Genomic DNA, 288,358 nt, shown 5'->3' with positions numbered 1-288,358 from the left:
AATTCTCCTGTTCCCTAGGTTGTTTTTAATGTTGGGGGTTTCATCATATTCATGGCAGAATTTTTTATGCTTATAAAAAAAACTTACCAGTTTATTCATCTCCATGTTTGACATATAATGTCAACTGAATGGTTTTGTGAATTTTAAGCAAGTTCATGAAAGTTTGACCTAAGTCTTTTATTGGATTGATGTTAGAAGAAGACTTTAAAAGCTTAGCAAAGGCTGGTGTTTGTTCTCTCCATTAAATGACTGTAGCACCCATTTACCAGATTATTTTATATCATTTAGTATCATTAGTGATGTTTGCTCTTTCTTAAACAACAAAGATCAGCCACTATCTTGTCACAAAAAGTTCATGCTTACAAAAGCTTCCAAGGTGACATTTTAGCATCTTCTATAAAAGTACTGAATATTGATTTTTAAAAGATTGACACTATTAATTTTACTAAAAAATATTTTTATTTTTAAATTAATACATTTCAGATACGCCTTACTTAAAAATTTTTGTTTTCTGACTTATTATAGGCAAGTATAATCAATCACCTAAACCAGCACAGTCGCAAATGGCTGTGGTTTGCAACGAGATCTTGGAAATGTTTACATTTTCTAAAATAATATTTATTTTTAATATCCTGAGCAACACGTATTTCAAGTGGCAGAAATAAAGTGCCTGGAATATATATATAGTAGAAAGAGTTGAATTTCAGGCAAAGGTGGCTGGAACAGATGGATTAAAATAGTAAGGTAGAATTAAGTGCTGAGAGCTGCAGTAATGTGATGCTGTAGAGTTTTCCTTCTGTAGACAGGTCCTGTAAAATCTGCAAAGCCTGTGCTCTTGGCTGGACAACCTTCTGTTCAGGCCCATGCTCTCAAACCCTGGTCCTAACCCCAGGTAAAGGTGCTGTCTTGTCTGCTTGGCATACTGGTTTCCACCAGTGTGCATGCGCACGCAATGGAGCCACTGTCAGGATTAAGATGAGATCAAAAAGCAATCAAAATGACTGATGGATAAGTGGAGAAAGCATTAAATCATATTCAGCTTCATTTGTCTCACCAATGACAAGGAAAACACATCCAAGAACCTAAAAAGGAAAAATTAATGAACAGTCATTTGCAACCTACAAAAGAGCAATGTTGCATTCTTTTATTTTCAGTCAACTGTCTCATTTTGGGGAGGAGTGAAAGAAGGATCCTGCAGCCATACTTCGTCTGCTGCTTATTTTATTCTCCTTCGTGCTGAGCTTGAACAGGCACAGCCTGACTGCTGGAGGGATTGTCTGTCCCAGTTGAGTAGCCTCTGCTTTTCTAATGCACCTCCTGGAGATCCTTTGTACTACTGACTGGACAAGCTCTAATCCACCTTGAGTATGGTTTGTATCCTGCAAGTGGCCTCTGTTATTTCAGCTATCTTTTCCTGAAACAAGAGCTCCGTGGCTTCTTGACGTTCACATTAAATGAAGGCCAGCTATTTTGCCACCACATTCAGCCTTTTGTGCAGCAGTATTATACAGCCACCATGCAGATGGCTTCCCGGAATTCTGATAAAATGTATGCAGCCACAGTCAGAAACTTCCTTTTCATACCTAATACTAATAAAGACGGTACATATTCAAAACCTCTCCAATTCTAAGACTCCAGTTCTCCCCTGTACAGAGAAATCACTCTGAAAATACCTTATAGTGGGAATAGCATTTGCTTCACAGCTGAATAAATCCAGAAGTATTTGATAAGTGCTGGTATAGCGTAAGCCATGGAATATCCCAACACAGAGGATTCACGTTGCACAGCCTCCTGTCAGCAAAATGTACTCTACTAGAGGCATAATTATAAACAGAAGTGTAAGTATGCCTCTGTCCATGGGCAATGGAAAATAAAGATCTCCTCTCATAAAAAGCCATGTGTACTGCAAACTACACAAAGCTTTTTAAGTACTGAAGACATTAAATGTCACCACTATCATGGTGTACATGTTAGCCTGATAAAAAGCATACATTTGCCTGCAGCCCAGTGAAGTGGACAATGTTCTGAATTTTTCAGGTACCTCTGTGATGCTGACGAGGATCACAGCCAATGTCTCCCACAGCAGTTCCCACTGAGCACGAAAATGAGGAAGAAGAGCTGAGCAGAGCGCACCTAGCACAGAACCCTGGGAGGCTGAGGGGTTTGTTTACCATTTCAAGAGGCCAAGTGCCCAATGGACCTGCGGTCTCTGAGCCACCTCTCAGTAATTCATTGTAAGTTTGGCTATCCTTCAACAACTCTGATACGAAGAATTTATCCCTAGAAACATCCACTTTCAATCTTAGACAGAAATTAAGAGTTGGTGCCTCAGTTTGTCCTCTTTAGGCAGTCTTACAGTTATGACCTCCTCTGAGTCTTGGGCTTCAATGAAGCAGTCTTTCACAGATGCATCTTTTGACCAAATGTCTGAATAGACAGTGTTTTCCATAGGAAAAGGACACTTGAGTCAAGTACAGTAATAAAAGGAGTAAAAATAATCAACTAACAGTGCCAAAAGAACCACCAGTAGAAAACAACACCTTAACCTTCCAGAAACAAATGTTCATTTTGATATGCTTGGTTTGCTGAAAACAATATATTGGAATAGTAAAATTCTAGCTAAATTGGCAAAAAATTCCACATCCATTTTTCCTGTGAGTAGAAGAAAAAGCAGCCCAGTGTCACCTATGTTGTAATAGAATTAATGCCTAGTTTAACGTACATCCATAATAAGAAGCAGATTTTCACATATTCTTTCCCAGTGTCTGTGGCTTTCATGTAGCTCCACTGTTTCACGTTTCCACAAAACTGATAAAACTACATGCTCTTTTCTTACTTACAGGAAATAAGTCTCGTCATTGTCAATCTCAGGTTTTGCCTGCGTGACCCCGCCTTAAAAAGATCAAGCTTCAGCTTGGGGATAAGACACCATACCTGTCTTTTCAAACCTTGTTTTATTGCTGATAAGACTGCTAGGATGCCACATGACAGCCAAAGGTTAATAATCCACTTCCTTACCTTTTGTGTCTCTATTGCGGACAAGTCTTTCTGATTGTCTTTTAAAACTAGAAGTGAGCAAGCATATACAAAAGAGGAATTCCTAAGGAAAAATGTGTTGTACATGGATTAATGTGGTGTGAAATCACATTATGCGCAGAAACTTTCACTCCCTGCTGGCCCTAAGAGATTTCGATTTACAGAGATTTTATAAGGAGAAAAAGTGTTATTTGCAAGCACCTTAGCACACAGGATTTGAGAAATTGGAAAATGGTAGCTTTTTGACTAATTGCCTTTCACACGAACAAAATCCAACCAGCATTTGAGTTATAGATACTTTTTACATTCCTACATCAGTTATGGACTTGAAGGACTCAGGTCTGAAATGCTGAGTTGTACTCCCTTAGGGCATGAACTGAAGCATGAGATTCATGTTGAAAGAGAACTAGATATTTTTTTCCTGTGTATCTGGAGGACAGCATAAAGCACTTGCTTGACTCAGAGGCAAGCTTTGAGTTTTGCACACATTCATCTAATTGCTTTCATCTCATATCACATGAGAAATAAATTGAAACAAGTTTGTCTTAAAATATCTTCTACTTGTTGTTTACACCTAAATATTTTTAAAATTCCCATTTAACATTTTGTTACTATGGTCCATTACTCTGGATTCATAAACTCCACAATGATCAAATAACTGGAGAGAGAGCTCAGGCACCCATCTTCTGCAGCAATAAATTCATGTAGTTCCTTAAGATGTGCTTTCGGAAGCGACATGAAGACCTTCAGCCTGCAATAAGGGAGGAAATACTTTTCTCATCCTGCAGATGTCTGAGGTTTCATAAAAGCTTTTTACTCTCCATGGGAAAAACCTAAGAAACTTGCAATAGCACTAGGGAAAAAACCAAAAAGCTGCTAATCCCAGTATTCTCAGCATTTGCCTTTGCATATATGGTGGCTTCAGACACAGGCTCTGAATCATGATGGTTTGGTGCAGGGCTTGCTCTGGGGCAACCTCACAGGCTGCCCTGTGGAGGAAAACTCTGACCTCATCTTCAGCACTCTTTGTCAGAGCTTACATAGTTCTCAGAAATTTTGCTGGTATTTGCACATCCACATCTCAGAGGAAAAAGGACTTCATTAAAAATTCAGTTGTACTCCCACTCCCTCTTTGGAAAGTAATCAATATCAAGTGCTATAATCACAGCGCTAATCAGAGCACCAGTCTAGGGACTGGGTAGAACGGTCAGCAAGACAGTTCAGATACAGCCCAGACCTCTATGGGGCTCAGTGCATACATGAGAAAGAGGGAGTGCATGAGTTTGTGTACATCTTTGGGCCCTTCAAAGTGAAAATAAAGCCCAGCTGCCTATTCTGGCTTATATCCACAGCTGCCAGCATTTAAGAAATGTTTTGCAGAGTATTTTTTCAGTTTTACCACACTGAAATAAGATGAGAAATTTTTCGATCTGGATGACTTATTTCATTAAAAAGGACAGCTAACAAGCAGACAAATAAAGTGCATATGTGTGTATATGTGCTGAGCCTGTATAAGCGTGTGCGCAAGACAAACAAAATGAGTACTTGGCCACTTTATGTTTCAATTAGCAGGTGGAGCAGCCAGATCCTCACAGCTGGGCAGCAGGTAGTCATCTGCACTCAAAGCAACTGCATAGAGAAACTGCCTTTTTTTTGTTTGTTTTCTTTTACTTTTTGCCTTGTAAGAACTACTGTAGGGACAAAAACTTCTGTAAATGTAAGATATGAATTTTTCTAGGTAGCTGAAGTTTTGTGTAGGAGATATTGCTCTCAAAGAAGAATTTGAGTTCTGTAATTGTTTCAACATACCTTTACATGTACTTTTTCCATTAGGCAGATGATAAAAGAAGTTACTATAGTGTCCCAGGCTCACCAATCGTATGTAAAATGTGATCATAACATTAAGCTCATCTTACGTTCAACATGTTCATCCATTTAAGATATTTTCTCAGCCCTTTAAGGCAGGTTAAATGACATCAGCATACTTTTTCAGATGTCACTTAGGAATAATAGAAACTAAATAAGATCAGGCAAAGAGACTGTTCTTCCTACCTTCCCTCTTGTTGCTGAAATTCTATCCCATGTTCCTTAATCTTCATAATCTTTTCTTTTCCAGCTTATATTAACATACTCACAACTTTTAAAATAGTGTAATATGATGATAACATTCCTAGAAAAGTTTTCATGCTTTACGAACTTCTGGTTTCCTATAGTATAGATTGTTGTTTTAAACTTTGATTTTTAAACTAGGATAAGAGTACAGTACACAAAATCTGAATATATCCTCTTGAAACAAAGCTATTAAAAACTAAGTGGAGTTGTTCATACAATTACATTTGCATAAAAGCAATTAACATGTTTTCAGTGTTTGAAGTAAAAACAGCAGCTAAAGGTTTTAGCTAATTACCAATCTTTCATACAAACAGTCTGAATTACTTTTAACTTCAAAACTTGGAGAAACTCTCTTGAGAGTAGGCTTTTTGAAATGCAGATGATTCAATTCTGATTCTAGCTGAAAACCAGAATTTCCTGTTGCTCATGCAAGGGAGCCTTCCAAAGGCATTTCAAGCTCAAAGCAGAGCAGGAAAGATGTGATCTGAAAGTTAAGATAATGTTTGACCTATGTGGTTAAGAGTCTAGTTTGAGCAAAGCCATTTTGCATAGCTTTGGATGCAGACGATGACTGCTGCTTTGAGCAGAGCTGACGCTAATATGACTCAGTCTGCCTCCCGGAAGGGTGCTGGATCTTGAGCTCTCAGTATGTTTATGAACTAGGAGAAGGAATTTTTATTGTTGCAGATTCACTGCTCTTTCTGGTGCGATTTTCTTTTCTGTCAAACTGTGTATTCTGTTGTTTTGATATGAAAATAAATCATGTCATTTCCCGATGCAATCAGGGACATGCATCCTTGCTTGTAGAAGGAATGACACTGCAGTTGAGGGAATTGTCTCTCCTGATCCAGGGGTTTGACTTCAGCAAAGAAAGCTGCAAATTGAAAAATTTGTACCGATTATGTCCAAGGCCATCCGAAAATTGTTGCAGAATATTCACTAGTATCTGAAGGATCAAATATTATCCGCACCACAACTCCCTGACTTTCATACTACAGTCAGGAGAGTAAATGGAGGATGTAATAGATCTTACCTGACCAGGAAGCCTGACCTGGTACAAGTGGACTCTGTTTAGTGTTAACCTGGGCTGATTGACCTTACAGATCCTAATTCAGGATTAACCGAAAGCAAAAAAATTTTTTTCCAGTTGACCTAATGAAGTCTTTTAAGTTTCAACCAAAAGTAATATATTTTTTGCATTTTTTTAATGCAAAGCCAAATGTTCTGCAGACAGATAACAATTTCACTGACTCAGTAAATACAACTGAGTATTTTCCAATGAGCTCTAGTCCATGTATTTGTGTGTACATGAAATACGTAACTTTTTCAAGATGGGATTTTTTTCTTTCCATTTTCAACAGCCAAATCATTATATTTTTTTTAGCACTTGCCATCTGCTCTTAATTAACAAAAGCAAACAGTGATTGATAGATGGATACTGTGTCTGGTACCAGTCACAAGCTGTCAGCTTACAGGTGTGGTGAAAACTAAGAATCGAGAAAACAGATTCCCCAACTGGGAGAAAGTTCTTTATAACCTAGTTTATGTGACTTTAGACCTCCACTGGACCTGTAGGTTTCTTTTCATTTTTGAAGCTGAAAACAGGATTCTACTTCTCACTTTACATAAGTAAACAATCTACTTAGAAAGGCAGGAAAAAAAAAAAAGAAAAATTAACCCCCTAAACTGAGATTAACAGTATTATAGAATGCTGACAGAGAGCTATGGAAAAGAGTATGGATGAAACACAGAACAATGATCTACAATGGAATGAATCAAGGAATTTTACTGAAAAAGTAGCCAGAATAGCAAAGCACCATAAGTTTGAGCATTTTCTCAAGGATGTGAAAAGCTGTTAACTGGTAGGTACCTGTCAGTACAGAAGAATGCATGTAGTCTTAAAAATTGTGCTACGGTAATACAAAGAAAAATGAAACCTAATTGGCTAACTAGCATAGAAATTCAAAAAACTATTACAATATTCTGTATTTTATGCAGAAGAGAGGGAAGTACCATAGCACTATAATCACAGTGCATATCATAGAACTGTATCTATAAAAAAAGCTTATATTTGCTATGCACTTTCTAGGGGAACAGTAGAGAAAAAAAAGCATCAATGCCCTTCAGCCACAAAGTGGCTGTGGGTTTTGAACTGGACTCTTGTCTTCATGTCACTTGTCACCCATCTAATCAATTATTCTCCACAGAGAGGTGCAACTCTTCAATTTGTTTCTACACTGCTAATAAAATATTTACTACAAAGGCACTGAATTACAGCATTTTCAAGAAAAAGATAAGGAATTTGGAGGCAATCCTCTCTGTAAATACCATCAGGTAAGCTTTCCTTTATAGATGGACAAAAAAGTAAGCTTTTCATTATACGCTTCAAGGCTGTGAAACATGTTTTTGCTTTGCATTTGTATGAAAACAAAATCTTGCAGATACTTTTTCAGTGACTTAGTATGTAAATAGGTATTTAAAAACTTATCTTTCCAGAAAAAAAGTTAGACATAAAGAACTACCCCTGTTGAAACTTCTTTAATTCTTCCATGTGTTTTGGATTCAATAACATAGCATTTTTTAATGAAAGAAAGTTTTCCTAAAGATTTTCTAACTCATCCTTTCCAAGACTTTCACATCAGCAATTAAGCTAAAATAAAGAGGCACAGCTTCATCTCCATACTGTAGTTTCATTTTTTTGTTCGCTGGAACCAGCCATAGTATTTTACTGTAAAACATTTCTGCTTTGCTGAATGCTCTTTGTCATGGCATGCCGGCAGAGGGTAAAGGGCTATTTTAAGGGCAAGATAAGAAATCTTATTATGTAAATTACATAAAAATGTACCTTTGAGAAATTTGACTACCTCCATGATTTTCCTCTGTAAGGAATAAATTCTGACCTGTTCCATCAATATAACTTTAGTATAAATGCAACCTAAATAAATTCAAGGAAATACATGTAACCCAGATGTTCTATTAAAAAGTGTTTTGTAATGACAATAAAAAATAATTACATTTCATCTTTTACATATTTATATTTAAAAATCTACATCCTTAATCCATAGTTTGTCAATGAACTATTTTGATTGGCTTTAGGTGTTAAAATCTCAAAAGCATTTCTAAATTTTTTAAAAAATATTGCCCTCTCAGGAGAATTCTGAAAATCTTCCAAATGACATCACCTTCAAGATTTTCAAAAATTCCGTGAATCCTGCCCCAGCTCTGCAGAACTTCAGTGTATATGTCTAACTTCAGAGAGCAAGGGACAAAGTGGGTGTAAAAATCCATTTCTTTTTCCAGCTAGCACTCTCTCTCTACCATTTTTTGTCTCCTGATATCTTTAGACCACCATGATTATGTCAAAATGATTCCTGCTGTACGCTAAGCAAGTGAAAAACAGCCCTGAAGTCAGTGGGACTAGATATGTCAGTAAAATTCACCATGTGCCATGTGTAAAATATCAGTGTCCCAGGGAGTAATGTAAAAAGCTGAAGCAAAAATTTCTGAACATATGCAATAGCTGTAGGTGGTGAAATAAAGTGCTCCTGAATTATGCAAACATGTCTTGAGAAACCTGGGGAGTAGTGGCAATAATTCAAGGCATCTGTTACCGCTGTTCACCTCTGACTAATGCCACTTTTTTGTAGCCTTCCTCAAGATCTGGATCCATTTTCTGCTGGCAGGCCAACCCCTTTTCCTTGCCATCAGCACAAATATCCTCACCGCTGTGCTGGGGATGGCCGTTCCCTCTATGGCAAGTGTGCCCTCCATTTAGTATGGGGGACCAATTGCAAAAACGCAAGGGAATAGCATCACACTTATGGCAGGAGTTTGATGAAGCCTGGACAGTTCTGACTCATCGATGATATACACTATTCACAGTGACCTCTGCCTAGCATGACTTTTGAGTACCCTGTACTTTTTGCATCACAATAGTTCTTGCAGGATGGAGGCCTGTGAGGATTTAGGACTAAATTGACTGCTGAAACTGCAAGGGAGGTAGTTTTAGCTAGCTACAACTGGCTTTCTTTTTTCACCTCTGTCAAAGGCATCAGGCACTGATACAACAGGATTCCTGCATTTTCAAGAAATCAGGTACACTGTGACAATTCCCATTATAAATCTCAGAGATGTTTCCCTTCCGATATCCAACACCACAAGGAAGCAGGGATGAACACGTGCTCTGACTAATCCAATTCTTTTGTTTCTCACACTTCTCTATTACATAGCAGTAACAGTAAGAGCAGCAAAACCGCTGTTATATACATGTTCTAACTATAAAGACCTTGGTATAACGAAATCAAATCATGATGATAAAATGACAAAGTAAACAGGTAGGTTAAAATAATCTGTTCTTTAGTAAGTTTGAGTTTATTAAAAAATTTATTATATTCACTACAGTGCAGAAAAGTCTTTTCTGTGGACATTCATCTTGATGTATTTCAACAACAGCATATTCCCTAAATTTGCCAGTTACAAGGAAGAGCTATGCAGTTTCATTTAAATCCCAAGACACTTTAATACAATTCATATGATGCCTGTGAAGCATCATTACAACTTGCCAGTTCAGAGCAAATCCCTCTCTTTGAACACCTTGTTGTGATGAGAGCTGCCTGCCAAGAAGGCTCTCAACAGATGGATTGAAGCTCTGAAGAATGTCTTTCTTGACTTAGAGATGTCTTTGACACCACTTTCACAGTAAGACTTGTAAATCCTTCTGTAATTTTGGGGAGGGATAAGAGATGTGTCTGCAAATGCACCTGATCAAAATACAAGCCATTCCAGAGGTATTTCCTAATCTGCCCTCCACATTTCTCAAAAGATAAAGAAAGTGCATGTCACTAATGCCTACTTTCTGCCTTAAAGGGTCAGCCACATTGCCCTGAAGCATGAAACATAGAAAAGAAGTATCTGTATAAATGAGAGGATATATCGGGCGTTGCACAGATACATGTGAAAGCAAATTAACAGCTAAGCATTTGTAATGACTGATTTTGTTTATCTACGATATAGCAGCAAATCTTAGTCCCTTCCTGCCCTGTGGGCTCACAGTTTTTTTAAAAATGTTATTTTAACTGTAGGGTAAAGACTTCATAGGACTGTGGTACAAATTTTATCAATAGAAATTTTTTTGAAACCTTTGAGCACTTTAGCCAAATCTCTGTGCAGAAGATAAGATTGCAGGAGTACAACAATAATTGCTCATGTAACAGAAGTTTTTTCCTGAACTCTTAAGTGACCCGAGACTGGTTCTGGACAAACCTTAAATGGCTTATCTAAACAATAAGATCCCCCTTGGGCCTGCAATTGAGCTGGCAATCTTGAAAATCATCCATCTCACAATATTTCTAGTACTTCCTGCTCCATGACTGATACACTGCAACAAGGGCCTTCTTTGCAGCACAAGTTATTTATTTCTACATCATTCTACCTGCAAATGGAAGGGCAATACATAGAAAACTGGAAAAAAAAAAAACCAAAAACTTTTGCAAGGATGTTATATTTGAAGAAATTAGTTTCAAATTGTTGTTTTTCACTAGCAAAGCTGATGGGAAAATATAACAAAATGTGCTTTCCTTAAAATACATTGTTTTGTCAAAGCTGAAATATCTTGTTAATTTGCATCGCTTTTGATAGTATTTGATAGAAATGTTTCTGAAGTCCAGAGTACATTGTTTTTTCTAACCAGAATTAAAAAGATAATAAAAACTATTTTTTTTAATGAAAAAGCACATATTCTGACTAAATTCATATCTTTTTCACAAACAATTGGAAGCGTTTTGTAATTCAGGTGTTGAAACATAGACAAAATCAAGAATATAAACACCACTGGAGACAGAGAACTTTTGTCTTCTAATCCATTCAGTTCATGAAGCCTCATTAATATTTTGCATTTTGCTAAGAATGAATTTAAAAAAATGTCAGAAATCTGGTAATGGTGTAGATCTGAACAGAATAAACCTTTGTGCAAGCCAACTAGAAATGCTGGGTTTCCACTCTGAAAGGAGTTGAAATAATTAAGTAAATCTCCACCTAACATGCCTTGTGGTAACCATTCCTAATACCGTAACAGAGAGGGATGTAAAAGGTGAAATGATACAGTGAGCAGGGTTTTAGCTCGTTGCTTTTTGGCAATTATAACTACGCTTCATTCTCTTAAGAGTAATCAAAATTAAAAAAATGAATAAAGTGGCGCGTTAGAATTAATTCCTTTTGTTCCCTTCAATACGCTTAAGAAACTAAAATTTCATTGTACTGCCATCATTCTAAAAATAGAGTAGTTCTGTAGCACCTACATGTGGCTGAGGAAGATGTCACCACAATAAATATTACAGAGATGAACAGAGAAAAAAGTTTGATTCCACAGACTGGGCATATGTTATGCAAATTTTACCTCATTCAATTCTGGTTTTAATGTGCCAAAATATTAAAGGCATCAGAAAAGAGTTAGTTAAATATTTCCTTAAATGACTTCTCCTTTGTTCAAGTGGTAGATACTAAGAAATTAATGAGAAAATTTTCAGTAGCATAAGGCAACTGAGTGATTGTGTCCTACAACCACAATGAAAGTGTGTAATTTTTGATAATGTAAAAGTAAATCAGATTCTGGTGTCTGAGGACAAAATTACAGTTTATAAGGGAAAAGCTTGAGTAGGACATTATATTTGATCATCTTGAGACTAATTTTATGAAATTTGCTGATATATAAGAAATTCATTAGAATGCAGAAAAATATTTTTTCTTGGTATTTCGAAGTAGAATTTTGCTTTTGTTGCTTGTCTATTCTTGTAAAAATAAAATATTTTGATACTTAGAACCACTAAAGCTGTATAAAATACTTCGGGCCACAAATCTGTAAAGACTTGGGTCAAGATGTAATTTAGCACCCAGGAAGTTGTCCTGTTTATTCAGTATGACTATGCAAAAATGCATAAACTTAGTTATGTGTTTAAACCTTTCCAAACTGGTGTCTGAGAGAGAGCATTTTACACCAAAAGGAATCTTCCTGTACAAAACCATATAATCATCAACTTAATGAAAACATTACATGTCTGGCACAAATGCAACAAAAAATTGCCAAGAGAATTTATTTTCTTGTCTTCCAGAATGTAAAGCCCATATGGATAAGGCAGATTTCTGACAGCCTCAAAAATGAACTCGATTCACTTGGGTTCTGTCAAGTACCAAAAATTATATTCCAGTGTCTCTTGTGCAGGATATTCACAAGTGAAATGCAAACAGTGTCTCAAAGGTTCATGCAGACAAAGCATTCATGTTTGGAAGGCTCATCTGGATGCTGGCGACCCAAAAATGTGCTTAAAACTCTGACGAGAGCAAGATGGTTTTTCTTTTGAGTTTTCTAATGCTTGCTCACTTTTCAGATAACCTCACAATATTCAATCTTCTTACCAATAGTAAGGCATATAGATAAGGCTGTATATTCAGGGAGAAAAAGAATGAAAAAACACCTGTGTAATTGATTTTTAAGATTGTGCTACTTGTTCCTGAAAAATAAAAGCAATTCCAATTTTAAGCAAAAATTCAAATCTATAAGCAGATTCACTCATTCCTAACTCAGATGAAAAATAATGGTATTTCTTCCACAAGTGTTAAAAACGCAGACAGAATAACAACAAAATAGCAATACTAAATGATCTTTATAACAGAAATGATCTGGAATCAAAATATGTCTCTAAGCACTATTTTTGTCTTGACAAATCTCGCTTATAACTGATATTCTTAGTTAAGATTGGCAGTTCTTGGTCTTAACTATAACAATCTTATATTTATCATTCATTTGAATAAAGTGACTTTTGCTTTCTATTAGGAGTCAAATATTATTTAGAAACTAAAAAAAGTTATTACTGTTTTCCAATATTAACGTGTTCTTCAATGGCTATATTTATGAATCAGTTAAAAATATTAAATAAAATGCTCATCAAAATAAAATATTTCCAAGTTTTGAACACTATTTCAAAGGCAGCTTGGTCTACATATACTTCTTGTTGTGGGGAGGGATGCAGTCAAAACCTAGGTAATGTTAAATGTGTCAGCAATGTAACTGTTGTATCGTATTTATACTTAAACATAAAATCTATTAAATTCAATGCTTGAACTATGTCAAAAAGCTATATGCTGCAAATAATCAGGAAAATATTTCAATTCGTAAGGTCGAATTTCTACTTCAATAACACTTTTTCACTTTCCATCTTATTTTCCATTCTGCATACTAATCCAGTTTACTGAAAAATAATTGCATGACACACAAGGGGACAATGCAAATCAATAGTGTATTACTAAATTAATTTGTCTTACATCAGGATTTATCTCACCAGCTCTAAAAGACAAAATCTAAAAACCATTGAGATTTCAGACCACTTAATAGTTTGTAGAAACAATGCACAACATACAAAAGAAATGAGACGAGATCAAGCTGCTACCATGTTACTTCTAAAGTGACATTTTCAAGAACTCGGCATCTATACAGGTATGCTATTGTCCCAGCAGAAATACAGTATGTTTCTAATGTAGGAACATAGAGCCCCTAAAGGGGGTAAATTCCTCAGAAGCACAGTGTAAAGAAATAAAGATAGGTATAATTAGCTGGATCTGCCTTAAGAACTGAAGTACTATTTCATATCACAAAGTTGTAGCATCATCAGACAATACATATGGTGGTTGTCTTTCAAGGAGCCCTTGTATATCAAAGTCAGAGAGTGCTGTGAAGCTGATGACAGTGCATTTTTATCCCAAAGGACAAGAATGAGCAAGATATGCAGAAAAAGCAGAGAATATTCCACTTGTCAAAACCCAGTGTTTTCTCTGTGGATGTGTTTGATTCAAAGCACTAAAATTTGAAAATCCTAAATATGTTTTCTCTAGTGTATCTTCTCTTTAGGTGATTGTGTTGATTAATACAGAGAGAATTTAAGTACTTTTTGAAACTTTTGCCTCCTTATGTTTTTCTTCAATCAGGCAACAATACTATAAATAAAACAATGTTTGATTATTATGTCCTTATTTATAGTTTATTCAGACAGCAAAGAGAGAAAAATTATCTTTAAATTACAGATGCAAATATTAACAGGATAAGTATCCTACTCGAAACTGTTTGACAGAGCTTTGAACTGACTGTCATGGAAAACCTCAGATACTACACTGAGATGTAAACACTATAGAACATATCTACTGGGGGGGGGGGGGGGGGGGGGGCGGGAAACAGGGACACAGACATAGAACAAAACCAGAAAAAAGATTCACAACCTTCTCTTGCCCCATGCCATAGTAATATAGACCTGATTAACATGTAGGCCTAATGCACAGGCTTGACATCAGGTTCAGTGTAATTTCTGGTTATTAATTCATGTTTTGGAAATGGAGTTTAAATGGCCTCCTAGATTATATATGATGCGTTCTGCATTTCTGAGGGCTGGACCTCTGAGGAGGAAAATCAAGTCCCACAGGACATCTGAAAAATTTTAACAATTGTCAAGTAAGAAAAGCAGAAGACACTTAAGATGAGGCAGATTGTATTTCTATTTAATTATCAATGAATTTTCAGTACAATTACTTTTATTACAGCTAATGCCAGTAACATTTTCTTTGCTATGATAAACAAGAGGGAGAAAAAGTCATTGTTTTTAAATTATTTGTTCATTGCCCACTTCTATCTGTCCACATGAATATGTTTCATGAATTTACAGGAATATTTTTAAGAAGTTAGAAGAAACTCAATTTTCTGGGCCATTGATTCCTGTTTGTAGTTACAGGCAATCACAATTTGTAACCTCCAGAATATTTATTCTAGGTCTATCTTGAAAGCAGTTATATTTCTTGCCTCCACTGTTCCTGTGGAGGAGTCGTTACAAGACCTTGTTTCTCCGTTGAAGAACATTTTTCTCCTTTCTATTCCAAACTTATCCATAAACTAAGTTTCATTTGTTCCAGCATTGGCCTTTTGTTTAAATAGCATATTGGATTTGTGGATATAAATTATATCCCCTCTCAACCTATCACCTTGGATCACAGAGACGTTTTCTCCATTCTTCATCATACCAATAATGCCAGTTTTGTGACATGAACAATTTTCACTAGGAAACTTCTACCCGCTGTGTTTAGGTCAATAACTGAAAAATTTAACATGATTAATCCCAAGCTAGTCCTTCAAGAGCTCAACTAAAGTCCACTTTCAGCATGATACTTTGGCAAGCCAGAACACAGTGCAGTGATTTTATACTATTTCTCATTTTTCTTTGTTTAATTAATAATTTAAAATTCCTTATTAAAGTCCATTGTCTGCAGTTTTACATGAGAAATTATTGATTAAATTGGAACAGATTACTGTAAAATTCATACTCTTCAAATCACTTTTCTAGAAAAAAATAGGAAGAATATACCAAGAAACAAAGACTAATTAGGGGTTATATTCAGCTATGACCAGAAGCAAAAGTGCTAGAAGACTTGAAAGTAACCATCCTCTTGCAAGACTTGCAGCTCAACTGTGTAGGCTCCAGAGGATCAGATAAACATCTGAACTTTTAGACACTTGTCCATAGCTTACCCAAATTTGAAGTCTTTTGGGGTCACCTATCATTATGAATTTCCGTATTTTTATGTTTGCCAGACCCTTTTAACCCTAAATTTTCAGAGGTTCATAGAATTTAATTGCTCAGCTTCCCCCCAAATCCAGAGGTTGGGTGATTAAATTCCACTTAACTCAAAAAAGTTAGAGTTCACTATTACTTAATGTATAACCCTGTCTAAAAAATGTCATTAACATACACAATCCATACAACTGTGGAAACTCTAGTATCCCCATAAGGTGAAGCTGCTCTAGTCTTGCTATGTGTAAGGATGTGTCATTTTTTTTCCTTGTTTATGAATGCATATTAAAACTAAAACAGACCAAAAACAAACCAACCCCCCTCACAACCAAATAACCCCTTCAGTGTGTTAAAAGTCATGACCATTCAAAATACAAGTTCTGTCAAATATCAGAATCTGCCAAATTCTTTTATTTTCCTCAGCATAATGTGTTCTTTAAGAACACGACATTTAAAAATATCTATACTCATACATATTGTTGTGTTGTATTGTTTTACTGTCCTTAGAGACTAATAACCATGTTTCTACCAGTTATGTAATTTATGAGTATTTTTCTTGTTTTGAACAAATTTTTGTTAATTTTTTCAAATTTAAAGCCATCTGTGTCTATACATACTCAGAAAATAGGTAAATGAGGCACCCACTAAAAACATTTTTGTATCTCACTGCCTGAAATTAGGAATATAAAATCCTAATAGAGGGTTTAACTGACTTCATTTTCAGTACCCAGTTTCTACCATCTTGCTTACCACTAATGAACAAATAAAACATAAAACTTCACAACACAGAATATCATTATTGAAATATTGTATCTGTCTTTCACATTGAGAGATGAGATGACCACTTTGCTGGCCTCTTCCACGGATCTTTCAGAAAAGAGCAAAAGGAATACAGAGCTGCTTCATCGATATTTTGAATACCTATTTATGGAACTATCACCGTTGTGTGAACATCTATTTCTATTTTCTATATCTTTGCCTTACACTAGAAATACTTGTGCAAGCAGGGATGGCACGTAACAATGAAGTTTTCATTGTCTCAATAATTGACACTGATATAAATTTCTCAGAATAATATAGGCTTCTTTTAGATATCTCTGTTAGCAGGCTCAATTTATTCAGCCTTAAGGAGTGTTGTCATTTGTCAAAAGGAAGGTATAAGAGTACTGAAACATGAAGAATAGGGAATCAGTACAGAAGACCACTGTGGTCACAATCCTGCAGAGGTCTGCACTTGTGAGCTCTGTGTGCTAGGATTAGTGCCTTCAAAATCAGTGTGATAGATAAATGCGACACCTCACAGAGTGTGTGTTTGAGCATGGCTGTAAGTTATTGCAGGCTTGTCTCAATGAAATGGAAACATTGTGAAAGTTTCAGGTTTCTATAGAGGTAACTTCAGAAACCGAAAACAAACCAAACATTGAGGAAATAAGTCTGAAGCACTTTTTCAGTAATTTGGAGGTGCCTGCTTTTAAATGCAGAATTCAGTGGAAAGAAAGTGATTAGTTAAAAAAAATTCTCCCACATGCTTTTTCATTAAAAAACATAAATAAATAAATTACAGAAAGTTCTATAGAGTCTGGCTTTTGGATACATGAAGAATTTCAGATGTCGAATGAAAGTTAAAATTGTTTTGTCTAGACATGCTGAGGTCAGGATTCCAAGAGTCCTAAATGACTCCTCAAAATATCTTTGTTTTTTTGCAAATGACTTTCCTGCTCACGTGATTCAACATGTAAAATGGGAAGAAATTAGCCACTAACATCCACCAAACTGATACAAAAGGCACTTTTGTACTCTGCATCTCCATAGTACTTACCATAAAGTTATTTCAGACTGAAGCACATGCTTTCAAGTGTTATGTTTGAAAGTTGAAACAGATTTAATAGTCATTCTAGCTCTATTCCCACCACAATTTCAGTATGACAGTGACAATATTGTGTTTTTCCTCTATGAGAATGATGTGTTACTTTCACATCAAAATTTAGTTGCCTTTTAAACTTACAGCGAATGACAAAGTGTTAGTTTCACATTGAAGCACAGCATTTATCTTAATCTGATGGTGAAACAACATTGGTTTGATATTGCAATGTGGTATTTCTCCTAATATGACTATTTTTCGTTTTATAGTACCTTTGTTTGCCAAAGCATTATTCCTATTGGCAAATCAAAATCACAAAATAGCCCTTAGCTTTTCATTTTGTTTGAATTCCCCAAACTCCATTAAAAGGCAGTATTGACATCCTTAACACTTTAAAACAAAACGTTGTGTCATGGCAACAAAAAGCACTACATTTGTTTTGTGTTTGAAATTCACTATGGTCATTTCTGCAATGGTATCTAGTTAAGTTTTTGGCCCTCTGCTGTTGAATACCCTTTCTAGGTTTCAGCTGTTTTGCTGTAGTCAACCACAATCTCTGTACTGAGGTTAGCAAGGCATAACAATTAGATTGGTTCTAAATGGATGTTTAAATTGGATAATGTGCAAAATCTCTATCTGTGTGAGACAGCAGAATGATAAATGAGCATGCTTTAGAGTGGGAAGCCCTCTAGTTTATATACCTCCTCAAATCTTTCTGAAGACTGAGAGAAAATCATAGACATTCCTGTAGTTGTAGTATTAATAGTCATCAATTTTTGACAAAAAGGTTAATGAAATAAACATTCAGACGGAATGACACATCAAATAGTTCCAACATAGTTAAAGCATTAATCAATCTCTTCAGAGCTGAATTTTGAAAGGAAGGAAAATGATTTTCTAAGACACTGGTATAGGTGGGAATTAAAATGATGTGATTGATAAATCTTTTTTTTTTAATTGTTAAAAATTTCACCAAGGTAGAACAGGACTGTGAATGTAATTAAGACTTTGATCCCCCAAGGCCTTATCTATTTCTGTTGAAGTGATGGAAATTTTTCCACTGAAATAAATAGGAGCCACTCACTTTGTGCTGGGGGTGGTAGAAGGGCAGTGTCAGAAAGAAAATAACCTTTGCTGTACTTGTAGTACTTTTGTAATATATTGCAGTTGTGGTTGTACTGAGATCATTATCAATTCCAAAAAAATGAACAAAAGAATCTGTAAAGACAATGTTTAGCTGCAGTGCAGAAAACACAAGGCCAGCTCCCAGTGCCTTTCCACACTTTGAGTCATACTTAACCACTCCAAGAGGAACCCCACTGATTTCAGTGAGATTGTTTCTACGGAGGAACTGCAGCGGCTGAAATGCATTGAATCTGCTCATAATGTGTGAATGGTCTATATCACCGTGCTTCTATAATCTCTATATAAACACACTGTAAATAGTTTATACATGCTAAGGTGAAATGACCATGGTGCGGTATGCAGGTCCAATTTGCAGTACTTGCTGTTTTGGTGAAGAGTGGTGGGATTGTCCTCCAACAAACACTGGGAGTTGAAAGAAAGGTCAACAATAGTTATAAAACAAAGTTCTACCATATGGTATGTTATCGTTTTCATATGCTGTGAAGCATGGACAGGCAACAGAGTGAGCTCCAGAGCAAACCTGAACCTTCTAAAACTGAGCTGAGCCCAAATCATGTCAGTCATTAAAAGCTGAGCCAACCATTATAAAATTCATTTTATTCTTTAGCTTGTATTTTTCAGAGAGGAATTGTAGCAAACCATGTGAAGAGAATGTTCTTATCACATTATTGGTTCAAATAAAATTTTACAACGTATCTAGTCCTATATAAAAAACCCCTGCTGTATTGGCAATACTAAAGATACTCAAAACACTACCTTCTACTTCTCTAAATCAAGTTTAAGCTTCACATCATGACCTGTATAATCCTACACAACTCCATTCCAAGTGACACTTCCCCCGTGGATAACAGAATCACAGAAAGGTTGAGGTTGGAAGGGATCTTTGGAGGTCATCTGATCCAACAGTCCTGCTTGAGCAGGGACACCGAGACACAGTTGCCCAGGATCATGTCCAGATGGGTTCTGAATATGTACAAAGAAAGAGACTCCACATCCTCCCTGAGCAGCCTGTACCGGTGCTCAGCCACCCTCACAGTAAGTATTTGCTGATATTCAGATGGAGCCTCCTGTGCTTCAGTTTGTGTTCATTGCCTCATGGCATTTCACTGGGCACCACTGAAAAGAACCTGGCTCTGTCCTCTTTGCACCCTCCCTTCAGGTATTTACACGCATCAATAGGATCATCCATGAGCCTTCTCTTCTCCAGGTACAGCAATCCCAGCTCTCTCTGCCTTTCCTCACAGGACAGAATCTCCAGGCCCTTAATCATCCTTACGACACTTCACTGTGCTCTCTCCAGTGGCTCCATGTTTTTCTCTTGTACTGGTGACCCCAGAACTGGACACGCTGCTCCAGATGTGGCCTCAGCAGTACTGAAGGTAAGTATCACCTGTCAACCTGCTGGTTTCTAATGCAGCCTAGGACATCATTAGCCCTCTCTGCTTTAATGGCACATTGCTGGCCTGTGTTCAACTTATTGTCCACCAGGCCCCTCAGGTCCTTTTCTGCCAAGCTGCTTTCCAGCCAGTTAACCTCCAAAGATGTAGCTGCTAAAAATTAATTTTTTTTTTCCCACTTGAGGAATCCAGAAATGCAAACAAGTTTGTTAGTTGTCACATAAAAATTCTGAACGGATCATGCATATGAGCCTCTAGTTTTACACCATGGTAGCTGAGAGCTCTATGGGCAAATGACAGGCTTTGGAAGATGCCTAATTAATTGCTTGTTCAATGTACAGGTACATTTGAAGGCTATCTCAAGGAGTTATTTTAGCAATTCATCTTGAAATCCTCAGGGCAGCCTAATAATGTTAGGCAGAAGTCATTAATGTTTGTATTTTTGGATGGAAAAGAAACATCTCTTTTCGCCAGCCTGCCAAGGTTGCACAGGGCAGCTACGAGGGACAGCCAGATTTAGCCAGGGACAATTCAGCCCTGAGGAAGTGAAAGTAGCGAGGGCAAGCCATCCAGCCTGACCGCAGGGCAATAGTTGGGAATTAAAGAAAATTTTACTCCTCACAAGAGCTCCTTTGTGCAGTTCAGCTTAGTCCAGTTTGGGAAGGAGCTTGTTTAGGCTTGTCCACATGGAGACTTCACATTATTCTGCAACAGCTTTCCTTGGCAACAGCTCAGATCAATTCAAACAGCTTGTATTGATATGACAGACAATGCAAGCACTGTCAAAAGTGAGGGAGAAAGGGATCCTTATAGGGACCTGTCTGAAATAGCAACAGTCTGTTGCTTTCTAAAGAGTTTTCTTTTACTCACTTCAGTGGCCATAAGCTTACCACAAAAGAAATTCCTTCCTTGTGTCTCAGAAAGGTCAAAACAGATGAGCAGATGACTGAAGATGAAGTAAGAAGAGATCTGATTCTAGTGTCCTCACCCAACTGAACTGAAAAAGACTTATATTGCTTTTCAGACTACTCCTTTCTCTGATTCCAGTTGTGATTAGAAGCCGAAGAGCCAGAGGAACAAAGACAGACTATTTCTGGCTTAACCAAAAGTCCCAGGAGATTACCTGTAGTTGCAAGATTAGCCACATGATTTCTCAAAATGGAACAGGCCAAACAAGCTTCCAACAAACATTCAAAAATTTGGAAGTTTATCTAAATAATTTTCCATAATATTTTAAAGTCTTCCCTATCTCAAATCCATGACAGAATTTTAAATTCATACCAGAAATGGAGAACAATTAACTAAAGTAATATTATTTCTTTCCCCAGTGATAATGTATCCAGGGATCACTGCTAGCTAATTAAAAATTGCCTGTGCTAATATTAGTATTTTTATATTTCTGCTAAAATCTCCATAATTTAGCAGACAGCTTCCCTGTAAAAATCCTGGGTTTAATATTGAAATTAACTCTGAGAAGTTGTGCTAACTTGAAAATTGCCAGATAAAGGTAAAGTGAAAATAAATTTGCAAATAAAGTCAAAATAATAAAAATTATGTTAGCTTTCATTACCACAAATGAAAACAGATCTTGGATTTTTGTGCTTTACCCAGAAATTCATCGTTACTCTGCCTTCTATGGTGCAGAACTATAGGAAGATGTAAAGACAGAAGGAGGTTTTTCATACTATGGAGGAAGACCTCCGGTGGTATTAAATGTGAAGTTATACATGGTGCAACAGCATCAGTCCTAGGACCTGAGAGTTAGTCTCATATTTTTGGCATTTTTTCCCCTCTTCCTGGTCACTGATAGCTATGAAAACCTTTTCCTAATGCAAATATTCTCTCACTAGGCCCTTGCTGCATGAATCAGTCTAGTTTTCCTTTGGGAGCTCATTCCACAGCCCTACTCCTTTGCTCAAATATTCTGCAGCTTTCAAACTGTCCCTTGCGTTTTGCAGTTGAATTATACAAGCAGAGTATAAATGTATTGTTGGGTTGCATATGAGTTTCCAATCCTGCTTTAATAGGGTCTTAGTCTGCTGCAAGTTTTGAGAAATAAAGGCCACCAAAACTCAGGGCAACACTGGATCTGGAGTCAGTGGAGACTGCTGAGAAGAGAGACTATTTGGTTTTATGCAGACAAGTCTGCACCGCTTCCACACTCACCACCTGAGTGTAGTGATTTATGAGACCTTTTCTTCCACAGTCCCACCCCAGACACAGGAACAACTTTCAGCTGCAAAGCTCAGTTTCCTCTGACAATGCAGTATTACTCCTCTGACAGTAATTCATCTGCCCTACAGCCCTACAGCAGAGATGCATCAGCCTTTCTCAAATGCAAAAATATACTAAGGCCAGCCATCAGCTACACAATAATGAACAGACCAAGCACCTTTAAGTATGAAACATCAGGTTTATCACTGTAACAAACTTATTTGTGAGCCAAAATGAAAATTATCTTTACTTAGCAACTTCCAAACATCCCCAGATACAAATCCCTGTATGTTCAGAATTTTACTATAAATAAAACTTAATCCAAGTTACATCTGCATAAATATTCTCAAAAAACAGAAATTGAAAAAAATATCCTTACTGTGAACTAAAAAATACTTAAAATAATATCTCTTCTTAAAACTATTTCCTAAAAGAAAGCATTGTAACACTGAATTTAAGATAACAAATTTCATAGACAGACTGACTTTTTTTCAAAATTTCCAGCTAGCAGTTCCCAGTATTCTGTCTTCCTTCATAGACTGTAAGCAACTTTTTCAAGCAGAACACTAAATCTTCTTTAAAATTCAATTCAGAAAAAATAAACAATAAAAACATTCAAAGAAGAATCAAGCAGAAGTTTCTAAAAAGACAAGATTAACATAGAATATGTCATCAGCATCACACAACTGGACAGACATTTAGGAAGTTTGTGACATAACAGCATAGACGAATTATGGATGATGATAAATATTTAAAAAATATTAACAGTAAGTGAACTCAACAAGCATGAAGTCAGCGACATTTGAAGTGAGATGACTAATGATGTCATTGTATATGGAGTTGAAAACTTTGGAAAATCATATTCTCAGTTAAACGGTTTGTTTTACAACTTCTGAATGTCTTCTGTGTTGGAGAAAGTTACCTCTTTTCTTTAAAAAATTGAAGGACTTGTGGGCTTCCTCTTGTGATATAGCTATGAAAATTCAGCTTTTGAAGTGACTCAGATAAATTTATCATATTATATGAATTTCATTGTTTTAAGTAAAATTGAAAGCCAGATTCATATTCAAAAACACAAATGAAGAAATGATGAAAAATATGAACCTAGAAAGAGCATACCTATTTGAAATACCAGTTGAAAGCAAAAATAATTTTCATGAATGCAATGCCAATCAGTAGCAAGCATTTATTTTTTGCACTTAAACTTCTAAATAAGATAGAAATATAAAAAAAACCCACTTTCCTGCATTTCAGTGTGCTATCTACAGAAATGGGCACTGGTTTGAGTTTTTAAAATTTCAGTTGCATGCTTTTCAATATGTTCCTGCATATGACACATTATCAATATCCCTTTTTATCACATATTTGTATTGTAAATTACTGTTAAAAAGAGAAGACATTAAAAATTATCTGTTTCCACCTCATGACTTGGACAAACTCACAAATACCTATACCATTTTACTTAGGTATTTTCATGACCTGATCTTGCAAACCTCCAATAAGAGATCCCACAGTGTTTCATCCCAAATCTCCTTTGTAAGAATTGAATATCTATTTCTGTTTGTCCATTTCATGTGACCAAGTAAACCAAATTGATCACTGTTAATTTTACAGCTTTTTGTCTGCTGGAAGCCTCTTATGTCCCCCCCTCCCTCAATCTTTTTGTTTCCTAGATTAAACAAACTCAACTCTTCCTGTTGATACGTATCTTCCTAGAAGTATGGCACCCAGCTGGGCACAGCCGTCCAGGTGAAACCTTACATTTCCTGAAAAAAAACTTACCAGTTATTTCCTGGATGAAAGACACATCCTGAAATTCATCCTGGAATGAGACTTGTTCAATTCTTTTTGCAGCCTCATAAACATATGCTATGTTGAGTTTGTCATCCATTTCAATAGACCAGTTTCTGACATAAGAAATAACTTGTTACCTGTCACACTTTTTCTTCACAAACATTTCACACTTTTAAAACTGTATTTTACTTTGTTCATTTTAGACTGCGTCTTCAACTCTTAACAACCATTTTGAAAGGTCATAAGGAATTACATTATGTTTAGGTCTTGTCATTAGTTTGACTTTAATGTTATCCTTCCATAAAAAAGATTAATTGGCCCATGAAAAGCCATTACTGTCTCCTACAATAAATAATGTGGTTTATTTCTACCCAGGGGAGTTTAAAAAAATCTATGTTCTCTCTCTTCTTCAAAGTAATAATTGACAACATAATTGAGGTAATAAAGTCACCAAATCCCAGCCACCTTACCTACACTGTTAGCTCAAATGACTTCAAAAAATTTAATGGTCTGAGCAATTTGAATGGAATGTGGCCCTGATGGTATATTGGTCATTTTTAAACCTGTTAGGTAGAAATATGTTTTTGTGTAAAGACTGAACTCCAGTTGTCAGTTCACTTATGACCAAAGCATAGAACCTCAGGAAACTGTTCTGTATGCTACCATCATCTGTCCTATCCTAGAAAAAGTTCAACAGACTAAGAAATTAGAAATTTAACAGTGAACTGAGAAATAAGATAAATTATTTTCATAGATTGGATTCAAGCTCTTTTCTTGCAGTAATAGGATGAACATTAAAAGAACTTCTTGCATGTAAGCACTAAGTGATGTCTCAGGTTTCTTCAAAAGACTATTTCATGGCTATAGGTTGCTTTTTTTATTTTTTATTCTGGAGAAAACACCCTCCAAAACCCCCCAAAACTCCAGAAGAGTTTTCTTTTCTTGATCAAGAAGGGTTTTGAACTTCTCAGCGCTGCATTCCTGGGATAGCTGTCCTAGGGTACTCACTTATTTAGCTGGCTCCTTTAAAGGATATTTTGCATAACTTGGAGGAAGGAGTACATTGTCAAATCATTAACTTTGATTGTTTTCTTTGTCTGGTCTCTTGATCAAATTCCTTAATTGTGTTACACAATCCTGTTGTGCCTTAAATGCTACACATATGGAATGCAGCATAAAGGGTTTATTGGATTGATAGCCCTTATTTCTTTAAAATACTGAAGTATTTAAAAGTACTGTAGGAAATCGCATTTTTCATTTGAACTGGTGTTAAGGAACTCAGAGTCGGCAGGGATGAGGGGATTTGTTGTTACAAAAATGTTATGTGTAGTAATTAAAATACCCTATTTGTTTCACTGAGAGTGACTGACAGCAGTATAGCATCACTCTGATTATTTACAGACCCACCATTTCAGAACAATTCACGTAAGTAAAAAGATTTGGCAGTCTTGTATCCCTGGGAAACCTACATGAGTAGATTTGGATCACAGTTTTATTAAAACAGTGAGAAATATTTTAGAGGTATTTTTCTTCTTGCCCTCTCAATGGGGTCTGCAGATATGCTAGGGGACCTGGGGAAATTCCTTATCTGATCATGGTATTAGTAATAGATAAAGTTCAGGTTTGCTTTTAACATACAATAACATGAGACAAAGTCAATATTGTTATTCAGATATGCTTCAGTTCTCCAAATAGAATGAAAGTAATTCACTATGCTTGTTTATATTTTGGCAATCAGTATCAGTTATTGTGCTAGGTGGTATATGAAGACATGCCAGTGTGTCTGCAGTCTCATTTAGGGCAAGATAGAATAGATGTGTAAAATACAAAAGAGGTGGTAAAATTACAAGTATTGTACCAAATAATCAAATTAATCTACTGTGTCAATTTTGTTCACTTTCTTTTGGCTATCAGCTGCATGTTCATCATTAAGATGCATCTAGCAGATGGATTTGTATTCAGAAACATTTGACCCAGCATCTGTGTCAAAGCAAGCTCTTAGTTTTATTTCTGTTTGTCATCTGTAGCAATAATTATTTACTGTTTTCTAATCAGTAATACACAACATAGGTATTTCAACGTCATATCAGATATATTTCCAGCAGTGACTGTGTCAGATGTTTCACATTACTATTAAAAAAACTATTAAAAAAAAAATTTTACTATTAAAAAAAAGTGAGTAAACACAAATAAGTTTAGTAGTAGAAACAGCCATAATCACTGAGGCTTGATGTTTATTACTTATTCTGAAACTTTTGTTTCAAATCCATTAAATCCTCCTAATACAAATCTCTGATTTTCTTTCTCTGGTCTTTCTCTTTCTGTGGGAAAGGGTGGGGGTGCTAGGATGATCTTATGTAAAAAAGCTTTGCAATGCCCTATGTAGAAACGTATTACTTTCTATGTATTTTAGATTTCTTACACTCAGGTTTCTTTAAATGTCTCACGCTTTTAAGAATTAGAAGAACAGAAGCTACAAACATGTAGCTTTCATTCTGTAGATTCTTTTATCTAGTGTCATGACAGGCTGTCTGCTATGATAAACAAAATAGCCTTCGAATTTCTTGTGATATAAACATTTTTTATAGCCATACGTTTGGTAATTTCATCATATGATTCTGGTTCACTTTGCGTTCTGCATTATTCTACTTTGCTTTTAAGACCGGGTGGCCAATTTCACATAAAGTATTCCAGACAAACATATCAATGAATTGTGTAATGGTAATAATATTTTTAAATAAAATTTCCCGGTTCTTGCAAATCCTAGTGACTTAGGTTATCCTTCACCTGATTCCTATCTAACTCTCTTGAACATAGGTCCTCACTAGCATCTCTGCACTGATAGCCAGATCCCTAAACTAAGATGATGCTATTAAGTTTTTACTCTAGTTCTAAAGTACTTCAGTTTTTCCCTGTACTATTGTTTTATATTTATTAGCACTGAAATCCAACTGCAATAGCACTGACTTAATTTACTTTATCTCGTCACATTATGTCTATCTCTGAAATTTTTCAGTCCTCTGGGTGACTTAACAAAATCCTTTTCATCTACAGTTGTATTTCTGTCTACCAAATATTTTCTACTTTCATTAATCCCGGCATCTGCTTACCTTTCCCATAAAATCATTGACAGTAATGCAGCAGTTAATGAACTTCTAAAAGACTTTGATACTTCCTCCTTTAGGAAGAAAATGTTTTTTGAAATAGGATTTGTTTTGTGGGATAGGAGGAAAGAGAAAATGATAGTAAGAAGTCTGGAAGTAAATTATTTTGTGAGGTTACATATATTGGAGAAGGTGCCTAGAAAAGGAAAGCTGTTAATCATTTCCTAAGGACAGATAAACTTGACACCCACTTCATATCTTCAGAGCCTCATTTTAGCATTGGCTTCTTTGGTAAATAACTCTTGTCCCTAACTTTAACTTAACTCGGTATTTTTCTGGGTGGTTGTAGAATTTGCCAAGCCAAATGCTGTTCCATCTGGTAATTGCCTTCAATACCTTCAAGATAAGAAAGAAGTCCTTAAACTGGAAGAGAAAGTCACTTACCATGACGGACTTCTGCACAAACTTCTTTTTTTTTTTTTTTTCACTGGCCAGAACCAGGAGGAAGGTAGAAAGGTACATTTTGTACCAGCTGGAACCTGCTCATGACAGTCACATTCAGTTTCTAAACATACTTTTAAAGTAGTCTTTATGGGAGTCAGGGAAAACTGCAGACTGCTTCAGTAAAATTCTCATCAGAGGGAAGAGAATTAGTTTCCCCAGCCAGCTGGAGAGGAAAAAAGGCATTTCTGGAAAGTGATGTTACCTGCTCATCCAGTGTCGGCAAGGAGTCAAACAGAGCCCTAAGGCTTTGCACAGTTTTGATGAACGACAGCTGTATTTCTTCAAAGGAAGGTGGAAGCAATTTTTTTGACCCGACATTCAAAGGATTTCCCTTTTCTGCTCAGTCTTTCTACAGTCTTCCCTGGGTTCAGTCTGACCAGTGGGGAACGCCTTTTGGCATTCTGACAGTCCAAAAGCAGGGAAGTCCTGAAGTCCATCAGCTGACATTACCTTGTAATTTCCTTCCCTTTACTGACTGCTGGTAAAGGCAGCCAGCAATGTCGGTCATAATGCGTTTCTCAGTTACATGCAATAATATAAACTGGCCAGCTGGTGCCCAGTCTTCTTCACAGAGCTTTTGACACATGCCACTATCAGAAGCAACAGCTTATATGGAGCAAATGGAGGACATGGAGATTTAAGCTTTTCAAAATAGTTTTTAAAATAGGAAGACAAGATGGGCAGAATTGAGACTGCCCTCTAATCTATTGCTGTATGTGTAGGGCTGAAGCTTTTCCTTAGGGAAGAAAAGCTTCTATGTGAAACAGAAAGACAACAAAGAAGAAGTTCACAGCACCGTTTTTACAGTGTCAACCTACAAAGATTATTCTAAGAAATGAAATCAGTATAAAGAAACTCCCACCTGATATATTTTTTTTATTGGCAGTCTTTCTTAGGAAAGCATGCCAAAATCAAGTAATTCCATTCCAGTCTTTAGAAGATGTCACCTGTGTTAGGCATCTCTTGAGTGGTTGATTAAAACAGAACAGAGATATTTTTATGTAATGTTCATGGTAAATATGTCTGCCACAATTCCAGATTAAGTCAGAATAAATTTAATGAAAAATAACCTACTTGTCCATATGGTCTTCATCAGAGTAATACTCTACACTGCACAACATTAACATAAAATTGTTTTCTGACAAACTAAATAGAAGAGATGGTCTCGTGAAATGTTCTGACAGCAGAAAAACTGAGGGGTTTACAGATCCTTTGAGGCAAAAATGTATGAAGACAAAATAGAGAATGGCCATTCAGGCAATCTATGTCTTGTTACAGTAGGAATTTCAATTCAGTCATCTCTGCTGACTGAAAATATGTCACGAGGGGACTTGAGATCTCTTAGGCTACACTTACATAGTTAAATACCTCCAGCCTATGAAATTTCTTTCCAGATTTGAGGGCAAGTAGCACAGACCACCCACATCCACATATCCTAGCACTGGGCCCTATGTATCCTCTCAGTCCTGTGCTGTTTCCGAGTAGCATATGATGTTCTGTTTTATGTGGTGTTTTTTATTCCAAGTGTCTACAAGCAATGTTGAAGCCTGCTAGAGTCGGGGTGGGGTGGGTGGGGGGGATGGTCATATCATGATATTGCAAGAGTACCTTACATGCCAAGGGGTATACTGGGAAAGTATATGAGTGCACTTCAGACAGAAAAGCTTGTTGGAATAAACAAGAAAATATGGGTAAAGGCTCAACATCTGCTGCACTCTTGACCATGCTGCCCACTGAGGATGGTCCTGGGTGCATGCTATCCCCAAAACCATGCCTATGCTTTGTCTCAGAGAAAACTAGTCACCATTAGTGACTGGACAGTACCTAAAAGCATGATAAAAATGAAGGAATATAGATGGCTGGCAGTCCATCTGTCTCATTGTTACATATTTAGGAACATAAATACAGATTTTGTGAGAATTAAAGGGCTTAGGAGGAATACTGAGGCACCATCTGAGCATATAGGAATGAGATTAGGAAAGCCAAAGCCCACATGGAATTGAATTTGGCAAGAGATGTCAAAGGCAGCCAAAAGGGCTACTAAAAATGTGTAGGTGACAAAAGGAAGACTAGGGAAAATGTGTATGAACTGTTCAAGAAGTCAGGGGACCTGATGACACAAGACATGGAAAACACTGAGGTACTGAATGCTGCCTTCACCTCAGTCTTTACTAGTAAAACCAGTCTTTAGGAATCCCAGGTCAAAGAAAAATGGGAGGAAGCCTGAAGGAAGGAAGATGTATCCATAGTGGAAAAGGATCAGGACAGGAAATAATTAAGCAAACTGGATATATGTAAGTCAATGGCCCCTGATGGGATGCACCCACAAGTAATGAGAGAGCTGACATATGTCATTGTGAGAACACTCAATAATCTTCAGTCATGATTAGAAGTGCCCAAGGACTGGAGGAAACCAAATGTCACTCTCATCATCAAGAAGGGCAAGAAGAAGGACCCAGGAAAATACAGGCTCATGGAGAAGAATGGGCTGGAATGGCAGAGAGTGAGGTGGTCTGAACACTGGCCAAACGGACAGGCCTAGAAGATGGTGATCAGTGATACAAAGTCTAGTTGGAGGGCCATAACTAGCGGTGTACCCCAGGGGTCAGTACTGGATCCAGTCCTGTTTAACACCTTTATTAATGATCAGGACGATGGACAGAGTGTACCCTCAGTAGGTTTGTGTAGATGAATTGTAGAGGAATGAAGCTGGGTTAATTAACATTGATAATATACAGCTGTGGGCTGGCTTCAGGGGCGGTGGGCTGGCTGGCGTGGATAATGTGCAGCTGTGGCTGGTTTCTACTAAGTAGTTAAATAGCTCTAAGGGGTACGGAAGAGGAGTTATGGATGAAGGGAGATCTGGAAGAAGTAGGGAGAGGAGAGTGAGTGCCCTGGATGTAGGAGAGACAAGAAGAGGCCCTGGGAGAAGAAGGGGGCCCATGTGAGGAGAGGCTGGCTGGAAGAGGAGCCCAGAGAAGGAGAAATCTGGATGCAGCAGAGGCAAGGAGCAGGGTGGACTGGTCTGAAGAGTATGAAGAAACAGCATGATTAGTAGATGAGCTTTTGAAACCTTGTGGGGGATTGGTGGCTGTGCTGGGGCAAGGTGTGCTAACTACTTATTGAAATTAACCTGGTATGGAATGGTAAAAACCTTGTTGCAGCTGGCTAGTTTTGAGAGTGCTGCAACAGGTTTGCTGATGACACAGGACTAGAAAGAATAGCTGATATGCCAGAGGGCTCTGCTGCCATCTAGATTGACCTCAACAGGCTGGGGACATGGACTGAAAATAACTTTATGAAGTTCAACAAGGGCCTCAAGGATGATTAGGAGACTAGAGCATCTCTGCTTTGATGAAAGGCAGAGACAGCCAGGACTGCTCTGCCTGGAGAAGGCTCAAGGGGGGTCTTTTCAATGTAGCTGAAGGAAGATTGCAGAGAAGAGAGAGCCAGGCTCTTTTCAGTGGTGCCCAGTGAAAGGCCATGAGACAATGAACACAAACTGAAGCACAGGAGGCTCCCTCTGAACATCAGCAAACACTTTTTTTTTACTGGGACAGTGGTTGAGCACCAGTGTGGGTTGCTCAGGGAGGTTGTGGAGTCTTTCTCCTTGGAGATGTTCAAAACCCATCTGGATGTGATCCTGGGCAGCTGTGTCTAGGTGTCCCTGCTCAAGCAGGACTGTTGGATCAGATGACCTCCAAAGATCCCTTCCAACCTCAACCTTTCTGTGATTCTGTTATCCACGGGGGAAGTGTCACTTGGAATGGAGTTGTGTAGGATTATACAGGTCATGATGTGAAGCTTAAACTTGATTTAGAGAAGTAGAAGGTAGTGTTTTGAGTATCTTTAGTATTGCCAATACAGCAGGGGTTTTTTATATAGGACTAGATACGTTGTAAAATTTTATTTGAACCAATAATGTGATAAGAACGTTCTCTTCACATGGCTTGCTACAATTCCTCTCTGAAAAACACAATCTAGAAAATAAAATGAATTTTATAATGAAAAATTATACATTAAATTTATAATTCAACCATTCTGTGACTTGAGATTAGGTCCCCCATTTGTAGTCCAGGTCTGCCACCTTAGTATCAGTCCTGAAAACAAGATAAACTAACAAAGATCACAAAGTAATGGTTGCGTTCACTTATAGGAAAAAAAACACCTCAGCTTAACTAGTAAGCTAAAATTTGCTTAGTTTGTTTATCATATTGTGTAGTACTCTATGGAAGTAGACCATAAGGTAGTAGTTCAACATTGGCACGAAAAGCTGTGGATGATGGCTGTAAGACTTGTATCTGAAGTAAACAAGCGGTGTCTGCTAGCTGTCTCCGGCTGAAGGGAGGCAGATCTCCAACCGTAGAAGGTTGAAAACATTATTTAGATGGGTCTCAATATTTTGGCCCAGTGCCCAGTACAAGGGAGTCCCCAGCATGGTAGGAGTCAGCATCACAGTACTAGTGTAACACATTATAAATTATACTTACTAGTGTTTTTTCTAGTCATGTATAGACACATGACATTTTAAAAAGCATCTTTATTTATAGGGACCTAGCCTGTCTCATTCACTAATTTTTTATGAAATCATATTACTTTCATCTTGTCATAGCTGATTTCCACTTCGTTATATATGACTGCCTGGAGAACCGGCTGACTATTGGGAAGAAATTATGTATTTCCCTGAAGTGTCACAACACTTAAGGTTTTAATGCAGATATTTTTTTGTGATTGCATTGCTCTCTCAATCTCTCATTAAAAGTAACGAAGGAGTAAAACTGCTTTTTATATGTGATCATACTCTCCAATTAAGTTACTCTCTTCCCCTCTCCAAATTTTTAGAGGTTGACGTTTTTTCCTAAAAATGTCGTGTTTTGGGAGACTTTTTCTAGTCACATCTTAGAAAACTATCTTGCTTTGAAGAATTGGTGCACGAAGAAATTGGGAATATGAGGCTTTTGGTCAAATTGTTTAGTTGTTTTTTTTTTTGTAGCCACATTGATAATTGTTAGTCTGTCATTTGCCAACTGTCTTACATTAAAACACTAATTTTTCTAGGAGCTGGGAACTACAGTAGCTATATTTAGGCATGGTTAATGCTAAGTCTTAACAGAAAGTGAACTGGAACTGAAGTTTTTGTTAATATTTATTTGACAATTGCAATATCAGTTGACACCAACCCAAAGTGATTTCCAGATTTAAATAGTGTACTCCTGACTTAAAGAGCTGAACTCTGAAAGTCAGAGCTGTAGCTGATCTGCATCTGAAAGAAAACAGTTGAACTCACCAGAGCTTGAAAGCAATGTATTGAGGCTTGTCATTAAATTTCAATTGAAAATTAGTTATTTTACATTGCATATCAGAAACCTTTGTTCAGTGAGCACCACAGAGCTATTATGATTTCTGTAAGCTAAAACTTTAAGCCTCACAAAGATTCTTCTCATTTTTTACAGAGTAATGACAGTATAGCTTCACTCTAGGGAAAATAAGAGCCAGGTTTAAACAGGAATGCTTTTTTCAAAAAATCGGCCTTACTGTGCTGTGGCCTAGCCAATGGTGTTGACTTCAGTCTTAACAATGGTCCGCAGTAACAAGCTGTAAACAGAGAAGCACATTAAATTATAGCATGAGCACATAGAAGTTACGAGTGATCTTTACACTCAAGTGAGTGGAGAAGCAAGTTTGTGCATTACAGAGAGATCAGGCAGCTACCTCCCTAGGAGAGCTGGTTAGGGAATGCAATGCTCTCCCATGGAAAAATACTGAATCATTAGAAGAATGACATAAAATGTAGGAATGCATCTATTTCAATATCTTCCCATTGGAAATGAGACAATGTTTTCTGACAGTTTATAGGCCTTCTCTGCAATTACCCCAGCTCCTGAACCAGCTGGGCTGCCTGACTTGGAGGAATCTTGAGCCATCTCCTTGGGAAACTGGGTGCCACAATAATCTCAGCTCCCCAGCACAGCTGGCCTTCACAGTTCATAGCCCTTAATATACTTCACACTGCTCTAGGAATGAGTTCCTCTGGGTTTCAGCAGTTCCTAAATCACAGCTCCCATGCATTTTATTTTTTAAATTTTAAAATGTACCTTAAACTTTCTAAAGAGAAGTTTTGAACAACGTCTTAAATGTTTCATTTTAATTTCTTCTTCAAAGTATCTCCTCTGTTGTAATAAAGCAATTTGACACCTTGAATCAATGTGTAAAACCATTCCATTATGACACATATTTGGAAAAAGAAAGTAAGGTGCCTCACTCAATACAAGTTCGATAGCAGCTGTTTTATTGCTGCTTCAAAATGCAACCAAGCTGCCATCCAGATATTAAAAACAGACGTTCATCTGAACTGTACTGAGGGCTCATCTTATTTTCTAGTTCAAAGGTTCAGAGTTTTCTGTGAAATCTCTAAATAAAAGGCAGTCTGAGGAGAAAAATAACATAAGCTGTGTGTCAGAGGCAGTTGTTCTTTACAATAAGATTCAAAAAAGTTGAAAAGAATGTAAATTTTAAAATAAAAACTCATATAAAATCACAATGTGCATACACAGAAATTGTAACAAAATCAGAATAAAATAATTTTAACATATTAAAATATTTCAAAATCTTTAAAAATTCCATTGTTACAGTGATTCTACACTTAATTTATGATCATTTTAAACTAAGTATTGAAGTTAGTTTGAAACTGAGTTCATAATGGATTCTTTTTTCCACAAAGACCTTAGTAAATTTTAGTTTTAATTTCAAATTCAAGTAGAAGCTAATGTCAAACCCTCTAGTAATGGATTTTCCTGTCTTTGTCCAATTCTCTTTGCGAGCACCAAGAGATTTTTTTAGGCTGCACTGTGAGAACTTAGTATTTTCTTTGGCAGTCTGTGAAACATAACCAAGTAGATATTGTCTTTGTAGATATCAATTTAGATGCCTACTATTTCGGTCTACAGTGTATTTCAAACATATGTCTGCTAGAGATGCCAGTTCAATATATATCATTCCTTTGGGATTTATTGCTATTATTTGCAAAGTACCTTTAAAAGAAGCACATGAGAAGCAGGCTGAATGAGAGTGAAATGAACCAACTCTGGAAAACTGGATATGTGAGCTGAAACAGAAAACTCACTGTAAAATATAAGAATGTTTTATAAACTAAAGGCCTTTGCAGGAACACTGTCCCTGTTAATTAAATCTTTTGGAAACTTCTCATGAAGTTAATTGTGAAGGGTTTTTTTCCTGTACGAGCATTAAGCATCTGTCATGAAATTTACGTACTGCTGTACAGGTGCAGCTCTACCCAGAAAGTGCAAATGGCCAAGGTTTGACATCCCACCCGTCCTCAGGAATGCTTCCTGTCCTCATTAGAAGAAAAACAAGTCCCATTCTTCTGCATAAGTGGAAATTTAATTCTGTTTCTTTAAAATCTAGATAGCTGGAGTTGCAGTTATGGGTTTGAAGTGCATAATGGGGTTTTTAATCTAGTATTTTTATGATGTGATTGATGGAAATGAAATGGGAAAAAAACCAGATTAGCATTGGGTTTGTTTTAAGAATAAAAAATGCCTGTATTTCATTTGAAACTAATTTTTTAAAAGAAGAACCTTGTATTATTGGGAAATTGAATTTATACAAATTTCAGGTTTGTTAACATTTATGTTATTATTCCAATATATTAATAAAAACGTAATAATAATGGAAAATCTTCAATGGAAACAAGTATGAAAGTGACATTTTTAAAAAATTAGTCTTTCATTTGAAAACACTTAACCAGGTTTTGTTTTTAGCACATATTTTGGAGAACAGTGTATCTGTTTTCCACCTTCAGACCTCATGAGCCAGAGTTAAAATACAGTATAAGTGTTGTGTTGGAAAAATAATTTTGGCTTAAATAGCATGCTCTATCATTTTTTTTTTAACTGTAACCAAAATGCTTGGATGCATAATTTGCCTTAGGGTGTAAGAAGTTTGGGGAAACATATTCTTAGACCCCCATATGAGAAGACTGCATGCTCAGCTGTAGCAGGAGTGAACTCTGCTCGTTCTAAGACTATGGACACTACAATAAGGATCATGGCTTTGAAGGTAAGGCTGGTGAGCTGCACCATCTCCTGACACATTTTTTCCCTTTCTGCCAATAAAGTTGGAGTACTGTAAGTTCATCCTTTATTCCCTGTACTCATAAAGATGCACATTTATCATTTCTTTACCCAGTCACAGTCCTGAGAAGAACCATTTTAACCTGATGTTCTGAGATACTCTTCGAATGAAACCTTCCATGCCTCATCTGCCTCTCTGGTGCCATAAACCCTGCTGCAAATTGTGCTGATTCTAAGTGCAGCCGTCTAGAAACAATATCCTGTTTTCCAGAGTCCCTTAGAAAGTCTGAGGAAGAGTGATGACTCCTTTACAGAGCAGTGACACTCTTTTTCCGCTGGAGTACTTATTTCCACCTCAGAAGACATTTTTCATGCTCTAAAATGTTCCTTGCCATAATTTCCTGGAAGCCAGCCACATCTAACAGGTTAAAACCTTTAAAGATTGTCCAGTCTGCAAGATTTTTTTAAAGAGCAGGAATAGTTCAAGTATGTTGTGGGTCCAAATGCAGCATTTGAAACACTAGAGATATCTAAAAATAGTGCCTAACAGCAGTGGAGAAATGTTCCTGTGCCTCCTTAATCTCCAGATTCACTGTGGGATAGAAGCTGCCTATATAGATACCAGACACTGGTGATTTGTGTGCATGCAACGACTGCATAGGTATTACAACAGATCTTCGTGGGAAGAAAATCCAGATTGTGGAATACTTTGAACAAGCCAGTAAAAGCATAGCTATTGGACTGCAGCAAATCCTGATCCACAGGGAGAAAGATCACACGACCTGATTACAAATCAGGCAGTGCAAAATTATGAAAATATCCTTGCTGCTTCTCTTTGTATCTTTGTAGAAGCTTTTCATACCAGGTCTAAGTTATTATTTACAGCAACACAGAGACGCCACTGCCATAATAGAAACAGGCTTTGTGGAGGTGGCATCCTGTGCTATGTCATCCTCTATGCCTACGCCTTATTTTTCTTCTCCTCTGCTATGCACAAAGCACCACTTGACCACTGCTATCAGTGCTCCTTTTTTTCCTCCTGAATTTACTGCCCCACAAGCCTTACCCATTCCTTCCAGTTGCTCTCCAGTAGCAGGGTTCAACACTGTTTCTATATTGCAGCCTTTTTGGGAGGTTTTTAGTCTGCCACACTTACCAAACCACAAAAATATGGTCATACAAATATCTCTGACTCCAGCGTGGGTTAAAAGAGGTTCCACTGCTCCAGTCAGAAAGCAACAGAGAGAAGCAGGCTCCTAACTTTGATGTAGCAGTTATGTAGGTCCCCTCCACTGAAATACTTGCCACCTCATTATTAAATTTATCTAAATATCAATCTATTTAGAAAAGCTTACACTCCTGAGACCTCTCAAGACATGACTTTCATTAGCTGTTGCTTATAACTTAATTTGATGGAAAGCAATGAGCCAGATTTTCACTAAACCATCTGTGAGATAGTAACGATGAGATATCATGACATATGGCCATTTGGTGAATATATTTCCAATATTTAGAGCTATGTAATGAGAAAGAATCCCTTGACACAAAAAAATCTTCTTTCAAGGAGGTCCTGGGAAAGACTGCAGACACAGGCAGATTCACAGATGGAGTGTCACAGTGTATCATATATTTATTTCAGTAAGACAGTTAAACTTTAAGAAATAAAACACAACAACCATTTGATGTAACATTTGTTAAATGCCAGCAATCTCATTGCTCTCTATCTTAAAACAGGTTAATTGTGTCTACGCATTTCACCCAACCACTACCTATATCTATTACAGAAGAGAAGTAGACAGAAACAATAGACACAGCTAATTGCAGGTATGGCTTGTGCTACATATCTCCCTCACTTCATGCCAGGTTCCAAGTCCTATTCATTCATACCTTTAAGAGTACATGTACAAACACAAGCTGAAAATAAACAACATGCATCTCACACAAAGAAGAAACCCATATTTTTATTCTTGTTCAAATATCACTAACACAGTAGCACTAAAATACATAGATCATTATGTTCTAATAGATAAGCACGTCAGCATTTAGCTCTTAAATCTTCATCTCCAGCTTTAAACATTTCAAAAGAAAAAAATTCTTTATTTCATATGTTTGTCAGATAATTCTAAGTATCTATAAGAAGTATCAATAAATCCTTCAGAAGCTGTGCAGTAATGCATAATTCATCTTTCTTTGTAAATCAAAATAAAATTAATCAGCCTCCTATTTTAGAGGAGACTCCCCCATATATTTTCATATGGCCTTTAATATCAACCAAAACCTATTTCTTATCCTACTGAGTATTGCTGAGGCAGCTGCAGAGAGACAGTGAAAAGCTGTTTGTAGAAACAGCAGATTATTTTTCTTTCTCTGGGTAAGTTAACATCTTAATTCTTTTAGCCCTCGAAGTTATTTTTGGCGGAATCAATAGAACCAACCGTTGTGACAAAGTCTGATCCCACAACCCTCTATTGTTGTAAAGGATAGCCCCAGTTTTCATTTTCTGTAAAGAAAGATTTTAAAAAAATGTTCCCCTGAAAAGCCTCATCCCCACTCCGCTATTCCCATTCCTAACCAGATGCTGAATTTTCTACACACCTCAAAGCCATTCTTTGCATGAGTAACCAGGAAATTTTGATCACCGTAAAATAATGAAAATGGGGCACTGATTTCTTATCACCCACGGATTAATCACATGCATGTGTTTCTCCAGCTCACAGCTGCACTTCTGGGGTCTGGGGAGAAGCATACCTGTAAGCTCCTTGAAAATGAGGAAAAAGCCACTGGAGGGGTCATACATAATCACAGTAAATCAGAATTAGAGTATGCGCAGTTTGCTACCAAAACATCACTCATCAGAAGTAAATTGCTATATTTTGGGTGACAGCCAGAGCCTGTAATTTTTTGGAATAATAATTGTGAAGTTCACAGCAACATTCCTTGCATCTGGCAAAACCTGCTCAGGCCAGCCCTCCTGAGATGCTCACAGAAAGGCACACAGCCATGTCTACCTCCGTCTGCTTGCAACACTCATCAGATTACAAAGTGCATCTCTGGGAGTACATATGTGACTCCACGTATGGACACTCATGTGTGGTGATGAAGTGGAAGTGTTTAAATCAAGGTTTCTAAAATAGGCATATCAGTGTGTTTTTTCAAGACAAGCTTAGTTAGTAGCGATGGATATCGTTAATGCTGCCAAAATCCAGCTGGGACAGGTTCTCAGAAAGTACAGAGGGAAGATAGATTATGTTTTCTTCTACTGAAATTGAGTCCCACCTACATTGCTACAAATCTCAGATCTCTGAAATTTCAAAATGTAACAAGACTGTTGATTTTAAGGTGGAATATGTTTTCAAAGGGTGAAGAGAACTGAAAAGCACCATACAGTCTCTCTTCTTAACTGATGAGCCCTCTAGTGCTGAGGACCAGACACATAAATAGAAATATTACTGAAATTACATAAAATCTTGAAGGTGTTAATTAGTTTTATTAAACATTTGTGAAGAACATTTTCTATCAGGAGGTGTTTATTGGAATAGAAATAATGGGTAGCACTAGAATATAAACCAAAATAAAGCGATAAGAACAGTATCCTTCTTTCCAATGGAATAATACAAACATATTGCTGTATTTAATGCTGACTGCATTTGTTATGCAAGATGAAAGAAGTTTGCTCAGGGAAAGTGGAGCCTGTAGTTTACAGGGGTGGTACTGACATAAGGAACCATTAGATCACACATTTAAAACAGTGGCAAAATCTCTCAGGTAAGTTTTGACCTCTCCTGTTACCTTGTAAAAATGTTTCAGCACATAAACTTAATAAATGATTGAATCTGTTCCTTTTTTTTTTTTTTTCTTACTTTCTTTTTCCCTTTAAGAATAAGGCAATTCTGTGCTTCATATGACAAGAATGAAGTATATTACCATCACTGACAAGAGTGTTTAACCAAGCCATCCTAATGCAATAACTACAAGAGTAAAAGCAGAGATAGAAAATGGCAATACAGGAGAAGCGCACAGTAAGAAAAGATATATTTCTATACGTCTGTAATATCCATCTCTTGGAACAGAGATATAGATATTCAAGTATTTATCACATGTGAAATGAAGATAAAACATAAACTTGATTGCTTTCTCGAGCAATCAACTTAATGCTTTTGTTTGTGTTGTCCATAGCTTCAGCTTTAACAGTATAAACTATATAGCTAAAAGATGAATAGGAGTAAAAATGATACAATTTTGCCTTAACCAGTAGAATACCTCTCTAAACCAGTGAATTACCTAATTTTGAAGGAGAGTAATCCTGAAAGGATTACAGTTACATCTAAGAGGATCCCAAATGCTTGAAATCTTAGCACCGGACAAAGTGCAGAAACCTAAGTGATGGAAACAAAGATGTTTTACTGTTAAACACTCTTCCTGTAATGAATCACACACAGGTCTTACTCTGCCTCGGAAAAATATTTGTCCTTCAATGACTACTTGAAGTAAATAAAATAATCTCATAGCAGCGCTAATACGTGTCAATGCAAACAGTGTATATTTATTGGATATACCTTCTGTGTTACGCTTCTGCAAAGTGATTAACCTGAAATACTGTTAATACTGTAGTGGTGGCATAACAGCCATCAAGAAAGCCATCTATTGCATTAGTCTTCCCCACCACTGTATGAAAAGCTAAGGTTTTAGACCACAGAAACGTACCATTTGGATGAAGCTGACTCTATCCCGTCCATAATCCACTTTTGACAAAAAACAGCATCAGATATTTTCAGTGAAATAGATGTGAACCACAGCAACAAGCACACTCTGCCTGTCATATGGTGTCTACTAGCTCAGCTAAAAATAAATCGTGCTATGCTGTAAGGCTTTTCCTTGTCTGAAATGAATAGGTAGAATTACATAAACAGTAATAACCTTATAACGTTATACTTATAATGCTCATTTTCCCTCTTGAGAGTTGCAAAACACCTTATGAACGTAAGAAAGAATATAAAACCTCAGCCTAACTTGGTAATGAAAGGCGCAGGAAAAGCACAAGGAGGTTTAGTGACTAGCCAAACATCCCATATCAACACTGCGATGGTGCCAAGAACAGAACTCCAAGCTCCTAGTTTTAAATCTTCAGGTTTAATAATTAACTACTTCCTGAGAAGTCTTCCTTACACATACCTTTAACTATAGCACATCTCTGTTGGATATAAAGTCAATATAAATCATTCCAATTTAAGCAGTTTGTGGTCTTTCTAATGTGATTATATTAATGTCATTGAATGATACCTTCATGAAAAGCAAAACTACCACAACATACTGAATCAATATCATGCTGAATTCTTTTAAGATGTATGTTAGAGGGTGATTTTTCAACTGTTATGCATATGAAACCATGTGTTTAAATAGGTTGTACTGGTAGTTTGTTTGTCCTTGGTTGAATCAAATGACAGTCTGTTACACATGCACTCACACTCTCTCTCACATACACACACTCTCACACACACACGCGCACACTCACTCACTTACTTATTCTATTTCTTTCAATGAAAATAAGTTGATCAAGTATACTTCACCCCACAGATGCACAAAAAAACTGGCTGAAGAACCATGTCACTACTGGAATTCCCTTTGCAGAATCACACACAGTGAGTTACCACCCTGACAATGCATAATTTTTTATAAAGCCATAACAACAGATCATTACACATAATGTTTTCTGTTTGAGTTTAAGGTTTTAGCACTGGTATTCCTGAAGACGTGTTTCTGTAAAGACTCAAATGCTTTACTTAACCTGGATCCAAAATACAAAAAATTATATCATTTGTACCAATTCTGGAAAAGCAGCAATTTTTATCTAAGTTTTAGAAATTAAACAAATAAATAGTTAGAATAATATATTTCTTTAATCAAAACATTATTTTCTTGTAAATTTCCCAAAAGACTGCAGTCGGCTAGGGAGAAAGCCAGATTCTTTATTGAAACTTGCATCCTCTCAAAGGCAATCTCTCTTAAATTGTCAAAAATGATCTATTTACATATGTATCAGCAGGTGGTTTTCTTAAGGGCTTTTTTTGCATGCCTAAGAATCCAGAATAACAAAGTATGCAATACAGAGTGTAAAACATCAAATGACACTATTATACATCAGTCTAGAATATTGAATATCATGATACTATCTCAGAAGTGCCTATTTTACTGTTGTTAAATAGAACAGAGAAAGAATTTAAATTTCCCCCATGCACACTATTGTTTTCATAGTCTCTGTAGGTTTTGGGATCAATCACCAGTCTGCCCAACTATCATAAGCTGCAGAAAGCAATTTTTTCTTCGGTTGGTCCAAGTAGTTGTTAGAAAACTAGTTTATTTCTGTGGCTATTCAGTTCCCTCTCAGCCAAAAAGCAAAGGAGCAAAGGAAAGTCCTTGTTCTGCCCACAGAGTTACCATAAAACAATCAATTATTTTGTTTTCTCCAGAAACATAAACCTGAAATTGTCTTACAGCTATTTGACCACACTTGAACTAGTTTTTAACTTGTAATGCAAGGATTTCTTAGTTAATGCTGCCAAGATTCAGTTGGGACACTTCCTTAGAAAGTACAGAGGGAAGACAGATTATGTTTTCTTCTACTGAAATTGAGTCCCACCTTAATTGCACAGACTCATTGCTGGGATGCATTTGTTTAGCAAATTAATAATGATTTTTTTTCCTTGTGCATCATGTTTCTTTAGTGTGCATCTGCATTAACGACTAAATGTAATGTTTCAAAGTGACGAGTATTTTACGTGTTAATGCTCTCTCCTAATGTTTCCAGAGTAGTTTATATTTTGCTGCCAGTCAGAAATGAAGGAGAAAAAATGTTTTCAATTCATCCTGAGGTAGGCTTCTAAGAATAATTTCTGGCTTTTATATTCATTCAAACAATTATTTTTAAAAATAAGCTAAAAAAAACCCACAAAAAACCAAAGCCAAACCACCAAAATTCGAATAAAACCTTAACCCATTATTGATTATTGTAACCCAATATTTTCCATATATATGTAAGCCAGGGGGTTGCTCCTGACATTAATTATTGGGGTAAACTATCCCAGTTACATTATTCAGAGGAACTGCCCATCACAGTCAGTAATTGCATCCTGACAGCTCCTTGACAAGACTTTCGTAATGTGAAGTTTGAGGGACTGTAATAGCTTCTGGCCCTGTAAAACAAGGTGTCAGGGAAGCTGTGCAGCTATTTCAACCCATCACTGGTTGTTTCAACTGAAACAGGTACAAATTAGAATTTTTTGCTGAAATTAGTGGATTTGTCACCTCAGTGTCCCTCTTCCCATGACAGCTATTCATGAAGTCAGAGAAACCACTCACATTTAAGTGACACTCACACTAAGAAGCCTTGCAAAACAGAAATGAAACTATGTTTGGACTTGAAAGGACTCCAACTGACATCTCAGCAGCAGTGCACAATTCATCCTAACACTGACTTTACTGAACCTGTCTTACATCTCTGTAAAGAAAAAAAAATGTACATTTCAGATGCAGCACCTTGTATAGCTCAAAATTCATTTTATAATGTAATTGAAAAAAACAAGGAAATATAGAAGTCAGAGCTGAATTAATTCTGTCTCTGGGAAAGAATTTCTACCCAGAAGCATTACTTTCTATACAATTATTTGATAGGTAATGACAAACGACCTAATGATTAGAGATGTTGTCAACACCATAGATTTGCTAGCAATAGAAAGCATCTGGAGCCCTACGTGGAAATAAATGCCACAAAACAAGATTTTAAAATGCAATGTGCCAGCCATGCTTACCTCATTGCATAAATTCTTGTTGCACTTCTGAAATAATCTGACATTTATGTTTTAAAAGATAGGGAAGTGATACAACTCAAGAGCTACCATCCTAAAAAAACGACCGTACAACAGAGTGTGAGAACTTTAACAAGCAATGATAAGTCACTTATAGAAGGTTCTCTAAATAAGATCACTCACAAGTGTATTGAAAAAAGTGGTAATAATACATGAAAGACAGGAATGTACTTTGTAATTTCAGAACAACTTTATATGTCAGACTGCCAGATAAATATTTACAACACACTCCAACTTAGCTGAACTTATATGACTTCAATCAGGGGAAACTGCTTCCAGACACGAAGGTCATGAAATATGTTATCAACTTTCCAGAGCCTGCCTTCAAAATCACATTGAAAGTGGAGAGCCACATGGCTGTCTAGTGTTATGCAGACTTAGAAACACCGATAGGAAGTTTATGAAATCCTCTCCAGAGGGGAAAAAAAAAGTAAAATTGCACTGTATTATTTTGTTTAATAAAAACTAGGCAAGGTTGTTCTTTACATATGATTCTTATGACCATGCCTGGGAACACCGACCTGTGACACAGGAGGCCATGTAGATTGCTCAGTCTTTGAATGTGAGTGGTAAGAATCACTCTGACAAGTGAGAAAAAATGCATAGAAAGCCTGTGCAGCAGGCCTCTAGCCAGATCTGCAGTGTTAAGTTGTCTTCTTTTAAAAGAAATGTTACTAGTGCTTACACAAGAGTGGAAAGGGAAAGCGTACCCATTAGAAAAGACTGTGAATGAAGCCAGAGAGCAGCTGAGGTTGTCACTTACAGCTGCAGTCACAACCGGCAGCAAATAATTATTTGAGATATAAAATCTTTCAGACATTAAAGAAGAAAATCTGAAGAATGGACAGTGTTTCTAAGAAATGTCACATTCCATTTGGCATAAAAATTATTCTCTTATGAATAGATAAAGTTACTCATTATATGAAATTATTACACAAAGGACCTTTTACCCTGCTAAACTGAAGATAGAAGCAAACTATTCCAGGTATGACAGAACCTTGCAATTTAGGCATTAGATCATGTACAATAAATTCTTCAAATTGTAGTTAAAAGGAGTGTTTTGATGTCAATTTCTATTTTGAAGCATCACTAGCAATGTTGAGAATTCAAAAAATTCACAGTCAGGAGTCCTTCATCTAATGAAAACAGTTGGTTTCTTTTTATTTGTTTTCTGTTTTCTGAACTTCAGGCACATCAGAAATACTATTCCCTACATTTTCCATATCATGAGAAAAGCTAGAAATTACTCTTGCTTCATTTGTTTGGACACATTTTTGTTGCTGTTGTTAAAGAAAAGCTTAAATAGAACATGCAATACTAATTTTCTAGCCTTTCTTCATCATGAGTTTATGCTCATTTGGAAAATGCAGAAAGGAAATGATTAATCTCTTAACTGTTTTTCTTGCAACACTGGTGAATTTATTACTTCTTTCATACGCAGTATTAGCTATTGCTACTCCTGCTGTACACTACACAATACTGTTAGATACTTCTATTACTACTGGATAGCAAAGTTGCTACTGAAAGACTGTAAAACATAGCTAAAAAGTAGCAATACCCACTATTTTCTTGGCCGATTCTCACAGGAAATCAGAAGCACCATTAACACACTGTATGTTTAGATGCATACACAACCCAACAAGTTTAGGTATATCACTGCTCATCACGTACTACAACAATAATGTGTAGGGCTACTACTGACACAGTGAATATGACAGTTCTCAGCACATATGACAACGCATGCAGTATACATGATGGGAAAAAGCAAGAAAAGGCAGACTCATAGACTATTACCTCACTTTGGTGAACTTTCTGTCTATAAATGCTTTTAAAGAAGGATAGTATATGCTGTTCACAGCAGCCTTGTGAAACCTTTATTAATATCCAGGACATTGATTCAAGAAATACAGGTTAAGATGACTGCAATTTAGAACCCTAGCTGAGACTTATACTGATTTCTGGAATATTGGTAGTGATGCATAGCAAGAGAAGAAGCAGATAGATGACAGAGAGAAGGGATAAATGGATTCTTTTTTCGAGGTGAAGCAGAAAGAGTTTTCCATGTGTATTAGATTCCTGAATTGCAGCCTCAGCCTAATGAGAGGATGGGCAAGTTGTGCTAATTAGCCCACTCATTTAAGCTCTTTTCTTGACATTCCTGCTTGACTCTCATGTATATTAAATTGATTGATTTAACTTACAACATTCCAGAGAAAAGGACTTGCCAGAGGTGTACTTCTAATTCATGGGGAAAGAGTAGAGTTATCTTCCTTTTTCCAAAAGCAGTCCTGGGAACACCAAATAAAGTCATGTGTAGCTTAAATCTCCCCAATATTTCAGTGATTTTCCCGACTATTGAAATAGAAGCCCATTCACAAAAGCTGAATGCATTTGCCACATCATTAACCAGTCCTGGAATCAGTTCAGCTTGAGTTTGTTATAGTCATGTCTACACTGGTTTTATGCATAACAGCCACACAGATTTGACTACTTTTTGACATTTGAATTTCTTTGTCCTGTAACCTGTTTTATTTTAACACAAACTGTCAGAAGAACAAGATACTGTGAAACCTTTTTGCTGTCTTACTGGCGAGATAATCGATGTTACAGGCCTGTTGCTCTTATCTTCGGGGAGCGTTTAACAGCATGATGGGAGTTCCATTTTGATTTGTGACTGTTTCTTCTGGGTGGCCCAAACAGCCCAGTGAAGGTGTGAACAAACAGACAGCTGCTGCTTTCATAAACCAAAGAGTTTGTTTTGAATCTTAGGTTTTATTTTTGAGGCAAGTAGAATCTTGGGATTGCTGCAAATAAAATCGTGGGATCAAGCTGGTGCCTGCGCATCTGACACTATTTCTTTAAAGGAGGATTTGCTCATCCAAACCTGCCTGGGACTAGCTCATCCAAGGAATAATACCAAAAAGGATGCACTACAAGATGCACTTCCTCTTGTAGCCTGAACAGCAGAATGTTTGCAGGATCATGGGGATATTCTGATGGCACCTCTCAATTAAAAAAAAAAAATAATTTTCAAATGTTTGGCATCTCTCAAACCTCTTTTTAAAAAGGTTTGCTTTTCAAGCATGGCATCGGTCACTGTTGCTTGTAATGGCATGATGTGAACAACGCAATTAAAAGAATACCAGTTCACACAAGAGATCTTAGGTTTCTGAAATGTTTCAGGCACAATGTTATATTTAAATCAGTTCAAGTACATTGAAGAAGGGGGCAAGAAAACTCTTAGAAAGCTCCTCTGGATCTAGGAAGGTATCATCTCTACTGATTGTTTCAAATAATATGTGCAACACTGACCTTATTTACTGTTTTCTACTAAAAAGAGAAACATATTAACAGATTGTGCCTTGTTTTGGTTGTTAGGGCCTTTGTTCAATTAAGTGTATTTCAGCTGATGGGTTGAAGCTGTAAGATAGTTTGGGAAGTTGATGACCTGCAGGAATATGTAGAGTATGCATGGTGCTGAAAGGCAAGAGAGTGAAGTTTGACTCTATTAAGATGGATGTGGAGTGATTGATAACATGTGTGAGAACGTAGATAGGAGTCTTGAACACGGAAGCAGAGGAGACAGGGAGTGTATTTTTACTCATTTCTAAAACTTCTTTTCTAGAGCCAGAAGGGACAAAGTACAGATTATTTATACTCCACCTCAGTTTGCTGCAGTAAATATGATATTTTAAAAGTATATGGAACTACAACTAAACCTAGAACACTGGAAAGACTATAACTTGAAGAAATGTTGATCGAATTAACCACAAGGTCTTCTTATTTGGTAAATGAATTAAATGTTCCTATTGCGCGCAACCACAAAAAAAGTTATCGACGTCTGTTAAGGATATTACTTCGAAACACAAAAAATCATGAGTGCTCTTCTGCCTTTTTACAGAACTATCCCTCCATTTTCTCTGCAGCCAGATCTACCTTGAGAACTCAGGAAGAAAGCTGGCAGGACTTTGATGTAAGCACGCTTATAAAAAGAGACTGTCACCTTCTAAACTTGAAAGTCCTGCTTAGAAATAATTCTGCAACTACTCCTTAAGTGTGAGTTAAGCCATTTAAAAATGTTGGGTCTTAGTCTTCTGCCCATAAATAAGGCATGCTATACATGTTTATCCTAAACCCAGTGTTTTTAATTTATTGCAATCAGCAGACTCTCACTCACTAAACGACAACTTTTTAAACTTTTTTTAACTTAAAGTAAACATTAAAAGTCATATAAGCAAAATATAATCTACACAATCCAACTCAGTCAAACATTTTCAAACTATTATAACAACCCATTTTTCTGAACCTAATCCTTCAATGTACATTTAAAAGACTTTATGTGAGTTGCTGCCCCTTTTCTTAATTATCTTTACTTTCTCAGTAAAATGTCTTCTCCTACGAGCATTTCCTAAATTCTCCATTATGTCTTGAAACAGCCATCTGGTAGCTAGGATGGCCTAAAGCAATGGTGACTAACATGTTTTGGCACACAGGTATGCTCCTCATTCCAGCTACTTTTCCTGTCCCTCTGCACCATGACAGCAAGCACATGAGCAGGCTGCACTTGTTGCAAGAGGTAAATAAGATGCATAAAAATCTTTCTGCATCTTACTAACGTTTACAGAGCGGATGTTGATATTCAAAAGGCAAGAGAGGGCACTGATCTAAAGACAGTCATTCTTCCCTAAATATCATGATCTTCCACTCACTGTTGTCTCTAAACAAACCTGCTGGGTTTTATTACTATTAATATTTTCCTCCAAGTCATAAACTGTCAGTAAAATAAATAGATTAATAAATAGATTTCAGCAACTTTTTGCACTGCACACCATGAAAAAGAATCTCTGGAAAATGTTCTACAACCATTTGCCCCTGTTTTGTTCAGATTGTTCCTCAAGAAGTTTTCAAGGTCTCACCCAGTATTTTCTATTTTATACCTACTGCCCTCACTAAAAACATACTTTAATCTGCTTTCCACACATTAGAAATTTTTCTCTGAAAGATGGTAGATATTATCCCTATTAAATTTTATAAATTTATAAATTAATAAAAAATACATGAATAATTTTTTTTTTTTACTAAAAGCAAAGAAGATGAGAATCGACAGCTTTGTGAGCTACTTTTTCATGTCCAGCTTCAGACATACTATGAAAATAAAAAGAGCAGTGATCAGTTCATCTGAAAAATCAAACCTTTTAAATTTGATATTGAAACACCTGAGTTTTGGGGTCACTTGAGCATAAGCTCAACACTTCCAGGTGTTTTCCATATAATTTGTGAGTAGTTTAAATGTAGGTTAAGCAGTAAAGAGCTCCAGATTCTACCACCTGATTTATTGGCACACTTGAGGAAAACACTTCAGTTCTTTAAACTTCATTTTTTTTCATTGAACATTTAAAATGCTTATCTATCATGGTCCCTGTTTCGAGGTAAATGGCTTTGATATTGCAGAAAAGGGTGGCTTGTTATGCTCACACTTGGCACCTCACTGCTACTACTCTTCATCTCTCTGCTTATTGCAGAGTGTTCATGAACCTTTTCCTTTCCAGATTCCTTCAGCAGACTGAAGCAAGCAGTATGCATTTCATGATAGAGGCCAGCACACAAACATTATCCCATGATTGTTTCTAGCTCACTGTGGTTAGATTCATCATCTTTGGGATACATTTATTTTTGGTACTGTTTACTTTGTCCCCTTGATATCATCATTTAACAATGAAGTTATGCCATGTTTACATGTGCAAAATATTGCCTTGTTACACATGAACAGACCTTTAATTTGTTGTCTTCATCCTAACACATGCAAGCGGATTTATGAAAGCACTTCTTGTTTGGTCCTCATGAATTTTCCCCCAGCTGAACATTCTTTTTATGCTTTTTCATGTTTGGCTTCAGTCACATCATATTAAGTTAAAAAACTTTTGGCTCCATTTCATAACATTGAAGCAGAAAGGTTCATAATAAATTGATTTATGATCTGTAAAAAGGCCTTACAGAATGTATGGGCCCTGGCCCTCATTTCAGTGTGCATATATACGAGAATATATGCATGCATGTGCATGTGTGTGTATATGTATTTTGTATATATGTGTATATGATGTTAACCACAATGTGGCAAATGTCCAGTGTCTGAAGGTTTCCAGCTGTGGTATGGTTTAGATCATTAGTCAAAATACAGTGATAGCATATGTATCAATAGCACAATCTGTAGAAAAACACCTCACAGTGGCTATCTCTTAGCTCTGCTAATACATAGCTATTTCTTAGTAAAGCTTATGTGCAGGGCTACCTTTCCAAAAACGAGAGGGAAAGAGAAGACAGGGTGTGGGGTGAGAGAGAAGAGAGTACAAGGAAAACGGCACACTATTTCATCTAAGCAAATTGCTACAGACCTCTCTACTGATTTCAACTTACAGATTTCACTGGTCTTTTTAGAGGAGAAAACAATTGGCACAATTTTGTCAGGGTGAAATAAACAGAGTGTTATTTTAAGCAAGGAGTATATACATATTTTTAAAACCTCTTGGCATGATGAAGAGTGAGAAATATCAGGGAAATAGAAGCTTCTGGTTTTTGTAAAATTCTTCTAGTTCTTACAGAGATCCTCTTAGACCTCAAAGGTTTACAAGGGAAAAGAAACAATAATGAATTCTCTCATAACTGCTTATGCCTTGTAGACCTGAATTTTTTTGTAAATATGACCTGATTCGTAGTATAAGGTACTTTTTTCTCTTTTGTCTAGCAGCAGAAGGACTTACTTTGTAAAAAGTAAAAAATAAAATAAATAAATAAATACATACATACATACATACATACATACATACATAAGCTAAAAATGAGTAAAAATAGGACTCAGATATTTTACTTCTCCCCCATATGTAGTGTCCAAGTTTATTTGTAGATCCCTGGATGTTACTGTTTATCTGAAATTTATGCTGCTCTGTTGCTATAAAATTGTTGAAAAACTGGATGATAACTTTGTTTTTTACATCTTTTGGGTGGGGATTTTAGAGCATTTATATTGCTTTTCTAATGCAAATTTCTTTCTACCTTTTACTTAAGCAAGTTCAGTCTTTATCCTTGCCTTTCTATACCTTTTCTTCTTCAGTTTTACCTCTCTTTTAGCAAGCAACTGTTCAGTTTTACATGGGAGAATGCAAAAGGTTCAGGGTTTTACAGTAGCTGCTCAATTCTTGCAACGTGGAGAGAGTGGCAAAATGTCTGTCCCAAATTCCATTTTTAATTATTTGAAGGAGGCATCTGATACACTCCAACCATTACCACAAATATACTTTAGCAACCGCTTTGGTATCCAAATCTAAATATTATACCGTGATGCTCAGAACTGAATATAGAAAGATAAACTATTCTTGGGATACTCAAAACACCTTAAGGCTCTAGGATTTTGAGCCCAAATTTCAGAATAAACTGTTCATTTAAGAGTGACATTGTGGTTTGGCCTTAAAGGTGAAACAGCATCTAATTTTTATCAAATCTTTTACCTTCCTGAATTAAACCTTTCCATGAGTTTATTTTTGACAGACACGAGTCTATAAACCCTGAAAATGTTTGTAATTATAGTGCCAGAGCTGTTTATATAGCAGATCTTCTGGTTTTGATGCAGGCAGTACTCTCAGTCTTGAAATGTAGACTCCATGAACGTGGAGTAGGCATAGTTTACTTGCACTGCCAAAGCCTGGGCTGAATTCACAAGCCTGGCAGCCAGCTGATTAGGAGTTCACTGTTCTCCTAAGAAAGCTGTGAGTGGCCATTAAAGTGGGAAACACTGTATGCAGGTTTAAAGTACTGGTTTTTTATACAGACATGCATACAGACAACTTACGCATGTCCCTGTCAGAGTATAACTGTCCGTGACTAATGGACAAGTGTATGTCTACTAGGTAACTTAAAAACATGTAGATCCACAGAAAAGATTTTGAAATACTGTTGTATTTAAAATAACAGTTGTTCCATTGTTCTGGCTCTTCACATCCCCTTTATAGATAATGAGTGATTTTTTCCTAAAAACTTTGTGTACATTAGTCTCAAAGAGCTATGACCAGGCCTGATGATGAGAATAACCGTACAAACCAATCTAAAACACTTGTAAAATTGGGTCTGTCAGAGATAGGTCTGCCGAGTATTAAATTTGAACAGGCTTATACTCTGGCAACGCAAGTGTTCTAATAACAGCCTTGGCACAACCATACACTCCCATCTTAATTTAACTTGTCAGGCTCATCATGAAGTGAACTGCATGCATTTTATTTTAATTTATTGTATAGCATGTAGAAAACAAGACCAATTCCACATGAGAAGCTAACAAAAGAATGGGGTAAAGCAACAGCTCAGTCACATCAATATTTGGACTGCAACTGCAGCTCACACATATCCCCACACACTGCTTGCAAGGACAGGCAATAAAAAGGATCCAACTTACGATGACAGAAAAAGCCAGGTACGATTCTGCTCAAAAAATTGCCTTTTCTCAGGGTTAAAGCTCAAGCAGGAGAAAAGGGGGATGAAATCCTATTAAAATATGAATATCCTATGGGCTTCCATGCGACTTCTCTAAGTTACGTCCATGGACTACATAGAGATCTAGGTTTTAATCACTACTCAATTTCTGACAGAAATGTCATGAAGACTTCACACTAACCTCTGGGAATTATTTAACAGCATCAAACAGGATTTGTGCCCTAACTTGGGCATGTGTATTATAGACATGGAAGTGTGGCGTATACAGTCTCCTATTACAGTACATGGAGGAAAATAAGTACTTCCAGCACATCACTTCATCTTGAGATAAGTGTACCGAAAACACATTTCCCCATCAACCTACTGTTTAAGGTCTTCATTCCTACAACCTCTCTAAGATTTACAGAAGTGCATGCAACAGCAGAGCACAAAGGTGCTGGAGGCAATGCTCACAAAGGGTTTTAGATAACTGCCCTTAATTAGGAACCTGATTTCTTTCTAAATTCAGATTGTGTTTGCCTAAGGTTAAGCTGCAAACCATAATCACCTTGTAATACCTGGCTTCAGAAGTTTGCATGTGGTCACACAGGAAATTTTTGGCAGAACAGGGAAGGGACATGACTTTTGCAAGTTTAGACCTACACTAAAGCTACCGGGTCATCTGTCCTTTACGTTATCTCTCAGCTTTGTCTAGCTGGTGTTCCTTCCTTAATGTTGATTTGGCTAGTTTTCATGTCTCACTGGACTCACTGCTTATGAGAAATTGCCTTATATATTATCCTTAACAAAATCACTCCTACCACAAACAAGTTATTTGAAAAGCAATATAGATGTCCCCAAAGAGGATTAGCAGAGTCTCCTTCCAGCAGGCTGACAGGTTCTCCTTTGTTTCCTAGTCTTTTCTTCTCTGGCACCATAATCCTCCTTGATGAATTAGGACATTCTAGAAGAGTCAACACTCATTAACATGACAGGTTATCAATTCCACAGTTAAAAATCCTGAAACAGGAGGAATTCAGGTAAATTTCAAAGTGGGCCAAACTCATGAATTAAAAAAAAAAAAAAAGAAGACATAGTTTGTTCAATTTTAAAAACAATGCAACTGATAAATGAACTGACTGTTCCCAGACCTCACACTCATATCCTGTTATCTGCTCTGAGGAAAGAGCAGGGAATTGAGGACTAACTCATACCATGGCCTTCAGCTCTCTCCATGTTCCAAGTCTAATATAAATGGTCCATCGCATGAGACAGCTCTGGTTTAGAAGCTGAATGGATGTGATAGTGAGACAAATACATCCATCTCCTGATCGGAGCTTGCTAGCTTCAAAATGCAGTGTGACACATAGCGCAGCTGCATTTCTCTTCAAACAACTGGCTTATGTCTGACTTGGCATGTGGGTAAAACTTTTCTGCATTTACCCATGCCCACCAGTAAACACCTTTCCATGGGCTAGTCACCCCTTTGTATTAGTCCAACTGGCTGGTGCTCCGCAGAACTGCAGGGATGAGGGTTCAAGTCTGACAGACCTGTTGTGCTTCCCAAAAAACAAGGGGAAGAGGAGGCTCAGCCATGCTTCCTGCTGCTCACACTGGAATTCATGAAGTCAGTAGCCCATGATAGAGACAAAGGATCTATCAAACTATCTTTCACTCCTTTATGTGGCCAAGTAAAGATTCAGTTACTCAGAAATAAATAAGTACCGAGATGCAGGGACTCTGTGTCAAGAATAATGTGTACAGAGACTTCAGTTATGTTTACATAGCAAAGGTGCAACACATTTGAACTCAAAACATTCTGAAGCATAAGCAGCTATTTGGAGTCCAAGTATTGGTTTTGTGACTATTTGTTAATACATCTTCTGATTCTAGATATTCAGAGAAAGACAATTCCTGTTGTTCTAAAAGGTTTATCCATTCTGCACAAAATATGCCAAACAGTTGATTACTCTTTAAACCTGGATCGATACTTTCCCTGTTCTACAAGAATAACTAACTCTTTGAAATTAGTTATAATGACATTATGAAAGCACACAGTGTTTTATAATTAACTGCTTATATGTAACTACATGATTTGAAATGGTTTAATAGATTTAATTAAAGTACTTAAACATTCACATTGCTCCAATCAAGTGTTAGGAAATGAGCATGATACCTCCTTTTATGATTAATTAAAAAAAAAACATTTATTAATATAAATAGCTTTCGGCTGAAAACTATGTATTCATTAGTAAGTGTAAAAGGTGAATGCCTGCACATCTTATTCTTTAGGAAATGAGTGTAGTTTCCTTAGCAGATGTTCACAATGAAAGGAAAAGTTCCTGCCTGGCAAGAGTTTTGCAGAAACTGTTACTGACAGACTTAAACCCTCAGATTTCTATCTTTGTTTAATTGGCTGCGTGTGGGTTAAAGATGAAGGGATGAGGCATGGCTGTTTATTTTCCTGCTTTCTGGCAGGTTGCTGCTTTACTATGTACAGGCAAATAATTTTTTAACCACAACAGTGGCACATAAGCTGTCTGCTATATTACAAGTTGGATTACCGTTCATTGAATATCATGAATAAAATTGCTGATTTTTATTTGCATTTCATCTGTCCATGGGAGAAGCAGCTGTGGTTCCACCTGGAATTAGATGGCTGAAAAGAATAGATGGCACTCGACCAAAAGAAAAGCTCATGGTAAAAAGCACAGGTAAAATGAGAGGTGGATGAGTTTGGAAACATCACTGGATGTTCTTTTGTGAAGATACATGCGTCCACAGAAGTAAGGCAAGAAGTCCCCAGTGAGCGTGGGAGGAAAATGTATCAGACACCGATGTACCTTGTATCATGGTCCTGAGAAAAGCTAATTGGGAGCTGCTTCCTGACCTTGTGAGGTTAGTAAAACACCTACTCCCAGTTCTTGAAATCATGCTGTGTCCATAATGGAAACAATGCCATGGAAGTTACAAAAAGCCCTCAGTATTTTCTCTTCCAGAATGGCTCAGTCAGCAGCATGATGCTGTGGGGCATGAGTTCAGACAGAACTCAAGATAGGTCTTTCAGTTGTCAATGACATGACCATTCCTATGCAACCTCTAGCTCAAAAAGTCTCCAGCTGTTGATTGCCTGAAAATATTCACCCTGTACCTTATCCTCCTTCTTATTCTATGTAAGCATCCACTACCAGGTAACTATTAAAATAGCAACATGGGGAAGATGAGCTTTAGATTTATTCTGGAAGTTCCTCAGTTTTATCTACCTATTCAGTTTAAAAAAAAAAAAAAAAAAAAAAAAAAAGAGGAAATGGCATCAACAGGAAACAGCATCACAGGAATCTCTGCAGTACATTGGAAGAGGCACAGTTTGGAGTTGGGTTAATGCCTTAATTTCGTATCACATGATGAATCATTCCACATAAAAATGATTACAAGGGTAACAGCGAAATCAGACTTTCTTTTATGAGAGGGAACTCATACAGATCAACCACAGTTTGGAGTGAAGACCAGTTTTCACCTATTAAACAATAAATAAGGGGATGTAGGTCTTCATAATTGCTTCTTTACTTTTATTTTGTTAAATTCCTTTGAATCACAGCCAATATCAAAATGAACTGTGAAACGTACACACACTGTATTTAAGCCTCTGTATTGCTGAGTAAACTCTACAATGAGAGTTTATGGCATTTCTACTTCTTAACTATAGTGTATTGCAATTCTATATTTTATTTGTCCATATATTTTTTATAGTATGTACCACAAAAACACTTAACAGGGTCAGATTATACCAGGTACTGTTATACAGATAAAACAAAATTCTCTGTTCCTAAACCTGCGGAGCTGATACTTGGCCATGTAGCACAACTTCAGTCACCAACTGATGAATAACTAGTTTCAGAAACTGGGTTATGACAGAGCAGCACTTGTGAAGAATTAACTGGAAAAAATGAGATAAATGCAAAGCTAAAAAATGACTGAACATTCAGAATTAAATGTGATTCACTGCATTTGTCTTTAGGTAGAACTATGCAGTGTGTGTGGTCTTGGCAGGCTTTGATGGGCTTACCAGAGGGTTGCTGTTAGATGAAGAGATTTCAAATATGCATTTAAAAAACTGTGTGTCAAATGCAGAGAAATAAGTCTTTAAAACTTGATAATATAGTAAAATAATTTATATGGATGGACCAAGACTTGTCTTTCAGCTGCTTTGGAACTATATTGTTTTATATTAATAATGTACGTGTATTTTTGCACTGCAGCACTAAATATAAACCAAGCATCATACAAGCTGTTATGCAAGCATCCCCATTCAGCTTTACCAGCAAATGTCTGCACTGACCCCACAACACCCCATGCCTAGGGCCTCTTTTAAATAGAGAATGCCAATTGTACTGAACTGTGGGAGCACTTACACTGTGGAGAACAGAGGCTAAAACAAGACCCACCAAACTTATTTTCACTTGAGATCAAAGCCAGAATGTGAGTTCAACTCTACAGACATCAAAGACCAGCACAGAAGCCCACTGTGCCACTTTGACCTGAAATTATGTCCTTACCATGTACAGTGGGAAGTTTACAGCTTTCATCTCAAAATGCAATACAAGAAATTTAGTTAGCTAAAAATAACAAATTGATGTGAATAATAATAATAGCAGTAATCATTATCATCATCATCATCACCATCATCTGGACTTGATCAGTAAGAACACTGATAATGAAGAGTTGTTTCTATTTTGCCAAGATTTCATGTTAAGTAGACTATGAAAATGATTGAGCAGAAAGACCTTATCCACAGTCAATAAAATCAATATAATTTTCTTTCTAATAAAATTTGGTTACAATTTTTATAAACCTATCTTACACTTTTGATTAAACTTACCTTAATATTTTACATAATTGAAGATTATAAGTCACTGCAGTTCTGTTTCCATACCCTTTGAAATCATCAGAAAGGCCACCCACTGCCTGAGGCAAGTGGGGAAGAGGAAGATGGTTCCATCGATGTGGGTAAGGTTGGCTCTTGTTCAGCATTCACATTTTCTTGCAAGTGGGCACATAGATGCCAATCAGTGTGAAGACTTCACTGGTGCCACCAAGGCAGGCAGATACTGGATTTGCAATATTTTGTTCTCCAGTAATGAAGCAGAAAAGAGATGATTTAGACAGCTGTACAGGTGATTTCTTAAGCTGGAGAAATGACTGTAGCATACCTGGAAGTGGATGATGCACATGCACAAATCAGGCACTTGCCCAACTTTGAACACGACTTTGACAATAAACAGCAAATTGTTGATGCCATGCTGCTGTGCGGCAGTAAGAGAAAAGCATGGACACCACACAATTATAGCTAGTCTAATGGCATTTAAGGCACTTTTTTTGCTTTTTTTTTTTAATTTTATTTGGGATAACATGTAAAAAAAATTTGGTGAAGGTGTGTAGACTTAACTAGAGAATCATCCTACTGACAATAGATGAGTTATTCCTAGGAGTTTAGAGCAAATGTCTCAGAAGTAATGAAGCCTGTAGAACCCCAAGGACTTGAAAAAGGAAAGGTTAAGCAATGCACTGATCTAATACATTTTTCAGTTCCAAACACATCCCATGAAATAAAACCAAAGATCCCAGGAGTGGACAGTGCGTATCATAAATAATCATTCATGCATGCAGAATTTATATGATACATTGGACTATTTTTGGTTGGCATACTGCTATACCATGAATACAAGTTATTGGTGGAGTTTCTGATGTGAATACTGTGGCCCTCCTCACCAGTGATCCTCCAGTAGGTAGTAAAGGTAGGCTGTTCCCTACATGTGGACTATGACCAAGTTAGGAAAGGTATGCCTAGACTGGATGGCAGGCACACAAGGGTTGTGGACCCTTAAACATCCATATCAAGGATCTGGTCAGAGGAAATGCATCTTCTTTCTAATGAGCAACCTGAGCTTCCTGCTGTGGAAACAAGCGTGTATGGGCAGACAAGATGTACAGCACACACCTGGGTCTAACAAGAGGGTGGTCTGTCAAGTGCTCCGAGGCCCTGAGGTCTAGTGGTATATCATTGTATCTACCATCTGCAAGAGCTTTTCACTCATTAACTATGCAAGAAAGTTTTGTGAAACATCAGGCAAAATGAAACTAGTGTATCCGTGGCACTTTAACAACCCATAGTCCAGAGCCCATACAAAAATGGAAATCTGTATTTCCAGAAAAGCTGTAAAACAGAAGATAGGCACAAACAAGTACATTTACATTATTTCTTTTGATCATCATAAATCTGTGCTACAACATGACAACTTCTTTTCTGACATTGTAAGCTGATGATACAAGGGGTTACTACTTTGTGGTTCACTTGCACTCTTGTTGCGTTGGGTTCAACTGGCTGGTTGGTATTGATTACTCTATACCGACCACTCATCCCTCTCTCTGCAGCCAAGTTTGAACCAAGGTCAGAAATCAATGCTGTAAGCTCAGCTTCTCTTGAAGAAGTAGATGCACAATACATTGTGATAAACAGTTGTAGCTAATAAAAGACGTGGAGCTAAATAAGCATAACACCTGAATTGTCTTTCGAGCCCATAGGTGCCTAGCTTCCCAAGCTGTGAGCGAGGCATGTTTGTAAGTAGCAAGCAATAAGTCAGTGATCACATTATGCCCACCCACATTGTATCTGGGCCCTGAATATACTTATATATTAAGAATTATTTGAGCATTTTACTATATGAATGTTTAAATATAGAAGGAAACAGTATCTTTAATATATCCTAAACTACTAGAATGTCAGAAAGAAATCATTCAACCTCAGTTTTGGCATTAGTCTCTTTCTATTATTGTATTTTATTATTTTTTTATATATTGTAATGTTCTTAGAAAACTGAATATTTATAAGAAGGTTCCAGTGAACTAAGACTCCACACAGAATTTCATTAAAAATCTTTGTGTTTTTCCTGTCCTATAAAAATAAATAACTTTTTCTTCAACTGACCAAAACATGGTCATTCTGAATAAGAGTACAATTCATCATCCATTCAAGTAGCTTTGTAACAATACACTTTGTCCATCTGACATAAGGCTACATTCATTTCTTTTTGAAAACTTTCACTCTTCAATGCCTGTAAAACTAAAAACACATCCTGAAAATACTTTGGCTGTTTCTTCCAAAACACATCTTTAAGAATAATGAGACTTAATTTCAAAATAGCTGTTTAATAACTGTGGGGTTACAAATATTAAGCTTGAAGACAGGCATTTTAGAAGGCAAAGGCATTAGTTTAGTGCGAGCAGAGCTGTGCAGTTTGAACAGCCCTAGGCTCCAGTTTGGATCAGAGATTAGCTAGGCACTGCCACCATTGTCACAGTTCTCAGGAGTATGGCTAGGGTAGCCCCCTGGATATTCAAGGCAAGATAGATGGAGCAGCTGCGGTTCCTGGGGAAAGGGGCAGCCTGTCAGATCCATGTTGACATTGTTTTTTGGGGGTAGTGGTAAGGAGCAGAAACAGATCTTGCTAACAGTTATTACATATTGTGATGTCTCCTTCCCATGACAGTGGAAGGCAGTTCTGGTGTCCCCTTCCCGCAGCAGTGGAAGGCAGTTCAAGGCAGTCACCACTAAGACACATGGCTCAGAAACAGAGCACAAAAAGGTTTATATGTGTGAAACCGAGTTTTGTACCTGTAGTCGACAGCAGGTAAGGAAAGCTGAAGTTAGATAAATTGTACCTAAGTCAACTGGATTTACCAGCTAGCAATTTCCCATCAGAAATTTGTTTGATGACGGTAATACACAACATAGGTAAGAGTGCCAGAACCTCAGCTAGAATAAACACAGTGGCACAAGATCAGATATAGCTGTGGTCAGACCAGCTTTTCTGGTTTACAGCAACTCAAGATCCATGATGCTTTGTAGGTTTATGCCAAAAAGCCCTGGAATATCTCATTTTTAACACAATTTTAAAGTGGGTGGAAGAATTCTTGGTGGTCATAATGACTGCACCTTCAACAAATGAAAGCAAAAAGTTATTTTAATCTCTCATGTTAATCCCTCACTCAATTTTGCTTTCTGTCTAAGTAATATTGTTTTAACACTTGTGCCAATGGAAGCCTTGCCAATATTTTTACAGAATGTTGATAGGGTTTGCCAATATTATATTAAGAAGGACATCTAAGAAATGCAAACATTTAGTAGACTTTTATGAAAAGTGATGTCTGTCCAGTATCTCATACCACTGGATAAAAAAGAAAACAAACTAAGAACTAGACCTCTGGAATACATTCATATTTCATATGACAAAGAGACTCACTCTTTGTCCTATGAATTGATGAATATATATTATCATTATTTGCTTTCAGTAACCCAAACATACTCATATAATCTCACACTGTCTTTATCATGAAGCCCTAACAGTCTTCAAGACAACAATAAAGATACACGAACATAGAGAAAAGGAGAAGTAAAGGAAGGAAAAAAATGCATGATGATACTGAGGTCATGAGACCAGCCAGGTCAGTAAACATATCTAGCGAGTTCATCACTTTTTTCCTTCCCTTTACTGTCTTGTAGGCTTCATAACTGCTTACTAATTTAGACCACCTTGAAAATTAGTATGTTAACTGCTTTTCCAGAGAATCAAAGATAGTTACATGTAAACAGTTATAATGTTCTCAGAAATATGCAGACAGAGGTAATGCAAGTCAGCAAAGAACCAAAATGTGGTGTAATTCTGAAGTAAAGTGCATCCCAGAATTTCAGTTTCTCTGTGAAAATAAATGGGGCTTGGGCTGTAAGCCAGGCTGAGTGCCAATGCTTGGGAGATACAGCTCCCTTGAAATCCTAAAGGCTCAGCCTCTGAAACAAGGAAGAGGAATGGAAGGGCTTCATCCAACTCTTAACCCTGTTCTACCAATGTCTCACTCAGAACAGATTACCTGGGTATAACATCTTGATTTTTATGAAGAAGCCAATTCTGATCAAAATTATTTTTGTCATACTGTTCATGCTTTGAAAACTTTTCTTTAGCATTAACCACAACAAATTATTCTAAATAGGTAGGTTGCTTCTAATATTTATAGCAAATGGCATAAAAATACTTGATTGAAAAACTGTCACAAGTTAATGAGGGGAGACACCAGCAGAAAAGACATGCATTTAGAAGCTCAAATCACTGAGGAGATGGTAAAGGTTGCAAGAAAGTGCCCTACAGTAGAAGACAGACAGTTTGTGTTCTGTTGCCAGAAGAAGGGGAAGCAACGCAATATGAAGGTGTAAAAGTGTTAGGGACAAAGTTCTGTGTAACAGCACCATCTTAAATGGATGTAAATTGAACGTTTCAAAGCTGTGATAGTTAAAACTTAAGATGTGTTTCCACATGGATTAAAAGGAAAGATTCTTCCCAGAGATAAGACCTGAAGCTCTGGAAAGAAGGCTGAGGTTAACATAATCCCCATCTTTCAGGTGTCTTACAGGCCCAGGAAGGAGAGTGATGATATCATGTAAAGCTAACAAAGAAAATTGAAGGGGGGTGATTAAAAATGGTGTTTCAGGCATTTTGTGTTTGCACTGGCTGGTATTGAATAGCACTGAGAGGACTGGAAAAGAATTTGAATTTAACTTGGAGTAGAGAACTAAACCTGTGAGTCATTGGCATACAGGTGATAGCTGAAGTTGTGTTTGTAACGATCCGTAGGAGGGGAAAATAGAAGTAGGATTAAGGGATGAGTCCCATGAAACCTCAGAGAAACTTGTGAGAAAGACATGCAGCTTCTCCAGGGAAACAGTAGCAGCAAATGTTCTTTGCACATATTGTAACCTGTGTTTGTAACTTCCCACTTCTGTTTAAAGAAATGCAGTGAAACACAGCTGAATACAAATGTTATATAGTGACAGGAAGAAAATTTCCAAGATCTAAAGGATAGCTTTTAACAGATAAATTTGCTGCAGTATTTGAATTAGGCTATGAGCAACAAGGCAATCACTGCTGCCAAGCACACATGGTATTTAATATTGCACAGGTTTTTTTTTCTCTTGGGCTCTCATTTAATGTCTTCTGGTGTCTCAGTGTCATTGTAAGTATATTCTTACCTCTTCCACTGAATTTAATATAGCATAGTAATACTTTCAGCTCAGTTTACCCAAAACTGTACAACTCCCTTAAATTGAGTATGTTCTTTCAAGATCTTTACTAATAGAAAGTAATACAGAATTTGTGCTCAAGCCTATAGAGGCAAACAAAAAATTGGAAGCCATGATCAAGAAAAATCTATAAAAATATTTAATAGTTCTAGAAATTATACTAGTTTTATCCTTGTTTAATTCTAGGATATTTCCATAAGATTTTATTATTTTGATGGTGCTATTTCACCATCCTTATTTACACATTTCTTCTACGTATTTGTGAGATTTATTTTGCGAATGACAGACTATACTGAGTATGGGAATGCTGAGTATGGTGTGACTTTTATTGAGACCTCAGTCCATTGACCTAGAATGAAAAGTTCAGTTTGCACTGAGAAATGCAACAAATATGGCACATACACAATCAATATTGAATACTATAATCATTTAACACGTATTTAATGTTCCAATAACTGGTAATAACTTTTAAACCATTAGGTCTTAAACCACACGGCATTTCAAGCCATAGGAACAGTTAGGATAGTCATTCTCATGTTGCCCTCTACTGTTTAAGATTAGAAAGACAAGGCGTGTTTTACCGGGCTGTAAAAAGCAGAGTTTGGGGGAGCGGGGTAGTTCTGGAACTGGAATAGGAACATAAAGGCTTGCACAGAGGATTCGTATCTTTATAAAAAAATCCATTCATTTTAAAAGGTAACATCAGAGAAGTAGAACCTCTCTGAAGAGGAGTTCATGAAGGAACAAATGTCAAAAGTTCAGAAATGTAACTCGATTTCTATGAGATTGTAAAACTCTACTTTTCCTGGAGAACCACCAGCTACAGGAACAAATCCTGCAGTTGTAACACAATTTCCCGTTCAAGTCAATGCCACAAATCTAATTCTTAGAAGATTGAACACTCAGCTGAAATTCCTGACTTGGAGAATTTGACTTGGGACTGTGGCAAGAAACACCAGCTCCTCTTCTTTTACATCTACTTTATAGATGTACTATTATTTGGTATCATATGTATCAATTTGGAAAATCCAGGGGCTGTGCTACCCAAATAACTGAACTAAACTGAATCCAGGTGCTTCTTGAGCCTCAGCAAAGTTCAGTGCCAAATACCTTGAAGGGTAGCGCTGGAATGACAAGCATTTCCAGGAATCAAAGGAAAGATTTACCAGCCTGGAAGAGGCCTCAACCCAAAACCAGTAAAATCACCTCTTTCCTATCAAAATGATCATACTTATCCCTTATATAAGGTTTTCTTCACCAACCTGTCTCAAAACAATGGACACAAAAGCCAGTTGTATTATTACAGCAAATAGCCAGAATCAGAGCCACACAGTGGTCAGGGTTGGATGGGACCTCTGAAAATCATCCAGTCCAACCCCCTGCTAAAGCAGGTTCAATTAAAGTATGTTGCACGCATTTGTGTCCAGGTGGGTTTTGAACATCTCCAGAGGAGACTCCACACCCTCTCTGGGAAGCCTGTTCCACTGCTCTGTCACGCTTGAGGTAAAGATGTTTTTCCTCATATTCAGATGGATCTTTGTGTGTTGCAGTTTGTGCCCATTGCCCCTTGTCCTGTCACTGGGCACCACTGAAAAGAGCCCAGCCCCATCCTCTGACACTCACCCTTAAGGTATTTGTATAAATTGACAAGATCCCCTTTCAGTCTTCTCCAGGCTAAGCAGGCCCAGCTCTCAGACTTTCCACATAAGGGAGATGTTCCAGTCCCCAAATCATCTCCGAGCCCTCTGCTGGTCCTTCTCCAGCAGTTCCCTGTCTCTCTTGAACTGGGAAGCCCAGAACTGGGCACAGCACTCCAGATGCGGCCTCACCAGGGCAGAGCAGAGGGGGAGGATCATCTCCTTCAACCTGCTGGCCACACTTCTCCTAACAAACCCCAGGATCCTCTTGGTCTTCTTGGCCACCAGGGCACACTGCTGGCCCATGGACAACTTGCTGTCCACCAGGACTCCCAGGTCCTTCTCCGCAGAGCTGCCTTCCAGCAGGTCAGGCCCCAGCCTGTGCTGGTGCATGAGGTTGTTCCTCCCTATGTGCAGGACCCTACACTTGCCTTTGTTGAACATCAAGAGGCTTCTCTCTGCCCAGCTCTCCAGCCGGCCCAGGCCTCGATGAATGGCAGTACATCCTGCTGGTGTGCCAGCCAGCACGACTTTTAGAAAGCAGATGATTAACGGCAGCCCAAAAGAGCTTCACAGATATTTTCTGCTTGCCTAATCAGTCAAATGATCTTTAACAGTAGAAACAAGGGCAAATCAAATTTATTTGGGCCAGAATGAAGAAGAGAGGCTGGATGTGCTTGATTTAGCTGGAACAGAAGGGTAGGCAGGTTCGCTGGTTGGCAGTGGTGGTCAGGCACAGGGTAGGCCCAGCTCTTAGCCCAGCACAGGGACTGTGGACCTTCAGACACACCAGTGTCTTACCTCTGGGCAGGTGAAGAAGGTCCCAAATAAAGCAGGTTTCTTGTGCAGCAATGCTCGCAGGAAAATGCGGTGCTGTTTCCTTTGAGTGCCTTGTACGGACACGCTGATTTGCTGATTATATAGTCTGTTGCTTCACTTTATGAAAATATAAAAATATTGGCTATTTTTTTTGGAGCAAAGCTTAACAAGAGAGAGTATAGTGTTCATTGTCAATGGAGGACTAGCGAGAAAAACCTTTCAGTGATTTTGGGTGATTCAGATCGCTGGATGGAATCACTAAAGGAAACATGTTTCTTTAAAAGAGTTTAATCATATTTGGGCTGCTATGAAAAAAATCAAATTATTGCCACATGGGACCACTATGGAGTATGGCGGGGTGCGTGGGAGGAGGCTTGAATGTCTCTTGTGCATTTTCTTCATCAGATTCATTTATATTTCTTGCACAGCTCTGTTTCTTGTATTTGTTCTGCATGCCCTTTGGATATCTTTATTACTTCAAATTATAGCTATATCTTGTGACCTGAACTTGAGCTTAGTTTAGGTTTTGCCTAGCACTCTGTATATTTAGGGTCACTACCAGTTAACTTCAATATAACATCGAATTCACTTAATAAATTTGAAAGAATGTAGTGTAGAGAGCTGTCATTGCCTTTAGGATGAAGATTCCCTGCCACTAAAAAAACACCCTGAACTGACCCAGATGTACAAGAACAATGGTCACTGACTACACAGAACAGGTTCTGGGGTCCTTTGATCTTAGCCTCCCCATTTCTTTTCCAAACATCTTCAAAGGGCTGCCTTTCTGAAAAGAGAAGTTCACCCATCCGTATTTGCTGACACACAGAACAGGAAGGGCACGTGGAAGCTCTTTTTATTTTATTGTTTGATTTATTTAAAAAGCAAATGTAAAACATCTGACATATGTGACAGTGGGATCCTGGACTCCTCAACGCACAGCTCGGTTCTGTATCATGGCAAACTCAGAGGAGTAAATAGCTACAGCCATACACAATGATTATTTGAGTTGCAATGCAAAAGTGAATGGTTTTTTTTCCATTTACACAGCAGTCTAAACCAATAAAATCCCAACATGGTTAAATCTTGTCCAAAGGGTCCCTGTCACTTACAAAAAGATGAAAAACAGACAGGTCCTGGAATATAGAGAAGTCGTTTGCTCAGAGTGGTACTATCTCTGGTTTTTATTCAGACTAATGGGAAATTTGAAGGGAAAAGTGTACATAAGTGGCTTCTTTAGTATTATTCGTATACTGCATGATTCAGACCTCTTGAACAACACTGTAAATATTAAGTCTAACAATTTCCCCAAAGATGACATAGTAGGAACCAGCAGCAAGACTAAAATATGATGCAAGGCCTGACCCTTCACAACCACTTTATATACTTCTTTATAGCAGTTAAAAGTGGACGTGGTCATACTTTTGTGGTGTAAGGTAGTTCAGAGACTATTTCACGAATACTTAAAACTGCATCTATTTTTGCCACACCAGAGTTCTTCAAATGTTAGAGTAATTTTTTCCAACTGATGCTCTGTATTTTCAGTTGTTTAACAAATTGGAAGATAGGCAGTTCTACATCTTCCAAGATGAGGACAGAGGAAACCACCTTATATATCTGCCTCAGAGATATTAAAAAATAGATTACAGTCATCTAACTGTTACCCTTCTGATTTCAGGAAATAAAACAAACCTCATGACAATGGCAGTTCTCAGAGAGATGTTTGTGGAAGTTCAAGCTTCATAGGAGAGCAAATCCCACTGTTTTGTGAAGTTTCTAAATATTAGGACTTCTGAAATGGTACTACATACCTAAATATGGACTAAAGTGCATATTCTTATCATCTGTCCAAAAGCTGTGAGACCACATCTAGAGAACTGTGTTTGATTTGGGTCTCCTCAGTACAAGGATACTGACACACTGGAGCAAGTCCAGTGAGGGCCACTAAGATAATCAATAGGCCAGAGAACATGACATGTCTGGAGAGGCTGAGAAAACTGGGCCTGTTCAGGGTTAAGAAGAGAAGATTATGGGAAGACCCTACTGCTTTCTACAACTACCTGATTAGACGATAGATACAAGGAAGACGCAGCCAGACTCTTGCAAATGCACAGTCATAGGAAGAGAGGCAAGACACACAAGTTAGGAACATTGAAAATTCTGATTAGGTATTATAAAACTTGCTTTTGCATTAAATAGTGGAACAGGTCATCCAGAGAGGTTGTAGAATCTCCATCCATGGAGATGTTCCAGATACAGCCCTGAGCAACCTAGTCTAAGTAGACCTGCTTTGAGCAAGGGCTCAGACTGGATGGCCTCTGGTGGTGTTTTCCAACATCAGTTCTTGTATGATTCTGTGATTAAGTGGGTGTTGTTCTTCACTCATTGACTTTGTTATTGTCTTAGAACCTGGGCATATTCCTGTGGATTTGAATCCTAACAGGCTGGAAAAGTATATTGACTGTAAGTTTCTCACTTTCTAGCAAGACCTCTAACTGGCTAGTATTACATAGAAGTCAGGAAACATAATCTCTACTGTCTGTTCTGCAATAAATTAAGCAGTACTCTGTTCTGTCAAAAAACAAATACACAATCTCAGGAGAGAGCTTCACGTTTTGGCTCCTGACTGGACAAAAATGCCCAGCCCTAGCCTTTATGAAAGTCCATGCAAATTCTTCAATCAATAGTTCCTCAAAACTCAAGATTTCTTGACCATCCTTTAGAAGTTCTAAACTCTCTAGTGCTTTGCATGAGAATGCATGTTCGGTTTGGATTTCATTTACCACAGTTTGCCTTCTTTGTCTGAAAGCTGGTATTATGAACAACAGAACATGCAACTCTGCATTTTTTAATTACTCGCAAGCTTTTTGGAATGTTTCTTTTTTTTTGTGCCAAAGAGCAGTCTCTCAGACAACATCTGAGAACAGTTTGAGGATAGCATAAGGTATAGGAGAAAAAACAATTGGCTATATGGACATAAACTGTGCTATGATACATTCCGTAATGACCTGTTTTAATTACATGCACAGATGCAAACAAGAATTCCAATGTTTAGACTCTTAGCTCCTTTCCTGGATATAGCTTGTAGTCATCCAAATTACTTATCCATACAAAGTGGAGTAAAACCTTTTGAATTCTACCTACAGGTTTATCCATCCCTCTCCTTTAATCTGGAAAGCAAGACTTAGAAGAAACTAGTCAAACTCTCTGAGAATACTATACCAACACAAAATGCCATGGCAGTTATACCATATAAGCATTAGACAGGTCCCAGTGCAATGCCCACTACAGACAATAGAAAGACCTACTGACGTTGCTAAATACTGGATTAAGTTCAAAAGAAATGAGAGAAGATACAAACTGACTAAACATATGCATGGAATTCAAGAAATATAATTCAGGAATAAAGAAAACAGTGATAATACTAGAAGCATGCAGCTAGCTAGGAAGCTTGTCAAAGGCACAGGAGTAGAAATTTCTCAACAAATCTTTAGTTGAGAGCCAAAGAATGTGGATTTATTTCATTAATGATGACAAGTTCAAGACATCTACACAAAAATAAGATGAGTGCTGAAAGATGACCTGACACAGGCTGTGCACTTCATCTGATGAGTGCAGATACTGTTCTTATAGGAGGGTAGAATCACTCAGAGCACAAAGTTATTACAGACAGAACAATGACTGGTGTAATGAAATTATGTACAACAGGTCAGAAGCATACAAAAGCTGTTCCTTTCAAGGGGATACTTAAAGGCTTTTTTGTGTTTTAGAGCTGATAATAAAATTGTCTACATCAAGAAACAGCTGAGAATCCCCAAGGACAGTATTTCTATGTATTTTATCAGTTCCTTCACTGTGGAAGAGAGTAATGCTACAGAGAGATACAAGAAGTTCCCCTTCACAAGTTTATTTTCAACATGACTTAACACTCAGGAACATCTCCCTCGCTCTATATAGATGGTGATCATATTTCTGTGTTTACAAACTGTATTAGATAAATAAACTATGGGACTGAAGTGTTTCCAATTGGAAAAACAGTAAATTCCACAAATTCCAGATAAAAGTAGGCACTATTATGCACTAAATGTCCATTTATAAACTGCTGGATAGTTCAGCATTCCATCTGGCCCTCCAGACCAGGGCCTGCTATGGGATATTTGGACACAGAGACAAGAAAAAATCAAGTTATGAAGGGTCTAAGAAAGAGTTCTACTTGTCAACAAGAGCTTTGGCTTTCATTTTGAAGATAAAAATGCAGCTATATCTGGAAATGTTCTTGAGATTTGAATGTATTTGAGTAGCTATCAGGAATTATAATTATTAAAGAACTCTAAAACAAAAATACCGGGGAGTAAACTGACTTCATGAGGACCTAGTTCTTACAGACAGGTTACACTGGTTTAATAAAACGGGATCTTAAAAGGCAACTTTAGCATTATCAGTTTCACTTTAAGAATGGTTTCTTGCATACCGGGTTCAGATCAATCTTAACCCTAAATTAAACTGATTTCTTATGGAGGCAGCAGGCTTTAGTGCTACAAAGTCCTATGAAATTTCCATATTTATAAAAAAAACCAAAAGCACCACAAAAAAAAAACCAACTTATGCATCTTCCAATTTTCTATAGTTTTGTTTTTATGTGGACTCCACCGAGCATGACTTTTCTTACCATCTCCACTCAATTCTGTCTCCCACCAACATCCATTTACAGACATTCACTAAAGATTCTGATACAAAATCTTGCACTATGTATGTTTACAGATATCCAGGATAAAAAGGCAGTTTAAACATAAGAAGGAATCTTCAACCAGAACCTTTCATTTGGCATATCTGAATACCGGAACTAAAAAAAAAAAGAAAATACCTTGCCAGTTTGAAGAATATTCTAGTCCTTCACTAATTAGACTAGGCATGGATCAAGGATGAAAGACTTGCAATGTTGTGTTCACCAAGTCTATCAAATCTGATATCATGTCACATCTGTAAATGCTACTTTTCGTTTCATATTTTTCATGTTATTTGCATACTATGGAGGAATATAAGACTTTACATATATATACAAAGAAAAGAAAAAAAAAAAAGACAGTATTGCAGAGCCACCCATCCCAGCTAAGCAGGTCTATTTACCTGTCTTATGAACCACCTGAACCACCTGAGAGCTTGACTAGATTTCATCTCTAACCACTAAATTTAGCCCCAGAGAGGGAGAGTCACAAACTCAACAGGGCAAAGGATTACGAGTAAAAGTGTATATATTACAGGTGCTTTGTAGATGAAAAATAAATCCAAGTCTAAGTTTAGAATGATTTTTCCCCCTTCATAACAAAATTATTTGTTCATGTGAAATGGAATCAGAAACAAATGTCAACTACTGATAGCAAAATTAAATGCCCAGCTCTGTTCTCTATCTTGTAAAAGGGGTTTTATTCATACTTTTGAAGTTCGTGCTAGGTATTGGATGGACTGTCTCTTCTAAAACTATTCTATACCCATATTCCTTGGAGCAATGGAAAGAAGAAAACTATAATAGCAGGACAAAGAATCTTATGAAGAATCAGGTAGAACTATGAAAATTTCTCCCAGAGAAAAATATCCAACTGACAAGCAAATTGTTTCCAGGAGTGCTGCTAAACTGACTGCTCATTTGAACTTACCTATAACCATAGAATAATTCATCCCCTCTTTGATAATCCTATATCAGTGACTAAAAAAACCCTAAATATAAAAACTAGAGGGGCAAACTATCAAAAAAAAAAAAAAGAAAGCTAATGTCGAACTTATTCACAAGATGGCCCTCATATTACAGCAATAGTCACTATTATAGTATTCTCTTTCAGATTTTTTTATACTTTCTGCTTCTTTAGTTGAATTCTTACCTACATTCCAATTCTGAAGCCATACAAACCTCATTCTTAAAAATATTGTTTCTAGATATTAAAATAATATGAATGAATGACTTTGGTGCGGTGGTAGAAATGTTAGCAATATACACATCACTCATAGGATCAACATCTTAAGCAGCTATTTGTAAAGCAATACAAATTGCTCAAAAAGATTTAAACAGATCTTTGACAGAACTACTGGAGAGATTCAAAGTCTTATTATTAGAAGATGTTAAAACAGATGTCCTCCAACAATTTGTCACAAAAACAAGAACTTAAATTATTTTATAACATTTCTTTGGTGTTTCAGTAGTCTTTGAAGTACAGAATAATATTTTCTAAGAACTGTGATTTATAGATGTACTGTTTTATTTGCGTTTTTTTGTAAATCATATGGGGTTTTTTTCTGCTTTTGTAATGTGACAGCTTAACTCCTCTCTTATGTCAGAACAAACTGAAAAAAAAAACAAACCCATAAACAAAGGAAAATCTCCAAGGACTTGTAATTCACAAAGTATATGTTGGCATGATGCATATCAGAAAAAAACTTTAGGCAATTTCACACTTGCTTTCTGTTGCAAAGCCTGGAGACTGGAATGTTATGACTTCGTTGGAAATAAAGATCTCATACCTAGTTTACACTAAACTTACATTAAACATTGCAGTGCAATTACTCTAGACATCTCTAACTGAACGTGATGCATTTACATTACACAAGGAAATGTCCTAGAAATCAATAGCTGGTCCTGCATTCACCAGGGCTATTTCCTGGACAATTATTTGAACTTTTCAGTGGTTTAGTAAGTTTGGGAAGCCAGTCCTCCTGACACCTCTGAGTCCAGAAGCAGTAGGATAAGTTTTCTGAAACAAACACGGGTATCTGTAAGATGCTGCACCATCCACTCTGGACATGGTGATAACTTCTGAAACAAATTCATTCTTCTTGACCATTTCCCCTGCTGGTGAACACTAACATGCAATAGTGGTTAGTACTAGAACTAAATGAGTTTTTAACAGCATAGAGTTCCTGTTGCCAACAAGAAAGATTATTTGTCTCATATAGAAAATAAAGGAAAAGTGCTTCAAAAAGGTCATCTAGTCTTAATTTTTAAATAAATGCCTTGATTTTCTTTTTCAATTCAAAATGGCTTTAACAGTCGAAAATCCCCATGATTATTTTTTCCAAAATACTGACTGATTCTTAGAAATAAACTTTTACATCAGCTTAGGGTTGGGCTTATTGTTTCTCAAAATTGTCATATTTTGTCTCCAAGCATGACTTTATTCACAGAGCTCTAGTTAACAAGGTCTGAGTTGAACAGATACAGTGAATTATAAAATAAATGCACCATTTAAGAATTAGTAAAATCTGTGGTAAATCTAATGACTTTTCCATCCCCAGTTGCCTTAATTTGTAAAAAAACAAGATACAGATGACTGAGCAAAAATTTCTTTTCAGCAGTAACATAAAACAGCTTAGCCATATCTTTACAGAATTACTTGAGAGTTTTCTTAACCTTTTGTGCGTACTTTTTACAGTATTTTTTCCTTAAATGTCTGAAGATTGTATAGTTTCTTGTATTGAATGGGTCCCTGTACTGCTCCTGGAGGTGTGGAGTGGCAATTTGTGCTGTCAAATTACTGGAGTATTTTGCATTTGCATTCTTTTCATCAAGCAGAAGTCCTGGGGCCTGAAAAGTGATGCTAAATCAAAATCTTGATCTGCTGTTCTGTAAACCAAAAAAGAGCACAACACTTTTAATGATCTAGTGGTAAGTCAGTCACAGTATTAATACCTGTCAGCAACAAATTAAAAGAATAGGAATACAGAAAAGCCTGAAGATCTGTATTTACAGAAAGGTTCACATAGCTGTACAAATTTAATCTTATTTAGGCAGGCACCTACAGAATCACTAATTATTCAGAAGTTGGGATGTTGTGAGAAGGAAAATGTTTCTAAGTGCATTTCATGTTCATGTACTGTTCTGAATTCAGAATACAATAATCTGGAAAAAATGTCTAGAAACCCAAATGCCTGGCTACATTAATGTGTGTCTGTCTCTGAAAGTTTATCGGCATCATGGAGGTATCTAAGAAGATCAGAATGTGCTTAGATGCTATATTGGTCAGCATCTACTGTAAGTTTTAAGGGTGCACCATACAGACTTAAAAAGTGTTAACTCCTTCGAGATCTGTAAAGCACATTTGACAAAACTGTACATCCAGGGATCCCAAGCCAGCTGCTGAAAGCCTTAGCCCTGGAAACTGAGACACTGAAATATTTTTGGTGATTTGATGAGTAGTCATAAAACTGTTGCTGTGGTTTTCTTCTTTATTTCCACTTTTTTTAATGGATATGCAAAGAATATACATAGATGCAAAGTACCACTAATAGAGATCTTTCCCTTTGTCAGTCTAAAAGGCATTCTAAATTTTATTCTTTCCCTTTTGGGGGTTAGCTACCCTGTAAAATACACTTTTCTACCAATTCTGTATGTATTTTAAATAAGTCAAGTATATTAGCATCTTCAATAAGTCAAGTATATTAGCATCTTCCAGTTTTATCTTTATGTCTGGGATCTCTTTAATGAGCCATTTTCTTATTAGACCATGTAGAAAAATAATAGTCTTGTTCATACAACTTTGCATTGGAAAAAATGGAAAAAAATTTGTTTCATGAAGGGAATTAACAGTCTAGGGATGTTGGAGTTTACTGCACGGGTTGGTTACTTGAGATTTAACAATTCTTGCTGTTAACAGCTGTCAGTGTTGCATGTAAGGATATGTATTCCCCATTGTCTCCCAACTCTTTGTATTTTTTTGTAAGATAATACTGCTCAAAGAATTTTGAAGACATGCAGCTGGTAATCAACTATCTACAATTAAAGCAGTTTTAAAATGTGCTGGATATTTTAATCGCTTTAATCCTTCATTTGCATAACAATTTTGTTTTCAGTTTTCCCTTGGGAGTTCAAAAACTGTGATCCAAGAAAAGAAGAGAGTTTCATTTCCTCATTAAAAGTTTCTGTTCACTTTAATACTAAATCTGAGCCTGGAACAATTTGTCCAAGTATTATCTGGTGCATAGGGAGTGAGGAAACTGCCCAAACAATCTCAAACAACTGCTGCTTCAAAATATGGTCTGGGCTCGAAGAATTTTTGCAGTTTCCTACCCCTGAACATCAGCATCATATGCTCCCTGTTTCTTTCCAAAGACCCAACAGGAAAAGGAAAGATAGAGGGACTTGCATGTGAAGGTGAGACCAGGTTATAACAGAGACTTGAACATATTTTCTCACAATATCAGTGTGAGGTCAAAAGGGAAAGAACAGGAATTTCAGCCAGCCTTCATCAGCAGGCTTCCTCCACCAAATTGTTAGACTTCATCCTGGGATGGATGGACAGATGGATGGATAGACAGAATTTTTTAACAGAAATCTATATATAACAGAAATACCAAAAAGCTAGCTAAAGTCTAACTTCATGGTAAGACAGATTGAGAACTAACAGTAGCTTGATTCAACTTACTCTGTTGTCTGGTTTGAAATTCTGACAATGGGTAACAAGTTTTGGAACAATATACTCTTTTCCAGTGTTACATATTATGGTCCAGAAAAACAATGTTTTTGCGTTAAAAAAAGTAAGGTTTTACCCATGTAATAGGAAAGATCATTGCATGTTTTACATCAGATTCATGTTTTGAATGCTATATCTGCCAGTGTTTACAGAGTCTGAAAAGGTAGTCTGAAAAATGTAACTTTTTCCCATTTGGGTATTAAGTCATTCACAGATCTCAGGAAAGAAACCTCTTGTAGGAAAAAAAATGCTTAATTTTGTATTTTCTACTAAAATTAATAAGAAAAAATAGGAGGAAAAAATGTGTAACTGTTCCTTTAACCACTGTGCAAAAATGTCAAATGCTTTTCATTTAGCATGTGACATTTCCAGCTTTTTCCACTGTTAAACAAATTACCTAAGAAAAAAGATTTCCTATGAGTAACATCTCATTAAAGTGAGATGTCCTTGAGAACTTCTGCTGACTTTTATAAATGAGCAAAAAAAGAATAAGCAAATTGCCAGAGCTGAACACAATCCCAAGTCGGAAGAGCCAGACCCCAGCAGACCAGCAAGAGATTTGAGCTCTGAAAGTCAACACATCAGCAAGGACCCACAGAAACCCTCACGTGGAGCAGTCAGGCTGCACTGCTGGAAACGGGTCTTACATCACTTGTGCGAGAGTCGTATTAAATCAACAGCTTTTGCACTGAGTCTGGAGCATTAGAAATGTCACTCTATTCCTTTGTTCATTTGGCCTCTGCTCTAGCATGACTGATCCCCCAATTGTATTAGAAGTATAATATTGTTTATATAAGAATTAGTTTTTCTAACAAGTATTCCAATATAAGTAATAGCACTTCATACCATGAAGGGCTGTTGAAGAGCACATTTTGTGTTCATTTACTCCTATAAACACAAAAATTGAAGTCAGCTCTCAGCTTAGTTGAAATTAAAAGGATGAATATCACTTTAATGTTACAATTGAAACCAGATTACTTTTTAAAGAAAGAAAGAAGCAGCAAGTTATGCCTTGAAGAGTTTTTAGAAGATTTATTGCAAATGCACAAACCGAGATCGTTGAATGCAACCACAGCTACAATGCAGTATATATTGTTTTATTTTTCATACAGCTAATTCTGGCAGATATAAATTATCCCACCCCTAACCAGCACATGTGTTTCATTACTGATTTGTCTCTAAAGCTGATATAAAATCCAGTAATACAACACAATCAAACCCAATTTAAATATACTTCATTAATATTGGGTATTATACATTATTCTTCATCTTGTGCTTAGAATATAATTCTACTATTCTTACCAATTATTCTGAGATTTTCTTGCTTGTCTTGATTTTTCCCTCAAGAAAAGCCCATCTTAGTAATGTTTTGTGAGACCAGATGCAGTTCTTAAATAAAAACACAGTAGAATGCAAAGCTGATTGAAGTAAATGAAAACAAAATTAGACAAAACAAATGCAGTTTGTTTCAGTTGCCTTTGGCTAAGATGCTGCCTCCTCTACATGTAGCTACATCATTGAGAAAACATTTGCAAATAAAATCTGGTAATAATAGCAGAGTACACACCAATACAAGCTGTGTTCTAGCAGTGAGGTAATCTTTTGAAAGCACTTATCTTCAAGCTGTCAACGAGGCTATGTCTGCCACAGTGTCTTCCTTACTTGGCTTTGTGAAGACTCTCTAGCCTGCTGGGCTCAAGAGTTTTCACACATACCTACTCCAATGACCTCAAATAATCCTACTCTCACCATAAAACTTGTCTCTTTCCTGGTAAGTTCCAGCAGTGTATTATTTTGCATTTAGCAGGCATGAGTGTTTCTGTAAGTGGCAGTATGACAGCGTGCAACTGCCATAGAAGAGCTCTGGCAAAGTAAGGTATCGGGGCTGCTGCCTGCTGCAGGAAAAGAGCTTCCCTTGCCCTGTGGTACCCGACTCCCTGCTTCAGGGTTTCTGGGCTATATCAGAGAACTGCCTGTGCAAGAGAGCTGAAACAGCACAATACCCAATGTTCTACAAACCTGTCAATGATTTTACGGCCAGTTTGCAGGAGAGAGTCAGGTCACTTCCCAGACTGCAGGAGCATGCTATAATTTTGGTGAATAACAAGAGCTGGAGGTCTTTGTTTCCTTTCTCTGATGACCTTGGACACGATTTTAGCCTTTAGCATAAATAGTCTGCAGGACACCTGCCTCCTTTCCTATTCCATCTTCACCAGTTACAAAGTCAGGTTGTGTTTCCCACTGTTACCCTATGAAATTTGTCCCCTGTATTCCTGGCAGCATCACAGGGATAAAGACCCTGTCTGACTTCTAATGCATGTCTTCCTGCAGGCTGAGTGCTCTGAGACTCTCACCTGCCAGTAACTACTGGAAAGATATTATTTCAGAGTCTGACCTGTCTCTCATTTGTCCCAGCCACCCTTCCTGCAGAGCTAGGAAGCGTTTCCCTTGTCAGTGTGTAATAACAAAAAGGGGGAAGAGATGGTCATGGATGTACTTTCTAATGGGGAGATGGATTAAGGGTTCTCTTGTAACTTAGTCCGGTTCCTTGAGATGATGAATCTATCCAGTTGTGTTGGGTCTGCAGCCCTCAGAGCGCTGTGCCTGTGTTGGTAGCTAACAAGGGGGCGATACCACACCAGAGTTTGGGCTACTGCTGAGCAGTGCTGCACAGCATCAAGGCTGCCTCTCCAGGTTTTCTCCCATTTTCTCGCCAGTAGGCTGGGGGTGGGCAGGATCTTGGGAGGGGACACAGCCAGGACAGCTGACCCAAAGTGACCTATGGGACATTCCACACCATATGACTTCTGCTCAGATATAAAAGCTAAGAGAAAGAAGAAACAGGGGGCATTTGCTATTTACGACGTTTGTCTTCTGTAGCAGCTACTACATGTACTGAAGCCCTGCTTCCTGGGAAGTGGCTGAACATCACCTGCCGATAGGAAGTAGAGAATAACATATTTTTTTTTCCTTTACATCCATGCACATCACCTTTGCTATTGTTTTATTAAACTGCCTTTATCTTGACCCCCAAGGTTTTTTTTCCATCTTATTTTCTCCCCTCACCCTGTTCTGCTGAGGAGGGGAGTGATAGAGCAGCTTGGTGGGCACCTGGCATCCAGACAAGGTCAACCCATCACACCAGGATATCTACAGATGTTTATTTGCTTGGCATGAGACATGGAACAAAATGCGCAGGAAATATGCCGTCCATTTTTAGAAAATGTTTCCTTCTGGGCTTAGAAGAGGGATCAGCAACGTCCTTCAATTTTACATCTTGGTGCTATTCATCAGCCAATTGTTTCTCTCTGGAAACATCACATCCCAAGAACTGTATGGCTATAAGTATTTCCAAATTTGACCAGTATCCTCTCATCCAGGTCATATCTGAGCTTGTCTCTAAAGCAGACAGTGTATTTGGAACATCTGGATATTTTATCCAGACCCCTAAAGAAATCCTGATTTTGATTCTGAATCTTAACATTTAAGTGTACTCTCCTTCTCTTGACGGCTGCCAGAGACTCTTGCTTCCTTAGAACCAGGTTGTCTGACTCTTCTCTCATAGTTACTTGGCCTCGTGCTCCCCATGTCTTTGGCTCCTCCTCACCACCATAGCAAATTTCCATAGCTCTGAAAAACCTCTTGTTTTTCTATGACTTTGTTAACAATCTCCTTGGCCAGCTGTTCTGAGGCTCCTCATCTCCCTGAGTTCTGACTTTTGATTATTTCTGTCTCTGGCATGGCATGGGAGAAATTACATTCTTTCCTCAGCTTTATATAAGATTTTGAAAGGGAAAATATGAAAGAAGCATCCGTAAACCAAGATTTATTCTGAAGCCAGACTTTCTCTGTTGACTTTCTTATGTCCTTGACATTCACAAAGAGAGGAAAGACAGAAAGACAGGAGGTTTTAACTCTCCTCTGGCTCTTTCCTATGTCCTTAAGTACATTTATACATGCCTGGCCAAGCAAGAGGGAAACAACCCTAATCAGTGCTTCCTCTTGTCTATTGGTACATCATTCCATATCATAATTATTGTCAGTTACTTAGAGCAGCCAAATCCCCCTGCTCTGGCCCAAGTTGAGAGGACAGGTTTATCTAGTATATATAATATGTCTCCTCTGGACTCACCCTGAGTCAGAAGCATGAACAAACTGCAGGATTTGGCAAAAGTCAAGAGGGCAGAAGGTGAGGAAAAAGCATCAACTTCAGCTTTCTGTAGGCAGCTTTCAGTGTCAGGCTGCCAAGATTAAACTCTGCACTTTGAAGAGAACGGCAATGGGGTTTTTTTCCTTTTATGTCTGTGTTGCGGTTTTGTCTTTTGAAATGGAATTGAGATTGAAGTAAATGAGGATGGAAAATTATATAAAAGGTGTTTCCTTCATCTATCAATTACCATGGATGTAATCTTTTATTTTTGTACTCTTATTAGCTAGAACAAAAGTAGTTGAACTGTAGATGAATCAAGTGTTGTAAGATAGAAAGATCTGACAAAAAAAAAAAAAAAAAAAAAAAAGAAATATTATTTGTTTGGTACCATACACTTATCCAGTAACCAACATGAGACACATCTACCCTCTGTTCCAAGTTTGTTTTGTTTCCATAGAGATCAAGGTACAAAGCAGGATCACACAATGTAATATAGTAGGTTCACAGCCCTGGATTTCAGGAAAGCAGACTTTAGCCTCTTCAGGGATCTGCTGGAAGACATCCCATGCGATACTGCCCTGGAGAGAAGAGCAGTCCAGGAGAGCTGGCTGATTTTCAAGGATTGCCACTTCCAGGCTTAAGACTGGATCATCCTCATCTGCAGGAGATCAAGCAAAGGCAGTCTGAGGGAGTCCTGCATGGATGAACAAGAAGGTTCTGACAAAAGTCAGACAAAAGGAAATCATACAGGAAGTGGAAGGAAGAACTGGTGACACAGGAGGAATCTAAAATCACTCCGAGCCTGCAGGGGTAGAAAAGACAAATCCATCTGGATTTAAATCTGGTAAGGTATGTGAAAAGCCATGAGAAAGGCTTCTACAGATATATCAGTAGCAAAATGAAGAGATGACTAGGAGAAACATAGGCCCACTTTTGAACGGAATAGGGGTCCTGGTGACAAAGGACATGGGGAAGGACATAGTGCTCAGTGCCTCCTTTGCCTTGATCTTCACTGGTAGGCCCAGTCTTCAGGAATACCAGGCCCCTGAGGCCTATGGGAGAGTCTGGAGCAAGGAAGACTTACCCATGGATGAAGAGTAGATTAGGCAACATTTAAACAAATGGGATGTATGTAAGTCCATGAGATGTGATGGGATACACTAATGGAAGAAACTGAGGGAGGTTTCTGAGGACTGGAAGAAAGTACATGTCATTCCTGGAAGAAAGGAAATGTCACACCTACCTTTAAGAACAGCAAGAAAGAGTATCTGGGGAATTACAAGCTGCTCAGCCCTACCTCAATTACTGGGAAGGTGATGGAGCAAATAACCCCTAAAACTGTTGCCAGATGTGTTAAGGACACTAAAATAATGGGGAGAAGTCAACATGGATTTATGACATGGAAATCGTGCTTGATCAGCCTGATAGCTTTCTACAATGAGTGGTTCTATGAACAAAGGGACAGCAGTGGTTGTTTTTTATCTTGACTTTAGTAAGGGTGGCCAGCTTTCTGAACAGGAGCCAGTAATGTGCCTTTGCAGCAAAGGAGGCCAACAGCATCCTGATCTGCTTCAGGAAAAGAATCAACAGCAGGTTGAAGGAGATGATCCTGCCCCTCTACCCAGCACTTGTGAGTCACATCCAGAGCACTGGACTCCTCAGCAAAGGAACAAATGAACATACTGGTGTGAGTCCAGTGAAAGGCCGTGAATATGACTGGAGCATCTGCTGTACGAGAAGAGGCTGAGAGAGCCTGGGCTGTTTAGCTTGGAGGAGAGAAGACTCAGGAGGATCTTACAAATATAAATAAATACCTCATGAGAGGCAATAAAGGTAAGAGCTGACTTGAGTGGCATGCAGTGAAAGGGCAACAGGCAATGCAGAAAAAAACTGAAATAAAGAAAATTCCATTTAAACTTAGAAAAAGTTTTTTATCATAAAGGTGGTGGGATACAGTCAGCAACCTCTTCCAACAGAAGGTTGTGGGTTCTTGCTGCTTGGAGATATTCAAAACCTGACTGGACACAACCTAGAGCACTCTGCTCTAGCTGACCCTGTTTTAGGACACAACCTAGAGCACTCTGCTCTAGCTGACCCTGTTTTAAGCCAGTAGTTGTACTAGAGGATCTCTCAAGATCCCTTTCAATCTCAGCTATTCCATGGTTCTGTGATTGTTTCCAAATCTACCTCCCTTCTTTTGCAAATTAAAAGATTAAATCTTTCAGTCCATTTTCATTTTGGGAATTCACTGAAAATTTAAAAGATTTCTAAAACTCACATAATCACAAAAATCTGTGGCCGATTGAGAGTAACAAGTGAGAAACAAGAAGGTACAACTACAAAGTAAACGCTCTTGCCAACACTTCTAACTGGTGTATTACTCTTCTCTTTTTTTAAATAAAACATATGTATCTTGCAAGTGCCAAGTCCTGGATACTCCAGAAGCAGTATAAGCAGTATTTCTTCAGGAACACATGATGGTAACTTGTGTTAAAGCCACATAGCTGAACTGAAAACACTTCAAGAAAGGAAGAGATGCTATACTTAATTTATATTTGATTTTTGCAAACATGCTGTGTTTAACTGTAGGGGTTTTTTCCCCACAGTGTAGAGCAGGCAAAAAATATTAACTGCAGTTCTTTAGGCATGACAAAAACACTCCTTTTGACTTTTGATAATGAAATGTCTCATCATAGGCCTACATGTAATTATGGTTTAAACGATGGGCAAGATTTGAAGATAAGGTTTATATTTTCCATTAATTTCATCCTTAAAATATTACTTTCCCTTCCAAATCTTTGTACTCATTTCTTTTAACTATTGCACCCACAATATATGTGCATATAAAGACCACAGGCAACATCAGCAGGGCAGAGAAGGATCTCAGTTTTTTTAAGCTCTGAGTGTACAGGATAAAGTCATAACAGTACTTCTAGAGAAGATGTGAGCATACTATATAAGATTAATCTTACTGTGCCAGCTCTCATTTGGCTATACTATTAATTGGAAGAAAAATCAGCTGGAACTGCAAATGGATCACCTCTTTGAATCTAATCTGAACTGAGATTAAAAAACTATCATGTTATATATCATATTCCTTAACAGTAGAACAATACTTGTCTCGGTCCAGTCTTTCAGACAGGTTTTCTTTTCCTTTTAGACTAGAATAGAATAGACTATTTCAGTCAGAAAGGACCTACAATGACCATCTAGTCCAACTGTTAATGCTTTTTGAAACATAATCAAAACTATGCACTGTTCTGATCATTTCTTCAATTAAAAGAATACACATCAGAGAAAGACTCATGTCAGTCTCCATGAAAAAGGTATTATCACTGTACGATATATAGGAAAAAAATAACTCACATCCAGAGGAGTATATATGCCTTAATCCTGAGGCAGAAATACAAAAATATGTCAAATGTGCGATATTGCCCAATCAAAATTTCCTAGTGCTCTCTGCAGGGCTCTAAAAAAATAAATCACACAAAGTATTGGAAAATATCCTCATGAAATATTGCTTCCTTTCAGGATTGCATTCATTCTTTAAAAAGTGCCATATTTAGATGACGTGCTTAGGAATATGGTTTAGTGGTGGACTTAGCAGTGCTGGGTTAATGGTTGGGCTCGATATCTTAAAGGTCTTTTCCAACCTAAATGATTCTATGATTCCACCTATGATTTAGGTTTTCTTATAGCTGTATATAGTCAGCTCTTTCTCATCACTGTTTTGTAGAAGTATTTGCACACATATTTTTTACATTGTTCAGCTAAGAAATATCATTTAGAAACAAGGCCTAACATCTAGTGTATTAAGTCTTTATTAATTTAGGTGAAGTGCAGAGATATATTTGTAAACGTGGATTGTAAGGAACCTTCAGTGGATGTTTTGTTAGTCTGAAGTTTTTGCTGTGCCACTACGTTTTGGCAAGAAACAGTTTAGAAATCAGGAAGTCACAGTTTACAAAAGATATATTATTTTTCTTCTTCTGATATGAAGCGTTTCATGCTTCATAAAGAATGATGTAGCTTCATATGCTGCTGTAAAGGATCCTTCTCCCCACCCTGCAGAAATGCTGCTGTATGAATTGCAACACTGTTTTCTTTCATTACCTGATAAGATGGAGGTACGTGGAACGTTTAAGAGCCACGAACTTTTCTTCATCACCCACATACAGCGAACGCTGGGATGGTAAGGGATGAGAAGGCCTCCGTAAACACGATACCCTGGGGACCCGCGGGCATCAGGATAGCCCGGTGTACCGCAGCGGCGCGGCAGCGGCAGCAAGACCAGAGGCCGCAGCGGCAGCAGCAGCGGCAGCAGCAGCGGCAGCAGCAGCGGCAGCGGCGGCAGCGGCAGCAGCAGCGGCGGCAGCGGCAGCAGCAGCGGCAGCAGCAGCGGCAGCGGCGGCAGCGGCGGCAGCGGCGGCAGCGGCAGCGGCGGCAGCGGCAGCAGCAGCGGCAGCGGCGGCAGCGGCGGCAGCGGCAGCAGCAGCGGCAGCAGCGGCAGCAGCGCCGCCTCTCCGCGGCCTCGGGGCGGCACTCGCGCTCCGCCGCCGGGCGCCTGAGCGCTCCCGAGATTCGCAGCTCGTTTATTCATACTCTGCAGGGCCATTTCCCATCAGAAACAAATCCTCTTTTCAAATCTGCATGTTTCTTAAAACTATCTGTAGAAAACCGAAGGAAAACAAGATTTGTGCAGTATCTATGCAATAATTCTTATTCCTGGCTCTGGCCAAGGTGGAAATGCCAAGAGAATGGCTTCCCATAATAACTCACTATTTCTAATTCTGCATGAGAATGTTAAACCTACATACACACGTATTACTGTTCCGATTTTGTTGGGAGATAAACCTGAAGAGTCAGGTTCCTTTTTATTAAAATTATTCTTACTCTAATCCACAGCAAAAAAAAAAATGTATAACACACAAATTGTGGTTTCTTGGATGGTTCCTTAGATTTTTCCTTAGACAAGGTATCTTGGATCTTTTTTGTCATTTTTTAAAAAATAGAAGTGTTATTCAGGCAATAAGCCAAAACCTGTTAAGATTTCTTTGAGAACTTTTCTAGATTTGGTGGATTTGAGTTTTCCTTTGTAGATCTGCATCAGAGTAGTTTTAGAAATGAGACACTGTTCTGTTTCTAAAAGCTATGACAGCAAAATTTTTCACTTCTATTCAAGCTGCACACCATTTTTCTTCAATAAAATAGTACCTGATTAGCCAGGTAATGTTTAATATGATAGAAGTAGAAACCATCCTTTGTTTTGTGCATAAACTGAATCTGAATTAGCAAGAAATCGAAAGCCTAAACCACCCTTGGTGTATGTAGCTGCTGTCTTTACATTATCTTCTATAAGGGGATGAACAAGGGAAAAGCGTTCTGTATTCATTATTACTTGCATATGAAGGGCCTTTTCTGATCTGAATTTAGGCAGAATGAAGTACTTTAAATTCTTCATTAATAGATACATTTTCATAAAAAATATCAAACAATCTCACTGCCTCCAGAGGATGCCTTTTACCCACAAATCTTCATTTGATTACTTTCAAAGGAAGCAGTGGTCAATTTTGATCAACTGCCTTATTTTCAAAAGTGTTTATTTTGGTTCTTGTTCCTGTGAGAAATCTTTTGAAGATTTGTGTGATGTGGGTTCTTTGTGAAATTTAATCTGTTAATCTTCTTCTGATGCAAAACTGTTGAGCTGTTAGCAAGAAGTCATACATGAACATAATAGTTGTTAGATAATAATGTTCTACTATAGCCTGCCCAACAGCGACAGAGTGTTTAGAGATTACAGATGGAATGAAGATGATAAAGTAATTGACTCCTTTTGACTAAGCCTGAAAGGCTAGCGGTAATCTTTTACTCCACAGTGTTGATAGTCCATATTTAATCCTGTGGAAGGTAACAGCAAATAAGCATAATGGGGCTGGAGGGCAGTTGATCCAGAAAAGCGTATGATGAAAGGCTGTTCAGAAAAGCAGGGCAGTGAACTGGAGGTGAACGGGACAGGACCACATCTAGTAACACAGTATTTCAAGAGTAACTCAGAACTGGCATTAAAGCCCAAAGTCTACATGGTGTGGACACAAACCACAGACCAGAAGCTTTAGGCAACCTTGATGATATTCCAGGAAAAGAAAGCTTGGTAAGCTTTGTCTCTCATCAAGCACCTACGAGTGCATGAATCAGTATACAGAAGACAGTTTATCACTGTATCTTCCATCTATGCTTGAATAAAACCATGTGGCGAGGAGGTGCCCTGTACAAAACATCCCTTGCTAGGATATAACAGCTGTCAAGTTGACTAGTCATATAGACTAACATACACAGAATCCTAGATCCTAATGATGTTCACAGTTAGGTGTGGCCAGGAAATTGCCTGACACTATTTTATTCCTTAGCCCAATGTACAATGCTGGCAAAATCTACGTTTACAGTTAAGATGACCATGAATAGTTACATTACATATTACAGCACAGTTCCTGCTCTGTAATAGCCAGTTTATGAAGCTTTCTGTTGGACATTCAGGCAATGTAGTGGAACATTTTCTCTTTTTGTGCAATGGTCAGAAAACCAATGGAACTATTAATGGGTAGACGATAATATATTATTAAAAGATAATAGATTTCTAATTAAGAACCTTGTATTATAGGTGGATACAGCAGTATTTTTAACAGGGCTTGATACTAAGGAAGAAATCCTAGGCATTCAAAAAAACTGAATATTTTTTATTCCTACCTAAGCAGAGATGGTTATGCATAAGGAACATACTGTATGGAAATCTGCTTGCTCAAACTGGAAAATAATAGTAAAATATTAAACTTTTCAGCAATGGGATACTATTGCAGTAATACAAAACCAGCAGGCAACATATTACTCTTGAAACAAAAGAGTAGTAATTAAGCAAAGTTATGGTAAAAATTAAGATCAGAAGAACTGAGGCACAGTCAGACCAAGGGGTGTTCAGAAAATCCTAGGAGGCTGATGTGCTCAAAGCAGTCCCCTTCATCTCTCTGAAGGCAACAGAGGAGAATGTTGTGGCAAGGACTATTATTAAAAATTAACCGTTCTCCACATTTCTTGGAGGCAATATTTGACATTTGTGACAGAAGGGGCTCCAGCACAGCTTTTTGCTGCTGCACCAACTGTATCACGCCCCTCTCCAGTCGCATCCTCAACCAAAGTCCCTGTATAGTCTGTGGCCTTCTGTAGGGATGGAGCTGAATCGTCTGTGCCCTTTTCACTTTTCTTTGAAGACCTGTCAGCCTCTCTCTATGAGTGACAGTTCCCTTCTTCATATGGGCTGTAGTTCCTCAGTTGCTAAGGGAAATGGTAAAAAGCCCAAGAACATGTTGGACTGCTCTTAGTTTTCATGCTAACAAGGATGAAAATATTTCTGCTCAGAGTTTTGGAATGCTGTTTCCCTCCTTCTCCTCTGGGGTGGCTTTTCTTTCAAGGGTTTTGTCCAGAAAGGCCTGGAAAAGCTAGAAAGAAATGAAGTGCTGTTATTCACTTGGCAACATTTATTACAGGCATGGAGGGCAAACAACAGTCAGTTTAGCCCTCCGAGTGCTGCTTTGACTTCCAATTTACACAGCAAAGCAAAACATCTTCTTTGGCTTTTATTCAGTTTTATGATACACAGTCACATAAAATTTGATGCAAATTTTAGCACTTGCATTGCAGAACTCTGTTCAGCAAAACACTCCATACTTCCTCAAATCTTTGTACAATTTCAGCCATCTTTATGGCTTGATGCAAATATTCACCTCTTGAAGGTTCAGCTTTATTTAACATTAAATCTATTAATATATCTTTGAGCTAATGTATCTTTCCTATTTAGTTCCACTCTTGGTATCTTCCACTATTTTAAGCATTTTTGTGGTGCAATGTCTGAATATTTCCACTTCTTTTGTGCAGAAAGCTTGAATTAAAGGACAGCATGGGGTAGGAGGATTTTATGAGCAGACAGCAAGTCAGGGAAAATGTGTAAAGGCAACAAACAGGAGATGTGATTCAGGATTTCATGCAGAAACTTGAAATTTTTAAATTCTCAGACCTTGAATATATGGCATTGATCCTAAGGAAGGATCCCAGTTTTACGAAGTGTGGCAGCAGGCAGCTCATAGCTAGAAGAACATCATTTTGGTGTCTTCTGTGCAGAACTGAACAAGAGCAGAGGATTGCCTCTGCAGCACTTCCAGAGTGGCTGAACTCCTCCTGTACAGTGTGTACAGCACTGGTGCCCAAGAGGCGGTCTGCTCAAACATACCTGGCTGCTTCGTTAAGTTTCATCCTGTCCAGATCTCCAGATTTCATGGAGGAGAGAGGTGGAGATTCAGTCATGAAAAGTACTGCCTGGCACATTTTGATGACCATCTGCTTCCTCTTCACAGACATGCAAGCTTGCACTCCAGTTTAGCATTGTGTGGGCAGGTAGCAGCATGACTAGAAGTCTTGCTTTGGCTTTTTCTCCTGAAGGTATTTCTGCCAGTGATCCTTTCATTTGTTTTAGCACTGAGGACAATTTTGGCTCTGTGCTTTCTCTTTGCAAGTCCATGACAAGAAAGTGTCATGTAGATACGGGCATTCTCTGACAGCTCTCCAGCTAGAGTTGAATGTGTGTCTCTCCCTCAAAGGCACTAGGCTCAGGATCTCTGAAGGGTTCCCTACAGAAGTAGTAGAAGGCAAGAGAATGGCTGCAGCACTAGGTGTATGATGTTACTATTCCTTAACATCAAGAAATTCCTGTCTTTTCACTAGTTTTTAATCAGAATGCTCACATCAAGTCAGTCATCCACACCCAGGAGTCAAGCGAGCAATTGGAAGAGTGCTGCAGAACAATGCTTGGGACACAGCCACATGAAGTTTTAGGCCCCGTATTTTTCAAAATCTCACCCACAGAGCTGAGGAAGCAAGCCAATTGTAGAAAATCTTCTTGATGGGAAAACCACTTTCCCTCATATGTTTCCCTCTAACAACACACCTCTCTCTAGTTGCTTTCTAGTGTAGACTGTTAAATAAAATGTCAGCTCTGTGCAAAGGGGGGTTCTGTGCAGAACACGGTGGCCTCAGTGCACAGCTGAGCGACTTATTCTTGAGAAGAGCAATATCCCACAGCTGAGACATGTTACAGTAATTCCTACTTGTTGAACCAGCAAAACCTGCAGTATCAGCTCGTCTGTTCAAGCGACTGCTCGCTGACCGCAGCAGCACTGATTTGGACTGGCTCCTGCTGTTGCGTATGCCTCGAGTACAGCATGTTCAGCCAAGGCCCCTTTAAAAACCCAGGCTTATAGGTTAAATGAATTTGAATTGACTCTTACCTAAGAGGCAGAAGGATAACATCAGCTATCTTGTAACATAAGGGCATTTGAGAACACCAGTTTTTCTGAAGTGAAGCATCTGTTTCTATTCTAGGTCTGCGTTACTGTCTGCAAAAAATATTACTAGCTACCACTTGACACAAAGTATGAGACAATGAAATGGAACCACTAAATGAGTTCCTTATTAAAAGCACGTTAATCCTTTTTTTTTTTTTTAAGGACTGCTGTTACATTTCCAATCAGAGATTGAAACTCATTTGTTTCTGTAGCACTCTCGCCAAATGCATTATTTTGGACAGTAAATCACCTGGAAATATTTGTACACAACCTCTGATACAATTTCAAGGAAGCAAAGAATCAAAAAAAAAAAAAAAAGTTAAGCTGCCGACAACAAACCCAACACAGTTCATTTCCTTTACTGTCTCCTTATAAAGGTATCTTTATAGGGGTTTTCAGATTGGAAAAAAAAAAAAAAAAAGTTTTCTTGTCTGAAGTTCAGGACCTTTTTATTACTTCCCTAACCTGAATGTTGTTAGCAGTTCCCTCAGCTTGGCACTATTTCTCATGCCAAACATCTGAGGGTATTGAGACTTTAAATTAAAACTGCAGTTGTGCTGAATTAATTTGAAATCATGATTCTCTCTATAGCACCACAGTGTTAGCTCAACCTGTCTTTTTTCTCCTGATACAGCCTTTTTAATATATATTTCTGTTTCTTTGATCCTAAGTGAGAGACCATGCACTGCAGGACCAGTCCTGAAAACTCTCCCAGGCTGGTACACAACCACAAGAGGTTTATAAATAATTTTTCATCTGATGGGCACTAATGTTTCTCAACAGACTGCCTTCAGCGTTTCTCACAAGGACTCAACAAATTTGAAAAACAGTTTTCAGGAATATTGAAAAACAAATATATATACATAAAGAAGAATTTTGCAGATGAAATTGAGACCTCAGCACTATCAGCTTTAGCAGTCTACTTCAACCTGTACAGTTTTAAACAAAGCAGTCTAGGTTTGGGGGATTTTGCTGGAGTGCCAGCAAACACAAACCTTTACTTACCAAGTTTGGTATTGAGAAGAAGAACAAGCACCCACACACACAAAACCCTTAATATAAACTCCTATCCTCCTCTGTTCTCAGTCTCTATTTTCCTTTTTTTTGCCGTGCATTTCACTAAATTCATCAAAACCTACACATTGAGATGGCAAGCTGCAGTCCCCCAGGCATGTCCCTGCCCCAGCATCAATCACCCACAGCTGCAGTCCCTCAGAGGTGTACCTGCACCAGCGCAGGTCATTCACAAGGCCCATTAACATGTCCGTAAACCCTTCAACATAAAATGTCTCCTGCTCCAAGAGCACATCTCCAGATCCAGATCCAGCAGTTGCCATTGTCCTTCTAAAATATTTTTTTATTAGCCGCACTGAGGGCTTCTGGGTTTGGCTAAAGTTTTGATCAGGGATGGTTTTTCCCACTGTTGACACTTGTTTCAGAGCCGGATGGAAACAGCTGTGACCATCACAGGGTAGTTCATGATGTCCCCACACCGGCCACCTCTGTCTCCCCCCGAGACCTAAAACCTGTAACTTGTGGCCACTTATGCCTATATGCCAAAAATAAATTCAGAAAAAGTTAGTGTGTGCTGAAAAACAAAATGGTCACATTTGACAAGGTATTGTGAAAATAGCACTGAATTTCTGATAGCTCAGATATTCACAACGTACTCATGCTTCACACTACCAAATACTTTTCACCAAAAGAATCTTTTGAACTTGTAATTTGTGTGTAATGTAGACATTTAAGTTTGGGCTTTTTATTTAAAAAGTATTTTTTCCAGTTGACAGATACCAATTGTACCCCAATTCTGGTTAGCAATTTGTAATCATTTCTCTTTGAATCATTGACTGAAATAACTCATGGTTGAAATAATGTTTTCTTCTTTTTTTTTCAAGCAAAAGAGCAAAAATTAGAGGCCTGGCATTTTCTTTATAAATGCTAAATAAAAATTATGAAGCTTACAGATTTCTAAATAGGAATTTGCATAACTGGTATTGAACTGGCATTGAATATGTAAGATGTTGGGTCCAAGCCAATGGCTTCCCATGCTGTTGAGAAGTTCATATTTGCATACATGCTTTCTATCTTTCCCATGATACAGAGATACCAGGTCTGGTTAAAATACTACTCTCGGAAGAAATGAGATCATTTTCAGAATTTTGAGGGTTCATTAAGCTTATGCTAGTTTTTCAGTTGCTGTCCCCCACTCGTGAAACACAGCCATCGCAATTATACTTTTCCATGAGGACCAGAAAAACATTTATTGCCCCAGGAAGCAACAGGTTCATCTACATGCTGAATGGGAAGATGTAAAGAAGATGTCTTATAGACAAGGCCAGCTTTCCGAAATTAAATAGCATTTTTGTGTTCCTATTTCAAAAGAAAATACTGCCCAGATTCATCCAAGTATCAGATCTTCAACTACTTACCTAAATGTGTCATATGCTACCCCATATGGCACATAGTTTTGAACAACTGTACAGATACAGCTGGTCACAGCCTGTCAGATGGCCTTCTTTCCTCTAAAGATCTGTGTCCTGTGCAACTCCCATTGTTTAGTTCAATGTATACATATTATCATGTCTGTCCTTATTACTGTTACTCTTAAACAGTTATTAAAGATGTTAAGTACAACATACTTTTCAGCCGTACTTTGCTTTGAGGGTCTGAAGCTGAATAGTATCGACCCATGGAGAGACTTCACCGACAACATTTGTGAGCCTGTGTTTCTGATTATACCCAACATTAACTTCCAAAAAGTATAATACTAGGGTACTTGCTGTCTTATGATTATACCATTCTTCAGCTTGGGCAGAGAATTTTTGGAATGTGTTTGGTTTTGTCATTTTCTGCATCTAATTGAATAACATTATGAATTTTCTCAAAAAAAAAATGGTTTTAGACTCCAGACAAGGCTGTATTTTTACAGATTTGTGCCTGCTTAAACTCACAGTGATTCACTGGTTTCTGTGGGCTCTCTGGGAGCTCACAAACAAGTTGAACACATGGTGTCTGATAGCTTCACCTCAGCAAGATCTACAGGTTCAGCTGCAAGATCTAATGAAGGACCTGCACCTAGATGTCTGTCTCAGCTCCGTTTGGAAGATTAATGCCACATAGAAGTATGTTACATGGTAGAAGGCTTGTTTCTGGGCTGCCACAATTTATAAACTCCTAAATGCAGATACATTTCCATCTATTTCAATTTAGATGAATATGAATGGCTCTCAACAAGCATACCGTAGGAGAAAGGCTGGTGATATCCCTGGCTGGCTGTGGAGATCAGTGGAACCTCCACAGTGCCTGGCTGCCACAGTTAAGTTAAAGCTTGTGAGTCAGTCCTCAGCAGTACCATCCCAACTGTACAGATACATTTATACAAGAATTAAAAATCAGTTACTGGCTGTGCACTGCCTTGCTCTCTGACCAGATGCCCATCTAGTCCTTCAGCACAATAAATACATGCAGAGCTACCAGGTATGCCTTTCAGGTGTCTCTTTTCCCTTACAAATGGCTTAGCTCACAGTTGCATTTCTGTGTCCAACAGATGGCAAAAGTGTTGTTGCCAGGCTAAGCAAAGCTCCAACAAGTCAGGATTGTATACATGCTGAGGTGGATTTTCTATTGTCTCACTTGGGCATGTATTCTTAATTCATACAGCAGCAACTGTATAATTTTGAGAGTTTTTAAATGATTTGCTGATCCAAGTGCACTTTGCATAGCAGTTGCCATGTGGAAAATGTGTAGCTGTCATGTTGAAAACAGTGTAGTCCTGAGTGAGATCTTTCATCAAAGCAACTTTCAAATCAATTCTCTCTTCAGTGAATGCTTAGCAAAAGCATTTTTGCAAACAACAGATAGCAAAAATCAGAATAAGAGGACTTTCACATTAGTGTGATAGAAGAGAACTAGAATAGCCCATAACCAACAGAGCAGAAGTTACATGTGTCTAGCATTGAATAGAACTTATAACTGAGAAAGAAATTCATTAAAACCAACACCACCACAGTTGAATTTAGAATCTCACTCACTCCAGGTTTCCCCAGACATTTCAGTCTGGCTAATCAACTCGTCCTTGTTGAGCTCCCCAGAAGACAAAAAGTACACACACTACTGTGTACGCAAAAGACCTCGTTGCTGTCAATCAGCCTCAGGACTGCTGCACTCTATAAATTACTTGTAGGGGGCAGGAGTGGCATAAAATTTTCTACAGGAAAGGACAGTGACTTCTGCTTGGCAAATGAGGCATTCAAAACAGGCTACAGCTGGTGGACAGTTTTGCTGCTGGAATAATTAGGCAGGTGGGAGCAAGCTGAAGGAAGGCACTGCTGTCAGAAGCTGGATGTGGAGAGAATGAATGGCTTGCTCTTTTTAAGACTAAAGCGGTGGAGGAAAACATAAATTTCAGGAATTACGTTGTATAACCTTCTGTATTCCACAGAAGAAGTTCTGCTTAGGAATTGAAATTATCCTGTTCTAGATTTCAAGTCCGACTCCAGATCTAAAGAAATGTATGCTGAATTCCAAGACTGATCTTGAATAATGCCTTGGTGATACAATAGTCCAGGCTGAAAGGCACACCACATCTTCATTGTTAGCAAAGAGTCCATCAGCCTAAAATAATCTGTATTTGCTCAAGAAACTTTCATATATATTTATATCTGTTAATTAGCCATTTTAATAGGGAAAGGGTAATTTAGGTTTATGGTAAGGTTACTTGTGGCAGGAAATTCTATCGTATAGCTGAGTTCTTCGTCTCCTTGGTTTATTAAGCCCAACAATGCTAGCTTTCTGCTTAAAAACACACCAATATTCTTCAGTGGCAGTATGGTTGAAGATCTCACTTTTCTAAGAAGTGGATTTGAAGGCTTCCTACATAATGCATTTGCCCTTTCTTTTTACATCACACCTCAAAATGTTCAGCTCATCAGAGAAATCGTAAGAATTAATACATTTCTACAGAATGCATGTGCTACCTACTTTCTCTCTCTGAATAACATCTGGAATTTCTTCAGAGTGGTTGGCAGTGCAACTCGGAAATAAATGCCAAAATGTCTGCAAGTCAGCTACATATTGCAAAGCATCTGCATATTACTGTACATGGGAATTCCTTAAGTTATGGTATAGGGAGCACCAGGGAGCAGGAGGGAAGGGGAAGAAAGAGTAGGCAAAACCCCCAAATCCTTGTGCTGCACTGTTTGCATGAAGGAAAAATAATTACAAAATAAGAGTGAGAATGAAGAATGATTGCCTTATTCGACTAATCACCATTGCAGAACTGCAGCCCTGAGGCTTTATTTTTTATATATATATTCTTATATTCTTCTTTATAATCAGAAGAAATAAATTTTTGGTCATGTCAGTACAGATCTTTAAAAAACTATCATTCAGCATTCATGCATCATTATCATAAACGCATACAAAATTCAGACTGAAAATATTTCTTCAACATTCGTTCTTACTGTTGCCAGTCTCCTATGAACTATTAACTTGTCATAAACTGGAAAATTCTTCACGGTTTTAGTTCGAAGTCAAATATACCTTTAGGTGACAAGAACCTTGCACCTTCCCTGCCAAAGCCACTGACTGTCTTTATCAACTATCCCAACAGAACTGATCAAAGACTTTGATTTTGAACAACCCCATTGAACTGGGATTGAACCAATTTGAATTTACAAATTCATGCTGAATGAATGCTGAGGCCAAAAAAGAAAAAAAAAATTAAAGCAGGAAAACTGTTATCTAAACTATCTAAGTAGAGCAACAAACACTATATACTTTTCTATAAAATCCTAAAAAGAGGCTCAAATGGGTCAAAACAGTAACTCAAAATGCTGCATCCAATAGTGGCAATAGGCAATACTGTGTAAGGTAAGAACATAAGCCATTAACTGAGCCCAATCACCTCGTATTTCCTGAGCATCTGCAATTATTGGATTAGGGATGGCCATTACACTTGCCTATATACATACCTATTCCTCTTTTAGAGTATGGATGTGAGAGGATACATATTTGCCTATTCCTCACATCACCTGTTCATAGCCCTTGAATTTCTCTTTAACCCTCTAGAGGCAAAATATCTGATTACAAAATAAATTACTAGGTTCAGCCTTAGAGTTTCAATGCATATGCCCTAGCCAAGAGAATAAGCAGACTAGAAGGCATTTGTGGTAGAAGGTCTGTTCACTGGTCCTGCCAAAGCCAGGCCACAGCATATCAAGGAACACAAGCCCAAAAGAAGAGTACCAAACTGTGACAGAGAAATTCTGTGGCTGCACTCCATGTCCCTGAGATTTTTTTTTGGTGTCAGTATCACTAGATAGCAACTAAATAAAAAGCTGAAACAATTCTGGAACAAATATGAGGAGCTCCCCTGCAGTTGAGGGCCTTAGTGTCTATAAAGTCCACTCAGAGAGAGAAAGCAAACAATGTCTCACCAAAGTTTCTGATAAAAAGAGGACTTTGGGGGAGAGGGACTTTATCTTTCCCATAAAGCTCCCTTAAAATCTGACAAGAAAGCTAAGACATAGTTGCAAGCCAAGATATATTCTCTGTTTGCTTTTGCTGTCTTAAGCTGCATTTCTATTTTGAAAAGTGACTGGGGAAAAAACAGTCAGCCTCATTTTCAGTGTTTATTCATTTGTGGTCTATGAACTGTTAGTTTCAGTGGTATTGCTCAATTAAAATTAACAAGACATGAGTGTCACTGAAGACAAAATCTGCAAACTGCGAAGAGGCTGATCAGCTCTTTCCCAGCTGGCATGGCCACAGATACATTATTGGCCAGTTCAAGCAAAGATCCAGCTTCACTGGGGTTGAAGATGTATGTTCATTAGACATAAACAGAACTAGTTTGCATTTAAAATAAATCAGTTGAAGTCTAGAAGGATTAGATAATGGGCTAAAGGCTGGGCTCATTTAGGATGCTCTTTCTAGACATAATTTCCTTGTGGCATTTTTACTCCTGAGAGAAACTGCACTTCAGGCACTGGCCTGGCCTTCTCTCAGATGTCCTGTAGATCAGGCTGCTCTAATACTTCTGAAAGTTGATGTCCTTTCCTCACTCCTGGACAGAGACTTCTTATGAAAGAAATGATGCCAGGTTCAGCACAGAGCTCTTGGTAAAGAACTAAACAGGAAGATGAGAGTTGTTTGTGGGTTACACTTTCAGAAGGGTACATTTTGTTCTTGTTGGTGTCAGTCCAAAATAACATCAGTCCAAAGTTTACTGGAATTTATGCTGCTTACACCATTGGAAAGTGAAAGTGAACTAGTGTTAAGAGACAAATACATTTTGTTGGTGAAAGAAAAGAGATGTCCGGTTTGAATGAAAAAATAAATACCCTCTAGTAAAGTGGTAGTATCGGTCTTAGCAGCATCACCCACTTAAAAAAGCATGACATCTGTACCAGTAGTATCCAGTTAATTTATTGTATATTCTATTTCGCCAGCATAACAAAGTTGAAGCACTAACTTTGATCTTAATCTGTCTGGAAAAGTCTTCTCAATTCATAAGCTTTCAATCTTTCAATCAAGATTTTAGTAATACCATTTATTTCCACAAAAAAAAAAAATAAGAAAGAAAAGAAAAAATAATGTTAACATGGCATTTAATTGATTTTTGCTTTATTTTTAGTTAACTCAAATGAAAATCTACTTCAGTTTTTTTTCTGCTCTGCAGATTTCTGTAATAAAATCTCATACTGATAAAGGGAGACACATCATATAAGTTCTACAAGTATTCAATTTTCTTTCATAGACATCTTTATGTTAAGCATATAGGTGTAAGAAGAGAACAGTTTCCTAACAGTGGCATTTGTAATATGGAAGGCTTGCATTGCCATAATGTGGAACGCAAGATTTTTTCCCCCCAGGAATAAGAAAAGAGACACGTAACCATAATTTCTTACTAGCAAGAACAGCTGAGATGCAGTAAAGACCAGTCAGCCACAAAATAATTGCTTTAAACTTGCACCTGGGTTTGGGGTTTTTTTTTGGGGGGGAGGGTGATGGGGGTGGAGTGGGGTGGTTTTTTTTTTTCATTCAAAGAGAGAGATTCTAGGAGGTCAGGATAAGGTAAGCCATACTGAGAACAGAGAGAGCCTAAATGCAGGCTGGGGCTATGCAATTGTCTCTTCTGGGACAAGTGCATAAGATATAAAGGAATGTATGTTTTCCAAAAAGAACTTTTTGCACATCGTAGCAATGTAACATTTTTTAACTAATGATTACAGCATGGAAAGTTCTTTACCCTATCAGCTTGAATCTTTTCTAGTTTTAAACGGGTTTCCAAGAGCTAACGATTAAACTAGGAGCATAAAAACCTTGTGAACACAGAAGCTCCACTGATTTGAATCCTTTCACTGACAGAAATTATTAGATTCAAAAATTAATGACAGCTCTGAAAGGGAAAAAAAGGTGGCATCTGTGCCTGGTCAGCTGCTTTTCAGAAAAGACGTAAGACCTTTACCAGCCTGCTTCTGATCAAATTTGAAGGAAATAAGAGGCAGAGTGTTTTCATGATATCCAGCTTTGAAAACCTGATGTTCACTTTACCAAGAAACGGTGTATGTTTGAAGATCCTGAAGCATTAGCATAAGCCGGTCCTCTCCCAGAGCTGTACCCAGTTCTCCAAGCATCCCAGCAGAAGTATGAAACCCACCATTGTGAGAATTCCCAAAAGGGCGTAGTCCAGGAGAGTTTGGACCTCCTCTACTCCACACTCAGGAGGCCACCGCTGGGGTGCTGTGCCTGGTTCGTGGTACTCAGGGTGAGAGAGGAATGAAGTAAGTCAGTCGCACTGGAGGGTCACTCAAATAGGGGGCTGGAGCACAAAACATCCAAAGAGAGGCCAAAGACACTGTGGGTGATTCACCTGGAGGACACTAAAGCCAAACCGAGTCGTAGTCTTCAGCTGCCTGATCAGGGCTTACAGGCAGGGCTCAGCTCAACTCTTCTCAGAAGTGCACAGCAAAAGGACAAGGGGCAATGTACACAAACGGCAACAATTAAAAAAATGCTTGTGAAGATGGTCAAAAATGACAACTACAGAGGCTGTGAAATCCTCCACCTCAGGCAGATTTGATGTAACTTCACGGTAAGCCTTGTTTGAAGCACAGATGGGACCTAAGTGATCTTTCAAGGTCATAGAATCATAGAATATCTAAAGTTGGAAGGGACCCAGAAGGATCATTGAGTCCAACTCCCTGCTCCTTGCAGGACTACCTAAAACTCGACCATAAAACTAAAAGCATTGTCCAGACACTCCTGGAACTCTGACAGGCTTGGTGCCATGACCAGTTCCCCGGGGTAGCCTGTTCCAGTGACCCACCACCCTCTCAGTGAAGAACCATTTCCCAAAGTTCATGGAACAGTCCTTTCTAACCTCAGAAGTACGGTCTTACAAAATCCCCAGTGCTATGAATACATTGATTCACCATGCAAAGGCAGGATAAAACCAGATGTCTAGGACAAAAAAGAAACTACACAAAGGGCACTTGCTACTTAGTGCCCTCTCTCTGCACTCTCAAGGAAACTGAAAATTAAGGTGAATAGGACCAGAGAAATGAATATATATCTAATATACAGTGCCTTTTCAAACATGTTGTAAGTATCAGCAAAATTGCTGTTTGGAAAACCCTCACATTGTTTAATCCAGTGGGAGAAAATCTGCATCCATACACCTTCTCCGATTCTTCTATGTGTATGCTATTCTGAAATAATACTCTTTGAATTAGAAAGGACCAAAAATATTTTGCTCAGAAACTTGTGACATCATTTTATTGTATTTTGTAGCATTCTTTCCACGACATGCCTAATACAATATTTGTAACCACTACTAAAAGGATTGTATGAGGGCATTTACTGCAGTTACAGCCGAATTCCATAACCAATAAGCAAACAGGCAGCTATAGTTCTTACTGTCCTTTTACTTTTTCCTTTGAGCATTTAACACTGAAAATAGAAGCCCAGGATCAGAACAATCTTACTGTCCTTAACATTATTATGTTCTAGGTAAATATGAACATATTCTAAATGAAAGATGGTGACAGCCTCATGGTTAAGTGGAAGTCCACAGTGCTTTCATGGAACATTCATACATGCCTAACTACTGCACATTTTTGTAGCAACACTTGTCCTAGCTAAATATGGATATATTAGTGCTTATAGATGCTTTATTGCCCTAGTTTGTAAAGCATATAACCCATAAAACCGAAACTGAAATGGATGGGATTTTTCTAAAGTATACATCAAAAAGAGTTTTGTAGGGTCTAGGGTCTGGTTTACCTTTTCCTTGTGTTGTGTAGGTCGTATTCAAGTCCTAGAACTGGAATAACCTCTCTAAGTGACAGCATAAATGACAGCCATTTTAGTGTGGGTTTTTCCCAGCAGAAATCTCCTTGAACGTAAGCCAAATAATGCTAGATTACCAAATTACACATCCTGAGCCATTTTGACTTCCTACACAGCAAATTCTCTCTACCCCTCCCCACCCCACCCACCCCACCCCTCCAAAAGCCCCCAACCAAACACCAAATGCAGATTAAATTTGCTAAACTTCTACAAATAACTGGCAATACTGGGGCACTGGTGTTTGCTATACTTTTGAACGAATGGACTCACACAGCTTTTTCTTTTGTTTCTCCCCTATTCAGGTATTTGTTTGCTCTATCTGACTAGATCAGGACTAACAGAAATAAAACATTGTGCATTATATTTGACAAAAACTTACACATACAATCTTAGATACCAAGAACTTTCCATGTAATTTCTCTCCTGACACTCAAAACATCTCTTGACATTGTGCCTCATCTTAAAAAAAAGTTACACTTCTTTTTCTGAGACAAAGTACATTGGGGCTGAGATAGAAGCACAGAATAGCAGAAAAGATTTGTGGTTTACTAGTCTGGCAAGTATACTTCAGAGCTGACACGCCATTGCAAGGGTCAGTACAAGGTAGTTTAGCCATCTGAATGTGCTTTACAAATGAGAAAATAAGTCCAGTTGTAACTATTGAGAAATTTGAGAAGATAATTAAAAAATAGGAAAAAGTAAACATTTACTGGATTATTTTAAGGTATATTACTAAAACCAACAGGACATAAATTTAAACATGTATAAAGTATACATAAAAATGCATAGATGTACAGTAAATACGTTAATTTATATGTAGAGAGAGTAATATGTACACAGAGTCTGTTGTGCTATAAGTCTAAGCAGTAATTCCTGCAGTATATTGTCTTAAAGCCATTTTATTATACAACAGTTTCAATGTAGCAGGTGCTGAGAACAATGTACATTAACATGAAGTAGGTAAGTCATATCCATTTACTCTTGAAATGTACAAATATAGGAAACAAAGGCCATAAATGTAATAGTACCTACACCTCCAAGACTTCCTTTTTTTTATTTATTTAAATATGCACAAGTCCGCCTAATGCTGATAGACAGGTTTCTTTCCTGCTTCCCTTCCATGTCAACATGTTGACCAGGCACTCAGAACAAAATCTTTGACGCACTTCAGCACCACTTCCACCGATTCAACTCAGTGCACTCCTGACCTTGAAGTCTTCAGGTCAAAAATTAGAGGAAAAAATAAAATAAAAAAATATATAAATAAAACAAACAACTTTGTGGGCTTTCTTTTTCACAAGTTATTTGCCACCAATACTGTCAAAGCAGCTGAATCGTAGTGCATCCATGGGCAGGAGCATATAGCAGCTTTTGTGCACTTTGCAAAAAAAATATATTAAAGAAAATCAAGTCTTTACTGGCTTGTTTTATCTGTCGCTAAAAAGATGCTGTGCTGCTTCTGAGCCCTTTCCATCAAATTCTTTTTCTTCTTTTTCTTGTCTTTTGTTTTTGTTGGCCTTCTCCCTAAAAAAAAAAAACAAATCAATGAGTCAACTAAGTAAAGAATGCAGAAGTGATGTTAGACTGTAGTCAAAAAACTCCATGACATGTAAAATTATTGATGGGGACTGCAAAGGTAATGCTGGCTAATGAGCTTTGATCGTCAGTGGAAACAGAAGCTTTCAATGGGATACCAGAGGAAGCAGGATCCCCGACTGTCATCGCTTACCCACAGGCACAGTTTTGCGGGTATGATTAACCATGTTGATGTAGGTCTCACTTTCAGCAGGGTAACTCACGCAAGCAACATTATGCAAGTGCCTGGGGTCCAAAGCCAAATGGGTACGTCGACTCCTAACTCACTGAAAGCTGGATACGTGCCTTAGATCCTTGCGTAAATTTGTTTGAGTGAGTAATCCTATTTAAGTCAAGTCCAATATATCCATGATTTCAATGAGAAACCAGGCATTACAGCCCAATTATTTGGTTGGATGTTGTCCTACATGCTTTGGCAGAAATAGTGCCGCCACTGCAAAGAACTGTTGCTACTGCTTATTAGCACCCTGTGCCTAAATCTCACAGCGTAGTATCGTGCAGAAACAAAAATTTCATTACATGCTTCTTACTATTGGAATTTGACTGAAAAATAACCAAAACAGAGAAATAAGGATCAATGCAGAAAACCAAATTCTCAGTCTCCTTCGACGGGAATTTTTTTTCCTGTTCAGTTCTAATAATAAATCGGTGACCTTTAATTATCTCAGCAAAGGTACTATAGACTGAGAAAATGCTAGATACAAAGGCCCTCGTGCAGCAATGCATTAACTTTTAAGTATATGCTTAAACCCTAACCAGTCTGGTAGGATTTAAGATGACCAAACACTGTCTGGAGTAAGAATGATCTGGGTTTTCTTGGCTGTATCATGTACTGAAATATGTGATCAATGATAAAAAAAATAAGGTTATTAGTCTCTAGAGGTGCCAACTTTGTAACCTTTCAGGAGAACTAAATGAACTTGAGAAGATAGTAAAAGAAAATTCAAGGAGCAGATGACATAAAAATGTGAAAATCCATTTTTCATCTACATTGTCAATACATTATTAATTGGGAGAAATGTTTACCAGTCTGGCTTTGTCTTACTTCCATATTGTTTTTTAAATAAAAAGGTCTAAACCAGTATGAAGCATTTTTCTCCACTTGATAACAGCAGTGAAAAACTCTGATTCTAAAATTATGAAAATTTATGATTCGTTAAAAATATAGGGTTATGTACTTCAGATTGCATGTTTGTAACATGCTGTCTAGGCTACTATTCTCTAGGAAATATTGGAATTTTGTATATAAAATAGGACAGGACATTAAGGTAATGAGCACACAAGTTTAGTCCATATTAAAATCATAAGGGACCTTGGAGTTTACTTCTGCTTCTCATTAAAGTCTGGCGTTAATGCTACCATGGCATTTTGCCATTTTTAAATCTAGTTAATCCTACATAGTAAAACCTCAGTTCAACCAATCATTAATCAAAGCAGCTTTTAAGTTAAAACTGTTTAGTAACACTGTATCTAATGACTAGGCACACCTAATGAGGTCAGAGGGAAGGAATACTTGACACAAAGTGGCATTGCAAGATGGTTTGAATTATAGACATTTCCATATCATTTTTTTTTTCCTGTGATTCTACTGGTTGGTATATTATGAAGTATAACATTTTTAACCTAAATCTTCAAAATATTTATTAAGGAAGGAATAGATGAAGGGGAAAGAAATTGAAATGAGGGACCAATGCTGCCGGTCAGAAGATCAGCAGTATCAATTAGAGCTTTATTGGAGTTTTGCTATCCTGTTTGCTCAGTGATTTTACTTTCTGAGGTTTCTCACTGTAGAGGCCAATTACTAAAAAGAAATATAAACTTCAGTCAGTGCCTTGTCTATTTTTCTCTACGACCTCCTCCAAAGAACTAGAGCAAATGCTTACTGTAAGTTTAAGGTAGGGGAAGATCCTATTATTTTTCCTCTGAAAACTTTCAGATGCACAGAAAAAATTACACACAACCCACTTGGTATCATTGTCTAAGCCTTACAAAGTAGCTCCTTTAACACACTCATCAAATCAAATTGCCAGCACGCTCTCCATACAATATACTTAAAAGAGAGATGAACTGGACTAGATTTCAGTGATTTGAGATGTCATTGTGCAGCAAACACATTACGGTGCTGCTGCTGCTCTGCAGCAATCATCCCTGTACCTGCTTTTGCCGCAAGGCACACCAAAGGCAAATTACCTTCTTTGATATGTGCCATGGAGCAGCAGCCTCTGTGGAGGCAGTACCACAGAGCTGTTGATACCTGAAAATTTGTTCTCCTGTTAGTGAGCTCTTTGGCTGCTCATTTTATTTCAAAGTGCCCTGTAGTACACAACGTTTCATTACTTTCAGGACAGTATTAAACCACGCTGAGAAAATCCAGATGGCTAACGATGCTAGGAGCCCCAAATCCCAACTGTCATTCTAAGCAGAAAACTGAATATAGAAGGTATTTCTTGGCCAACCATTGGTTCCCATATCGTTACTAGCATGCAACACAGATTAGGGATTAGCAAGAAAAATGAATAAAGACTAGGGAGTTCAAACGAAGTATGCTGCTGAAGTCCCTACACATGATAACTTTTATTAAATGCAGATTTCAATTATAGCACTTATTTTGTCAGCAGAAGCACAGTGAACAGAAGTAACTTCTGAATATTTTGCTACAGATGTCTTTTGAAGAAATTATGTTTATGATACGGAAAGTAGATCCTCAAAGATGATGCAGGAGCCAGACTCTCAGTTCCCCAACTGGAGGGCAGTGGAGCAAGGACAGCCGATGGAGAAGGCACTCCCCTGGGGCTGGAATGGCAGTGGCTCCCCTCTTCTCTGTGCCATGGGTCAGGTGTGGAGAACCTCGTCCTCAAGGAGCCATGCATGGCCACCTCACACCTCGCCATGCTTACTGCTCCTGAGAGCGAGAGCCCTTGACCCCAAGCCCCTCTCTCCATGGAAAGCGGCAGGGCCCTGCCACGCTTGGCTTTGCTGAGGCAGTTGAAAAGGAGTGGACTTTTAGCAGCAGTGTATTATAGTCCAGAACTTGCTGTTCCACACAGAAGGCAATTACTGGCTGAAGCAAATGAGAAGGGAGTGCAAAAGCACTCTGTCTCTCCTATCAGTAACAGATTATAGTATTACTGGACAGGACAGAACTGAATACAAGAAAGCTGCAGAGGGACTTTTTACAAGGGCTTGAAATGATAGGACAAGGGGGAATGGTTTTAAACTGAAAGGGTGTAGATTTAAATTAGACATTAGGAAGAAATACTGTGAGGGTGGTGAGACAGTAGAAAAAGTTGCCCAGAGAAGCTGTGGATGTCCCATCCATGTTCAAGGCCAGGCTGCATGGGACTTTGAGCAACCTGGTCTAGTGGAAGGTGTCCCTGCCCTTGGCAGGGAGGGTGGAACCAGATTTTTAAGGTCCCTTCCAACCCAAACCATTCTGTGATTCTCTGATTCTATGAGTATCTGAGAGAGTGTCTGATCCACCTAGCCTATAAACACCTCCTGATCAGAAAAAAACACCCAAGCGAGCAAGTTGTCCAGCGCAGCCACCTGGGTTCCACAGCCAGCACCGCTCTTTGAGCAACACTGCACCCTTCTTAACGATAGCTCGCCTGCTTGTTATCTGGTAGACAGCCGTGTGCCTTGCTTCTCCTTTCCAAGATACAGGCTTCCACATCAGGCCTCATCTTCAGTCTTTATTTTACGACTACAATCTATTTTGTAAATCCTTTGGTTTTAACAGCAACGGGAGCAAATAGAAATAATTAATGCAAACAGCAGGATACCTGAGCACTGTTCAGGTTATGTACTCATATTTTTATTTTTATTTTATTTTCCCTTGCATACTAACTAGCCAACTAACTAACTTTTCCTTGAAAAGCATTTTTTATCTCTGACTGTCTAAAACAGGGCTCCTCAATTTTTATTATCAGTCAGCTCTGAACTCAATTTACAGAATTTGTTAAATACTCTGTAAAGTCATGTGTATACACTGAAATATACAGGACCTAAGAAAGATCTGAAACTTAGGTGGATTTTGTGTTCAATTATCTAGCAAATAAAAGCCTTAAAACTTACCTATCGTTCTGTATCTCCTATTTCTGCACAGGTTATTTTACAGAAGTAAGACTGGCAAACCCATTCATTCAAACCCTTTATTGCAATGTTATAACATTCAGTTTTGCTATTTGATTTATAAATTACCAATGAGTAAGTCCTCATTTTCTAAGCAACTTATCCCAATCGTTGGTATCTTTCCAGTATTATTCATTAAACTTTTATTTGGACTACTTGGTTCTGGTAGGTAGATGGGCAATACTATTGCAATACTATGCAATTAAACATTATCATTAGCTAACAATGTGCCACAGCTTCTAAGGGTTAGATAACATATGGGTAATGGTACAATAACATATAGGTAATGATGCAATTCCAACATGAATTCCTGAAAAAAAAACATTTATGCTAATATACACGGCAATTGTCTGTACATCAGAGAGTAACAGCTATGAAAATTATTTAACTAGGCTCTTGCTGGATTACTTTTCTTCCTTTTTTGTTGCTTCTGTAGCATTTTATCAGTGTTTCTCCTACAGTTGCTCTATGCTGGTATATTAGAGACTTGTGCTCAGTTCTCTGGTCTGTCTCATACCCTGAGCTGAAACATGTTTGCAAATACCACAGGTTCCTGCTGGATGGACCCGCCTGTTAATTCAGGACACACATTACCTGGTTCAAAAGGTGCCTTCATCACCTTCTGTTAGCTGCAAAGGCAGCTTTCTCCAGACACAGTTTTGGCAGCAGATCGCTAACGCTCAGGGCACTCCTGGCTCTCCAGAACTAAAATGCAGCAAATGAATTCACAGGGACTCCCAGCCACATTGCTCGAGATCCTTGTCTCAGATAGACAGCATCAGTTCAGTATCTGATTTGTTCTTAATCTGCTGTATAGATGCTGTTGTATGTACTGCTCTTCTAACAAAATCTCTGTCCGTTGCTGCTTTCAGCAGATGGAGAAAATCCAGGACACATCCACGTGAGGGCAGCAAGGACTTACATTTGAAACGTTAAAAAAAGGCAGGGGAAAAAGTGACATCTGCAGCTTTATTTCATAGTGTAATTCCCTCACAAGTTTTCAGCATTCTAACATACACATTACTATTTTAGAGATATCAGAATGCTTAATGCTCCTTTCTTTATTTAAAACATTTTTCTCCTCTCCTGATGATTACGGAATAACAGGACTTACAGCTGTCTGCCTGCTCCCCTTCCGTGGATTTTCATACACAGAATTTTCACTGCTAGCAGCAAAGGCACAATGGTGTCCTGGGATAACAGCAGACTTTGCTAAATATACCCTTTGTCCTGTTAGGAGCTAAGTCATTGCACACCTGTACATCATTGTGCTATGGCTGCAGTTCTAGCATGGACCCCGCGTGTGGCAGCACCTCATCTGCACGGTGAGCTAGAGAAGTTACCACAGCCCTCGTATCACTGAAGGATGGCAGACACCAGGGAGCTAATGATAGCGGTGGAAAGATGATAGGGATACTCAATGATTAACCAGTCAGCTCAACTCAAGAGAAAGATGGCAGTTGTAAGCTTCTGGACAACTTCTGTCCTGCACAGACCTGCGGTTGTCTCATCATTTACTCTCCATTTGAACCACGTATCAAACTGCACATAAACAAAAATCCAGACTTCAAAAATCCAACTAGCAAGCAAGCAAAGGATTCAGTTCATAAATTATTCCTCAGAGGTAATTTATTTCCTGGGGCTTTCAGTCAGGTTAAAAATTTTGGATACCGCAACTGCCAGAGAAATGCACAAATTGATGAGAAATCTTGTAAACACACACTCAACGAAAGAAAAAAAAAACACCCACTGCTACAAAGTCAACCTCTTCCTAAAGCATGATTTTCAAACCAGCACTGACAAGTGGCCCACAAAAAGAGGACACAGAGCTTTAATAACTTAGCAAACCACACACCGTGGGCATCTCTACCAATGTCACCTGCTACTGAATGGATTCATGACAGCTTTCCTAAGCTAGTTTGCTGTTGTTTTTTCAAACACCATCAAACTTAGGTTGAAATTGGATATGCTTAATGTGTGCTACAGGAGGAATATGACTTGGGGGAAATCAGCTGAAATAAAATAACCTTTTTGTTCAGGGAGTGAAAGATACTGGGACTCGGACTGTGACACTGGAAAAGAAGTAAGAAGATTGAGGAGATGGGACAGGAAGGGTCAAGTGTCAGAAACTAGCTCCTCGCTTTCCTGGGTGAATTTCTGATGTAATTTGAAGAAGTCCTGCAAATACATTTTTGCCTCTGGAGACACCAGAAGGGATGGTATGATCACATAAAGTACATCAACTGCCCATGACACCATCCCCAATCCCAAAATTTCTATTCCATTTTCTATTCAAATCCCACAATTTGTAAAGGTGGGTTAATTAATGTTTGCAGAGCACTGAAACACAGTAACAATGAACACCATAGCAAAGTCATGAATTATGTTATCATTCTTTTTTCATTTGGAAGAGCTGAATAATGTTAGCAAATTAGGTCTTAGAACGATTACTGAATGAAAATAGGAAAAAATTACCATACTGTAGATGTTATCACCACTGATACAAAGAAGGAGCAAATGAAAGTACTTCCTTCAGCTTTGAAGTACTTGAGTTTGCAAGTTTAATAGTCTTCTTATGTACTTTTTGGTGCAATACTAATAGCTAATGGTATAAATTACATGTACTGCCGGTCTACTGAAATAAATAATAAACTAAGAAAATGAGTTCCCTCATGTAAAAGCACAGTTTGATGTTTTTCACACATTCTTGCCTATTTGATGTCATGATTCCCTGCTGAAAATCATGGAAATTTCTGTCTTGAGTAAACCTCATAATTTCTACACAGATCATTACAAAAGCACTGGTAGTGCAGAGCTAGCCTGCATGGCATCTTATTCAGTTCCTGGCAGCCAGAATCCTGATAGCTCATTTTCAATTTTCAACTTAATAATTTCACAATTTTGGGTAAACTTTGGGTAAATTATATCCAAACCAACACAGCTACAGAGATGAAAGCTAATTTAAAAGAATAAAAAAAAATAATTCCTCAACTGAAAGAAAGATCAAATTATCTCACGTTTCTGTACATTAATCCCACTAGCTTCTTTTGTTTTGACACATTCACTAAGAAATTATAGATGTTAATATTTAGGGCAAGAATAAATGAAGTGAGGTACTCTTTTTCTCCCAGAGTACACATCTACTGCTTTTCATCTGGCCTGAATACAAACTAAACAATACTCAAATCTGATGTTCTTTCCTTCTGGAAAATACCGAGTACCATCAGGCATTGTCACCTGTTTAAGAAATACTGATTCCTCCACAAAGAATGGAATTTACATGTCACAGCCTATTGAGAGTTCAGTGGATTTTTTCTTCAACTTTAGGGCAAATTCACTGGGAAAAGAGTCATCTTACATTGCTGAAACTCAATGCATTTCCCACAATGCAGTTTTCCAAAGTATTCAGTAGATAGCAGTGAGATATTAACCGAAAACTGGCTTCCACTTCCATCATTTCAAAGAATACTATTTTTTCTTTGTAAAAGTAACCATTAATCTGCCTAGAACATAAGACTTTCTATTCGTTAATGAATATAAAAAGTGAAAAAATAAAAAATCACACATAAGGCTAAGGGAAAGAAAGCAAAAGAAAGCATACTGGGGGAAGAGGAAAACCAGCAAACTCAAGGTGACATGGAAACTCTCAGAAAACTCTGACAGAAGACCTAGTTTGACTGAATAGTATAGATCAGGGGTCCTCAAACTTTTTAACCAGGGGGCCGGCGCGCGGATGCAGTGGCAGGGTCATCTGCGGCTGCTTGGTTTCCCCCCCCCAACCCCCGGCGGGGGGGTCTGTAAATACCGGGGGCCGGATTGAGGATCCTGGGGGCCGTATCCAGCCCGCGGGCCATAGTTTGAGGACCCCTGGGATAGATGCTAAATGCTGGGTCCCATTGTCCTTTCAGTCACAGTTGTGTGAAAACAGGAGGATCTCCATTGCAGCCAAAATGTTTATCTACTGTAGATTTAGCTCAGAATTCATATCATATGAATATCAGTTGCATGCATGGTACTCACTATTCTTATCTTAGTCAACACCATGTCAGATCAGATGCTTTGCAGGCAGAACCAAGCAAAATATTTCCAAGGAAAGGTTTAGGTTTATTTTCCTTCCTTTCACAGTGCAATATAAAGCAAATGTTAAAATAATAAATCAATATTTATACACAGTCAGGTGTATACATACATGTGTAAATACATTTCAACTCTATAGGCAACAATTATGGCTAAGAACTAATTGGCTCTGAATTCCTCTAGGTTTGATTGGACACTAATCTGACTTAAAACTCCCTCTGTCCACTATTTCAAAACAGATTATTTTTCATCCATTTCTCCTTTTTCTAGCTGATTTAATTAATATATTTTTTTACTTCATCATATAGGGAATAGATAATAAATTCTGTTGAGACAACATTTACTTGAGGCACCTGCAAGGTTTAATTTCATTCTGGAAATTGCATTTTGTTCAATTAAGAGTTTCTTACAGAGGGAGAGATTATACTGGGAAGATATCTTTGTAGAGATTTTTTTTTCCTTCTGTGAAATAGTATTTAGTTGTGAAGGGGTTTTTATATGACATGTAAATGTTTATATGTCTTTTTAAATTCCCTTTAGGGATTCTGGTCAAGAACTGAGGAATAATGCTGTTCAAGGACCCTTTTTTTTTCCTTTTTTTTTTCTTTTCTTTTTTTTAAACTGAAACAAGCTCAAAAAATAGTTTTACTTATCACTTCTGCCTCTCTTCAAGTAATGCACAGGTAATCCTATTGAGAGTCAGTAAGAAAAAAGTCTAAAATGAACACCTGATAATGGATTAAGGTACAATCCAGCAGGAAGCCTCCTACTGAATAACCGCTATAAATGAAGATGAATGTATCATTTCTAATTACATGATGTAAAATTATTACATCAGTCTGCTCATCAGGAATGGTGTGCCAGATTAACTGCTGCACATGCGTTGCTCGCTGATATTCATTTGGTTTATACTCCAGAAGGTGCTGAAACAGCAGGTATTTCATATTGTCTACCTAGATTTGGTCATTACCCTCTGTTTGCCCATAACTACATTGGTGTATCTGTACACACTTTTCCCTTCTCCTCAGACATTTCTCCGATGCAGCAAGTTGAAGCACACACACTTGTTTTCATCACCAAACCCACAATCAGAGCTTCACTCCATCCATTACAGCTCTTACTATCTGTAACATGGTCACGATGGAGTTGCTGTCTTGGTCTTGTAGTTAGGATATTATCTTTTCTGATATTCCTTCTCTGCTGATGCAGCGTAACACGTTCTTTATCCTAAATTTAGCTTCGAGGACTTCCCTATGGCCACAGCTTTCTCCATACTAATGCTACACCTCCATGACTACATTAAACAGTGTTAGAGAACATTCCTAAATACTATACCTCACTTGTCTGTTGTGTTTTGACTTGGAGCAGCCCCTGCCCTTCTGAGGAAGACAGCATAGCCCAGGGCTGCTCCTGCAGGCATGTCCCTGGCTGGGGAGCTCTGAACAGAGCCATTACGGGTGTTGACTGACCCATGCCACTCCATGCAGTGCCAGATAGCACCCCAGCACATCTAATTAAGTACTATAGAGATAGTCACTGTCTTTGAGCTGTGGCCACTCAGGATTTAAAAATGTCCTGAGTTACATGGCTTTATCCCTAAATGTATTACAGCTTTCTTGCTGACTTAAAGAGAAGCACTTTCCCAAGACTGCCTACAAGCTCACATGCATGCCAGGCTGATTTATGTGTAACCGGTTAATTCAACATCATATGGCTACAGGAAGTTTATTCACTATCAGAAGCTGGAGATAGGGCACTTTTCACCCTAAATCTTACTTGTTTCCCAATAGTCACACACCAGTTTCTCACAGATATTAAAATTTATACTACACAGCCATTTATAAAAAACAGATATGTACAGTACCTGATAGGGTGCTTCAGCTTGCTAAAGCTTTTTTGTGTGTGCTAGTATCACCAAACCACTGTCACAACTTTAGAAATAGCTTTATGGCCCACAGAACTTTTTTGCAAGTTTAGTGTTTATATGGAGTCTACTTTACAATGAAGTCAGGAACATAAAATCACCCAGCTGAGTCCTGTTAACTATGGTCTGGACCAGTTTTCAAAGCTCCACTATTGTCTTCGGGAAAGGAGTGCATGAGGAGTTCTGCAAGGAAGCAAAAAAGACATCAGGATGATGGTCTGTCTGTAACATGGTCATGCCGCACCTGAGCCTGCCTGCTGCCTCCGTGGGAGGATGCTGATGCGATTTTTTTCCCACTGCAAACATGCCGTGGAGAGATCTGTGGAAAGGAACAGCTGGACTAAGGGGAGTGAGTTTAAGCACTCTAGGGAAAAACACGGTTCCCTCCCTAACCGAAAACTGGTATTCAAATTGATACACAACTACATACGTTCTTCAGCACATAGAGAATCTGTAATTTCTTTGGTTTTAAAGGAGACTTATTCAGACTGAAGTATCAGACACTGACTGTTTCAGGCTGCCTGGCAGACTTTCTTTATGAAAGAAAAACAAGTTGTATGACCATCGGCTATTCAGACTTTTTTCTTCAGACTTCCTCCTGGACTTTTTTTTTCTGAGTGTTTGAGCAATGTTTGGCTCAAGTCCCTGCAAAATTCATGCACAGGAAAAACTTTACACCCCCATCCCCACAAACCCCACACAAGCAGCTCTTTAAATGTCCCCACATTGCTGTGAAGCATTAACCGAATTTTTTTGACCAACTGGTACTTGAGGTTTGAACATGAGCTGGCTTAGGACAGCGGGAAATATCAGTAAATCAGGATCAAGGACCTAAGATAAATTGAGCTTAAAAGTATTTATTTTTGGCTTTCTCCAAAATAATGCATAAACAGACTGTGGGACCACCTAACATTTTTTTACCCCAAGGCACTAAACTGGTATATACCACTCATTAATTTCTCGTTCCCCAGAAAAAAAAAATTGTTCAAGGTGTAATGAGCCTTTAAAAAATATGATAATTAGTGGGTTTCAGTGAATGGGCTGTAAAGTATTTAATAACTTTCTTTTATTTTTTTTCCCAGATATTGAATTATTGATAGGCATTTTTTCCCCTTTTTAAATTGCTAATCAGAATGTAGGGCAAAACAGTCAAAAGCAGAAAATTAAATTTGATATGCTTGGAGATTTTCACAGTGAGACAGTCATATTGGAAGAAAACAAACGAGATGTTTCAAAGTTATGCTTATTTAAAACTGAAATTCATGTAAAACAAATTATTTATGCTGTACTTTCTTTAAATTATGCTCTACAACTTCTCCAAATAAATTCAAGTCTGCATGTAATAGCAGCATTAGATATAACGTGTCTTATATTAAATTGTACTGCAGAGGCACATGAAAGTATAGTAAGGACAAACCACAAGCCAAAAAACCTGTGATTTCTCCAAGTTTATTATTAGACTTAATAACTTTAAGTGCCTTGTTTGCCTTGAAGCCAGCTGAACCAGTTCTTATCTGAAGTTCACTGCACAAGATTGTCTCGAACCTGCATACCTTTTCAAAGTCTGTAAACTAAATAATAAATACATCAATAGGAAAATGAGATCATGCACGTCTCTTTAAGAATGCTTGCAGTTTATAGTAATATAATTGAAAACATGTTTTATTCCTTAAAACTTAAGATGACGCAGTGATTGCAAAGGAGAAGTGGGGTCAAAGAGAACCTCCAGTGAGATCTCGTACATAAACATGAGAAATCAAACATTATTCTCATATGCTGTTGAGGTTAATAGCTTGCTAGTGAAATGCATCCGGTCTAGATCTGAAGACAAGAGGAGACAGAGGATCCACCACTTCCTCTGGTAATTGTCCCAGCAGTTAATCATTCCACCACCAGAAATAGCTGCCCAATTCCTAACTTAAGTTTTAATATCCATTTATTATTTCTCATTATGCCTTTCTATCCTAGATCAGACTTTTCTCTTCACGTGTGGTAGATAAATTTTTGCTCACCATCTTTCTGAGAAATTGAACATATGGTAGTCTTTGTGCACCTTTCTATAAAGTTTCCTTTGTAGCCCTCAAAGTTTTTGACTCTCAAAACCTGTTGAGTTCTGCTCATACGTAGGATAAAACTGATTAATCATCTTTTTCCTTACTACCAAGGTTATAGAACCAAGAATTGTATTTGATATTTTCCTCTCTTTATTGTAGTGGACTCATGTTATTTCTGCTGAGCAACATTGCTTTTCAGAAGCCATTCCTCATCCTGCAGGCATGCACTCCTTGTTCTATAACTCTTTGATCCTCCAGGATAACTTTACATTTACCTGAATGAAAATCAATTGTGTTTGAAGGGGACCTTTACAAAGCAACCTGGATTATGTTTAGGTCTGCTCTAGAGTATTTTTTACCATTACTTGTTATTCACCTTCACCATGAAAATGTATCTCTAGGAAGAGCCACAAGAAGTCTGAATACAATGTATTTCCAGAATGAATCCAGTATTACTGCAGTTATGGGGAATGCCCCTTTTCTGGATCCAGATGGAGCAGCTGAGGACATTTTCGCCCTGGCTGTTCCTCAGTGCCCACCACCAGCCACAGCTCTGCGGGCAGAAGAGGCTGTATTAACAATTGCTAATCCACCGAAGTACAAACCCATGCCTGCGGGCAGGCTGAGGCTGCCGCCCTTGGCGCTGAAGGCTGCCAGGCAGTCTGTGCAGGGCTGGATGAGGAACACACACATGCTCCTTCCCCGGCACAGCTGCAGGAACACCTACACTGGCGCAGTGCTGGCTTCACAGATAGCAACCATGCACAACTGAACAAAGACTGGTTTGAAAATTGTTTTACTAAACTGAAGTAAGAACTTGACAATAAATTTATCCACATGAGCTGTTTCACATGATTAAACAGACTGAATGATGAGTATGTATTTCAACCATAAGTACATCAGCGTTGAAACATTTTGTATTTAAAACCATGGGCTTTTTATATTTAGCACCCAATAACAACAACGTCAAGACTTTTTCTCCCCTGCTGTGCTTTAACCCCAGCTGGCATCTAAGTACCATGCAGCTGCTTGCTCACTCCCTGCCCCCAGAGGGATAGGGAAGAGATTTGGGAAAAGGTAAAACTCATAAGTTGATGAAAAAACAGTTTAATAATTGAAATAAAATAAGATAAAACATATAATAATAGCAACAACAACAATTGTAATGAATAGGAGAGAGAGGGAGAGAGGAATAAAACCCCAAAGAGAAAAAAAACCCAAGTGATGCCAACACAGTCCCTCACCCCCCGCTGACCGATGCCCAGCCAGTCCCCCAGCAGCGATCGGCCAGCCCCAGCCAGCTCCCTCCAGTTTATGCACTGGGCGTGATGTTCTACTGTATGGAATATCCCTGTGGCTAGTTTGGGTCATCTGTCCTGGCTCTGCTCCCTCCCAGTTTCTTGTGCCCCTCCAGCCCTCTCACCAGCAATAACTGAGAAACTGAAAAGTCCTTGAGTTAGTATAAACATCACTTAGCAACAACTAAAACACCAGTGCTATCAACATCATTCTCATACCAAATCCAAAACTCAGCATTATACCAGCTATTGAGAAGCGAATTAACTCTATCCCAGTCAAAACCAGGACTCCCTCCCAGAGGTAAGACACATTGATTTTCTAGGGGAACGAACGGTCTGCAGCATCTCTGTTATGCCAGCCTGCTGCTGCAGATGCTCTCAGCAGAGCAAGGAGCTGCCTTCCCCCCTCACATATGCAGCAGCTGGATACAGCCTTGGCATCACATGATATAAGAAGCAGCGTAACGTGGTGTCTAATAATTCATGTGGAGTGGACATATTAAGGTCTCTTCTGATATACATCTGCAACAAAGACAGCAATATAATCTCCACCATCAGTTTAAACAAACAGTCTAAACTAAATTGAAAACTAACTTTTTTTCTTGCATAAACCATTTTAAAGTATATACTCACCGATAAAATTGAAGAAAAATGTGTGGATGCTTTCTTAAGAAGAAAAGGAAAAAGAATATATGAAATAAACACAGCATGTAGCTTAAAGGCTACTTGCCATAAAAGGCTTTTCCTGACTAGAAGTTACAGATGTACTTAAAGAACAGATGTACATCAAAGACTGTTGATTAGAAGCACAGAGAGAAGTAATTATCAGGGTTGTTATTTTTTTTTAAATAAATTCTTTATTCTAATACCAATAAAACCTTAGTATGTACAGAATGATTCTATGGGTTTAATTAACCATATGAAAAATATAAATGTATATGCTATTCTTGCTCCACACCATCACATTCTTATGGCTACTTGGGGTGAGCTTCTGATCGATATGAGATCTTGGTTTCATTATTTTGTGACAGTATTAGCTTAAAGACACTGCATAACTGAAATTGTTCAAGATCTATTGATCTTGTTGCTTAGAAGTGCCTGATGTTAATAAAACTTTGTGGGCCGGAGTTATTTCCACCAGTAGATAGTGAGGCTGGTGGTCATAGAGAGCCCATCCTGCAGTGCAGTACAGTGTGTACAGTAGCACAAACCTGTCTTTGCTGAACTGGTGGCCAGCTGCAACGGCTACAGCTTATGAATAAAATAAAAAGAGCCAGAGCACAGGTTTGAACACCTGAACACTAGCAGGTTTCCTGGCACATTTCTGACTTGTGTCTATTAGTATTTACCCCAAGAATGGTACATTCCCACCTGTATATTCTGTGTAAAAGAGCAAGAGATGATGAAAGAAACATTTATCCGAAACCTTTCAACTTCACTAACCCCAAATTATCAGCTATTTTTCAAGCTGAACAATTTTTACAGTTCTGATTTTAGATGCATTGGAATACATGGACCTAAAACCCAGACATGCAAGTTGTGGTTTAACCCAGCAGGCAGCTCAACACCACACAGCTGTTTGCTCACTCCCACCCAAGTGGGATGGGGGACAGAACCGGAAAAAAGGTAAAACTCATAGGCTGAGACAAAGACAGCTTAATAGGACAGAAAAGGAAGGGGAAATAAAAGTAGTAGTAGTAGTAGTAGTAGTAGGAAGAAGAAGAAGAAGAAGAAGAAGAAGAAGAAGAAGAAGAAGAAGAATAGCAGTAGTATATACAAAACAAGTGATGGAAAAGGCAAATTGCTTACCACCCACTGACCAATGCTCAGGCAGTTCCCAAGCAGTGGCTGCCACCTGCCAGCCAGTTCCCCCCAGTTTTATTTTCCAGCAAGACATCTATGGTCTGGCATATCCCTTTGGCCAGTTTGGTTCAGCTGACCTCACTGTCCCCATCCAGCTTCTTGGCCTCCCAGCCTCTCTGCTGGCAGGGCAGTATGAGAAGCTGAAAAGCCCTTGTCTTTGTGCAAGCACTGCTCAGCAGCAGCTACATCACTGTGTTCTCAGCACTATTCTCATCCTAAAGTCAAAGCACAGCACTCTACCAGCTACTAGGAAAAAAATTAACTCTATCCCAGCCAAAACCAGGATAAAAATGTATAACTTTGGCTACGTACTTGGGCTGGCTGATATTGTTTTTAATGCTGGAAGGAACTATTTATTTGAACCAAGCTCAGCTAAGTGATTATCAGCTTCTCGCACTGAAGTGTAGTTGATCTCTGCTGAATGCTAATTATTTCATCATGTTAGCAAATAATCATTTCTTGGCCAGTGCCTTCATCACAATCTGATCCATGTGTTGATTTTAACTGTCCTATGAGATTAATAGTGGGTGACAACTGGGTCATTCTGGTGTGACATACTTACCAAATTAGTTACAAGTATCCACTCAACTGTTTATTTTCTCTACTGAGACAATTAGTCCACTATTGTAGCCACTTTCCTTCTCTCTAACTCAGACTGGAAGGTAGCGTATTCTTCTTGTCATTTTCTGACTTCAGGAGACTCCTTCCAGTTATGCTTAACATCTTTCAGTTTCCTTCTGTGTAGCCGAATAATTACTTACTGCCTAATGCTACCCAGTTACTCTTCTTTAAACTTCCTTCCACACATACAGACTTCGAACATACGATTTCTGTTATTGCCAGTTTCTGTGTAAATAAACTTTACATAATGGCTTGTTCCTCAGACCTGATTTCAAAAGGCAACGAAGTACTAATATGCAGGTATGTTTGTAATGCAGGTATGTTTGTAGTACAAAATTATCCCTGGTTTGCCTGTCTACGCAGACACTAAAATCTGCACAACGGTCTGGATTATTAGATAGAAATTGCCACTGTTACAGTTTGTTTCTATCAGAACTATGGAAACACCCTATGTGGGAATCACAAAGTAGGATGATTTACAGGATTAATAGGGTTTTTACATGTAAATAGGATTTAATAGTTTTTTTACATGTAATTAACTAAATGAAATATTCCTGCCACCTATAAAATAAGCATGCCATATAGAAAAAATAAGTTTTAAAATGCCTGTTAGGATGTAATATCAACAACATACTATAAGTTAAAGAGTTATTTATACAGTTAATTTTTCATTGATACACAGTTAGCTTTGCAAAGGAAAATGCCTTATCCATTTGAATATTTCTAGAATACTGAAAATAATCTGACCATTTTAAACTACTTACCAGTTTCTGCATGGATCTACCCAACAGACAAAACACACAGAAACATTTAAGAGTGGCTTGTGAGGTAAAAGCAACAAAGCGATTATTCATTGTCAGGAAACGTGTCTATTTAGATTAAGTGATCATAATATTATTTGTTTCCAACAAATACAATTCTATGAACCTTAAACAATACTTTATTTTGAAATACCTCTGACTTAACAAATGAGATGACTGATTTATTTTTCAAAATCTGGTTAAATATACAAGTGAAATCCTTGTGAATCAAGACTTTCCATGCCAAGTCTCAATGGTGATTTTTTTTATGATTAAGTATGAATTCCTGGAAAACATGGTTTATCATAGAAAAACTGGCAAAACTTTCACAGTATTTGCTCTAACAGGCACCACTGTAATGGGCTGCAGACCTATGAACAGGCCAAGAACAGAAGCTAAAACTTACACTGAACAATACAGTATGTTACAAAGTGGGAAAAAGGTATTCTTTCTTTTCTAAATTATAATAGATGGGATCTATTTCAATCCATAATTTACATAATGAAGAACTCAGCTGGCCTGATCTCATCATTTCTCAAGAACAATGTTTTGATAAGTGATTCTGTTCTGAAATTTCATCTGGCAATGAAAATATGGTTATCTTAGAAGAACTGATTTATTCTCTTCTTACATGCAAGAATTACTGCTTGGGAACATAACTGAGCTTTCAAACAACAGATCAGATATAAGTTACTATCTCTGGCAGAATTTTGTTCATTCCACACTAGCCATGTCTTGAACAATGCGCTGACCCTCAAATTTCACAAATCCTTGAAAGCCTGTGTGCGCAATGTTACAGGCTGAGATAGGCGGCTGGTAGTACCAGAATACAAAAACATGAAAGCAGTTGCTCTGAGTCAACCAACGATCCCACCAAAACCACTACTGTAACGGTAGCCCAAAACTCACATGTTGTTAAGGCTATAAGCATAGGACAGAAATACATGTTCCTTTTCACAAGAAACTTCACTACCACACATGAAGTCTGGCACGTCCATGGCCATACGGAGGCACTTACAGCAGAAGAGCCTGCAAACAGGATTTTGCTGGGGAATGTCTTCTGGCAGAACCCTTGTAAGTAAAAGCCCCACTGTCTGCCCTTCTGCCACTCTCTAACTTCCTTGCCTTTTCGTGAACCTAACCCTGCAAAGTTAGTTAGGATCATGCAGCTATGGCGTTTTGGCTCATAATTTTTCAGCTGATCATAGATCAGGTCAAACTTCTTCTGCACAGAACTAACAGCAGAATCGGCACGACACCGAAAATGCACAAAATGTACGCTTGTCAAGGGGAAAAGCATGAGACATGCATTGAACCTGCAAGTCTCACATACTGCCTGAGACAAGAGACCAGAAACGATAAAGGAAAATCTGAACTGCTGTATGAGATGAGACTAACAGGGAGTGGAAGAAAGAATAAAGTTACACGTGATCGTAACAACGGTGCTTCCATGATAAAACAGGATATTTGTTAACTTATGGCCCTGCACATCAGGTCCATTCCTGACATGACAGGACACGAACCTACTGCTTTTGCAGTGCCAACCTACAGTATCATGTAGTCATGCAGAGCTGCCACTGAAAAACTTGTAGCTTCACAGTATGCCATTCAAAAATGTGTGCATCACTCCACCTCTAATTTAAATGCCTTACAAAACAGGCACGTAATGCCTGCATTTCAGTTATCCTAGGTTTGCTGCTGTAGAAAGTGATTGCATGTTTTTGCATATGGCTTCCAATTACTCACACTTTTGAAAGACTGGCCCATAACAGTAGTTACAAAAGATGAAAGAATGTGCAGACACTAATTTCTGATAAAATTCTAGTTACGATTCCTTCTTTTGTAAGCAAACTACATGAGACAACACACTGAAGTAAGAGCTCTTATCATCTTTGGGAAAGGAAACAAAAAATTATTTTCCCTGTGCTTTAAATGGGTCAGAAAAGAGAAAAGCATCTGTTAATATTCTGTGTTGAGGCAAGCTTATTCAGCCAGCTGTTGTGCTAATGCAAATGATAAGTTTGTTGCAGATGTGCAGCTGAATATAACGCTGCCAAATCATCTGGGATTTTTGCAATAAGAAACTACACACAGAAGATGATGGTGGGTTCAATAAGCATTTTAAAAGAGAATTTTAAGCACAGCATCTTCCTGTCAATGCCCCACCCCCCCCACCCCCCACCCCCCAAAACTGCAAACTTTCAGCTGTAAATGTTATTTTGAGCAGATTAATATATAGGGTGACTCAGAAAACAAAGTAGAAGTGGCCAATGGTTTTGGAGCTTTATTGACATTTCAAGCCAGAATGAATCTTTTTAAGTTCTACAGTCTATTGTATTATTATGATGATCATTATCACTATTATTATGATTATGATTATTATCATCATTATTGTATCAGAGAGACAGAGATTAATAGAGTGATTATAAAATAGAGGAAGTCTTTTAGGAAAGTAAAAAAGAGAAAAATGGTGCTAGTGTATCAGCTGTACGGAAAGAGCATCCACAGCATAACAAAGAGTGATATTCCACCTTCAGATACATCAAATAAGCTGCAGATATTTTGCTGGCATTACTATACCTTTAGATAAGTTCTCACTAATTATTTTTTTTTCTATAATGCTCTACAGGTTTCAGAAATTTTCCACAATCTCACTCAATGTTCCAGTGAGGTGTACACCTTCCCATCACTCATTTAGTCATATAAATTGCCCCTCCCCAGCATGGCAATGTCTATACCTGGGCTAAAACATCAGGTGCTCTAAACTACATAGCACCAAAGTACATGTTGCATCGCTTGTTTTTCTCTTATTAATGGAGAACCTTCTCCAGGTTGAACAATCCCAGCTCCCTCAGCTTTTCCTCACAGGAGAGATGCTCCAGTCCCTTTAATCATATTCATGGCCCTTCATTGACCTCTCTCCAGTATGTCCATGTCTCTCTTGTACTGAGGAGCCCAGAGATGGACACAGTAACCCGGGTGTGGCCTCCCCAGTTCTGAGTAGAGGGGAAGGACCTCCCTCAACCTGCTGGCAACACTCCTCATAATGTAGCCTAGGACATCATTAGCCTTTGCTGTAATGGCACATTGCTTCCTCAAATACATAAATATGTTGAGATTTCTTACTTAAATGTTATATAAATATATTTCATATACTTCTATTGCCTATTAAATACAATATGGTATTATCACCAAACATCAAAATTATCTAGGCTGATAAAAAGAATACTCACTCTACATTAATTACACCAATTAAATTATTTCACACAGAATGAAAGACAGCTTGCAAAATTGAAAGATTGAATTATAGCATTGATGAATAAATAGAAGAGGCATACAGAGTGGAAACCTCTGGTTATTAAAAAAAAATAAAATGCAAGCATGGGAAGCAGAAGAAAACCAGGGGAGTGTGGAAGAATATACTTAAACAGAGAGAATTGTGTCAGAGACAGAAGGAAGAAGAATGCATGCAGGGGAACTGAAGATGTCCGGAAATAGTTTTGAAATGTGCTAGGAGCCTGCTAGTCATTAGGCATAACCAAAGGCAGAGGGAATGACATGTAGACATTTTGGTGAATTCATGTTACGTGATGCTTTTTATAATCACCTTCAAAATGAAGTAATTATTTAATACACTAGTTTTAAAATAAAGCATTGCAATTATTTTATGGGAAGGCAGAAAACTGATAGCATTGTGCATGTCTGCTAAGCTCAGCAACCTGGAAATTTTGAAACTCAGAAACCTTGAAAAAAGGTGAAGATAATACAGTTCAAAGTGTACCTGGAGTTGCAATATTCAATATACATTATGCAAGCACATGTGCAAGAGCAGATCTGTCTTTGTATGAGCATCCTGAGTGTAGTCGCTCCATCAAACATGAACACCACATCATATCTCAATACAGCACTGACAAATTATGCATAAGATTTGAACAGAGTATTATGAAATACTATCAGACTTTTTTCTCCTCAAGTGACTTAAACAAACATACCAATTTTTTTGTGCCTGTGTTAGAGGGCTAAGTAAAAGAAAAAAAAATACCACCCCTGAAGTAGAAATGTCTCAACAAAAATGCACAGCGTGTGCGACGGCTATGTCTCCTCTCCAAACTGCATTATTCCATTGAAACTCATTTCATGTAGCAACCATGAAATGGAGTTTTAAGGTTATTTACTAGCCACATCTTGACATTTAGAAAAATAGCTGTATATCAAGTAACACAATTACACACCGTACAATAACAATATAATCGTACAAAACAAAACACAATCCATTAGCCACAATTTGAATATTTTCATATGCTCCTGCAGTTCCCACTTTTAGCCAGTACTGGAAGCTCCAAAAGACTAAAAGAAAGATTATTCTTATGGCATGATTTCAAGGAGAGATTTCACATCCCATTTTAAGGGCAAGGTAAATTAAATGATGGTGAAGAATTTTTGGAATGATACAGCAAGCTAAATATTGTTGAAGTCATGGTTAGGGTTCTAGGGATGTGGTTTAATATCTTGACCGTATTCAAAGACATACCGCACTGTCATTATTCCAAACTAGTAAGTAATTCACAGGTAGTTACAATAAAGAAATCCCTGTCCTTCACCCTGCCTTTCATTATTCCATCCTTTGATTTAGCTCTCTTGAAAATAAGGCTTTAAATAGTTGAAAATAAATTGAGTATATTTTCACTGATAAAATCAAGTGTATTTTCACTGATACCAGGCAATTCTGAGAACAGTGCAAAAAAATGTTTTATTGCCAAACTCTTTCAAACTCCATTTCTAAACCAAAGTCAGGGAGGGCTTCTTGAGGAGGTTCAGCACGTGTGGACCACTAGATTATTTTGTCTCATTTGGGCTAATAAGTGTAACTGCACCATAATTGGAAATACTTCATAAATTAGGTCACTGCTTCTGGAAAAAAAAAAAAAAGAAAAAAGAAAAACATGATTCTATGGGACTATGTGTAATCTAGCATTTTACAATCTTTATTTTTAGTATGGAGAAATACAAAACTGCAAAAATCCCACAGCATGCTCTACACCACCATTACTTTGGATAGAAATAAACTAACTTTACGACAGACGTTTTCACAAACCCCCAAGGGATTCAGAACAGCAAGTCCAACTAGAATTCAGGAAGGCATTTTGAAAAAAGCCAGAGGAATCTCTTAAAACACACTCATCCTTCTGAAAGAATACTCTGCAGCAGCAAATGTTCAAAACTACTCAGCACTCAGCCAGGCCTGCTAATAACAAAATCATTATGGAACAAATTTTTGAAAGTTTGAACAACAATCGTGTATTAAAAGAAGTACAAATAGCTAAAGATTCAAATTATTCTAGCTCCAAGTATCTTCTGGATTTAGGAAATACTATCAAGTCTGGCAGCATACAAACTCTTTTATGTCTATGAATATACGCATACATGTTAATATTTGTATTATATACAAACAAACCACTATTGTCCCAATCTCTCTAATGTGGCCTATTAGCTTTTGTGGGTAACACGGTAAGCTTTAGGTATAAATGAAAAACATGAGAGATGTCAAACGTATTTAGGAAGAATTAAGCACACAAAAAATCTAAGTTCCCATATCTTAGCCAAATGTGTTGAGTTATAAAAATCAAAGCAGAAAAATAAATGTGGCTCTTGAGCAACAGTGACTCAAACAAAAATGCGTCCAAATTTTAACATTATATATATATATGTATGATTAAATACTCAATTTTCTGCTATTTTTCTGTCAGAATAAAGCTAGACTGTAATAAACACTGTATGAAGCTTCAAGCAAGGAAGATCTAGTTCTATTATTTTTTTTTTTCAATTTGGCAGAAAAACACTCCAAAACTGCCAAGCTGGAAAAAAGTACCTCTTGCACTTATCTTCAGAAGTGTAAGAACACCATAAGTACATTTTAGCTCCTTTTTAACAGGAAAATACATTTGCTAGCAAAAACGAGGTTATGGAGCTTGTTTAGCATTAACTTCTGCCAAGTGTAAACAATTTTTCTCTGAGTTCCTACTGAGTCATATGGCTAATAGCAGTAACTAGTATCACTTCATCGTCTGCAAAATGGCTTAGGATTGAAATCTCCCACACTCTCCCCTTGCAGCTGTTCTGGACTGTTAAACAATCAGAAAGCACTTGCTTTCAAAATCTAATACGTGTGGTAGCATGGTGGCATCACTACTGTCAACAACCTTTCAGAATGCTTTTTTATTTTAAATTCAGCTCAGCTGAATACCATATTCATATGAACACTAATGCAATAGAATAACTTCAATCAACTCAACTTATAAGACCACAAGTAACACATTCTTAAAAGAAATCTACTTACTACTAGCAGAATGTAAATATAACTAAAGACTGAAGCGTTTTTATCTGTAGCAGGAAATTGCTGTGCTTAAAGGATTTGGAAATCTGACTATACCATAACTGAGTTTAGTGTATTCTCTTTGAGGACACACAATTATACCTATTCAACACAAATGAAACTGCTGACAGGAACCAGGAAAGTAAATTACTAGCTATTATTTTGCTTGGTCACAACACATTGTGTTAGCTCATTTTTCAGAGCCTAAACTAGCATATGAATTTCTAATCTCAAATTAGCATGCTAGATCATTGTATCAACGTGTTCCTTCACTAATAACACTTGAGTTTTTTGCTGCTGACTAGGTTTTAAGTAAATACCATTAAAGTAAGCTCTTTGGAAATATGCCAAATCTATAGTCCTACATGACAACATTCTCTTCTTCACAAATTATATGCCACGTGTTTTCATACAGCAATACATCGGAGTTTTCACATGAACACCTAAATGAGACGCAGCATCTTAACAAACATTGAAAACTCTAAACCAGCACCTTTAAATATGTTCCTTCTGGGGTTGGATGTCAGGTACAAGTTTGACAGCCACAGTGAGTAAAAACTCATGAGCCAGTCAAAAGTAAAATTTAAACCCACTGGATTTTAAAGCAATAATTAATTTCCAGTGGCTTTTATTTAATTTGTAGTGTTGAAACATTCAGGGTGTCTGTGTTTCAGACTTTTGCCTGCAGCTACAAAGACTGGAAAAACAGCTAAAACATGAAAACTGTTATTATGTGGTGATTCCAGCAGCTGAGCTTCTAGAAATCAGGAAACTGGTGACAAAAATCACACAAGAAAGCAACACAGAGAACTCCCATTAATGTCCTCATGACTACTTTATTCTTTTCACTTGTTCATCTTAGGAAGTAATAAGGTAAAGCTTTTTTATAACAATTCCTGCAAGTGATGCATGGTAACATCCACAGTTCAAAGAGTTATGGTGAAGGAAGTACTTGAGCTTTCTCCAAGTGTCCACAGTGGACAAATACTCTTTTTCAGGTTTCAGGGCATTTGTGTCTTTTCTTTGGCAGCTGAAGCATTGCCATGCTGATAGTATCAGAGTTTCATTTCCTGAAAAAGTGTATTTCCAAAATCAGTCATTTTCGGTTGAGGGAGAAGCCCTAAGTTTCCGCATCACACTGTTCCATTCTCTGTAAAAAGACCTTCCCCTGTTCTCTTGTTTATTATTAACTTAGAATAAAAACAGAAAAATTAGTATAAGTGGTATGAAAGGTCAACAATTCAATTGCTAATGAGCTGACATGAGGTCTTTACAACACACACTAGAGCGTTTACACAGTTAATTGTATAATTAGATGAAATTTTGGTTCACATAGTAAAATAAAACACACCCTATCAATAGATCCACACCCTCTTTTAATACCCTCTTTTAATAGCCCTGAAAGATGATACAGAGATGCTGACTTAGACAATTGTCTGAAAAAGGAATAAATTTTAAGTGGTTCTTTTGCAACATGTTCCTCCAAGCTTTGAAGTGCAGGCAGTGATGCAGCCAGTTATAACTCCAAGTCCAGCAATGCTATTTAAATTATTACTCCATACTGAACTGGTTGGGGAAAGTGTATATTTGGTTGGTTTTGTTTGTTGTTGTTTTTTATCATTTCTTTTAGGATAACCTTTCCTGAATTACAGAGAGGTTCCAAAACTGCTCAATGGAAAGAGAAGGACTCTAGTTACATTCTGGCTCCTATTTTAAGTTCTGAGATCCTGTTACTTTGTGGAACAAGTAATTACAGAACAGCCAGATTTGTTTCTTATTTAAACCAATCAAACAACGAAACTTTGCTAGCTTTGATGGAGCTCCTAACTTTTGGCAATAACTATCAAGAACTCATGCTCATCAATGCTATAAGAGATCAACAGGAACTCATCTATAGAACACTGACATACTTCAGATAAGCACCTCACCCAAAGAACGTGGATGTGAATGATGTATGACTGAGTCACAGTTTGAGATACTGTAAACCTATAACACTGTAACAAAGAAGTGGGGCGGACAGAGGGACGGGACACAGGTTGGAAGGACAGACACTCCCCTCCAAAGAAATGGAATTTCTGTTATCTCCCTGAAAAAATAATTCAGATGGTTGGAAGAAAAGTAAAAGTAATACGTTATTCTTTCACAACATACTCCACCTGAAAAAAAACATTATTCTGGAAAAGACATATGAATCAACTTTCTTCAGAGTTTGAAGTGTTAAGGACAATTACTTTTTTAATAACAAAACTGCAGTTGAAAGAAATACTCAGCATGTTATAAAACCTCTCACAATACACTTGGCTGTTTTCTGGGCCATCTCTATTACTGACTTTTGTACAAATGATAAATCCCTCTTCTCCTTTTCCTTGCCACAGCTGCAAGAAAAAATGAACCTTATCTCCCAGGATTTTTCCATTTATATGTCTAGAACACATGATTCGCTGGTTTCCCCTGCTCTCAAAAGAGGTATTACTGCAGCCTACGCTCAAGCTGGCACTGGGTTGCAGAGATGATTAGGAAAGTCTGGTGGCAGAATAATCATGTACCGAGTGCTCTGAATTACAGCTGATAGCATCTATTCATAAATCCTGCACAGAATATGTATGTAATCACCTTCAATGGTTACAAAAAATTGATTCTGACCATTACATCAGAATGTCAGTATTTTGTATTATAAAGCCGACACAATCCATAATGGTTTTGAAACCAACCTCCTTTTGCTTCAGGACTTAGCTCCCTGTATTCTGCCATGGTACTTTCTTTTAGCTAGAAACCTTCCACCAGCCATTATGGTTGCCCAACCAGACCAATGACCTGAAGCCTGACACAAGACTTGCTCAGTAGATATATTGTATTTGTGGAGTTTTTATGACCCAGAAATTTCTTCAGCCATCAGCTATCAAATACAATCTCTTTTCTTCTGTTGTAAATACACTCAATTAGTCCCACTCACATATCACTCCTAGTGCTATAGAGCAGACTTGCGAACTGATTTTTAGTGCATCTCTCCTATGCAATCTTTTGCAATGCTTAAAATTTATTCTCTATATTTGGCCAAATTGCGGGTTTCCTTCACTAAGCCTCACAAAAGTTGTTTTTTCTAGTTTAGATGTTACAAGAAACAGATGGTAAATCAAAAGGTAACAAAGTAATCTGGTCCATAACTTCAGAGCAAAAATACAAACCTGGAATTTAACCATCTTTGTGGTAGTTTTTAACTAGCTTTGTTTTAGAAGCCCTTTAGGCATTTGTCATTTCATTTAGCAGATAAATATAGCTCTTTTGTCACTATTGAAGATACTATAGTATTAAAGGTAAAGGCAATCTTGCTTCAAGACAGCTATGCTAGATCTGATCAAAAGCTGCTTGGCACTTGCATTTAGTCAACAGCTAAGGTTTCATTGTGCAACTTCAAAACCAATGAATTAAGCAAAAAAGTTTGACAGTTTTTGCAGTACTCTTTCTGCTGTGCTGAACTCCTTGTATAAGTACAGTTGGCAACCCATTCAAGATGTTCACATTTGTATCTGACAAACAAGCAGTATAATTTAAAAGCCAGCTGTCATTTCCATCAGGAGTTCACTATAATGTGTGCCATGGTGTTATCATGGAATATTAATGTCATTGGAAATACCTGTGATCTTGATCCTACACGATAGTGCAACTCAAACATAAGTGCTTGGAAGTCATGCCCCTTGCTTGAACTTCTTAAACAAAGTTCTTAACAAATCTGATGTGCTGTAAAGCACCTGCTCTTAATGGTGTCCTGCTGCTGCTGCTCTTTGCAACTAGATACCTGCATGCTTCTCTGCTCTCCAGCAGTCTGACTTGGTAGCAGGTTCACAGAAGTCATCAGACTTATGTGTCTGATCAGCTAAGAAAGCCAAGGAATGCTCATAGGAAATGAATAAACTATAATTTGAGTTAAAAGGCTCAAAATGGACAAATATATGAAGAGCCAAGCTGATCAGGTTCTACAAGAAGAAAGATTCAAAGGAATAGTCTTAAAAGATGAGCTGTTTGCTACTGTATCTGCAATATTTATACACAGTAAATAGATGTGCAAAACATAAGATTAAAGTGTCAGGTTTGGAGGTGATATGTAAGACTGTATAAATTCAGCTTTCATTTGAACTCCAATAGCCTTCTTCCTGATTTACACCATATAAAGAAACATAAACTGATAAACTCTCACATTAAGTGGCAAAGATGATGTAAGATCCTAATTCAGCAGAGGACTTTACATTAGACTTTTGGGGCCTCTTCAGAATCTAAGCCATGCCAGCTTAGACAGACAAAAGAGTATGTTTAAGAGAGAGGACTTATTGCACAAAGGAGTCCCTTTGGGAACCAAACATTGGTGCACCGGTATGGCCATCATAATTAATTCTGCTTCTATGTTTGATCGTTTGGTGCAGAATGTTATACTGACGCAGGTACGGTACTGAGTTACCTGAGGTATTGCATTGCTGTTTTACATGTTACTACTCATTTTAGTCTAATTCATTTCTAAGACTGTGCCCAGAAAATTATTTAATTACCCATTTTTAATATGAGGATATGATACCATATAAAATCAATGCAGAGTAGGGATGCTCTGTTCATCATGATAAGTTCTTGCTTTCAATTGCTCTTTTTCTCTACTCACATTCCCACTCCTTTCAAACATTACCTGCAGTCATGCTTGTAATTCTTCAGAATGAACCTGGAATTCAAAGTGTTCAAGAGGATGTTCTTTTCAGCCACCTCTGAAGTGGAAAGCAAAAAGTACTATGGGAATCAGTGGTTTCCAAGCTTTCCAATCTGAGGTAAAATTATCTCAAGGTATCTGAGAAAGCTCTGGGTGAAAAAACACCCAAGCGAAACCAAGCAACAATAAAAACATTAGCAGATCTTTTCCTCTACTCCCCTCCTCATGAAAGATAAAGATACAGACATATCTTAGAAGCTCTCTATGAAGGATTTCCACAGCACATCCTTAAAAATCAGTGCAGTTGACTCCAGCCTAGTTCTAACACTGGCGGTGACTTGATCAAGTGAGAGCAGCTGGGGAGATTGCTTCCCCACCTACTCCCGGTTGGCATTCCCCCTTGACTCCTGTAGCCAGCTGGTCCAAGTTAATTGAATTTGGCCCGTAGCAGAGTACTGGAAACTGCTGCATTTATGAATTGAGCAGTGTCCCTTTCCAGAATTTTTGCAAGGCCCTCTGTGATAATTATTTGACAGGAATAAACCTCACAAGAGAATGAGTCTCCCAAGTTAGCACTCATGAGCTATGCACCCATACAGCAAATCACAGTTCTTTGTCACAAATGTAGTACCTTATAGCCTGAAAACTTTATATCTGCACAGCACTGTGCAGATATAATAAATCCTGTCTCTCAGCAAGGGTAACCAACTCTTGCACAGCATTGTGCTGACATTTTACACTGTTTCCATTTCTTGAGCTACCTTATGTAGCACCAGCTTGGGAGCCTCTGAATTACACATCACTGTAGATGTGCCCATTGGGTATCAGATTTTAAAAGGCATTGGAAACCAGTCAGTGAAGCAGCATGTGTGGAGCGGCTTTACCTTTTTGCAGTCAGCTAACAAAGCCACTAATTAGGACTCAAATGTACCTACATGATTTTTTTTCTGTCTAAAAAGCCAAAGAACAGGAAGCCATAATCATCTATTTCTCAGGTTCTTTCCTCTCTCCTCCTCCTCTCTGCTGGTTTCTTTACTCTCCAGATTTGCCCTGTCTGGTTGCAGGATAGGAGCCAACATCTTCTGCTGAATTAAGCCTGAATCCATGAGGCTTCTGACTCAAGACTACCTTAGATTGCCACTATTTGCCAAGCAAGCAGGCCACAGAGCATTCCAAATGATTCTCCAGAAGAAAAAAGCCGTTATAAAGGGTACAGACAGGCCATCACAATCAATCAAGTTACAGCAGTGTAATGAGTTCCTGGCTTAACAGCCAAGCAGCTGCAACTAGCTACATGTACACTGCTAGCCTGCTGCACATCAGAGGGTGATGCATACCTAAATAACTGACTTTGCAGTGGTACTGTGGAAGGAGTATGCACCCAGTTATGCCTCAGCTGAAAAGCTTTATCCACTTAAACTGATAATTTAACTGTTGGTAATCACGTATGCATCCAAAGAATCTCTTTTCTGTCACAGCTGGTTAGAGATCACCAAGCCAGTCCTGCAGACCAAACCCCAACAATTCAGTCACATGTATTTTCTTATGGCATCCTTAAGGATAATAAGGCAGATAGAATCTAAATATTGCATACAGATACAGCATATTTTCTAAATATTATAGTATGGTGAGGTCTTTCTACTTAAGTCACAGTTGTAATTGTTTATAGAATAACTTCTAACATCTAAACAATACCATTGGTAATACACGTTGTGTATGTATCTGAGAGATGAACTGTACAAAATATGAGGAGTATCAGAAACATCCAACCAAAAATTCTGCCAGGAGTATGCCAGGATGTGGCTTTGTATCAATGTTGTGAAAACAAGTAGCATCTGTATAACCTAATATGTTTATTACTTAAGAAGAGACTTCTGTGCAAGGAAAGCCTTAGTAAATCTTTAAAAACGAGTGAGGCTGATTGCTCTCTAGTCACGTCACAGCTGAAGCAGATGGCTATCCAGACCTGCCATAGCCAGCCCTGTGCCTTGGGAGAGGATGCCCATAGAACTGTGCCTTACTGATGGATCCTCGGGGAGGAAAATATAATTTCAGGTAGGTGAGTGCTGGTTTCTCTGCCGTGACTGATATGGCTGCAACTATAATGCATAAAAATAGCTCTCTGGTTGAAAATCAGAAATGAGTAAGTATATGGCTTTTCCTCCTACAGGTGGACTATAGTTTCAGAATGAGCAGAAGATAAAAACCAACAGGAGTTACTTCATAGAGGCGTGCACAGTTAAATTTGTTAAGTACCTTTTATGGACAAATTCAATCTGCGCACTTGGATCAGCTACAACTCTTTTTAGCATTTGTATTTCCACATGGATTAGCAGCTGGCTCTGCTTCAGCATTTTTAAACAACCCTGAACTGTGTAATTGCCATGGGACAGTTCTAACTCACACTCTGGTCATTTATGAGGATTTACACTCTGGTAAACTTGGTTATTCATTAAAAACAGATAACTCCCACAGAAGATACTGCATGACATGATACTCATGCTACTTCTGAAATACAATATACTTAAGGAAGCACACATGTTTAAAGTACTTATATGGTCTTAGATATAATAATGGCAATAAATACATTGTGCATACAACCTTTTAATGATTGGGAAAGTCTTCCCAAGAAAATATTTTCTATTACTTTAACCAAAAAGCAGGACTGAAGAATAATTTATTTTCGGAAGGAAGGGAAAAATGCACTTGAGCTGGCTCTTGTACAGTCAGTAACTGCCTGATAATCCGTTGAAAATATATCATGCTGCAATATGATAGAACAATACATAAAATTCCACAGGCTGATTGTTCTGAAAAGATATACAGAGCTAAAACTTTGCACTCAGGTACATATAGTCCATTACCAGATATGCTTTGGGCAGTGGTACTGAGCAAGGAAGAATAAAAGAGAACTCAGATGACAACTCTTTCCCACAAATGTTTTGCTAATGTTGTGAAAGGTACCCTCTAAAGGTCGCTTTAATCAGATTTTATTTCTAGTCTTAAAAAGAACCATGCATTTTAAAATTCTGCTTAAGTCAAAGAGAACTAAGCCTCTTAAAACCTTTAAAAACCTGACCCGTCAGTTAAATAAGAACACCAAAACCATGCTTCACTACAAACAGCACTCCAAGGAAGTTTAGGCTACTTTTATCTCTCTAAGCTTAAGTTTCAGGTTTCAATACAAATAATGTATTATCTAATCACATTCAAACAAACCCACAAATTTTAATAATTGCAATTGTAACCCATAGTAATATTTATCTGGGCTAAAACAGCAAAAAATTTTGTAGGATCATTGTGATTTAATATCAAGCTGCCTCAACAACCATGCAAGATCCGCCATACAAGTTTCAACGAAAATACTAACTCAAATACTGAACAGTTACCTAAATTACCTAAATCTTGGAAGGGTTATATTCAATAAGTTGATATTTTTCAGAGCACTTTATTTCTTAGCCGCTTAATTTAACTGACCTTATTTCAAACGCACAGAGAACAGAGGACGGTGAATTGACAAGCCATATCTTGCTCACAGAGCTTTGAGAGCCATCTAGACCATCAAGAATGTGACATAATGTAATATCAGTGAAGTTATTCCTGTAAAATCTACAAAAGGAACCTGGATGCTGGTCCTTGGCAGGTAGTACTTGGTTTTAGAATTAAACATAACTGCTACTCAAGCTGATGTTCAAGTTTATATAGCTTATAAAAAACTATTTCTAACTACTTTTCAGATGCAAGTCTAATCAGATTGTATTTTCCCTTTACAAAATAATAAAGGAATGGATTGCTTCCAACAACATAATAGAAAAATAATAGCAATTTTTTAAGTCATGTTAAGTTTATACTTGAGCTCATTTTAATGAATATGAATCAAATACATGTGTAATAGGGTTATTTAATCTCTTAGCTCACACATGCAGGCATTTTCTTTTCTGCATGTATTCAGGGTATTTGTTGCTCAGTTCAAGGGTTGCTTTCAAGTGCTGCAACACAAATTCACCTGAAACGTTTTGTGTGCAAGGGAATTTTCAGAACAGGATTTCATAGATTTGTTCAATCATATATTTCCTCAGTCATACAACCAAATAACACACAAATCACAATACATGAAAAGTTATATTTATATTAATCTTTCTGTATCTCTGTCCTAGAGCTGTGAATATCAACATGTCATACTGGGTTTTCAGGAGCTAACAGATCTGTTATTCATCAGCCTTAAGGAAAGAACATATCTGCTGATGTTTCATCATTACCACACCTTAATTTTCTTTACTGCTTTGATATGAAAGTATGGACAAGAACACTTCTCCATCAACAGATTCCTAATTTTCCTATCCTTGCTGCACAAGAGAAAAAAAGAAAAACCCACAAGAAATATCAGTATAGGTTTTATGTTTCTAAGAAAAAAATAATATAAAACAGTATATTTTAATGCAGAAAAGGAAAATCATATTTTCTTTCCGTATTTCAGTCACTTTATAGTATTAGCTGAGAGGTACACTGCATAGCTTGCATCTGCAAATTTAAGAGGCATCAGGTATAGAAGAGCTCAAATACAGGTATACACATCTAAGTGTCAATGAATGCAAGTGTCATGAAAATGTAATTACAAATTTGCTGTGCATTTCTATATTTTTCACTTTGAAACAAATAAAAAGAACACTATTTTTACTATAATTTATAATTCATCATCTCACGAATAAGCATATGAAGAACAGAGCTGCGACTAAAAAAAGGAAAATATTTAATCTCAGAACTGTCAGAGTAATGGCTAATCCTGGTTTTCTCACAGCTGACCTGATCTGAGCAGGAGGCTGGACTAGATGACCTTCTGCGTTCCTTTCCAACCTGAATTTCTTATGATTCAATTTTGATTTTATTATTATTATTATTATTACCAAATAGAGATTATGACGTTTGTGCTCTTTTGGAAGCTGGGACAAACTTATTGACTACTGTTAATAAAGCTATACCTCTTGCCTATGTGCCGTAATTTCAAATATTTAAAGTCCAGTTGCAGGCACTTTCACTGAAATTACCAGTATTATGTTTTTTTTTTCCTTAGGGTTTAGATTTCCTTTACTATTAGTTTTCACCTGCAGCAGTCCCTTCTGAATGTGATCAGCTAAAGGGTAGAAAAAAAAATAATTTAATACTCTGTCATGGTTTAATGCCAACCAGCAACTAAGTCCCATGCAGCTTCTGGCTCACTTCCCCTCCCTGCCTCCCCAGTGGGATGGGGAGGAGAACTGGAAAAAGGTAAAACCTGTGGGTTGAGATAAGAAAAGTTTAATAATGGAAATAGAGTAAAAATAATAATAGTGATAACAATAATAAATGTAATGAAGAGGAGAGGGAGAGAGAAGAACAAAACCCAAGGGGAAAAAAAACAGTTGTGCACAATTCAATTGCTCACCACCCGCTGACAAATGCCCAGCTGGTCCCCCAGCAGTGATCAGCACCCCCCTCAGCCAACTCTCCCCAGTTTATACAGTGAACATGAGTTCTGTGGTATGGAATATCCCTGTGGCTCATTTGGGTCAGCTGTCCTGGCTCTGCTCCCTCCCAGCTTCTGGTGCACCTGCTCACCAGCAGAGCATGGGGAACGGAAAAGTCCTTGATGTAGAACAAGCACTGCTTAGTGGCAACTAAATCGTCAGCGCTATTTCAACATTATTCTCATACTAAATCCAAAACACAGCACTCTACCAGCTACCGAGAAGCAAATTCACTATCCCAGCTGAAACCAGGACACACTCTGAGCACAACATTCTCTGTAGGAAGATGTTGACAATCCAGACAAGCAGATTCTACATCTGACAAAAACTTGTTTCCTGAAGAAATGTACTGACCAGCATGCCAGGCTCTGAGAGTTAAGCCACGCTATAAAACAGGTTTTGTTTTCTGGAAGTCCTCCAAATGATGTTCATCTTGTCCCTTGTTCCCACTTGCTAGCTCCTTCACAAAATGTGCAGAATGGCCATCAACTAAAATACTCACAAAAATATTTGCTTTTTACTGCTGCTTTCCCAACCTGCACTGTGCAAATAAGTGTCTTTGGTAGAGTTTACTTCTTGTAAGCTCTCTGCTGATGCTGAAATGGTTTTTCCTTTTCTCTTTCAGAAGCTTTGAGCCATGCTTTGTAACTGAAAATGATGGGTTATATTTTCAGACAAACTAAGGCCAAGCCTTCTTGCTCCGAGTGTATTTGTGCTCACAAAACACATCACGGAGGCAGGCCTGCTTGGTGATACCAATATTCTAGCAGAGCCAGTACTCACTGGAGCTCCACTTAATGCAGTTTCTACCTTTAGCAAAAAAAAGTAATTTGATCCAATGCTACTGCAAAATTAAGAGAGCTCTGCAGTAGGCAATGACAGTATATTGTTGGAAATTCTATGTACTACAGTCTCATTTGAAATGCTGATAAGACTTGTAAACCCTAGAATTTAGTATTACAGTGTCTTCTAGAGTCATGCAACACTAATCAAAGCAGTAAGATCTTAATTTTGTCATCTTTCCCAAAATGACAATGTTTCCTGTTTGCTACCACCCCTCTTAGATTGCCTCAATTTATAAGGTAATCTTTTCTAAGTAGGGTCATTTTCTTTTATCTATAACTTGCTGAATACATCTACATCATGACTTAACTAACAATGGAACGAAATCCTGATGTTACTAAAAATGCCAACAAGTTAGGCTGGACTTTTCTTTAAGATAGGAAAAGTCAAAGCAACTTTAATACAGTTCTATATCTGCATCTCTCTAGTTCCTCTGCTGGTCTTTCAATGTTTTCTTAGACTGCCTTAGTGCATTAACTTAAAATAAAGGTACATTGTGCTATGCATCTTTTAGATCCTATTTTGGTCTGCATGCAGCATTTAGCCAAAGACAATTAAGTGATTAGGTCAAATAATAATAAAGTAAATTAACAAATCAGCACTTCCAATGAAGTTTTCATTCTGATTATAGCTAAACTCAGAAATGCATGGAACAACAACTAGCATTACAGTCAAAACATTAGATATACTCTGCAAAGTATTTCAACTTCAATAAAATAGGACAAATTAAGAGATCTCAACACTATAGCAAACACAGTGAAGACTTGTTTTGTTCCTTTTCCCTATGACCAGTCATTCCAGCTTCTCTCTAATTGGAAATAGAAGATATCAAAAATTTTGCAAAGCACAAACAGGGATAACAGTGTTCTTTCAGCCTAAACTCACGGCATGTTCTGCTGTTCACAGCCACAGAATCATGCAGGTTGGTCCCCAGTCCAACTTCTTGCTCTCAGTAGGATCAAGACCATTCAGATCAGATTGTCCAGGGCTTTGTCGAGTCAGGTCCTGGAAATTTCCAAGGATGGTGACTGCATAGTCTACTGGACCAATGTAGTTAAGTGCTTGACTGTCCTCATGGAGAAGACAACAGTTCTTGCTGTTTCTGGACCAGTCTTAGCCACTTAGGCTATCTGTTCTTGTGCTAACATAACATGACCAACAGCAGACATAAAATATGGTTTACTGAGACCCACCTAGAGAAAGCGATAGCATTGACTCTCAAAGGGCAGACAGTGTTTGTCGGTATTGTGCACTGAGACTGAGTACAAGTGCAACATATAAATGAAGGTCTCAAAATCCTGGCTTACAAACTTTTCAACATTGGGCACTATAGTGTAGAGGTAGTCAAAAAGCACAAAAATAATCATCTGTCTGATCACGGAGATCACTCACTGAGTTCTGGTGCTACATTTTGGGGGGGCTTCCTTTTTTTTTTTTTTATCATTATTATTTCATACTTACCAAGAAGAGGCTCATTGTAGCTGAAAGGAACCTCATGACATTCAACAAGGACAAGTGCAAACTCCTCCATCTGGGAAGGCAGTACTCCCTGGAAAAAATGTGGGCTGGGCGCTGACTGGCTGGAGAGTGGCTCTGCTGGGAAGGACCTGAGGGGTCCTGCTGAAACCTAAACTAAACATGAGCCAGCTGTGTGCCCTGGCAGCAATGATCACTTCCCTCAATCTGATGACCTGTTAACTGACATCACGTTAAGAGAAGTGATCATGTCCCTTTATTTGACATTCTTCAGACCACATCCGGAATACTATATGCAGCTTTGGGTACCCCAGTTCAAGAAAGATACTGGCAGTTTAGCACAGAGCCACCACTGTAGCTGGGAACTGGAGCACTCACTCTATGAAGGGAGACCAAAGGAACTGTGTTTTTTGAGCCTGAAGAACACAAGGCTTTGGTGAGCTTTCCAGTACCTACGAGGAGGTCATCAAGAACACAGAGTCAGACTCTGCATGATGATGCATGCCAGGAAGATGAGAGGCATCAGACAAATTGAAACAAAAGTAATTCACTTTGGATATAAAGAAAAACTTTTTCACCATGAGGCACTGCAACATGTTTGTGTAGAAAGGTTGTGCAACCTCTGTACTTGGAGATTGTCAAGACCAGACTGGATATAGCCCTGGACCACCTTGGCTGACCCTACTCTGAGAAGGAGGTTGGACTATAAAACCTCCCTAAGTCCCTTCCACCTGTATTATTCAATAATTCTATGATTTTGTTTGTTGCGCAACTAAAACATTCCTCAGTTAACCTCTTCTAAATAAATCTTTGTTTATATTTAGACAGAAATCCAGTTTTCCTTTGACAGGTTTCAAAAGAAAACAAATGTAGGTAGTACCAAATTTCTGGGGGGAGCAAGGGGACGACATAAGAACATTTTTGACCCTTTTTACTGCAGATTGTCAAGTTAAAGCCAGAAATTTTAAAACATTCACTCTCAGATTAAATATGTCATTTTAAAGAAGGGAAAAATACTTACCTACTAGAGATAACTATACCTGGTAGTGTCTTCATCAAAGTTTATGTATAGTTTTATTCAAAATACTGTCTATCCTTCCTTAAATATTTTTGGCAGACCGGGATCTTTAATTCCCTGTTTGCAACATCACTAGTAGTTTATCAAACTAAAAAACCTCACACTACTCAGTTAACATGCATTTTTAAGCTTTGCACTTTTATTACCTTTCTGTATTTAAGTATATATTCTTTTATCTTTTTTTTTTTTCCGTTATAATTTCTGAATATTAATAATGATGTGTACCTGCAGTATAAGGAGAGAAAGTCTGATTGGGTCATTTTACTGTTGCTCTTCCAGAAGTCTTAAATTATATTTTAATAACAGAAAGAAGAGAGATCACTGCATTGTAAAAAAAAAAAAAAAAAAAAAAAAAAGATAAAAAAGCAATAAACCAGCACTAAGTCCATCCAATTACACACCCATGTCAAGGCAAGAACTCCCTCCCACTGTAGCCTCATGACCCATCCTGCTGCCTTCCCCCTTTTTGAGCTCAGGAAATTAATGCAGACATCGTGTCATCTTCATCTCTCTTTCTTCATGTCTGAAATAAGCAGTCATAAATGGCATCGTGATTTGTACTAGAAAAATAGAGTTTGACATGAAGTAATATTCATGTATCGGACAGCTTGAAGAACTGCAGCCTGGTGGCAGACTAAAAGAAGTAAAGAGATGCTTTGCTTGCCTCTGTAATACTTCATATGAAACACAGGAGCAATCTGCAAGTTCCTCAAGGGTACAAACAAAAGAGGAGTAATTACTGAGGTGAGCATGGGAAGTATGTAAAAATAAGGTTAAAACAGAGTATGTAAAATCAATATATGGGAAAAGTTCAAGACAGCAAGATTTATCATTCCATAGAACATTTCTGCCTGCTAATTTCCCTATTACTTGTAATGTAATCACATTTTTTTATTATTCTTACTTTCTTTTTGAGCTGAAGAGGAGAAAATTGCTTACCAAGAAGAGACCAGCACGAGTAGGAGGTGGCCTGAATGATCCAAGCCATCTTTTTCTAAGTCTAACCTCTCATAGTATGAGTCATGCTACACCCAAGCCACAGGGTAACATACATAACATGAACAGATACACAAATGTGACATTCCCATCTGGTAATAACAGTTAAATCAATTAGTTCTGACAATAAGAAAATATCACTGAGTAACATATTTGAAATCAAGTAGAGTATCCTCTTACGTTGCTGGCTTCAGTAGGAAAGAAGTGAAATCATCTTTCACTTGCATTCCAGCTTGTATCTCTACAGCTCCGCAAATACTGGGAAAGCAATAAAGAATTCTTCTTCATCAACATCAAGATTTGTACCACAGCCATATGGCCAGATGGGTAACATCTCAATCCCCAATAAATATGAAACTGAAGTACTTAGTGGGAAAACTGAATTTAACTCACTTCTGTAAACACGTAAAAATCTGTTTCTGAAGTTTTCCTGTAGTACCGACCATAAATAATAACTGTAGAATGTACAGAAGTAGAACGCATGTGTCAAAAGCACTTTATTTGACCCTGTTCTACCAAAAATATCCTTACTTCCTGTGCTCAGTTTAATCCATCACAATCTACAACCATCTTAGCTATATAATCCAATACTTATCCTACACATTTGTTTGAGTTTATGTACTGAGAACATTAGGAAGAAAGGATTTATTAACAGCCTCTCAGCTGACATTTACAGGGATTATGGTTCTTCAGTCCTCTGGTAGTGCTAACCTTTAATTTTTCTCTTATTTCCTCAGTTTAAAAATTCAATTACAAAATTTCTAACATTAGGAAAACACCATATTTTTTAAAATACAGACTCTCTTCCTTAGCCACCAGGACCTGCTTGGTTTGAGCTTCCGTGTAACCAGTGTCTCTGCCTCTGCTACTTCACAGGGAAAAATAAGCAACAAAGCATTTTGAGTGTGTAACGGGACAGCCTGCTAACTAAATCAAATGGGATCTCAGACCAGCCTTGTATATAATTAAAACATACTACAAAGCAGGAGTTTCAAACAGAACGATCTCTGCTGCTTCCTCACCTGCAGAGATAACCAGGCCTGGGGAAGACTTAACTTAGGCACTTAAAATGCCACTAACATACTCCCTCCCAGAGTTTCTTAGGAGAGGGAGAGTTTATACTTCAGCAGGTATTTTATATGATGGCACAGAAACAGTATTAAGTATCAGCATTCAGTGTGAAGAGTTCAAACCCGCAGTTTTGTACGTATTTATTTTTATCTCTGAAAACACAGGCAGGGAATTCCACAGCATTGCAGAACAGGAAAGGACTGTAATCTTTAGGATTTACTGGAGCCCATGGTTATGAAAGAGTATTACAAGCCTTTCACACTGAATTTGTATTTGCATCAACAACTTTCTTGATACATAAAAATGCAGAGGATAGAGCTATATCAAAGATCTTGATACAGACTCGGCAATAAATTTCCTAACTCTTAGGAAAGCCCACCACTGTGCCTTCAGAAAGACGAAATGTGGGAGGTAAATCTTTAATCTGTGACCGAAATTGCTGGACAAGAAAATTTGAAAGAACCTAAGAGAATCTGCTACAAAAAGGTATGAATGTTCAATAGTTCCAGATTACCACAGTTACATGCGCATACTACAGCATTCACAAACAGTGTGGTCCACTTAAGCACACTTCTCAAACTGTTTACAACAATTTGAATAATTTGTATCCTAACTAAATTATCAATACTAAATCCAAACTTGTAAATTTCTACTTGCCAGGAGTTTATATGGAAGCTGGACATTGCACCCATGAAATACCCACCTTTATATGCATTGGGTACATAAGTGACTAAATCTCTACCACAAGGGAGTTAAATTGAAAATATTCCACAATTTTTCTAAATTTTCCACTGCAAGCTACATTTCATGCATCTGAATGGCAAGAACAGAAAATACTGATTGGACAATTTGTAGAACTTCATACAGGCTCTTTTACCTTCCTTCCATTTTAGCAGTAAAACATTTCCCCAGTTGATCTGATCACTAACCCTGTTTTGGCTTCAGAGCTTGTTAGAAGGAATTGGAACAGCTCATCCACCTCAGTGGGCTGCAAGCACTAGTAAGTGTAGCTACCTTGATGTAGATCTGGCTGAATTCCACTCAAAGATACCATGACACACATACCATGTCAACCCAAATCAGCCTTGATTGTAACCTTTTCTTATTATTTCCTGTAGAGCTGCTAATTTTGTAGGTTCTACCCCTCAATGCCTTTGAGAATTTTATTTAGGGTGCATATTAACTGTGCTGTACAATGCACCCCAGTTCCACTATGACAATGCACTATGTGTGCATGCGTGTATGAGTATAGGGAGTGGGACAGGGACAAAGAGACTCCATTAACCTGGATAACAGCTTTTGGACAACAGATATTGTCTTCCAGATTGTCTCAGGGTCCTAGAGACAAAAATGAAGCTTGCACAGATTTAATCTGTAAGTTAAAACTATGTAAACTTTTCACACATACTGGGCAGTATGTTCAAGACATATTCAACAATACCAGAACACAGAGCAAACTTATTCATTTACTTATTCTAAGATTATTTCACCTTTAGCTTATTCATCAGGTTATGGCTTTACTCAGTACTCTGCAACTCTTTACACCTTTTTATGTCTGATCTCATGGTTGACCCAGCTTGACGCAGGAGGTTCAACCAGAGATCTCTTGAAGTTCCTTCAAACCTGATTTTTTTGTTAATCCTATGATTCTGAAATGAATGTCATCTTTATTACCTGTTGATCACTCACCTCTCCTACAAATCCTGAAAGCTCTGTAAGTGTTCAGTCTGCACAACTAAAAGTTTAATCATTCCAATTTAAAAGGTAGCAAAACCTCCTCTCTACCAGTGACGTGTCCCCACTTTGGGGTCTACAAAACTGAAAACAAATTTGAAACTACATTTCTTTTTTCAAATCAGTATTGACAGTTAAGTCTTAGAACACCATGATTAAAAAATGTGATTTTTTCTTTTATCTACTCGTGGTAATTGCTATAAGCTAGTCTCATTCTGAAAAGCTTGATATCTATCTTCCACTATTCTGCCTGTATCACATCTATCATAGTCTGGCCATGATCTGCAATATTCAGAACAAGTAACACATTCCAGCTGATAGTTCCAGCTAACAATGCCATGTGTAACTAACTTCATTTAATTTAAATACCCATCAAACCAGCACTGGGTGCTCTGCCTGCCGGGAGGTTTAGAATTATAATCTTACCTGCCATGCACAGAGCAATTAGTTATTCCACCATCACTATCATCTTCATACTGAAGCTCAAACTGGTATGGTTCTTCCATGAGGCACCTCTTTGAAAAAGCCTCAGTACACCCACAAAAACACAGTTTCACAGTCTACTGAGAGACCGATCATTCCCACGGTGAGCCTTTCCTGGCATCCTGCTGCACAAATTAGGACTGTCATAGTACTGCTGTTTTTTAGCCTTGGCTGGCAGAGCAGAGAGAGGATTTCCCCTTCAGCTGGGATGAAATAGCTCTTTTTTCAAGTCAGAAAAATAAAGACTTTTGTGGCATGGATTACACTTACCTCCTGGACAATGCCTTACGGCCATTTTACACCGTCTGGATTCTGCAATGGTTGGGCACAGTATCGTGTCTTTTGCTGGCTTCTTCACAATTTGTCTTGTTCTCGTTTCCAGACCCCACTTAAATCCACATGTTTTGTTATTTCTGCTGCAAGTTCCCCACTCACTCCACTGACCCACTTCACAGCCTTCTGATAAAGCAAAAGAAAACACCAGTGAGCAATTCTTCTGTTGTTTTTGTTTGTTTGTTTGTTTGTTTGTTTTTTAATTAGAATGCACCACATGAAAGTTTTACTGTTAATAGGCAAAAACTCTGAAACAAAATTAAAATCTCTTACAGAACCTGGAAGAATCTTTTTAGCCAGCACCAGCCGCAGCGTAAAACCGTCAGACTATCTATCCATATGTACAGACATCAGGTCAGTCCCAAGTATTCAAAAATCCTCCTAAAATCATGAGATTGATTACATTTTTCCTCTTTTTAATTATTTGGTTGACACCTGGATTTGCAAGTTCATATTTCCAGGTCCTCTCCATAATGAAATGCAAAGAATATTCTTGAAAGAAAGAGTCTGTTCTGACACGATTACCAGGCTTCAAGATAAAACACCAAATTGTGAGACTCAGGAAATATTGTGAGAACTGCCAATGCTGGCTTAGAGTTATAAAGTAAATTTCTACTAAACCCCACTTATTTTGTGATTTCTATTTGTTACTTCCTAGTGGAAAAGGGGGGAGTTGCAGAGAAACTAAAAGTGAATTTGAAGCCTGGATGTTACAGGAACTCAGTCTGCCCTGCCTCTGGGTTCTGGGCTTGGTAAAAGGCAAAATGAGAGTGTTGTTTTAAGAGGGCAAGAATGCTACAAATGCATCACTGACTTAAAGTTCTAATGAAAAAACTGGCCTTCCTGAAATCTGACAAATTCTGATTTATAAATCCTCATACAAGGTGACTTATAGTTAAGAGGACAGACCTTTCTGATGCAGAACAGGGTAACATTCCCAATAATGCAATATTTCAAAGTTTGAAAGAAAACATTCTTGTTATTATTATTATTATTATTATTGGTGGTAGTAGTAGTAGTAATAGTAAAGAAATCCAGACACAATTCATTAGTGGATATTGCTTGATAGAAATCACCAAGCATCAGCTTAAAAATAGAGCCATATTTGAACCCAGCCACCTGCAAAAGAATGCTTCAGCAGCATTGCTGTACTAGAAGACTCACCCACACATTCCATAAGCTCTTCCAAGGCCGCAAATCCAGGGGGGCATCCTCGGAAGCAGCGGCCTCTGTGCGAGTAAAAGCCAGTTTTGCATTTGGTACAAAAGTCTCTGCTAAAGCAGGAGTCGCAGTTTTCTATTCTGCATCCTGAATCAAAAGGACCATAAGGGACAATGAGACAGTTAGGGTAAGACTACAAAGGAAAGGACTTGTAAAGCAATAAAACAGAAATGCTATAATGAGGAATACTGTCATCCTGAAATCTATCTGCTGTATAAGAGAAATTACAGTTAACTGTAATTATTTATGACATTTCCCCCTACCTCCTTTTAGTCCTATTTTTTTTAAATCAAAACTGTAGATAAAACTTCTCATTAAGTGACATTTGAGTTATTTACATCTTTTTGGAGGAAAAAGTTCAATATAAATTATTTTTGTGTTTAAGTAATTTTGAGGAAACTTAGAATCAAGAAATTATTTTGGGAAGTATGCATGTATTATAGGTACTGTCTTCAGTTTACTATTTGTCATTGAAAGCAGGATACATTATTTTCCCATGAGTTTACCCTATAAATAGCTGAATGAATGCTTTCATGTATTATATTTGATGTCTGTAACTACACATATGCGTGTGCTCCCATGCAAAAAGCCTCAATTTCTCTGATCCATAAAAAATAACCAATATTAAATGACTAAAAGACATAAAGCTATAATCAATAGCCAAGAAAAAAATAATACTATTGCCTTTTGAAATATTGAATTTCTCTGAATATTTAAGGGAAATATTGTCCACGAGAGATTACAGACTCAGAAGCAGACCTTTCAGAAACATCCTATTCCATACTAAAACTTGGCAACTTGGAAATGAACTCCAGGGAAAAATATTCCAAATGTTAAAAAGTAAAAGTCATTACATTTGTAACAGTAAGGAACATTTCAAAATTAATTTTTAAAAATCTAATACTTCAGCTAACGTAACTTATATAAACTACGTTAGCTGTATCCTGTCTTCAGCTATCTGAAGTCACAGCAGGAAACATTTGTTATTCATGGCATGCAACAATATACTAATCTTTTTTGGTCACTTATGTCATTTATTTATTCTTCATTTTTTTCTAAAGAAAAAAAATCAAAAGCCATAAGGACTTCTAAAATGGCTATTGGTAAATACCCACTAACAACACTTCCAATTTAGCCAATCTTTATAAACCAGAGTTTAATATTTGTTCTTGAATTTCAGCAGGCCAAAATCAGCTGTACCATAACACTTAAACTGGGTGGTGGTGGATAATTATTCTTTTTTAGCACTTAATGAAACATGAGGCTTTTTAGATCAGATTTCTTGTGGCATTGGAAAATAAATTAGGTGGATGGCATGAAAAGGGAAAAAAAAAAAATCCGATGTTGGTACACCTTTCTTTGGTTAGAAGGAATGTGAACATCAGTTTGAAGTCTTGCACTGCCAAAGGTAAGCTCTGCAGGCTCTAGACACAGCCACACAGAACCTGCATGCTACCAACCCCTGTATCCAGCACTTGTCTTCATACAAGCAGCACAAGTTGGGCTTCTTATCCACATTTAGTTTACAGGAACTTCCCAAGAATGACAATTACTTTTTCATGAGGGTTGAACCAATCTCCAAAGAACAGGAGATCAATGCCTAGACAAGGACCCTGCAAAATCACTTCCCCAGATTAATGTGTCTGTAAGGCAAAGCAGTAAGGTGAGCTGCTCTGGAGATGTAGCGCAATAGTTAATTGCAAATCTGGTTTGGTACATTCAAGGTGGACTTCAGGTATTTTATTAATTGCAATGCTTGAATCAAACATCCAGTGGGTTTAAATGTTCAGAAAAAAACCCATTTGCCTCTTGTCCACCCACACAAGACAGTTCAAAAAGACATCAAGGTTTTTCCAAACCATATAGTCCAATGATGGGTTGCAGAACAGAACATTAAAAGAAAAATTAGTATCACGTGACTCTCCCTCACATCCAAGTGATGCAAGTATATATTTGAAATAATGTTTTAACTATTGCTTTCAAAACGTGCTGGGAAGCAACATGTTTAAATTTTATTCCATTTTAATTTTTGGGGGTGGAAGAGGGATTAAATGAAAAACTTTCGGTACAAGTTGCCTTTTGATAACATATAAACATGCTTAGCAGGCAAAAGCCTGCCTCACCTTACACGGGGGATATCCTCCATAAAACTATCACTATCTAACAGTACATACGTAATTACCCCATATTTAAACATTAAATGAATTAATCAACCTTCTTTCAGTTTCTTGATCATACTTCAAAATTCCCATCCTATTTGTAGTTTTTGCTTTCTCTTTTATGCCAGTTTTCTTTTGTTTCATAGTAGAGTCATTGTCATGAGAAATATATTCTGGAGGCATTAGTGGGGGGTCTTGGGTGGAGATTTCCACCAAGGCAGTTTATTTTCAATTTTTTCCTATGAAGATGAATTACTTCAAACATGAAATGTCTATTATTTAATCTTTATTAGATGCAATTCAGGGGAAAATACTGAATGTTAGGAATTCTTTAAGAATTCTGAAATTGAAACTTTGATTTACCAGACTGATATTCAGAACAATGCTTGGGGTTACTGGGTGCTAATCATACTGATAATTTAACTAGGTTATAGAGATCACACTGTAGTTGAAGATCAGCTGGGAGTGACAACTCCTTTTTGACATCCTCCATACACTCTGTTTCAAATCATGAAAGTGCAGTTGCAGTGAAGCCTTGCACAGATCTTTTTATAAAATTGAAATAAACTAAACTGAAAAACTAAAGAAAAGCAGTACTCTAGAAGTCAGAAAAGCTAACTTTCTAGAAGTCTATTTTCAATCACAGGCTGTCACAGAAGTGGTTAAAAATTCACAGCTCCAAGACTTCACCTCCCAGGGGAAAGGGTGGAAAAGAAGTCTTTGTCTGGTGTAGCTAAGCTGCCCTCAAACTAGACACAAGTGCTTTGCTCAAGTATCTTCAATGTTCAGACAAAACAAAGCAAAACGAAAATGTATCCCTTTGACAGCTCTGTAATGTTGATATATGGCACAAGACATATGACTTCTCCAATGTAAAGTCTATTGGCTTTCTCTTAATTTAGAGTGCGATCTCTTAATTTAGGCTGACAGGAGAGTAAGAGCTTGAATGACTGACATTTAAATAGAGCACAGGGTGGACTACAGTATGTAAAAGTGCCTCCATGCTTGAGAGCAGTAACAGAATATGCCCAAGACACAAACAACTCCATGAGCTAATACTGTGCCACTCCTCAGTCAATGGCCAGGAAAACTACCAAACTGAAGGACCATGTTCTTTGATTCTACAAAGCAGAAAAAGAAAAAGTATCAAAATATCTCTCTTTAAAAAGGCTAATGTCAGAAAAGAATCCAAAGACAGAAATTTAAAACATCTTTGATTTTGCTTACTGAAACAGAGTGGCAAAAGGTAAGTTATGTACAGGACTTAGGAGTCAAAGTCCCCTTTAATTTTTGGTGAACTCTAGCACTCCATGGCACTTCAGAAATAATTTTCTTCTGAAGTGTTTCTGTACACACACCAGATTTTTCAAAAGAGGAATAGCTCTGAGCCATGTTTCATTCAAGGTTAGAGCAACCGATCTGATCTGTAAGAAATGCATTTAGCTAGCCAGCAATAAAGCATTTGTATTTAGGCTTTATAATCTCATTTATATTGACCCAATTGTTCCTCTGCCATTTATCTGAATATCATAAAAAACCAAATCTGACTGATGTGGATGAAACCTACAATATTTATAGAAAATTACATAAATGGTGCATTAAAGAACTCCGGAAGGAGAAAGCCTGGATTACAAATCATGCTTAAATTAGACTAACATTATAAGCAGATGAACCACAGTGATATTAAAAGACTTTTGTGACCTGCTTTGGCTTCCTGACAGTCATGATAAGCCACTCCCACTCATTCTTCTTTTAAAATAACCACTAAAGAATTGACAGACTCACATTTTAGAGAAGGAATCAAAAGCCCAGGGTTCAAAATACAGATTCAGATATTGAATTAAATTCAGAGTCAGGCGCATATGCCTGTTATTGTTTAAAAAAAAAAAAAAAAAAAAGTATGTGTTCCTGTAAACAGCTTCTTTCTGTACTGTAATTACACAGAGCATAATGTTACCAAATCAATTACTATCCTTCTCTAGTAAATTTATCACCAGCTCCTAAGGTTTTGCAGAACAAGCTGAATTGTAGGGAAATATAATGCCTTTGAAGCTCAAAATAAAAAATAAAGTGCTTCATATTGAGATGCATGTGGTTCGTAGTTTAACATACCTTAACAGGAAGAGGGTTTTTTATATTAGTTTCTCATACTAAGTGCAACATGATTAATTTTAAGGTCAAAAGTTGTCTACCACAACTGTAAAAAGTAGTTACTAATTTGTAAAATATTTTTATGGATATGTATAATCTTGAAAATTTTACATGGGCCTTTTTTGCCATCTTTACGAAAGATCCATATTCTATAGATTTTCCATTGACACGTTGTCCCTTTCTAAACATAATCAATGTGATTAGCTATCCATCCATAACTCCCTTCTTAACAAAGACATTCTGTAGTACACATAGTGGAAAAGACAGCCGGTCAGCTCCTAGTAATGTTAATAATGACGATTCACAGCAAGTTCTGCTCTGCATGAAGCACAGACAGCAGTGAAGAGCAGTTGAGTATGGCAAAGTGAGAACATGTGAAGGGATCTGCATGAGTGGAAACCAGTAACCACCAGCGTAAGAAAAAGAACTGTACTGACCTGTATTGAACACCATCAAGGTGGAGAGAAAATGAACATATTTTGCAAAGAGAAGCTACAGACTGACGCTGGGGAAGGAAACAGGGCATTTCTAAATTGAAAGGCTTGGTAGTCTTTGCCCTGAAATTGGGTCCTTGAGGGATTCCTGTGTGTTTAAGAAGTCAAAGTAATACATGATGATTCACCACAGTTGGTGTTTTCCTTTTGAAGGTCAAATTCATGTTTCCATAGAGGCATCATGCCAGAGGAGCTTCCAAGCCTGTAACTTGTGAGGTTGGTTATCCTGGGGAGTGACAACTGTTGCTTGGTCCAAAGTACCTAATACTTTGATCTTTCATACCAAGCTCTGACTCACAGCTCCCTACTCTTCTTGCCTCAGATATCTCTGCCTCTTCTACCCCAGGATCTTGTAACGTTACCTATCCCCAGATTGTCCCTATGCCCATGACACTCACTCCTTCCAACTCCTGCTCCCATCCCTCTGCTGCTCAGTAAAACAGCATTGGTGCTACAGATTTCACTTCATGCTGCCATCCTGACACGTCCATGGGTGCTCCACACCAATCTGTCACTGACCAGCACCACCTTCTGTGCTAATCCTCTCTAGAATTGCCTGAGGTGGGAGAGACTTCAAAAATCCAGACAAACTACACATTTTATAACTCACATTGAGGACACAAGGGCACATGATGGACAAAGGCTGTGACAGCTAACAAGAGCAGGAGACAGAGGCAAGATGCTGAAGAAAGCTATGATGTGAGTAATTCTTACAGTGGATGGAGTTTCAGCTGAACAACCAACAGAAAGAGAAGAGAGACTAAAATTTTCAGGAAAGTCACTGAGGAGACAGCAAGGAGAGGAGGAAAATCAGAAGCGAAAGAGCTTTAGCCTACAAGGTAATACCTATATCTATAATATCGATATAGAATATCTATAATAGCTAATAGCTAGCTATTTAACCTCCTAAGCAGAGGTGACTTAGGTAGTTGCAGGTTTATTATTATCATTACCATCATTATATTAAAAATTTTTAAGCTACAACTTTGGCAGGGGCTGAACATGAGTGCTAGAGAGTGATACACACAGTCATTTGGCCATAACAGGTCCTGAAGTTTACCACAGGTCTACCATTTCATGGAGAACAATGCCTGGAATACAACATCCTAATTATATAATACTACAGTGAGGATATTTTTAAAATTAAATTCACTTAATAAACATAGCAATATATTTCCAGTGTGTTCTAATCTTGATTCATTATTAGTTGAGACCTTTTAAATAAATGCCAAACCACAGTGTTTTCAATTAGTACTTTACAAATATATAATTGCCTTATTAAATCTAAATTGACTACAGATTTAATAAATCTTAGTTAAAAGCACTGTGATGATTTTTGCTGCCAGACAGATGGAACAAAACTTTTACTGCAAAATATACAGTAAAGCCAAAAGAAAAAATTATCCAAATAAAATAAAAAACCTAAATCCATTTGAAGGAGGAAAAGAGTGGAAGAGATAAGGAAAAAAAATGCCTTTAAAATAATTATAGTAGACCTCAATTTCTGGCCATCCAACTTCATTTTCAAAATCCGAAATGCTATATTACACTTGTTTTTAAAAGATAAACCCATATTTGAAGAAAACAAACACAGAAATAATGAAAAGTATTTCTAAAAAGGCAGAAAAGTTATTTTATTTAAAGCAAATAGTGTTGCCCCTTTGGTAATTGAACCTCCTGACAGACTGTTCCAAATCTACTGACTACTAGAGTCTCAGGTCATATGCTTTGCTATACTGCATTAAAAATAGTCAAGACGTTATATTAGTAATGTCTTCCTATTTTTTTACAAAGCTAAAAAAATTATTACCTTTCTTAATACAGTGAATTAGCTACATGTGTTTAATAAATGCTTAATTTGTTTAAAAGCTTCCCTTTATCTTGTTTTCACTGGAGGCCCATGGAAGGGGAAATTACAATTTTAGCAATGTCAGGCCCTTTTGTGAGTAAGAAGGTGAACTTAAACAAATGGAGTAGCCAACCATAGCTGAAGGGAGCTGTAATTTCTAAACTGAGTGCTGCCTCCCCCTAAAATTGTAGAGGTTACTATGGATACAGACCAAGCTGAAAGGTTGAAGAAAGGCTGATCCATTAATCAGACCAATGTTAAAGCAACCACCCAGGTGACAGATTTAATCTCACCCTTTAATTCAATTTTGTATTTTTTCTCATTAGATTATTTCTTGTTGGAGCAGTTCCGTTCAAAGTCATTAATTATTAAAATTTCTTGGAAAACTAAAAAAGCGCAGCTCTTCTCTTGGGCATCCTTCTACAGAAGACTCAACACTTTCCAATTTCATATCCAAATGTACTGCATTCTCGTACTGCAGTGTTCAAGGTGAAAGTCATCTTCAGCAGGAAACTCTACATCGGTTTCTAAAGACAAACAGTCTCAAATTACATGATTCACTGTTACTAGAAAAACAGTCTAGAACCACTTAGCAAATTCAAGACACATACTGCTTACATGTTAAAAAGAAAATTAGTCTTGAAATTCAAAATTTCCATCATTTTAGGGTTGCTGTACTTGGCTGCAGTATTTATTGTGTTACATTTGGCACTATGTTTGGCTTTTAAAACAATGTCAACATTTTCCATAAAAATATGTTCTATATCTTCTCTCTAACAAAAATGGGCAAGTGTTCTAGTAATAAAATGTTAAACAGCTTTTGTGGCTATAAAGACATTAATAGGGCAGAAATCATTTCAACTTATGTAATTCAAGCCCCGTAACTCCCAGAAGAATTTTAACATAGCCAGAATTGTTATTATTTTTAGCTGAAATAATACTATCTGAGCAATTAAGTCTGTAACTAAATGTACCTAAAAGTATCTAACATCAAGTAGGAAGAAACCTATTCAATTTTTAAAGAATGTTGATTTTAACTCAATTTCAATCCACAAAATATCTGTGTATCCACAACGCAATGTATGTGCCATGCAAGATCACCAAACCAAGAAAAAAAATGAAGATGTGATTTATAAATAACACCAGTTGGCAGTTAGACTAAAATAAAAATATACAATACAAAAATCATTGGAGGGGAACCAGGACTGGTCTGTAAATGCAACGGCATCATTATTGTCACAGGAGGAGACTATCAAAGGTATGAGGGCGAGTTAAATATCCAGCACTCAACACATGCCAATATGGGTTGGACACTAGTTGCATTTATGCTTCTTGAAACCAATCCTGTAATTCATGGAAAAAGGTCGCTTTCTGTAAATGGTAAAAATGAAGAAAAAAAAAAAAAAAGCTATATTGAATTCACCATCCACCTTCTGCAAATAACTTCTTTTCTTTTTAAGAAAGTAAAGGACTGACAGTAGACTACTTTTCCTATCTCAGAAGCATAGTGCAGGCTGATATAGATAAATTCACCTATTTCCCAAAGCTGTAACTATATTCAAAAACATTTTTACATAGGCAAGTTTTTACAGCCCAGTTTTGAAAGGTTTAAAGTGAACACATTGCTGAATTCACAAACATGTTATGAAAATTAAGGCCAAGACCCTTAAATTACGCTACAGAATGGATACATAAACCATACACTGGTCTCATTTAATTTTTCATCAAAACCTAGCCACCTGGTATAGATTAGGTGGCACTTGGCAATATTGCACAGCAGTTGGGAACACAACGTGAAGAATACCATATCCATGGAGCCCACGCAGGGAATGGGCAGAAAGAGGCGGGACGTCACTGCATGGGCTGGGACAGATCCAAGCAGGGGCCGTGAGTGCTCCTCCTCCAGCTCACACCACCGCGGAGTGACCTCACACAGGTCTCACGGTTATGTGTGATGTGAAGGCCAGCACCCACTCCCTCACAAGGTGGTGTGCCTCCGTGACATGCCACAGCCCTTAGGGGCAGAGTGCCGTGCAATTCACAGACGCTTGATCATTCTAGGAAGCAAAGAAAAGCTATTTCTCACTTTGGGTTCTTAGGTTCGGTGACCTAATTCTGGTTAGACCATGACACACACACCCCATCCCAGAAATACGAATTAGAGGTAATTGCAATGATTAATAATCCATATGGGTAATACTCCACATATGAGCATATGGAAAAATCAGTATGAATCGGCGCAACTGCCAGACAGTGGTGAAATAATGTGTGGAGATATCAGAGCACTCATTGATTTTAACTGTTGTGCTTCTAGGCACAAACATGCAAACAGGGAATCTTGTTGCACATTAGCAGGTTGTAAATTTCCAAATAAAATGCAGTACTAAAAGTGAAAGGTTGTTTGTTTGCTTTTAATAGTACATGTGTTTTATTAAAATAGCGACACTTACATATTAAAGCATGTCTGGTGTGAGGTGTCTGGTCACCTGAAATTTGTGTGGGAACAAAAAGCATGACAAGAAGCCCACCCATATATTAGGGCATATACTGACTAGTACCTACACGAGGCACTGTTAAATTAATGCTAAATCCTTTTTATTTTCATATAGTGGGAATTTGTTTAGTGAAACTGGAGTATCTTCTTAAATCATTGTTCTTGGCTAAATTTCCCTTCTAACTAAAGCAATAATAACAATAAAAATAATAACAACACTAAAAACTGGGTTAATGCATTAACTATTCAATCTGCTTGAATGTTACATATCTTGGAATGAGCTGGGATGTTCCTTAGCAAAGACGTCTTATGATGACCTTGAGACATCTGTGAAAATACCACCATGTTCCACAACACATCATCTTAAAAACCAAGCATGAATTATGGCCTTCCTACAAAAGTGAATGTAAAGGTGCAAAAAAAACTCACTTGAACATCTGTTCATATCTGGCGTTCGGAGTCCATAGTACCCCGATGGGCAGGAATGCAAGCATTCACCGTATTGTCTCATTCCTTCTCTTCGTAGGAAGAAGAATAACTTGTGTTGGCATCTGATGCACCCATTATCCTTTGAACAGGACAAACAGCCTTTGCAAATTGGATTTGGTCCATAGCTAGCTGCAAAATAAGAAGATAAATTACACTTTTCAGATGATTTGGAAATTATTTTGGCTGGAGGTCCTCTCCCCTCTAAAGTGTTACTTCTCTACTGAATGATAACATAGTTATAAAGGGAAGGTTCTGAAAGTGCATTCACTCTCATACATCTACTCTGGCAAGGAAATAAAAAGAAATGCATTCTCTACGTTTTTAATTGTATGTAGGGCAATTCAATGAATTTGCACACATTTAAAATAAAGGTACAGGCAAGCAGGGATCAAGTTATACAAAGTTCACCAGTATAACATAAATGAAACCCAGGTGCTGAATTCTAATTGGAAGCTGAGGATGTAAGCACACAACAGCAACAAAATATAAGAACATCAGCACCCTGATATATGCACGTGGACTGATATGTCCATGGAAATCCAGCAACCACACTAATGAAAATTCTGGCTTCTGGAGACAGTAATATTGAAAGTAGAGAATTCTCCACAGAACAGGTACAGCACTAGCAATGTGTGCTGTCCCATAGCTCTCAGGGTCCTAGAACAGCTGTTGTCTTGCAGTCTCTTCTTGGTCTTTCTAATACAAATGCCAAGACAATTATTTAAAAAAAAAATCGCAGTTCAAAGTTCTAAGAGACTTTTTTTACAAGTTTTTGCCCAAAACGGACTGAAAACAATTACCAAAGGAGGGCTTTTAGTGCACATTAATATTTTAAGTTCACCAACTGCTGTGCCTTCAATTCTATTCTCTGGGGTATAGAGAAAGAAAATATCCCTCTTTTTTCTTTTAAATTACTTGGGTGATAACTGCAACACAAACCTTAGCTCCATCACTGTTTGTCCTTATAAGCTTTTATTAACCTGCCTTTCATGCAGTTGCAGAACACTCCCCTGTCCCCATGGGCTGTCAACTCCTTCTCAGGGCTGAGTCAGCACAGCAGGTTACCAGAGGGAGGATGGCTCAAGACATTCCTGGAACCAGCATAACTTGACAGGTCTGGTTTAAATATTAAATTGGCTACAGGACTTGACAGAAATTTGCCAGTTCAAACCTGATTTACTGGAAACAAAAGAAAAAGTATTATGCAACAGAAGGAAAGAGTCTTTGGGGTCTCAAGAGGTTTTTAATAGAGGCCATTCTGATAGCAGCTAGCCATAAGGACAAAGACTGTGCTTAATTGTTATATTTTAAAATATTTAAAAGTATTCACACCCTAACATAGTACTCTTGTACCTTCATCTCGTATGGATGGATAATAGAGATTGTTCAATGGATGGCTTTACCAGCAGAGCCAGGAAAAGAAAAAAGGAAAAGCCCACCACCCTCTGGAACTAGTAGCTGATATGCTTTACTCTCACCTTCACACATCTGCACACCACATTTCCACTCCCTTTCTGCTCCCGTTCCCCCCCCCATGCCAAACCAAGTTCAGCACAACAGCATCCAAACTCCAGTCAGAATAATCCTAGTGGGTGGCAGGCAGGAGGAGAAGCTCAGTGATCTGGTGTGCACAGCTCAGTCAGTGGGACGCTTTCTGAGTGCTGGCATCCTCCGGCACCAGGCTCACATGGTGAGATGGGAAGAGCATCCTTACCTTCTATGGTATATGTCCGATTCTTTGGCTCTCTGTTAACCTTTTTGCAATGACACACCTTACCAGACCAACCGCCTTATACTCCCTAAACTGATTCCCATCTCCTGTTTCCCACAAGACCTCAGATATAATTTTTCCTACAGTTCATCCTGCAACTATTCTTATTCACAATCCCCATCTTCAAAGACATACAAGAAGAGAAACAAACAGATGATGAGCTAGGCCTGGATGCATCCCTCATCTCACTGTTGGCAGGGATTGCATATCTGTAACCACATCAAATAATAAGTGACCACGTACTCCAAAGCAGTTGTTGCTTAACACATGGTGGGCAATCCTGTAGACTTCTGAATCCTCTTTTAGTCTCCTTGCATCTCATTCTTAGTAAATCTGTACCTCCAGCTTGTTCAAGGCTCCTCAGAGAAGCCTGTACTACAACAAAAGAACTAACAGGAACAAAGCAAAAGTAATGATGCAAGATGCCTGAATTTATTCACCACTCAAAGTGGGGTCTGGAGTTTGAATCAGCTGAAGTCAGCATCTCATATACAGCATGTATATGATTATGACTTAGAGCCAGGCCAATTGCTGAACAACACGGATATAGCTAAAGGCTTCTGTATATATGGAAATATATATATATGCATATAGCTAAAGGATATATATATATAAGGGTATAGCTGATGGCTACAGGACAACAGTTCTGCTAGCAACAGACAGGGTATACCTCTCAAAGCAGGAAAAGGATCTTTGCACAGGAATTAGCAGGGCTCATTGAAAGAGCTTTAATGAGATTTGAAGGGAGAAAGGGATAAAACTAGGCTCACTAGAGGTAAATCTGAGAGCAGCACACCAGTGTTTGAGGGATGGTGTGCTGGCAAGGTCCTTTGATCTGCCATCTCAGTGGAGGTAGGGGATGGTGATCCATGCAGCAGCAAAAATGCAAGCGTTATCGATGCGTTTAGAAACCTCGGAAGACCCCGAGAATGGTCACATAGGAATTAGGGCTTCTCCCCACAAAAAGGTGGTAGGATCAACAGCCCAGCTGCAGTGCATCTACACCAATGCATGCTGCATGGCCAACAAACAGGAGCTGGAAGCCATTGTGCAGCAGGAAAACTATGACATAGTTGCCATCACAGAAACACAATGAGATTGTTCACAACTGGCATGCTGCAATGGATGGCTATAAACTCTTCAGAAGGAACAGGCAAGGAATGGGGTGCAGTGGGGTAGCCCTGTACATTAGAAAGTGTTTTGTCTAAAGCTTGATGATGGTGATGATAGGGTTGAGCATTTATGGGTAAGAATCAGGGGGAGGGCCAACAAGGCAGATACCACAGTATGAGTTTGTTACAGACTACCCAACCAGGATGAAGAGGCAGACAAAATATTCTATAAGCAGCTGGGAGAAATCTCACAATAGTTAGCCCTTGATCTTACGGAGGACTTCAGCTGTCTGATGGAAATACAACACAGCAGAGAGGAAACAGTCTAGGAGGTTCCTGGAACGTGTGGAAGATAATTGCCTGACACAGCTGGTCAGGGAGCCAGCCAGGGGAGATGCTCTGCTGGACCTGCTGTCTGTGAACAGAGAAGGATTTGGGGGTCATATGGTGGTTGGAGGTCATCTTGGGCATAGTGATCATAAAATGATAAGAGTTTTCAATTCTTGGAGAAGTAAGGAGGGGGTTCAGCAGAGCTGCTACCTTGGACATCCAGAGAACAGACTTTGTGTTGTTTAGCTGACTGTTTGGTAGAGCCCCTTGGGAGAGAGCTCTGAAAGGCCAAGGGGTCCAGGAAAGCTGGACGTTCTTCAAGAAGGTAGTCTTAAAGGCACAGGAGTAGGCTGTCCCCATGTACCAAAAGATGAACTGGCAGGGGAGAAGTTGGGACTGGCTGAACAGAGAGCTTTGGCTGGAGCTTAGGAAAAACAGAAGAGTTTATGACCTTTGGAAGAAGGGGCAGGCAACTCAGGAGGGCTACAAGGATGTCATGAGGTTATGCAGGGAGAAAATCAGAAGGGCCAAAGCCCAGCTAGAACTTAATCTTGCTACTGTTATAAAGAACAACAAAAAAATGTTTCTATAAATACATTAGCAACAAAGGGAGGGCTAAGGAGAATCTCCATCCTTGGCTGGATGCTGGGGGAAGAATAGTGACAAAGGCTGAGGGACTAGCGAAGTGAGTGTCGCCCTGTACTCAGCACTGGTGAGGCCAGACCTTGAATACTGTGTTGAGTTTTGGGCCACTCACTTCAAGAAAGAATTGAGATACTGGAGCATGTCCAGAGAAGGACAACGAAGCTGGTGAAGGGTCCAGAGCACAAGTCTGGTGAGGAGCAGCTGAGGGAACTGGGGTTGTTTAGTCTGGAGAAAAAGAGGGTCAGGGAGGACTTTATTGCTCTCTACAACTACCTGAAAGGAGGTTTTAGCAAGGTGGATGTCAGTCTCTTCACCCAAGTAACAAGTGACAGAACAAGAGGAAATGGCCTGAAGTTGTGCCAGGGGAGGTTTAAATTGTATATTAGGAAAAAATTCTTCACCAAAAGAGTTGTCAATCGCTGGAACAGGCTGCCCAGAGAAGTGGCTCAGTCACAATGCCTGGAGGTATTTGAAAGACGTGTAGAAGTGGCACTTAGGGACATGGTTTAGAGGTGGACTTGGCAGTGTTGGGTTAATGGTTGGACTTGATGCTTTTAAAGGTCTTTTCCAGTCTAAGCCATTGTACAATTTTCAATAGTGTGGCTTGGGGAGCAGGGACTAGGCTCTGGAGCAGATACATTTGTAGTGTCCGCATAGGTCTCATGTCCACCTTCCCTCATTGACCCCCATTAACATTCAGACTTCTTGGTTACAAAATGTGTCTCAGTTTGACTCTACTGTCCAACTTTCCTTTATCTACAACTTCCCACATGCTAGTCTCCTCAAATTCCTCTTTTTTCTATTTCTGGTAGGATGTCTTTGTTGATAACCCTTTGTTTTGCAGAAAAAATTTATTTATGTTTACTTCTCTGGGCTTCAGCCATAGCTCTTTCCTAACATACTCTCACATGAAAAGGAGCTAACAGCAGAAAATGATCCTCCATTATCCTGTGCTATCCTTTGTTTAGGAGATGGATGGCACATCTTTCACAGCTTAAGGTCAAGACAAGATATATGAAAGAGTTCATTAATATACTAAATTTTTAAGTTGTACATATTTATCCCAAAATCTTAACTTCTCTGTAGGTTTCCCAAACCATGACATCTAGACTCTCCTTTATCTCCTGAGCAGTCTTAACAAATGACTTATAGATTCTATGCCTGTAATTTTTTCCCTCTTATAGGAACACTATGAGATTCAGTTCATCAAAACTTGTAAACTGCTCTGAAATACTCAAATATGAGGTACTGTAGATGCGACACATGTATTTTTACTTAAATGATTATTTAACTCACACATTGAACTGTGACAACAGCATTTGAGATGGTCACGTAGTTAATGGTCACAAAGTGATGACTCCTTCTTGCTCTCCTAGTTGTTAAGTTTAAAAAAAAAATCTATAAAAGCATCATATATTTTTATTTTCTTTCTTTACCACATTAAATAATAAAAAAAAAGAGATCACTGAAGAATTATACAATAGTAAGGGGGAGATAATACGATTACTACACTGTAATACAGAGAGTAAACATTATGAATGAATCTGAAAACTTCCCATTGTGCTGCTTAGGCACCAAACTGAATAATTTCCAGGTGTTTTGCAGACAGTAAGTTGTTATGAAGTGCATACCACAGAATCGGTACTCTTCTACTTTGTCATTGCTTATACTCTTTTCAGAGCTTCATGGGAAGCATCTGACTTCTGTGATCTGTCAGTTCAACTTATCCCAAAGCAGGGAAAATCATGAGATGCTCTAATGCTAAATTACTTGAACACTGAACATATACTTTAACAAATCAAATACCGTAGCACTGGTTTTGGTGTCACATAGGCATGCCATCTTGAAGATACCAACTTAACTTTCTCTCTTTGTACGCAGGCTCCCCTGTGTATGTTCTCCCCTATATTCACAGGTTATAATTAAATCCTACAAAATCTGCCCTGCCCCTAAGTCTTCCCTTTCCATCTTGGTTTCTTAACATAGCAAATACCATGTATTCTTATCACATACAGCTTTTTCAGTTCTCATATAATTGCTTTTTGAAGGAAGAAATGAATGCCTCTATGTTCAGCAGAAACATCTACACACTTCCCTTTGAATTTCTTCATAACTTCTTTTTCCGTCTCTATTAGAGAGAAAGAAAAAATAACAAGCTTACAAAACATGGTCAATCACATTCCAAGTTACCAGCCGCACCACACGCAATGTAAGACATCATGTTACTCATATCTATTTCAACCCTGCCTGGAACACCCTCCTCAACTCTGTGTGCCAGGCGGGCAGGTTTCCTTTAGCCAGATCCCTATGGCAGCCAAATCCCTATGGAAACTTGTTCCTTCCACAAGGCCCACAAATGTTAACCAGTGTCAGAGCGCTGCTGTCGTCACATCATAAAACTGCAAATGCACACATGCTCTAAGTTAGCACCATCCTCTGGGTCTCAAAGTGCATGATTTCCCTGCCTGTCTGTTAAGATTGTAAGGTCCTTGCAGCAGGAGCAATGTTTTGTGCAGCCACAGAAGTATGTACGCGGGTGTGAACACCGCACAAAGACACAAACACACACCTTTATATGGGTAATGCATTTTCTATTCCTTCTGCTTGCCACTTCTACAACTACACTCTAGAGCATCTCTATATTTAAAGAAAAAGCATTTACAGACTTGATTCCCTATGTTGCTCTGTTTTAAATCTGGGATTAAATTTGCCAATTTTGAAAAGGTTACTTGAGAACACAGACCAGTACCCAAACACTGAAAGAAACACTTCTGAACTCTAAGGGTGTTCAAAGTTTCATGGTTTGGATCCATATCAACTAAAATCAAATGTCAGCTAATTACTTTAACTCTTGTCTGGATCAAATGTATTTAAGCCATATTGCTGAAGCAGTTTTAAGTGAATTGTTATGACTATTTGAAAACACAAGAGAATTAACAGTACAAAATGAATCTAGCATGTTTCCCACAAGAATACAGATTGTTCAGTAAGCAAGAGAACTAAAAGGATTTGATTTTCTTGATTACAGCCCATACCACAACAACTGCTACTAATTTACATCTTCCTTGTATATCCACTCGTTAGGTGTCACAAACCTCTTTTGAACCTGGTGCTTGAGCTCACCACAAGAACCTGGTATTTCTACACTTCTGTAAAAAACAGGTTGAAATGGACAAATGAATCCAAAATCAACTGGAGAAAGAGACGGGTCTGGCAGAGAAACAAGCAGTAGAAACAATTATTACCTAAACATTATCTTTTTAGAAGGCCAGGCTAACATGCTCATTACATTCCTAATATCACTTGCTGCCTGGTCATCGTGTCACTATTTGGCAGTCTTTGGTTTTTTGAACACTCTAAAGTCAGAAACTGGGCTTAGTGGTACAATGGCCAGCTTAATGGCTCTCCTGCCATAACTGGTACTGCAGCCACCTAAATGCTGGTATTGGATTTTAGTTCAGATCTAGCAGGAATGTCTCCAAGACACTTCTCACTGTCAACAGGAGGTGTGCAGAGAGGACTCAGAGGAAGGAAGCAACTAAAAGACTACTACAACCTGCACTTACTGAAGAAAGACTATGTTTCATAATCCTGAATTCAATTAATGCTATAAAGAAATCCCACACATCTCAATAAAACCAACTAAAACCAACTAAAATACACTCATGCTTGGCATACGTTTTTAGGGTACCAAAGAATGGAACAAGGAATACAGCTTTACAGATACACCAATATTACACTGTATACCAATGTATTAACATTGTAAGACTGCAAGCTCATTATACTTAAAACACATCTGATGGGCTATGAACAGAAGATGTCCAAGAAAGATACCTATTTTTCACTAAAGCTGTGTAAAATCAGAAGTAAGTTTTGAACAGAAAACTTGAATAACAAAAAAAAAAAAAAAGGAAAGAAAAACATTTACTAGCTTGTCTCTAGTCATTGTCTTTAAGAGAATTAAGAGACACAAAGTCAAAGGGGATTTTTATGAACAATTAGCCCAATGCCCTGTACAAAGAAGCCACAGAACTTGTGCTTTACTAAAGCATATCATTTAAGAAACCATTCAATCTTGATTTTTAAGTTGTCAGTGGTAAGGAAACCACCACAACCTTTTGTGAAGCTATCATAGGGACTAATCACTCTCACTGTTGAAAATCTGCAGTGGAATTTTAAACTTCAAATAGCAACCACTGGACCTTTTTATATCTTTGCCTGCCAGATTGTTAACAGTTCTGCAATGTTTTTTTCCCCCAATGCAGACACTCTGATCAGGTCAAGTCTTAGCCTTCTCATGGGTAAGATAAACAGAACAAGATTCCAGAATGTCTCACCGCAAGGCAAAGTATCCAGTCCTTTGATCAATCCCTTACCATTTTATCAGCAGGCTTATGGACACCAAAAAAAGACCTCAGCAATAGAAAAGTGATTGTACCAGTGCCAAACGCAGAACTGATATAATGTCTCTACTTTTCCTAGATGTTACTCTCCCAAAACATTCATGGGTTATGTAAATTTTTTATTTTTTTTTTTTTTTACAACAAAAACAACATTTCACCAAGTACCACGCTGCTCTGGGTAGGAAGCAGCCATTTTTTGGCGTTACACAGGAGATCACAGAATCACAGTGGTCAGGGTTGGATGTGACCTCTGAAAATCATCCAGTCCAACCCCCTGCTAAAGTAGGTTTACCTAAAGCAAGCTGCGCACTCACATCCAGGTGGATTTTGAATGTCTCCAGAGAAGGAGACTCCACAGCCTCTCTGGGAAGACTGTTTCAGTGCTCTGTCACCCTCAAGGTAAACAAGTTCTTCCTCATGTCCAGAAGGAACTTCTTGTGCTTCAGTTTGTGCCCACTGCCCCTTGTCCTGTCACTTGGCACTACTGAAAAGAGCCTGGCCCCATCCCCTTAAGATACTTGATAAGATCCCTTCTCAGTCGTCTCCATGCTAAGTCAGCCCAGCTCTCTCAGCCTTTCCTCATAAGGGAGGCACTCCAGTCCCCAAATCATCTTTGTAGCCCTCTGCTGGACCCTCTCCAGTAGCTCCCTGTCTCTCTTGAACTGGGAAGCCCAGAACTGGGCACAGCACTCCAGATGCTGCCTCGCCAAGGCAGAGCAGAGGGAGAGGATCACCTCCCTCGACCTGCTGGCCACACTTCTCCTAACAAACCCCAGGATCCCCTTGGTCTTCTTGGCCACCAGGGCACACTGCTGGCCCACGAGCAACTCGCTGTCCACCAGGACTCCCAGGTTCTTCTCCGCAGAGCTGCCTTCCAGCAGGCCAGGCCCCAGCCTGTGCTGGTGCATGAGGTTGTTCCTCCCTATGTGCAGGACCTTACACTTGTCTTTGTTGAACTTCATGAGGTTTCTTCCTGCCCAACTCTCTCCAGCCTGTCCAGGCCTCGATGAATGGCAGTACAGCCTTCTGGTGAATCAGCCAGTTCTCCCAGTTTTGTATCATTGGCAAACTTGTTGAGGGTATGCTCTGTCCCTTCATCCATGTCATTGATGAGTAAGTTGAACAAGACCAGACCCAGCACTGAACCACGGGGGAACACCGCTAGCTACAGCTCTCCAACCAGACTCTGCAGCATTGATCACAACTCTCTGTGCTCTGCCATTCAGCCTGATCTGTGTCAACAGCTTTGCTGAGGTCTAGGTAGACAATATCCACTGCTCTCCCCTCATCTACTCAGCCACTAACTCCATCATAGAAGGCTATCAGGTTGGTCAGGCATAATTTCCCCTTGGTGAATTCAGGTTGATTACTCCTGATAACCTTCTTTTCCTCCTCGTGCTTCAAGATGGCCTCCAGGATGAGCTGTTCCCTCACCTTTCAGGATGTAGGTGAGGATGACTGGCCTGTAGTTTCCCCGAGTCCTCCTTCTCGCCCTTTTTGAAGACTGGAGTGACACTGGCTTTCCTCCAGTCTTCAGGCACCTCTTCTGTTCTCCATGACCTTTCAAATATGATGGAGAGTAACTTGACAATAACATCTGCCAGCTCCTTCAGCACTTGAGGGTGCATTCCTCTAGGGCCGATGGACTTGTGTGTGTCAAGTTTGCTCAAGTGATCTCTAACATGGTCCTCCTCAACCAAGGGGAAGTTTTCCTTTCTCACAGGGGCTTTCTCTGTAGACACACTGACTTTAACTCTGAGGCAAGTGCCTACTATCCTGGCAGACAACTGGAGCACTCTTCTGAGCTGCAGGCCTACAAGCAGGGTGCACAGCCCTCCTTGCACAAACTGCGGCACCATGCCTGGCTGATGCACCATTCCCTGGTCATAGCACTCCCCACAGCCATTTCTATCTCCTGTGGTTGCTCCTGGCAAGGCCTAAGCCATGTCAGCCTTGCTCATGAGAGCTGCAGGCTCCTGGTGGGTTTCTCAGCTCTTGCTCAGGTTTCCCTGACCCAGGAATCCCCCTGTCCACCTCAGTCTAGTCCTCAGCCACAGAACATAGCCTTGCCACCCATTCCTATCTTTCTCAAGACAATGGGCCTCAACCATTCAGGGTCATTTTCTCTGAAGTTGTCCACAACTCAGAAAGCCCAAGTTCCCCACTCCTCCTCTGAAGATAGACTAACTTGTAGGGTAGCTTTTCACTGCAATGAATTTGGTGTAAATCTCACTAAATTTACGCTCGTAAAAGAACAATTTTGCCTGCTTATTATGAAACCATTTTTTCCACTTCCTTTGGAGGTCTTAATTATATTTTAAATATCATAATTTTATGCTTAAGCTACTCTCATTTTCAGCTCCTTTCATTCTCTTATTATTGATATAATGTCCTTCTGATTATTCTAGTCTAGGCATCAGAAGACTTGTCTTGATTCCTTCTATATTCAAAAGAGAGTTCTACCTCCAAATCAAAATATTTTACTTTAAAGGCATGGCTATCCAGCTGAATAATTTCAGAATTTTCTGCACTGTTTGCCCTACCACCATGGTAGGGACAATCACTGTGAAGATCAGTTAGATATTATTCTCCTTCAGCACCCTGGCAAGTCTCAAGAAATCACCTAAATGTTGAGATATTTTGCAATATTTAGTGACTACAAGCATTATCAGCAAAATATACCGACTACCCAATTCAGAAGCCTACTTTATTGATAAAATTACATGTATGCTGGTCTCAGGATGCCTTGGTTGCTTAGATATTTTGAGAACATTACTGACTTTCTTTACAGCTGGGCTGAACTGCCAGTCAAAGAGGTATCTCAGCCATCTTTCTTCATTCAACCATCTGGAGCTTTTAAAGGCATTTCTCATAGTTTATTTTCTGGATACCTGCTGTCAGCTGGTAACATTTAACTCCCCTTGTCCTCTTCTGTCTGTTGTTCACAGCCTACCAGTCCTCACTTGCCTTCAACACTACTGAATGCTGTTTCCTCCTTCTGACGTGAATCCTCTTCCACAACTTCTCTCTGTTCAGAGCCTTGGGAGGCATATCCTCTCTCCCTGAAAACGGGGCAGCAATGTTTCCTCAGTCTGGTTGCTCAGACCTCTTCCATTTCCCCAACGTTCCCCAGTGGCAGTATTCATCCTTCTAGTCCAAAAATCCAGTGCTGTCAACAGTTTACATTTTATGCATAGGAAGTCTTCTCTGGCTATCAGATGGAAAAAAAACCACGGAACACCTGTTGCAGGTAACAAACACCACTCCATTGTCACAGCACTCTCAAAACTATCAAGCTGCAACAAGGTCTTTTACCATCACATACCAACATACTCCTCACACCAGTCCCTCTGCTGCCTTCTCCTAGTCTCTCCTCATCCAGAGCACACATGCTCTCTCTTCTCTTTGCTTCTTCCTCCTCTCTCTTCCTTGACTGCTCTCCCTTCATTGGCTGCCCAACCACTTAGTAGGAACCAGCCACAGCTGCACCTTATCTACATCAGCCAACCCACCGCCCCTGAAGCCAGCTCACAGCTGTATATTATCAATGTTAATTAACCCAGCTTCATTCCTCTAAATTCCCCCCCTTTTTTTTCTTTTTAATATTTCATACCTCATGTTTTTACTAATCATCACAAACTTTTTACAAATAAACTTTTCATACAGTCCTCTATAATTCCTCTACAATTCCCTTTTTTTTTCTTTTTTCTTTTCCTTTTTAACATTTCATACCTTATGTTTTTAACAATCATCACAACCTTTTTACAAATAAACTTTTCATACAGTCTGTACAACTTGTCCCTGAACTCTTTTTTTCTTCTTAGCATTTCGTGCATATGCTTTTAACAATCATCACAACTTTTTGACAAATAAACTTTTCATACAGTCAAGACTTGTCCCTGAACTCATACACATACCCCTTCTTCCATTTTATCTTGAGATTTTCAGCTTCTGGGGGCTGATCACCTTTCTTATCTGCTTTCTTGACATCTAGGATTTTGTTTTCTTCAGAGTGAGGTTCTGATGAACTTATAGTACCTTGCCCTTTCACCTCCTGGGCCACATCAGACAGTAACCTGAGTGAGCTTTCAACAGCAGCAGATCTAGAAAACAGCACTAATACATTACTTCGTGTTCCAACAAGCTTCTCAATATCCTTGTGGTCATTCATTTCTTCTATGACTGGATACACCTTCAACAAGCACATAAACACTGGCAAGAATACCACCAGGCCAAGCAGCAGCAGCAACAGTGTGAGCCACCCGCGGCACCGTGCTGCTCCCGCGCGTTCCCCCAGCACAGCCATCACCACTGTCCGGCCGGACACGCTCTGGACCCGCCGCCACTGCGGGCTGCTGCCACATCTGGCTGTGTACTCTGCCGCTATCGCCCGTTACCCTCAGTCTCAGCTTCACGGCAGTCAGGCCTCCTTCTCTTTGATCCCAATGGCTCACCTTTACTGGTGTCTGATCCAGATCCCCAGGCTCTTCCCACCTATCTCAATGTGATCTGGATCACAGGCTATCCCCACCTGTCTCTGCTATATTGGGCACCGCTGTCACTGTTCAAAACTTCAAACATCCCTCAGCACAGCCATCACTGCTGTCACCACTCATTACACTCAGTCTCATAATCTGAAGGGCCTCACAGGGGGTACCAATTGTCACAGCACTCTCCAAACTATCCGGCTGCAACAAGGTCTTTTACCATACCAACATATGCCTCATGCCAGTCCCTCTGCTGCCTTCTCCTAGTCTCTCCTCATCCAGGGCGCACTTTCTTTCTCTTCTCTCTGCTTCTTCCTCCTCTCTCACAACTCTTCACAAATAAACTTCTCATACAGTCCTCTATAATTTCTCTACACTCCATCACCTGCCATCCTAAAATTAAAGTACAAAAATAGAAAGTGCCCTACTCCCTGTTCAAATGTCCTAGGAATATTGGGTTTTATTGCTATTTGCTGTTCAGACTTTCACCAGTTTTACCCTAGGTCTTCCTGCTCTTACTGGCAGAGTGTAATTCAACACTCAGAGACTAAGCACTGGGGATAAAAGGTTCAAGCACCTCAGCCACAGAGTGCATGCAGACACAATAAAAGGTAAAATAAAATAAAATATAGTAAAAAAAGTCCTTTTCCCTTGTGTTCATGCATACAGACCAGCTACATAGCCCATTCAGAAAAAAGAAACCAACAACCAAGCGTTACCAACCAACTGGTTCACAAATACCATTCACAGGTTCGGTATCTTGAAGCCTAGCCCCCACCACCACCACCACTCCCCCCAACATTTAGATTTGGTGTTCAAACATCTTACGTGATGCAAATTCATGTGCATGTTGCCAATCCCACTTCTGAGTTTTAATTTATAGGCCAATCCATTTCAGCTATAGTAAGAAATTGCATTACACCAACAAATGGACCAGCCATTTCCTTTAATCCATTCAAATTGTTGATTTGTAAGTGGCTTCATCAGTTGTTATCACGCTGAGAAGAGTCCCTCCAAGATGACCTCTGTTTCACCTGCTTATGAGTCACTAGAGTTACGCTTTTTTAGGCACCCTGTAGTCTAGCAGTACTGAAACATGGCCAATACATGCCCATCGCTGCACTGTTTGCACAGCTGTGGGCAGTTTTGTCTACTCCAAATTTCAAAATTCTTTATCTTATCTGGCATCTTCAGTTTCTGTAAAAATATCCACGATATAAGCTTTAAATAAACTTCTATCAGATGTTTTTATGATTTAGGATACTTTATAAGCCCCAGATAATTTGATTAAATGCCAGTAGCTTCATGTAATGAAACCTCAAGAAACTCCAACTATAAAACCTGAGAGGGTTTTTAACATGCAATACTTTTGAAGGATAACTTGTCGTCCAATTTCATTTATTTAGATTTTACATTAATCACACTTTCAGCTTCTTACAAGTCTATAGAGTAAAATATAGACTTGTATATAGATATACAAGATATAGAAATCCCCCAAAATTCCTACTTAAAAAGAAAAAAATTCTGGGTTGTACCGCAAACCCCAGCAATTCAGACGTGGAAGCAAAGCACCGCAAGTCCCTGCCTTTGGTAACAGCACAGATAAATTACGTCTGATGAAAACAGCATAAATCAATTGATAGGACAGAGATCAGACCCCCAGTCTGCTCTGCCCCTAGGATCTACCCCAACATCCAGCTCCCTCCAGCATGCCCTTCGTGCAGTGGCAGGGCTCTTTTGCCTTAGTGGCACAGCAGGCTGGTTTCAGTGAAGGGACATCTCCAGCTGCCCCCCCACCAGGCCACCACTCTGCCACCCACCAGTGGCAGCTAGCCTGCAGGCGGTGAAGTGTAAGAGAGCGTGAGTACCATGCAGCCTTGCTACTCGGCACCAGCAGCTCTGTACATGCTCAGAGCTGTCCTTAAAGCCTCTGTGGAAGGAATCGGGAATTTTCAAGCCAATCGCAGTATCCTCCCAAACAGACATTTTAAAATCACATTCCTCAGTTGAGGCTTTATCTTTTTTTTTTCACTTCTATCTCCTATATCTCACCTATATATGAGGCACAGGAGGAGCTTCTTCTGGGCTTAGTTGTAGGAAGAAGGAAGCAAGGAATACAGTATGTGACAACACTCATGTTCCCTAGCTTATTTCAAGTAGGAAGTTTATTTGCTTTCCATTAAAAATAAACTGTGTTGGGAAGCATGAGCAGACACTCACACATAAGCTGTTAGCTCCACTTCTAATACAGAAGAAATAGTCATGCTCCTTACAGAGACTTACTATACCTTGGACCAACTTTTTATATATGTTGTTAATGTGCAAGCTGCTAAAAGAAACAAAAATAAAAAACAGTGACTCCTTTACCTTCCTCATAACACCATGCTGGGGGGAGGCCTGGTCAGTGGAGTTCACAAGGCAGTGTATTTCTACCTCTTAGGTGGTTAAAAGTCACTTGAACATGAGTTTCAGACCTTCCTGTTTCAGGTTCCGGTGCTACAGTAATCCAGAAATGCACAGGCTCTCACAGCCTATTTCTTAATTACAAAATTGTGGAGAAATGTATTTTCCTCATGTTCATATTCTGTGTGCCACTATCTGATGGCCTATTCAACAGCAAGTTTCATCCATCATATTGCTGCTGCAAATCAACATCTGGGACACAAATCCTATTGGAACAAAGTCTCAGGCATTTAAACAAATTCATTTTTTTCCAAGCCTTTTGATATCTAGAATATTTCAGCTAGCTGCTGTGAATAAGATTCATCTCTAGCATGCAGGTGAATAAACAGAGATTTAATTTTTTCCCCTTTGATGGCATGTTTACTTTGTCTTCTATTTTAAGTTATAACTTTTCCAAGCACTGAAAACTGCAGGGATCCAACGTAGAAGCATTCCAACAAAAACACAGTTCCAAACCCAGATCCACCCAAACTGCTGAAGACAAAACATTATTGGAAACACTAAAGCTAAAGAGGTGAAGATCCAGAACACTCTGCTTAAGACACAAAGTACAATGACATACAAGAAGACTTTATGCATGATGCATATTTCACTTTGCTTTCTCATACTTTCACTGAACAATTCCTAAAAAGGTAGGAAAGATTGAGGAAGAGAACAAAAAGTAGTTAGAGAAGGAGATCAAGTCTTTCTTTTCACTTCCTGGAGGATTAAATTAAACATTTTTTAAAAGTGATAGATATCAAATCTGGACTCTGAAGCTAGACAATCTGTACAGCAATTTCAACAAAGTAAAAGAGGCAAAGAATATATAGTTATTTCCATTGCCTTATCAGGCACCACAAAACTAATGACTACTGCTCAACTATTGTTTACCATCACATTTTATTGTACAACAGGAACTGGCATGTAAAGGAAATGCTAAACAAATAAATATTTGACTGTGACTGTAAATCTGTAACAGTGAAGAACATGCCCTATTTCTCCACTTTATAAAGCAGTGAACAACACACTGGTTAGTGTTTCATAAATACCAGACTTCAAAAATATTGAACAGCATGTAAATGGAGGAGTCTTTTGTGTTTGGGTTTTTGTTTGTTTTTTTTTAAAGAATATTATTAAACTGGAAGGTACAGAAAGCAGTAGCCTCTAAGAATGAAGAATTGTAAGGTTCAGATAGTTGGGAATAGTCTGGAAGATTTAATGGCCTCAGATATAAGGAGCTGAGGGGGAAAATTTAAAATGCATTTAAGGTTATATTCACAGTCTCATAAGTTTTGCAGAAGAAATGTTATACAGGTTCTTACACTGAGCAAAAGCTGGTTCTGAGCAAAGCTACAGCGGGGGTCTGTACAAGCAGATTTGCCAGATGCCTGAGCCTGATGGAGGCAACCTGAATTTCAGGTTAGGCATTAGGTTGAGAATGAAGCCTCGACCACACAGAAGTAAAATTGGTCCCCACAGTATTGCAGAGGAGTAAGCTGGTAGTCTCCAGGTAGATATGACAAGTCTGTATAAAAACTCACCTGAGTACTGTGCAGACACAGCACTACATTTCCTTGGCTACAGCAGCTGTCAGAGTAGCTGTTTATTATGTTTGCGCTAGAAAACCCATAGAGCTTACAAGGTCCCAGGTAGGGTACTGGGGCTGAATCCATTTCAACTCCATTGAAGCACTAGGCAGAGAGAAGACGCTGTTTTCCCCTGGCCCAGGAGGGAAATGCAAGGCTAGACAGATGCTGTGGCTACTCCAACAGCCACCCACTTTCAGTAAGTCCAGGACTCCAGGTGGCATCACAACAGTTTTGAAGAGGTAAAGGAAGGCACAGCCATTTCAAGCCCCAACTGGTTAAAGCCCCACGCTAACCTGGTCTGGCCTCACACCTGACCCAGCTTTGAGCGGGAGATTGGTAAGGGAGGTCAAATCTCCTGCCTGGAAGGTTTCTTCCAGACCTGCTTACCCTGTGGTCCTGTGACCTGCATATCAGTATCAAGATTTCACTTCTTGCTTGAAGGAGACAGCCTGAGCTACATAATGTGCAACGCACTTCTGATGGAGGAGGAACAGGAAACAAAGCACACAAGGATATGGAAATATTTCTGGATGTGTAGTTTTATCTTTCCACTGGAGATCCCATGAAGGAAGGCAACAAGTTTCAATGAATGAAATAGAAATAAAGCATTTTGGAAATCTGCTGTAATTGCAAATAAGGGAACCTAAAGGATATCTTCACAGCTAGAAGTATCCTTTCCCACAAAAAGTGAGCCATCCTAAGAGAAAAAAAAAAAAAAAGGCATCAGAAGAAAAGACCTATAGATAGCAATGCAGTTCATCTGAAATGAGAGGAAATTCAGGAAAGCACAACACAACATCCACCATTGTCCAAAAAGCCCTAAAGTTCCCCCCAGAGATACCTTTATTTAGAAAAGAGCAGAGATGTTCCGGAAGGACAGGTGGCAACTTCCTGCTCCTGTGAGCAGAGGACCTCCCGCCAGGACCAGCCACCCTCCCCTAGTCTGACATTAGAACAGAGATTTTATTATCACACTCCTAAAAGGAGAATTCGGATAGGGATAACTGCTTTGTATTACCAAGGCTGAGGAGAAAAGGCTGTAAATTCAAATGCTGAAAATCCCACCTACACCCTCTCGTTCCAGGAGGTGAGACTCTGATAAGCAGTGATGGGGGCAATATTCTGCATCAGACAAGCAATTACCCTTTAGAGTCTCACACACACAGAAGAACAGCAACTCCACAGCCTATAAAGCTCACTCACAAAACTAAAACATTAGTACTGGTAGACTTCCAGCCCTCCCAAGACAACAGGATCAGTTCTTCCTTAGCCATCAGCTACCAGAAAAAAAAAATAGCATCCCAGGAAACTTTGGCATTGAAGAAATCTGACATATGTCTGATATGAGCTTTTAAAGAATGTTATCTAGAGTTTCTTTAATAAAGTGGGGTCTTTTTGTATTTATAAAGAGCACTACCTTAGTGTGCTTATTATGGGGTAATTCAAGGTTAGATTCACTTTTATGACAAAAAGTAGGTAAACACTGATCAAAAATCAGCAGTTGACAATGTACCTGTGAGTTTTGGACTGGACACATTTCCACCGTACAAGATTAATTGAAACATTGTAAGGGCCAAATCTGCCAAGCTTAAATTACTTAGCATAATTGACTGGAAACAAAAATTAGATGTTGGGAAGAGTTGTTCAAGGATATTGTACTGGATGAATAACAAGCCATAGTACCACAAATAACAAAACAAAAACAAATGTAGGGCAAAAAGATCATTCTGACTAAAAAAAACCAAACACCAACTTATGTGGAAGTGGTATTAAAGCATAGCTTCAAAGGATGGAAAACCAAGACATAAATAGCAAATAATGAAAGTTAAAAAATTGAGATAATTGGCAAATAACCTAAAGGGATGAAAAATACCCAACCAAAAAAAACAACCCCACCCCTCTAAACTTTCAAATCCCAAAACTCAACAGTGAATAGACACCAGAATAACAAACCATATTTCTAACATGTAAAATAACAGATAGAGAAAGCAAAAGAGCCTAACAGTTACATGTCGGGTTTGGAATAAAGCAGGATGTATCCACCCAATGAGCTAACACAGCTGTAATCAAAAGTTTGCCATCCATACAAAAGGAAGCTATGCAAGACCATTTGCCAAAAAAATTAAAAAAAAAAAATAGGCAACTACCACTGCTAGTCAATTGCTAAGTGCATTAACTTAATATGTCCCTCTAAAAATATTTTAGGTTTTGTTTAATAAATGCTTGAAGACTGAGGAAAGCCCAACAGCTCAGAGGACAGCCTATGTACCAAACAGGGAACTACAGACTGATTCACCTGACATCAATTTCAGGGGAAAATGGATGACTGCTTTACATTCCAGAGCAGTCCTGGAGCTCCATTTCCTCCAAATTAACCAGAACTGGAACATATGCACCAAGCGTACACCTAACAGTCTTCAGCAAACAGTATGAATCCAGTTCATGGGACCAGATCAGAGCTAGGCCAAACTAAAGCCCTTAAAGTAGTAGCTAGCCCCTAGTAAAGCATGAGCACTAGGTCCCCAGAACTAGTTGTTTAATTATACAGATGCACCTCACTGGACCTCATTTCTTGCTACCGTAAACATGGCCAGTGTGTCTCTCCTGATCCCAGCCAGGACACAAATGCCCAGGCTGCCCTCAGTAGCCTCATGCCTCTTAGGACATATAGCTTCATACTTCAGGGCCCAGCCAGTCATCACCTGACAAGCTAACTGACTTTAACATGCAACTGGCAGGTATAGCTTCCCAAGAATGAGGGAAAATTTTTCTTCCTCTGAATGATCAGGGACTGTCCTAACTAGGGGCAAGTAACACACTAGATCAAAACTCGTGCCTAGTTTGTATATGGCCACCATATATTCAGAGTCAAGCTGGTTATTGGATTACATTCAGAAAGGAATTTTCTTCCATTAAATCAGCACAGACTTGCAGCATGTGGCACAGTTTACCTGCTGGGACTGCCTGGGCAATTTTCATTTAGTTAATGTCTTGCCTTTCCAAAGAACTGGGGTGTTTTGCAGCTGCTGTAGTCTGTGACACATAGTTAGTAGTAACTTGTGAACTGAAGTGCTTTGTGTCAGTTTGGGCCTTTATGTGCAACTGAGTAAAAGGTAATAATTATCGGTAATATAACAGTCCTTCCAGGTCTTAAAAAAAAAATAGGATACGCTAAGTAGATAAATTTATTTTTTATTGCCTTTATTATAAAGGCTGTACCTCAGAGGAGGAATGAACTACTCAAGGGAGCCCTCAGCTTAGGATAAGACACACCTAGGTTCAAGGAATAATTCAGCCACAGTTGTTTTCATTACTTGGGCAAATAACTTAGTTTTCTTGCTTTGAATTCCTCATTCTTAAAGCTGAGATAACGGCACTTCACTATCTCAGAACAGACATAGTCCAGCAATGCTGGCCCTTGTACACACAAACAGAGAAGGGCTGTTTGGGGATGTGAATGTTAGGGGCAGCCTTGGCTGCAGTGACCATGAGATGATGGAGTTCAGTATCCCGCATGGAGGAAGCAGGGCAATAAGTAGGATTGTAACCCTGGACTTCAGGAGAGCTAACTTTGGCCTCTTCAAAGAACTACTCGGAGGAATCCCATGGGTTAGGACTCTAGAAGGTAGGGGGGATCCAAGAGTGCTGGCTAACATCAAAGCATCACTTCCTCCAGTACCACTCCCATTTTGAGTCTCCTTGTACAGTTTTCTGAATGATAAATATTGGTTGATAATTTTTCAGAAAGGAAGGACTGTGCACTACAGCCTTGGTGCAACTATGGTCTTTAACTCAGCCTGCTATATCACATCATGATTACAACTCCCATTACTAGATTTTTTACTAGAACTAATTAACTGGAAGAAACAAAATATATTTTCCACCTGGAAGCAGATGATATGTGTTTTCTTTAATGTCCTGGTTTTGGCTAGCATACAGTTAATTTTCTTAGATAAAAGAAAACAGGTAGGCAAAAGGTTTTCAAGAACTGGACTATTAGGAAAGACGCTGGAGAGCCCAAACACATCACCTGAGTAAAGAATATCCTAGCCATAATGTCATCTAACAACAGCCCCCTAAAAATCAGCAGTGTAATCATGCTCGCATATGTATATGTCCAAAGTCACATACTAGAGTCTCAAAAAAAAAAAAAAATTAAAATCTTCATTCACATAATTATATGTAAAAAGAAGCCTTGGTGTGGACAGGTCTGGACTGTAACATGAGAAGCAAAAATAACCAAGAACAAATTTACTTCATTGTGTATACTAAGGTAAGCTCATGCACTGAGAAGGAGAGTACATGCAAATGATCCACTAGTACACCTGTTTTCTTCACAGTTATTGCACAGGAACAAAGCAAAATATTTAAATGCATCTTTCACTTTGCATTCACATTTACTTGAGTTTGTAATTCCTTAAGACTTTTAGGAGGTATTTGTGACACAAAAATCTGCAGCTGAGAATCATAAGCACTTTTTCATCTCTACCACAAGAAGCAAATTTATAGGAAGTTATGACACTTTGCATCTGAAAAAAACATCATTAAACACATTGATATTTAAATTTATATTTAAATACTTAACTACTTAAACTGAAACTTCAAATTACTCACATAATCTCTATGGTGGATTTTTCTGTCTATTATTATTTTCTGACATTGTGAAGCATACAGAAAACAGGCTATCCTAACCTGAAGTACATTTTTTAAAAATGGAATAAAAGCTGGAATATTCTTCAAAGTACAGCTCCTCTCCAAAACATAACTGTAAAACCAACATTGTGGTGTTCCACACTTGTGCCTCAAGGGTTTCCAGAACAAAATTTGCTCAAGTTATGAGCTGCACACATGTAAATGTGTACATGCACACATATATACATGCATACATATTCTCTGCCAAAACCATCCCTAGAAAACAACTAATTAAATCATGTCATGGAAGGTGCTTATATCTCCCTCAGAGATTTTGTACTCAATATGCTTTCTATTAAACCACTTAAAAAACATGGCCTTCATAATTAAAAGGAGTTGTAAAATAAAGGCAGAATTTAGGTTTCCAGTGCAATTTTTTTTTCATTATTCTTTAAATATGCAAGCGGAATCTAAAGCATTTTTTGTCACAATGCTGGCTTTGCAAAGCCAACATAACAAACAAGCACCTTTTAACTCTATGAATCCTGAATGACAGAGAATGCATGCAAGACAGTCCTAGAGAAAAGACTTTATCTTAAAAAAAAATTTTTTTATATTTTCAAGATTACTTTATCTTTTGATTTAATTCAAAATATAATCACCATGTCTCAATGCAGTACTATTAACTGTTTCCTAAACACTGGTTTTCAGCAGCTAATATTACAATCATCCAGATATAGCACAACCCTAACCATGAGGCAGCTCCTCAATTTTAGTGTCCTCATGCCTAATAAGTAACATCAGGGTCTCCTTACATTTGGGATCATGGGACAAGACAGCATGATCCAGCTCGCTAAGATCAAGGACCTGGCATCACCTCCACGAAGGGGAAGGATGGGAGCACCAAGCCCTGTATGTACAGCGACTGCCAGTACCGCCGCGTGGAGCTGTAGACCCCTGGCTCGCAACAGCTGCCTCCGCTGCTGGTCCTTACAGGCAGCCAGCGACGGCAGGTCTGTGATTACAGCCAGCCCTTTACAGACCACCTGCCTCCAGCTGCTCCCTCCCACCTGAGCACCAGCACTGGCCCACCTGACTCTGACCCTGAGCTTGGGCCGCATGAAAATACAAGGTCATGTTAAGTCTGCGGCTGTTTTCCACTAAAAAAACCTTGCCTTACATCTGCCTGAACATGAAATAGAACAGATATGTATCTGATCAAGATAAAAATTAAAGTAGAAGATTTAGAATCACCATGGAAAATGCAAGAGAGATAATCACATGTGATTATCAGGCTTACATATTTCATTGCAGCCAAAGACTGGATGTTGGAAACAGCTTCCCCTCTCTGCAAGCTTTTCGGGGGGATTGCTGGGTAATGCAGGGCAGTGAGGTCAGACTAGGATTCTGGCAAAAAGATACAAAATATCTTGCAACGAGGGAATGAAAGGAGAGGGGGAAGAGGGATATAGATAAATACAGCAAGACACCTTCCTATACCCATTCTCTCCTCCTACACTCCTCATATATCACCATTCCCCGTGGAGCTATTAAACTTGGTGTATAGCCTCTTACAATTACTATAACCATCTGATTTTCATAACTTCCCACTCCAGGCTTTCATTAACCCGAAACTCACTTGATGCCAAGTCTTCCTTCCCGGAGCACCAAGGCTATGTGTGGAGTCTAACTGGCGAGTCAGGAAGACGTTGTAAATTGGAAGAGTGTGCTGGAGCTACTTAAAGTTGTGGTGAACCAGAGGAAAAGGACCAATCGCACAAAAGACTTAGGAAATGGACAGAAGGTGTTAAAATATCCACCGAGAGCACAATTTATGAAATTACATCCAGAGCACAACAAAATCTAATGGCAAAGACATCTACACAAACCAAAATCATCCATCCAGACCTAATTCTGTGCAGGGCGACCCATAAAAGCAGACCCCAAACAGCCACCAGACACCTATCGTTGTACATTTCCTGACTTCTAGGAGTGCAGCACAGTCAGAAAGCAGCAGATTTCCCAGTCTTGTTGATGTGCCTCTAATTTCAAAGCTGCCAGACTTTAATTGCTTTTCAGCAACGACCTCACATCGCATGCTTTGGCTGGGAACATATTTTTATAGACAGTTATAGCTCCCTCTCTCCAAACGGAAACACTGACAGGTTTCCAACTTCAGAAATATTAGCAGGAACCATAACACCACCAGTCCAGATCTGTGACCTGGAAAGTATTTTTAACACTTTGTGTGTTAACATTTTGTGTACGTTTTTAGGGTTGTTTAAATGTAAAAATTAGAAACTGAAAAAGAATCCCAGGTGCCAAAACACACAGATTTCCCTAACTTCCCACTACGGTCCTTGTTGAACAGCTGCCTCCTTCATCTCCAAAGATGACGAGGAAAACATAATTGTGCCATATACCTGCTCAAAAACATTGTGCTATGCTTAGCTCTGCTTCGTTGCAAGCACTGTAAAACATATTCATTTTAAATTAGCTTTTAAAGATTACTTAATTCATATGTGGAAAAACAAACAGAAGGATGCATGAACACATTCATAGAAGCATAAAGTTGTTCGGGTTGAAAGGGACCTTTAAAGGTCATCCAGTTCAAAGCCCCTGCAATGAGCAGGGACATCTTCAACTCATTCAGGTTGCTCAGAGCCCTGTGCAGCCTGACCTTGAATGTTTCCAGGAATGGGGCACCTGCCACCTCTCTGGGCCACCTGTTCCAGTGTTTCACCACCCTTGTAAAAAAATTGTTCCTTTTATCTAATCTGAATCTACCCCCATTTAAACTCGTCTAACCCCATCACAACAAACCCTGCTAAAAAGCTTGTCCCCATTTTTCTTATAGGCCCCTTTGGGTACTGGAAAGCCTCTAAAGGTCTCCCTAGACCCTTCTCTTCTCCAGACTGAACAACCCCAACTCTCTCACCCCGTCTTCATAGTGGAAGGTGCTCCAGCTCTCTGATCATCTTTCTGGCCCTCCTCTGGACTCGCTCCAACAGGTCCATGTCTTTTCTGTGCTGAAAGCTTCACAGCTGTACACAGCATTCCAAGAGGGAGTCTCATGAGAGCAGAGCCAAGGGCCAGAATCACCTCCCTCGACCTGCTGGCCACACTTGCTTTGATGCAGCCCAGGACACCATTGGTTTTCTGGGCTGTGAGTATGCATTGCTGGCTTATGTCCAGCTTTTCATCCACCAGTACCCACCCAGTCCTTCTCCTCAGGGATGCTGTCAATCTCCCAGCCTGTACTGATACTGGGGGTTGCCCCAGCCCAGGGTGCAGGACTTTGTACTGGGCCTTGCTGAACCTCATGAGGTTCACATGGGCCCATTTCTCAAGCTTGTGCAGGTCCCTCTGGATGGCATCCCATCCCTCAGGCACATCGAGGGCACCACTCAGCTTTGTGTCATCTGCAAACTTGCTGAGGGTGCCCTTGATCTCATTGTCTATGTCATTGATGAAGATATTAAACAGCACAGGTCTCAATACAGACCCCTGAGGGACACCACTTGTCACCCATCTCTATCTGGACACTGAGCTGTGACCATACATCCTTTTCACAGCACTGCAGCAACGAATTTATCTGCAGGCAGTTCTAACAGGGGACAACCAGTTTCTGATGAAGTTGACTCAAAGATAAACTCATTCACTTACTAAATGAACTGGTTATATGCTAGAGCCTCATCAAAAGTCAAATAAAACCCCCACAAATGCTTGACTCTTCAACCAACAACTAATCTGCCAATTCAATAATAATTGTGAAGAAGGGAGTTTATTAGAAAATTATATAAAATAGAACGGAATTTTATATGTTATGCTATACTTCCACACCACTAGTGTGATGTTTTTTTGTAAACACAGATTTTTAAAGTATTCTGTTCCCTAACTACATAATCTACCTAAATAATTCAAAAATTCTATGGTACAAAAATGGTTCTCATTCAAAAGGATATGCAGAAAATATAATCCTACTTCACAGAATGTCTTCCTGTTTCAAAATCAGTTTTCATTCCAGTGTAGAATGAAGTAGGAATAAATATTTCAAAGATAAACCAAGTTCTGGTTCTGCCCACCTGACAAGAGTATTTCATTGCACCAGGAGCAAGAACACAGGTACTTTGGAACCAGCATCCCCAGGGCTCCCCAGGTACTTATGCCCTTTCAAAGTATTTAGTGGGCTAAAGGGAACAACCTGGTGACTGGCACCAAGACACACCAGCCTGCTCTCCCCACAGTGCCTGGGAAGCTACCTGGGCAGCCAAAGCCCCGACACCACTGGAACATCACAGTAAAGTGAGAGCCCCAGAGCCCAGGAGCTGCAGCAAACACCACTCCCAGCTTCAGCCTCCACAGCATCTTTCTTGGCTACAAAATTCTGCCCCAGGGAAGCCCACCAGACTAGGAGGGATTTATACACCAGTGGTTTCTGCAGTAATTCCAAGATTGTCTAGACTTGGCTGCATGTAATGATCTGCTGACTGGCAATACTAATGCACACCCACATTTATTTCATTACTTTATCTTCTGCTATTGTATTCGGTAGTGACAGAGTCTCCCTGGCTGACTGGAAGCAGACAGGCCATGAGGCAGTGATACATAGCGCAGTATTTTAGAACCAGCTTATCTTTTAACCATATCCATTTAATTTTACTTTGTCCTACACCTCTCTTTCTCAGCAAAAGATATAAGATATAGAATTGAAGAATCCTGATTTACAATTAGAAGAAACGGTAACTATTACTAGATAAATCATCTTAGAGCTGAAACAGCACATTGGGAAACACAAATTAAGGAGTTACTTAGGATATACTTTGCTGCTTAACTTACTGGTTGAAGACTAGAGAGCACGAATTTATCAATACAGAGAAGTTCAATGGGAAAAATAATTACCATCTCCTTTTAAAAGCTGTCTGAGCTCTGTTTCCTTAAGGAAACAGAGTCTTGCCAGCCTTAATTATAGTTTCCTCCAACTGTAACTTTCATAGCTCTTAAACCCTTAGTTTTATTGCCAGTAATTAGAGTTGTGTATGGTTTCTGTCCAAAAGATGGAAATGTTTTAGAATATCAAGAACTTCATCAGAGAATTAAGTACTTTGGTATTGCCAAATGACTATTTGACTCTTCCCCCCCTCTACTTCCCCCACCCTATTTTGCTGAATTAATTTTGGAATATAACACAAATTATGCTTGGATTTGTCCCAGACAAATGAACTTGAAATTCATTATTTATCATTTACGATGCCTTTTCTAAACACGTTTGGCAACTGAATCTCAGCCAGATCCTTTTTTATCCATTTGAGCAAGCAGGGCTTTAGACACCAGGAAAACAATTTGTACCAAGAGTCAGAGTACTAAACCCAAACTTTCAGTCTTAAATATATTCTGCAAAAGTAAGTGCACTTTCAGTACATAAGTGATAAAATATATGACAAAAATGAGTGAGCGGTATTTTGATCATTGCAGGCTAGAAACAACGTATAGGTTAAACAGCCTCGTTAAGCAGTGGAGTGGGCACACATACTATAAAACATATGCCTTAGCAATCTTCTGTTATATTAGCCAACTAATGACACATGCTTAGCATCCAAGTATCATTAAAGGAACACAAACAAACAGTGCACAGCAAAGCAATGCTGTAAAACTGGATGTAGACTCTGCAATGTTATATCGTATAAAACAAAATCTTTGAACTAGAAACTGCACTACAGCCACCACTACCTCAGGAAGCTGCGGTTTGCTGCTTGGAACACTTCATTCATGTATTATTTTTAGGAACATGGATATCTAAATAAAATTTTGTAGGCATACAAGGTTACATAAGGGTAAAACTTAGTTTATCATATTAAAAAACACAAGAGAAAAGGAATACAGAACAATATGTGTTTACTGGGGCAGCCTTTTTGTAGAATGTAGTGATTAGGAGAGAAAGAAAAGCTTGTCATAACTTCCAGTCCAAGCTGTGCTGTTAGAAATCTGCGCAACCACGAGGCTCAGATGGGGTCTCAGATAAAGACATGGTACTTTCAGTGCCACTTCTTTTCAAGAATGGACTTCTCTTTAAATAGCTGGCGAAGAAGCAAGAAGTGCTTTGGTTGGTAATGTGTAGGCTGAAACACTATTTTAGGTTCATGCAGGATCACTCTGGTATCTCCTTTTCCCTTTCTATTTAAATATGAATGTGGTCTTTCTCACACGTTTGCTCCTACTGGTGTCACAGGTACCACTTGAGTTTGCTACAGGGAAAAAGATCTCTAAGGCTTCCGACTGGCCCACCAGAACACTCTTTGTTGTACCACCATCAGCTTATACTTTTCCTTTCCTTGTAAAGGAAACTTCCAGCCAAATGATGGCTTACCAGGTCCTCCTGCAGCCCCTGCACAACCACCTAGCATAGCATGGACCCCTGTGGAAAGGCTGACATTCACTGATTAGGTGCAAAGAGGATTAGGAACACCTCTGGAACCAAGATGCTCAAGTATTCATGCCCAAGTATCTAATTAAATGTGTTCTGTAGCAGAGAAGCAGGTCACATCAACTTTTTACCCCAGAAGGCCACAAGCTGGGCTGGTCTTAGGGCATGTAAGAACATGAAGAGCACACAAAAGGAATTTCCACAAGTTCATAAGGAGATCAGCATGCAACACAGTTTTACAGGGGAAGAACATGTATGGGGGAAGTATAGAAAAGAAAACCTTCAAAAAGGAAAATTAGTCCATCACATTCACATCATTTTCATGTTATTCCAGCTCTTCCATCAGAGGAAATAGTTCCACAAGGAACCTTACTCCAGGCCAGGATGCATTTGACTTGAGCTCTTTACATCAGTTCTTTACTGTACAAGATGCATATTAGCAATGAGAAGCAGAGATACAGAAACAAGGAAGCCTAGGTTACATTTCAACAAAGAAATTTTGTAAGCTGCAGCTAGGTTCCCCCTCTTTATTCCTAATTAACGGTATAATGGCCATTAGTTCTGAGTAGTAAGATGTTTAAAGCCATTCCTACTACCTTTTTTCACTACCCATTGCCCCATTCTTTCTTGTCTTTGCAGTCCAAGTTGTCTGAAAGGCTGCAGGTTATGCATTTAGACTGTACTGAACCAGTGGAATATTGTCTATCATCAGGTGATTTAGTCATTTAAATTATAGAGATTTTATATATATTGGGGATTTGCCTTTCTGCTGTTTGCATTTTAAGCAACTGTGCCATTCCCACCCCCATCAATCCCGCTGTGTACAGGAAGTCACACTCCTTCTCTAACGATGGGATGTTACGCTTGTGTGTGTCTGTGTGCGTGCGTCTGTATCCAATGCTAAACCACTTCCTCAGGCTTCAAGGAAAGGTTCTCGGGGAAGGTGGTGTGCAGAGGAGTGGATGTAGAACAAAGCTTTCATAGGAAAGGGAAGAGAAAATAAACACCAAGGTAAAGACAGCAAAGGAGTTTTCTAGTATTTCCTTTCACAGTGCAGACTGATTTCAGGTCCTACCTAACCCAGCTGAGATGCAGAACTGACAACTGATTACTCGATGACTTCTGCGTGCTGTAAGAGTCCAGTCAATACTTTAAGACATGCTTCAAATTTCTTCTGTTCTCTAACAGTTTGCAGTTCCATGCTTACCTCCTAGATGTCAGCTGCCAGTTCCGCACACTGTTGGGACAGACTAGCTAGTAAGATCCAGCTGGAAGTTAACAAGCTGAATCTGGCTAAGTGCCTTTTCCCTGGAGGAGACAAACCAGCCAGCACAGCACAGCCAGCTGCCGCTCTCACAGCTGGGCTGGGAGCATCTGCCACCCGGCAACGTCACGGCCTTGGAGAAACCTGAGCACTGCAGTTTTCTTCAAGCGTAGAAGAAAGAAGAGTCAGCAGAACTGCAAGCTGCTGTTTATCAGAGGGGGAAAAGAGACAGGAATGGAAAAGGTCAGCCTCCAAGACAGCTCAAGGTTGCCCTGAGCTGCTGTTGCTGCTGTCTCCCAAGAACAAACCCCAAACTGACCTAGTTCACATGCCCAGTGGTTAAGACTGGACCAGGCTAAATAAAAACCTAACCATTAGATCCCTTGTGGTATTTTACCTGTAAAGTCCTCAAAATAGAAGGGAGGGGTGGGGAGGGAAGCTTTCTGGAACCAAAGCAGAAAGACTGAAACTATGAACCGCAAACATGCTAATCCCAAACCTTTTCTCTAGCTTAGCAGTCGGAATCATCAGTTTGATGTACACAAAAGGATAGATCACACTTAGCAGAGCTTGGAGAAATCTTGGAGGTTTTTCACCCCTGTGGGGAAGATGCCCATGATGGCACACAGCTGGAAAGGCAGGGAGTTACCAGGGTCTTTCATGCACAGTAAGTGCTACTGTGAGTCCTCCTGGGCAGCTGTAACATCTCTGCCCATTCATCAGTTTCTCCTCAAAAGTTCCTGCAGCTCGGGAAATCTCTCCCAAAGCCCTTTTCTGCACTTTCCAGCCAACAGAAATTAACCAGATAGGCTGAAGTGAGATTTAGAACAAGAAACATGAAGTTGTATATTCTGAAAACCTCTGAAAACGTAACCTTTCATAAAGAGGAGGGATCATCTAGTCGATTTGCCTTTTTTTAATTGTTCTCCATCTGCTGGTACAAACGTTTTGACAATGCAATACAAGAGTGTGAGGAAAAGTAGCTGTCCTTCGAAACTGGAATTAATATAAATTTGAGAAAGCAATGCCCAGAAAGGAAAGCTATGCACACACACATACTCTCAATCTCTGTAGCTGAACAGCTCCACTATTTGCTATCAGAGAAGTGCTCTTCTAAGAAAAGAAAAGACTATGACTCAGTATGACTAAAGACACCAAAAAAATGAAAAAAAAAAAAAAAAAAAAAAGCAGGCATCAGCCCAGACTGACATCAGCTCAGACTGACATCAGCTCCTACTGCAATACCCCAAATCACTTCTTTCTCAAATTTCCCCGGTCCCAAATGGAGATGATGATTAAATAAAAATGTAATTATTGAAATAGGGAAAGAGTTAAACATATGACTTTAGTAACAAAGCAGTTTGGAGATTCTAAAAGCAATTACTATATTAATTTAGTCTTTGAAACTAAGGATTAGTCTCATCTCCTTCTGGCTGCTGCTCTTGCACATGCAATCTCAACATATCACGTGTCAAAACAAACAAAAAATACATCCAAAAGTGAAAAAACTCATCCAAATGTATCCAAGTGTATTTGGCAACACTAGGCACAAATACACGAGAGAACAGACCATTTTTTGCTAAACTGATACATCGACTTCTGACCATATCCAGAAAGCGCGCAAATGCAAGATTCTGGCATACAGCTGGAGAAAAAAAAAAGTTAAACTTTATAAACCACAAAATAACATCTGCTTACAAATGTGATGCAGTTGCAAGTATGTTTTTGTGAGATGTCCCATCTTTACATACTGATTGTGCAGAGTATTTTCACAGACTAAGAACAGAACCTTTCTGAAGGCGGCACCATCTTGGAGAGACAAGGCTGCGCTCTGCTCAGCTCCGCTTGTAGGGATAGGGATCCATCACTAGCATAACCCGCCTTGCTAAGCAATTGTATGAAAACAGCTGCACCATGGTCAAAATGGAAAGTATATTGACAGTCCTGACTTTCAGCGGTCTTGAAACCAGCCTGGTTTGCCTAGATATTTAAAAATCAGTTACATCTGTAGAAATCTGCATTTGTTTGGGAACATGAGTATGGAAAGTAGCTTTCCAAGTGAGATTGTAGGGCAGCCTAAACAATATATGGCATCAAACAAGCACTCCTGGGACAATAAATCATTCAGTCAAGCCATGTCCCAGAGATCAAACACTGTTCTTTCACTTAACATCAAATAGCAAGGAGAGAATGGGTACTTGCCAACTGAAGCAGTCCAGCAGAATGCCCTAACCCTTCCCTAGCTGTACTGAGTCTGGTCTAACAGTAATTACATGCGTTTGTGGAACTGGAATAAAAAGACTTACAGAAAAAAAAAAAAGAAGAAAAAAAAAGAAAAAAGAAAAAAATAAAAACAAGCACAAATGAAGTAATTAATCTAATGAGGTGTTACAAGTTGTTACAACACCATACATACCACTCTAAAAATCCTACCTTAATGTACAGGTGCATGCAAGTATTTTCAGCTGCACATGGCCAGTAACTTTACCACGAGAAAAATTACACACTCAGTTAAAAGGAATCAGAACATAAAATGGGAATTCTCTATTTTCTACTTAAGTTATACATTAATATCATAGGAATATCCTATTTTTTGCAGTAGGGGGTGGGTGAGAGTGGCAGGGGGGAATCTAACACTCAAGAAACTGAATTCAAGCTCCTTACAGAAATAAAAATTAATTTGCTGGACATATTTTCAATAAATTCTTAAAACCGATGAAACATGAGTCAGACCAACTCTTAAAGCACTTTTAAAAAGCACTTTACAAACTCCCTTTGATCGACACCGGAGACATAAAACCCACCTACAAGTTCAGCTGTAGAGAATATAAAGAAATGCAGGGGCCACACAGAAGCACTTGCCTATGCTGACAAAACAAACACAATACATATAAGATTTCGACACATTTTCAAGTCTTTTTAGAGTTGGCAGAAAATGTATGTTCCCTTGAGTCCTATTGAAACTACAAACTTTACCCAGGTCTCAGCTTTGAGAGTCTGTTGAAACAACTGTGATTTCCACAATGTATTTTGTGTTGACTACAAATGTTGGAAAAAAAATACATATACTTTCTGGTTTGTTTTTTTCTTCTTATTCCTCTTTGCTCTCTTAGTCAGTAAGTGAACATATGACATGATACAAAGAACAAATGATAGCACACTATGGAAACTCTAAAACAAACACATCACCACAAACATAAGTATTAGAGATAAAGATCATTAACTACAATGCAAAGAAAAAAATATTTAGGAATTAAACAGAAGGCAGAAGCCAGTCAAACACCAGTGCCAAAAAGCAAAACAATTTAAAAGCCAAACCACCACTCCACCCACCCCACCCACCCCCACCAAAAAAATGCTCAGGATGGTAACTATGCAGAGCCAGACTGGAACCGGAGAAAACATATAACCTATTTACACATACAGAATACTATGGAGAGGTTAATGTTGCTGTGCAAGTGAACATACCAACATTACAAGCTTGGCAGAACATCCTAAAGTGCTTTCTAGGCAATCTTGAAATTTAACATACCATGGCAATATTCTCCATGAACACTGCTGAAAAATTTTCAGCTTCTAAGCTGCTTTAACAGAATTGGAGACAAGCAGACTTCTTTATTTGGTAAGCATTTCAATCAGCTCATTGGCAGTTGCAAGAACAGGGATGTCACCCACGGGAACAGTGCTAACTTTGCACACACAACGGTTTCCAGGATGCATTGACTACAATATACTTTTGTGAAGTCAAGTTTCCGAAAATACAGGAATTAAGAAAGGCCTTGTGCATGTTGTACAAGGTAAAATACTTGTCAGAAGTCTTTTAAGTTTCATCTTAAAAGCCTTTTGCTACCATAATCCCTTCTGCTATCATCCCATAATGGAACACTGTCTCAAAAAATTCAATGAAACTTCCTCAGGCTCTACCAGAACTTCCCAGACAGAAGCCAACCTGCAAGGACTCTGAGTCTTGACAAAAGTATTTCTTTTCACAAATTCACAGTTCAAAACATTTTGTTCAACTACAGTAAAACAAATGCTCTGCCTTACTAAAGTTCATAATAAACATGATTTCATTTCCACCACAGACATCCTGGATCATTCTCAAGTCACAAATAAGTATGCCCTAGTAACAAGCTATGATATTTTGCAAGCCAGGGATGGATTCACCTCACTTAACTTCACCAGCTAAAACCTCGAGGATTCACTCTTAGGGCAACCCACTGGGATAAGGTAATTTACCCTCTGGAGATGCTCATCCTCTCCCACTGACTACAGAAGAACGTAAAAGCTATACGGGCTGAACATTCCTACTGAGATGCCCATTTTGTTTCACTGATTACTGGCTAAGCCAGACCGCATCCAACCTTCAGACAGCGAAAGCTAAGCAAAATGGGTCCTTCTCAGAACTTTAATCTGTGACATTCTTGTACTCCATTTGCTGTAACAACCTGCATGAGGCAAGGGCGTTACACTTCTGGGGTAGGCAGGCAGATGCTCGCCAGTAATACCTGTTCACTAGGTAACAGCTCCAAAAATATATCATTTACATAAATATCTAACAGAAAGGATTGAGAAGCTGAAGTAAAATGAAGGATATTTTGCCTATCATTTCACAAGATGTTTGAAAACATCTTTTCACTGTACATTTGACTGGGAATTATGATCATTCAATGCACATGAATACATACCATCTCTTTGAAGTTGCTACTAAAGACCCCTTTTATGACAGTTTATTCATTACACTTAAAACTCCTTAACCACGTAAGAAAATTACTTTTGGCTTAAATTTCAGTACAATTACCTTTCAGTGGTTGAATTTCCAGCTTTGAGATTTAAGGGGATTTTCTGGGGTTTAATGCTTTTTGGTACATATGTGCATTTAGCGTTACTGTACTGTTATGTTATAGGAAATGAGGCACTCTGAACACCAGCTTTTTGTGAAATCCAATCAGCAGACAAACAACTGTGTCTTTGTCACAGAAGCCCAAGTTCAAATGCATAAGGATCAGATAATGAAGGACTAAAAAAAAGAAATCTTGTATGACAATATGCTTTCACTTTATTTAAGAAGTGAATGCACAAGTATCTAAATCAGATGCCCTGGAACCAAAGCAGTTTAACTGCGCGCATTTTAAAGCCTAAAATATGTTTAAGCAGTTGGATATTATAACAGCATATACCACATTAAAATTAAGTTAAAGATCAGACTTTTTCTGGTAGTCTTAAATGTAAAAGAGAAAAAACCAAACCAAAACAAAAATAAATGGCCCTAAGCCCCAGAAGTACTTTTAAAATTTGGGGGGAAAGGGGTTAAAAGAATCAGAATTCATTTTCAGAAATTAATTACCATCTCAACATCCTTGTCTTTTATGTTCTGAATATGTAACAGGAAGCGGGAATTGTCAGAGGTATGTATAACTATGCCTAAATTATAGCTATAAAGCCAGCTAGCCTAATTCTTAGAGAACTCCTAGTTAGAACCTACTCAGATTACATGCAGATAATAAAAAGAATTAAGCTAGGAAGCTGAAGGGTCTTTTTGCCCACACATTATTTAAACATGAATCCAATTACTGGAGTTTCATGGAGCGGCTGTCTCACTCCATTCAGTTTCCCCTAAAACAAAGACGATATAGCTGTGCTGCGGTGGTGAACAATCCTGAATTAATGCAGGCAAATGAAATCCCTTCTACAACATTATTCTGCTGTGGGAGGGGGTGTGGAGGAATCCCTTTTAGCATAATAAAAATGATGGTGATATAATGAATAATTATTATGGGATTTTATAGCTGGAAGGCATGGTAGTTATTTCAAAGCTATTTGTAACCAACAGCCTTATAAAAAGCTAGAATGTATTACATATGTGCAGAAGGTAACTGCCAGCATGTATTAAATCCCAACATCTGAAATAACGAACGGATGTTTGCTTCCACAGTAACTACCTCTTTATGAAAAAATGTGGGCTGATGAGCAACTAAATTAATTAATTATCAGCCTTTTAGGAAAACAGAGGTGAGGACTTAAAAACAAACTGCCATGAGATGAGAGCTCTCCTTTCCTTCTCTGACAGTTATATCGTTCCCTTCCTTCCAGCAGCAATCTGGTTTTCTGGTGAAATGCATTGGTAGACGAGCCCTGGTAGATTAATTAGTTCCAGTTGCCATTCAGAAAAGGGCTGGTGCCAAAGAGCAGAGCCTCCAAAAGGCAGCATTGCCAACACTTTAAGATGTGGGATAATGTGATCCCAAATACTCAAGTCACAGGTTCCTGTGATAAATAAAGAGCAAAAAATAGGAAAAAATAGGATTTCTTTCTGGATTTCTTTTTTTTTCTTAAGGGGGGGGGGGGGGGGGGGGGGGGACGACACCAACAAACAAGCAAAAAAAACCCCAAAATCAAGCCAGCACAACCATAAAGGAAAAATAGAAGTGTCTGTCTAAGTTTGCAGTCAGTTTGTGTTAACAGCCTTGAAATGCATGAACTGTTTTACATGGATAACTTTTAAGATTTTGCTTTATAGAAATATCAACAATTCTGATAAGTTTTGAAGAAAAAGTTTTACTTCATTATCATGAGGTAATGCTGCAATACCACTCGAGAGGATGGTCCATATGCCTTCTCTGTCTCTCCCAGACTTAAAAATGGATCCCACTGCTATTACTCCCATATAGCAAAAGAACATTAAGTTTGGTAAGTGATCTCCCTGTCTTTATCTCAACCTGTGAGCTTTTTCATCTCATTTCCCCACCCCCATCTTGTCAAGGAGGAGGAGGAATGAGTGGTTGGGTGGGCATCTGGCAGCCATCCGAGGTCAGCCCACCACACCTAGACACAGGCAACAATCCCGAGATGAAGTGTGACTATCCATGTGGACTATGGAAGTGGGAAACGCACCTGAACGTGGGTCTGTTCGTTTAAACAGAAGAACTGCCTGCTCTGAATATGACTTTGAGGGAGTCACCTACATGTAGTAAAACAGCTTCTTTCAAGGTCAGTCTACCTTTTTAAGCAAATCTAAATAGTTCATGGAATTTCAATACGAAAAAAAATGTGAATGAAAGTAATAGAAAGGTTGAAATTTATTTTTTTCTAAGTCTTGCAAAAGATCATTTTTGTATTCTTTTTCTAGAATTTTTTATTTAAAGGAAATAAAACCTAAAAGACCTAGAGAGAACATAGTAAGAACTTCAACAGTATGTAGTAATTCCCCTATATGTGTTCACACACTAAAACACACAGATTTATACACACTTTACTGGAAAGCACAAGTCATTTTAAGACATATAATGAAAACCCAGAAGATTAGAAACCTGCCTATGCACTTTTAATGGAGTCATAGTCTATATTTTCTACCAAAACATGCTTGTCTTACTAGGGTACGCTTATGCAAGTGTCCAGAACTCCCAGCTCAGGGTCTGACGATAATTTCTGTCCCCCCTCTTGCAGATGTCTCAGTGCTGCTTTGTGGTTTTGATCCACAGCAGCAGACCCAGTTAGGCCTGAATGGGGAAGCAGCGCATCCTCCAACATGATACAAGTATGCACATTCCTCACCAGCCTGTGCCTAAGGGGTGGAAACGAAGGAGGGATTGCTACAGATTTCTTTAACGTGCTCCCCACAGGAACGCTTATACAGTGATCTGATTTTCACTATGAAAGGAGTGGCTTGGCCAGGCAGCATGCATGTAGAGTCACTGGGTTTGGAAATACTCCCAAGTATAAGTGGGTTTTTTTGTTTTGTTGGGTTGTTTTTTGTTTGGGTTTTTTTTTTTTTTTTTGGGGGGGGGGGGGTGTTTGGTGTTTTTTGTTGGGTGTTTTTTTGGTTTTTGGGGTTTGGTTTTTTTGGGGGGGTGAAGCAGGCAATCAGACCGCTTGCATAATATGGCCCTAGGCTAACTACCCATTACTACTTAAACACTAGTTTCTTAAAAATTATTAATAGAGCTGCTTTATTTAAATGTTTGGCCATGAAAAAGCTTTTTTAAACTAGTTATTAACATTTTTGTATAAAAAATTATCACTGGTGCAGGAAGACTGCATCCTATATCCCTGTTTTCCTATATACATCTACTCTTTCATTCTTCATTCTGAAAGAGTATAAACTAAGGTATACATTGAAACAAGTGCTTTAAAATGCCAGTGATGTACTTGAAAAGCTGCCTGTTGTTCAAAATCAGTTTTTCCTCAAGAGCAGGGATAATATTGCTTTTCAGTTTTCAGGAATTTAAAGTGACAATGTAACCAACACTGATGCCTACTTATTGTAACAATATAAACCATAATACTGCTGGCTTGAATCCATTAATGAATCAATCTTTGTCAGAAGAGTGTCTATAAAGAAGGTTCTTAAAAGACCCCAAAGACATTATAGCACTGATGGTTTACCATTATGTGGTATAGCAAAGTTTTTCTCAACCAGTTCTAAAAGCAGACATATGGAATCCATTAAACCTCTCTCTTTTTTGTGGTGTAATTCTGAATGGCTGTATTATGCTACTTATTTAAAATATGGATTGTAACTTCCACCACCAATTAATAAGGGTTCTACACATTGCATGCAATTTATAAGATGCACAAACTTTGTCATCAGCATCTAAAACTGAAACAATGTCAAGAGCTGTATTTCAGCAAACGGTAACAAATAGAAGATTAATATGATGAAAGGTGAATAATTTTGACACTAAATAAGCCAGGGACACAATTTAGCAGTTGTTAAGGTCAACGAAGAGGCGTTTCTACCTGTAAATCTCCCAACATTTTGAATGGCTTGTCTTTTCTTTTTTCTTTTTAAATGTATACGTTGCTATCTTCTGTCACATATGCATAAACATACGTAACCACAATATTCTCAAGTAAGGAATTTACATTTAATTCTATAAACAAATATTTTAAAAAATAATCCCACACATGAAGTTAATCAACTCAGCTCCTCTTCCTTCCATAATAAAAACTGCCACCTTCACTATTCCTTCCTCTTGGTGTCACACGCTGCCCTCTTAGACCAGGACCACCTTTTCTCACCTTCCTTTCTCTATTTATGCTCTATTGGACTTCCTGATCAAAGCAATTCATCCTGAGCCTTACACGTGCTTCCTGAATTCATAATGAACTTATAAAATCCCTTGCATATGCCTTACTTCAAGATCATAGCTATGATAAAATATCCCAAGAGGCAAGGACCAGGGAGCACATTCAAGGGACTATCTTCTTGCAAAGCATCCTACCCAAATAACGAACAGCAAGGAAGTAAAGCTTAAGAGATATTTAGAAAAATATAGCTGCCTTACACTTGCACATATATCGATTGTCAGTCAAAAACTTCACAGCACAGAGTAACTAAAAGAAAGCAACACAGGAAAACCCATTTATCTTTACTCATCCCTCTACTGCAGTGACATGCAGTTAAAATGCAAAAACCACCAGGTTCAGTAAGCTTCTCAAGTAGTTAAGATGAAAGATTTTTCAAAGACACAAATGAGAGTAAAGGAACTGACTCCTCTTCCTGAAAACTTCAACTCTTTCAAGTCCGTGTGACCACCGCATACAATTTAACATGGTGACATTAACACCAAAAAGTGTGAGCTTTTGCCATGAGTTTTAAGGAAATCTAAGAGTCCACAAATACAATATCTCACGCACATGCTGGCCATTAGAAGTCAACACATTGAAGAAAACAGGAGGGAAGAAAGGCCCGTCCATTTACGACTGCCTGTTCTTCTCACGTGCTAGCCTTTGGCCTGTGAAGTGTTACAAGGCCACAAAGCTAAGGATGTGCGAGGTTCTTTGATGAGCAGACCTGTGTCTCACTGAGCCCATCACCAGCCTGGTTCAGCTCAGGAGGACACCAAGAGGTGGTGATCGCGGCCTGGAAGATGTTGCAGGTAATACTTACAAGCACCTGTTAAAAATTACAAACAACACTGAAGTTAGAATTAGCTGAATGTAAGGTTCCCAGTTAAATGCTTTATCAAGCAGGTACTATCACCTGCATCTTTACAGCTACACGATTGCAGCTTTTTTCCTTCCTATTTTGGCCTTGTTGGCTTTATTCTGAATGGGAATGAGAAGGACCATCTCTATGTGAACCCAAGAAAAGGCTTTCCTTTGAAAACCAGCTCTTACATTACCTCCTTTCTGTAGTTAGAAAACCTGGAATACTTCATACAGCAATTATACACCAAGAATTAACAATCAAATGTAACACACAGCAAATGTTCTCAGATGAGTCACTGTACTCTCTATATTCTCATCTTGTTGGCTTCTTTGCCAAGTAATCATCAGCAAAATTACTGGGCTAACTATAGAACACCAAAATAGTTACATCTGCTTAGACATGGCCATTTAGAAAAAAAATTAAAAATTCTCATTTCATATTTCAGTTAAAATGAAAGTGTACATAATGATAGTTTTCAAGAGATCTCATTACAACTCTGCTTCAACTATTCAAAATTTTTCACATAAACATGTCCTTTCCGTTTTTGAAAGGACTGCACAGCTATATTATCTACCACCACAACCCTCCCCTCAGGGTACTCTCCCAGGTCTTGGAATGCATTTCAGCAGATTTGGGTTCCTCATGTTCAGTATCTGGAAAATTCCAATAGATTGTGTAACATTACAAAAACAGAAACGATCTTTCTACAGAACATAGGGTGCAATTTTTTTCATTTTTTGCATCCTATGCACACAAAGTGAGCAAGGAGTAATTTCAAGTGCTACTGCAGACGGGTTTGCTGGTCTTTTAACCTATATGAAAGTCAACACAGTGGACAAGAGAGTTGCCCACTGTACAATGCCTTGGGATTCACAATGCACGGTTCACAGCAAGGACCTCTGTATAAAGGAATGTTTCTGGACCGTCCTCCACTGCATCAGCAACCTGTTAAAATCATCAATGTATCAACCAACACATAAATGCATCTCTCCCTAAGACAGTTGTTCAAATGTCAAAGTACTTGCCAAAAAATGACTGGCTTTTGTTCAAAGAAAACAATGTAACATGGAGAACAGGCAGCCAAGCTGTAACAGCAGCTTTTAAAGGTAGCAGTAAAATAAATAATAATTTAAAGAAAACTGAACAACTTTTTCTGAGAGATCTTGTCTTTTTTTTAAGGAACTGTAAGAGGAATGTCTACTACTGTTACAGACACAGGTACCACTGCTGGTAGATATTAAGTTTCCAATTATTTGTTATAACACAGCTGAGAGTGATTAGACAGTTTACATATGACTGCTAGGAGCCCGGTGCACATTATGTGGGCCATCAGGTCCTGCAGCCTAAACACAATTCTTGATTTAATGGATAAATGAATTTTGCTAAACCACTTCAAATGCAGGAATGTTTTCTGAATCTGTGCACAGGCTGTTAGTATATTTCCATGAAGTCTCATTCCAAAAAGATCACAATGCACTTAGTCAGACCCAATGAAAACTGCACCCCAAAATCCCTTACCAAGGAATTCAGTACTGTTTTCTATGGCTGTTTGTAAGCTTCTACACTGACGTCTTGTTTGGCAATTATTTTTCTTTTTACTAAATGATACTTTCTATGAAAGAAAGTCTGCTTTTCATGAAAAGGAGGGGGTTTTCCTCTTTCTCTGCCTATCCTCCCCCACCAATGGAAAACACTTCTTTGTTTTTCTCCAATTAATACACTGGTTCCTTTGCTCTTTTTTCCACATTACCATCTCTGTGCTGTGGAAGCATAGTGATCTCAGTCCTAAAGGAAAGATGTGAGGCTTAAGAATGGGACAAAGTAAGGCTACGAATTCTCTTTCACTGCCTCTTTTACCACTCAGTTGCTGGTGCCATGGAACTGAACATGTTTTTACAAGTGCCATTATTGAAGATCTGAAATTTCTGCTATACTGTCTTCTAAGAAGAGGAAGGAAGCAATATGGCAATACACTAATGCAATGTCAGAATTTTGCAGCCTTATTAAGTAATTAATTAAGCATTAACTAGGTGGTCACAAAAGAATGTCTCCTCCACTTACAAAGGGATGGTCCTTTCACTTACACAAACATATTGAAAGTCCAACTTGGAAGCCAACACACTGAAATACCATCAGGACAAACTCCATGGGGAAGAAAGGAAAACTTTACCAAAAAAATGTGCTGGCTTTCAACGTAATATGAAACTTTGCAGTACACTGTGGGTCCATTTCTGGAATTCCAGACTTCAAAAAATTTTGAAACATCATACATAATGAAGGTCCTTGGTCAATCTTCTGTCCTTCACAAATTTCAAGCAGAAGCCTAGCATCTTGACAATCCAAGAAGAAAAGATCACATGGGAAATTTAAATCTGTAAAATCTGTATTCAAAGGTCTTCAGGCTTCCTTTCCACATGGATGTCCCCTACAGATGGGCTACAGAGAAGATACACAGGCTATTTGCTAGAGTATATATTCCAGTTCGGAGCTCAGTTTTTGGAGGTCAGTTTTCCCCATTGAGTAACTAACAAAGTAATTTACTGAACGTATGGCCACTGAGACCATTATGATTAGGACTTCTAAGATTCTTGTAGAACATGCTACAGTATCAATAGGATTTTATTTTTTCCCACTTCTTAAGTGATGTGAGTAACTCTCAGATTAAATTTCAGAAGGAAAACCAGTCACAAATGAAAACATCACGGTATAAATAGAAGAGCTTGGATTTACTGCTTCATTGACTAGAATTAATTTTTTATTATTATTATACCCAATGTAAAAATGTAACCATTCTCATAATTAGAGGAGTCTTTCTTTTGTAAGGCTTGCTGACAAACTCTTCACATATTCTTTAAGTTGTCTTGTTTCTGGATTCAATGAAGAATACCAAGCTGAAGGTAATAAAGCCACTGGCCCTATCTATTTAAGCTCTGTCCAGCAAGATGTGATAGGCATCAACATATAATGTCAAACAGTTGAAATTTCTTAAGGCTTTTTGCTCTTAACCCCAACATAAACCAATAGCAGATGAGACTTGTCAACAATTTGCTAGTTGCCTAGTACATTCCAACTACCATGTTCTAGAATGCACACTATATATCTGGTTGGTATTAAAGTGCATAATGCAGAACATATTTACATCCTGTATTTTTCCAATCTTATTCACTATATTACAGGATTAATGGGCCTACAGTTCATGTCAGGAGCCAAATTGTTCTAATAAAATGTGAAGCATTTATCTGCCGAGAGACTGGAAAGGGCACACTTTGTTTATTGCCAGTCTGAAACAATGCTAACAAGACTGTATGTTACTTAATCTCATTCATGCCCATAAGATTTCACATGCTAAGACTGCGCTGCATAAATAAAATTCAGAAACCTAAAGGAAATCCTATTCTCTTACTTTTATCAAGCATTAGTAACAAGTATGGCTCTGTACTGGAAACAGCCTGTTTTCCAACTCACCACAGCTACTTCTAAGGTACCTAGGGCCTCATTATAATCTACCTAAGACATGGAAAGTACTGGGCATATAAGCAAAGGAACACAGTCCTACCAGAGCCTGGGAAAATCACTGGTTAAGCAAAGTTTGTTATCCAACTGTCACAGGGTTTCACCTGGCACTTGTAAACCAGTGGTGATATTCTCGTTCCACTCAAGTCAACAGAGGTTGAGCCATTCATTCCATAGGGCCAAATTCTCCTCATATCTTTGTCCTGAAGAACTTACATTAAACAAATAGAAGTGTACAGCTCTGAAGTCCAGGCATGAGGCTTTGACCATCATGTTTCCATTTATGGAGAAAGCTTTCAAATAACATATTGGATAAACAATAACAGAATTTAATTTATTTCTTCTTTCAGATGTGCAGTCCTCAGCATTGTGGTGCTGTTACAACTCTATGCCAGGAGCAACCGTGTAGTCCCATTTTCCAGATTAAGAAGGTAGAGACAGGAGGAGGACTGAACAACTTCACCATGGTCACACAGGCTGAGAGTCGGGAAGTGAAAATAGGTCTTCTGTACCCTGAGACAGCTCATTATTGCAGTCATCCTGTTCTAAATCTTTAATAAAACTGAACATGATCATTGCAAAACCATAAATCATGCAGTTCTTTAAAAAACTCAAATTACTACATTTTAAAAGACTTCAAAATGTCCTACAAAGTTTTCTTCCAAAAAAAAAAAACAACCAATAAAACCATTTTTAATAAAGACGTTATTTTGGAGGTTGGGGAAGAGGAAGTATGTGATATTCCCGGTAAGTGTGGAAGTTTCAGCAATAAGGTCATAATTGCAGGCAAGACAAAAGAGCTTATATACACTTGGGAAAAACATGAAGGAAGACTACATGCTAAAAATTATGCCAAAGCTGCAGATGACTGAGAGTAGGAGGAGCAAAGGAATCCACTTAGAAATGAGGAAGGTAGAAGAGCAGAATAGGTTGTCTTTGAGCATAGTGGAGAAACACCAGATTGGAAAATTCTAACTCTAGAAATATGCATATATTACCACATATGAACGCATCCGAGTTACAGAAAGATGTATGGAAAAGACAACTCCACGCTACAAAAATATACACTTAGCTGCAGGATGTCACTTTAATTCAATCCAACAGCCCTGTGCTTTACATCCTGCATGTACTTACCACATTCAAAACATCCACCAAATCTTCTGTCATCCTCCTTGTTCTCAGCCCAAGGCATCAGAGTTTGAGACATCAAACAATGATGATGATGGATGAGAATTAGAAATCTTGAATTAGAACAGATGAAGCATATTTGCTGTTTATATATGTATAGCCTTTTCTCCACATCTTGCTGGAATACCATTAAAATGGAATTAAATGAAACAGCTTCTCTATTTCAGATCTACCTAAGTCACAGCAGGCTGGGTCTCATCCTGAAAGAATGACACTTAATGGTTATAGGCCTTTTTTAAAAACCAAATCAGAGTTCCCTCATAAAGAAGATAGATTAAAAAAAAAATTATTACATTTACCTATGCACTTTGGGTGCTTAGCATTCAGCACATTTCAAGCAGAAATTAAACTTATTATTTAGTAAGGAGCTATTGATTTTTTGTTTGTTTTGTTATTTTGTGGGAATGCAAATACAGTCTTAAAAAACCCACATCATTATGTTTATAAAAAACTAAAAGCCACTTGGCTCACATTACATAGATTAGGTTTGTAATTTGAATAATAAGTGGCTGGCATTAAAAGAAAGATACTGGCAGCTCTGAGGAGGTAAAGAAAAATATGCTATACACTTTTTCAAAATATCCTTAATACAAGAAATATGCATTTCTTAATTTTGGGAATGCCTTACATTTTTAAAGCTATGGTTCCATTTTCAGATCAGTCAAAGTCAGTTAGGTGTTCAGCTAAGTATCTTTAAATACAGGTCTCTCAAACATCTTAATTTCACAGCTCAAGTCTGAGGTGCCTCAAGCCTCTTGTAATTTTCAAAATCTGATATCATTATCTTATTTTGGTATGAAATAAAACATTTTTAATGCATATATAATTTGTTCTTACAGTAATTAATTTAGCCTACTGTAAATACTTGCATACGAAGGAAGAGCTCCATCCATTGCATCTGAAAGTTAAGAAAACATGTCAGAATAAAAACCCATTTAAGCATTTTTTCAGACATGTATCTTGTAATGAAAAAAAGCAGCAGTAATTTCTGCGCACTACAGAGCAGTGATGCAGTCACAAGGTATTGCTATCTCCTCTGACACACATGAGAGCACAGAAGACTTCACATCAGGTACAGCCGACACTCTAAATCTTAGATCACTGGCATGGATGCAATGTTTTACATGCAGGTGTGTGCTCAGTCAATAAACTTGGAGACAGGAAACTTATTTATGTGCTTATTACGCTTCATAATAACCCCATACATTCTTAGAGATTAACACTCTAGGACCTCTTAGCCATGCAAATCACTGGTATAATTTAAACCGCACAATGATAGAACACTGCCTTCTGCACGAGAGGAACCGAGGCCCAGAGTGTAAGAAAGACTTGCAATGCCTGCTTAAGCTGTGAGTGCTCAACATTTATTTAAGAAAAAAAAGAGAGGGGGGGACAAAACTTATTTGCAGACACATGTAAAAACCTATTATGGGGGTGGTAGGGTAGAAGGATCTGGTTTTAAACATACTGACCAGCTCTCTTCGTAAGCGAACCAGGCACCTTGGATTCAAATTTCATGCTTTCACCACTAAACCACAATCCCTGCAGAGCATTTAAGTAAAGCTGTAAAATGGAACATCAAACAGCAAATGCAAAGCTCTAGGATGTACTTGAATACTATCAAGAGCATTCAGCTAATCAGATTTCTCCTTGGCTAAACATACATCAACAAAAGAGAAATTACTCCATACAGTAGAATATCATGGGTATCTCTACATGGTTTCTACAAGTAGAGAGGAGATAGAGTTTCTGTTACAACTAAGCATGAATGACAAAATCAAGAAACAAATTAACATGGCAACAAGCAGTGATGAAAAACAAGTCAGCTGTGTTTGTGGCTAAACAAAATGCTTAGTCACAGTTTCCTAAGTTAGCGGTGTGAGATGTAAATGCAAGAGAAGGATAACACTAAATAGTTCTGACATTGAATCATTTCAGTACAAGTCTCAAGAGACGTGCTGTTCCTCCATAATACTGCATTTTATGGTGTGCTTTTTCTCATTACATATCTGCTAAGCTTAACTGTGACTTGAGGCATTTTTAAGAAGAAAGCTCAAGCCCAGAAGCTGAACCTCAGGAAAATCTATAATCAATTACCTTTTTTTGTAGAAAAAGAAGCTTTGTAAAGAAAGTTTTACATGGAAATCGATATACTGAGCAAAAGCACTGCTCCCTTCAGCAGCAGTCAATAACGCTTTAGAGAAAGGTGTAAGAAACCCTTGTGGTGAAGGCAAATTCATCCCTGCATTATGAGTATTCCCAGTCTGTGATGTATCACATGAAGTAGTTCCTCTGGAAAACTCTAAACTTAATAAGCATATTTTTTTCTTTATTTCCATATAAAAGTATTTCGTACTTTGCCCTGAAATGGTCAAACCTTACATCTAGCAGGAATGGCCATAGTAACCTGCTGTGGTGAACATCCACCGAGTCACGTGATGTGGACACAATTGAATTGATCATTTCATTTGCTTCTACCCCTATTACAATTCTTTGTCAGGCTTGAGTAAAAAGTCACTTGTGACTTGTTTTTTTAGAGGTGCCAAGTATTCCCAGTCCTCATTCTCTTTCACCTTATGGAAGAACTCAGGCCTTTATAACCCTATAACCCCAGGACTCTTCTATTCCTACACCTATAGGAGACACACCTTACTCCAGAGAGGTGCATGGGAAAGTGCCCCAAGCACTCCAAAATGCAATCACAAAACAGAAGAATAAGTGATTTTCAAAGACACCATCACAGTAGGCGTGTTATTAAGAATATGAGGGCACTGTGTTTGCTAACCCCACATCATCAGAAAACAAAGGCCATGGTGGATAAAGTACCATTGCTACTAACCACTCCACTGGGTCTTCTGGAGTTTGAAGAGTCAATGCATGTATTTTTTGAAGCTGTCCACATCTAAGTGTATAAACTACACGTGTAGCTGTTTATCAGCTAGAGTGCACACACTGAGCCCACAGTTAGGATAAGGGCAACAGAAAGTAGATGAAAAAAATGTTAAGACTTTAGTAATTAGAAAAAGCCAGCTGCAGCTAATAAGTAGAAGGAATGTTAAAGTGGGATTTTTTTTATTATTTTTTTTTAAAAAAAAAACAACTTTACTGCAGCTGAGACACAGAAGCCAAGTAAATCATTGGACTCTTTCACTATATGACTGCCGGTAGAAAACTGTGCGTGGAAAAACTACCACAGCTGATCTTGTAGGAACACGAGCCTTAAATGGAGGTCTTCGTTCAGGTCAAGCTTTGGCAAATTCTAATCCTTCTCAGGTGACATTACTTGTATTCGACCACATCCAGTTGATCTCTTCAAATATTTTCCTTCCTTTCCTCCTTAAGCCTTCCAGAGTGTGTTTAAGTAGCACAGACTAATGTTATTTTACCCAATGAGCCTCATATTACACTAGGCTCAATATGCAGTAGTTTCACCTAGCAGCTGCTTGGAAAGCTATTAAGAGAAAATAATATGAAACTAAGTCTGTCTTCAGATTCAGGTTTAATAGAGTCACATTTCAAACTTTTTCCAAAAGCTGGAAAAAACCCTACGTATTGATGCCACTGCTAATGTTACAATAACTGAAATACAAGTTGGAAGCAGGAAGATTTTTGAGGAGTCTGATGGAAAGAACTAGAAGTAACGACAAAGAGTTTGTAAATACAGCATTAGCAAAGTGAACTACAGCTCTTAAAAAAAGAGAAGTGCCTGGCTTACAGTCCTTCTGTAGGATCTTACAGTAATATTGCATGAGACAATACACCAGAGCAAACATCACTTCAGAAACATATACTATATCTGAAACAGATTGACATTACCCCTAGATTTACACCAAAATTAGTGAGACCAGTTAGGTCTAGTATCTTAATCATTACATTCACAATGCACTCCCTGGTATTTGTAAATATTTATAAAGAAAAAAAATATGGGGCAGCAAGGAACTCATATGATGCAAAAATAGCATGATATAGAACCTTATTTTTATGATAACTTTAAATGGCTCAGATCACCCAGACAAACCTAGTTTTCCATCTTCCCCTTGATTTTACCTCTTAACTTTCATTTTCACTGCATCGTCAGCTATTTTTTGCATGGAAGTGTGAATAGGAGAGAGAAGGGAAGTAAGAGGTGGAGCAGGTGCTATTTCAAGACCTCTGTTAGGCTGGGAGTCTTGTCAAGGGGAAGTGACAGAGCTGGGAAGTCCTGTGTCACTGCTAAATACCAGTAAGCTCCTGTGGGTTGATCTCAGCACTCCAACAAGTTAAGGTGATTGCAGCTGCACATGATTCAGTCACGTATCTCAAGGATTCCTAAAGGGAATGGACACTATGTTTCTTCCCCACAGCAGACTATTCCTAAAAACCAAGCAAGCACAAGCTAGGTATCTGATACATTTCCAAACCTTTCACAGAATGGTTGAGGCTGGAAAGGGACCTCTGGAGGTCATCTGGTCCAACTAGCTTGTTCAAGCAGGGCCAGCTAGATGCAGTTTCCCAGGACCATGTCCAGATGGCTTTTGAGTATCTCCAAGATGGGAGACTCCACAACCTCTCTGTGCAACTTGTGCCAGTGCTCAGTCACCCTCACTATAAAAAAAAACCACGTTTCCTGATGTTCAGAGGGAACCTCCTATACTTTAGTTTGTGCCCGTTGCCTCGTGTCCTGTCACTGGGCACCACCAAAAAGAGCCTGGCTCTGTCCTCTCTGCACCCTCCCTTCAACTACATTGAGGAGATCCCCCCCGAGCCTTCTCCAGGCTGAACAGTCCCAGCTCTCTCGGTCTTCCCTCACAGGAGAGATGCTCCAGTCCTTTAATGAACTTTGGGGCCCTTCATTGACCTCTCTCCAGTATGTCCATGTCTTGTACTGAGGAGCCCAGAGATGGACACAATAACCCAAGTGTGGCCTCCCCCATGCTGACTAGAGGGGAGGGCTCACCTGCTGGCAACAACCCTCCTAATGGAGCCCCAAACACCATCAGCTTTTCTTGCAGCAGAGACACGTTGCTGGCTCATGTTCAACATAAGGACCCATGACCCCCAGAGCCTTTTCTACCTAGCTGCTTTCCAGCTGGGTGGTCCCCAGCATATATTGGTGCACTGGGTTGTTCTTTCCCAGGTGCAGGACTTTGCACTTCTTGTTGAACTTCAGTGAGGTTCCTTTTGATTCCTCCAGTCTATTGAGGTTTCCCTGGACGGGGAGTGATTTCCAGAATACTGCTGGCAGAAGAGGCGTGACATTTTTAGCAGAACAGACAGTATCTTTCTCTTATTGTATCCAAAGCTGAACAAAACTAGATTCCCTTTCACACAATATAGAAGTCTCTGTATTGGGTGACAGAGATCATGCAAAAGAGCAACTGATAGAGCATGTGCGGCACAAATATGGGAAAATAACAGGAAAATTTTTTACTTTCTTACTGAGATAGATAGAGGTAAGGTTGAACTCCGCTATCTGAAATGAAAGAAATACTTTTCTTTTTTGTGCTAGTACATGCCCTCAATGCAGAGAAGCTACATAATCCAGTGACTGCAGACAAGTCTGAGAACTAACACTGAAGATCAGATACCCAACTTTGTCCCAAACTGTTAATCACAAGGTTATTCTGTGCCTCCTCTTCCTCTCCTATCCTGTCAGTTTTGTTTACTTGAACCCTTCAAAAAAAGTATGTATTTCTACTACTACACACCTGTTCAGTGGTAGAAATACACACTGTGTAGCACTAGGTGACCTACAGGTTCTGCTCAACTAAATAAAGATTTTTCAGATTTGCTTCTCAATTTCACAGAACATGTATTGCATTGAAGCAGTTCATAGTTTCCTGTTTCTACAACAAGCTATATTAAAAAAACCATAAACAAAACACAGTGAACCTGAATCAAAGCTTTAAAGAAAAAAATTATTATTTTAAACACTACAAAAATGTCAGGGATATTTCTCATTTTACTTCCCAACTACAGCTACAAATGTTTCCTAAAACTCAGTTCCCAAAAAAAAACTTTGAATACTGTGGGCAACAGGTAAAGTTCAGCAAAATGTGAGTTTGAATAGAAGAGTTATGATAAGCACTTGTAATTCTGCAGTTTCATCAGCTAAAAAGAGGAACCATGACGTACTGTGATCTCAGCACCATCAAAGTTGCAACACTCCAGCATACTGGAGTAATGCTGTAAGAAATACAGCTGGAAGCCAAAGCACCTGTCTGGAAGCACCATTTCATTCCGATGGTTCCATTATTAACTCCCATACTGTCATAATATTAGCACTTCACACTGGAACGCTGCTTGACGTTTACATAAAAGAAGGATTTCTTTCCTATTACCCTTGCCATTCACATATTAATCAAAAGTTTTACATGTGAAAAGACTAACAAAAACAATCCTTCTGACTTGCTGAAGGTACCCTTTTACCAGGAAGGCAGACCTCCCAGCACCGAACCATGTCAGGTAGGCAACAGAGACAAAACAGGCCATCTGCCAACCTGCAATCTGTATTTGCTGAACATCTTCAAAATCATCCACGACACACACATGCAGGCCAGGTATATTTTTGATGTCCCAGGCAAAGACCCCAAGCTGAAGAACTGTCCTGTCATCAGCTGTTGCCACAGCAGTAGTTCACAAGAGCAAAAGCACACAGCAACCCTACTCCAAAAGGTGCCTTCCCTCAGATGTCCCTCAGAAAGTCAACTTTCCTCACAAGTGATCATTCAAAAAAGTAGGGGAGAAAAGATTAATTATTTTGGAGAGGACAGGAGACCAATTTTTAGACATAAAACTACCTCCTGAGAACGCTCCTGATGAAAGTACTAAAACATGTAATTCAGTGGTAGATAAATAAGCAAACCTTTTACAAAATGTTCTTTGGGTTTAGGCCCTTGCAAGAGTGAAGCATCTCAGATCACAAGTATTCTGCAATAATTGTCAATAGCTTTAAGCAAACTAAAACCAAGTAGCTGCTGTGGTGTCGTGCTGTGAACATAACCTAACGCACCTTGAGTGCACTGCAGTGATCCTGCTGACGCACAGCTGCTCTTGCTGAGTCAAAACTGAATCTGTGTCCATCACATTATTAGCATGCACTGTGTAAAATGAGACCTAAACCAGGTCTGAACTAGCTGGAATGAAAAGGCAAAGAATTCTTCTGCCAGTGGATGGAAATCTGGAACAGATTCTGGTCTGGCAGCCTTAGTTTAGATGTTATTGTCTATGCAGGGCCAGTGCTACAGGGTCTCACCTCAGTTGGGATCCTTAAGTACCATCTCAGTATAGATAAAGTGAAAGATGAAACTTTTAATTCCCATTCAAAAGATTCATAGATACGTGCTTGTCAGTGGAATCACTAGGTAAATTAGTAGGTTTATAATGAAAACATATCATATCTACTAATTATTTGGGGTGGGGTTTTTTGAGCAATCCAAGAAAGAAGCAAGAGCAAATCAGTAACACCTATCTTTGAGAAGCATAGTTGCTGTTTCAGTGGTTTCCAACTTGCCCAGCAACTCTTAGTATGGACGCGCTGGGTGTTGTCAGCACTACTATACATGTGCAGTTTAATCTGTGCATGCACAACAGCCATTTCTCTGATGTGGATAGTTTGGGGTTTTTTTGGTATTTCAAAGGTGGCAGCCATACGGCTGAAAAGACCATACATTTGTGCAGAGTGTATATTTGTGTGTAACATATTTCAGCCAGCATTTCAGCTCAAAAAAGAAAATAATGAGTGTGGAGCAGGAAGTTTATATTTTGTCACACCACTGCAGTTCTCTAACACAAATACTGTTGTCCCTTTGCAGTGTAAAGTAGTACAAGTTTCTCCCAATATATAAAAAGGCACAGATATTGTCTTAATTGCTGCACATGGTCTACTTGGGAGTTATTGTTCATGCAACTGCTCAGTGACTACAAAACCCCACCAATTTAGGCAATTCCTAAAAGCTGGCATCACAAACACTACCAATCTTCTAGGTCCCTTCCTCCGTCCCACTACATCTATGTTTGGCTCTGTTTGTCATCAAGATGAAGAAAATCTTGACAATTCTCAAAAAAAATAGACAAAAGTTTCCACGAGGTAAATTGGAGATTCATAATTGCTAAACCATATGCTCTAAATTATCTTGATTTTTTTAAATCCTAGAGAGCAAAAAAATTTTTAAAAACAGAAAATCATATTAGAAGGATTTTCACAATATTTTGGTTCTGGTATCCATATATAAGATTTGCTATTACCCTTTTCAATTAACATTCATAATTCAATTAAGTGTTTATTTTGAAACATAATTACAGAACTGCATGCCTCACCTAAATATTACCTGTATTTACTTACACTTTCCTTGTCACAGTCATACAAACATCCCATAAAAACAAAAAAGGAATGAGAGCAGAGGGTATAAATTCTATTCCCTCATAAAAGAACAGTTACAGATAGATCAAGTACTTGCCTCTACTGAAATAGGTATTTCGAAAAGAAATATATAACTGATTCATTACTGGATGCCAAGATTTGCAACTACCTGCTATCAAAAGATATTTCTCCTATTACAGTAAAAAAAGAGTATGAACACTTATTGCACTGCTCACCAGATTTTGGCAGATGGGATATTAAAAAACTCTCCTTCGCCACATAATCAAACTGTCTACAATACTAGTTGCTTCTCTGCTTTCCCTTTAAAAAAAAAATAAATCACCTTTCTGCCCCATGCTACAATTTTAGTCCTTTTTCTACATCCTTTTCCTCTTCACAGCTTGTACATTGAAGTCCATAACCAAGAGGAAAGCTCAGGAAATTTAATCATCAATCCTTTGCATGGTACCAACTAAAAAGAAATTTGAAATTATAACTTTTCATTTAAGCAACAAACAATTGCATCAAAATAGAGTAAGATTAAAGCAAAGCTATACAAATTCATTGGAGTGTTGCATTTAAGAGTGCTTCAGTACAAACACAAGGATGACGCAGTGTGACTTGTAGACATCCAGAAAATTATAGCACCTGCTCTATGGACCACAGTTTGATAGAGAAAGGTCAGAGATGTGCATAGCTTCGAAATCAAGGTGCTAAGATGGAGCAATCTCAAAGTAAGGACAACAATTAAAGTCTCAAATTCTTGTAGTCTCAGAGGAAAATCTACAGGGGAAGTATCATGATACTCCATCATTTTAGAGGAGTTACAGTTGTCATCTCCACACTCAGAACATCGACTTTCAAATCCGTGAAGTATTTTGTGATAGGATTATGTGCAAACATCAATTTCCTGTAATCCTTCCTTCCCACCTTCCATCTCCACTGCAGAAACTGCACTGGAAAGATGACGTTTATTAGAGAGTGTCTGTCAGATTCACTTTTTCACTCTTGCCTCTCCTGTGTCTGACATTGTTGCACTGTCACCTGCCTCTTTGGGGCATACACTGGACAGACTGCCACCCTGATCCCTTCCAACTTCATTTCTCCTCAGAGTTTTGAAAAAGTATTGATGAAAATGGACAGGATGGTTCACCTCATGGTAAACACTGTGAAAGCTGGAACAGCCAGACGTAGAGAGAATAGCATGATGCAGCTGGGTTTCAAGTCAGGCTTACAAGTTACCTTACTGCCCACAGATATACAAAGTTCAGCAAGTATAACAGCAAACCCTGGTCAGTAGGTGGCCTTTCTGCATGGAGCTAGCTGGACAAAGCCATCCTGTAGGATAGAAGAAATAGCTGTATGACCCAAACTCTGCATCTGCCTAATGGTGCTCAGAAGCAAGATAGACTTGACCACTTCTTAAGTTAGATTAGCATTCAAGTATCAAGAAAGTCATACCACAAGCCTATTCCATGCCCTACACAAAATATTACCTGGGAACAGGCTTTAAATCCAACACTACCATCCCCAAAAGTGATAGATCTACCCTGCATGCACAAAGTGATTTTGCAGCACCTGACATTTTCCTAAGCGTTCCATCTGCTAAATAAGTACAACAAAGACAAGGAGTACACAAACTATGGCAGCACCTAATTTTCATGTCTGAAGCAGCCCATAATGAAAGGATAAAGCTGTTATATTTGTGCATTATCAGCAGCCAACATGTATGAAGTCATGCTTTTCATTAAGAACAGGATTAGCAAATACTTGGAGCCTAGACAAATACAGAAGGTTCTCCAACCACACCTGAACAAAATTTTGAGGTTAAATGAGAGGGCATGCATGAGGAATTTAATTTAGTATTTTAAAATACCTGAAACTAAATAAATCTGTAACACAAGAAAAAATATAACTTTCAGGAACCATATCTGTTAAAGTTAAGAGCTGCACCAACACATAAGCTTAATATAGATGAGAAAATTGGATATGGTGGAACCCTTCTCATTTGCGGGTGATTTCAGCTTACTTCAGGAGCTAACAATGAAGATGCACACATCTGGACTACACCACAATTCTAGATAGAGGTAACAGAGTCATCTTATTTTATATTTCCCAAGTTTGGAGTATACTTTATCTGATCAGACAGGTGCCTACCGTAGGATGAGTTAAATTGTGCCAGCACCTCTATGGATCGTATCAACTAGCACTGCATCAATTATAGAAGAAAATCCAGACATTCATGTTGCAGACAATTATATGTAGTCACATGAATCCCACCCCTGGAGTTTATAATCAAGGGAGCATTTTTTGAAAGGGATGTTATAGTCTGCTATAAACTTCTGAGTTTGATGTACAGTGTAGCAGGTAAAATTTGCAGCCTGTGATGGTCTGCAGGTTTGACTAGATAGTGCCCTCTAATCTATGGTGAGGTAAGGTTTCTAGGTATTAAAAAAAATAGCTAGAGGATCAGAAATAAAATGCAGACCTCCATGGGATAGTCAGGCTCTTGGCAGAATCAGCGAGAGAAAGAAAACACATAAACAGCTTACAGAAAAACCTTTATTTCTTTATGCCTTCAATTTTGATAATGAACACATCTTACCATCTTCCAGCTTTTAAATAATGTCATATTGCTCATTAAAAGCAGCTTATGTAAACAACACCATGCTAACATACTTTATCATAGTAATTATGCTGGCCTGTATATTGTAAATGACATAGTGAAGTGAGAAACTGCATTCTGGCTGTTATCTTAGCTTCCCGATATAAATATACAGACTCACTTTTGGTATTTGTTATGCATTTTGAGCTGCTCTAGTAACAGGTTTCAGCCAAACCTTGAAAAACTTACATACCCCTTCCCAAAAAAAAGAGAAAACAAAGTTAAGCCAAGTTTATTAAGCATACAAATCTAAGTTCTTCATCACCGCATAAAACTTCCTGCAGGTTTTAATGCAAAAGCGTATAGGCATAGACTTCAACGTCTGACCAGACACACTCATCTAGCCCAGTATCCTAATCCCAAGCAACCTGTAAAGGAAGCTAAAGGGGATGGACACAGGCAAGGAAAAGCATAAATACAGCAACACTGTGCCAGCACATGCTCCCCATTTTCAGTCTCCACTGTAACAGGCCTTGGGACACCTAAGGATGTCAGATGCATATGACTTGCTCCAGGGTACCCTGCCTGGCCTCCAGTTGCTCAGGAAGGTCATGTACATGCCAGGGCCAGAAGGGTATCTTTTACGCATCACAAACAGCACTAGAAACCTAGTTTGGGAAACTGAATCAAGCACCCAAACTTAGGTGTCTGTTTTCATGGTGAAACCTGCTCTTGGCATTTTGAGCATCTCTTCTGCAAATCTTCAACAGCCACTTGAGCATGGATTACGCCCAGTAACACTGCATTATTAGCTAGTTCGGTATTCAGTCATTCACAGAGAAGTTTTGACTTCTGCTGCCATTTTAGTTTAAGAAACTTTCCCAGCCTTACCAGATGATAGGGCATAAGTAGCCCAGAGTTTTAAAGTTTTGACTTTTCAGTGGTTACAGTGTTAGGATATTCTTACTGCTTTAGTAAGGATGTGTATAGAAAGAATGTTTATTAACTAGCTACCCTAAGCAGTAAGGGGCTGAGGAGCAGAAGCTACCCTCCAAAGCTTTACTACTGATCTGGGAAATCACTCCCGAAAGTGTTAACATGTCTCAGTTCTTTTACATTAAAATCTTGTAACAGAATTTGTAACACCTGAGGAAAACTTGTGTCTCAAAGTACAGCTTCCTCCTAAGATTTCAAGCCTTAACCTGCAGAAAAAAGTTAACCCTCCTCCAAATGTAAAACATGTTTCAAGTTCAGAGAGAGGAGGATAGAATAGGTAAAATATTTGGGTACTGTTGGACAATTAAGATCTTCTTTGTAGTATGGCACTTTTTAGATAGTAAATTACTCTTTTGAAGTTAGTACAGTCCTTGTAAAAGCAGATGTGGTATTTACTTCAATCAATTATTTCCAACACAGGTTCCTTTTCCCTAATGTTCAAATCATCACTCTTTCCCAAAGCCTGACCACAAAAACCAGCTGAGACAGGCTCCAAGATTATCCTCATTTCAGGTATTTAATTAGGAAAGCTAAATCACAATCCCCAATATCTGAACAGGTTTTTCTTCTAGTTGAAAAACCATATGACTGCTTCCTATATTAATAGCTGGTTTGTGGTCAAGACTCCCATTAAACATTAATATGATGCAGCTTTAATTGACATAATTTTGATTCCCGCTACTGTGTTCCTCCATATATACACACACTTCTATGAACACCATACACAGAGCTATGCTGAGCTCTCAGAAGCACTCACAGAGATTCCCTTCCACCGGCACTCTTCCTATTTCCAACTGTGGGTTTTCTGTCATCACACTGGCAGTTACTATTCACTTATTGCTACAGATATAACCCCTTCCTTTATGTATGCCTAACACAGAGTGCGAGCATCCAGGAGATGCATGTGCAGCTTAGCTCTTACGATACTCCTTGAATGTGAGCTAAGAAAAAAAGTATTTGACACCCACAGTTTTTGAGTTCTTGGATATAGGTAACTTCCAGTTTCCCAGTGTGAACATGTCCCATTCACGTCTCTCATTATGCCAGCATTGGTCTCACCAGCCCCAGAGAGCCTCTCTGCACTACAGTTGAGTCTTCCCATCAATGCAGGCACTGCTGTCACATTGGCTTTTCTTCCTCAGGGAATTTCTGATTTTTGACAGCTCTTTACAATGAAGAATCCTGTATTCTTTTCTGTCAATGCTGACAGATTTCATTTCTATGTACTCCCACTTTGATTTGTGGTACTCTGGGAAAAGCGTTCTTATGTCTCAAAGACAAGGGAAAAAAGTGACTGGTCTTTCATGTGTCCCGTGATATTCAGTGAAATGCTAAGACATGAAACTGTTCATACTGGCTGCTAAAGAGAAGAATTGATTTCTTTTTTCATTGAAATTAACAAGTGGGTATCCAAGATAAATGAAAAATCAAATAAATAAGAAAGGGAAAGGAGGTGCTTTGGTATTAGGCTAAACCAGCTGTGAGATTACACCACTGACCTTTAAGCTATATAGCCCTTAAACACATTTTAGAATAGCTTCTGCAGGAAAGGCAAATAATCATAATTACTTGCTCAGGACAGAGACTTCCAGAGGGAGAATTTGCTGGGGTGTTTCAAGGGAAGTAAGGTTCTGCTCCGAGCCAACTAGGCAAAGCAATATTCTAATGAGCTGCAAAAGTAACTAAAAGCAGCAGTGGAATTAGAATAATCTGTTGATCATAATGCTTTTACCAAAGAATTCTTAATGAAGTAACATTGACTAACAAAACACAAGTCAGTGCCAGGTAGGGACCACATTCTAAACCTTATTTTTTTTTCATTTCACTCCTACTGCAATATTGCATGCCTTGGTTTGGGAAGAAGTTGGAAGTAGGAAGGTAATGAAGAAATCTGGGAATGTCGTCCCAAATCTACTAAGCTCTTGTGTAGTAGAGCATTTTCCATCAGCTACAAATCCATGCAAACTCCAATACAGGCATATATACTTAAAGTTTATTGTGCATTTAGCTGCTTTACAAAAAAAAAAAAAACCACACACACACAGCTACGCATGATATTTGCCCGTAATTCCAGACTGAATGCAATTGATTTCTACCGCACAGGAGACTTAGCCTATGCCAAAAATTTTATTTCATTAAGAAAATGATATTATGGAGCATCTGAGATCATGTAACAGACAAAACAGAATGCCAGAGAAATTTTAACTGCCAGTACCCCACAGTGAATGCCTGATTATTTGCAGATGGGATATGGAAAAATTGTGAAATTATTGGAATTTTAAGTCCTGTATGAAAGCATTACTTCAGACTGCATGTGTCATGGCAAGCGTCTATTATAGTTTGAATACGTTCTTAGATTTTGCTTTCAGTGCTTAGAACTGGCTATGCGTACTTCTTTAGACTTATTAACTGAAAAAGACTGCATTCTTCAAAGTGCAAAACCAAACCCTTAGGTGATAGCACAAAACAGTGCCAGTAAGTCAACTGTCAATACTGACGGTATTTATCCAATAACTAAACTAAAAACTAATTTAAATCAATCTCCTTTGGAAAAGCCAACTGTTCAACAAGCACAACAAATGGTCTAAGATCAATCAGCGAACATGAGATCAATTAAAACCAGCTTAAGTTTTTGTAGGAGGACAATTCACACAACTCGAGTTAGATGTCTATTCATTTCAGTACTCCCACAATGCAATCCTTAAGCTCTGTTGTAAAGCAGAAATACCACTATCACCCTCCGCTGTCTAGCCAGCACTCTAAGTAGTTCCACATTTAATTAAAGACACAGTATACCCTTTGTTAGCACAGATAGTCTGGTCACTTTAAAGGTCTGCTATCGTTTTAGCCACACACACAAAAATTAAATTCTGGAAACCATCTGTTGGAAAACCATCAAAACTAAGTTGCTTTACAATTTTATTCGTACCTACTGTGAAGGTGACATATGCATGAGTGTGCAAACTATTTTACTTTCACAGCTTTATTACTATTTGTAGCAGCTTAACACTGGAGATGCTGGCTCCCTCTCTTTCCAAATAATTGCACTGGAAGGGCAATTCTTTCAGAAACAGGAATTTTTCAGCAGCTGAGCCACCTGATTTTGAGCGAACTTTAGAAAAGGTAAGATAAGACACGGCCGAGAAAATAGGAAAAGGGATAGCAAAGTAACCCAGAATATGCGGATAATAAAAACGTTTTATACCGAAGGTGTACTTCCACCCGGGGGGGGACAAAAAAAAAAAAAAAAAAAAAAGAGAACCCCCCCAGACAGCGCTGACAGCCAGGGAAGAGCTGCAGTAAGCTTTTCGGCCACATGGGTGCTGTACTGGCACATTTCACCGCTCCGACTCCTGAACTCTGGTAATCCCGACACCAGCGTTTCAGGAGAACAGCTTAAACCCTAACGCATCGTTTCTCTTTTTGGTTTTGTTGTTTGTTTTTTAATTCCCCCCTTTTCCTCGCAGGGATATGCACGCTTGCAGCGGGAGGCAGCAGCACAGCAGCCCCCCGGGGCTGGGGCAGGCGCGGCTGGCCCCGCCGCTGCGGCTGCCCCGCGGGCCGAGCCCCCAGCCCCGCCGGAGAGAGGGGGCGATGCCGCCCCTCCGCCTCGGAACTGCGGTCCCACGGCCCCGGCGGGGACGGCCCACGGGAGGCAGCCGCAAAGCCCGCCCCACGCACACGGGAGCCCGGACAGCGCGGGTAACGGCGACCCCCCGGCTGCTGCAAGCCGGCTGGCGACGTACGACGGCGATAGTCGGCGATGCCACCGCTTGCTGCGGCCGACGGGCCGGCGGGGCACGTCCTGCGGCGGGCGGCTCCCGGCGGGAGCCCTGGCTGTGCCGGCGCCGCGGGCAGGAGGGCACGGCCGCGGGCTCGCACCGGCCGCTCGATGTCCCCTGCTGTCCCGCGCGGGTGGCGGGCGGCCGCGCCGCTGCTCCCGGTGCCTGCCCGCCGGAGCTCACGCCCGCGCCGCTGCTCCCGCCGCCGGCCCGGCCTTCCCCAGCAGCAGGGCGGCGGGCGGGCAGCCCCGCGGAGCGGTCGCCACGCCGGCCCGGCCCCGCGCCCCCTAGGCTCGCCGCCGCCCCACGTGTGCCGGCCCGGAGCCCGCGGGCGCGGAGCGGGGGACGCCACACCTGCCGGGGCGCTGCCCCGCCGCCCGCGGGGAGGGGGCGCGCACGCAGCCCGCCGCAGCGCCCGCCTGCCCCGCCGGCGCTCCCGCTCGCTGCCCCGGGCGGGCGTCCCGGCCGAGCGGCCGGCGCTGCTCACCTCTCTTGCTGCGTCTCCAGCGGCCGGTTTGGCAGTGGCCGTAATCCATGCAGTTCAGGATGATCAAGGCAAAGGAGAAGAGGCGAAACTGCATCCTGGGCCGCTGGGGTGGGCAGCCCCCGCCGGCGGCAGCGAGGGGCGGCAGAGGCCGGCTGTGTGCGGGGCTGCGAGCGGCCCCGGGGGAAGAGGGGGCCGGCGGGGCGCCGCGGGGCAGCGGCTGCCGCGGGGAGCGGCAGGAGCTCACACGCCTCTCGCCGCCCTTCTCGGGCGCTGCGAACTCACAGCCGTTTCCAGCATCCCCCCGGCGCTGCAGGGAGAGGGAGACGGGGCGGCGGGGAGAAAGCCTGGCCTCTGGCTTTCCTGGTCCTCCCCCTTCTCCGGCTCTCCCCGAGAAACAAAAAGAGAAAAATGGAAAACCCAGGCCGGGGCAGGAGCGGGGCGCCCCGAGCGCAGCCAGACAGAGCCCCAACTTTCCCCCGCAGGCGGCGGGAGAGCGCTGCCGCTCGGCACCCCCGTGCGCCCCGGGGACGGGCTGTCAGGCGGGGGAAAGCGCTATTTATCCCGGCGCAGGGGCGCACCCCGCCCACACGCGCTCAGGTCGCGGGCACGGCGGGGCGAAGCCGCCCCCCCTACCTTCCGCGGCGCGGCCCCGCCGCCATCCCGCCCCGCCGCCGGGTCCGGAGAGCGGCTCCGCGCCCGGGAGCAGCCACCCGCGGGCGGGCGCGGGCCGGCGGTGGCCGCCGGGGCTCGGGCTCCCGGCCACATGCAGGCGGTGTCCGCGCCGGGCTCCACCAGCCGCCCGCCTCCGCCCGCTCCTTTTATGCGGCGGGCAGGGGGCGCGGGCGGCGGGGCCGTGCGGGCCCGGTGGGGATGCGCGGCGGCGCGGGACCGCGGCCGTAGGTGGTGCTGCGGGACGAGAGGTGCCGCCGCCCGGCCATAGCGCCGCCCGCAGCCGCGCCGGCACCCCCGCCGGGCCCTAACGCCCGCCGGCCCCGCGCCCCCCGGCGCGGCAGCCGCCGAGGCTTTTGCCGGCAGGCTCTGCCTCGGCGGGCTTCTCCCTCTCCCCGCAAAGTCCCCTCGTCGTTTCCCTGCACTGCCTATAGCCTTGGGAAACCTCGTCCACCGCGCTTCTCTCCCTCTCCCTCTTCTTTTTTTTTTTTTTTTTTTCTTTTAGTTCCCGTCGGGTTCGATAATTAACGGTATTTCTTTTTTCCATCGCTGGTTTGAAGACCTCGATCCATTAATTTCCCCCTCCTTTCCTTCTGCCTTCCTAAAATCTGATCTCGCGTGCTCCAAAGCCTCTTCCCTGAAGCGCCACTTTCGTCGTCCTGGGAAGAGGGCAACTGAAGTCCTAAGGCACAACTTCAGCGAGTGGTTTGCAGCTGTTCCAAGCCACGTCTCCACTGGGCAAAACCATCGTAGACCTGGTAAAGTGGGAACCCCAACAGCACCGATAAGTGAGGCTGAAACAAGGGAGCACTCAAGAGGTTCCAGGTGAATTTAGCCCTGAGCCAGAATGTTAACTCCTCGTAGCATCAGCTACACTGACCCCACGGAGTCACTCGATTTCTCTGCTCCTCACTCACAGCCTGTTCCCCAGCGCTGCAGGTACTGACAGCCTGGGGCTCCCTGTTTGCGGTGCTGGACACGTTGCACCCAACCTAGAGTCCCACAGGACCCAGGGCATCCCGGAGCAGGTGCAGAAGCTGGGCAGGTAGCGTGGGTCTGGCACAAAGCCAGGTCCCATAAACCCCACTGGATCCAGGCTGGCTCTGTGCTGGGTGTTTTTCCTCCTTTCTCCCCCTCAACCATTCTGTTTGTGGGCATGTGTTGTTGAAATACCTGAGCTGCCTGGGGATGGAGCCAGCTAGGTTCTCACAAAAGCAGATGTACCCTTTCCAGAGCACAGCTGAGCCTAAAAAGAGTGTAACTGCATTCATGTGATGCTATGCTTGAGCTAACAAATCGTGTTAGACTCAAGCTGGCTTTTCATCCATGGCCTGGAACAATTTGACCACAGCTAAATGAAGTCTGAGTGTATGGCATTTACCATACCATCCTGAGACCTCAGAATTTTGGCTGTATTTATTGTTATCATATTCCTCTGAAGCAGAAAAGCATCAGTATCCTCAGTTTCCAGACAGAAGGCTCAGTTACGAAGAGGCTAAATAATTTTCCTGGAATCAAAAGGAGTGTACGAGACAGTGTCAAAACTTGGCCCTGAGTTTTCCAAGTGCTGTAATCCCTGGGCTGCCCTTCTTCACACTTACCTGCTGTACAGTAGTAGTACTATACTAGTCTGATCACTAGTATAAAATTTAAAGACTTTTAAAAGTTACATTACAGAATATAAGAATATCTTCTGATATCAGAACTTTATTATAATTGTCATTATGGGGTTACAGTGTATGAGATCCCACTGTGCTACCCAGAGCACTTGTACCTTTCAGTGTTGTCATAATCTAAGAATTACAGACACGTGACCTGTCAACTAATTAACACAGGCCTAAGAACTAGGTCAGTCAAGGTCAGTCTAGCTCAGTGCCAGTGGTCACCAGGTGGATTTGGAGTGGATGCTATGGGAAAGAGTGCAGAAAATAAGGCATGTATATATGTGGTTTGTGGGTTTTCTCTTCCTCAATCTGCTGACACAGTGAAACTTTTCAGAGGAGATATATATATATATAAAACTTGTTGCGACAGAGACTATAATTTATTTTAGTGGAGGGCATTTACTGGCAAGTGAAGTTCTCCAAGATGTGTAGTCCCCATATCCACTCTAACTTCATGTGACAGGTTGTAGCTGAGACTGAGCCTTTTTGCACAGGCAGCATCCTTAAGAGTACATGGTTACAATTTTCTGATGCAGAAATAAAAAGTGTACCACCAGCCTACAGATCCTCTCAAGCTGCAATGGAAGGGAGAGAGAGATCAGACTACAAGAGGAAGAGGAATTCAAACCCAGGTGCTAACTAAACCTTTGGGAGGACTCCAGGAGCTGACCTCCTTTACTGTTTTCAGGTCTGCAAACCCATATCCATGGGACTTTGAGTCTACAACTGTTATCCGGAGATGAGTCTTGGAGTCCTTTGTGTAAACAGTCATATCAGGACCTCCCTAATAATATAACTCCATTTCTGGATGTGTCTGAAATATATAAAAGTATAAATGAACTTTCAGAAAGGTGCCCTACTGACACTGAAGATGGCTGAGGTCTCTCAAAATGTTGTACTGGGTTTCAGGGGAAACAGATCTTGGACATTTTGCCATTTCATAAGGAAGGATTGCCTGTCACCCTTCTTTAGACTGGGCTCCTCTGAAGGTCTCTCAGACCTGGAAAATAAATACGAGGAAAGTATCTCCAAGTGAAATTCCTAGACTTTAAGAGCAGGACTAAGCCTCAGCACTGAGTTCTTCCTGTATGCAATGGGGGAGGCAGTAGCCCAGGTGGGAGCCAGCTCTGCAGAGGAAGCCTGCAGTCAATGATTCAGGAGCTGGCTGGGATTTTTCATGTCCCATTTGAGCCAGGCAGGCTAGACCACCCACACGCAGCCACATAATACCTAGCAGGACTAGCCATGGGTTAGCATCCTATCATGCCACGTAAGTACACAACATAGCTACTTCCTTGTGATATCTTCATGCAATTTCCATCAAAGAACAGCCAACAGGAACATCTGCAGACAGACACTTGTTCTGTAACAGGCAGGCGGCTGAGCTGGAGTGGCATCTTCAAGACTTTGGTAGGACTATGACAACTTTAAAGGAATATGATTAACTCTTTTTTTTAAGTATTTATCAAGAGCTCTTTCTAAGCATGATGGGCTGTCAAGGAGATGGTATGAAAGCACAGAATTTGGGTGATGGAGACCTACGTCCTGGATCAAATGGCAATTGGAGGTAAGCTCAGTATTGCGTGAGGTATGATAGGCAAGATGTGCTTTCAAAGAGAAGACAAGCAGCTTATGCTTCCTATTATGAGGAAGAGTCAGTGGAAGCGTGCAAGGGAAAAAAGCATTACAAAGTTAGTGGCCAAAACCATCATGCTAGGGAGCAGGCTAAATTTGATTTAAATTTATGAAATACAATGTTGCAAAAAGCAAAATATTTGGCAATAAGAATCTGAATCATAGTTTTGACACTACAATGGATGAAAAATCCATGTTTTAAAATAGGCTGCATTAAAAGAATCTTCTTTCTAGATATAGAGTAGAGTTTGGTTGTCAGACCTGCAGGTAAGTCTCTAGTTATAGAACTGGAGTTCTGTTCCTTGAAAATTCAGTTTTATGTGTTGTGCTCTGCAGAGGTTTCATTGACTGTGAAAGACCTTACCTTCTACACTTCATCTGTATTAAAGCCAAAGCACTGCTGCTTTTGCAATACAAAGTCACCATTACAGAAATAGTATTTGAATTTGTGTTTTCAGAGAAGACTGCCCAAAGACAGGGTAGGAAGAGGAAAGAAGAGATACATTGAAGAAACTAGTCAACCCCTGTCAGGCAGCTGGAAGGTGGATGAGGATCACCAGAGTATCCCCTTTGGGTGAGTTTCTGAAGGAATGATAACAGGAAACAGGCTGAGGAAAACAAAAAGAACCTAACGGAGGACAAGAATTCAAGCACATAGCTAGCTGTTTATGATGGTCAATAAATCAAGAAGAATGAAGGTAACTTTGTGATATGATTAAGAAAAAGCCATTAAAGATTTTCAGAAGAATGGTGTCAGTGACTCAGAAACCAAATCAGAGTCTGCAGAGCCCAAAACATGTTTACAGTCAGAGCGAAAGGAGTCAGTAGGCTTGAGAGGTGAAAGAGCAGAAGGAAAAGTACTGGGATGGATTCTGTAGATGTAGTAGACCTTTGTGTCTGTAGTTCCACTGAAATCAACAGAGAGGAATTTACTGTGTGCATACCATTGTGCAGCACTGGGGCACTAATGAACACTGCACAAATATTCTAGGGGGGGCTTTGTCAAAGTGAAGAATGGGGAAAATTATCTGAGCCATAGTATGTTCGATGAACATGGTCATAGAAAGAATGCATTAGTCAAGGTCCAAGAAGATGATGTGGCAATGATTGAAATACCAGATGATGAGAGTCTGGGCAACAGCTTTAGCTGTGGGGATAGCTAGGAAGGGGCATATTTTAAATAGACTATTCAAAAGTCTCAACAGCCAAATTAATGCACTTGAACAGTACTGAGATGATTCATTACACATGGTTCAGAAATCATTTTATAGAACTGGAGTTCTGTTTCTTGAAAATTCAGTTTTATGTGTTGTGCTCTGCAGAGGTTTCATTGACTGTGAAAGATCTTACCTTCTACGCTTCGGCTGTATTAAAGCCAAAGCACTGCTGCTTTTGCAATACAAAGTAATTGAACCTTTCCATTCTTTACTGGGCTCCATAGGATGTGATCTGTAAGTATCCTAACTTCATCACATAGCAGAGAGAGATCTCAAATTGAACAACACCAAAGTTTGTTTTGGAAGAAATAGCTCCATACTCCTATAGCTGGGCAACTCATCTCTACAATGAAGTCATGATCTTTCCTAAGATGAGTTCCAGCAGTAATAGGTGAGTCTTCATAGTTTTACACTGCAGTAGAAGAGATGTATCTTTTTTTTCCAGTGAAAGAAATGAGTGATCCTGACAAGCTTTACATCTACACTTCAAAAAGAAATATATCTATATACAACCCAGATTCCAACTCTGAGTCAATCTTTACCTCATTTAAATTCTTAAAAACCACTTAATTCATTAATTCTTCAAAATGTGATCTAAAATCATAAATGACAATAATGGAATGTTGTGCCCAGGTTTAGGTTAGGTTAAAAGCTTGCTCTTTAGAGCAAGACCACTGGAGAGACACCATGTTTTGGGGCTGGAGCACCAGCCCTGTGCAGGAAGGCTGAGGGAGCTGGGCTTGTACAGTCTGAAGAAGGGGGCAGTTTGGGGAGACCTAACAGCTCCTTCCCATACCTCTGAGGAGGTTACTGAGCAGGTGGAGCCAGGATCCTTATGGACACGCCAGGCAGAAGAATGGGAGACAGTGGTTATGTACTGAAACAGGAGGGGTTTGCACTGGGTATGAAAGAAAATAATTTTCCCTGTGTGGAGGAATAAGCACTGGAAGAGGTTTGCCAGGGAAGCTGTGGGCTCGCCTTCCTTGGCCAAGAGATTGAGCAACCTGGTCTGGACTCTGCTGATGCTGCTCTCAGCAAGAGGTTGGACTGGGGATCTCCCAAGGTCCTCAGTAACCTGGATGATTTGGTAATCCTATAAAAATAATGAGCTCCCAAAATAGGGAGAGATTTTCTCGTGCACCTTTTAGATACCTGCGTAGCTTCCCTTCAAACCCTACCTGGCCACCTGCTACCTCTGCAACACCCACAGTGCACAAAAAAAGAGCAAAATCTCATAAAATTGTCTTTGGTTTGAAGCAATAAAATGATTGAAGAAATCCTTCTATTTTTAATTTTAAACTACTATGTTCTTTAAAAATTATTATCTGTGTAAAGCCAGTGAAGCAAGACTATCCTGAATTCTTCTGTTGGCCTCATGTTTCAAACTAGGCTAATTTTAAAAAATGGCTTGTCTCAGCAAAATTACCTAATGGTATTTATATACCTTATGGAGGAAACTTGTAGCTATTAAGAGACTGTGATTAGAGGCAAATCCTATTAATTTCATTTACATATTGAGTAGGAAAACAAAGATTGTCTTCCTTCTGACTCTCCTCTCTCTCTGAAGCACGATCAAACTCCTCAGTTTTTGACCTGCTTGTGCAGACTTTCTTCACGCAATACTTCCAGCAGTATCCATGAGCATTTTGCCTGAAGAAGAACAAATTCATTAAAGCTGTATGTTTTCACTAAGGTCTCAGAGAAGCAAATGGAAAGAAGGGGTAACATCTCTAAAATAACTTTTGTAGCTCTCTTGAGTTTAATTTCCAGTTCTTTCTGTTTAAAAAAAAGAAAAAAAGAAAAAAAAAAAGAAACTCAGAAAAAGTAATAAGAAAAATATGGTCTAAATGATGTGTGTCCTCCTCTCCCAATTTGGACTGTCACAAGACAACCAGTTCCTGCCTGCCAGCTGTGGACACCATATTTCTCTTGGAGTGTGCAAGAGCCAGTGCACTCATGTGTGGATATCACATTCTAAAGGTGAGAGTTCAAATTCCAGCTTGGCAGCTGCAGATAATCTTCTTTTGGAGAATGGTGGGTTTAGCTTGCCAGTGTATAGATCAGAAAATTACTAAAAAATTAAGGTATACCAAGCTAATTCAGGCCTTCTGTTTTGCAACACTTTTCATCACATGCTAACTATAGAGTAGAGGTTTGCAACATGTACATATGAGTTTGAATTTCCTCTACTATGGCCTTAGAAAAATGGCTTCACAAGGACCTGTGGAATGCAAAGATGAAATGTGAACTGGTTTTTACATATTTTTACATACTTTTACATAGATTTCACATCTTCTGCCCTAAGCTTTATGCAATCACCGCTTTATCTCTCACACATACAAACCCACTCACACAAGGTCATAGAGTAACGGAATTTGGAAGGGACCTTGGAAGATCATCTGTCTAACCTCTTGCTCAAAGCAGGGCTAACTTCAGAGTTAGGTCAGGTTGCTGAGAGCCTTGTCCAGCTGAGTTTTGAAAATGTTCAAGACAGAAGATTCCATAGCCTCTCTGAGTGACCTCTTCCAGTGCCTATCCACCCCCATGGTGAAAATTTTTTTCCATATATTCAGAAAGAAATTTCCTCATTGCAAGCTGTGCCCATTGCTCTTTCGCTTTTCTCTCTGCACCCCATCTTCTTCTAAGCTCCGTTTTAATTCTCTCTCTATATATATATGCTTGTTTCTATGTATATATTTATATATCAATTCATATTTATATATTGCTGGTATATTGTGTTCTAAATGTATGTTTAGCTTTTATTTCTACTTTGCACATCCTCTATTTCTTTATCACCTATACATCCGATAGAGAAAATATGTATTTTTTGTAAATGACATCCTTGAGATTAGCACTATCTCTTTGAGACATCTACCTTGTTTTCTCACTGTTTTCCTTGATTACAGAAGGGGAGTAAAGATGTCTGGATACCTGTAAACACAGAACTGTTAACACCACAAGCACTGATAATCAAAACTGGCTTTCAGAATGTTCCCTTATTAAGAAGATGCAATACGATGGAAACTTTTAAATGGAAATATTAGAATTTTCAGATTATTTTCTTGTAACAGAAGCATTGTTCAGCATAGACATATTTTGTATTCAATGTCTTGTCTGAAACCTTCTAATTTAGTAACTGGCTTTGGAGATGTCTTCCAAGTCTAGTTTAGAAAACTTTACTACTCAATGTTAATAAGGGCTAAGTGTTACACATTGTGATGTTAAGCACATGCTTTCTCCAGCATATCTATTTAGCAATAAAGTGGTTGCAATATTTGTTGGAATATACAAGAAGTATCTCTGCCAAATGATAATAAAGAAGGGAGTTTTAAAAGAATTTTTGACAGTTAAGAATCCCTAGATAAAATTCTATCAATTTGTGTGGTTAATCTACAGGGAGTTTCAGAAGTAAAATTGCTTCCATTAATATAAAAGCATATGTTCAAGACACTTTTGTAATCTGCAGAATATTATACTTCTCCACTCTCACGTCGTTGATTACCCCTTGTCTTATACTTCTAACAAACAAAGCTCAGGAAAACAAATGAAAAGAGAACTCAAGAGCATTCTCTTGAAACACTGTCACCTCTTTTAGCCCGGCTCAGAAGGAAGCCTGGATCAGAAAATAATCCTACACCAGAGCAGCAGCAGATAGTGACACTAATAGGAAATGGGTGTATGATCCCACTGCGCCCAGGATGCCAGCCCTTGACACGTTGTGACAAATATCTAAGCCCAGAAATGAAGATTTTCAGTGAAAGTGCAAGAAAAGAGCTTGTGTTCTGTTTTGTCAGAGGAATTGCACCCGAGGACATATTTTCAGAAATTGAGAGCCACAAAACACAGCTTTTAATTTTAAAAAGTGCATAAACCACACTAGAATCCTGTTTTGTTTGGGCTCTCTGTACCCTGCTAATCACGGTGGGAGCTGAATGCCAGCTTTTGCTTCATTGCATGTTTTGGAAAGGTGTATCATACCTTTCTTCTGGAACAAAAATTTGATGCATTTCGGTCCCTATGGTAAGATAGAGCTAAACCATGAGGGGAAAAGAAGTGCAAATTTAAGGTCATCATTCTTGGGAGTAAAATTAAATTAGAAAATAGGGCAGAGAAACTGTGGTGTCTGCCATTTCAACAGTACCCCAGGGGCTGAGGACGGGAGTGCTGGAGCCAAAAGCATGAACCACAGTACGTAAGTGGCTGTAGCCTTTAACCATGACTATCTTCTGCTGATCAGCAGAAAGCCCATAAATCATGCTCCTTAGGGACTGAAAGGCTTAAATAAGTATTAAAGGACTCAGTCCTGCACTGGCAGAATAATACATATGATAATCTGAAGATGTTGTCTGCCTTTAATTTCAGCTTTCTTCTGGATTCTTTTTTTTTTTCCCCTCCACTGAGCCCTTTAAAGCAGAAGAATAAGTGAGGCCATGCCAAATGCAGTTACTTCACTTTGCTTTCCCTGAACTTTTTATCATCACTTTAATGGATATTTTCAGATCGGTTGGACCTCAGTGATGATTTTAATTATTTAATGTCAGCTTCTCTCCTTGGAGGAAATACAAAGTTTGGGGTTTTAGCCAGCGTGACAATTAACAAAGGGAATATTACAAATCACATGGCTCAGTCTAAAAACAGCTACTGATCATCTGCAGTGCCCTCATGACACTCCCAAACCTTCTGTCACCCCAGGCCTGGTTTGGCCCACAGCTGGCCGCTGAATACTTTCTGACTGATAGCTGGCTTGGTGAATACAGCTAATAATAACGCTGGGCCCAAGTCCACTCCCCACTGTTCGGTACATCTGGGGAACAGCATCTTGCACAGTAAGCAATGGTTGCAGTATCAAAATCCACATTTTATCTGCCCAGCATGACGGATGCAGAGGGATGTGGCTGGGAATATTTCAGGCAAGGGATTTTTAGAAGTGAATTCCTCTTGTGCTACTGCTGTCCCCTTAGCAAAGTGCCACCTTCAAAACTGAAGATGGTTTTTAAATATTAGGAAAAGATAAGATACCTTATATCCTATCCCATACGTATACATGAGATAGAAACTAGGGGCTAAATCACTGAAGAACTCTATGGATCAATCAAATGGAACGTATTTGAATGTCTGCAACTAAATTTCACCTGAATTGATGCACTTAAATCAAAAAGGGAAATAACAATAATAAAAAAAGCCACCACCTTTGAGGCTTTGAACTCAGTGGCACCATTGAGCTTGATTTCAAAGGTCCTGGAGAAACAGAGCTTTGCCTCTACCCCAAACCACCAAACGTGGAAGGCCGAGGCCCCCTCTGACAGGAGCATTCTCAAACCCTAAATGCAAAACAAGCATGAAATGTGTATCCATATTTTCAGTCTGTCCCCCTAGCCCTGTCAGGGTGATTTATCAGACACATTCTGGGGAAATCACTGGGAGTGGTCTGCAAAACACAGCTCTGGTGGCTTCTTTGCTAAAGACACAGCCGGCGACAGTACACTCGTAGTACACAACAACTGATTATTTTCTCTCGTTTGCCTGATGATACCAGAACTTGTATTTCTGAATGTATCCTAAGTAATGAGAGGGGAAGGCAGGGTGGGGAGGAGCTGATCTATACCATCCCTATGGCAGCTGGGCCCTTAGCAGGAGGGAGGTCAGGATTTGTTAGACTAGAGAGAAGCAGGAGAAAGGAACCCACTGCTTAGGAAAGAGCCATGCTTGGGGTTTTGGTTTCTGCTCCCCTAAAGATGTACGTATACATTCGTCAGTCACTGTATAAAATGTTACATGTGTCAAACTACAAAAGCCTCTCAGGACAGGAGGCTGAGAGCTCACAGCTATGCTGTCCTTGAGCAATCAGCCCATGACACACTTTGTCTGCCATCACTAACGATAAGGTTGCTGTGAGCGAAGGAAATGATGCATCTCTTGCTGGTTTCCAGTTAGAAAAACATGGCTACCAGTGCCTGGGGGGAAGGAGATGTGGGTGTGAGTGAACACTGAGGGTAAGGATGGACCCGAGTACCCTGCTCTCGCTCCCTGGCTGAGTAGCCCAGCCTGGAAGTTACTGCTCTGAAGACAGACACCAACTTCCCAGGCTCCTTCTGAAAGAAAATGGAGAACTTTGGTCTGGTGTTTGACAGAATGGCTGCAGGTAAAGGCACATGGTGACCACATTTTTCAAAACCCTTCACTGGTGAGGGCAGTATCTCCCTTACGGTGGGATTTTGGAGAGCAGTAGGGACACTGCTGCCTCCCTAACACCTTTGATGAGGACATCATCCTCGGGCATCTCTGTCCTGCACCAGCACTCCTGCCACAGTTTCCTGAGAAGCTCCATGGAACAAACATAGCTCGGATTTTGGGCATTCGTGCGGGAAGCAGAGGTCTCTGGATTTCTGGCTTACAGCTGCCTACTGCTTCATGACTTCTAAAAAATGCCCTTCACAAGTCAAGGACAAGAAAATGGTCAAAAAGAGAGCCAGCACTAACAATGTTTGCTGAGCCTCAGTCACCTGCTCTGGCGCATCTCAGGCAGCCCTCAGACTGTGGTGTGACACCCCGGGGCATGAAAATCACCTCGTCATGGAAGCTAAAGGAAGCCCAGAACAAAATGCTTTGTATTGCTATCTGCTTCTCCAATATCTTTTGATATACTGATATAGCCAAGTGCCTGCTGGCTGTGTCGGCCAAGGAGGCTGCTATTCTGTGAAATGTTTGGTGAACATTGCTTTGCTACCTCAGGTTAAAATTCACATTTATCACTACAGATGTTTTGTCAGATGTTTGATGCTTATATTGTGATCGTCTGCAGGGAGAGGGTGGAAAAGAAAGGCAGAGAACAGCACATAAAACCAGCCTAGCTAGGTAAGTTTTTCCATGCTCTTCTTTTTGTAATGTTTTGGAATGTTTGCTGTGTCTGTGTGTGCATTTGAATTCTCAGGATTGTCATCCTGTGCCTGGATGTGATCTACCTGGTGCAAAAAGCAGTGGGCACAGAAGAAGACTAAGACCAGGCTGATAGGGGCACAACATATAGTTTTTTCCGGAAAGTCTGTCCTGCTTCCTTTTTATCCAAAGTGCTCACTGCCTGTTTGGAAGAGGTCTGAAGAAAGGCAAATGGCATTGGCTGTGGAGAGGACAGAGCAGGGGCTGTCACCCAGCCTGCAGCAGTGCACCCAGCAGATGCCAAAGGAAAGGAAAACCACAACTCACAACTGTAAGATCAGCTGTTATTAAAGAGGAATATGGAAAGGAGGGATAACTTTTGAAGAGCTAATCCTAAACTTATGAGGTGGGAAGTCAGCAAATCATCTTTTTTACCAGTGGTTATAACAGCAATACAATAGAAGCACGAAACTCTCTGGCAAGACTTAGAGCAGACCTCTTCATACCACTGATGGTTTTCTCCCTCACTCCCTCTGGCCATAAGTCATTCTTATATTATGCTTCCCTCCTGAGAAAGGCAAAATGCAAGCTACCTTTCAATGAAGATTTTTCCTCCAGAATCCCCTCTGTTCACATTTGTGCCCAGGGTATGACTCAGATGATCTCAGCAGAAGCAGGATACTCCTCTGTGTCCGGAGGACCTGTCAAGCCAGACTTCCATCAGAACTCAGCCTTGGCCAGTCCTGTGCCAGATCCTGACTACATTTATATTGCCGTTGCTGGAAACAATTTTTGGACATTCCCAACTATTGTCCTTGTGCAGATGGTTTGTACTAGTGGAGATCTTGGACCTCCATTCAAAGCAAGAGGGACTATATCATGCCAACCTTGAAGAATACACTCCAAGCAAGTTCTGGGGCCTGACTTCAGCTCTGGCGTAGTTGCATTGACATGCCATACTTTTGAATTAAATACGGGCAAGCTGCACCTTTTGGTACTGGCACATTTCCATTCAGCGGTCTCATGTACAAGGGGATTATGACAGAAACACAATACGGCTGAGATTGGAAGAGACCTCTAGAGGTCATCTGTTCCAACCCCCCTGGTCAAGCAGGGACACCTGGAGCTGGTTGTCCAGGTGGCTTTTGAATATCTCCAAGGGTGGAGACTCCACAAATTCTTTGGGCAACCCGAACCAGTGTTTGACCATCCTCAGAGTAAAAAAGCAGGGGTTTTTTTGTGTTCAGATTGAATTTAATGGTTTTAACTTGTGACCGTTGCCTTTCACCTTCTCACTGGTGGCTATTGAGAAGTCTGGCTCCCTCTTCTTCATTCACTCCCATCAGGTATTTATTTATACACGTGGATAAGATCCCCCGAGACGTCTCTTCTCCAAACTGAACACTCCCAGCTCTCAACTTCTCCTCACGTGTGAGCTGCTCTAGTCCCTGAATCATCTTTGTGTCCCTTCGCTGGACTCACTCTGGTAAATCCATGCCTCTCTTGAACTGGGGAAATGAGAGGTGGTTATTCCAGGCTGGCACAGAAAGGCTAAGTGAGATGGACACAGGCCTGAGGCTGCTTAGAAAGCTCGAGGACAAAAGATCTGGGCCTGGTTGTGGACAATCTAATCAGGCTGATAAACTGCCATGAACATACAACCCCAGATCCAGCAGAGGAGAGGCCATATCAAAATTACATGAGAAATGTTATTTTAACATCTCACCTGGTGGAGTCTGTTTATACTGGGTCAGAATCTGGCTGAGGTAGTTGCAGCACATTTAATTAAATCATTAATTCTCTGCAACTGTTCTCGCATTTGACACTGTAATACATACAATATTGACTGAGAAGTTTATTAATTTTTTATGATTTGCTTTTTCAATTTTCCAACAGAATATTTTGGAAGCAGAGAGCTTTCATAAAATCAAGTATTACATTGACAGATAAAATATGCCAGACTAGTTAGTGAAAATAATTTAATATTTTTACTTTTTTAAAAAAAAATATATATATATACATATATATATAAACATAACAAAACTGTCAGTGTCATACATGTCCAGCATGAATCTGTGGACATATAAGAAAAATCCTGCAGTACTGTGTACATTATTCAAACAAATAGTAGAAGAAAGCCACGCTTTGAGCCAATGACCTGAAGTTAGCAATTAGCATAGATATGCTAAGAATGATTCCCGTTGAAGATATCTCATGTCTCAGATACCACTAGCTGATATCTCAGTCAAAATAAATCCACTTTGTTGCTCTGTTTACACTGCTGGGGAGGTTTGGTTACACCAAAACCTTTCCGTGAACTGCACTGTTTTCTATACAAGGTATAGAAGGTTTTCTGGCTTCTCAATTGGTTTTTGTTTGGTTTTTTTTGTGTTTTTTTTTTCTTAGAGAGAGGTGGCTTGCTTTAAATAGAGCACTTAAACATTGATTATAAGGAAACGACTCTCAAACATGCTGGGGCAGACCTGCTCCAAAAATCATTCAGGTGTAAAAACAGAAGAAGGAAAAGCCACCCTGGTGCTTTCTTCAGAGGTGAGATACTGAGGTTCAAATCCTTGCTCTAAATCAGGAAAAAAAAGGATGTAAGTCTGCCACTGAGTGTCTCAGGTGTGTATACAGCAGCCATATCCCTCTTCGCCTCTTCTGTTTGTAATCCTGCTAGGCCAGGTCTTATAGGTATGTTCAGAAAGTGGCCACCAAGCAGGACAGATTCCAGGTGAAGGAACACGCTGTCAGCTCTTGCAAAGCTCAACCTGCATGAATGCAATTGGGAATTTAGCCACGTGGGGAAATCAGAAGTGTCAGGGATTAGATTACAGATGTGGGAAGTATTGCAGATTTAAGTTTTGGATGTAGGCATCTGAAAGTGAAAGGAGGATTTTCTGTCAGCAATTATCCTGTGCGGTCACACAGGGACACTACCAGCGACAAATGTAACGTTATCAAGGAGATTCCCCAATCACTGTGATCCCACTGCCCAACTGAAAAAAGGTGGCTGAATTCTGACTGTTCCTACATTTCTGCCTGTTAAACTAACATAACCTAGTGTGTTAACTAACAGATCTCTTCCTTCTGTTTTCTTGCTTTATCAATAAAATTATGGTTGAAAACAAAAATTAAAAATGAAGAAAACACCGTATTCTTAGAGGATCTGAGTAAACATTGCAGGAAACCTCTCACAGACTTGATGCCAGACATAAAAGTATAGTTAACTATGCCTGAAAATCAGACAATTCTGGGAATGCACAGCGTGGCTAGGACAATATTGCTGTAGCAGCCATGGCACACCCTTACTTTCTGGTATTTACAGGGAAATCCGAAAACTGCTACAGTTTGGGGGATTTTTGACACACAGATTAAATCTGTGCTGTGAGTGAAATTGGCAAATTTAAGCCAGCAGGCAGGCAGCAGAGGAGCACCAGTGGCTTGGGCTTCACCATGGCCTGTGCACACGATTTTTACAGACAGATCAGGTAGATATAAAGAATAAGTTTAAGGCCCCAGTTCTTCAGTAAATTTTGTACCTTCTCAATGTGCCAGTTAGATGGATGCAGCAGGAAGGGGGCTTGTGGAAGGATCCTGAAAGCAGGTCTGGGGTTGGAAGCTCACGGCTAACATGACAGCTACATCTCTTAAGTTCCATATTCCAGGGCATTTGACAGTATCAAGACACACAAGACACCTATAGTGGAACATAGTTGGAACAACTATGCTTTGTAATTTTTTATGCTCATTTTAGATCAATCTAGCAATAAGAAACTGATTCTTACGGTTCCTGGCAGGCTGCCCCAGTATGAGAAGTATTCTCTCCCTTGTTTAAATGAAGGATCATTCAGCCAGACTTCTCCTCTAGCTCTGGGAGGTTTGGACTGTGGTGACTTCTTGCTCCTGGCCATCTCCACATTGTCTTATTTATTTGTGGCATTTTGTATAAGAGCTCCTATGCAAATTATCACTTGGAGCCTTTGCCCAATGGATAGTGAGAGCTGCAGTGTGCCATTGCCCCAGTGGCAAGCCTGCTTCGGTGTCACTCAATAAATCACCATTCCAAACACAAGAGAAAAAATATAAGTATGTTGGAAATTTAAAATTGGATCTTTTCTGTCATTCTTCTCTCATCACAAATAAACCAAAAAGAAAAGGAAGACGCTTGTGGTACTAGAAGCCTTTGGATTATTATAACTACTAACCAAAACCTCCAATAAGCTGCCAACCAGACTACTTTCCTCAGGCTTATTATTCCATTTTTTCTGCCATTTAACTCCTCAGCTGTAATATTTCCATGCAAACAGTACGGTGTGCCCAAAATATCTTATCTTATATTAGAGAGAAAACAAATTCTTTCAGGGAGGACACTGTTTCTCTTTTCCCGCACATGGCTGCAACTATGCAAAACCAAAATGGTTTCTCTCTTGGCAGGCAGGTGGGATTCCTAATGAGCCAACACAGAAAACAGACAAAATTAAGAGACAAACACCAGGGCCTATTTTATCCTTTCTTTTCCCATCATGCTTTGTCCAGCTCTTACATCCCCATTATTACTACTAAATATAGCTGACAGGTATTTAGAAATTACATTTCAATCATTGTCATTGGCTGACAAGCTACATACACTGACGCAAATTTAACTATCATTACTATCAAGAATTTTTATTTTGTCCGTATCTCTTTTGATACGTTTTTTGAATCATTTTGATTCTTATCTGACAGCTTCTTTTCTCTCTTTTCTGTAACATGCTTCATGCTGTTTCACACCATCTTTGTACTTTCCCCAGGCCTCTCCTCCACTTGCTACATCCTGGTTTTTTGGACATCCCTTTCAAACACTCTTTTGAGTGAAAGCTTCCCCCAGGACTTCCCTTCACATCCTTTATCCTTACTCCCTCATATGAGCCTGTAATAATTCCTTGGTTCAAGAATGATACAACTGGAAAAAAACACGGGGGCCAAATACCACATCTCAGATTCTCCGCTGCTCTGGAACTGGTGATTTTGAGTTGATGCATCCTGCACAAAAGGATGAGTGCCGTTAGTTAAATAGGTGGATCCTGCAAGCTGATAGATATCCTTTCATATACTATTTACTTTTCTCACAAGTGTAGAGTTAACACATAAAGAGGGTGAAGGAGTGGAGGGCTGTGTTGGTTTTCTCCATGGGGTCAACTCAGAACCTGTAGAGCAAGTAGAGATATAAAGAACTGGGGTACTGGAAAATGTAGGCTTAAACTAACACGACACACACCTCATTGTGACTCCATCTGCCCACATGTTCAACAGGCCTGCTGAGTCTGGATGTATACATGAGTAAAACACATACATGATAGCCCATTAATAACCTTTAATATATAATTTTGTCTTTTTTTCCCCAGGAGAAATTTATAGTATTTTATCAGCTTTCAGTTCTGCTGACTTCTAACAAGCCTTTTTTGGGGATTTTTTTCTTTTTTTTTCTGAGCTGGTTTTCATGGTGAGTAGGAGTGAAGAAAGAAATTCAATAAGCCTGCAGGCAATTGCTGTACTGGCAGTGTGCATTGCTTTTCATTTTGGAATTGGCATGAAGGCCCTCCAAGTAACACAAGCTCTCCTTTTTGACAGAATTGACAGATAAATTATATAACGAAATGCAGTTGGATAGTTTTTTGGGGGGATGAGGGTTGAGTAAAGTCAAAATGGAAAGCTCATTTCACATCAGGGGTATTCCTTCACTGCACTGTAAAAACAAAGCACCTTTGATCCAAAAGGCTCCTATGGCACTTCACAAAACATAGCCAAGATTTAAAATGACGTGGCTGTCTAAATCAGGTTCCTCAATCTATAGTTGGACACAGCAGTAACAACTCGATAATCACAAGTGTTTGACCTCTCACAAATTCTGTTTATTTGGCGGGGCAGGGACTCTGCAAATTATTAGTGCCTTTAAGCTGTGCACGTAATTTTAGCTGAAACTGTATATTCTTTGAAAACACTGATTGAATTTGTACAAGAAACTAATATCTAACCATGCTGAAAGCCAAAACAGATGAGTGTCCTTGTTTCTTCTAACCGAATTTGAAGAATTTCTGGAGCCGCACAGAAATTGTCTGACATTTCCCACTCTTGGTAACACTTGCTTTATATACAAATCATGCAACATATTGGACTATATTTTTCATACTAATAAATTCCAATAAATGTTTTCAAACCTTTGGAAGCTGTCTGCCCTGAGTGAGTTTCAGATCCTTTGGGGAGATTTATAAGGCAAGATGAACTGAGGAATGGAGAGGAAAAGAAGTGGAAATAAGCCTTTTCCTACACACACAGTAAGAAAGGCATGGCACTAAACAAATAGTCCTAGTTTGGTCAAAAATAAACCTGCAGGAAAGAAATAAACGGGTTGTACTTTATTCTGTATACTGCTCAAAACTCAAAATTTCCTGTATATCAAACACAAATTCTTTTATTTAAAAAAAAAATCATTAGGAAATCACGAAGGGAATCATACAACACAAGGTTCATAGGAGTAAGGATGAAGTGAAGTTTGATGTGGGATAAACTCCTACTGTCTACATGTCATCACCTTTTCCCATTTTCAAAAATACATCAGTCTGGCATAATGGGTGGGAAAATACTCCTTAAAGCAGTAGAAACAGGGGAAAAACCCCCAAATTAAGTATCATTTGAACAATGATTATCAAATAAGGCATTGCATTTCTGTGGCCCCTTCTGTAAAAGGATATGAAAACATTTACTATGAAAATAAATAAGTAAATTAATTTCCCAACACTCTAAAAACATATTTTAACTTCTAAATTCCTAAGTGCATTTCTTCTCTTGTGACATTACACATGAAATCTCTGTCCAAGCCATGTGTAGAATTTTAATCCTTCCACAACCAGCCTTATCATTCAATCACGAGGTCAATAAATGGCTTTTCAGCACAGCACGATTTTTCCTTAAATACCATAATCTCTGATCACCGAGGGACAACAATTAAGTGTTCCCAACATAGGTATAAAAAGATAGCGGTCTTAAAAACTGGTTCCACATATGTGTGCCCAGGGTCATTATTAGAAGAATATAATCTGCACATTTTCACCTCTTAAAAACTCACGTAGTGCAGCTTCCAGCCAGTGGCGATTTCAGCCAAGCCAGCTGTAGCTGGGCAGCACAGGCAGCACATTTCCACACTCCTATTGCAGTGTGTGCAAGCTCTCACAAGCATCCAGTTCTTTTTTTCATGACAAATTCTTCCACGTACTCAACCTACTGAAACAAGCTTCAGCTTTTATATTGCTTACGTTGTAATTTCTCTTCATGGCCAGCTTAGTATATTCAGGGCTGGTTAGCTCCAGGAAGACAAGCTCAAACATCACAATCATCTAATTCATACACATTTTCAAACTCTTTAAACTATGGAATTTGCTTATACTACGCTATGAATTTACCTGATATTGAAGTTCAAATTGTTGGGAGCTCCAGAGCCCCCCCAGCATAAGAAGGGCACAGACCCATTGCAACAAGCCCAGAGGAGGGCCACAAAGATGATCAGAGGGCTGGAGCCCCTCTGCTATGAAGACAGGCTGAGAGAGTTGGGGTTGTTCAGCCTGGAGGAGAGAAGGCTCCAGGGGGACCTTATTGTGCAGTTCCAGCACCTAAAGGGGGCCTACGAGAAAGCTGGAGAGGACTTCTTACAAGGGCATGTAGTGGTAGGACAAGGTGGGGAATGACTTTAGACTAAGAGGGTAGATTTAGATTAGACATTAGGAAGAAATTATTTACTGCGAGGGTGGTGAGGCACTGGCACAGGTCACCCAGGGCTGTGGATGGAAGGCCTGGAAGTTCAAGGCCAGACTAGATGGAGCTTCGAGCAACCTGGTTGAGGGGGAGGTGATCCTGCCCATGGCAGGGGGGTGGATCTGTAAGGTCCCTTCCAACCCCAAACCATTCTATGAGATTTGTCCAGCGGCCATAAAGTGTGTATGAACGCGAACACTCACACAGAAGATACTTTGGGATATAGTAAATGGAGAAGTTTAGTCCATACCAACAGCACAGTGTGGATGGACAAGGTGTGCTGTGCCTGGTCTAGTCTGCTACCATGTAACTCATCTTTTACAAGGGGAGACTGGGACTGTACATAGCCTGAATTCAAAATGCCCTCCCATCACCAAGGGTGCACTGAGCAAGAAACAAATATAGTACTTATGAAGATGTATGCAGAGTGGAGCCAAGGAAGGTGCCAAGATCTAACTTATTCCCAGGCTGCTAAGAAACCATAGCGATCCTCTACTTGAACAACTTAATGTATCTTTGGTTATCTACAAATCAATGACGGCTTTGCACTTCGCAAAGCATTGCTCATTCTCATACAAAATGAAAATACTCACCGGGCAGCTGGCAGTTTTGCATTTATCACATCTTTCAAATACAGTTTATTTAATCAGAACTGCACTACACAAGTAAAGAAGAAAGTTGGTTTACAGCCCGTCAGCTGGCCGCTCAGTCGTGGTAATGAATGTTTCACAACCCTGCTCCTGTTCCTAGTTGGCATCCTTTGTAAGGACACTTGAATTCATTAATCCAGCTGCAGGGAGCTCACTTGCATCTCCTGCATAGTTCATTGGCAGTCTATTCTCAGTACGAACCACTGTACCCCGCAGTCACCCACCGGCCTCAGAAGCCTTCGCTGCATTAGTTTGCTCTAAGGAGGTAGCTATCTATTTGTTGCCATCTTGTTTATTTACAAAGATGGCACACACTCCGAATCCTCCGCTGACAGCTACAGAAGGATCAAGAAAAGCAAAGTTTGCTTTTCAGCAATGCTGTGCTCTCAGTGCCTTCCGCTGACCTCCCGCATCCGCTCATTCCTGGTTCTGACTTAGGACAATTCCAGCAGTCAGTGCTTTTTGTTGGCACTTAGCACAGCCTTAGGCCATAAAAACCCTAGCGAGGACTTGGAGTAGTGAGTACTGTGTCTGCCTTTCCAAGCTGCTGGTGGGATTTTGTTTAAACCTTTATTTTAACGTACAGCTCACAGGCACCTGATTTTGCTTTCCTCTTGGATATTACAATTACATAATCAACAGCTAATTGCAGGGAAGATGAGGAGTTCCTCACACCATTGTTCCAGTTGTACGTGCCATAAAAGGAGCCCATTACCCGAAGCAGCACTACTCCTTTTACCATTACCTTCCTCCTCCTCTAATTAAAAATCCTTGAATGGCATTTGTAAGCTTAATTTCTGATGGCATTTCTACAACAGGAGTTGAGAAGACATTTATTGAAACTATGAAAAATCTTATTTAAAAATTAAACACATCTCTCAATAAAATTTAGAGATGAAACATTTTAACCCCCAGAGAACCACAGCTTTTCACATTACACTTGTTTAAAAACTACAAACTTTATTTTCTACAAAAGAATGAAAATTTGACTATATAATGTTGTAACCGCTCAATGGATTTACTGGAAAAATAAACCAACAGCAGAGTCCTCGCAGTAGGGGAAATGTAAGACATCTTCCACCTTCCCTTCCAAAAAACAGGAAGGAGGGAAGTCTTAAGAAGGTCTTCCTCCTCCCTTTCCAAGGTCTTTTTAGCAGTTACTATAAGTATTTTTTGTAAAAGCAAAGCCAAAACAAGCAGATCTTATCTTCATGTAATTTAAAAAGGAGAACAACTATTCTTGGATGTTTATAAAATACTGCTACTAATAGGATTGCTAAAGCTTAGCCAGTGGAAAGTTATGACAGAATTCGCAATTGTCATGCTTGAAGTAAGTTCCATCTACTGCCAACCTATTGCCAGCTCATGCTCTGGCCAGCTTTGTCCTTTGGCTGAGAACATGCTTTGCCTTCCCCTGTTTTTTGTGAGACCGATTCACCGTGCAAGGCAGACTGTTACCAGTACCTCTGGTGAGCTCTGCTAAGCCATTCAGAAGAGCCATTCTGTGAGCACTGGCACGGCAGAGCACTGTTACAGCACTGTCATATGCACCCCATGAGAGAGCTCATACTTTGAGGTTTAGGTTCAAAGCTTTGCCTCTTTCAATAGCAGTGCTGACACATACAGGGGGGGAAAAATAATAGGAGACTTAATTCTTACTGGGCTACTGAAAGCACAAGTAGATTTACTTCACCAAGAGTCACCTGGAACTAAAGCCAACATAGCCAGCAGGATACCAACATTTTGAACTAAGCATTCCCCCACCACCCATCAAAACCAGGGAGGATCTATGCAATTTAAGAGAATGATTTTAGCAACATTACCCTAACTGCATTAACAGCAGATAGGCTTCAGAACACATGCACTCCTCTCCAACCATATAACCATCTTTATGTTTTGGTTTTTATTTTAAAAGAGCAACACAAACTTTTTTACAACTTCTCCTAGACAGAGACAATATCAGGTGACTGAGAAGTAATACAAAGAAATCATTAGTTTAAACCCCCCTTCCATCTGAAATCAGGATTTTAGAAAGTTGGAAACATTACTTACAACATACTTGCAGTTACCTGAGATATCACCAGTGAATATAGTTTACTCTGAATTTTACATCATTTTTATGATTTCTATTTTAATGAACTGACTAGCAAAATTCTCTTCTGGAAAGCAATATGAAGTCTCATGTTGAACTCCTGTTCTGAAACCCACCTGACTGTGTACTTAAATTAGTGATTTCAGTGATCACTGCACAAGGATTTCTGGACTAGTAAAAAACCAAGGCACTCCTCACTCCCCATCCCCTCCAAATAAATAAAAATCAACCCACAAAAGCATTAGCTTTACATCTACAGCATACTGAATAAACTTTACCCGTTGAGTTTCCTATATACACACACCCCCCCCCCCCCCCCCCAAAAAAAAAAAAGACCAAAAAGTCACATTCATTAACCACATGTGAATGTAGTGAAAGTTTTGGTTTTTGTGAGCTGGACAGAACCCTTTAATAGGGGACCCTTTGAGACTGCTTGTTGGTACAGGAATTCCAAGTTTGGAGATGACAAGAAGTATTTTAATGCAATACATTCCTTTAAGGTTTACAAATGGGGAAAAATTCTCAAGCCTCAAAACTTTTGATGCAACTGATGTGCATCACTCAGTATCCGAGTGAAACTACCAAGAACTTAAGCATAGGTACAATCTGCATGTACCTTTTCTATGCATGTACACCTGATAGGTGAAAGGTCAGAAAAAACCAAAACAAAGCTACGATAACACACTATTGTGCTCCTGAGATGAGATTATTTTAAAACTATTTAAGTAAATTCTTCCTGTCAAAAGCAAAGCTGCATGTGGGCCATTTTCCTGCTGTTTACAAAAAGCATTCCAATTTTATCTCATTTAAAAATTCTTTAATTATTACACAACAGCTCTTTTGTGCTTGTGTTATCAAACACAGAACATTGCTATTACACAATCTGGATTGTTCTGAAGTGAGTGTTTTGGTTCTGTAATGATATAAAATGAATCTACAGTTTTCAACTGAGACTTGAGAGAAAACTTGAGGAACAGTAAGGAATTCGGCATGTTCAGTCTTAGAAAACCCTGCTCTCCAAAGGCAACTTCCTAACCTTCAGGTCCGATTCAGACTCTTCATCCCCATCATCGGAACCAATCCTATACATCAAGGAAATCCTCGTGTTGTAGACCAGTACTTCTGCATTGGTGTAGACAGTCACGCAGCAATTTACCTTTAACTACCCATTTCCACCACTTCTCAAGTTTCAACTACTAGGCCAGCACAACTGTTCTTACAGTCATTAAGACAAAAGACATAATTAAAGATAATAAGCAACGTTTATTATAGCTAGATCAGTTTTTCAAAGGCACAAACAGTAGTGCAGTACAAGGGGTTTGGACAAAAGGAGTTCTGCAAGACAGCCAGAACAACTGGCCAAGTGGCATACACAGGAGAAAGTGCATGAGAAGCCGATTGCAGAATCAGAGTGCCTACTGAATGTGCCAGTAACCAAAACCTAATGCTTTCTAGGAAAAAAATTTAAAGAAACAATCATTAATTACACCCCCATCCCACACAACCCAGTTCTAACTGTTCTCCTACAGTCCTCTATCTAATGGCAGAACACTTCTTACAAATGCCCTGTACTGTTAATACCTATTACCGTCTATGATTTCTGCCCCTTTTCTTTACTCCTCTGCCCTGATCTTAAAACAGTGAGCGTCACAGGATTAGACTAGCACAAGAAGTTAGATTAAATCATCTTCTGGAAGCCACTTCTGTTACTCTGCCGTATTAAAATATATTTTAAAATAAATTATTTGTACATGTACTAATAAACACATTAAATTATAAAACAATTTACTAATAATAACAACAGTAACTTACTAAGCCAAGCACCTCCAAGGGCCGAGATTCCATAATCTCTCCAGGTGACTGATTACAGTGCTTGATCATCATCACAGTAAAAAATATAATTTTTTACACCCTCCCCTAACTATAACTGTAATTTCCCCATATTTCAATCTGTGTCCATTGCTACTCATCCTGTCCCCATGCACTTTCAAGACCAGTCTTGCTGCAAAGCCTCCTATCAAAGGGACTGAAGACAGCAAAATCTGGTCTTGGTCTTCTATTCTTATGGCTGATCATTACACAGCACTCCCAAGTTTCTCCTTTTATGTCACATGCTCTTGCCTCCTCACCATTTTGGTATCCCTCCGCTGGACTTGCACCAGAGGATCGATATCTGCATTGCATTAAGCCGCCCAAAGTTGGTCACAGTACTTCAGCAGTGTTCTCACACGCTGACTGATCATTCCATAGACCTGCTGGTTCCACTCTTTGCTAATAAAGCCCAGACAGGACGCTATGGTTTTGCTATGGGCATGTCTCTTGACAAAAGCACCTGCTGACTTGTGTTCACCTTACTGTCCACCATATCCCCAAGTCCTTTTCTGGAAAACTGCTTTCCATTTAGTTCATGACCCCTGCTTGCACTGCTACATGAGGTTATTCCATTCCAGATGCAAGACTTGATACTTGGCTTTGCTGAACTTCAGGATGTTCCCATCAGCCAACTCCTCCAGCCTGCTGTAGTTTCCCTGAATTGCAACCCTGCCCTCCAACATATGGACTGCTTCCCCCCTCCCCCCCAGTATGATATAGTACAGGATTAGACATGGGAGAGTAAAGATAAAAGCCTGCCTTGAAAAAAAAAAAAAAAAATCACTTCTAAATAAAGACACCTGCCACCTTCATGGACAAATCTGTTCCTGTAACTGTTTCCCAGCCAACACGTAACTGCAGACAGCAAGCAGGAGGGTTGGCGAGTTAAACAACTTCCTACATGCAGATGAATTCCAGAACTTTAGGAGCAAGGAGGGGAAAAAGGTATATGAAATAAAGCAAAGGAGAGTAATTATTTTTTCCCCTCAATCTTAAACACAGAACTGTATGCAGAGATACTGTCTCTTTCTTTCCAATATTCACATTCATCTCACTGATCAGTCACTATACTTCACGGAACCTTAAAAACTATCTTGGATTTTCTCTTAGAGGTGCTATGATACTGCAGTGCAAAGCTGCTAAGGAAACCCAGGGAAGTGTGAAGCACTAGATGAAAAACCCCAGAAACTTAAACTCCTTCAAGACACAATAGTTGAACAATACAGGGGTTTGTTGTATTCATGTTTGCATCATGAATCTGAAGAATTCAGATTTCAAAATAAAAGCTTCAAACCATAGGCAGCTCATCAGTCCGACCTTTTGAAAGACATTTCCCTCTGAAACAAAAAGCTCTATTCTAGAAAGTTTCCACCACTGGGCAAGATTAAAAATGATATCCAGAACAGGAAAGATGTCGGAAGCATGAACACACAGGTCTACCCAAAGTATACCACATGTAGATTATGTTGGGATTCATAGAAGGTGCAGGTTACATGTGCCTTTGCTCTACCAAGCTTCTTTCCGTGACAAACAAAAACATGGAAGTGCAGAATAAGGTTCTGCTTTGGCCAAATGTTCAGTGGGGATCCATTTGTTTGTACCATCTGCTTTTAATTTTTTTTTCAAGTGCTATTTCCAATAGATAATAACTAACTAATCACCCACTTCCAAACTGTACACAGCTCTGAGAGCAACAACATCCTTCGGAGACAAACAAATCCAGGAGAACTGACATTTCCAATTTTGCAAACTCTGATTCAAAATGCTTCAGAACACCACTATGCGAAAAAGACCCTATACAAGATAATTATCTATTTAAGTTGGAGAGATGCACAGACTGTTAAAAGTAGCCAATTTTATTCAAATAATGTTAGATGTAATACATAATTACCTTTTCTCAAAAAAGTTACATATTTATGTGCTTTTTAGTCAAATGAAAACTGAATCCCCCCCCCCTCTGCAGAAGGATTTCAATAGAAGCCCGAGTCTTGAGTAGCCCAGTTAGGTGCCTACAAAAAAAATAAATATCAATAAATAAGGATTAGTAGAAAAGAAACTACTATTATCTCTTGGTTGCTGACATTTATGAGAAATTACTTAAATCATAATATTGTTATATGGCTATGAAGTGGGAATAGCATTAGCGAAGGATACCCTCTAACTTTAAAGCAAGTGTTGATATAGCAGAAAGAAATGCTGTAATTAAGTTGTATAGCCTTAGTCCTCCAGGCTAGCAGTTTCAAAAAGGAAAAGTTCTACAAGATTCCAAAATATAAAAATAATTTGGCAGCTGTATTTTTGAAAGAAAATAGTATCATGTAAGTTTCACCTGACTTCCCTTTAATGGAATAAACTAATGCACCACTGCTTGTCCAACTCCCATCACTGTTTCAGCCAAGCAGTGAGAAAGCCCAATAAAACTTCTAAAATTTTCCAAGTTCTTTTAATGTGTGGTTTGGTTTTAGGTGGCTTTGTTGTTTGTTTTTTTGTTTGTTTTTTTTTTTAATTATGTCAGTCATCAACCTTACACTGCTGTTCTTCCTCTCAAAGCTTTCCATATTGCAAGGTGGACAGAGGCAAAACCAGATGATCTTACCAGCTTTTTTTATTTTTCATTTGTTCTACTTAAAACTCATTTAATGAAATACTGGAGAATATAGAGGTTAACATTAGGGTTTTGCACAACTTCTTTATGTCCCAGTCTTAAGCATCATTCACTCCTCTCTCAATATATACATGCATCTATAGATACTTTTTTCAAGTGGGTTGTACTTGAAGTAAATGTCACCTTTCACAAATGTCACCTCTCAAAATTAGCCCTTTTCAGGTGGCAAAGGAAACTGTTAAAAGTAGATAATTAAATGACAACAGAAAGAGATATGCAACAATGACAAAGGAATACCTAGTCATGAGGAGAAAGGCGAGAAGACAACAAGAACCACTGTCTAAAGCTCACCATAAGAAAATAAACCTTTTTCGATTTAATTGCTGGTGTCATAACTAGAACTAGGTACCTCTGATGAATTAAGAGGAACAGGTTAAGAATTATACTTAAATATATTGCAAAAAAGACAGCAGGAATTGAGAAAAATGTAAACTTATACCAACCTCAGATCTACCACTCTGATTCAATTTCTTCTCAATGTTCATAGCCAACATTTGACTACGAAAAGACAGGCTTTTGGTCTTTTCAATAACTTGTTGATAAGGTGAGACTGCATTGTTGCCCATGACTACATGGCCCTAAAACACAACAAAAATACAGCAAATTTAACCACGACTCAGAATTCATAAGCCTTTAGTTTAAGGCTCTGCTTTCAGAGCTTTCATGGATCATTTTTCACACAGGATCACAACAGAATGAAGTCCACCAGACTTTGTGGGCAAAGAAAAACAAACAGCAAAAGTGAGAATTTCCTGAACAAAGCAAAATAAGTTTCATTTAAAAAAAAAAAAAATCAGCAAATTCAGTTGGATCCATCTGTACAGTCTTACCAGCTTTGAATCCAATTTGGCATCTAATCGCGCATTTCGAATTAGATTGACAATCCATCTTTCCGCTTCTTCAGGAGTCATATTTAGTTTATCTGCCAACATACTAAAAGATAAGACTTGTCAGAGGGATTTTATTTTACCTTTTGATGTCAGTAAACATGACTAAGGACTACGGAATACAAGTTAAACCAACAAAAATTTTGGCACAGTCCAAAATTTGTATTTGATAAATACCACATATATGGGAAGCATGTTTTCATTTGACTGAAATGGCTTTAATACATACATGAACTCCTGCACATCTCCCACCACCCTGGGACACTGTGAATAAGGAATTTATGTCCTGAAGTATACACTTACTCATTCTGAACTACATCAGCTTGCACTGAAATTTTGACCTTCGCTTTTTTCTTTTTATGTATTCTTATTAAACCTTGTCTACATTAACATTCTTTGGAAAATTGTCAATTAAGTCATCGCACCACAACATAAAACAGCAACTGTCACTATAAAGAGAACAACTGTATTGCTTTTATTCTTACTTAAATCCAGCCAGCAGTCAAGAAAGTTTAGACTAATTAGTTCAGGAAAGTGTTAGGCAATAAACTGCAGTCTGAAGTTTCAGGAACAAGAGACATGAGAGTTTGGTACAGACAGATATGCTATACTCAAACTTCTTGCAATTTCAAGAAGAGATGGTGGGGGAAGATGGAGAAGTGAAAATTCTTAATGAAACAAGTGCTCTTGTCCAAGTGTAATTCCTTCTGATGGTGTTTCCTGTGGCTTTCCAGCCAACTCTTTTAGTTTCCTGCTGGCAGTTGGCTGACACAAGGTATTTGTAACCCTCATTCTTCCATCAGCTTTCAGACTGAGGTAACAAATAGGAGGTAAGGGCTACAGAAATGACCAAAGCGCCAGCTGGCTACACTGCATTGCACAAGAGGTCAACTTCTCACCATTTTAAAGGTTCTTGCTTAAACATATTTTTCTCCACTTGAAAAAGTGATTTTCCTCTTGACAATTACTAGTGTCAAGCAAATACTTCATATCTATCAATTATTAGCTTGTCTACCTGACTAGATTATATATATATATACTCATCTCTATACAATCTTCTCTCCTGTACGTTCTTGATCTCTCACGCTTCTCCCAACTAAAATGTAAATTCCATTTTTTGTCACAAACATGAAGTGAGATGAGTAGAAAGAAAATTGAAGTAACATAAAATACTGGCTTTACACTGCCAGCAAAACGACAACAACTCTGTAACAAACTATCTGGACTTCGGTAAAGGGGAAGTAAAATCCAACCACAGTTGTTCCTGTTCCACTGTAACTGCTAATCTGCACTCAAGTTATAATTGTAGAGTTAATGCAGGTAAGAGAACAGAAGATATCAGGGATGTAAATTTTTGTAGAAACATCAGATGTCTTATTTTTCCTAGATGACTATTTCAATAGGAAGAAGTTACAAATTGCTTTACTACCTCCAACTCAGTAGTATTAAGCACCTGACTTGAAACTATAATTTTTAACTGAAAGAACGTGGCAGGGGGTGTGTTAGGGAATTCCTGTGTTTCTCTTTTAGAAACATCAATAAGAATCAGATAAAATAACTCCTCCCACAGATGACCACAAGAATGGCTACTGCCACTGTACTGGGGATTAAGCAACCTACCAATGGGATTGAAGTGTGGAACCTCTATCCTTAGAGACAGTCAAGAATCAACCAGACAAGACCTTAAGTAGCATAATGGAACAGTGCAGTGAGCCCTGTTCAGAGTTTTAATTGGGTACACAGAATTAAACCAGATTACTTCCAGGGGTCCCTTCCAATGTACAGCACCTGTGTTTTGCTTTTTCCTTAACTTAAAATCCCTGTGTACTTGGAGGGGAAGAGGGCACAGAGTTCTAGAGGTCATGAAAGAGCCCAGAAACCATGCAGTGCTTTGTATCACCTAGCAGGTAATTCTATCTTTTCCTATTATGTCTATGTTTTACTAGCTCAGCTTCTGCAGCGGTAACCTTTTTTTAAATTAAAAGAAAGATTATATGAACAAACATATAGCATATATGCAGCTACATGACAGAAGCTGCACACTTCTGTACAGGTATTTTCTTCCTGCACACACATTTGGAAAGCTTACAAAACTGAGACTGAAAATGACAGGGTAAGAAGGAATATAAAAAACTATTTTATCTCAACTTCTAGCTTTAGGATTTACATGGATTTAAAATTTTAACATAAAATAACAGAAGTTATCAAGCAACAGCTATCTTTCAGTGAAACAGGTATCTCTATTAAAAACCCTAAAACTTTATCGCACTTTTGATGCAAAAAATGATCTTATTCCAGCACTTGTGGCAACTGGACTCCATTTTAGGGTCTCCTTGCACACTACACTGAAGTGGCCAGCACCACTCCAAGTGCCTGGAGGTGTAACGTGGAGGAGGTACTTGCCTGGTAAAGCAACACATACTGCCAAAAAACATTCTCTATCCTTCCAAGGCAAACGCACTGAAGATCTATCCTGAGTACAGATACATAACAAACACCACCATTCTCCTATTGCACTGTCAACATCGGTATCTAATACTCTCAAGAGACACAAGCTACAGCTCAGCCCCATACATGTTTACAGTTCAAGTAATAGTGACACCTTCAGATTTACAAATACATATTAATACCATTAATGCCAAGGAACGGAAGCAAGAAAAGCTGTATTTGAGATGACCATTGTTTATAAAGATCCCCACTATAATCCAATAAAAATCATCAAATTATAATGAAATAATTTTATTAAAGAATACTGTCTACCCTTTTCAAGTTACAGGTCATTTCAAAGGCTAGTTTTACAATGGTAGTTTCAAAAATAGTTGTTTAGACTATTTCTACCTTTGTTTTAAAAGGAGATTCACTTACTTGGGTCGTGCTAGGGAGCAAGTGTTATTTAACTTCTTTGCTTAAAAGGCTAGTTTACATATGAAGATGTGCGGAATTCAGTAAACAAGCCTATCTTGTACTGCACACAGAATTAAAATATATAGCAGAATAAAGCATATTCAGCTCTTCAATTAAATACAGGCATATCAAATGAACCAAAACACATTCTGAATCAATCTATTATTCTCTGTTAAACATGATATTTCAAACAGTAAACTATTGCAGGATGATTCAGGATGTATAAATTTTAAAGTTACAACTGATAAAGCAACTACATACTTTGGAAAAATGTCTGCGGTCCAACAGATGCGAGTAGTTAAAAAAACATTAAATGAGCCATCTATTTCCCATTTAACATAAAGAATAGCAGATTTCCCACTAATTGTTTTCAAATTTGTTCTGAATAGTTAAACAGTACTTATCAAGCGCCGTGGTAAAATGGACTAGTTTTCAATTCCAGGAATACCAGTGGAAATCACTTGTGGACAAAGAAATGCAAGAACTATGCCTCAAATGTTTAATTAAAAGCACTTCGACTGGCTTCAAAATTTCTTTAAAACCAAGTCTGATATGCACTAAGAAAACCTTATACGCCCAACTTCAGCTCAAATCTATTATTACAGTTTGCACAGAAATTGAGGCTTACGTCCATCATTTAAAACACAATGACCTACTGAAAAGAATCTCATTACTGATGATTGATTCCACATACGACTACCTGAAGCGATACACACATGGTAGGAATATCCATGTCAATCTGAAATATATGTCTCAAAAGTCTGTCACTTGCTTCTAAACACACTATAATGCTTATATATTTATGAATCGGACATAACAAGGAGAACCAACTAGAATATTGTACTTTAAGCTGAAATAACCACATACAGCACAAAAAAATAGGAACCGTAAAATAAGTAATAAACATTAAACAAATGATAACCACCTACCATAAACCTTGACTTGTTAAATAAAGCTTATTATTTTTGCCATAATGAATCACTGGTATGTTAACCCACACTGTTAGCAGTATCTTTTGACAGAGAGACTTAAAGCATACTTAAGATATATCTTCCAGACTCTGCTCATTGATTAGAGCCAGATCAAAGAAGCAAACTTCTCAGAAAGACATCTTTAGTTAAAAAAGCTTAAACAACCGGGTTCACTGAAAACTTGTGCTTTAGTATGTGCAGTATTTACCAGACTAAAAAAAGTTATAGGAAGTAGCAAGACACTATCAGGACTTACACATTCCCCAGAAATTCATCCCTAAGAGGGCTATATTTACATTTCTTCTTCCACATACTTCATCTGAAATCACTTTAGGCAGAGTACTGCACATGTAGGGATAAAGGGGTTTTGAATAAGTATTAGCCCCCTTATAAAAATTAACATTAAGTATGGAAAAGTTTTGCCCACAGCGCCTAGATTCAGTTTACTATTATGGCTATGCTTAAAACGCAATACACCACAGCTAATTAAAATGCTCAAATTCACTGTTTGCCTTTTACACTTAAAATCATTGACTATTTTAACCTGACACAAAGAATAAAAAAAATATTTCCCAAATGCACTGAAGACAAATGTGTCACCCAGTGAACAGAGATTAGAAGCGCTAAGAATCTTTGTCCTTTTTTCAGCTATCCATGAGAGAGCAATCCCTTCAACAAGCTTGCAAAACTAAAGACAATTTTCTCCCAAGTCCTTTTCTTTTGAAGTCAAGCAGCGTTAAAGTGCTTCCTCAAAAGACCAGATGCACACATTTGCTCTGGATGCAAGCTGGTAACAAGACTCCATTGGACTTGGTAAGAGCAAAGGAAGCTCGGGGTGAGACCTTACTGCTCTCTATAACTACCTGAAAGGAGGCTGTTAAGGAGGTGGGTGTCAAGTCTTTTCTCCCAGGTTACAGGCAACAGGACAAGAGGAAATTACCTGAAGTTGCACCAGGGGATGTTTAGATTTGATATTAGAAAAAATTTCTTCACTAAAAGGGTGATCAAGTATTGGAACAGACTGCCCAAGGAAGTGGTGGAATCATTGTCCCTGGAGGTGTTGAAAAGATGTGTAGATGTGGCAGTCTAGGGACATGATTACCGATGGACTTGGCAGCATTAAGTTTATGGTTGGACTCTTATGATCTTAAGAGTCTTTTCCAACCTAAATGATTCTGTGATACTACGGTTTAACAGCTTTGATTTCTGCTGTCTCAAGAATCTCTTCATTGTTCCCTACCGTGGAGATTTTTATAGCATTCAGAGTTTAAGGGATGTGGAAGTATGGGGAACAGGGGCAAAGGCCAAGGTGAACGGTATCTCAAGCATGTGTAACATCTTCCTGCTTAGCTTTTACAACAGAGGCAATGGACTTGACTCATAAGTCGTCTTTTACAAAATATTTGCCCAAGTGACAGACATCATTGCTAACAAGAACATTTTGTTACAGCCAGATCACTTTGTACCACAGGGAATAAGATCTATTGTTTTCTATTTAAGTAATGAATAAAACAATACAATTCCAGTAATTTTCCAAGAACACAGCTATAAGACAGACAAGGCTATCTGCATTTACCAAATATAAATTTAAGCAACTGCTGTATATGCAACCTGTCTTTATTTAATATTACTACTCTGTATCAGTATGTGTGGAATTCGCTTCAAATTAAGACGACACCTGGACTTTGGTGATTCTGGGTATGAAAGTTCCCATTACATCTAGTAGAGATCTAATTTGACACCACAACACAGTTTTGGCTTGAAAGCACTGCTTGTTTAGGGGGCTAGGGTGGTAGAGAGGTTGTTTTAAAGTTAACCACTTTAACTAAAGAATTCAACTTTTAAATACAATTGTTTCAATTTAAGTACATCACGTTAAAGCAATGAAACCAGAAAGGCCACTATCCAATTAGACTTTAGTTAATAATGTTTGTTTTATCTGATGACTGAATATTATACTAAGTTTTACACTGTTTGTCAAACCGTCAGTCATGACTGCTTTTTCTGTATCTTACCCAATGCTGATACATTGATGGATGCGACAAAAAGTCTCAAATATAAAGAGACGGGCATTCTCAATGAAGTCCTCAAGGCATGCCACTAAGAAGAAATCATTCACAAGCACCTGCAAATATGAGGAGAAAGGGAACGCTGAGAACAAACATAGTGGTAGTTCACTGGTAGACACCATCAACAAGCAAGATTAGTGAACAGTTCTTTGTATATTCCAATATGTGAAGAAAAAGCTACAGATATAGCAGAAGTTTTCATTGTTCTGAAGCTTGCCAAATTAAAATCGCATCTTAACAAGATCACTGAGATCTGACTCAAGAGAACAAGGTCTACTGCTGTCATAATTCTGCTGAAGACCCCTCCAGTACATAAAGTTGAACTCCTCACTCATATTGTAGGATTCTTCTTTCACTCTGTAATTTGATCAGCATTCTCTTTACAATGCAAACCAGCTTATTCAGTAGTGCAAGTGTGCTTATAAAGTTCAGATTACAGGACCACCAGCCCTATGCAGTGAAGATTATAAGTCTTCTAACTTACTTCGTGACTAATACTAGTGAAAGGAAAGCCAAACCAGAGGCTGTAAGAATTGGTACTAGTGTTCAGCTATTAGAAATACTAACTTTTACACCAGTCAACCCAAGTGTTGGGTATCTTCAGCTGTCCACAGTAGTCCAAGAATATGTATTTAACTATCCTAATGCTATTTCACATTATTTTTCACCACTGCAATTCCAGGATGCAGCATCTTTCACAACTAAAGGCAAATCCAAGCTTTTCTTCAAGCACTTCTCAAATAGTAATGGAAAAGCTGAAGTTCAGCCAAATGCACAATTACCTGTTCATTTCTTGTTCTAGAACTGCTTAACTAAAACCCCATACCACTACAATCCTCCTACATGCATGAATTAAAGCCCATCAGAAAATATTGGCAATGGAATCAAACACTACCTAACTAAATTAGCGGGCCACTGAATTTTAGAGATTTTTACTTAAAGGAAGACAACTCTTGTAAGTGTTATGAACCTTACTGTTTCACACTCTCTCAGCTTCTTCTGTGCACCATCGAAATCAAAATTGACATACAAGCATTCCACAAACTCTGTGATAGGGTCCCTGTAGGTATAGGACTCCTGCCAAAAAAAATTATAACAGTATTAGAAATCAAGGTCACAAGGTCATTCTAGTATTCTTTATATTCTTCAACCATAATTTCATACCATAAACAAGTCCATTCATCATCATAAAAAAATAAATTAAACCTCCCAATTCCTCCCACAAAAGTGCATAAATGTGCTTTTTTCCCCCTCCAATAGTCTGGTTAAACAACCAGAAGTATAGTTTCACCAGCAGCATTTAGTGCTGCAGTCTTTGGGTTAGAAAAATGTCAGACTACAGCTAGTCCGGTATAAAACCTCCAAATTTCTTAAAATATAGAACAGATAGTCTTCCTAAATTCTAATTTCAAAAGACTACTGCAACACCAAATCCTCCATACTTAGAAGTTGAATGACTTACATGGACAACATAGCTAACACAAATAATGCTACTTCCTGTATACAAAATACTTGAATTTATTTTAGTATTACAGGAATTACTCAACTTTCTCAACTACAAGGCAGGAACAACACTAGATCTATACACATTTGTGTAAATTAAGATGTAATTAAACATCCTATGATGTGTCTCTAACACACATTCATAGACAGTTTAACTCAGTATCTGTCAATATCTACTTTAGCACAGAGCAAGATCAGCAGACTATGGGAATTACTAGGAGTGGTATTTTTTTCTTCTGGATCGGAGTTACTTTTCCTTCCCAGGAGGAGTGCATTTATACTTTCATTATTTAGGTCTTATAGGTAAAGGGTTTTTTTACATAAAAATTGCACTTTAGTTAATGTAATTAAAATCCACCATGTAAAAAAAAAATTCTTGGACTGATCACCTCTAAATTTAGACACAGACGGATTACCTATCAGTTCAATATTTGCAAACGTATTGCACATATCAGCAATCTCTAGTAGAGCAATCAGCCTACCATATGACATTTGACAAAGCACTTCATTCAATGCTTTGTTTTTGCTATGTAGACAAGTCACTAGTTATCCTGTCTGATCTGCTTTCAAAACTACAAAACCTCTACCACTTCATGATTTAATAAAATGAAGTATAGTGAAGAGTACCAAGAAATAAATCTCTTATCAGGTATTTCAAAAGTAAAGCCAAATTTGGTATTTTCAGAAGGAACAACCTAATGACCCCTTTTTTATTCACACCAATTGTACAAGAAAAAAGAAAGCAAAATAGGTGTGAAATGTTACTTTACTTCTAATATTACAAGTTCATATTACATTAGAAGTTCAATGCCAAAATTCATGGTTTTGCTTAAGATAAAAGAAAAGTCTTAACACTTAACTAGTTTATAGTCCATATGATACTTGTTAACACTAATGCTAAATAAAAAACAGCTTAAGAGATGCTTAAAATTTGATCTTTGCATTGACTGTGCTCTGTATATCCATGCCAAGCATTGATGATATATAATTGATTGCTAGCCTGTCATGCTGTTATTATTCACAATGTATGTTATTATTGTTTGAAGCATAATAGCTTGTATACAAACTTGCATGCTGATTGCACATAATCTGTGCCCTAACTCCCTGATCGCTATCAAGCACAGTTCTTTTATTGCTCTTGTCCATGTCTACATCATGAAACTATGACAACAGAAGCAGTTTCAAGGAAATGCACATAAACACAGAACAATGCACACAATTCAGTGGTTTTGAAATGTAAACAAGATCCCTTACTCATACAACAATTCCTTGTGGGGTGGCTAAGAAGTCACTTCACACGTGTCACTGAATTTTCTGCATTTAATCATACAGGAAAAGCAAAATGGAGTGCATATTCGATTTTACTCCTTGCTTGTTGACATGAAAGGAGGAAAAGATTTATTCTGTCCAGCCACTAACTGACATGCATTTTACTTCACAGTGATTACTTAGTTCAGTGAAAGAAAGTGAACACCAAAATACATAAGCAGAAGTCCTAAACCAGGCATATTATTAGAAGCAAGTTATTATGAAGTCTCAGTAACAAAAGAACAGAAATACCAGCTAATTCTGTCCTTACCTGCTGAATAACCTTGACTAGATCTTTCAGCACTTGTCTACGTTTACGAACATCCTTATTTGTTATGACTGCAGTAGTCAAGTACCTGAGGATATGTGGGCACATTGTCTGAATTGCATTGAGATACCTAGAAAGAAATACAGACAAAGCTCAGATAACACAATTTTTCATCAAAACAGTAGTCATGCTAAATATCTTGAGTGCCTTTTAAGCAATGCAATACCAGGGCTTGTGACTGACCATTTATTCAAATATAGAAGGATGATTTATTTTTGTTAATCTTGTGATCATCTTTTGGGACAGGGGGAGGTGGGAGGAAAACAATGGGAAGAGAAGGCAGCAGTGTGCTAGGAAGAGAAGAAAAGGGGCTAGCACTGCAAAAGAACAGTCCATACACTAAGTTTAGGTCAACACCGGCCTAAGCCATCAGCTACACTGATTTCACAACAGGAGTTTTTGCAGGAGCACACAGAACCACAGAAAGTCTGTTTTTTATACTATCATCTAAGCCTGCAACTTTCCTGTTCAACTGTCCAATAAATTAGCCCACATTTATAAGTGAAAAGTAAAAATTAAAAAACAAGCTAACACATACACTACGAAACAAAAAACCCCGCTACAGATTACCAGGCTACTGGGAACACATGGAAAAATTCCACTGCTTTTCTTTGGTACTATTCTCCTATCCTAATACATTACCTCCAAGCAAGTACTAGAAGAACAAAGCTTACAAATAATTTCTCAGTGTTAAGCTGTTCTACACTCCCAGACCTACCAGTAATCCCAAAAATGGCTGTAGTGCTTCAAATTTCATTTCTATTCTCAAATTTCCCTCAAGAACTCTTAAATATGTTTTGTAATATCAAACTAGAAGAATACCTTTCCCTACAGCCTACCACATCCCTAGAAAAGATGTGGTAGGAGTTTGTAGTCTAGCAAAACTACTTATTTTGTCCCCACTTCGCCTGAAGCACCAGAAAAAAAAAAAAGAGCTGGTTCTTCCTACTTCACCATCCTTTCTCCTTGAAGGGGAAATACAGCCATGAAGAGAAACAGATTATACACAAAAATTCAAAAAAAAAGGCTTGGGAAAAAATATTCAAAATGTCATTAGAACTTCCGAAAGCTTCAGGATGAAAACCGTTCAACAAGTTTGCATAATCGAGATCTGCCTTCATTCTGATTTAAAGACCCCAACATAGCACAACACAACTTACTGTGGTTGATAGAGAAAAAGGTCAATGATATTGTCTCTCCCTTTAGGATGATTAAAAAACACAAACAAAGACCAGTGTATGAGCCATGTTCTTTGCTGAAGAGACTGTAGCGGAGAGCTGACAGACTAGAAGAAAACATAACAGCATTTTAAGTTAAATAAAACACAAAGTCTGCATGAACACTAATGCGTTGAAACCTGTAATTTTTGAACAATTTATGATTTTCCACTGCCTCCTTTTAGCTGTTACCACTCTCCGGCTGAGTTTGACCTCCAGGTTTTTAACCTGTCATCTGTTAAAAAAATAAGTCTACTGAAAGTTATAACCAGGATATATTTTCCAATATTGTATTCTAAGTTGTTTGCCAAAATTTGTATTCTGGCGAACTAAAAGCTATGCTCTTGCCGTAACAAAGACCACCACGCTAACGTAAATTATTACTTCCTTTTTGAATTCTGAATTTTATTTCTTGTATTCCCTCTTCTTGTGATCTAACGAACTACTTTGCTTCTGTAGCTTTTCAGTTTCTCTCTCTTTCTAAAGCCTCACAAGAGCTTTTTTGCCATACACTCTCAGACAAGGAAACACCATAACCACTTTCAGCCCAGAAACAAGAGTCTTCATTTAAACCAGCTGATAATGCACAAATAAGGATTCAGCTCTAAGGATCTGTATCTGGTCCAAATTTCAGCAGCACTTCAAACAGCCTGCAAAGCAATGTGTTGAGAATGAACTGACATAGCAAGTAACAATAACTCTAAAGAGCACAATTATGATTCCATCAAAAAAAATACTAGAGTCGAACAAATAACTCATTCAGTAGTCTAATATAATCATATAGGTTCATAAAGATTAGAAAATTGGAGAAGTTTCTTAACATTATCACATAGATTATGAATTATTTGGGGGTGGGGGCAGGGGGTACCCACAAGAAAAAACCCAAGCCACCAAACATCCTTTTCAAGATTCTGGTTCAGGAGAGTAGAACTCTCACATTTCAGATATGGCCACTGAAGCCCTATAAGCAGGGAGGAAGATAGATAGAGAAGACCTTAATCACTTCAGTTGCTCTGAATTAGTACTGCAGCCCTTCCCTTTCTTTTCATGTTCTTGGTGCTCATCCAAACTCAGGAGCTAGTGAGGAAGCTGAATTGGCTGAAAACTAGTTATAAAAACAAGTTGTCTTGTATCTTGTGTCATCAGTACTATCTTCATGTTTAAAGAGTATAGTTTAAATTACATGCATTTTATTGTTTACAGAAAATGAACAGTACAACTCTGAAATATAAGCAGCAAAATATTTCACACAATGACACCTCACCTCATCCTTGAGACTAGTTTTTTTGTTTACTGGAAATACCTTAAAGTTTTTGGCTACATTTCCAAATGTGGTAAGAGGGAAGCAGTAATCTGAAAAAGGAAGCTTTGCTACTTTCATCACAAGCACTCTAAGTCTCCCACTATTATGAAGGAAGTATCCAATGAAAAGGTGATAAACTACTCCTAAACAAGGCTGCAAATGATTCATAACAGAACTTGAATACTACCAACATGACCAAGATTTTACTTACATTATTATCTATTGTCTCCTTTAGCCTTGTGAGATCTTCCATGGCTGCATCCCAATTCTGCATCAGAATTTCAGATGCCAGTTTTCCCCACAGAGAACTCAAAGCATTTCTGTCTGTTGCTGGAACCTATTTTCAAGAACAGCAACAAAGTCATACTCCTTGGGTTTGGTGGGTTGCTTTTTTTTTTTCATTTACTTTAAAAATATGAAAAATATCTTTGGCAGTATTTTTAATTTACAAGATATCAAATTTACATGGTCCTATCTTTTACTTTTAAAAAAAGTACTTCATTTGTATTCAGGTACAGAAGAATAAACAGCAGTTAAGCTTCTGAAGTAGAAACTAGAAAGTCCTGTCAAAGTAAGATAAAGCTTCATGCTGCTGCAGCTTAAGTTAAAACAAGAACAAAATAAATGGCTGAGCACCAGTAGACACACTGGTTTAAATCCCCCCGCAATGCTTCTAAACTACTATAACAAGGTGATTACAAAGCAAACTCCTGAAGAACTCCTGATAGTAGGTAACCACTTTGGAAAAGCTAATACTCCAAGTTCTTTCTGCTAATGCCATGCCAAAAGGCATACATCTTACTGAAATGTCCAGTAGAACTGCAACTTTGCAGTAGTATATCTGTTTCCTGGAAGGGTAGTACTAAGGTCAAGCTGTGTTAGTTCTATACAGGAATGAATTACGCTAGGTCATTCACAGTGTCAAATTCTGTTCTTAGCTCAGATACAATAGCTCTTTCATAGATTATGTTTCATCACACAGAACTTTAAACAAATCTTCTCCTATTAGAATTAGTAACAAAATTCCTATACCAAGACATTACCGGCACAAAAACAGTACTCACTTTTTGAAATTAGTTCTTTGACATGTAAGAACATAATGCTAAGCCCTGAATGAAGGCACTAAGAATTAAGGGCAGCTGCCCCAAAACCTACATATGTAATTTATTTCCACTCTCAGCACACAGAATGCACCTACAACACTAGAGTCAGCTTTATCATCAAAATTTAGACTAAGAATTCAATTCATTCCTACTTTAAACCCTATTCTGATTAAAGAAGCAAAATTGGGAATCTTTAATTACTGTCAATCACAAGTATTATCGTTATTTACTCTAGCAGTATTTCAGAAAGTTAATGATATTTTTAGATGGGACTAAAAATTAGACAGCAAGAAACAAACCTCAGCACAGGAACCACTACACATTTTCAGTATTCACTCCACATATCCGTGAAAGATACATGGTTTAGAAGATGTTACCTTCCATGCAACCAAGGTGTCACTTTAGCAGATGCTTTTAGTTGAGAAGGTTCACATGCACAGTGCTGGTTCCAAATCACATACTTACAGTTCACTATTCACAACAACTGCCTTCAAATACTGCAGCTGTTCCAGCTACAGTATCTGGATTTTCAAGCAGTTACCTTAAATTTCCATTTGTTAGTAAAATGGCACATTCACTGACCACCAACAATAAATTTACTGTGTTGAGATTCTTACAAGACACTAAACCTTCATTCTCAAAATTCTCTCCCACCACTAACAAATGATATGAATTACAACAACATGAAAAGAGTTGCTTCAGACACGATGGATCTGGTTCTACAATTCTCATTTAGGCTGTTTATATTTCCTAGGCAGACGACTTATACTCTTAAATCCATCACAAAATTCAAGAGAAGACAGATGAGAGTTCAGATAAGAAGTTGGCAGTTCACCATTACCACCAATTACATTCAGTCCACCTGCTGTTGATTGTATCTATGCACAAAAACAAGTATTCATTTTACTTTTTTTAAAAAAGTATTTTTTTCCAGAATACATTTACAGTGAGGAAAGCAGTAGTATTCCATAATTAAATGTTACCATACATTTAAAGGACAGTTCTGAATTCAGCATGAAAATACCAGAATTGCTGGACAATGGTCTGCGATTATTATTAGCAATTGTTTTTACCTTTTCTTTGGTGCAGAGCAATTGTCTCAAAAAGCTCCAAAAAATTATATTTTTAAGATTAATACATACAACTTACTGGTCTAAGTATTCCATTAAAAAACCAAACAAACTGCAAAATGAAACCAAACCCAACAAATACCCAAAACTCACCAGAACTCTAAAGAAGTAGAGATATTCTGCAGCTCCTGAGTAATTACCACATTCATACTGGAATTTTGCATACCTGTAGAGCGTGTCTAGGTACTCCTGCCTAAACTAAGGAGGAACACAAAAAACATTTTTCTTCACTAGGAAAAGAGAAACATGCTGTTACAAGCCAATTTAATAGTAAAGTAACATTTTAAGTCTTAGGTTCTTTGAAGACATTGTACACAGGAAAGACGATAGGAAACTATAATTCTCTTAATTCATGCCACTGAATTAAAAATTACACCAATAGTTGAAAAAAAGGCGGATTTCTGCATTATCAAGTAAAGCACATCTTAGTTACAAGGATGCAGTTAACATTAAATTCCAGCTTCATTTTTGTTTTATACAAAACTCCAGAGTATTCAGACAGAATTCCTAATGCCAGTATATTTTATCTATTAGCTATGTTGATGTAAGACAGGCCAAAATGCAAGTCCGTAATTGCTCAAAGCTGTTGAGGGAGGTTGAGTGGAGATATTTAGAAATGAATTCAGATACAAAAATTGAAACACTTACACCATGCTTCTCAGCTAAATAGTCAAACAGCATCCGACCATCCCTGTAACAAAAAGATAAACCCCACTGTTTTTAAAAAACAGATTGTCACCATGCAACATACTAGACAACCTTTAGCTGTTAAAAATAAAATACCCGGAATATAAATTTTAATACTCCTCCACTTGTGCAAAAGCAATTGCAGAAACAGTGTGCCAACTATTCCTAGTATCATGAAGTGTAAAAAAAACTTAAAAATTATAATTTTAAATAAAGAAAGCCACCTGCAACAGTAACTAGAGTTAAGAAGGGGTGGGAGGTGGTTTTAAATTTGATGGCATTCTTTGCTTTCAGCATGAAAGTTAAATCCTCTTGTAGAGCTCTTCCCACTCTCACCTTCACTCCCACAGCAGTCACTCTAGCCATGCAATTGGAATTCAGCAGAAGATAGGAAAAAAGATCGCAAAGACTAGAGTAAAACAGAAGTAGAAAGGAAATTCATCTCACTATTAGCACTGGAACACAGTGATTAACAAGAAATTCTCTACCACAGCAAATGCCTGCAGGATGCAAAACTAAAAAAATCATCATGCTCAGTAAGTTCTAAACATCCAATTCACACGTGATCACATTTCTGAAGCTTTTTTTAATTCAAAGATAATAAAAGAATAAACAGCACTATCTAGGTCAAAGGCAAGTTCAAGTCTCCAGCAGGCAAGCATGAAATTCTCTACCAGCAGTAAGTCTCCTACAAACGACCACAGGATTTCAGATACTTATTTTTAAATAATACTTAACTTAGTGAATTATTTTTTTTCCAATCTGCAATAGATCTTGATCTGTTCTTTGAGTGAAATTTAGCACACTAGCTTTTCAATACAGTAAGAATTCCATACAAATTTGGCTGCAGTCATCTGGCAACTAGAACCACAGCTGAATTCACATACATAAATAGCAGTAAAGTATTTCCAATTTGGCATTTGGATTGTATGGTCATTAATTCTTTCTGTATTGTAGAAAGGCAGCCAAGTTTTTCTGTTCTCCAGCTCCCACTGCCCTGGGCATGCTTCTATACCTGTAGCTACCTCCCACTACGTCTCTTCTATACATTCACCTTTCAACCAATCATGCAATAAAGACATCCTGGAACAATTCATGGAACTATCATATTTGATAGAACACCCCTCCCCCCCCCCCCCCCCCCCCCCCCCCCAAGAATTAACCACAGAGAAGAGTATCAAGCTATAAATTCCTCTTGGGACAAAGCAGTAAAAGTGTACACAGCGAAAAAAAATATCTCCATTTACCCTGAAACCAACTGACTGCAAAGCCATGAGTTTAATTAGTTTATGGTATAAGATTCTACAGGGAAATGGCACATTGCCAAGGCAGCCAATGACGACAATCCTCAGTAATACAGAAGCAATGAAATAGTCTCATGAGTTTCTTCCAGTGGAACATACTTCAAAGATCAGGAATACCAACTATTCCTCTAATTTTAAAGTCAATGTCCTCTAACAGCTGCATAGCAAACAAGTGAAATATTTTGGCTTATCCTTGAGAGAACTTACACTTGCGAAGTCTCCTTTACACATCATCTTCTGCCACTTCCTAGACTTTGATGTTCCAGGCAGCACTGTCACAGATTAAAAACCACTACCTAAAGCCCTGATAATATGCAGTTCTAAGTTTCATACAGATTCCAAATCACCTGCAGAAATGCACAAAAGCCAAAGAATCGAAATTTGCTTTCTACCATCCAAAGCATGCTATACTCGGGTCAATCAGGCTGAAAAGTGTCAGTCTGCCTATTTTCCATTACTGTATAATCCCAACAATGTGGATTAGAGCTTCTGTCAAACCAATAACCAAAACTAGTATTTCTAAAGTATGAAGTTTTAAAAACAAGTTTTTTATATTTTAATTTAAAAAAAATCAGCAATGCATTAGTTCTGAAACAGAACTTGCTGTATGTGAGTAGCGGGACTAGTATTTTATAGCATTAGGCAAGTTCTATACCATGCATTTTTTGACTGCATCCCTTATATCCAAACAGGGCATTTCTGATTTGGAGTATGTGCTACTGATCAACTCCCAACTTCTGCAATCAAGGTCAAGTAACAGAACACATTTCCAAGAAATGTTAATACTTAGAATTGCAACAGGTAATTTTTTTTCCCTAGGCCAAATGTTATTATAAAAACTGGCTAGAAGCAAAGCAAGAATTGAACAAGATCTACATATATAGATCAGAATTTCAATTAGATCGGAATAGAGTTGTGATAGTATCAGAAAGTCTTTTCTTTAAGCTTAAGGTAGTCCAAATTAGTAACTTCAAGGCAGTTAACTAATGGCAATTGAGCCTTTCACTTCAAGATTTCAAAGCTATCTTCCAAAACTGTGAGTGGTTCCTGGTTCTGCATAACCACCCAAGTCATAAAAAAAAAGGTAATTCCTTTTCCTTAAGATAGTTGTCTGAGAAGTATCTATGCTGAAATCAGACACAGAGGTGGCTTATTTATCCTAACAATGCTTTTACAGTAAATCAGAAGCTTAAGTACATTATGGCAATATTAAAACAGAAAAATAACAGCTTTTTCTGAAGTGCTGGAAAGCTAACAGATTTACAGATTTCATGATTTCTACTGATGTCTTGTTTCGTGTGCACATTGAAACTCTCTACACTACACCTTCACCATTTCTGCACTGATCAAGTTCTACATTAGACTGTAATAAAAACCAAAACTAATGCACAGAGTGGAGAAAACATAGACCAAAAGGGTCAATTGGGTTTCTCAGCAAATTTGGCTAAAAGGGGAAAGGGAAAAAAGGATGGTAATCTGTACTTCAAACAAGGAGTAAATTCTAATCAATTCCTCCTCCTTCACAGACCCATCTTCTTCAGCAGGGGTGCTCCCAAATAAAGGTACACCTTATTTAGAAGGTTTCTGCAGTTTGTGCAGAACCTAAAAAAAAAAGTTTGTGCATTCAATATTTTTCTAAGGAGATTCCAGAAGCAACATTGCTGTCTTCCGTATCAGTAGATACATAAAGCTTGCCAACAATAAATCCAAGTACAGGCTTCACCTTCAAACTCAAGTCAAGCCACAGATGCTTCACCTGATGTATGCTCTATCTGAAGTATTAAGAGCAAGTAAGGCTGAAGAAGAGATCTAATTAATTTTCCAGAGTTGATAAAACATTTACAACAGTAATTACAATGCTTCCTATTTAAAGGCAAAAAGCAGTTATTTACGCTAAACAAATACCTATTTCCCTTCTGTTGAAGTTGCAGTTATGTCCCCAATGACTACAGCTGAACTCTTTCCTACAGGGCCCAGTTAGAGTTTAACCATAGAACTCCTGTAGACCTTAAACACAACATGCAGACATTCACTTACAATTACTCTCACAAGCAAAGTGAGAAGAAACTGTGTATGTCTTAAAAAGATTATTATGAGCACTATCTTACACCAACAAGTTGGCCAGTTTGGGTGGATGAGGGAGGATAAAGGGGGGGAAGGACAGGACTCATGAAAGAAGTGCACTATGAGGCTAAAAGAATGCTTATCCACCAGGCCTCACACACTAAGACAGAGAGCACTCCAAAATCTTCTGTGAAAAGTAGAAAAGAGAGAGTGGGCAGAAAATCTCCTAAAAGAGAATCTGCATTGTTTCAGCCCGTATTTCCCCTTAAAACTCCCCAAACAACCCCACCCCCCAAAAAAACCCAAACAGAAACCCCCCCAAACCTCCTCAAAACCAGTCTTGGCTGTGATTTGACTTCACTGAGTGATGAATATCGGTTGTCCAGAGTCTATTCATAAACATTATGGACAACAGAGATGCCTTATGCACAGCAGGTAAAAGCACTGAAAAGAGTAAGTTGAGTCCAACAATTACAATTACCCGACCACAAGCATCACTTAAATATTGGCTGGAAAGAAAAATATCTGTCTTTGCCATTGCTACACAGAGAGCATTCCTACCATCAACACCCAAAAGGTACAGAGAAGGCGTTCTCAGAAGTTACATTAAAAAATTACCTAGTGGACTGCATTTGCCTTGTAGTCTCTGGATCCTCAAACATCTTGACAATAGGTTCAGTTTCAGCTTGAAGCTGCTTCAGCTGTGCAACAACAGTTGTTCTCTTCTCACGCAAAGCTAAACACAAACAAAAGATTTTATTTTAATGCCTTAAGTTTTTACAGAAACCAACCTGTAATGAGATGGTGCTGACAGCACATTTGAATATGTCTTCCCAATTCCTACCTCACTTGTACTCTCAGTCAAGTCACAAAACCAGAGATATCTAACAATTAATGAACTCAATAAAAGTTTCTAACATCTGGTTCCTTCCCTGCTGTGTGGAGCGCTCATCAAGCCACTAAAGAGCCGGTATGGCTGGAGTAGAGTCTGTATTACACAAGGTATCTTCAGGCTTCCACTAAGGGAGAAACAACCATTTAAGTAGCTTCACTTATTCAAAAAAAACCTGGTAAAAAACCGAACAGTGCTACACCACTAACATTTGATTTTTCTCTAACTGAACAGGTTCTGAAAGAACATTTTTAGAATACTTAACTGAAAGTTGGCAGGAAGAATTTAAAGCAGCTCAAACTGCAAAATTAAGATTTGGAGCACTAAGCATGCTAATTAGAACATTAAACCTTTTAAGAAAAACTGTTAGGAAATAGAACTAACAGGTTTAGGGTGACTATTTTACACAGAGCCAAACTTCTTCACCAAGTGCTACCAGTGCAATAAAAAATAGTCCAATAAAATGAACACTTAAAATATAGAACACAAATATATGCTTTAAAAAAACTAAAAAAAAAACCAAAACCAAAAACAAAACAACAGTAGCACCCCAATATTGGCTATATGAGCCAAGAAACACACCAAATCAGAGAAGCCAAGCCCAAGTCCCAGGAAAGAACAGTGTGGAGGAAACCAGGAAAGTGAGCTACACACCAGGACACTCAATTTCACAGCAAACCTCTTAGGCATTTCTTTTGTGATTTGACTACATATAGTTGAAAAGGAGGTTTAATGTGATTAACACCACAATGGTGACCCAACCTAAGCCCAAGAATGACTTGCCTGATAGGAAGCCTTCCAATAAGGAGAAATTATCTCCAACTTCAGATGAATCTTGAGATTATAAAAGAGGAAGGGGAAACAAATGAAAAAAACCATTCAGGTGACTTACTAAGAGTACAAAAATATTCTCCTATGATATCTCCAGGCTCTGTAATTAGCCTGAATCTCACGGAAGAGAAGACGAAAGCAACTGTTAATTGTGCAGGAACATTTCTAAGTATAATAGCGAAGTGAACTTAGCCCTGAGTACTTAAAACAGTGAGGTCTTAAAAAAAAGAATCAGCTTAAAATTCTAACAAAGCCAGCAATTCCACAAACAAAAAAAACCTGTCTGTACATACATGCTGATAAGCACTGATACATGAAGATGACATACACCAGAATGATTTCAGAGACCTTTCCATAGAAAGCTGTGCAAGTACTCTTAACAACTGACTCCATGTAAAAGTTATTACCTCTGTTTCTGTTAATTTTGTGCTGTTGAATAAAAGCCACATATCAAACCACACAAAAAAAATCTTTCCAAACTGGTGACGTAACAACTTCAGATTGTTTCAAAAGAGTGCAAGAAAAACATTAGAAGTGTGAAAATTGTTGGACTATATGAAGGGTGAGCTCTCCCAGTGACCAAATTCATTAAATTTACTTGCAGCTATGACCTGATGAAATTACACATTTAGCAACCTGCTTAAATAAGTTGCTGTAATCCAATTATTAAAGATATGAGACTAGTTACTTTGTGAAAGTGTGCTAGGATTGTTACTTCTTGTGCTGTTTACTACTAATAACAGCAATATTATTCTTCAGCAGTTCAGAAAGGCTGGAGCCAGCAATGAAAGAGGAAAACATATTTAGCTTTGGTGGGGGTTTATTTTTATTTTTTTTTGGTTGTGTGTGGTGGTTTGTTTTTTTTTTAAACACAGCCTTGAGATGGTCTAACATTTTTTAATCAGTAGAACTAATAAGTAACCTAAAGATGAATTTATCATTACAACTGTTTCTTAGAGTACGAAAGTGAAAACCTCTGGTTTTCATTATTTGTTATCAATCCCATGCATCATTGCATACACACTCACAAACAACATATAATGCCAGCATATCAAAGATTTGGCCAAAACACTGAATGTAACATCCGTAAGTCTATCAGTTCTCTTCATGTATTTCCAAAGAGGCTAACTGCCCACACTGCAGTTTAAAGAGCCTAAAAAAAAAACAGAGTAAGGCCCAGAGTTATAAGAACAGTTGGCTCTTGTAGCTGACTACATAAAAGCACCTGAGCTTCTTCCTCCCATGATGCTGGGAAGACAGACCATAGTCTCACTAGTTTAGAAACAGGTGAGGAATTCCACAAAATAAAAAAGATGGAGAAACAGGAAGAAAGCGTATATTCAAGAATCAGGAAGGAAAAAGCCAAAACATATCAAACCAACAAACAAAAAAACAACCCAGAAAAAAAGGAACAATGGGGGTGGGGGGAGGGGGGCGGGACGGGACCCAAATGTAAACTCAAAAATCTCTCTAGTTTCTATCCTTCATGAAAGCAAGATATTCTAATTTCTTCACCTCTGCAACACTCCTCAAGAAGATAGAAATTAGTAAGTAAACAGGAAAGTTTCTAGTTATGGAGAAGACAATAAAAGGTTAAATTTCATACTCGTTACAGTACAAATTCTCATTTATTTTCTTCTAGAGAAATAGCAATTTGTATGTCAACAGAAGTGAAGAAAACCTGTTTTCAAGAAATCTGTACCTCAAAGTATAAAAACTAGCCACAGACAGATAATGGATTTACTTACAATGGAAATCTAGTCTTAATATAGTCCTTTAAAGTTTAATAACCCCAAACTATTGTGCAATAGTTTTAATTTGACAGATGTAAACCAAGTATAACTATCAGGCTATACCCTTCAAAGTGCTTGAAATCACCAAATCAGCATTGCAATACTGTAGATGTCACTCAAAAGACTAACATCCAGAGAGACCAAACCAAAACTTCCCAAGTTTAGAGGATTCTCTTTGTTTCATATTACACATCCTTTCCTTAAGGCCAAAGTTAAACAGTATTCAAGTTTGAGTGCAATAGCAAATTACCACTAGATATTATTTTAGATAAAAATAAAATTTGTTTTACAGCCTTTCTAAGTGAGCAGCTTACCATGTGGAATTTCATCAGAATAAAGATTTTTGTACACATCCATAGCAAAATCCACCATGTTGGTATCACTAAGGAGATCCAGTTTTCCTTGGAGTAGCTCTTTTTCATTGTAAATCTGAAACAAAAAAGTCTGTTTATAATACCTGAATACTATTAAATAGTTTCCAATTCTTATTATGTAGTTACCTTTATGGCACAGTTTATTCATTGATTTTTGTCCAATTACAATTGTTTTAAACTTCAAAATTCACAGCTTTGCTAGATCTCACAGCTCTTAGAGTGCTCACTACACAGCCTCTCTGTATTTCCAGTCTTGGCAAGATACTGGCAACTTCTGGCTAGTTATAAATGCCGGAACTTCAGTCAGAATATAGTAAGCATTTTGGACTACTATTCTTTTAACAGGAATATTAATTCCTATTACAACAGTGATATATATTTTAAAAAATAATAACTTTGGTCAGATTTGTCTTTCAAAGTAGTGAATACTTTCCACAAAATGACAGGCTGAACAGTGCAGACTAGCTGAATAACAGAACGATCTCAGAAGATACTCAGGATCAAACTGATAATTTAATTGTAGCACAGATCAATCTAAAATATGTTTTAGGTCTATAATATAAGAGTAAGTTTAATTTAGCTTGTGTAATTAGAGCAGTCTTCTAAGCTAGTCAAATAGTTTTTTACAGTTCCTACCCCATAATTTAACTATGAGTTGTAAACGGCTGTTATGTTTTCCAAGACATAGGTGGAGTACATGTATACCAGAGTATACTCCAAAAATACATTTGCACGAAGGCTGCACTTCAATTCACCACACCACTTATATGAACATCCTGGACACAGAACCGGCAAAAGTTTAATTCCACTCCAAACATCACATTCCTCAAGATCAACATTACAAAAATAGTTATTTAATTAACTTGAGCTGATTTACACATGTCAAAATACTAAAAACACCGCCAACATAACAGGCATCAAGCCAAGTCCGTACACTAGACACAAGAAGTGTTTAGGTCAAGTTGTCTCAACACATGCCTGCTTAATTGGTTCACTTCTGAAGCCTCAAACACCACCTATTTTAAATTCAAAGCTTATATAATTTTACACATTTTGTTTCTATCTTAAGATGGATCAGATGAGTGCTTCAGACAGACTGGTAACACTTTCGTCTAAAGTTATCTCCAGCACTAGTGGGTTCTTTACAGTAATTTAATTCAGCATATATATAAAACGACCAACAAGGAACAGCACTAGAAGGGACTTACACTTGGTTTAAACACAAACTCGTGATGACAACGGTTTAAAATTCAAGTTGATTATCAATACTACCTACACTGACGCAAGCCTCCACACCGCCCACGGCTGAGGGGGCAACACGAGTGCCCACGGCCGCGGCGCTGGTTCAAGCCGGCTGCCCCACGCGGCCGCAGAGCGAGCGAGAAAGTGAGCCGTGGCTGCGAGGGAGACATTTTGCTTCTCCCTCCCCTGAATACGGAAAAGAAGCTTCGCCGAATCCGCGGAAGGGGAAAGAGGCGCTCCCCTGTGCCGCGCAGGCGAGCGGCCCGGGAAGCCGCCCTGCGTGAGGCGCGGCTCCCCAGGCCCGCCGGGCCCCGCCGCCCCCGCCACAGGGCCGGCCCGCCTCCCCGCACGGTGCGGGAGCCCCGGGCCCGCCCTCGGGCGCCGAGGCCCAGCCGCCTCACAGGCCGGGCCAGACCGCGCAGCGCCTGAGCAAGGAGGCGGCCGCGGCGCGCCCAGGCCCACGCAAGGCACCGGCATCTGGTGTCACTCTCTGCCACCTTCCCACCTCCCCAGCCGCGCGGCCGGCTCCCCCACCCCCGGGAGAGCCGCGTACCTCCTTGACGGAGAGGAACTCCAGCAGTGGGAAGACCAAATGTCGGTCCAAGAAGTGCGCGATCTTGGTGGTGAGGTCGTACTCCGCCATCTTGGCGACGCAAAAGAAAAGCCAGAGGCGGAGCCTGCCGACGCGCGCGCAGGCAACGGGCGGCCGCCGCTCTTACGGGCTGCGTGGCCCCTGCGCGGCCCCTGCGCGGCCCGTGCGCCTGCGCGGCCCCGCCCGCCCCGCAGGAGGGGGCAGCCGGCGGGCGCCTGCGCGGTGGGGCGATGGGCGCAGCTGTGGGAGTGGGTGGGCGGCCGGGCGCCGGGCCGCGGGCTGCGGCGGGGGCTGCGGCGGGGCGCTTGAGGCTGTTGCTGTGCCGGTGCGGAGGCGGTGGCCGAGCTGTAGCCCCAGCCCTGGTCTCCCTTCCTTTGCTTGAGGTGGCGGTAGGGCCGTGCCCGTGCCTCGGCGGGCTGAAGGCGCTAGGATAAGTGCTCAGAGACAGCCAGTCGCTTGTGGTGGGGCCAGCTTAATAGAGTTTGATTTTTGAAGTGGTGAATTTCGCCTAAAACTGTTATAGACTAGCTCTGCGGTGCGAGGCCAGCCCCATCACTTTGTGCTGTGTGGGGAGCTTGTGTTGATTTACTGTAGTAAAGGGGAACTAGAACCAGGCCTAAATGGGCTTTGGCACAAAGTGAAGTACTAGTTAAGTGATGGTCCATGTTCGCTGTGTTTCTGAGCTCTTGGTGGTGAGGGCATGACAGGTGAGGTGCAAGGAGGCTGGGGAGCCGGTGGACAGTGGCTTACACAGTGATACCCAAGCAAGTGTGGAAATGTTGAGTTCAGCAACAGGAACAGGGGGGTCACTAATATCAATAACTTGGATACTGTATCCAGAGTAAGGAGGCGTTGGAACAAGCTGCCCAAGGAAGCAGTTGAGTCCCCATCCCTGGGGGAATTTGAAAGTCATACAGATGTGGCACTCGGGGATGTGGTTTAGTGGTGGACTTGGCAGTGCCAGGTTAACAGTTGGACTTGATGATCTTAAAGGTTCCAACCTAAATGGTGCCTGATTCACCATGGTGTTAACTCACCAGAACACTGAAAGGTATAAAAGGTACTTTTTGCTTTTATACTTTGTACGTTTTCTGTTGATACTTGGCTGGACATACCGTTGATTGATTCTAGTGAGTCAAGCCTCATCTCTTCACATAAAGCATGACTCAAGGCTGAGGCATAAATCATTTGCTTTATGATTCATGTAACTACAGACTTTGTCTATGGTAGCTACAGTAGCTGTTTATGCTGAATAGTGAGTTAAATTAGTTGTGGTACAGGTTAGTTTTAGAGTTGGCAGGTTTGTTTTAAATGTAAGTGGGAAATGAGAAATAAGGAGATGGTACATTTACTAAGCCATTCTTCAGGGTGCTACTGATGTTCTCCCTACCTTAACAGAAAGATATAAAGGTTACAGAATTAAGAATGTGACAGGCTGGCATTTTGAAGCAAGACTTCATAGCAGCTTAATGATTACGATGGTAGAAGTTGTTCTGTAAGTAAAAGAAAGTATTTATGCAGGATGAATGAAGTCAGTTCTTCATGTGACCCTGAGTTGTTAACACTTTTTATAGGATTCTGTGGGGTGTGTAGTTTTGTATTAGTAACAGTCTTCTCAGAACATCAGCTGTGGAAAAGGATATCTTTTTACCTGCAAGGCACCCTTATGTTTTTCATAGTAATTGTAGATATATTTAGCTTTAAATAGTTCCTGTATGGTACCTACATATTGCTGATGGCATACATCACTCTAATGGTGAAAGATACCCCCTTGTAATACTTTTCCCATAGTAACTAGGTGGGTTTCACCAGGGCCTGTTCAGATTTGCTGTTAGTTGTTCCTCCTTATGGCAGTTTGGTTACAGAGCTGTTTGTGGAAAGCAGGCTGTGGAGATGCCAGTGGAAGGCCCTCAGCAGTGCAAAAGGCTAAAGCATCCAAGGCACTGTGCAGTGCTCAATTCTATTTGATGAGCGACTATGTCCAAGTACAGTAATGAGCTGAAAGATGTAAAGAATAGCTGGGCAAAGCATTTTTAGCAGAAAGACTGCTATGACAATACTGTGCCAAGAGGAACTGTCAGGACACCTGTTGTAAATTCCCAACGTGAAATGTACTCAGCACTGAGGACTACTCTTCTGAGAAGAGAGGAGTGTGTCTGACTGCTTTAGCCATATAATTTAGTGAGGTATCTATAGCTTCTTAGGGAAAATTGTTCTAGAAGACATTTAAGCTTTCATGGCAAAAGTCTTAACCAGCCTTAAGTGAATGACTGGATAATTGAGTTTAGTTTGAACTCTTGCACAAACACCTGACTGAGGAATTATACAAGGCTTAGTAATCTCTAGGTCAGATTTAATTTTTGATATAGACCAGACATGAAGCTGAACTTCTTCCCTTCTGAAATTTCAGTCCACTGGTACTTAATATTCTTAAATATCAATGTACTTAAGATTGCTAGTTTGGTTCATGTAATAAAAGCCACTTGGCTAGAATTATCTGCAAAAATATCTTAAGAAAATCAACAGGAATGTGTCTTGCTTGGGCTGAGTCTTTTGATTTCATATTTCTGAAATAGTGAGGAAATTTTGTCTAAAGGAATACTTTTACATAATTGGATGTCATTTATCTCATTGTTAACACAGCAATGGAATCCAACATTCTTTGCATTGTTAGAATTAAGTAACACTAGGAAATCATAGTAAAATATTTTTCGGTCCCACGTTATCAAACGGGAATAGAACCTACTAACTTCTTCCACATCCTTTGACACAGAAGATATGATTCAAACTTTACGTAACTTGTTTATTTTTTAAATTTTGGTATTTGTAATTCAGAAATAATATTTCTGTCTTTTTTTCTTTTAGCTTTGTTTGTGTCGGAAAAAAAGATTCTAATTCCTGCATTCCATAAATAATTTTTACACTTGCGAGAACAAAAATATTCCTAAAATCAAGTATGTGACATACAGAAGAATTCACATCTGTCAACTGTTTCTGGATAGCAGTCAAATTTACACTAAGTGTGTCCCATAATTCAGTTGAATCATCTAAAATAGAAGATGGCTATGATGATACAGTATTTTAAAGTATTTGGGGAAAAAAAATGAGGAAAAACAAGAGTCCAAAATGGAAGTACCATATTAAAACTTTATAATTATTTGATACATGTTTTCTGGCACAAGGATATTAGTAAAGAGCTTGTTTAATTGAATGATAATTAAATTAGTGGAATTACTCTGCATTTATACTAATGGAGCTTTCATAGGCAAGTTTTCCTCACTTGAAAGGATGGCCATATTAAAAAGCTGAGTGCAGCAATGCTTATGTGATTGTACTTTACCAATAAGTGGTGTTAGGCTCTATTGCCAGCTTTCAATGTGACATTTTATGAATTTTTGGAAATATTTCTCTCATTAAAAACTGAAAAATTCATGGAACACTGTTGTGTTGCAGGGTTCACTGGTAATTTCAATCAAGTGAACATTTTAATAGAAGTCAGTCAGTTACTAACTGGTTACTTAGGTTTTTTGTAAAACAGGTAAATAAATACGTGTGGGTTTTTTTGGTTTTTTTTCCTCCTCCACAAAGGTGATGAAGAACAGAGGAAGCAAGGAGATAATTATTTCATGAGGAAAGGGGCTTTATGCCTACATGCTACTTGTGGGGAAAAATATGCCCTTTCTCATAGCTTACAAATACAGGATACCTGTTAGAGTCAAGGCTTAAGAGTTGAATCTCTTACAAATGTAGATGTCTCTGCTGACTGACATCCTCCTAAGCAATACATCATGTATCATAATATACTGGCACATGATCAAGTCAAAATTATAATTGCAAAGGAAAACATACGACTGCTGGCTTTGAACCTGTTCTTAGTCTGTTGCTTGCTTACTTCAGAGAATGCGGTATGTCAAAAGAATGGAGGGAGGAATCTTTTACACAGAAATAGTCCTTTCCACCCTATGGTACAATTTTGATTTTGTTCAGCAAGGTAACAAGAAAAGGTAGGAGAAAGTATAATTGGATTAGAAAATAACAAATGCATCTTCAGTTCTACCGGCTTGTCCAATTCTATGTTCTCAAGAGAGTTTTGAAAGGCCTGTTAGAGGACAGAACTGGATGTGGGAATTACTGAAGACTTCAGTGAGCTTAGTTGGATTGCTTAGGAATAAATGAATTTGGCTCTGTAAGTGTGACACAGTGTACTTTAAATATCCAAAACAAGACAGGCAATTATAAGTAGAGTTTCTTTATCCCAGAGTATTGGAATCAGTGAGGAAGGGCATGATTTAATATCACATCTTTATTATTGATGATGATGGATGAGCATGAAAGAAACCAGTTTTGCAATCCCAAGTTGTTTGCAGGAGAGAGATTTGGGGGAAAACTGTTGGAGTTCAAGTATACTTGAACTGGAGATCAGGTAAACAAATGAGACTTTTCAAAATAAGTGTGTTCTAAAGTTATTTTTCAAAGTAGCGTTTTGTATTAAAGGCTACAATAAATCATCTGTTAAGTAACTTGAAATTGCCGTTCCTTTGATTTATTAAAAAAAAAAATGTAAAAGGGAAATAAAAGGGAGGGAATAAAAAGGATATTTTCCCACTGGGAAATGTTTTTAAATGTTATATCCCGAGGCAGTATTTGAGGAAACATAATATGTTATTATAAAAAAGTTTCAATATAATCAGTGTACAACAACTTGTAGTGAATATTATTTTATAAATTTGCCTATGGAAAGAACATCCCTTGACTGTTGGATCAGTTTAAGTTCAGTTATAAAAAATGAAACATTTGTGGAATGAGTATGCATGAAAATCTGAGTTGAAGGTGAAACATTTGTATCAGCAGGCTTTTTGAAACAATCATTTGAAAACCATCTGAATTTGATATAAACCTGGTTTTAGCCATGAGTTTCATGACTTCTGTTCCTGTAATATAGTCTTTTTTTGATCTTGAATATATTTTCTGACTGTGGCTTTAAAAATTTGCTTCCATTTTTATTGTTCAGGAAATAGGGCTTGAAACTATTTTAGCCTAAGGTGTTTACCTCCAAGATTTAGTGTTTTCATGTTTTTAAATTCTTTTTGATACATAGAAAATGAAGAGGATGTTTGTTTCATGAGGACTTTAGTGTAAGGGTTGGAAACTGCAAACGTTATATAGCAAGTGGGTGCATTTCATGAAACAGAAGATTTTTTTGAAGTTTTTCCTAAGCAAGGGATGCTAAAAATAAATTTCTGTCATATTCATGTATGTTAGGTAGTACTTGCAGAAGTTAACCAGCTTGTGATGAATTAATTTTTGTTGTGTTTTCTTCTTTTATTATATGGTAAATGTTTTGTTACTGCTTTATTTAATACTGCATTAGCTTTTTTTTTATTTCATTACTGCATTATTTAAATGCAACTTTGATGAAACTGGTAATCTTCCTTTCAGTAATTAAAGCGCATTATGGATTACATATTGCTCTAATAAGGGCTGCAAATGTGTAACATTCACAAGCTTAAATTGACTCCTAAATACAGGATTTTGAAGTACCTGAGCAAAGTAGGACCCAAATTTAAACACTGCGCATGCCCTGCTTGCTCTCTAGGTTCATTAGGAACCAGTCAACTCTGATTCAGAAGTCTACAGCTCTGAACAAACACTGCACAACCTTCTTAAAAGCCCTTCTAACTGGATCACAAAAAGATAGATCAATCCCACAATAACATAATGCTCAAGTCAGCTGCCCCAAGAGTTTAAAGGGAAAAAGAGGGGAAAAGAGCTGTATAATGCTTGATACATGTTCCATCTTGTTTAGGTTCAAAATCCAGAGCTTTGCAATCAGATGGTGGGCCTGGCCAAAAGCTTAAACACATCAGAAACCAGATCATACTGGTTCCCAGTAGGAAGCAGCAGTCTTCCTGAGAGTTCAAAAATTCTGAATCAGAAACAAGAAGGGAGCTGTATCTCCTCCACTTCTCATTTTTTCCCCCACCTACAATTTTTTTTTCATAAACTAGCCTCTGTGTGCTCTGGTCTGGTTTGCCAAATAGCTCATTCATTCTCCCAAGAAGGATGGGGTATTGCTCTCTTGCAGCAAGAAAAAATGTAAAGAGAAGCAAGACTTAGAGTCATCTGGGCAAGTGGTGTGGCCTGTAAGTTGAGAATGTACCACTATCCAAACAGCAAATGTTGCTGTGAGCAGATGGTCTGGACAGTGGTTTCAGCTATCTTAGGAAGAGCTTACAAATGGACACTCTTTAAATAGATGGTTTCCTGGCAGGTGCATATTTGCCTGCATTTACTGAAGAAATAATCTGTCATTTCTCAGGATTGTTCATTAATCTCTCAGCTGTCAGCCTGCCCTGTTAATTGGGGTCTAGCCTGGCCCCAGTAACATGGAGGATGGGGTCTCAGAGATCGCAGCCCCATACCCGTTCTTGTGCCCCGTTCAGTTATGGGAAAGGACTGGGGCTGGCATGCCTAATCCTGCCTGCTTGTGGTAGCTTTGCAGAAATGAGTAGCTTGGGAAAGGGTGGTGGTGAATAGTTGCAGGTATTTGCTGGGTGCCTTTGCAATGGGAGCCCTCTGGGGTATATCACGTGGACTTAGCGGCAATCTGGAGACATCATAGGAGAATGCTGTATAAACACAAGCAGAATATTTCACCTTTGTATGTCTTTATTGTACCTGTCTTCAGCAGGTCATGATAATGGTCAGTCACCATCGCAAATCCTACAAGAAAGCTGTATTCAAACTAGTCTTATACATCCGTGGTTTTGTGCATCAGCTTCCCACAATGGCATTGGTTCAGAAAGGATGGGACTCTGCTACAGGCTGCAGGATACTAGCTTGTAATGTTCATGGGCAAGGCAGAGTAACCAACAGCCCATAGTGGGTCTGGGTACTTGGGTTTATTCAAGAACCACCAAGGTTAGAGCTAATTAATAATTAGCTAATAATTAATAGCTAATAAGTAAAAAGCTAAGATAATCTCAGTTACCCTACTGGATTATCTCACATGCACTGGGCTCCCCCCCCTCCCAGCATTATGTTCAGTAGGTCTTGGCTTTCCAGCAGGGAGGTCATTGCTGGTCCAGGAGCGCTGGAGACAAAGTTGTGTTGGATTGTGGTGTGCTGCTGCTCACAGTTACTGGCACTGGGCATTACAGACTGAGGTCCCTCAGCACCCCCTGGCAGTCATTTCCACACATACCCCCTGATCTCCAGGATCTTTCCTCCAGCTGGGTTTTTCGCTGCCTTCTTTCCAAAGGCAGAAGGGTTTTTCACTGCCCTTTCTTCTCTCCAAAGCTGTGTCTTTTTTTTTTTTTCCCTTTTTTTTTTTTTTTCAGGGAGCCCTTCTTTGAGGCCCCTAGCCTCCCGTTTTCTCAAGTAGTCTATGTGTAGAAACACAATGTGTGATCAGCCTCCTAATGGGGGTTCTGTCTCCGTATTAATTGGAGAAGGAAGTTGTGATTGTGGCACTCTTCAGTCATGGTTTTATCAACATTTATAGCCAGATCATACTGGTTCCCAGTAGGAAGCAGCAGTCTTCCTGAGAGTTCAAAAGTTCAGTTTTGGACATTCACACAGGTATAGATCCAGTTATCACCTGCCTGCTGGTGTTTAAACTTGGGGGGGGTGGGTGTTATTCCACCCCCACCCCCCCAACAGTAATGCACCAAAGATGCCTGAAAATACAAAGAGAAACCATTGCTGTTCTTGGGCTTTGTCCATGGGAAGTGGACTGAGACACCATGCTAACTACAAGAAAAACATTCCAGTCTTACAGTGTTCCCTGTACTCATCTCAAATTAACTTCTCCAGGAGGGATAACATTTTAGGCGCATTTGTTGAGGAGGAAAATTGAAGCAGGGAGATGATAAAGACTTACTCAGAGCTAGCACAATAGACTGGTGGCAGGACCAGGGAAAGAGGAAAAGATCTGACCTCACTCTGGTCTCTTGCGGTAGTTAATTGTTGTAGGGGCCTCCAGTCGGTAATGAGTCTAAGACAGTGGAAAGCAGAATTTCTCACGGGGGTGGGGGTTGTGGTGAAGATGTTCATTTCTCTTCTTTTGTTCAAGAGCTGTCTTTTAAGCCATTGTTCTTCCACAGCTGCAGTAGCCTACATTCATTGTGATAATTGTGGGACAATATGTAGAATGGATGATTGATACATGAGATAAAGTTGTGTAAGAATATTACTAGAAGATCATATGGAGATAATAAATGGCACAAAGGCAGCTCAAGAAAATAAGCTAAGGACAATTTTTGTGGGGTACAATGTGGGAGATGGTATAGCAGATCCAAACAGGGATAAAAGTGGGTAAGAGAAACAGCAGCTAAAACATTCACTAAAACAAGTCACATAAGAGGACATAAGTTGAAGTATTACAGATAGGTAAGGCAGTAAAAATACAGTAAGTAGCTCATGGACAGAAAAAGAAACAAATTCTCTATGCTCATCAAGAGCTGTGTACTCTTCATGCACCGTCATCTTTTTTCCATATCAGAAGGAGGTCTAAGTACAATTTTTCCCTTTGGTAGGAAATCCAGGTGTACAGGCAGGGTCTGGATATGTCTGGGGCTGACACCACAGAGCTTGCAGAGCAGTCAAGACACATACAAAGAGGCAGGAAGATGCAACAGTAGAGAGATCGCTGCCTTACAAAGTGTGAGATGGACTCAGTGCTTTCAAAGCAGAGCACATGTGGGTGGGTGGTACTCTCCTGCACTCCTAAAGGGTGTAGGTTATAGACAACAGTGAGCAGGCAAAGTTTGGTTTGGCTTTTTGGTTTTGAATTTTGGTAGTTTTGTTGAGTTTGGTTGGGTTTTGGTTTTTTTGCGACACCCTTTATAAATTTGTTACCGTCTCTGGACAAAGGTTTTTGAGAGCCAGGTATTCTCACATTTTCCAACTCTTCTGTTCTCACTATTAATCAGTTGTACTGTATGACCTTAATAATGTGAACTCTTAGTGAATTTAGTTTTAAGAGCATCTTGACAGATTTTATAACAAGAAAGTTAAAGAAGTGGATAAAAAAAGGGAAGATGCAGCCTGCAGTGAGGAGAACTTGTTATTACTAAGGGAGTATCTGAAGTGAAGATATTAACTTGTTAGCAACATCCATGTACTGAGTCCACCACTTCAGTCACGTTTTTACAAGATACTATAATAAACATGGCTGCTGTAGGAACAAGTAGCAGGAGGAGGGATGGTATAGGCATTCCTGTCAAATTATCAAATTCTTCCCGTGGTCATGGGCTTCTCTCTCCTTTGACAATGAAGGGAGGTTAGCTTCTAACTCAGATGCTGTGTTTGCCGGTACCAACTGCCTCAGAATCCCAATCCTAAATGGAGCCTTAGGCAGGAAGGTGAAGGGAACGCTGACTTTCCTTTTTCACTGTTGTACGCATAATACAGTATTGATCAGCATAATTTGTATTAGTGTTTTCAGTCAACAGAATACAATGTCTTAGGTCTCAATAATTACTTGTTCCTTCCTTGCCTAACAAGACTGGTATTTCAAAACGTCTGGTAGTGTATCCTTGTAGACTAGTCTTCTGTGGTGTGACATAATCTTAGAGAGTTTGATCCAAACCTGTTGAAGGTAGTTGAATCAGTTGATTTCGGTGGATTTTAGAGAGTCAGAAACAGACAGATGATTTGGACCAGAACATTAGCATAACAGATAATACTGTTGCCTGCAGCAGCACAGCATTTTTCCCACTATACTAAATCACCTTAAGATAGTTAAAGATGTCCAATTTTCCTTTCCCATCCCAAAATACTGAAAACATTTCAGTTGCCTGTGCTAATCTTTAAAAATATTGTTTCAGAAATACAGGCATCATGAGCTACATACAGGCACAGAATGTTATGAGACTGTGATACATTTTAAGCTGTTGAAGCAACATTGGTTCATGATGTTATGTGTTAAGTTTCATCCCACAGGGAAGGTGTGTGTGGGTGTTTTGGTTTTTTTGTTGGTTATTTTTTTTCAAGCTGTGTTATTAGGCCCTGAATAATGGAAGTGCTGATATAATCTGAAATAGTATTTCCTGAAGGGCCATGTTAGAGCAATATTCTAGGAGTCTAATAAACCCCATTGTGAGAGTCATTTGTCATTTTATCCCTACAGGCAAATTTGTGAAGGTTAAGGAAGGCTATTTGTCAAAGTTAAACGCTGCTTAAAATTTTGTTTCAAAACACAAGTAGTTTGTAAATATTAATTGTTCTTTTCAGATTATTTTGGTAAAAATAGTTTTGAATAGGACAGATGAGGAAGAAAGGGTCTAGAGTTAAATTGTTTATACACTTGCTTAATTACAAAGAACTAAATTTCTGTATAAATAGTTTCAAGCTGAGCCTGAACAGTTCTAGTCAGAAAATTAGGATAGTCTATGTGTAAAAACTCCTTGTTTGTGTGTAAAAACTTGTCCTCTCACATGTTGGCATAATTAACTCATTTTACTGTCAAAAAGAGAGAAATTAATGTCCGTGTGATTTTAATGTGAGCCAAAACTGCTGCATTAAAAGCACTGAGCGTGCCAATAGCCAACACTCAGAAAAATGCCATTATTTTAAAGAGAGTTGGTTTAAAAGTGAGTGGCTGAAAGTGTATGAATTATGTATCTTGCTGTTTGTTTGTCTCTAAATACTAATGATGTCTTAGAATTCCGAAATATCCTTGTCAGTGTATATTTCAAATGGTTATATTTGTGGATGGAAATTAAGTCCCCAGTGCAGTGAATTCCCCCTACTTAACTCTGACATGGTTTAATAAGTTTCCATATCAAGTATTTGCAATACTAGGAAAAAGACTGACAGAAGAACCCTGCCTTTCCAGTAGTAAAATGATTTGTTGTTATGCTTTTTAACATGTTCTTTAAAGCATGACTGTATGAAAATTCTTAGAGTTGAAAATCATACTCCACTTAACTACAGCATTAGCATTTTACAGGGAGTTGGGTAAGAACCTTTCTTCTTTTAAAGTGGAGGAATTTAGGGTTTTCTTTGTATTTTTCATCAAGTTACTAGTTACTTTCTGAAAATGCAAAACCAGAGTTTAGATAGCTGAATTCACAGTAAGTTTGTTGTAGGCTTATAGGATCTGATTTACAGTAGCCCTTAGATAACTGATAGCCCTTCCACATAGTTTGATAGCCACTCACCACATTCATAAAACAAATACTGAAAAAAAAGGGAGTGCTTTGTTTTCCTGAACTTTTTAATCAGCAAACTCTTCCCTGAAGATGGATCAAATCTCCCTTTTTTAAATTTATTCAGTATAAATGAATTAAATTTAAAACTGATTAGCTTACAGTTGGGAGAATCTCTCTGCAATGACTTGGAACACTTGCTAGGAATTAACCCCAAATCCCAGGCTCTGTGTTCTTCTGCACTGCCTTTTCTGGTGGCATCGTTTGTTCACAGTAAGAGACTTTAGAGCCTTTCTTTTGGAGGTTGCTGAAAGACACACATTTCACATGTGTTTCAAAATGCTTATATGTTAATATTAGACTCAACAATTCTCCAGTAAGAATTTTCTGAGAATCAGTTAGTGAATCAGTATTTATGAAGTTGAGTGTATGAGTTACACAGAAGTATCGTGATTTTACTCTAAGCAGTAGAGGAATTGCTATGTTGTCAAGTAGTAATTCCATTAGCCTGATGTCAAAGCTATGCCTGCATCTTTTCTGCTAAAGACAAAAGCCCTTGTGAAAGTTCTTGCTCGTTATTGAGAAACAGTAGGATAACACTGTGCTGTTAGGTACGAGAACTTCTGTTCTTAAATTCTTACATCAACAGTATGTTAATGATAAGCATAACATTAGCCTGTTGACATACTAAATTCTTTACGTATTGTATGGCAATTAGAAGTTTTACAGAGAAGTCTCGTTTTTCAGTCCAGATCATAGCCAAAAGGTGGCAGTATTCTATTCAATATTCATTTGCAAAACAGTATAAAAATGCATGTATTTATTGACACTTTGCTTCTAATATCTGATCAAACTGGGTGATTGTGTCCTGGAAATTATGTTGGTTTATGAAAAGGACTTATTTAGAATGAAATTTCTTGTTTATACTTGAAAGTTTGCAAAAAATAATCTGTTACATAAATTTTAAATATTAGCTGTGTATTTCACATGATATCTACATTGTCGCTAAAAGGTAACTGGGGTCTGAGTGTTTTTATGGAGTGCTTAAGAGCATCAGAACTTTTCCTCTTACGTGTTGGCAGAGTTAACTCATTTTACCTTCAAAAAGAGAGAAATTAATCTCCACATGCTTTTAATATGAGCCAAAACTGCTGCATTAAAAGCAATTTGTTTCATACACCCTAGAGATGTTGTAGTATTTTTCATAAAGTAAGTATGGACTTTTTTGTGCTGAGACAACAATAAATTGAAAAATTGTTGAAGTACTGCTCTGCCTGCCTGCCAAGTTGTTTAGCTATACATCAGTGGTTTGTCTCAGAATACTTTGAGATAAAAATTTAAATATTAGTGCGTGAGAATGCTTGCAAGTGCAGTTACATTCAAGCAAATGTTTCCATGTAAATGTTGATCCAATGTAAATATGAAATTACTGTAGTTACAGAATAAGTTTAAGTACAATGCAGTAATTCTTTTATGTCAATATGGAATACTTTAAAAAAATCACTTCTTGTTACAGCTTTTTAGAAATATTTAAGAATTGAAGACCTAGTACCCAAATATTGGCCAGTTTATTTTCCTGTGAATATACTTCATGCTTTTCAGTGTTGAAAAGTTTTGATAAGCATTATTTGTGAGCTGCAAGAAAACATGATTCAGAGGGCAGGACCTGGGAAATCCAGTTGAAACGGTACTGCTTTTTAATGTGCTTCCATATTCACCTCCAGCAGATTATAATTCACACCTGTCTATCTTCTGTAATGTCAAGCAAAACACTGTACAGTTCCCAAGGGAACTGGGATTAAGAGGCCTTGAGATTCATCACTAACTTCGCTCTCTTTTGCCATTTAATTTTCTGGAATAGCTTACTCACTCTGTAAGGGCTGTTCCTTAAAAAAAGGATGAGACACATTTTTGTCCAAGAATTGTTTTGGTGTTCTCACATTGAGAAGAAAGCAGTGTGACATTCAATTATTTAATCAAATGAGACAGGGCATTGTGTCAGTAGCACAGATTCAGGAAACATCATGAAGGTAAGCAGGATAAAGATACGTGACAAATGTAGTTGGATGCCACAGATATAGTAAGAGACTGTTAACACCAAAATGGATGCTGTTGGTTTTTTTCAGCAGTAACTGCTCACTTTTTAATAAAAATAAAAGTCCTAAGGAAGTCCAAGTGTGTAAATGCCGACTTTGCTAATAATCTGTTTCCTGATGGGCTCCAATGTTTGTGATCCATCTGCTTCTAGAGTCTATTCCCAAAGAGTATTTTAGAAAAGCTTGCTTGTACAGAAAGGCCTAGAAATTTCCTGAAATTATTCTGGGAACAGATCCAGAGGGTAGTGAAAACTCTGGGACATATTCTTGTATATGGATATTGAAAAAAAAACATTGCTTGGGGCAGTGTGTTCCCAAGATATTTAGTATATCCCTGAAGGAGTTAGGGAAGTCTTCTCAGTGTACACATCACATTTTAAGGAAATTTGGTCAGGAAGCACAGCATAACTACAGCAATAATGTATTTATGTTACATTTCAGATACTATGAGCACATCTAAATCTAAAAGCAATGGAATACACTACAAATAAAGTGTAATTGTCATAGCTGTCATCGTGTAGGTTAAAGATACCTTATGCGTGTGCAATTACATAAGAGAGAGCAAACGATGCTTACAGTTTTCTTCCAGTAATTAAACTCTGTGTGTGTGTTATGCATTCAGGTATTACTTTTAACAGTAGAGTTCTTTGTGATCTTATGTAAACAGAGCTTTAGGTTGAAGTTTTGTCTGCTAAGAGAAGGATGAGTGAACAAAAAGAGCAAGCTGGGGAACAATTTGGAAGACTTTCGCATTCATGCGTGGGAGGAGGTTTGCATCTGCTGGATGCATGTGTGCTTTATACCATATATTTGCTGCTGTGGATGGCCTGTGCACTTGTTTCTAGGGGCTTTTTAGAGAGGCTGTGGTTTCCTCTTGAACTTCTGCCTCTGCCAACACCCTCTGTTTTGTGTTGGTGCCAAATGCAGCAGTGGGTGGAATGGGGGAGGCTGTGCACATGTATGGTCATTCCTGAAGTGCATGTGCTGCATCATGTGTTGCTCATTGGGTGAGACTGAACTCCTGAGGCCCTAGACAGTTACCCCTATGTCTTTCTGATACTTCAATAAAATTATAACTAGGTTGCAAATTTTGTCCTCTGGATTCCTCCAAGAAAAGCTTGCAATGTGCAATAAATCAGCAGTTACTACTTAGGTGCTACAGTATTGGTGTTGAGCTGTTCATATTGATTGTGGAAATTAATGGGACATTTGCTCTCTCCTACTTCTGTAGTAGACCTTTTAGTGGCTAGCTCCCTGGCAGTGTTTCCAAGCTTCAGTTTGGATTGAGCATACTTGTTTTATTTTAATGAACATTTAACTGTTGGGCAAAACTTGACAAAAACTAGTTCATTACATTTGTATGCCTCTACTCAGGACTGCTTTTGGGTAATAAAGGCAGGGCAGAAGGTGATTTCTAGGATGTTTTGTGTCTCTTAGAGGTTTTGGTATTATTTAACTTGGGCACAAAATGCAAATCCATCTACAAGGGAAATAAAATTCATACAAAACTGTGCTGAGCTCTCTTGGAAGTTATAGGGAGTCTTTTCAGTGACTGAAATGGAATTGAGTAGGCAAGCATCTCCTTTGAAGGCATTGTTAATGATGACATTGCTAAAGAACATAAAGACAGTGGGACTGATCCTGTGCCGTTTGTGTGCTCTGAAGTTGCTGTGAAGTAATAGAAACTGAAAGTTTTTCCTAACATTTATTTGTGGCACTCATGGTTACTGTGCACATATCTTACATGGCACACAAACAAGAGCACAGCATTGCTTTTACAAGCAGCTGCTGTACCTTTTGCAGATTATTGGGAGATAATATTCTAGATTCTGTAGCACTGGTATCTTCTGCTTCCATTTTTGGACATTCCTAAGCTCACACATTTTTAAGAATTAGATTTGGTGAATGTGGTCATGCACTTAATATGTATTTTTCTCTAGAGTCTTTGGGGGCTTTTCATTAAGGGGTGCTTTTCATTATGTGGTATGCATTATTATAGTTGTGTAACTTTCCATTTTTCTACCTAAAATTTAGAACAATTTCAGGACACTTTTCTATTTTAGGAGGAATTCCTAATTTACAAATTTCAGTAACATTGTACAAGAGATAAACAACTTGTTCTGTTGTTTCATTCTTCCTTCAGGTATGAATAGGGTAGGCCTTGAAGGAGGATTGTCAAACATGTAAGGTTATTCTTTGCCAGCGCTTTGAACTGACATCCCATTGTGGAGCCTTTTGCAGTGCACTTCACTGGCTTTAGAGGATTTGAAATAGTGGAAAACATGAGGTAGGTAGATAGGTGCATCGTTAAAGTTTAAGGCTACCTCCTTTTTCCTCCTATGAGCATTATCTGGTAACACCTTAGATTCTTGCTCAGGTGAATAGTTATTCTTGCATTCAACAGACATTACTCTGCATGTCGTAATTTCTGAGATAGGTGCAAGTCAGTTTTTAACCCAGTTCACTGAAGAGCTAAGGTTTCTGCAATCATGCCACAGGTACCTCTGTTAGTCCCTTTGTAACTGCTGTTTAACCTGCAGGCCAATTCAGTCAAGTCTAAAAGTAGGGTAGAGATCCCAGAAGGGAAAATCCTCTGCAGTAGTTCCAGCGACTGAAGACAGCCCCTAAACCCATTTGTTCATCTGCCAGAGGATGAGAGACTTGATTTTCAGCTGGTTTTCCTGGCAGCCAAGTACACCAACACTTACATTGTTAGCCAGCCCGTCAGGTGTGTGTCTAGCTGTAAGATGTAGAGCTTATGCTTTATTATGCCTTATGTCCAACAGAAAACAAATACAAGTAGATAAGGAGAACTTGAAGATACAGTTGCAAAACATGAGTGTGTGTGGAGGGGCAAGGAGGGGGCTGCTGGTGTTCTTCAGCCATGAGGCACAAGGAGAAAACCAGCTTTTTCGAGAAATAGTTAGTTGCAGCTGATCAAGTGTGCAATAAACAAACTATTTTGGTAATGATCACTATGTAACATATCTACAGTTGACAGTATAATCACAAAAGTTTAACATCAAAAAACTTAGCGCTTTTGGACAATTACTGTCAGTTTTGTGGACTTCTGTGCTGAGTCTCACAGTCATCCTAAATTTATCTGGAACTATTACAAATTCGACTTAATATAGTAGAAATTTAAAATACTGGAAAGCCTCAGGGAAAAATACATCCTCTAAAAAGACAAGACACATCCATGTGGTTGATGAAGCTTGAAATATCTTACTTGATCTTTCTGGCAACCAGCCTATAATCAAGTCTATAACAAGAGCTCTCTACGTATCAGGCTTTAGGAACTGCTCAAATCATGGGAAAGTACAAACGCAGAAGTGGACTTGTTCGTACATTTTTTCCCATAGTGGTGAAGCAAAGGTCTAATACATGGCTGAAGGGAAAGGTGTGGGTAGTGCGGCTTGAAATCATGACCCTAAGGGCCTTGATCTTTTGGACTTAGGTCAAGATGGTAGCAAAGATGGTGTTCTCTGCATCCTTAAAAGGACCTGTATGTTGCTAACGTGGCCCCTTGGAGGCATGATTAGTTACTCAGAGGAAAATGCTTGTCCTTCTGTTGGCAAAATATGTGTAGGAATCACAGCTGTTACTACAAATACTGAAAATGTCTTCAATAGCTATATGCTCTGAGCTCAAATAAAAACTGACTGGCTCTAGCTGTTGCTGTTGTAGAAGGTAAAATTTCTTTTCATCTTTGTGTTTCTCTGCCCTGCCTGAGGATAACAAGATGTAGATTTTGAAATATTCAACTGTGTCTGTAGGTACAAAATTTAGTGATATCCCTTAATGAAAATGTTCAAGCTGATTTACACAATGTTGACGTCAATAGAAGGAATATCTTTTTTTCATAGAAAAAACAATAAGGTGACTAGCTGCCTGTCTTGGTAGCAGAAGCTCATATGCAGCAGTCCAAAGCAGAACATTTGGCAGATAGTAGGGTTCCAGAGTTTACCATACACCTTAGTTTGCAAGCTACAAAACACCAGTAGGCTGTCTTACAAGGTGTCTTCATATTTGCATGCATATTACTAGCTATTCCATCCCTTTGTAATTCAGTGTACTTCCAAGCTTTGCTAACTGAACTGTAATTGAATACTGCTCTGGCAACTCCTAAAACTGAAGACTGGGACGTAAGGGATGATTCACCATGCTGCCTTATAAACAACAACATGCCATCTCAGTTCACTAAAATAAAATTCACTTTTCCAGATCTTAATCATACAGAGTTCAAATTACCTTGTAATATAATTCAATGTATTTGTATTTTGGGTTTCACTGCTCATTGCACAGTACATTTTCCTATTTACATTAGTTATATGGAGATTAAAATAGAAACAGTTGTAGGCTCTGTGTCAAGATATAGCTGAAACATCAGGTGGTTCATTAATTTTATTGGAATTACTCACTGAACAAGTGTGAACAGTACTGATTAATGCACACTTAAATCCATGAGCTCAAGTGTGATAGCTTTCATTGACACAGAAAATTATACTAAAGAAAGTCCTTCTGTTTCTGCAGATGCTTGTAACAGTGTAACTTCAGGGTATGTTAATTAAGGATTAAGATGTTCCTGATGTATTTCAAGTCATGTAAAAAAGGACATTGTCTCATAGGTTGACAGAAGAGAGCTCAGAAAAAAAAAATTCATACAAGAAATACTTTTTCACTCATCATTTCAGACTTTTTGTGCCAACTGCATATATGTATAAGCAACTCTGTTCCAGAAGTATAACTCTATGACCGTACTTTTGGAAGAATTTTTCATGTTATGTTTGATTGATCAGTCATGTTATGTTTTAATGTTCCTTATAGACGATTTAGCCACTGAAAGCAAATATACTAAATAGAAATGCAGTCTGACAAATACAAGTTTATTTTAACAATCCAAACTGTTGATTCAGATATCCACAGTTCTTCTGGTAGAAAAGCAGAAATATTTGCATAGGAATCACTTGCCGATATATCAGAAAGCCTTTCAGAGGTAACGCAGCAGAACTAACAGTCTGTAAAACATGGCATTGTGTGAGCATCGCGGAGATGAGCATCTCCTCCCCTAGAGAATACCGGCTGTTTAGCACAAGGCCTAGAGCAGGCATCTCACATAGTCAGCCTAAAGTGGAATAGAAAGAAGTATCTTGCAGATTTGATTTTTCTCTTATTTTGGAAGCTCTTTGTCCTTGCTTGCCACACATGTTTAGAGGTGACATATTTCTTACTTTCAGGCCAATGTATATCCTGGCATAGATTAACCTTTCCCAAAGTAGCATTAATACCTGACCTTTCCTCAGTGATTGTGGGAATGTGATTTTGAACTTACGGAAAATGGTAAAGTAGCTTTTAGGTGCTTCAAGTACAACTTAGATGCAGTTTACCTGCAGAAATATGGGGGAGCAGTCCTGGAGCAGGTTTCATCTTGCCCATCCTTTCTGAGTTTTAAGTGCTCTAATCACCTTAGCCATTATCAAGGTTGTTGGTGCTATCTCCATGGTGGTTTTAGCAGTGGAAGCACACCAGATGACTGAATTCCAACAAGGCCTAAGGACATGAACTTAGGAAGTAGTGGCTGGCTCTGAAACACATTTTAATGTGCCACAGCATCCTGAGTTTGACAACTTAAGTCTGACTTCACTCAAGAGAGATTTTTAGACTATTTCTAGATTTATTAGACTAAATCCCTAATTCTGATTTACTGTTGAGCCAGGAGGAGAAAAAAATAATTCCAGGTATATTGGTGTTAAATCAGCTTTCACTGTAGTCTTGGTAATTGTTTCAGTAGGACAAAAAGTCAAATGCCCAATTCACTACTCCTTCAGATCCTTCAGAGCATCAATAAGAATTTTGCCTTTAAACTGAAGGAGCTGGTTCTTAGCATCTTATGTGCAGAATTGCTCATGACACAGAATACTAAACCCTCTGTAAGTAAACAGTAGGTTGAGTAATTGAATTCACTGACGTTCAGAGAATGCAGAGAGTAATTGTTTTAATTGTTACTGGGTAGCTAAAGACAAAGGCAACATGCAGGATAGCTGGCCGAAATGGCAGCTTTCAATTCACTTTGCAAGTAAAATTCCCACATTTTCCCCTTTGTTTCAATCTGCATTTCATTTTACATTGGATTTTTCCAAGGAGGTATCATTAATCTTTTCAGTTACTCTGCTGTCATCCCTGTGTCCCCTGTGGCTTGGGGCTGCAGATCTTAATTATATTCAAAGTTCCTGGTGTCAGTACATCTGTGCAGGGCTGTGATCAGAAAGAGAAAAAAAACCCTGTGATGATGCTATGAGTTGTCCCTAAGAGAAAAGTTGGCAAATCCAAGCAGTTCTGTGTTGTCTTAGGTTGCAAGTCCCATAAAACAGTTTGCCAAACAAACATAGCAAAACTGGAAACTTTGGTGAATTTTCATTGGCTGCACTGAGAAAAAAAATGTCTTTTTAATAGCCCTGTAGGCAACATGGATGGGAAGATTCATTACAGCAGACTGTAACTAAGTCTCCATATCCCCTAAACTTTTCTTTACATGGGTGGTTAAACATTGTTGTCAGAAGTCTGGCATGGTTCATGAGCAGGATTCCTTCTGTCGTCCACTCATCAGTTGCTAGCTCTTACGAGGTGCTGCAAGGATAGAAGGAAATTACTTGTAGTCTGTACAAAAGCATGTTGGCCCTGGCGCCTGGCACAGGCAGGTGGACGTGGGAGAAGTATGCCTGTATGGGGGGATGGAGTTACCAAGGTAAAGCTCCTCTGTCCTCTTCTCAAAGACAGTTCTTTGTTTCCACACAGCTTTCTGTCGAGCTTTGAAATCAAACCAACTTTTGGAGTTGAGAACTCACTCAACCCAGGATACGGCTCCAGTAACTTGTGAAGCCTCTTAAAATCTGCTGGTGAAGTCTTGCCCATGTTGCATTCGATGGGAAGGTTTGAAGGCAGGAGGTTACCATTGACTTGAGCAGGATTAGACTTTCACCTTGTGGGCCTATACTTGGCTTATAATTAAAAGTTTCCAATTCTTGTTAAAGATGCTGTAGGGCATTGATTAGATGTTCATTTTTCAACAGATAAACTTTTTTATCTGCTAACTTAGATAAGAATTTAAGAGCAATTTTAAACGTGATCTTTCAGCTCCTCCATTCATTTAAGGAAAGCAGTACTACCTGTCCTCCCTGTAGCCACTACTAAGGTGAGCACATAGACACCCAACAGCATTGTACAGCCATCTAACAATTTCCTAGAAGTGCAAATGTTCTCTCTTGCCTACCAGTGAGCAGTCAGCTGGAATTTCCTTTTGCGTGTGTTGTATTATTCCCTGCTTTCTGTCTTTGCCTTTGCTGTTAATAAAAAGCTGAATATAAAAATAAAACAGTGAAAATCAGAACTGATGTATGAATATGGCATTCAAGAATTTTTTGTGTTTTTTTTAAAGAGGTCATATTTTTTTAATATAACCCATATATATTATGGCTGTGTGGGTGTACATACCAGTGAATGTTTTGAGTCTTTTTGCAATAAAATACATGATCATACTTTCAGCTTTTGTGATCCCAGAATCTTAACACCACCTCCCAGCCAGTGACCCTGTAATGAATGTTGCATTTACATTACCAACTCTCATCACCATATGGCCATATGCACTGTGGGGCTCAGAGCAGTTGAAGACTGCTGTAGTTAGGTCTGTGAAGTAAAATGAAACACAGCTCCAAATGTTGGATGGTGAATTTCTGCAAAGATGATGTTTAATATTAAAGATGCTGAGGAAAAACTAATTGAAACTGGGTTCTTCATAAAGAAAATTAGTTTGCTCAAAACTGACAAAGGGACTAAATAAATGGTATTTTCTTTTTTTGTTGTAAATGTGCACACAATGAACACTGGCAGATAGGTGTACAAGTAAAGAGATTTTTATTAACTGCCAGGGTGCGTTCTTTTCAATAAAGCTATCCATGTGTGCTTTGAGGAGATAGTTAAGACTGCTATTCCTCAAAATGAGTAATGACAAAGAACATATAACCAGACACTCAGCTGAATTTGAGGATGAGTCATTCAGATACAAATGTTAAGTAAAACCAATTATTTTCATTGTACTTCTCTGAAGCGGTGGTTTAATCATAGAATCATAAAATGGGTTGGGTTGGAAGGGACCTTAAAGATCATCTAGTTCCAACCCCCTGCCAAACAGTGACAAATTTTGGGGCTAATGCCTGTAGTATCCTTTTCAAGCCTTATGGGTTTCCATTCCGATATAGTGACATTTTTTTCTTATCCTAAGAAGACTTACTGAAGGAGATTTTAATTTAGAAACCGTTATAAATTTCTGTATGTTACGTATGCATATGTATGCTTACACGAAGAGAGAGATGACAAGGAACCACCTCTGTATATAATAGTCTATCAATTCTACTGAAAATAATCATTCACTATAAAAATGCTTTGACTACAGGGTAATTTATATTTGTGTATTCACAGATTCTTTGTCAAGTGAAATTTGAAAAGTTTCAAGGGATGACATTTCCACCACCACCTTTGGAAGACCCTTGATAATCGAACAAGAACATTGGTATGAACTTTTTCCTTCACGGCCTACTTTCAATATGCCCCTTTTCTTTTAAACAGTTTTTATAAGGAAAGACAAATTACTTTATTACTCTGCTCTTCTGTTCCTCCTCCCATCCATCTGCTTCTCTAACAGTCCTCTATTAATTTCTGAACCTGGTAGCCAATTTCAACCAAATTTGACTGAGGATTAGAGGTCTCAGAACTATTAAGGCCTTACACATTTCATGAAAATTGATACTAAAGGAGAGAGACTCCAGTCAGTGCCCCACTGAATAAAGCTCAGTCACAGTTTGCCACAGGGAATCTCTTAACTGGTTGCAAGTTCATGCTAGTAAAGTTAAGTAAATGTAAGTGCTGGCTAGCTCAAGCCTTAATTTTGTAATGAACAACAATGTTGGTTTTTAAAGTTTTTGCAAAAAAACCCTCCCGTGTTCTCTTTGCATTTGGCTTTCCCTTGACTTTTTTCTTGGCAGCTGAGTTTTTGCTTCTTCAGCAAGAAGCTGAAAGGGGTTGTTAAAACTGCACTGAAGTAGATGTCTACTTAACATCAGACACTTTCAGAGGAGCAACCTGTATGTTCAGCTTACAGTTCAGGGGTAGCTAGCAGATCACACTCTGTGAGTAGTTATGAGGAATCTGGAGAAGTTATGGCTCGGGTCCCTTTCATTTTACATTGATCATTAAATCTTTTATTGGATGACTGATATATTTTGTTTCAGAGAGAGTTAATGAAATCCCTCTGGTAATGTGATAGAGTAATTAAGGTTTGTTATTATGGTAATATATATTGCTTTAAGTATTTTCAACATGGTTTAATTTCACTTCTTGCTGAAGAATGCTCTTTATTTTCACAGCAGGTGCTGGTTTTGTCTGTAGAAGCACGTGGTAGTGTAGCTTGCAGGCCATCCTTACTCAGGCAAATGTCCCACTCATTTCAGGATTAAACTTTTATTGTTAATGATGATTGTTTTAATGTCAGTTAATCCTCAGGAGGAATACAGAATTAAATATTTGAATATTTCTCTTTATTAAACCATTTGTTCTGTCACAGTTGAAGCATTTAACATGTTGTCACCCAAGAGGTGTCAGAGAACCTGAAGGATGCACGCTTCCCGCCTGCTGTGGGAAAGCAGTATTCCTAACCCTGTATTCACAGCCTTCCAGGCTGGTACCTTGGTGCCAGAGATGACAATTTATAGCTACCTGGCACCAGAATCATTGCCCTGCTGTGAAGCTTAACTTACTAGACTTTGGCACATCACCGTATGGCTGATGTTCCTCTCCATGGGAGACCACTCTGTAGGAGACCTCCACAGGAGTTCCTCCATAGTAGCTCAGGTTTAAGGGGCTACATGAGTGGTTCATTGATAATCATCTGCTGCTTCTCTAGGAAGCTGTGCTAACTTTTCTGGAAGTGGCTCCGCTGTCTCTCATCACACTGCTGTACCTGGTGACATAACCATCAAATACTTCTCACTTTCCTCCACTGAGGTTGCAGATCCGGGAAGGGGCTTAATCCATCTAGCTCTCCGCAGGTAACTTTTCAGGTGTTCAGGAGCCTCCTGTAAAGAAACTGAGATGCTCTTAGTAGTACATTTATGCTGTTAAATGTGTCTGCTGTAGACCATGATGCCTGGCCCATAGATGGTCTGATGCAGGGTGGTCACATCCATGTTTTTCAGGATGACTGCACTCTGAAACAGGCTGGTCATGTCTGTAGTGTTTGACTTTTCTGAGCCTCACATGGTGGCCCTAAAAGTTGGTATTTTCTGTGTGTTTTTCTGATCAAAGTGTAATGTGTGGGTTGTACTTCAGTCTGCTAGAGTGGTGATTTCATTACATGAATTTTAATGTATGTGCTGCAGGCTCTGGGGTATGACAGAGAGGAATGTGTGGTTATTTGCAATAGTGTTTGAGGACTACACTAAGCAGAACCCAGAGCTCAGGCTAGCCCATGCTGTCTTTTACGAACATTGCTTGTGAACTATCCACAGAGCTGCCCTTGTGTTTTGATTTGAAGGGAGCTAGTTGATTTTCTCCAAAGGAAAGCTGGAGAGTAAGGTGGCCAGGTGACCACTAACTGGGAGTTCGTCAAGGAGCTAAGCACAGTGTAGACATGTCCGCTGAGGTCCCCATGTGATTGTAGTTCATCTGCTGGAAGATATGATGTCAAACTGGGGTACTGCGTGATATGAAGCAGAATACCTAGCTCCTGGGGCAGTTTTGTGGAGTGGTTAGTGCTTCCACTATAAATCACCAGATTTCACCAGGTCTGGAAGTTACAACCTTTGCTGTTTTCATGGCCTTGATCATGAGCCTACCCATAAGGAAAATACTGCATGGCTTAAGGCAGCACAAGAAAGTTAAAGAACATTCCCCTTAGCTTGATATAACTTCTTTATAACATCTCTTTGTTTATAATCTTCACTTCAGGTCATTTTCACACTTTTTCCACTTTTGTAATTTCTAATATTGTACTGAATTGCCTTTACTATTGATTTTAAACAAAACTCAGTTCATTTTTCTCACCATTGTTGAATGAAAATACTATTTCAGCTGGTAAAACCAAGATCCATTTGGTATTTGGATGCTTCTGGATACTAAAACGTTTTCTGTCATCACTCCCTAAGCACAGGACTCATGACTAAGCATCATATCAGGGTCTGAGTCATAAAGGAGTATAAGTAATGTCTGAATTCATATGCGCTTCCTTGGAAGCATTTCCACAGTTATGACTTGAAGCTTTCCCAGCTGTAGGTGCATTAATCTGTCCACACCATGGGAGAAGTGAGAACTGGGTGCTTTTTCTAAGGTTTATTCTTTTACTTTGAGAAAAATGTAGAAGGCATAGTTCATCAGTTTAAGTCATCTTTCCTCTCCTTCACAGGGCGTGCTTATGTTAAGATTTTAGTGCAAATTAGGAGCACGCTTTTGAAACAAAACTGCCGATTGTCCCAACTGACTGTGCTTTGCTTCTCATTGTGGGGTAGTTGTGGAGCATATGGGCTGGATTCCTTTGGATGAAACTAAATTGGAGGTTTT

At 38.8% G+C, this 288,358-nt stretch overlaps 2 protein-coding genes across 2 annotated transcripts; both read right to left on the bottom strand.

Annotated features, from left to right (window-relative positions):
* Positions 1-98,513: 98,513 nt before the first annotated feature.
* Positions 98,514-212,464, bottom strand: RSPO2 (R-spondin 2). Its single transcript, XM_056333650.1, has 5 exons — positions 211,870-212,464; positions 151,862-152,050; positions 142,229-142,372; positions 141,002-141,190; positions 98,514-99,643 (listed from the first exon to the last, which is right to left on the bottom strand). The coding sequence occupies exons 1-5, from the start codon at positions 211,961-211,963 to the stop codon at positions 99,534-99,536; spliced, it is 726 nt and encodes a 241-aa protein (XP_056189625.1). The 5' UTR covers positions 211,964-212,464; the 3' UTR covers positions 98,514-99,533.
* A 25,706-nt stretch (positions 212,465-238,170) lies between these two features.
* Positions 238,171-263,618, bottom strand: EIF3E (eukaryotic translation initiation factor 3 subunit E). The gene is made up of 13 exons (XM_056331229.1): positions 263,464-263,618; positions 261,609-261,723; positions 258,397-258,514; positions 254,372-254,414; positions 253,817-253,921; positions 251,702-251,827; positions 250,131-250,255; positions 248,914-249,040; positions 246,807-246,908; positions 245,778-245,887; positions 239,831-239,933; positions 239,444-239,578; positions 238,171-238,344 (listed from the first exon to the last, which is right to left on the bottom strand). Exons 1-13 carry the CDS (start codon positions 263,551-263,553, stop codon positions 238,306-238,308), a joined length of 1,338 nt encoding a protein of 445 aa, XP_056187204.1. The 5' UTR covers positions 263,554-263,618; the 3' UTR covers positions 238,171-238,305.
* Between the last annotated feature and the right edge of the window lie 24,740 nt (positions 263,619-288,358).

The sequence above is a fragment of the Falco biarmicus genome, chromosome 3 (assembly GCF_023638135.1).
Source record: "Falco biarmicus isolate bFalBia1 chromosome 3, bFalBia1.pri, whole genome shotgun sequence".
Taxonomy (NCBI): domain Eukaryota; kingdom Metazoa; phylum Chordata; class Aves; order Falconiformes; family Falconidae; genus Falco; species Falco biarmicus.
The sequence above is the reverse complement of the archived record's forward strand: the minus strand, read 5'-3'. Positions and strand labels throughout refer to the sequence as shown.

Bases quoted from the DNA above. Each gene is read 5' to 3' on its own strand.
- RSPO2 (XM_056333650.1), bottom strand. From the start codon at position 211,963: ATGCAGTTTCGCCTCTTCTCCTTTGCCTTGATCATCCTGAACTGCATG. The intron at 142,373-151,861 runs GTGAGTTTTTTT...CTTTTGATTCAG, and splicing joins AGATATGAACAGATGTTCAA to GATGCAGAATAGAAAACTGC. The intron at 99,644-141,001 runs GTAAGTGTAATC...TTTTTTTTTTAG, and splicing joins CGTAAGGCATTGTCCAGGAG to GGAGAAGGCCAACAAAAACA.
- EIF3E (XM_056331229.1), bottom strand. From the start codon at position 263,553: ATGGCGGAGTACGACCTCACCACCAAGATCGCGCACTTCTTGGACCGA. The intron at 245,888-246,806 runs GTAAGGTTCATA...TCATATTTGCAG, and splicing joins AGCTGAGAGAGTGTGAAACA to GTGCTTGTGAATGATTTCTT. The intron at 238,345-239,443 runs GTTGGTATAAGT...TTTTTTTTGTAG, and splicing joins ATCAGAGTGGTAGATCTGAG to GCACCTAACTGGGCTACTCA.